The 259,609-nt window shown below is 40.5% G+C and overlaps 12 protein-coding genes and 1 long non-coding RNA gene across 29 annotated transcripts; 4 read left to right on the forward strand and 9 right to left on the reverse strand.

Annotated features, from left to right (window-relative positions):
- Nucleotides 1–2,929: 2,929 nt before the first annotated feature.
- prlra (prolactin receptor a) lies at nucleotides 2,930–27,464 on the reverse strand. Its single transcript, XM_085463927.1, has 10 exons — nucleotides 27,344–27,464; nucleotides 25,773–26,060; nucleotides 17,863–17,957; nucleotides 17,408–17,540; nucleotides 8,929–9,098; nucleotides 7,744–7,913; nucleotides 7,397–7,538; nucleotides 6,741–6,837; nucleotides 5,156–5,225; nucleotides 2,930–4,808 (listed from the first exon to the last, which is right to left on the reverse strand). The coding sequence occupies exons 3-10, from the start codon at nucleotides 17,933–17,935 to the stop codon at nucleotides 3,765–3,767; spliced, it is 1,899 nt and encodes a 632-aa protein (XP_085320053.1). The 5' UTR covers nucleotides 17,936–17,957; nucleotides 25,773–26,060; nucleotides 27,344–27,464; the 3' UTR covers nucleotides 2,930–3,764.
- A 4,434-nt stretch (nucleotides 27,465–31,898) lies between these two features.
- nedd4l (NEDD4 like E3 ubiquitin protein ligase) lies at nucleotides 31,899–73,636 on the forward strand. Of its 11 annotated transcripts, XM_085463933.1 has the most exons (33): nucleotides 31,900–32,266; nucleotides 34,020–34,093; nucleotides 38,020–38,101; nucleotides 40,490–40,528; nucleotides 41,232–41,285; nucleotides 50,225–50,260; nucleotides 50,913–50,963; nucleotides 53,239–53,300; nucleotides 53,576–53,678; nucleotides 54,499–54,653; nucleotides 55,519–55,654; nucleotides 55,769–55,954; nucleotides 56,077–56,154; nucleotides 57,636–57,695; nucleotides 58,755–58,892; nucleotides 59,832–60,014; nucleotides 62,449–62,646; nucleotides 62,898–62,975; nucleotides 63,650–63,664; nucleotides 64,701–64,755; nucleotides 66,054–66,112; nucleotides 66,438–66,503; nucleotides 66,665–66,894; nucleotides 67,590–67,711; nucleotides 67,885–67,955; nucleotides 68,151–68,246; nucleotides 68,364–68,437; nucleotides 68,539–68,599; nucleotides 68,996–69,055; nucleotides 69,358–69,465; nucleotides 70,190–70,286; nucleotides 70,685–70,757; nucleotides 71,715–73,636. In XM_085463933.1, exons 1-33 carry the CDS (start codon nucleotides 32,222–32,224, stop codon nucleotides 71,815–71,817), a joined length of 3,048 nt encoding a protein of 1,015 aa, XP_085320059.1. In that variant the 5' UTR covers nucleotides 31,900–32,221; the 3' UTR covers nucleotides 71,818–73,636. The 11 variants fall into 11 exon arrangements, with proteins under 11 accessions (XP_085320061.1, XP_085320066.1, XP_085320065.1 ...); XM_085463935.1 differs by lacking the exon at nucleotides 50,225–50,260 and having other exon boundaries at nucleotides 31,899–32,266; XM_085463934.1 differs by lacking the exon at nucleotides 63,650–63,664.
- Nucleotides 73,637–75,230: 1,594 nt separating this feature from the next.
- Nucleotides 75,231–76,553, forward strand: LOC146705987 (uncharacterized). The gene is made up of 2 exons (XR_014921437.1): nucleotides 75,231–75,523; nucleotides 76,011–76,553. It is a non-coding gene; the product is annotated as an uncharacterized LOC146705987 (long non-coding RNA).
- Nucleotides 76,554–76,975: 422 nt separating this feature from the next.
- alpk2 (alpha-kinase 2) lies at nucleotides 76,976–87,208 on the reverse strand. The gene is made up of 11 exons (XM_085463928.1): nucleotides 87,140–87,208; nucleotides 83,540–85,443; nucleotides 80,959–82,498; nucleotides 80,725–80,872; nucleotides 80,441–80,568; nucleotides 80,289–80,333; nucleotides 79,894–80,192; nucleotides 78,229–78,317; nucleotides 77,921–78,138; nucleotides 77,767–77,815; nucleotides 76,976–77,670 (listed from the first exon to the last, which is right to left on the reverse strand). The coding sequence occupies exons 2-11, from the start codon at nucleotides 85,286–85,288 to the stop codon at nucleotides 77,463–77,465; spliced, it is 4,473 nt and encodes a 1,490-aa protein (XP_085320054.1). The 5' UTR covers nucleotides 85,289–85,443; nucleotides 87,140–87,208; the 3' UTR covers nucleotides 76,976–77,462.
- A 4,342-nt stretch (nucleotides 87,209–91,550) lies between these two features.
- On the forward strand, nucleotides 91,551–93,538 carry LOC146705989 (general transcription factor II-I repeat domain-containing protein 2-like). The gene has a single exon (XM_085461027.1). The coding sequence runs from the start codon at nucleotides 91,724–91,726 to the stop codon at nucleotides 93,536–93,538; it is 1,815 nt and encodes a 604-aa protein (XP_085317153.1). The 5' UTR covers nucleotides 91,551–91,723.
- Nucleotides 93,539–96,943: 3,405 nt separating this feature from the next.
- On the reverse strand, nucleotides 96,944–103,618 carry oacyl (O-acyltransferase like). The gene is made up of 15 exons (XM_085463944.1): nucleotides 103,560–103,618; nucleotides 100,439–100,572; nucleotides 100,271–100,349; nucleotides 100,035–100,170; nucleotides 99,674–99,870; nucleotides 99,287–99,499; nucleotides 99,105–99,207; nucleotides 98,917–99,018; nucleotides 98,623–98,788; nucleotides 98,450–98,529; nucleotides 98,197–98,307; nucleotides 97,907–98,030; nucleotides 97,571–97,757; nucleotides 97,278–97,420; nucleotides 96,944–97,182 (listed from the first exon to the last, which is right to left on the reverse strand). Coding segments are annotated over exons 1-15 (1,869 nt in total). The 5' UTR covers nucleotides 103,561–103,618; the 3' UTR covers nucleotides 96,944–97,089.
- A 2,232-nt stretch (nucleotides 103,619–105,850) lies between these two features.
- znf532 (zinc finger protein 532) lies at nucleotides 105,851–120,419 on the reverse strand. 3 transcript variants are annotated; one of them, XM_085463942.1, is made up of 9 exons: nucleotides 120,181–120,419; nucleotides 114,195–116,530; nucleotides 113,686–113,867; nucleotides 112,095–112,271; nucleotides 110,497–110,659; nucleotides 110,010–110,324; nucleotides 109,354–109,466; nucleotides 108,978–109,107; nucleotides 105,851–108,892 (listed from the first exon to the last, which is right to left on the reverse strand). In XM_085463942.1, the coding sequence occupies exons 2-9, from the start codon at nucleotides 116,496–116,498 to the stop codon at nucleotides 108,389–108,391; spliced, it is 3,888 nt and encodes a 1,295-aa protein (XP_085320068.1). In that variant the 5' UTR covers nucleotides 116,499–116,530; nucleotides 120,181–120,419; the 3' UTR covers nucleotides 105,851–108,388. The 3 variants fall into 3 exon arrangements, with proteins under 3 accessions (XP_085320068.1, XP_085320069.1, XP_085320067.1); XM_085463943.1 differs by lacking the exon at nucleotides 120,181–120,419 and adding an exon at nucleotides 119,223–119,319; XM_085463941.1 differs by lacking the exon at nucleotides 120,181–120,419 and adding an exon at nucleotides 117,923–118,479.
- Nucleotides 120,420–127,125: 6,706 nt separating this feature from the next.
- grp (gastrin-releasing peptide) lies at nucleotides 127,126–128,548 on the forward strand. The gene is made up of 3 exons (XM_085463945.1): nucleotides 127,126–127,498; nucleotides 127,961–128,172; nucleotides 128,263–128,548. The coding sequence occupies exons 1-3, from the start codon at nucleotides 127,345–127,347 to the stop codon at nucleotides 128,314–128,316; spliced, it is 420 nt and encodes a 139-aa protein (XP_085320071.1). The 5' UTR covers nucleotides 127,126–127,344; the 3' UTR covers nucleotides 128,317–128,548.
- Nucleotides 128,549–129,335: 787 nt separating this feature from the next.
- On the reverse strand, nucleotides 129,336–132,468 carry rax (retina and anterior neural fold homeobox). Its single transcript, XM_085465236.1, has 3 exons — nucleotides 132,012–132,468; nucleotides 131,336–131,571; nucleotides 129,336–130,495 (listed from the first exon to the last, which is right to left on the reverse strand). Exons 1-3 carry the CDS (start codon nucleotides 132,271–132,273, stop codon nucleotides 130,046–130,048), a joined length of 948 nt encoding a protein of 315 aa, XP_085321362.1. The 5' UTR covers nucleotides 132,274–132,468; the 3' UTR covers nucleotides 129,336–130,045.
- A 4,624-nt stretch (nucleotides 132,469–137,092) lies between these two features.
- LOC146705994 (uncharacterized) lies at nucleotides 137,093–143,329 on the reverse strand. 3 transcript variants are annotated; one of them, XM_085463947.1, is made up of 10 exons: nucleotides 143,203–143,329; nucleotides 141,931–142,032; nucleotides 141,508–141,648; nucleotides 141,229–141,401; nucleotides 140,852–140,988; nucleotides 140,214–140,307; nucleotides 139,430–139,759; nucleotides 139,172–139,340; nucleotides 138,593–138,717; nucleotides 137,093–138,257 (listed from the first exon to the last, which is right to left on the reverse strand). In XM_085463947.1, the coding sequence occupies exons 2-10, from the start codon at nucleotides 142,022–142,024 to the stop codon at nucleotides 137,937–137,939; spliced, it is 1,584 nt and encodes a 527-aa protein (XP_085320073.1). In that variant the 5' UTR covers nucleotides 142,025–142,032; nucleotides 143,203–143,329; the 3' UTR covers nucleotides 137,093–137,936. The 3 variants fall into 3 exon arrangements, with proteins under 3 accessions (XP_085320073.1, XP_085320075.1, XP_085320074.1); XM_085463949.1 differs by lacking the exon at nucleotides 141,931–142,032 and having other exon boundaries at nucleotides 143,203–143,270; XM_085463948.1 differs by lacking the exon at nucleotides 143,203–143,329 and having other exon boundaries at nucleotides 141,931–142,626.
- A 1,609-nt stretch (nucleotides 143,330–144,938) lies between these two features.
- Nucleotides 144,939–149,898, reverse strand: cplx4a (complexin 4a). Its single transcript, XM_085463950.1, has 3 exons — nucleotides 149,604–149,898; nucleotides 147,627–147,714; nucleotides 144,939–145,611 (listed from the first exon to the last, which is right to left on the reverse strand). The coding sequence occupies exons 1-3, from the start codon at nucleotides 149,765–149,767 to the stop codon at nucleotides 145,384–145,386; spliced, it is 480 nt and encodes a 159-aa protein (XP_085320076.1). The 5' UTR covers nucleotides 149,768–149,898; the 3' UTR covers nucleotides 144,939–145,383.
- A 2,192-nt stretch (nucleotides 149,899–152,090) lies between these two features.
- Nucleotides 152,091–164,726, reverse strand: lman1 (lectin, mannose-binding, 1). 2 transcript variants are annotated; one of them, XM_085463952.1, is made up of 13 exons: nucleotides 164,440–164,715; nucleotides 163,255–163,409; nucleotides 161,001–161,108; nucleotides 160,613–160,674; nucleotides 160,207–160,306; nucleotides 159,951–160,074; nucleotides 158,729–158,787; nucleotides 158,396–158,528; nucleotides 157,951–158,138; nucleotides 157,584–157,660; nucleotides 153,251–153,413; nucleotides 153,039–153,163; nucleotides 152,091–152,945 (listed from the first exon to the last, which is right to left on the reverse strand). In XM_085463952.1, the coding sequence occupies exons 1-13, from the start codon at nucleotides 164,657–164,659 to the stop codon at nucleotides 152,909–152,911; spliced, it is 1,551 nt and encodes a 516-aa protein (XP_085320078.1). In that variant the 5' UTR covers nucleotides 164,660–164,715; the 3' UTR covers nucleotides 152,091–152,908. The 2 variants fall into 2 exon arrangements, with proteins under 2 accessions (XP_085320078.1, XP_085320077.1); XM_085463951.1 differs by lacking the exons at nucleotides 152,091–152,945; nucleotides 153,039–153,163; nucleotides 153,251–153,413 and adding an exon at nucleotides 156,045–156,429 and having other exon boundaries at nucleotides 164,440–164,726.
- Nucleotides 164,727–172,204: 7,478 nt separating this feature from the next.
- Nucleotides 172,205–223,915, reverse strand: ccbe1 (collagen and calcium binding EGF domains 1). 2 transcript variants are annotated; one of them, XM_085463954.1, is made up of 12 exons: nucleotides 223,688–223,915; nucleotides 223,429–223,556; nucleotides 223,247–223,327; nucleotides 193,767–193,819; nucleotides 193,457–193,591; nucleotides 193,075–193,212; nucleotides 187,068–187,174; nucleotides 185,929–186,034; nucleotides 185,206–185,345; nucleotides 175,197–175,232; nucleotides 173,120–173,155; nucleotides 172,205–172,865 (listed from the first exon to the last, which is right to left on the reverse strand). In XM_085463954.1, the coding sequence occupies exons 2-12, from the start codon at nucleotides 223,530–223,532 to the stop codon at nucleotides 172,605–172,607; spliced, it is 1,197 nt and encodes a 398-aa protein (XP_085320080.1). In that variant the 5' UTR covers nucleotides 223,533–223,556; nucleotides 223,688–223,915; the 3' UTR covers nucleotides 172,205–172,604. The 2 variants fall into 2 exon arrangements, with proteins under 2 accessions (XP_085320080.1, XP_085320079.1); XM_085463953.1 differs by having other exon boundaries at nucleotides 187,068–187,177.
- Nucleotides 223,916–259,609: the final 35,694 nt, after the last annotated feature.

Consider the following 259,609-nt stretch of genomic DNA (forward strand, 5'->3'; position numbering starts at 1 on the left):
AGGTGCAATTTTTTGCAGGTGAATATTTGATGGTGAATTTTTTGCAGGTGAATTTTTGCAGGTGAATATTTTTGCAGGGAAATTTGGAGGGTAAAAATTCAGTGTTATAAATTCAATGTCTAAAAATAGTTGAATTCTGATGATACGATATTTCTTCCATAGAACTTGTCCCCCTTAAGTTTAGCAATTTACCGGAAAAAAACAGTAACCTCACAAAGTTATGCGCACAATGGAAGATACAGAATATATTAAATTAGTATCAACAAAAAAGGCCTTTAACTGGTGTAAACTGGTTTTTAAACGAGTCGACAAAAGCGCAAAAGAGAAGGGTATCCTTTGTTTTTTATTGTGTGAAAAGGATATAGTATAAAAATGTGTCATTCCCTTATGTACTTTATGTGTTGTGTACTTTATTTGTGTCCATTTTTATTCACGAGTGAGCCAAAAAAACAAAACAAAACAAAAAAAACCCCATTATTTTTAACCCGAAAAAATCAGAGGAACACCAATTAAAATGTTCAGATTTCTCTCTTCTCCCTCTCTGCACCCAAAGCCTGGCAGAGGGCTGCCACTTCGGTCCAGTAGCGGTTTTAGATACGGGCGACGCGGGCGATTGCCCGGGGCGGCATCGTGGTGGGGGGCGGCATCACGGGCATCGGCAAAAAAAAATGCTTGTACTCATGCTGCCCCGACGTAACCCAGCACATATTGGGAATGGTACAGGCACCGATCGGTTTTCTATCGCCCATTTGCTGGGAGTAAGGACGCCCTTCTTTTGCGAGGTGCGCCTGCTGCTTGCGACAGGGAGGAGAGGACGGGGCGGCGGGGGATTCTCTGGTTGGCTGGAGCAGCATCTAATAACCAACTCGCAAAGTAAACAAAATAAAAACAAACCAACAAACACGAAAACACCAGACATAATACAGACTTATCATTTGCACCAATGTTTTTTCGAAATTCTATACACGAAAAGTGGGCGCGAGAGCCCTCGGTGCGCCTGCTTGCTGCTGAAGTCAAAGTAAACTTTATTGTCATCTCCGCTACAGTCCAGCAGTGTTGGTCAAGTTACTTGAAAAAAGTAATCAGTAACTAATTACTGAGGGAGTAGGGTAGGCGGAGGTTTACCCTGGTGCAGGTGTGCCGCAGGGTTAGGGGGGGTTTTTCGCTGTAAAAAGAAGTTTTCTTCCCACACACAACAGACACTAATGTCTTTGTCACTTTTTATGGAATCAAACTCAAAGTAAGGTCAGTACTTCCATGCTTTAAACGCTGCACGCTCATACTCTCTCCCGCACTCGATATATTGTCCGTTGTTGATCTGCACACAGCTGTTGTCACCAACGTCGCACTTGCTTACGTCACTGTCATGAGACATTCTCGCAAAAAATCACGGTTTTAGTAACGCAGTAACGCAGCGTTCCTACGGGAAAGCAACGGTAATCTAATTACCGTTTTTGCAATAGTAATCCCTTACTTTACTCGTTACTTGAAAAAAGTAATCGGATTACAGTAACACGTTACAAGTAACGCGTTACTGCCCATCTCTGCAGTCCAGTATATAGAGAGACGAGACGACGAGGCTCCAGTTACAGCAGTGCAAGTGAACAAACAAAATATATAAGAAGAGTAAGAAAATAAATATACACTTTAGGACTCGGGGTAAAGGGATCAATAACAATTTAAAATTTACAGTTTGATGATTTAAAGTCTCACACACAAGCTGTCGAAAGGGGAGGGGGGGCTGCTGCTTCCAAATAGAGCACAATTAATTTATAATGTTGTAAATCCAAGCCCATTATGGATTCATGATTTGAATCCTGGGTTGTGTGAAATCTCAGAAATGCACCCAAAGTGAATCTGTGAACTAAGGTGTAGGTCTTTTAGGTTATGTTGTGGTGATCCTCGAGTTGGGGGATTTGTGTTCATACTGGACTGCAAAATTAAAACCAATTGAAGATGGACAAGAAAAGTTCAAAGCCATCAGGTCCTCAGTTTAGAAAAAAGAGAAAAGAAGAGGAAGAGAAACGAGCAAAAGATACAGGTAAGCAGATGTGTCACTGGATAATGGCAGGTCATCCTGAAACAATCAGAATACTTTATTAATCCCTAAGGAAATAATGTGAGTAACAGTTGCTTCAAGAAAAAATGGTAAAAATAGCATCAGTAACAGACTAAACTCCAAACAATACATTATGTTACAGATTTTAATATTAATTAGTCATTGTCAATTTGTCCTGTTCTCATTGTATGACAAATTGTGATGGCTGTTTGGTAGCCGTTTGCATACTATGCAAACTCTCTCTCTCTTCACATGTGTGTGTGTGTACAACAGTTTTATGTTAATGTACAATCCTTAATATGTTGTGTGTGTGTGTGTGTGTGTGGGGGGGGGGGGGGGGGCGCAAGAGGGAGTGTTCACCCAGGGCGCCAAACAGGCTACATTATCTTTTTTCGTTTGCGTTTTAAATTCACTTGTCTTGCTTATTTTGTCACGTTATTCATTCTTTTGCAAGTTTGGAAAAAAAAAAAGAAACGTTGATTATCCCACAGCCTCACTGATCACCACTGCATGTACAACAGCACAGAAGATCCTTAGTATGTATTTAGTAACTAAACAAAAATTAGATTTTACTTTTCTATGATTGAAATGTATGAAATTCTTTGATCTTTTGATATTTTACCAATTCAGTGTAGTAATGCTTGGATCACCACACTGCAATAACATTTTGGTAAATATTTGCAATTATTAATGAGTACTCTGCAAAGCAATCCAGGGGCCTGAATACCACCTTATGCTGGGCTGCTTCTAAACAACATGCCACCCCTGCTTGCTGCTGGGTAAATGCATACTTTTCCACATGTATTTTCATTACTAATGTTGTCAGCCAAGTAATAATTACACATTTAGGACACAAAAAAATCAACAAAATTCCATTACTGAGTTTTTTTTTAATTTTGTTATAAACATGACTTTCCACAAAGATTTTACATTTCATGTTAAAACTATACATATATTTATATAGGTACGTGTAGGCTATACAGACATCTGTGCATACAGGAATAAAGAGCAGTGTTGTACGTTACCATACCAAGTAATACAACACTACTCCGCCTTCCAAAAATCTAAATATCTTTGCAGATTAAAACTGCAGGAGGTGTATTTACAGAAAAACATTCTCATTCTCTCTGAATGAAAAAATAGAGCAGTACATTCTCACTTTTGCTGTGTTTTGTTGTGTTTGTTTTTAATTTTAATGCTATACATATTGTAGCTTTAGAGAAAGCAGCTTAAAAATGTAGTGTTGGTATCTATAAGGAAAAGGGAAAATACACTCACATACAAAAAACTGAGACAAAGTAGAAGGTCGGGGTTTCTGCAGTTTTTAACAGATAATCACAATTACTATATGGTATATCAATAGGATCGATGAAAACAACGTTTATGTGCCAGAGAGGATGGTTCATGATAGACATCCAGTACAATCAGGATGCTCATATAAAGTACCACGTGGATTTTTAGAAGAATTACAAAACTCAATTAAGCGCATTAGTCAAGATATTCAATAACAATTATTTGATAATCAATAGTGTGTTACTGCTCTGCCCTCAGCAAAGACATGTCTCTTACAGGAGAAGAAGATAAAAAAATAAATATACATTGTCTTGGCAATTTTTTTTTTTAAGGAGTGTTAGTGCTTTTTCCTATCTTTCAGTCCTCGCCTCTTGCAATGTTCTACAACTGCCAATTTGGGCTGGCATGTCTGCTAAGTGTCCAGGGAGAACATAGTGGCAGTGTCGACATACCCACTTACTGCCAGAACCCTTTCCTCCTGGACCGGCAGGGCAATGTGACTGCAGGTTGTTGGCTTAGGAGTGTTAATAGCGATGGAAGATGTGTAGCAGCTCTCGGCTGCTCCAGCCATTTCCATGCTCTCTTCTTCCACCACCTCTCTCTGGAGCAGCAGCACATTGTCACTGTTTACCCCTTTCACTTTGCTGTAGTTGTCTCCATGTCCTACCCAGGAGCAGGCTTCTTCACGGGTATGGCCTGAAGGAATAGGATGGAGAAGCACCTTATTCTCCTCATTGACCCTTTGCACTTCAACATACTCAGTCATCCGGGTGGGCAACAGCAGATTCCTGGGCGCATTTCCGTCATTGATGGCTGAGATGTTGCGATCGCTGTGGGCCTGGAGTTGCTGGTGGACATCTGTCTGGGGATAAGGTTGATTATTATTAAAGCAGACCTCCCAGTAGCTTGATTGGAGAGCCTTTTTGATGCAGTGGTCTGAGGATGGGGAGCCCGGAGGAAACTGGGTGTCAGAAAGGCAATTCTGTTTGTGCATCTCAAGTGAGTTGTGTGGATCCAGTGGGCTTAGGCTGTAAGGAGTCACTGGGGAAAACACAGAAGGCCAGGTCTTAACCTTCTTACTTGATGCATCGGGGCTAACTACATCTTCATTAGCACATAGCATCGTTTCCTTCTCCCAGGCTTCTTTGGGCCCTTGTGTCTCCGTCCCAATTTGATCTCCCTCCTGATTTTGTTGCTGCTGTTCCTCTTTTGCCGCGCCACTCTTATCCATCAACAGATTGTCACTGTCACAGCTGCCCCGGCCAGAGTCACTGTCGGATGCTGAGCCTATGGATTTCAGGCAGCCGTCATGATCCTTGCCTTCGTCGACCATCAGTTCCTGCTGTTCTGGCACATACACTTCTAAGTATTCTACCAGCAAGTCCTCATAGTTAGACGTGGTTGGTGGGAAGTCAGACACCACCAGTGCGCTGAACACCTCGTCAGACTTGCCACTCTGCACACAAAGAGTAAAACTACTCAATGCAATTAGAAAGCACTATACAAATATGTCTGTGAAGGTTCTCAGTCATCCAGGTCATCGTAGTCAAAGGAGCTTGCAAAGAAAAGCGTCTGGACTTCTTTAAGTTGCTTGAAGACTATAAAACTAAGGTTTATATCTGGGACTCTCCACCATTTGACCTTAGAACTGAAGAAGCTTCTTGGATGAGAGGTGAAACGTCTTCAAGCAACTTAAAGAAGTCCAGACGCTTTTCTTTGCAAGCTCCTTTGACCACTATACAAATAGACATTTTGTCTGAATAAGTAGCCATCGAGACAGTGTTCATAATGTTACCCTTTTACCTTGAGAAGCTGCTTGTCAAAGCCTTTGATTTTAGGACCAGGGACTGGCGGCAGCATGCAGTGCTTCAGACTTTACACACAGACACACAAAAGGCTTTGTTAGCAGCAGTTGAATATCACAGATGTGATGACTATAGTCAGTATTTTACTTGCAGTATGCTACCAAAGCCCAGAATGGTCACATTATCGCATGAGCTAATACAGTTATTTATAGTTGATTACCTGTGAGACATTTAATCAGATTTTTCTTTCCTACTAATGGAAATTTATACACGTGAATAAGATCATTCTGTGGTTTTTTTTTTTTACAACAAAGGAAGGACTGAAGTCTCTGCACAGAAATATCCTTTAGCCATGTCTGGTTTTACAGAACAGTGTGAAAAATGGGCACCAGTGTGGAGTATTGATTTTTCTTGAGGTAAAGGGATAATTCAGCCACAACTCATAAGAAAATGTAAAGAATTTCAAATAATTTGATAGCTAAGTAATTGCAGTATTTTAGTAATAATATTCTACCGTAGGATCTAAATGTAAGTGTGAAGAGTGCTTTGGGCTTATGTAACATATGACAAAGTACAGTCATGGTGAAAATAATCACATCCTCAGTCAATTCTAAGGTTTTGCATATCACAGTGTTAAAAATAACTATGTAGTCCTTAGCAGGTCTTAAAGCTCAGGTAAATGCAAGCTTTGATGGACCAAAGCTCATGACTTATTACACTCTATAATTATTTTTAAAAAAAAATGAATAAAACTAATGCAATAACTTAAAGTAATTGTTTTCTTTGGGACTTTGTCAATCTCTCATTTCACTGTGAAGGAATTTTGGCACCCTCTTCTCTATAGCATTGCTTCTCTTCACTGAGGTTTGCAGGTATTCATTTATGCACAGCTCTTTTACGGTCCCATCACAGCGTTTCAGTCAGGTTGAGGTCTGGCTGGACTTTGAGACTGGGCCATTACAGCACTTTAATTCTTAATTTCTCTTTTTCAGCCATTCCACTGTAGATTTGCTGCTGTGCTTGGGATCATTGTCCTGTTTCATGACCTAGATTCAGCCAAGCTGTCAGACAGATGGCCGCACGTGTGAATACTTTGGTATACAGAGGAATTCATGATCGACCTTGACTGAAAGGCTGCAAAGCAAGCGCAAATCATCAGCCCTTCACCGCTGTGTTTGACAGGTGCTATGAGGTCCCTGTGCTGAAATTCTGTGTTTATTTTTCACTAAATGTGGTACTGTGGAGCAAATCTGACAAAACCTCTGTTCGTCACACTTGCATTTGATTATCAGGAGCTGGCTGCTACTTACCGTCCTAATTTCTATAGAAGCAGTAATTTCTGCATTTTGCCTTAATATTTGTTAAATAAGGGACATAGTCTATGTCATTTGCTGTTGTTAATATGAGTTTGCGTTAACCTTTCAAGACATCATCACAGTTGTTTTGTCCTTATACATAAAAGCTTGTATCTGATTGAGGGCGTACTTTCTTATTACGTTCTGAAATTGCACAGAAACAATACATTTAAATAAATAATAACCAGCATTTTAACAAAGCAAAGTGGTTAAGAAGATCATTGTTACCTGTGGCTATTCATGTGTATCAGCCATATGAGGATCAGTAAAATGAAGGCAGAAAAGACTAAAATGAGGATCCAGACAGACTTTTCCCGATGGAGATCTGAAAGACGCAACATAACAATGTGTGGGTGCTTCAGCAGAACAACGCAGTATCCATCTTTTTTTCTTCTTCCTGGGTTTATTATCATTACATCATGCTAAAGCGAGGCAAACAAATACTTTTCCCAAGAGGCTGCATGACAACTGGGATTGTTGTGGAGGGCCGTACCAACAAACTTATAAATATTATAATACTGAGCAGAATTCCACTTTTTGGTGCGACCGTCCAGTTCCGGTTTGTCATGTGGCCCCTTGGAAAAATAAATATCCTGCAAAAAAAGGTAGTAAAACCACAATGAAGGAATACGATTTCTAGTGATAATTAAATTGGTTAAACCGGTTCCTTTGAAAAGAGCCAGATTAGCTTCCTTCTTTAACTTCTAATCTTCATGCTAAGGTAAACTAACTGAGTGCTTCAGATTATAAGAGTAGCTCTCAACAAGAAAGTGATGTAATATAGATTCCAAAATGTTAAACTGTTCCTTTAATAAATAAATAAATATATCCTATACAATATATAATAATTAGTTAATGCAAAAGACAGTTGGCGGATGTCTTACACTCTGGAACTTTGACGTAGGAAGTGGAACTCCATTCACTCCAAAAGCCGTGATCGGGCTTACAGCGCACCTGAATAAGGTATGTACCACCTGACCGCAGGCTGAAAATGTTAAACATCTTCTGCTGGCCCGCAACGTGATTCTGGAAACACACATAGTCAACAGAAACACACAAATCAGTTAGTCTGTCAGGCTGCCAATATACAGATTTGAAATGTTCAAAAACCTGTCCTTTCACTAACACATCGTGTAGTTCCCTTACACCAGCCTAGAACAAAGTTTCAAATTTGAAAGGCAAATACTTCAAAGAGCATACCACACCCTGAAATGCGCTGAGACCTACGTACCTCCCATTCGCTTTCCTCCTCCTCCAACTTGACGCGGAGCTCATAGATTAGAGTGATCCAACCAGAGCGGGTGTCAGCCTTACGAGGTGGTTCCCAAGACACTCGAAGAAAAGGCCAGCCCTGATCCTTCATTACTGTCACTTCTAGCTTTTCTGGAGGATGAGGCTTGACTGGAGCAGAAGAGAGAAAATGTGAATGAAAGAAAGACAGAGCAACAGCAAATCCAACAATGAATAAAGATTGTATTACTGAAAAAACAAACAAAAAAACCAATAGGCATCAACAGGGCTTGTGAACGGCAGCAGGTGAAAACACTGCAGGGTGAATTATCAGCTGTTACACAGCTAACAAAAGGACACTCCCAGCGGATAAGCACCAGCATTGCAGGAATGACCTTCAACATATTTGTCGATGTGTGTATTATGACATATAGTAGTGATAAATGTCACTGTTTGGGCTTTACGCTATCCTCGTGGAGACACATATCTGACAATTGTGAGGTAACACAAAGAAAAAGATAAGCAGATCAGAACAACTCGACACACTTCCAGTTTAGGAGGCTCAAGGACGAGATGAATACTTCTCTGTTAATTTACTCTCCCATTTTAAATATTTCATGAATATACTTTTTGTTTTGAAGGATGGAACTACTTCTTACTAAAGTATTGAATTACTTGCATTAAAGTACTTTATTTCTGTTAGCGAAGTAAATGATTGTCTAAAATAACTGGACAGTGTGCATTTTTGAAGCAGGAGAAAAGAGAGCAGATTTTCCATTGCAGTAAACAAGCGTGCATGTGCTCAAGTGTGACTGGCCCCCACCAAAAACACATTAGAAGCTCATAAATGATAAGGAGGTAAAAGAAATTCTTGTTACAATTTCAAAACACAAGAATGTTTTAACTTTGTTTAATTTAGAATTAGTTAATGCTAAACTTAATTTCAGTTGATTTTGTAGATCGTGCATCAGCTAGTCCTTTAATCGCTGCAAAGGAAATTTCACTGTGGACATTAAAAGGTGACCTTTAGTGAGCAGTTACAGCATAACGGGAGGGGGTGACTAAACTCCAAGAGCATTTGCCACAGTGTAGCGCAGTGTGCTGCCGAGCAGCTGTGGAGCTGCTTTTTTTAATCCCTGTGGTGAAATTATGAAAACCCCTCCACCCCTGCCCCCAGTCCCCTCACCAATGTAGACCACGTCTATATCCACAGGGTCAGAGTAGGTCTTGCCCAGTGCGTTGGTGGCCACCACGGTGATGTTGTAGCTGACCCAGATGACGGTGTCGTTCTTGTTAAAGAAGCAGGAGTTCTTCCCGGCTGTGTGGTAGTCAGGACACTCGTGCACTACGTTAGAACTGCAAGAGAGGCAGAGGAGCGGCATGCAATCACAGGTGTGCGCTGGCATTGTGCTTGCACAGCCACATTAAAATAACAGTGTACATCCTCCCTATTCCTGACACTGCACATGTGTGTGAGAGTGACGAGAGGAGACAGATGGTGAGAAAGTGTGACTGCAAAATAAGTGGAGGCCATCTTTTTTCTTTCTTTTTTTTTTTTACTGTCAAGCTGCTAGGATGTTGTATTTAATTAAAGGAGACACAGAAAATAACTTTGGTATTGTTTTCTGTTTGAACTGCAGGTTCATATCCCAGTAGACCTGGGTGTCATAATGAACACAACTGGGAGTGTTTGCATATAGAACATGGGAAACAAATTGTTGCTGCTGTCGCAGTAACTAGTGACGACTGGTCGGGGGACATGTTCAGGTGCGGACAACATGAGGAAAAATATGTGAGCCTCTGAATGCTGGTAAAGCTGCCTGCGACAAATGCATGCGAGCTGGAGACGGAAAAAATAAATTAAATCAATAAACTTTGGTTTGATTTCAGAAAACGTGGGGAAAGTGACTCATGTCATCTCTATGGTGAGCAGAACTTGCACAAACCAATTAATCAAAGTGTATTTGTTCTGCTGCTACACACTATACCACAGTGAACTGAAAGTTGAATACAAGAAGACATCAAAAAAGGAGAAACAATACAAAATACTACACCAATAATATAGCATTATAATGGTATTACTTTGATTTATTTATAGAGTTACTGAAAGAAGCACATGTGATGTGTCAGGAAGCCATGGCCTCTGTCAGTGCGCCCCAGGGTGGCTGTGGCTACAATGTAGCTTGCCATCACCAGTGTGTGAATGTGTGGATGACTGGATATGTAAAGCGCTTTGGGGTCCTTAGGGACTAGTAAAAGCGCTATATACTGTGGCTTATATATTTACCATATATTTACCAGGCCATTACCATGGCAAAACTGACTAAGTGGAAAAACCTATCCTAATAAATCTGCGCCATAAAGCATTTTAGGCAGAACATTAAATGCAAGATCATCAAATTAAAATAATGATGATTCAATTTAAGTTTCTTAAAGAAAACTTTGGGTACATACATGTTTGCAAGCTGCACAATTAAGACATGACATGTGCGCAGTGAAACCCGCCCCTGCACATACCAAACCAAACAAACAGGCACACCTCTGCTGCACTTGCAATAGTACAACAAGTATGGGGGAACAAAACAGGAAAGCTGATGTTAAAGGGAGACAATCTCAAGAGCGGTGGAGAACTGAGAGCTTCTTCGTGTAGTTTAAAGAGCCAGTCTGAGATTTCTTTTCTCAGTCCATACACCAGCAGAGATTGGAAGCCACTGACTCGAGGCAAAAAGCTCCCGAACTGAAAGCGGCAATATATGTTTCTCCTAGCAAAATCACAAAGTGATGGAGTTTCATCACAGCAGAGGAAATTGCTGAATCTTCGAGGTTTGTGGTTTGTGAAAGTGCAGCATTTATTTGCAGCCAATTTCACTGCAGATGTCTCTCTTACAGGTGAAATATGTGATGAAAAATCTTTTACTTTTTATTTTCTTCATGAAATTTCCCACAAAACCGTTGTGTTGTGGTGCAAGAAAATATATGCAAGAACAAAATTACTGATTAACATATTTAGTACATATTCAGGCTGGTGAAACAGGTGGTTCACTATTGCAAAAATGTATGATATCCAAATCATTTCGGATCTCAGGAGCTTCACAGTTAAACCTCAAAAACAATTTTTGTAGCATGGTGCATTATATTATTGTGAAAACGGTCAAAAGACATAAACTTGGACTACATCTGTTTCTGTGTGGACAATGTAACAACTTGGAAACGATTCCGTGTGTTCCCTAATAATCCACCCTGGATGACGCACGGAGTTCAACAACTTATTCGAACAAGGAACAACGCTTTCAAATCCGGGGACCAGGAGGCATACAGTGCTGCCAGGGCCAACCTGAGAAGAGGCATCAAGACTGCCAAGCAGCAGCACAGGAGGCGTATCGAGGCCAGGTTTGAGAACAACACAAACCCAAGGCAGGTCTGGGAGGGCATCAGGGCTATCACGGACTACAAAAGAAGAACACCATCACCCTCAGCCGACAGTTCTACTCTGGCTGAGGATCTAAATCTCTTTTATGCCCGTTTTGACAGGGAGAACACCGACCCTGTCCTGTCCCCTCTCCCCTCAACCGACCCTGCTCCGGTCCTGAGCACTCATGAGCTGAGGCGTGTGTTCCGGAGCATTAACACCAGGAAGGCGGCCGGGCCGGATGGAGTGCTGGGCCGGGTGCTAAAAGACTGTGCTGCGGACCTGGCGGACGTCTTCACCTCTATATATAACACCTCGTTGTCCTGTTCACTGGTACCATCCTGTTTCAAAGCAGCAACCATCGTTCCCATCCCAAAACAGTCAAATGTCACATGTCTGAACGATTTCAGACCTGTGGCACTCACCCCCATTCCCGCCAAATGCCTGGAGAGACTGGTCATTAAACACATCAGAGCTGCTTTTCCACCATCCCTGGACTCGCACCAGTTTGCATACAGGGAGAACCGGTCAACCGAGGATGCGATCGCCACAGTGCTGCACACATTACTGAAGCACTTGGAACACAGGAACACCTATGCACGGCTCCTCTTTGTAGACTACAGCTCGGCTTTTAATACCATCCGGCCATACAAACTCCGTCCCAAACTCCACCAACTGGGACTTAACTCCTCTCTGTGCAACTGGATTGTGGACTTCCTCACTAACCGTAGACAGAGTGTCAGAGTGGGTAAGAACACCTCTTCCACCCTTGTGGTCAACACCGGTGCCCCTCAGGGGTGTGTTCTGAGCCCTCTGCTATACACTCTCTTCACCCATGACTGTATTTCCTCCTGCGCGTCCAATCTCATTGTTAAGTTTGCAGATGACACCACAGTGCTCGGACTTATATCCAACAATGATGAGACAAACTATAGGACAGAGGTGCAACAACTAGAGTCATGGTGCCACGACAATAACTTGGTCTTAAACACCAAAAAGACCAAGGAGATCATTGTAGATTTCCGGAAGAGGGGTCATAACAACCATCTGCCTCTCTTCATTGGCAGTGAGGCGGTGGAGAGGGTGAGCAGTTTTAAATTCTTGGGGGTAACTGTGACCGAGGACCTGTCCTGGGGCAACCATATCACCTCAGTTGTACGGAAGGCCCAACAGCGCCTCTACTACCTGAGGAGACTGCGGAGCGCACACATTCCCAGATCTCTGATGTTGAACTTCTACAACTGTGCCATCAGCAGCGTTCTGACGTATGGATTTCTAGTGTGGTTCCCCAGCTGCACCAAGGCCGATCAGCAAGCACTCCAGCGGGTGGTGAAAGAAGCTGGCAGAATTATTGGAACAAGTCTGCCAGAGATCAGTAATATCTTCCCCACTCGCTGTCTGAGGAGGGTGCACAGTATCCTGCGGGACCAACATCACCCTGCGCGCCACCTTTTCCATCTGCTGCCCTCAGGGAGAAGGTACAGGTCTATACAGGCCAGAACATCCAGACTGGCCAACAGCCTGTATCCACAGGCTGTGAGGCTCCTGAACTCTCTGCCCCCCTCTCACGGACAATAACCATATCCAACTTCTTAATAGCAATGAACTGGTCTGCATTGGTGCATCATATCTTTATTCTCTTCCCCCTCCTGCCCCCCCCCCCCCCTCTTTCTTAAATAGATAACTATCATATCTGATATCATATCTCACAGTACAATAATATTGAACGGGTTGCATTGTTGTATTTTGTCATGTTTCTCAGGTCTTTGTCTGAATTTCTACGAACATTATTGCTAAGGATTGTCTTATTGCATTGGAGTCACACTGGGTTAAATATGTACACTTGGGTTTTAAGGGGTATTTATTATTTTCTTCTTTTTTTTTTTTTTTTGGGTTGTATGGAAGCCCCAAACGCAATTTCATTGTTCTTGACAATGACAATAAATAAATAAATACTAAAATAAATACTAAAAAAAATACCCCCACCACCACCACCACAACTACCTAAACCAATTTGTTTAGGTAGTTCTTATCGCCCAAAGTAACATCTAGATCAATGTCAGGATCTAGTGTTTCCCAGCAGGAAGTGGCCTTCAACCTCTGGGTGCCTTCATGCCATGGTTTATCCACTGCCATATCTTCTCTACTGTACTCTGAGTATTAGAAAATACTGTAAGTTAGCTTACGTGTTATATTAAGGAAGATGAATAATCCGCCATTGAAGACTGGAATAGTTGGAAAAGAACCTCAAAAGTCATAGCCCTCTAAAAGGACTATATGTCATAGAGGGTTAAGGGATGGACTAGTTTTTGGCAGGGAGCAGTGACAAAATAGATGTGCATCACCTTCAGGCCTTTATGCTAAGCTAATCAGAGCCTTAGTAAAAGATATGAGGAACGTTAACTTTGCCCTCCTCTCTCTGTTAGGTTTAAGGCAGGCTAGACTTGTTCTCCCTGTTTTCTTTTCCTCTTTGCTCTCAGGTTGAGTTATGGGCGGATTGCTCCTGCCACTGCCCATGGGTGAAGAGTAAATGGTGGTAAAATTTACCACCATTTACCACCATTGTATGGTGGTAAATTAGAGCCTTATGTTTGACGTTTGTTTGCAGCTGTTTCGATTAGTGATTCCTGCTTCTTGTCTACTTCCGTGTTGTCCATCTGGAATTCTTGGCAAGCTCATCAAGACACCCACCTGTCAACCTTTTTGGAGTTCAAGAGCTACCACCGGACAGTGACAGTACACCAAATCTAATTCTGAGGCTTCCTGTGGAAACAAGGACTTGCCTGAATATCACCTGCCTGCCCACTCTCCTTCAAGTCTCCTCAGTCGTCCTTTGATTCCAGTCTGCCTACCAACAACCCCTCTCTCGGCCTGCTATTCACCAGCCACTTACTGATTTTGTGGACTGTAAATAAACCTTTTAAACTTCATGTCAGCTGCCTGAGTTTGCTCTCTGGGCCCAGCCACAGTAAAACCTTGACAGAACGATGTAGACAACCCATGGACGCAGCAGACTGTATTAGGTGAACATGAGAAGGCTTTAACATCTATAGTTCAGCAGCTACGTGAAACACATCAGTGGGTAGAACAGATGGGTAATGCACTGTAAATAATTCACTCCAAACTGTCACCTTCTCCCATCCCGGAAGCTCCGGTTCAGGTCAGTGTGCCCTCTCCTGATGCAGTTGCCTTTTCACAGCCATCCCTATCTCACCTGAACTATCTGGTGGAGAGCCAGGTCACTGGGGTGGATTTTTGCTTTGGTACTCACTACTGTTTCAGTGCTCTCCACGGGCCTTCTCAAACAATTGTTCACAAAATACTACTGTTAAGGGTCTGGGTACTCAAATACACTAAAGCATATTTACTATGAAACCCTATAGAGTCTGTGTCCTACACAGTATTCATTAAGAAATCTCAAGTTAGTTTGTGAACACTCTCTAAATGAGGAAGAAGCAGCTTGACATGTATTCAACCTGCATCAAAGTCTGTAGCAGAGGTTCTACTGAGTCCAGGGTAATGGCTGAGACAGGGTTGGAGAAAAAAGCCCTAAGATGGACATTCTATGATACCCTTAATGAGCAAATGAAGGATGAATTGGCCTCTTGCAATAAGTGTTTTGAGGAATTATAGCCCTTGCTGACCTTATCGATACCCACGTCAGAGAACGTGTACAAGAAAATGGGACCATTTCCAGTCTCTGCATCTTACCACCCTGCCTCTTCCCTCAAGCCGTCTATACAATCTTTCCGGTCCTAAACACCTTGCCATGGATAAATACATCAAGGACTCCCTTGACAGCAGCATCATTCAACCGTTCTCCACTCCAGTGGGTGCGGGTTTCTTCTTTGTAGAAAATAAAAGAGATTCTGCGACCCTGCATTGACTATGAGGGTTAAATCAAATCACTGTAAAAAATAGGTATCCTTTTCCCTTAATCACCTCAGCCTGTGAGCCACAGCATTCACAAAATTAGATCAACGTAATGCTTATCATTTGTTCCATGTCCGGGAGGAGGATGAATGGAAGACATTCCATTAGGTCACTATATATGGTCATGACATTTAGTTGAACCAATGCCCCCACTGTCTTTAAGGCCTGGTCAATGATGTCTTAAGAGACGTTTGAAACATCTTTTTGTTTGTTTTTTGGATGATACCTTGAGACCCTCGAAGAACTTCATGTCTCTGCAAGCAGGTACTACAGAGACTACTTGAAAACAAACTCTTCGTTAAGGCCAAAAAATGTGGAATTCATGCTAACCATGTGACTTTTCTTGGAGACGGAGGTGAAAGCTGTAATTGACAGGCCTGTCTCCGCATCCTGGAAACAGCTACAACGGTTCCTTGGATTTGCAAACTTTAAATGCTGCTTCATCAGGAATTATAGTCAAGCTCCAGTACCATTAACCGACTCACTTCCTTTTCCAGGCCATTTAAATGAAATGGAAGTAGGAAGCAGATCAAACATTTCAAATGATCAAAGACAGGTTTAACTCTGCACCTGTACTGAACCATCCCGATCTGTTAAAACAATTCATTATTGAAGCGGGTCTCTCGGGTGGGGACAGTGCTAATGTACAGAAGCCGACGGTAAGCCGCATGCCTTCTTTTCTTGGCACTTGCCTCCAGCAAAAAACTATGACGTATTCAACTGAGAGTTACTTGCAATCAAAGTAGCTTTAGAGGAGTGGAGGCACTGGCCAGTGAGAGCTGAAATACTATTTATTGTATTGACTGATCATAAAAACCTAGTTTATCTCCAAATGACTCAAGACAAGCAAAGTGGCAACTATTCTTTATATGTATGGCTTTATTTCAACTTTACCATAATTTATCTACCTGGCTCCTGAAATGTGAAACCTGATGCTTTGTCTCGTCAATTCTCCACAGAGTCAGACCCTGTTGAACCAGAACTCATCTTGCACATTCCAGTTCATATCTAAAGCTTGGAAAGCATTTTGCGAGGCCCTGGGTGCTAGCGCTAGGCTAACCTCACCCTGACAATCTTCTTTTTTTTTTTTTAGTTTAAGAGCCACTGCTGGGTAATCACAGTCACAGTTTTAATTACATGACTTCCTCTGAAAAAAAGGAATTACCTGAAAATCACCTGCCGGACCACTCTCCAACAACTCTCCTCAGCCTCCCTCAGATTCCTGCCAATAACCACTTTCTCAGTCCGACTTTCACTGCTGACAAGTAAACACTCAAAGACAATCTGAGCTACTGCAGTCAGATTCTCTCTGCCCGACTTTGCTAATTCCCTTTGTTAATCTCCCCACACCTTTCCAGAATACAGAGGTCATCTTCCACACAGGTCATCAGCCAGGTACTGATTTTGTATACTTTGTACATAAACCTTTTAAACTTCATGTCACTTGTCTGATTCCCTCTGAGTCCAGCCACAGTAAAACCATGACACTATGTGGCCATATGCTTTGCATATCAGGAGTTCAGTATCATTCTTGTCAATGTGTGGCTCAGTTTTTATCAGCCTCTTCACATGCAACACATGCAGCCTAACATACAATATAAGTTTTGTTCATTTTTCTCTCTGTTATTTTATTGGGAGGGGGTGTCGTTTTTTTGCCTTCTTATATTCCTGTCAGTTTGACTTCCTTTGATTGTTTTCCTGCCTTTTTCAATGTTTGCTTTGCCCTCATTAGTATCACTTGTTTTAATCTAAAACACCTGTTACCAATCAGTCTTCTCGGTGTACTCATAGTAGATTTTTAGTGTCCCAGTGTTCTCCAGTCGTAATAGTATTCCCCATCACACCTTTATTAACCACTGCATGACCAAGGCCTGCCTGGATTGTTTACAGTGTTTACAAACTGTGTTTTCACTTTGTAGTTAAATAAGCTAGTAATTCCACTCCTTCTCTGTACATGTGTATCAACCTTGAAGTATTTAAAAATCCATGTTCACGGGCACCTCTTAGCACTTTGCAATCTTTATCCTCTGACACCGTTTGGATTGTTGCCATTTAATAAACCACAAACAAGAACATCCCATTGTGCCAGCTGTACTGATGGAACTCTTCTTTTTATTAATATGAAAAATCATTTTTTTAACAATTGCCAAGTGCTTACACTTCCCTTTATAATACATTATGTAAAGGGCCCTGATATACTAATATTATGATCTGTGTTTATATGAATGAACTAAAAAAACAACTATTACTCAATGTTTGTGGCTACTAGATAACATGAAGTAAAATTATAACAAGCTTGGGCGCTTCTGCGCGAGTTTCTTACCCTTCTTTCCGATAGTAGAGAGCGTATGTAGTAGGCAGGCCCCCATCAGATCCTGGCTTCCACCAGCATGTGAAGGTCTCTTTCTCTGGAGAACGGCATTTGATCTCTGTGGGCTTGCCAGGTAAACTATAACCTAAGACAGATATTAGATGGAAACAAGGAAACATAGGAATTTACTAGACTACATCCTAAACAGTGTGTCAAGCCTAAGCAATGAAAAAAGGCGAAATTTTAAATTAGATGAGAAGATGAAAGAAATAAAACTTTAACGTGAGTTGAGAGTAATATGAAACAAAAAAAATATCCACAGATGAAACTCAGCGTTGCTTAGTGCTTATTAATTATGCAGATCTGGCTCATGTGTTAACCAGCTAGATCACACCTCTCGGATATCTTAGCTCATTGTCAGAAACCTAAGAAGGTGCTAAGACTGAGTTTCAAGCCAAAACACTTACGCGTTCCGTCTGTGTGCGGCACAAAGGCTGGCAGCAACAACAGCAGGAGAACTTCTCTGACTTTCGTCATCATTGCACCACAAAACCTTGTTGGGCTGAAAAAAACGAGAGAAGGAAAGGAAGAAAGAAAGGTGAAGACGGAGGACTTGTCTGATCTGCCCTCTGGACAAATCAGTTGACCCACAATGTTGATTGCACATCTTGTATTGAGTTACAACACACTTGAATGACAAACAAAAACTGGAACATGCAGCCCGTGTGGTTTCTTATTGTGACACTAACCTGTTTGACGGTGAAGTGTTACATGCAGCGCTAAAATTAGTTCAAAGCCCTCCGCATTTAGAAACAGACGGTGTGAAAAGATTTTAACCACAGGTGAAATAACGTTATAGTCAGTGGTAAAGAAATATCCAATATCGGATACGTTGGATCAGTTTATGCTGAGAAACCATTTCGATCAGTTGCTATGAATATGAATCATAAGCCAAAATGGTAAACAAAGTATCTGAGTAAACGAAGAGTAAAAAACTGATGAAAGACGAAACACCTTCCAGAGGATAATGTGCTGTTTCACTAAGGATTAAAAAAAAAAAGCATCCACTCTGTCTCTGACTACCTCTACCAGCTGGCACACACAGCGTAACTGATTGCATAATCTGTGGTCGGGCTTTTGCCCCGACAACACACACAGCAGGAGGCTGATTTGCCTTGCTGGAAACTGGCTTGACTCATCTTCTCATGACTGGAAAATCTGCATTTGCTTCGGCATGTGCTGATGTAGTATCAGTTATTACTCTGCACGACCCTTTATCTCTAAAGCCATTGGACGGCAGGGGTAGGGTAGATGCAGGGGGTATTAGTTAGAGGTTAAATAGATGGGAGAGCTAATGTTGCATGAGCGATAAGGCTGACAGAAAAAAAAAAAAAAAACTTCCCTCACATGTTATCTCACATGCTGCCTCCCTTTTCTTTCATTGCTGGGCCTGAACATTTGTTAAGCCAGGATTTGACCTGTCAAATGCAAGGATCCTTTGACCAACCCCCAACCACCAGTACATCCAAGAAAAAGATCAAATATAAAGAGGGGCATGATCACACTTGAAGTGCTTTTTGTGTGTTTTTTAAGGGAGCACTTGATGCAGTTTAACCTGAGCATATGCAAAAATATGCAAATAACACTTTTTCTTCAACACAAAGCTCTGAAAAACTAGAAAAAAGGGAGATTCAAAAATGAGAAAATTTGTGTAAGGGTAGTGTGCAACTTGCTTCTTATTTGCATGTGAAAAAATAAAAAACAGGACAGAGGCCCTGTTCTGTGATTAGACTTTTTTAAAATCAAGAATATAAAATAACCATTTCATTACAAAGTGTCCAAACTGAGCTGTTTGTTTTAAAAGGTGCCGCCTTGACTCAAGAGATCTCCTAGATGTTCGTGGCATGTTTGCCGTCACCTTGACATGTCATGACATGATGTGAAGTACTTCGCTGCGCATGCTTTAATGCGCCGACACTGAGCGTGGGTGGAAACATGAGAGCCCTGCAATAAAATTGCATACATGCTATTTCTAAGAATGACAACCTAACACACGCCGTGAAAAAACACAAAACTAGACAAGCATAGGCACAGACTGACCTTTTTTCCATGAAATACGTCAAGTTTTTTAATGGCATGTGTTTCACAACAGCTAAATTCTACATTAACAACGTGCTGAGGTGTAAGGCGCAGGTGTGCTTGGGCATGTGCTGTCATATTATGTGTAGTAGTATGCTAACCTACAGTATTACTAACTTGTTACTAACTTTAAAAAAAAAATTATTATTATTATGGTGCCTTCATTTTACTAACGTCACCATGATCTGATAATTGGCATTAAGATCAAGGCACTGGATTAGCCTCCTGCTGCATATAGCCTTCTTACATAACCAGTAGTCCAAACTGAATAAGCTGCCAAGCTGGAAAAGTGCTGGCCAACAGAGTGAAGCTCTTCCCTCAATATTACTGAATAATCCTCACTGTATGGATTCTCAAGTGTGTTTTGCAATAAACAAACAAAAGATTTTACCACCACATTTATGAATTTTAAAGTTTGCTGTAGTACTTTTTTAACATCTTGCCTCTTATTAATATCATTCCTGACTATGATGAGACCTGCATCATGCATTATGGAAAAAAAACAGCATTCGAGTCACTAACATGTAATGTAACATTCAAAAAAAAAAAAATGCTGCACGTCTTGAGAATGAAACCCAGACATGTCTGTTCGTGATCTGTAAATAAGTAACTGCATTTACTGTCGACCTCTAAGGTAAAAAGGCAAACGTGCAGAGAGGTGGTAGAGTTGCTGTTGTGCATAAGGTTTCATCTAAAAAATAGAAATAAAATGAAAAGCTGGGAAATCAATGCCCGATAAACCTTCTGTTGGTTTTAGCATGATCTCCACACGCAATGTAAAGATGACGCATGACAAAAATATCCAAAATCACTCAGTCGGGTTACTGTGAAAATAGATTCATGCTAGAGATTATAAATCATTCAGGATTTTTGTTTGTCAGCAGTCTTCCAGTGTCATGGTACACGTGCTGGATGATGAGGTGGTAAAATGCGAGCAGTGAAGCATCGTCTGATGTGGTTGTACAACAGCTCCACAGCACAACAGCTCACCTTTGCACAGCTGATGAATAAAGAACATTCCTTTCTTATGCAGAGTCACACTTTCTCAAGAGACCTGACCGACACAGCTGAGCTATGGGAGACGTGTTTCTGGGAACCTGTCTTTCTCTCCTGGAAGGTTATAGAGATTGAGCATGCAAAGTGCCCAACATATCTTCAATCATTTACTACGCATCCACTTATGTCCTTATTTAGAAAATAACAATTTCCCCTCCTTGGGGCGTAAGCACGTCTGCGGAGGCACTAATACATTTGAGCGTTTCGGGGCAGTATCGTTGAGAAGATATCGATTTAACAAGCCCGCAGGTTTGCCATGATCTAGCTCGCAAAGTTAATTATCTTTGTAAAAGGATAATAAACTGTACAGTACAGTTTGTATTTCTGACCATGACTTACTGCACAGTCTGGGTGAAGAATATATAAAGAAGATACCATAAATCACTCGGATTGCATTCCTGCTCAGACTGGAACAGACCAAACACATTTCCTGGTACTGAAGTAAAAACCGGTTTGAACACTAGTTCCAGTGGAATTCGAGGAACAATCAAGTGTAGAAACCAGCAGAAAAACGACATGCAAAGTTGTGTCAGAGCAGTTTTCACAGCAATTAAACAAATCTAAAAAAGACAACCTCTGAAGTTAACAAAAACATGGCCTTTGATCACTTCAATTGACCTTGTTAGGACAAACTTTAAGTCACACAGTTGGCAAATTACACTGACCCGTGCTTGTGTTTAAGAAGGTTCACTGTACTGTAGGTAGCTGTTTTCAGTCCATATTTTGCCATAAATAACCAGCAGAGCGAAAGGTCTGTTGGGGATCCAGGCTTTTATTGTCATTGTGGCACTTGTGGAAAAGGTTCACGATAACACTGAATACACTGGCAGGGCTTAAATTACACAGTAACTAGGATATAGTGGCATCCCACTAAAATGACAGCTTGGCTTCTTCTTTTTCTTTTTAAAGAAAAACACAGCCCACCAATCTGGTTATTCATCACTTGAATAAAGTCAGTGCAACAACTTTCACATGTATCAAAGTCCGTATTATGCTTTTTGTGTTTTTCCATGTGTTATGTGCCAAATGGAAGGTTTGGAAAAGTAAGAAAGGCCCAATCATGTGCGGAAGAACTTCTTCTCTCCTAGTGAAAACACTGCTCTTTAGGGGGTCTACTAGAGCTGGGCGATAGAACGAAAACGATATGTATCGCGATATAACTTTTCTCGATAGAAAAATTAAACTATCGCGATAGACCTCGCCGCTCTTGTCCTCTTAAAAAAAAAGAAAAAAAAAGAACAGCCAATCCAAATTAAGTAGCGCAGAGCCGAACCAATCACAGCCACAGCGTCACGTCACGTGACTTGTTACGTACAGTGTAAGTGCCAAGCCGCACATGTGTATTTGTTTGGGAAGCAGCCAGCCACCCTACCGCCAGGGTAATTAAGGAAAAGAGTGAGCCGACTAGAGAAATCAACCGAGCGTGACCGAAGGTTACCGAAGAGAAAACAGATGATGGTTCCAATGCCGGAGAGATTGTCGAACGGAAGAGACAGAGAAGTTCCGTAGTGTGAAGGTATTTCGGCTATTTCAAGTCTGACAAAAAACAGAGTAGCGTGCACTGTAAATTGTGCCGAAAGCAAGTCTGGAAATACAATAAACTGGTGCATGCGCTACGTCCACACGTACCCGGGTATTTTTGAAAACTCAGATTTTTCTATGCGTTTGCACCTTTCGTCCACACGTAAACGGCGTTTTTGGTCACTGAAAACGAAGATTTTTAAAAACTCCGTTTTTGCATTTACGTGTGGACTAGAAAAATGGAGAAAACGCAGCGTCAAAGGTGTGCGCCACGTTATTGTTTCGGTGAAATGAATTTCTACAATACTGTTACTGTTAATTCTACTCTCTGCAGTGTTTAAATGCTTACATATACACACAGTTACTGTCCGTCCACACACACGACTCGGTTCTGCTTCTATGCCCCAGCTTTGTTTACTTTTTCCCACCGAGGCTTCTAGACTTCTGATTGGCCAACATTTCTGCACGGTTAGGAATCTAGCGCCACCTGCTGCTTTGGCATGTTCATAGCAGCGTTTTCCTTCATTTCTGCCTTTATGTGTGGACGGGATTATTTTTTAAAACGAAAACGGAAAATCTCCGTTTTCATAAATACCCGTGTACGTGTGGACGTAGCCTCAGTCTCTGACTGGAAGCGCTAATTCTTCATTCGGCTTTTGTCAGACTAAAGTAACTGTTAAAACTGTTTGAAAAGCTCAGCTATACAACAAGGAGAGATTGAGAATTTCCTTTTAGTTCTCAGTTTATTGGATATTGACAAAAGTTAGTCAATTTTGTCTGTTCTTCTGTAAAACAAACTAAGATTTATTTTTAGAATTAATATTTTGTTTTTAAGTGGAATTGACAATTTAGTCTGTTTCGTTTGTTCTATTTTGAAACTTAAACGCTTTAGCGGCTGCCTTTTGTGTAGTTTGCAATATTTGCCTTTATTTATCTGAAAAAGTCTCATGTTCCTTAAGTACATCTACCCTGTTGAACTTATTATGGGAAATAAATATTTAAATAAAAACAAGCTGCTGATTATTTCACATTTTACTTGTGAGCAACGGCACATTTAAATCTTACAAATATAGTTATTTGGCTTATATCGTGATAGATATCGTTATCGCCTGAAATGAAAAAAACATATCGTGATATGAAAAAATCTTATATCGCCCAGCTCTAGGGTCTACACATTCCCTATTTTCAGCAACTTAAAGCCATCACAGGCCGACTAACCATTGGTGATATGAAATGGGCAGGCACCATTTTCTGAAGCCAATATTAACTTAGAGGTGACTAAATGACAACCAGAGGGCAAATCGTATGCACAGTGAGAATCTGGAATGCTCCTTAGCAATCAAAGCATAAAACTTTTGATACGTAGATGGGCCTGAAAAGCCCACCCAGCTTGTTGTAGTCCTGTCTTTTCTTCCATTACTTATTTACATGACTGTGTGACACATTTCCATAACGTCTGCTTAGCTAATCAAAGAATGACCAGCCATCTTAACCAAAACCAGATTCAGCAAGCTGCCTCCCTGTTGAAACTTCTTCTAAGCTCCACTAATTCTAAGGTATGGGCACCTTAAGTGCTCTGCTAAGTAGCTGCTCTTTTACCTACTTCAAGACAGGGTGCATAGTGCATAAAATGGTGTAAAACATTTAAAATATCTCATAAAGACTCTTAGTTGTTGTTGTTGTTTTTTTTAAATACAGTGTGTGGGGCCTGATGGGGGCCTTTAACTTGCATTCTTTCTAATGGCTAACAGGGGGCAATGTTCTGGTTTCAAAAAGAAGTGCGGACATTGAAAAACAAGGGAAAGTGGGAAAACAAGCCCTGCTCCGTAATCTCGGTCATCGCTTTCCTAATGAATTTGTTGTCTAAATAGCCCGTAGCCCATGGATAAAGCAGGACAATCTGTAATGTGTGCTCAACGCTGGTAACTACGGGCAGTGCAGCGTCCCTCTGTTTGTCAGACAGATACTAAAATTTCAAATCTGAAACACCACGACGGCAATGGCAAAAATGCTCAGCTTGAGGTGTCACAACAGCCTTTGCTAAAGGCTATTTCCATCCTCTTTTACATACAGACTGTGGATGCATTAATCCATCACTCGGAACTGGGCTTGTTGAGTGCTGCTAGGATAACTGCTTAGACCAGTGGCAGTGTCCATTGTTTATCTGTTATCATATCAATAAAGGCAAAGCAGCTAAAACAGAACCAAAACAGTAAAAACAGATCCTGCTCTCTCTCTTTACTCTTAAGTACAGATCACAGAGAAAATCCCTCATGGGTTGCCTCTTTCTTTCAGGAACAGCTTTTTTTCTTTAGCTTTACTTCATTGTTGCATTATAAGGTGCCGCTTGTGAAATTATACTTGCCTCATTTTCTTGGCCAACCTGTATCCTGTGACCGCTTGTGTTTTTGAGCCACTCAATTGCAGGAAAAGAGATTTAAGGACGTCAGACCACGCACTCCTCACTACCTGCAGCAATAATGATCCCACTGATCTTCGGCCTTGCTTGGTTTGTGCGATAAGGGGGATAACATGTATTTATTAACCACTAGGGCCGTCTTTGAAGAGAAATATTCCTTCGAGTGTCTCCTGTGAGCTTCTATGACAAATCTAGTTGGTCTGAAGCTCCATGTTTTTAATGTTGTAACAATTTTCTGATAGTGAAATGTCTCCTTAAATATCTAAGGCATATGTTAGACTTGATGTAGGTGGCTCTAACAGCGTTTAATTGTATCTGCTGCCTTGTGCATTTCTTATAGTGGGTGTATATTGACATCTTGTGAAATATTAAAAAGCATAAACTAACTGGGCTGAATGCACTTGGAAAGTGGTGGGAGACCAAAATGAATGCCTAATTGGAAACTATAAGAAGTGTGTATCAGCATGTAATTCCCTTACAAAACAGCATTGGAAAAGAGGTTCTGAAGGCGCTTAATTTTTGTGAGTCATCACTAATTTCGACGCCAATTACAACCTTTTCCATAGCAACAGTTGCCGCAAAAGCACCAGCTACTATTGATGTTAATATAAAGCCAGTCAAACATGCACCTAACATGCACACACAAATGATATCTGTTAAACTGAACAGGCTGGATCTTGGAACACTCGCACTGCCCTTGCTCTTCAACTGTGATCCTTACTTCTTGGTTTGCAGCATGCGTGACAAAAAAAGCCAAAACGGCAGAAGTGATGAAACTTACATGGACTTTATATCACAGCATCAATCTGCACGCAATAGCTGTGGTTTTATAAAGCCTCAGTGTGGGTTGCTAAATGCGGAAAGACTCGGTGAGCTGCAGGGAACTAACACTGTAATCCAGTACTGAGTTGATCAGCTTGAGGCTATAAGGGCCAGTGGCCTTCCTCACCTTTTCCTAACTAGACTTAAAGCCAATTAAGCATGGAACAGACACAGGAAACCTCATTACTCCTCTGACCCCGCGCATCATCATCATCATCCTCCCACACCGGGAGGGAGGACGACAATCTCAACCCCTGCGTGTCAGCTGTCAGCAAGGGAATACGTCTTCATCCAGAACTAAATCCTATTACACTCACTTTTTATAACTCCGCAGGCAGCGCGCCGTGTCACCTCCACGTCACGCACACTTGTTCCTGATAATAAAATATGGAGTATGCATAGAGAGCATTTATGACTTACCTGGATCGAAAGTTTTTCAGTCTCCGCCGCCGTAGCGACTTCGCCGCAGGCTCCCGGGAGAGCGGGCTTTTAGACACCGACCTGTGCCTGTGATTTAACGCGTTTCACCGACAGCTGAGAAGAGGAGCGCGCGCCGGTCAGCTCAGCCGTCCTGTCAGCGAGATTATCGCCAACATCCACTGTGCGCTCTGCGCTGATCCCGGTAGGGTGGGGTGTGGTATGGCAGCTCCGCCCATGTACGGTTAAGGTTGACACCGCGGACCTGAGGTTTCGAGGAAGTACTACCGACTGGCAGAACAAGTTTGACATGGAGCCATCAGAAGGCGTAACGACATGTGGGGGAAAGAATAAAAGACAAGAAGAAAGAATACGTTTAGTGTAAAGTCTTGTAGATAAAGTTGATTTATGAATGTTTAATCAGTGGGAAATAAGTGCTGACAGTATTGCCTCTCCCTCTGTCTCTGTCTGTCTGCCCCCCTTATTTGTACACGTGTTTGTGTCACCCTGTGGAATTTGGTTACATGTTATGGTTAAGGTAACGTTCCAGGAAATCAACGATCGCGCAAAGCAAAATAAATGGCCAGGTGTGTTTGTGTGCGAAGGTATACGTTTGGTGGATGCCCTGCACACAAAAACGACATAAACATCAACAACAACATGCATTTGGATTCATTTTTTTTTAAACCCCCACATGGTTCATGACAGAGATGACTGTTATTTACCCGCTGTTCATGGTGTTTGTACCCATGTGCTTTAAGTGTCATGCTTTTGTGTGTGCATACGTGTGGTTGTGGGGGCAAATTGCCCGCCCATGTGCTTTTTTTTCATACAAGAATGTAACATGTAATATTCTATCTTTTCTAGTTACATTTCTTTTCTTTTTCCCTTTTCTTTTGCACTTTAATGAAAATCTTGTGAAAGTGCGTCAAAGACTCGGCACTGATGGTTTGGTAAGGGTTACTACCACACAAGTTTCAAGCTGAGGAGAGCCACGGCCTCTTTGCTGCTACCTTAGTAACTTTTACCCCCTCTGTGTATTAACAAACATTGTAAAACACATAATCAGACAATCAGAACAATGTGTCCTGCTAAAACCGCGCTCGTCCTGTCCTCTCACGGGGAGCTGTAAACATTGTAAGGTCTCCCGGTAGGCTTTATTTGAAGTCCTTCTTCCTCTCTTCATAGGCGACACCGTCCGCCCGTGATTCACTGTTTTAATTTATGCTCCAGCCATGTGCGAGTGGAAGATTTGTCCCTACTGTTCCCTCTCTCTCTCTTTCCATTTTTATTAGCAGCCTCAGGCCTTTATACGGGGTCATCCTCACATAGGTTATACACAGGACGAGTCAGCTACCACTAGCCGCAGAGATTGAATGGGAAAGAACTGAGTGCATTTTTAACTGTATATAAAAAAGAGTAAAACACAAAATTGCACAGAAGCGTGCAAATAACTTGAAAGAATGGCGCATTGTTGAAACTTTACAACAGGATGTAGCATAACCCTGAACATTATGTTCCCGCTTGAAAGACGGCAAGTATCTCTATGTGTATCTCAAAAAAAGATCCCAAACCTGCCGCTGCAGCGTTTGCAGAAATGAATACACTTCTAGCGACTTTGTTTCCAAATCGACTCTGGATGCAGCGAGGATACAGACGGAGACAGGAACAGATTCCTTTCGGGATCTTTAGGGATCGTACGTGTATCCGATCATTGTCTGTTGACGTAAATTTCGTTTCTTCTCATTGTGTTTACTTTCTTGGAAACCACACCTAGAGAGATCTAACAGGCTCAGATGCCAGCCCACATGTGAGTTTATGCCAGAGATGGGGTCCAAAAGAATAGAAGGTCCTGGAAAGCGGTAATGAAATAGGCGCTATTGTGTATATGTCACGATAATAATATTGATAATAAAATGAAAGGCCAGCAGATATTCTATACGCTTTGCATCTATTTGGATATATAAGCGTTGTGAAACCTTGTTGTTGTTCATGCAGTATTTTTATTCCATTTGCAAAATTTCAGTGATTTTTTTTCGCTTTTTTGGGGTTTCTTTTTGAGACCCTTAATATACACAAATATGTACCATATCTGCAATCAATCACTACAAAAATCCTCTCGTATTTTTCTTGTTCAACAAATGAAAACAGCATTATAATGCTTTTGGAGACATCGATGAGCTTCTGAGCGACTCATTCACATCAGAAAAAAACTATTTGTGAGTAATCACACAGTAAAAGCACGCTTTGTGTTGGAGGCCTTCAAACCGAGGCAGCTTGGGAAATCTCTCTTCGTCCCCCTTTTCAGCTCTGCTTACATGCAACAATGTTATATAATATGGCCATCTGCTCTTCCACGTGGATTCAAAACTATCACTGCCACACAGGCATGTGTAAGCCAAGCCAGTCCACATCTGAACAAGGATGCTCCTTGATGGGATGCCCTCCGTTGAATTGCTCACAGGTGCGCGGATTTATAAACCCATTTATACACGTTTCCAATAAACTGCGTCTTTTTGGGGAAGTTGTTTTGGTATGCGAACCTTCGTGTCTGTGTACGTCCGTTTGTGCTGGCGTTGTTGCAGTGGAATAGGCCTGAGGCACGTCAAGCAACCATAGATGAAGGACTGAGGTCCCCCTCGAAAATAACAGCAGCGAAGGGGGGTCTAATTTTCATAGATGTCTGCGCTCTCTTAACTAAAAGCACACCAGTTCGAGGACTGAACGGGTCAAACAAAACAGCAATTACAGCTCTACAGTGGCATCTAGTGTTACTTCCTGGAACTGTTTCTTTTCTAAAGATTAAAGTCTGTTAAATGGACCAAATCAAAGGCTCAAATAAAACAGATCTGCTTTGGCTGATAAAAGCCGGGTGTTTGTCGCAGGCCTGTCTGTATGCTCTGGTAGCTTTTAATTAGGGAAGAAAGCGTCTAGACTGTAGAAGAGGACCGGTGTTGCTCCTGAAAAGTGAAACAAACACACACACACAGACACACAAAAAATCATTTGCAGTCTTCAAATGTTGGCGCGCTATGAATGGAAGATCAATGAAAGACAAACATGCCTCATCAGATCATCAGATTCATTTCCTGTATTCATTGCACACATTAGTCAGTGCATAGTGTGCAAGTTGTGATAAGGCTTCTTTAATAACGGGTTTACATGGTGTAATCAATCTATTATTAATGGTTCAGGTATCTGTTACTATGCCAGCTGCAGGGTTTGGCATGTCTAACCCTCTAAAGTGCTAACTCTCCTTTAAAGTCTTGAGTCTTCAGCCAACCCTAGACATAATAGTTATAAGTTATAAATCCACCTTTGAAATATTGCCTCAAATTATTGTTAATATGTATGGAGGAGGTCAGGAGAGACGTACAACAATGAGTGTCTACAGCTAACCGTAAAACAGGGTGGAGGGTCTGTCATGATAGGAACTGCATTTTAGCCAGTGGTGTTGGAGATCTTGTCAAAATTGGTGGAATTGTGAATGCAGAAATGCACCATTAGGATTCGATCTGCAATGAAATATCATTTGGAAAGTGTCTGATTATCACCAGCTTTATTTTTCAGTGTCAGTGATCCCAAAACTCAATGCCAGTGTGGTTAAAGCATAGAAAAACACAAAGTGGAACACTATCAGTCAATGATGGGCCTCCCCAGAGCCTGGACATCAATATTACTTGACAGGAAACAGAACAAAAAGGCAGGCAAATTTAAAGAAGAAGAGCTTTGAATGCTCTTCATGAAGCCTGGAGAACTATTCCTAAAGACTACTTAAAGAAACGAAAGGAAATGTTGTCATTTCTTTCTGTCATTGCAAATCATTTACTTGAACAAGCCTCTAATGTGTCGGAGTGTTACCAGAACAGATTTTTTTTTTCCACAGCAGTTCACATAATAGAATAATCGTAATTTTAAGTTTAAGTTTAAGTTTATTCGGTCAACAACAACAGATTAACATTTTACATTTTACATAAAAGTACTCAATCAAACAGTAACCGAAAAAGGAATAGGCTGAAGCCTTGTGGCTTATAATTATCCTGTCCTTTACCCCCATAGGAATAATCAAATCCTTAACCAAGAAAATAAATAACATTGATAAATAAGTTATGTAACAATTTGAAAAGAAATCAATGATAAATCAAGAAATTAAATCAACACAAAATTATTCATCAAGCCAAATTTCTATAACCTTGTATGATACAAATTTTTAAATTCTTCCTGAAAAATGTCTTCAGTTCATCATTAAGTCCATTCCATAATTTCACTCCCAAAACTGACACAAATCTATACTTAACATTGGTTCTCCTTTAGGTATTTCAAACACATAAGACCCTCTCTATCATATTTTCCATCTCTTAGTTGAAACATACTTAAAATACGAATTGGAACATTCTTTTTCATCACTCGATATGTCATTTCTAAAGTTTTAGAATATATAATGTCTATGAATTTTAACATAGATGATCCTACAAAAAACTGGTTGGTGGACTCCCTATATCCAACTTTATTTATTATTCTCATGGCTCTTTTTTACAATTTAAAAATTGAATCCTAATATGTTTTGTATGTGTTCCCCCAAATTTCCGCACAATAAGTCATATAAGGCAAACAAAGGCAAGTATACAATAAATAAAGGCAGTTCTTATTCAAAGAGTCTCTTGTTTTATAAAGAATAGAAACAGGCTTGGATAATTTCCATTTCACATGTTCTTTGTGGGGCTTCCAACAAGGTTTATCATCAATAATTACTCCTAAACATTTTGTCTCATATACTCTTTCAATTTCAACATTATTTAAATTCAATTTTACTTTAATATTACTTTTACTACCTCCAAATAACAGAAATTTTGTTTTACTTTCATTCAATGATAGTTTATTAAATACAAACCATCTATTTAACTTCATGAGTTCTGTTTCCACTGTTTTCAGTAATTTCTTTATGTCCTTTCCAGAGCAAAATAAATTTGTATCATCAGCAAACATCACATATTTTAAAGTATCACTGGCTGTACAAATATCATTTATATAAAGTAACAATAACTTAGGTCCCAAAACAGATCCTTGCGGGACTCCACAAGTTACTTTTCTAAGTTTAGATTTCATGTTATTAATACTCACATATTGGAACCTATTATTCAAGTAACTATTTAACCAAAATTGTACATCACCTCTTAAACCATACCTTTCACACTTCTGTAAAAGTAAAGAATGCTCTATCATGTATATCAACCTATTCCAAACTGTTTTTCATCCACAGCCGTTGCAATATTTTCAATAGATTCCATCACAGCTAGAGATGTTGAACGATTTCTTCTGAACCCATACTGATGATCGTTCAATAAATCATTTTTATCAATTAAAGAATCTAGTTTGTTTGCAAATAGTTTTTCAAGAATCTTCGAAAATTGAGGCAGTAAAGATACCGGTCTATAATTTGACACAATCTGTTTATCACCAGTTTTATATAATGGGATCACTTTGGCAATTTTCATTTTATCTGGAAAAATTCCAGTTTGAAATGATTTGTTGCAAATATATGTTAACGGTTGAAGGACACTATAAAGAACTTCTTTAATTAGCGACATGTCAAGGTCGTCACAATCCATGGATTTTTTAGACTCCACCAACATACGTGATCGCACATGCAATAAAAGTTATAGTTGTAATTTTACGGTATACAATGAATATACAATACCTGACTCATCTATGAGCTGAGTTAACTCGATTTCCAAAAGTGACTCTCAGTTTTCGCCCATCCTGGACTCAATTAATTTCGTGATCCAGATCAGTACCTGCAGCGGACCAGACCTGCTGCTTGCTGTGACTGCAGCACGTGATTGGCTGCCTGTTACAAGCCCCGCCCACGTCACGATCCCCTTCGGGTGGAGATGGTGATATTATATGTGAAAACTATCTTACACATTCTGGCTATTTCAACAGTGAGACATAGTTCTACATAACACAAAAAGAGCGAGAAAAAAATTAAACGACCCACTTAATTTCGACGTCCTCTTCTTATTTAATTGGCCAGCCAGGCGTGTTAGGGAATTCAAGGCGCACTTTATTGGCTGAGTTTGACAGCAATCACGTGTTCTTGGCACACGATTGGCTGAGCTCTTAGGAGGAAGTCAAGTGTCACAACATTTCGGGAGGGATAAGCTCGGAGTTGACAAAAGCGGTTTGCCTCAGTCGAAACATTTCGCTACACTGTAATTTTTTTTTATTTTTTTCATTTCCAAGTTGGGTCCTGGACGGACCACGCGGGAAAGGATTACGTTATCCGGTTGAGAACCAACCACCCGCGGCGTGCCGAGGACTTGCTTTCACAGTGGACTTTACCTTCACAGCTCGGCACAGAGAGGAGAGTGGGACTTTATTGTTCAAGGCTAGCTAGCTAGCTTTGCAAAGCGGCTTGTTTTTGTGTGTATATAGCGTGGACCGCAGGCTATATGGCTGCGAATTACGAACCGATATATGGACTTTCAGAAGATGAGGTAAGCTTTAAACTCAACCGAGCCCATAAAAAGTATACTACAACCAGGAGTCTCTTCAAGAGGGGTGCAGCCAGAGATGGCCAGCGTTAGCCCGATAGGCAAGCTAACAACCCCTTACCCTGGATAACATTCCAGTGTAATGTTCGGCAGCTGTCAGTTCCTCCCTGTCTTCGTGTCCACTAGTTTTCTCAGCTCATTTTCAGTAGCACTTTCACCACTGTGCCTACAGTCGTGAACCCAAGCAGTCCAAGTTAGTCGAGCAGCCTCTGTTGGTTCGTTCCATCCTCGGTTTAATTCAATTTATGGGCGACTTGGAGCTTAACCGCTACCTCGCAATGCTCTGTTGAATCCCAGATGTGCAGAAGGGAAACCGACCGATTTCTCGGGTGCGATGGCTCGATCCCGGTACAAGCTCGACCGCTGTGTCAGATTTAAAAACTACCTCTTGTTTGTAATCGTGGCTGCCTGATAAGTGAGGTGATCTTGGATGTAGACGACTGAGTTGCCATGGCATTCAGATTTACATAAAGCATGTAGCCATTAATTATGAAATAATTCAAGCGTTATTGTTTTTTGTTTTTAATACTGCAGCATCATAGTCACGAGTCAAACATTGGGCATCTATGTATATCTCCAAACATTTTTTTTTTTAAATAGGGGAGCTGTTATATGTGAGATCGGAGCAGTGTACTCTCAAATGGCAAGCAGTGTGGATTTTTTTTTTTTTTTTGGATAATCCTGGTGGACAGCTAAAAATATATCTTTAATGGTTTCTCAAAGGGGAAATAGGGGTGTGACTCTTGATTGTTGAATTTGCACTCTGGCTGCATTTGACTCATCTGTCAGTCTGACCAGGAAGGATGTAAGAGGGTTCAGCTTCAGCAATTCACTGAATCTGTGTTACGTAGATGCACTTTGAACCCTGTGACGTTAGTTTCTCTAACATCTATGTAGGGATTGGCCGATTTAGCTCCCGATTATCAATATTGGTTATATTAGCCACTGGTAATTTGTTCTGTCACTTCAAGTTTTTAGTATGTTATGTGACTTAAATGTTTCAGCGACAGCAAAGAGGAAACAAATACCAACAGCACCACCAAAATCATTATATCTGGGGGAAGGATCTTTATTGGCTAGAAAATATTTTTAACATCGGGTTTGAAATGTTGGCGTAGAATTTAGGTGCCTTCTTATGTTAACATTGTATTTATTATAATTTTTTTTAGTAATCATTAGAAGAAAAGGTGAACCCTATCATTTAACCCACTTTGATAGCTCTGGGGTACCCTGCTGACATGAGGCTTGTCTGTAAAAACTTCCCTCACACACACTAAACAGATGGGGATAGTATTCATTGATGATTATACCATGAAACAAAGCATTTACTGTGATCATGAGGTAAACATTCAGTAAGGCACCCCACTCCCCTTTTCTTCTCACTTTGTCATCTGGTGTTATGCTAACATCATTAACTATGTCAGAGACTTCCCCAGTAAATTAATTGCCGCTGCAGTGACTTGGAGAAAAGTGTAGTCACAGCCTGGCATGAGGTGGTTTAGCATATTAAGTGTCTACATATTTTCGGATACTGCGTTTGAGTTTTGGTGCCAAGTTACAAACGGCCATTTATTTATAGGTGAGCTTTATTGATTTAAAAGGCAGCTCATTGCAGCTGGCTGCTTGAAATATCTTAGATGACTTAACTTAGCTGATTAAATGTTTTGACCCATCATCTCTTTCCCTCTGTCTGCAGCATGAAACACGAGTGTTACGGGTTAAGGTCATTGCAGGAATTGATCTGGCGAAGAAAGACATCCTTGGAGCCAGGTGCGTATCATGGAATTTCTGAGAAAACTTCAGAAGATACTGTTTTTGTGTTAATAATAGAAGTGTTAGGTTGCTTTCCTGCTGTCATTGTGAAGGTCTGGTGAGTGGACTTGGGCTTCTTTCTTTCTGGTGCTCTACATGTTCTCTTCCTTCACAAAACTAGGTCTTTTGAGGCCTTCAACATTGCATACACATCATCACAGTTTAGATGGGTCATGCCAAACATGTCAGCTACTTCACTCACTAATAATGATTCGCCATGGATCATTACATGAAGAAATCCATGCTTAAGGAAAACTAGACAGACCTTAGTTGTAGTATTGTGTTTAGCATCCCAACTCTTTGGGGTTCTCCTTCTAGCCAGTCGTTTTTAACCTTGAGCAGCACAGTGTTATGCACAGTTCCTACATTCCTTCTAGTTACAGACCTTGCACCTCAAGTGTTAATCAATGATTTCCATCCTGCCTCTCCTATCCTACTCATAACCCACCTCTGTTACCCTTCTTCCAGATAAAAGAGCTTGACTAATTCTTATACATGCCACATACCTTCCCACATGTGGGAACACAGTGTGGTTAAACTTTTGATGATCTCTGAAGCGTTATGTCCATCAATATCTCCCTCCCATGTGTGAGTCTGTGAAGTGCAACAGACTGTTAATACAGTTTTTACATGATGTTACATAATAACTTTAGTTATTGTAATTTTATTTTTGTTAAGCAGTGTAACTTCTGCTCCTTGAATTTTAATTACCCACAGCTTTGCTTTTGCTCTAATAATATGCTGAATGACTCGCTGTCACTTCTATCAACACCACCTCTGCCATCCTGCTGGCTGTTGTTGTATTTTTCCATGTGCCAATCAGAGACTTTCTTCTTAATTTGAAACTAGCTTTCTAGTGTCAAACTAAACATGGAATATTTATTATGCTGAAGCGCAAACTTCCATTAGAAATAGCAATGACCAGTAAGTCACTTAAATGGCACAGCACTTCAGCTGAAGAGATCTAAATCTTAACATGTGACAGCTTTTTGCTGTTATAGGTCTTTTAGCTACATGTTATTGAATGCCTGAGTAGGTTTGCAAATGTGATTGCAATGCAAAACATGTAGCAAGACTTCACAGGACAGACTCACTGAAGATTGCTTATCATCATTCTTTAAAGTAACATGTTGCATGAGGCTGTAAAGAAATATTTAACTATATTAAACTGTATATCTGTCTGAAATCACCACAGGAGCACTGGAAGCCTCTTCTGAATTTGAGCTCTGTGCCTACTGTTGATCACAGTAATGTATCTGAACTGTAAGAATGCAGACATTGTTTGAGGAAGAGCTTGGCATGTGTAGCACTGTGTGAGTGCTACTCGCATGCCAGAGTGCATGTGTTAGCATCCTGATGCCCTGCTGGCAGGACAGCTCAGCCTGGCTCAGGAGAAAGCTGAACTGTAATGCAGTGCACTGAATGAGGTCTTGATGTGTGGCTAGCTACCACAGGAGACAGTGCTGACTTGGCAGTCTGTCACCTCATAAGATGCTCAAACAGTTCCAGCCTGTTCTTTTCTTCTTTTTGCTCCAAATGTGTTCCTGTCGGTGCTCCTTTGTGGCTCGTGTGTTACATTCTGTTGTTTCAGATTAAATGAAACACTCTGAGGTTTTGTTTTCACCGTTTTTGTGCGGCGATGAGAGAAACTCAAGGAAGTAACTTCAAAGAACAAGTGTACGGGGCTATGCTTTGATTCCGGCTGCTTTTGGTATCTTTAATCTTGTGTTGACCACAAGTAGCCTTTCTCCCACCCTTAGAAGGATTTTTGCTCATAGAAGGAAGGAGACAAGAAGTCTCCGTGCAGCTGGGATACAGTGGTCTCATTGTTTTTGTTTAATCGCAACATATCATAGAACCACACAAACACACAATTAGAAGCTGTGGGGTTCCTGAAGAGGTTAACTAGCAGCACCTGTTTTGCCTAGGGTATGTTTGCAACTCCTTCAATATCCGTCTGTCTGCCCGTCTAATTTCGTTCTTATTCTTTTGTTTTATCTCAACTGCTTCCTTCAAATGAAAGTAAGACTGCACTGTAGCTGCGAAATTGAATTGCTGATTAGGTCAGTCCTAATGCTATGGTTACTGATTATGTCTGAATAGATTTAAAACCCATTCTCTAATATTTTGATATTTAAAAAGTGTTTAAAATCCTGTATTTAACCTTATACTAAGCAGTTCTTGCTAAGCAGCCACAATTGTAGCTCCTGAGACCACAAGAGGTTATTACAGGATGCTGTGGCAGTAAATTCTGTGAAGGGTGCTGAAATGTGCCATGTGGGTCGTGCCAGAAACCCCAAATCATCATCTCGACACAAAACGGCAATCGCACCATTCACCTGTGTCAACTCAGCATACTGCTAATTTGACCAAAGACACCTGAAGCCGAAGCAGTCGCGTTCTTGACTGCAGTGGTTTGAAGAGTAAGTAGCAGGGGAAGGGTTATTGTAGTAGTAGTAGGCAGTTATTGAGTTGCCTAAATTGCCCTACTAACATTATCTTCCACATCATCTTTATATACCACAGATAACAGTGTCTGGTGGTGGCTAACACGTATATTAGCTGTGTTGATACCACTTAATTTCAGTTCTTTTCATCATGTTGGGTAACAGCTAAGGTGTGTGAATATATTTTAATGATTTAAAGTCTGGACTTGGCTCTCTTGATTGGAATCCAGGTTACATATTGATGAGATATCAAGTTGGCAAGTCACCACTCATTTGTAATGCAGGTAATATGCATCTGTTAATAAGTTACAGTTGCTTTTATAAATTGTGGACTGTGAGGTACCAATTAAAGTGTATTACATTTGCTTTCACTGAATAAATCTCTAATGTCAATATAGTCATCTCTCTTCTAACACTACTAGAGAAACTAATTTGAACCTGCAAATCCAGAAAAGTGTAATTCACACCAAACTGTCTCTGCAGCACAAATATCTTATTACATTAGGTTGAGCAAAGGAAAAACAAAGTCTGTGCAGAAACCCTGCTGTTGCTTAGCTTCTTTCTTGCTTTACTCTTTGTTTTTCTTTTTCTTTTTTTTAACCTCCAAACTCTAGCTTTCAGTAAACCTAGTTGATTAACTTGATCAATAAAAAGTTGTTAACACAGAGGATGCTTTAAGATATCCTATTTAGATATACAAATGCACAAATAAAAGCATCGTCTGTGTTAATTGCGTTGTAATTTTAACGTGAAAGTTTCATGTAGGACTATGTAACTTTGCAAAGTCACCCCCTCCACATGTACACAGACCTTTTAAATAGTCAGTTCTCCCAGGGAAGGGTTTTGCAAAGTGTGACACGGTACCAGGTGTTGCCTGCTGTGACTAACATCAGGTTAATTGGTCTTCGCAGTGAACAGTAGATCGCCGCTCAGACCAGAGCTCACTGGAGATTTCTACCCTGTCAGCACCTTCAAATAAGCCATGTGGGGAGTTTTAAATAGCACAGTCACACATGGTCTGCTTATTGTTTGTACTTCTCTCCTCAAAATGTTTAGCTGTTTCTATTTTTAGCAGTCTTTACCAATAAGACAGGATTTTTATTTCTCAGGATACTCAAATGGAAGGAGTGTCTAACTAAGGCGCACCAATTGCAATTTTCTTTTTCTTCTAAGTGTGAACTGTCTACACTGGAACTATAACTGATTGCATTGAGAAAAAAAAACTTAATTAGTTTGTATATGCTAATATGTAATTTGCTTTGGTCTTTTATCACTTTGGAAATCATTGTTTTGATATGGAAATTAAATGTAATATGAAATGTATGTATCCTATTTATTATAGATGTGTGCTGTTTTTGGTAAATATGTATTGCTGGGAGCAGATGGTTTGAATTTGGATATGCTTCCGACTTTTTTTTTTCTGCTTTGGTTTTGCAGTGATCCTTATGTCAAGCTTTCCCTCTATGTTGCTGATGAAACTAGAGAGCTTGCCCTAGTCCAAACAAAAACGATTAAAAAGGTAAGTCCATAAGTAAACAGTGACTTTGAAGCATTGAACTGTAGCATGTTTAGTCTGATGTTTGTTGTCTTAGAGGTCCTGTTTATGTCTTGGATGACGCAGTCACAAGTGGACAGCTACTCTGCAAATAAACATGGAGCCTACAGAAGTTTTGCAAACCTGCTTAATTATTCAGGGTCTCAAATTAAAGTCTAATTAATCTTGACTCAAAACAGTGTGCTGCTCTATGTTCATTTTACAGCCGGTCTCACCAGCAGGGCACCTGTTGCTAATGGGAGAACTATTATAAATGGCAGAAGCTAACGGGAAATGGGCAGTAGTTTGGAGATATTTCATGCTATCACACTAATGTGCTGGTGAGATTTCTTATCGTGTACATTTACAGTTGTAAACAGAGTTGTTGGGAATAAGTCTGTTAGCCAGTACTAGTGCAGGAGGACGTTGTGTTTCTTCACTGGTAGGAAGAACACTGATTGTGTAGGCGTTCTTTAAATGTGGCTCCAGATAAATTTATGTACACACTGCTAAAACAAGCGAATGGCATTGTGTAGCCCACGGCATATCTGAATATGGTGTGAGCAGTTAAATCTGCGTGTGCATTCCTACACCTGTACTTGGAGGTTTCTCCTTGTGATTGGATCACCCAAGATGCATGTTAATTCCAGGTGAGAACAGAGCCGTAGCTTTATTCCTTAGTCACACACACTCAGTCACCAATGGCAGCAGACTGCTATGCAAGAAGTAATCTGGAGTTCATTGTACTGCCTGATGGTGCTTTGGCACATGGAGGGATCGAATGGCCAGCCCCTATATTAGTGGAGAGCTCGCTCGACCACCTGAGCCTTGAAAGCCCAATGACCTCTAATGAACCTACTTGTATTGCTTGGCTAGCTTGGCCACTCCTGCCAAACTAATCTACTTCCACACCTGCACTTTAGATGGGCCTTTTCAGCCACTTAAATGTGCACTTATTGAGTCCCTTTTAAAGTCACAGGTGTGGGATCACAGATCATCTTAATACCAACACACACTCCCTACCCCCACACCTACCAATCAAGGCAAAGCTCCAGAAAGGCACAAAAAGGTGGTGCTTCCTTTATCTGTTCAGGACAGGGAGACACTGGTCGAGGTCTTCCCCCGTGGCCTCTTTTTGAGGAGGAAATCTCTTCACAGCAGGGGGAGCTATTACTTGCCATTATTGTAAACCCAGGACAGGAGACGTTTCCAATTCAAAGGAAGCTGTAATTTGAGTGGAAGTGCATATTGATTTCCAGGATTTTTGAATTTTCTGAGCTGCATGGTTTAAATTTGATCTGAAATGTATTGGGTTCTGCTGCACTCCATTTTATTCTTTTCTGAGGCTGTACTTTATAATGTGCAGGGGTTAAACTTTAAAGCATAGCTTGACTCAGTTTCTTACTTCCTGGTAGTAAAGTTGGTTATAAGAAGCTGCCAACGAAAGCCTGTGTTGGAGTCAAGCAGCTCAGGCCTACATGCAGCCAAACATATGCTGCCAGTGGCCATGGTTTTCTTTATAGGATATAAATAGCTGACAATAGTACTGCTATGTGGAGCAGAAAAAGAAGCAGTGGTGCTTCGCTCTTCTGTGGGCTTCATGTGTCTTTAAGTGGGACACCTTTGATGGCATCTTTGTTGTTGAAGCTAAGAGTTTGGCTTGTGGCAAGATGACATGAAAAAAATGGGATATGACAAAGAAATAAAAAGCCAATCTGAGGCAAACATCAGTATCTAGATGATGCCCTGAGCACAGAAGAGCTGAGGTTAGGCTGTTCTGGATGTTTTTGTTTTTGTTTTTGCCTTGTGAGCTGCAGATTTCATTAATATTGTTCATCCAAGTACAGCGAGTTAATTTGTAATTGTGGTATCTCAGTAGTTTTAGTACAGATGTTATTTTATCGCTGCTGTAAAACATTTAATGTTTATTATTCAGTGTAACTTGTGAAATTCAGGTTTCATTGACATTTGAGTGTTTAAGTCATTTGAGTCACCAAAGGAATTTTAATGAGAACTGTCACTTAGTTCCCAGTCTAATAAAAACATCAAATGTGTGAGGCAGAAGGAGAGTGGATTGGAGGGGGGTGTAACTGCTGAGCTGATGCATCCAGAAAGTGGGTGAAAATCCTCACGCCTGTTAATCTGAAGGCTTATTCTTATCACAGGAGCAAGTTTGCTACAAACCTCCTCTAACAATATAAGAGAGGATCATTGGCATGCCAGATAGAGCCTAATTTTGCACGTGGCCTCTCTTCTCTCACTCTGAGTGGGATGCTTTTCATACGTCTGTTCTCTTTTCTGTGTAAACTAATGATGCTGTTTATTGTGTTTTAATGCAGTTATTCATTGTGGCTTCTGTACACTGTGTTTCAGACCCTCAACCCAAAATGGAACGAAGAATTCTACTTTAGAGTGAGTTCAGATTTTGAAATGCTTTCGTGAATGATGATTATTATTTTTATTTATTTTTGCTTTGACGGTCTGTTATTGCTCTACTTTGGAGCAGGAGTTGTATAGCTGTGAATCTTTGGTTGCAGTTTAACATGGCGATGAAACCCACGTCTTCCACCCCTGTAATCAAACAGGACGTTATAAGTATAGTGACATGATAACTCTAGACTGAGGGTGTTTAGTTCAGTTCAGTTTGTTAGGTGGTGTTGATAGGCATCTATAATTCAAGTTTTTTTAAATCAATAACATTTTGTGAAATTAAAACGATAGAATAGTTTATAAGATTTCATGGGTGAATAAATGATACAAATTGGTCATTTCCTGTTGTTAGGTAGTTAAGTTGCATAATGATGTCATAATGTGCAATATGGATAACAGCCTTTTAAGAGTATAAGCTGTACCTTTGTGTCAACTTTGATTGCTCAACTCCTGATAGTGTAGGAATTGTTTGCAAGGAAACAGATTTTGTGTATTATAGTAAAATGAGTACAGCTTAGGCTTCTGTTTCGATAATTAGACAGCTGACTGCCTTCTAAGACTCTGCACAGTTTTAAATGATTACAAAACAAAAAGCAAGCAGCCAGTTACCCGCAAATGCACATACACTTTGACATAAACAGCAAGCAACGTCTCTAACATCTTCCTTATTTTGTTGCTCCCACAGGTGTGTCCACAGAATCATAGGCTACTCTTTGAGGTGTTCGATGAAAACAGATTGGTAAGATTTCCACTTTTGTAGATTTATTTAGTTGTCTCGTGTCGTTTAATCTGCTTCGTGCAATCTGTTCTCCTTGGAAATATTTGCACAATATATTGTCTTTCATTTAATGTCCTATGGTGATAATTTGCTTTCCAGTAGCACTTTATTTTGTTCTCTAGTCTCAGTTACGCCAATAAAACATAATGACTGTAAAACTGATATTGCTAAATTTGTCTCAACCAGTTCTGCTTTCATTATACCGCAGAGATTTTCAATAACTTAGAAGACGTTTTATTGACTTTGTCTGCCCTCCCTCGTGTGTTAACAGTTTTCGAGATGTGAACCATTTTCCCAGTTTAACATGACATGATTTCAGCTTTAGGCTTTGTAGATTATAAACAGCGTACAGTTTGTTTGACTGCTAGTTTCGGTACTCTGCTTTCAGACTGTAATCCACTAACAGCTCCTACATTCCTCTTATGTCAAATTTCTCAGATTTCCCCCACAGACGAGAACACTGGTTTCCTTGACTTGTGAAATTAAAACCCCTTTTAGGCCCTCAGTTGCCTTGACAACTAAATTAAATGTCTGCACATTGTCAATTCTTGCAGTGAGTAAAACCATCACAAATAGGTCTTGTAATCAATTTACTAATTCACTCTTGGCTCTAAACGTCACCTTGGTTGGAGTATCTTCAGAGAAGGCGTGCATAAGAAAAGTGGTTGCTGACACTGTGGAGTCATTGTTCTGTAGAATAAGCAAAAGGCTCTGCTAGCAGTGTTATTTGTTTCCTATGTCTTCTCAGTAACTCTGGGTCCTGGGTTTGATGTTGTATAAAACAAACAGCGGATGCAGCCCAACATAGTTTTGGTGATCTTGGCTGGATAAGGCACATTCTGTCGGGGCCTCTCAGATTCAGGGCTGTTGCTGAGGACCATCGTGGGAGGTTAAAACATTTGGGATTTGTTTGGGGAGTGTCTTTTTGTAACAACACGATCTCTAGTTTTATTTCTAGGTGAACCATATAAAGACATGACTATTTCATTGATCTAAGCATGTAACACATGTCTAACTTGCTCATTTGCACTCCGTCCCTTCTAAAAAGTGCAGCTCTAATTTTCCTTCAGTACAGTGAACACTTTCTGTATAAGAGGATGAGACGAGAGCACAGCACAGGCAGCCTCAAGCACGGTCCTCTCCTTATATGTCCGAAGAGGTGCTTTTTGTCTTTCTCTTGGTGCATGCCAAGGCAGCTCCCCCACCACTGGTCAGCATTTCGTTTTGTACTGGAGCATAGTACAAATATAAGAGAACTATGTATGACACTGATGGTTGAATTTGAAGAAGCGGCTGAATAGACCTACAGTGCAGTTTGAAGCAGGCATGTTATGTCATTTGGCAAGCTGGGCTCGCTGCCATTGGACCACACATTGGCATTTTGTTTCTTTTATACAGAACATTCCCCATAACATTTCTCACACAGACACACATTTATTGACTGTGCCTAACACTGCAGGCAGTGTGTCATCACTAAGTGTAACTGGCTGCCAAGCCGCGAGTCTTCCTGTATTACAGTGTCTTTCTTTTGGCTTCTTTGTCCAGTCAGTATTGTTTCTTGATGCCCTCTTGTCCACAATGCAGACCTTTGATATTTATTTCTTTTTTTCATTCGTTTGAAATACTACAGGCTGCTGGTTGCAACTTGTTTTTTGAAAAAGATAAGGTGACGCACTGTGGTCTAAGCCATAGGTTGAACCAGTCCAAGCGGTTAAAACAAGGCAGTTACTTTTCAAGCGTGTAGCTCTGAAATGGCAAGTTGTGATAGGGGCTTTGTCAGTTCTGTGCACGGAGGCGGATGACTCCCCCACTAACTCTGGCTTCAGGGCAAAGTAGTCGAACTCCCACTTTTTCACATGATGATGCTGTGGTGAATCAAATTGTAGGAGCTTTTTTACATTAATGTACAGTATGTTGCAAACAAAGCGTCTTTTTCTGTGTTGTAACTTGGAGTTAGGCATTAGAATTTGTGCATGATTTCATTCAGCATTACAGGCTAGGATCACAGCCAAGTTGTGTCTCGGACTGCTTTTGGATGCAAAAGGAATGACCTATAAAAGCAGCGTCAAATGTTTGGCTGTGTATGGCAGGCATTGCATGTTTATTCTGTTTCAAGTAGACATGCCTTTTCCGAGTGAGGACCATGCTGTTCTGTGATCTGTCAGATAATCTGCTCTTTACTCTCAATCTCACTTTTTTTTTCTTGATCCATTTTTAGCACCAACTTCCTTATGCTTCTTTTTTTCTGTTTCCAAGCTGCAAGACATTACAGGATAAATTATATGCTCCAGACTTGGTGTTGAATTTTTGACATGATTGGCACCAAATGGCAATTGGTGATCAATTAACAAGTAACCTTGCTGTGAATCTAGAATCTAGAAGTTATTGATGCTTTCCTTTTCCCTTCCATTTCTTTCTGCTCCTTCAGTTCACAGCATGTCTTTTCCAGAACAGGCTGATTGCAGGCAGCACTGAATGATTGGAACCGTTCAATGCCGAAGGAGTTGAGTGGGAGCAAATAAACAGCTGACTGGCATTGCCAACATTGCTGCACTCTTTTTCGTAATAATGCTCTAATTTTATCCAGCTTTCCCATTTTGATCACATTGCTGAACTTTCACCCCTCCCTAAAAATCCAAAGCTGCTCGCCATTTAGTTCAGTTTGATCCAAAAAGAGTGTTTAGTCAACGATAGACGAACGTTTCTGTAGGTGAGCATGCAGTAGTTCAGCCATTTGTCACTCTAGTTAAGTTTCTATTAACTTATTTTTACATTCAAAGAAATCCACAGTCAAAAGACGAAATGACTTGTATTTAAGATGAATACGTTGGGAACTTCTTTTGTTAAATAATATAAGCCACAATATTGAAAAAGGAATGAGTTACGATTTAATTTAACAGGTGTACTCTTGGTGAGTGGTGTTTTGATATTTGAGTGCTACTCTGGGGAAACTGAGCTACTCTTACTGAGATATCAATTTTAGCAAATTAAATCAAATTCCAGATGATGTTTAAATTATGAAGAAAATAGTTTAAAAACTCATGAAGCCAGATGAAAGGACATTAATGAGATGTGGAGGCAGGGGAATTGGCGGGGTTAGAAAAAGTTCATGTTAATAGAGCGGAGGATGGCAAGCAGGATGTAGGTGGGGTCGTTGGGGGGGGGCTCATTTGCTACGTGAGGGCAGTATGGGGTCGTAACAGGAGATGGCAGGGCCATTTGTAGTCACGTGACTGCCAGGCAATCCACTGTCACCTCGGAAACCAGGAGTGCCGGCCACTCATATCCAATCATGTCGGGAATGCTGGCTGTCACTTGGCTCAGGCTATTTCTGCCGTCTGTCGCTAGTGCTTGATGGTGCTAAGAGACTGGTATACAGGGATCCTCCTCCTTTTTTCTTTTTTTTTTTCTCCTTTTTTTTTTTTTTTTTTTTTTAAAAACACCACCCCACCCCCCCACCCTCCTCCTCGTAGCCATCAGCCCTCACTCTCCCTCTCCTTTGAGTGCGTTGTGTAAAGTTGTCAGCTGTTTTGCAGTGGCTGTTTTGCTTTTGTGGTGTGAGTACTTCTTTTCTCAGTTCAGCTTGGTGTGGGAAGGAAAGTTGCGGAAGAGGCTGGGAGAGGGGAGGGGGGAATGGAAGAAAAGAGGATCAGTTGTCTAGCCAAAGGAGAAGTGGGCAACAGTTAGGATACTGAGGCAAGAGCCAGAGGAGAGAACCAGCAGCCACTCAGTAAGAAAGTGAGAGGCAACGGGAGATTTGGACGTGGGGTGAAAATGGCACAGCGTCTGCGTTTGTACTTTGGCTCAGGACACAGTAACACAGCCCCGGACATACTGGAAGGAGACTTTGAGGTGCAGCAGCGAGACGACGATAGGGTCACGGCACACCTCGTGCAGCCACGTCCAGCATCGAGGCCTTCCCAGGACTCTGCTACGGAGCACGTCCCGTCGGCGGCTTTTGGTTTCCACTCTGAGCCTTCGCTTAAACGCAGCTCCTCCATGTTCATACCCCAGCTTGCCGCCTACACTGAGCCACGTCCTACTAGGAGCTCATCCATGCACATCTCCCTTCAGCGCTCCAATGGATCCAGTAATGGAGATTCCAGTGGTCATGCTGATGATGTCCCACCACCCTGTTATACTCCTCCAGGACCTGCGCCTGCCTATACCGAACCACAGAGTCAAGCTAACTTTCCGCGGCAGTCCCCTCCTCCATACTACAGCCCTGATTCTTTAAGTGTGCAATCTTCTCTGGCGGAGCCAAACCTTCCCAAGCGCAGGGTCTTTAGTATTGGTTCCAGCAGTCATTGTACGTATAACAGACGCCAGCCTGGCATCAGTGTTGGTGCCATCTACATCCAGAGGAATTCTCCTGACGGCTCTGATGTCCAGCATTTCAGAATCCTTCCCTATGGCGGTACCGGCTGGTCTGTCCAGCAGCAAAGCCTGGACCAGTCCTCTGGTGTTAATGGCACAAAGCAGAGGCTAGTGTTTCAGCTCCAGCAAAATCAGAGCCAGGATCAGAAGCAGGGCAGACAACCGGATGATCCATCACAAGAACAATGCACAGATGCTGGACCCAACAGCTCAAGAGGTTGCCATAGGGTGCGCTACCCTAGAATTCGATTACATAGAAGCTCGTCTCATCAGAGGCTGCTGGTGGAAAATAATAATCAGAAAAGTGGTGCAGACAGTCAGACTATAGACGAGAATGAAACAGATGTGGAGACAGAAGCAAGAAACAGACCTGATGGTTGTACTTTAAACTTTAGTGGGGAAAATCCCAGAAGGCAGCCACATTTGAAGATATATTTTACCCCGGGTGGCGGTGGAAATCAGGATGTGAGCTTTGGCAATGAAGCAACGACAAGTAATTCCAAGGTAAAGAGTGTGGAAAAGTTTAGTAGAAGCATACTCTGCCTCTGAAATGTTTGGTGAAAAATTGTTGAATTACAAAAGCGTTATGTAACATTTATAGACTTGTTCTAATGTTCCTAGAGAAACTGATATTAGAATGAATAGTAAACAAATCCAAAAATAGTGGGTGGCATGTGACATTTAGTTTAATATGACTTGGCTTGTTCCTCTTGTAGCCAAAAGGGTGAGGTCCAGCACTGTCATGGACATAACAAATGAAAAAGCCAGTCTAACACATCTAATTTGCAGTGGTTGCTTAAGTACTATTTAACACTAAGAATATAGGCTAGACAGGGAGAGATCCGTGTGGTGCTGATACAGGGTGGTGACTTTCCTGGACCTAAAAATCCCAGACAACCTTGCTGATCTAAATCACACATGCTGCTTCTTTTTTCACTCATAACCAGAACGACTTAAAATCTCACACACGTCAGCCAGTTTAGTTGTGCAAGAAATGGATGAATGGATAATTTGTTCCCATGCACTTGTTGCCTTCCGTTTCACAGAAATGCGACACTGGGGTTTTTGATAATACCCTTAAGTGCAGTCAGCACTCTTTAAGAGCTGGCTGTGTCTATTTTTAGTTTACCTCGAGCGTGTTTGTTGGTTTTGAAAGCAGGCAAGCGGCATGTCTTCTCCAGTTCTTGGCTGGTATGGATGTGAATCGTTGCAGCTGCTCAGCAGGCGATTAAGAACTAACATGTCAGTGCAGCCCAAACAATGATCAAAAAGTTTCACAAGCAGTGTCGGTTTCCTCAAAGCCTGAAATCTTTTGGTGTTGCTCTCCAGTCTTATGCATATGTCCAACTCTGGTGCTAGAATGCTATAATCAGTGTATCGAGTTACCCAAATTGCTGTTTATTTATTAAACTTTTAAATACTTTCGATGTAGAACGTTTTAGATGTTTCTTTTAAGCTATTTTTTAAATGGCACTTTGGAGTTGTAAACTCAATTTTTAGCCTAAAATTAAATATAGTCGATTTTGAAATTAAATGATAGGGCCGTCATTGACTGTTTGAGGTTTACACCAGCAGGATGTAGGTTTATCATGAGATGTTTAGCTCCAGGAAGGACCGCCTAAACAGGAAGCTATTTGCTCATATCATGTTTTAGTTCATCTGACCAAACCACTGATTTCATTCATCTGAGTCAACCCCCCCCAAAACCCCAAAGATTCCCCCGCCACAAACCAGATTGGTTATTTGTAAAAGTAGAAACATGCTTTTTTTTTCCTTTTGGAGCTAGCCTCAAGTGGCCACTCCAGGAACTGCAGTTTTTTGCATTTAATCATCAGCTTGAGTTTATTGCACCTCATCGGTTTCTGCTTGCTTGTATGTGTAGAAGTTGTGACCAGTCGGCTAAAGAATATCTCTTCCCACTCAGTTTGACTGAGCTTAGTCTGCATCCAGGCAGATACTGTGATGCACAGTCCTGCCAGTGACTTCGCATTATTCAGGTGATGAAAAAGGAGATGCCAAGATGCAGTAGCAAAGGTGATGATGAAAAGGGCAAGGGTGGTGTTGATATAGACAATCTAGGTTTGGATAAAAAAAAAAGAAGAAAGAAAACGTTTTCAGATCTAGTGGGAAAAATTAACCTCTTCCTTCGCCCCTCATGGTAGTGATGTGAGACTCCATGGCATCCTGTTTCTCAAGCAACGAGGAAGTCCCCAATTAGACCATAATGACAGGTCTTCCCCAACTGATTGCCTGGAGTTGGATTGCCCCTTTTTAAAACTGGGCTTGGGATGACGTGTGTGTGTGTGTTTGTGTGTGCGCACACCAGATGGACTAGCTGCAAATGGCTATGCCTCCGTGCCATGCCCTCGTTACAGCCCTGCCTTAGTACCCCTCGGTTTCCATTCATTGAGAGCTCCTGGAGGCCAGTAGGCTGGCTATATTTACCTGAGGCAAGATTGTGGACGAGTGGGGTGAGGGCACACTTTTTATTTTGGTCCGATAGCATGTAAGAGGCATTCAAATCACTTGTGTTGCGAAGGGCTTTTCTCTGACAGCGTGGACTTCTCTGAATTGCATGGTATTGTAATACAGTTGTGTCAGCAGGGAGACTGTTGAGAAGGTGAGACAGCCTTTTTAAACCTCAGTGCCAGCCTGGACTTGCTCCAGATTGCCCTTTGTTGTAAACACCCTGTCACCATCTTGTCATCATCTTCCTGTAGCTTCATAGCATTTCCAGTTCTTAGCACTTTAGCTGCTTTCCTATAGTCTTGAAAGATTGGAGTGTGTTTAGGAATGACAATAGATTAGGTTTTTACTCGTTCATTACATGTGAATTGAAGTGAAGAGCAAAATATCCTATAAACATTGGCCTTGAAAGCCGCTGTCTGGGTGCTTTTGCTTGTTGGATTTAATTACAGGGTCAGAGAGAGATGTTGCTGCAGGCGACATTTAGGGTTTTATTTTTTTTTAAATTTTATTTCATTTTATCATTTTTTTGGTGCTGTGAGAACCACAAAATCATTTGTAATCCACAGATGTTGCAGTGGTATTTCAGCACAAATCTCTGAAATGGTTATATTCTCATCCAAACTTGCCAGAGTAAAATTAGAAGCGCGTGAAAAGCAATTGTTTCGGTGACCTACTCGTGTTCAGTTTTCAAACTTTTTTGGGCTAGCTTCCTCTTTTTTTTTCCTTTTTTTTTTTTTTTTCTCATACCTCAAGCCACCCCTCTTTGTCCACCCGTACTTCCTTCTGTTGGTCTTTGGTCGCACTCTCAGAGTGTAACCTGGTCCTGGGAGGCAGTTGCAGACTCAAATCTGACCTCTTAATGACTCTGTAATTAAATCCAACTCCGTATATAAGGTCAGAGCTGAAATGCTTGTTTTGGTTAGTGACATTTAAAAAAAACAACAACAAAACAGGTTTGCCTGCAGAAGGTGTTGTTTTCCATGTGATAATATCATTGCAATTGCTTATATCATACACTGGAAGTGACAGTGCTACTGCTGTTTATGTGATCATGTGGTAAAAGAGTTGTGGTTATGCTGTGGTCAAGTTTGCTTTTGATGCTCTCTCAAACTTGGAGGAATCTTATGTCGGACTGCTTTAAATGAGTTATGTTAACAGTAAGTGAATCGTTTAGTTTGGTTGGTTTAGAAATTGAAAGCATGCATTGCGGTAATTTGCACAGTAGTGACTCCTGTTTTCCAAGAAGGGCTCATTTACAGTGTGTTATTCAGTGGAGGTGGGTGGACGTGCGAGGATGAGTGACTTCACATACGTTCGTGTGTGTGTGTGCTTACATGCCTGTGCGTTAATCAGTCATCATTTTTATGTGACTCATTTGTAACCTTTTCACTACTGAATTCCAGCTCGGTTAACTGTGGTGGGAGCCCAGTGCAGTCACTCCACAGCTCTTTTTTCTTTTGTTTATCAGAATAAGCTGGTGTTTTGGTTTGTTTTTTGTTTTAAATCTTTAAACACCTTAACCTCAAATCAGTGTGAAAAAATCCTTTCCAGGCCATGCAGTCTATTCTGTAGAGGCTTAAATTCTGCTTGTTCTTATTCTTCATCCAGAGGTATAATACTGTTTTCAGAACTAAGTCAGTTTTTGATTTTTATTCCTTCTGAAAACTTTTTTTTTTTTTTGCTGATTTCAAGTTAAGTAGCCATAAATATCACATTTTACTGTCAGAATAAGCATATATACAGTGTTCCCCACACTTAATTTACCTGGAATTTGTGGCACGTGTGAAAGTTGTGGAAACAATGTTGAAAATGTCCTCTGTTGTACATTAACAATAATCAGTCTTTAAAGTAGAAAACAGACTGAAGGTTTTTTTAATTTAATTTTTTGTAATTGTGGTGAGTGGGAGAGCGTATAATTGACAGTCAGTAGGTTTTTTTTGTTGCACTACTGTAGTTGTCTTTGCGTAAATCTGTCACTGCATCATTCAACCCAGCTTGTGTGTCAATCAGTTAGTTTATGCCTGTTGTCTAAATCAGTTGTGTCCTACACACAGGCTACTTCCAAGAATGGGCTTTTCCATCTCGGACAGGTAATCCATACTCTGTAACGGACAAATCTATGGGCCTCTTAAATTTCAGACACAAACCTTCCCTGTTTTAAATTTTTCCTTGTGGTCACATCTGCCCTTCTCTCCCTCTGTCCAGCTGATTTGGCTTTTATCTGGTGGCTGTAGATGTTTTTTTCCTTGCTGGGATCGCAGGTTTTTCTCCCATAAAGTGTTGCAAAAGGCCTGTCCATAAATAAATCTCGCTCTGAACCTTCTGTCTGGACACATGTGGAAATCTGTCCTGATTGATAGAGAAGCTGATCTTAAATCATAACTAATCAAGTGCAATTGTTTTCAGTAAGACCGCGTGGAAATACTTGAACAGTTTTTCTTTACTGCCTTTAAACTTTAGATTCTCAGGTTTCCACATGTGTTCACAAATTAGGCTGGAGGTCACTGTATTTCTGGATGGGGCTGTCCATGAAATGAACTTCTTTTTGCCTTTCTTTCCACCTGTCTTTAATACATACAAAATGCTGCTGGATAATCTGGTGATTTTTACCTCAACATTGTGGTTTTCCCTTCATTATCCCTAATGATACTTCGGGCTTTTCACAGATACACTCAAACAAAAACAAAAAGTCATTCTTTTTGAATTTCAGCTTCTAAATGTGACCTTTTTCTTTCCCTCTAGACTAGAGATGATTTCCTGGGGCAAGTTGATGTTCCTCTCAGTCATCTGCCAGTAAGTTATTTACATCTCTGCTGTCATTTATTTACGTCTGTATGTGTGTAAAGCTTGAGTGCGTGTGGACACTCTGGCTGGTTTAGCACTGTTTTGAATGCTCAGCTGTTTCTTATCTACAATTTTGCTGTTCCTGATTAACCTCTGTGAAGGTCAGGGAGGGAGTTTGTTTGTGTTTTCCCATCTTGAGTGTGAGAACGTGCTAGTCACAGGTAATGCTTCTGTTGTGATTAAACAGCGCTCTCTGTATTAGAAAGGGAAAGCGGGCTGTCTAGCATGTAAACACACAACATCGACCTGCAGAATCAGGGTGCTTGGGAATTTTTACAGTTGAGGTCTGATGCAAGCACAAGCCATTCTCACACCTGCAACTGTTCAGCTGGACTGGACAAGAAATGTTTTTTTTTTTTTGGTTGTTGTTGTTTTTAAAACCTTCTTAAGTAGTAAGTCGGTGTGATGCAAGAGTAAACCAGGTAGTTGTCTCGCGTCTGATGTCCTTCTGTCCTCTGCATACTCTGCACAGAGAACACGTTTGAAGTTGCTTCTTGTGAAAATGGCAAAACTGAGTAGAGCTCTTATGTGCAAAAGGCTTAAGAGACCTACAAATCATCCTGAAGCAGCAGCACCTCTGCACATTTGGGAGCTTTGCTGCCAGCTTGGTTGTGGCTCCCTAAAGTTCTGTCTTAGTTGTCGACCTTAAAAGCCTATCAGTAAAAGTTTTTGGGGTTAATTATTAATGCCCTATTTGGGTCCCACAGGCCCAGGAAATTATTAGCAGATAAAAGCTTACAGCTGAGTCACGTTGAGAGTTGAAGCCTTGGGACAACATGGATAATATTTAGTCCTGATGTGACTTATGCTAAAAAAACAAAACAAACCAAGGCTTGTTTTTAATTAATAGTTACTGGGCATAACTTAGTCATGTCTCCTTTCTCCGTAATAGCTTCTTGTAAATGTCCTTTTACTTTTCATGAAACAGGACATGAATACTGACTCATCAGAGTCCATCTGGTAGCTACATTTTCCTTATGGAACCGTGACCTCCTCTTAGCAAATAACAGGACAACGCCATTCCTCTTTTTCTTGGTCGTCTGTATTTAAGCAGGCTCCACACTCAACTACCTCTTTTTACCGGGCTCTGTGTTGTATGTGGTGAGACCAGATAAATAAAAGCACGTGAGGTCTGAAAGTTTAGCAAATCAAAAACCATGTATGATTGGAATTTCCCCTTTAAAGTCATCTGCTTTTGCACCTCTGGACTTCTTGCAGTGCTGCTGCTAATTTTAGATGGGACCGTGAAACTGCCAGGACATCCATACTACTGTGCATTTCTGTCTCAAACTGAGCTGACGTTTGTAGTAAGGATTATCATCAGGCTGATGAGAACTAATCTCCGGAGATTCTCAACTTGGAGACCGAACAGTGTTTTCATTGAAAGGGTGTTGATGTTCAAGGTTAGGACAGCGGCTTAGGTAGTGAGCTCGTTGGTCGTTTTTGCCACATTCACAGTTTGCTCCACTGAGGCCAGATTTAGGTCTATGAGTCCATAATGACCTCAAACTATGGGTGACCAGTCATTATAAACAACTTGAACTGTGCACCATCTTATTCGCTACTCACCTGACTCATCAGAGTTGCCTCCCTGTGACTTTAACCTCTTCAGATTGGAGGAGGACAGAGTGGAGCTCCATGGACTGAAAAGTGTCTGCAGAACTTGCTTTAGTCCACAAGGAAAACATCCTAAATGGGAGCTTGATTGATAAAATTAATATTAGATATTATTTTATGTTAATACTGCCCCTAATATTTTGACTTGGAATTTTGTTCCAATCTATTTCATATTCCTGCTTTGAGGAGCCCCACCTAATATTTTGAGACCAGTGTTTTGACTGTAATTGAGGTCCATTATTTGGAAACTTGACACTGGTACTTTTCACACATGTTCTTTTTCCTTTTACAAAACTTTCCAGCATTTTCTTTTAAATATGAAAACTGACTTTTGGCCTCAGCGGTATCTCACAGGGCATTATGCGATGAGCAGCCAGCAGGGACTGGTTTGGCCCTGTCAGAGAGCGGTGTGAGATTGCTGTGAATTACAAAAGGCTGCTCAATATGTAACAGGAGAAGCTCAGGATTGCATAATGATCCTGGGATGTCTGTGCAGAGGGTTGTACCCTCTGTTGAAAGCTGGCGACTGTGATATTCTGATATCGCAACATGTGTATTTGCTTGTGTTCACTTAAATGCCGTCAGCAAAAACCTCCTCTATTTGCAGACAGAGGATCCTGCCATGGAGCGGCCCTACACGTTTAAAGACTTCCTGTTGCGGCCAAGAAGGTCAGTTTTGGCTTTGTTTGATATAAAATGAGAAAACGTAGATGGCAAATAGTAGCTGCTTTTTTGTGTCTGTCTAGTTTGCCCCCTGTTAGCAAGTGGAGTAGACAGTGACACATTATTAAAGTTAGATCTTGGTTCACAACACTGTCTAGACTCTGGCCATATTGGAGTCTAGACAACGATAACTTCATGCGGCTGTCAGCTAAATACTGAACTTGGAATTCCAACTAGGACTAATGAGCAGGAAGTATTTAAAGCAGATGTTTTCCTTTCAGTCACAAGTCCAGGGTGAAGGGTTACCTGCGTCTGAAGATGGCCTATCTGCCCAAACAAGGAGGTCATGAGGAGGAGGGGGGAGACATGAGGGAGGAGGCTGAGGTAAGGTCTAATCCTCTGTTGTTAGTATAAACTGCTGACTTTGCATTACCTAAGACATTCTTTGGACTGTTTTTTCCACAATAAAAGCAAACCAGATTCTACTGTTATTCCTTTCTGCCACATGAAGGCAACATAGTTCTAAGCTTGAAAGTGAATGTCCCAAAAGTAATGTGAGAGCATCTTTCTTTTTTCTTTTATTATTTCTCTGAGAATTTGGGAAGCCGCTCACTGCCAGCATCTGGTAAAAGTCTTTTCCAGGTCAGGGTCTGGAAAAAACATTTACAATGTGGCCTGTTATTTGGAGAAAATTGAGCTTTTCCTACTTTAATATGTGTTCTTGGATGTGTGGAAGAGAGCTAGAGAGCGAAAGGCTTCACAGATAAGATGACATTTAGCAGCCAAAGCGTGAAAGCTTAAATGGCACCCCTCATGTTCATACTGCAAAAAATTTCCCTTCCCCCCCCCCCCCCCCCCGACTGTCTGTATTTCTTTTTTCTTTTTCATTGTATTAAAGCCTCATTACTAATGCTTATTTTCTCCTTTGTAGTAGCTCTTTTTTCTGCCTACGTATTAAATTAAGCGTAAAATTGCCAACACTACGAGTGAGATTGTTGCTTAAACATCAGCTCCGTCTTGGATTGTAGGCATAGATACACCTGCCTGCTGGCAGCTATGAAACACAGGCATTAAGTAAATGTTTAGTAAAACATGAAAACAAAAAAAACAGCAGAAAAATATAACCAGCTAAATCTTTAATGTACTTCTTTCTGATCTTTGGCTTAAACCTACCATACTACCCTTCAACCATACTGTCTTTCAGGGTTGGGATGAGTCTGCTGACTCAGGCTCCCAGCGACCCCAGCAGCTGCTGCCTCCTTTGCCTCAAGGCTGGGAGGAAAAAGTGGACAACCTGGGACGCACCTACTACGTAAACCACAACAACCGCACTACACAGTGGAAACGGCCTTCCAACGTGTACGCCTGATCTCGCACTAATACAGCCTCGAACTTTTCACATGTCACTGTTGGTTTTTATACATGAAAAAAATCACAGTGTTAAAGTCTGAGGATTTTTGCCCATGTACTGCAAGCTTAGTGAGGAAATACTCTTCAAAAATATTATTTAAGATGTTTTTGTTTTGTTGTTTTTTTTAACATCAAAAACAACTGGCGTCGGCCACAGTTATTCCTATTTGTAGACGTTACACTCCTTTAAAAATTTATAATTGGACATTTTAAAATATACACAAATTCCCTCTCTATACACACAATAATGCCATATTCCATGTCTCCACTTAATTGGGAAATTATTATTATTAATTATATAGATATATTAAAAAGAAAAAATGAATTACAATATTTTTAAAAAGTTCAATTTTTGAGCTTTATCACTTTTTCTGCTAAAAACTAAATAAGTGCACACAGGGTAAAAACAAGCCCCTTAGCTTAGCTTTGCACAAAACTGAAGACAGAAGAATGGACTGAATGTCAGTAATCTAATGTGTTTGTCCTTGGCTAGCCTTCTGACTTAGCTTTATATTTAGGAGACAGATAGAAGAAATGCTTTTAACCTTCTGAGGTAGCTCTTAGCAGTAAAATGAAAGAGCATATCGCTCGTCAAAGTAATCCTCCAACAAAGTATACGCGGTTGACAAAACATGATGGACATATTTTATATCATCATTATTCTGAGCACACCTGATAGACTGTAAATTGTTGTTGAAATAACTAAATATAACAGTGTTTGGCTCTTGTTACTAAATAATCCTGCACAGGAGAATTAATTCATGATTATTAACTTTTGGTTTCCATTCATATTTTCTCACCAAATCTCTCTCAGAGACGTGATTTCAGAGATTGAGAGTGACAATCAACAGCGGCAAATCCATCAGGAAGCCCACCGCGTTTTCCGATCAAGGCGCCACATCAGTGAAGACCTGGAGAACGAGCACCTGGAGCCCAGGGACTTGGATAATGTGAGGGGGGGAAAAAAGAGCAGTCCACTCACGCACACTTAAACTCATCTACAGTGGTATATTTCCAAAAGATCTGTGTTACATCAAGATTTTGTCTCTTTGTTGTGCCGGTAGTCTTGGGAGCTCATCACAGAAGAGGATAACGACAGCTTGGCTCAATCTCTGCCCGGTCCCTCCTCCGTTTTGACACCACAGCACACACCAACACCCATCACCCAGGAGTTCTCAGAAGACTTAAATCTGAGGCTGTCGCTGACTCCCGATACAAACGGCGAAGTGCCAGGGCCCAGCTCTGCTTTGGTGAGACTGGAGAACCGTTAATTTTCCATTGTCAAAAACCTGGACCTGGTGTAAATGTAGGCAGCCAAACAAGAGGCAGCGCTGGCAGCGGTGTTTATTCTCTCTTTGCTTCCTTTGAACAGAGCCAGCTGTCAAACAGACTCCGTTCCTCAAGTATGACGGATGGCGTCAGTGATCAGGCCCAGGCTCCTCCTCTTACGGTACATATTTCTAAAGCCACAAACCCTTCCTCCAGCTTTTTCTACTTTCCTTCTCTTTCTGTGTTGTCTAAGCAGGTTGCTAATGTCTCATTTACCTCCTCCTCGTGGATGTGTCTGTCCTGTTAGTTTACCACATGCTAACTCACCTTTCTTGCTCCTCTTGCATTTCAACCTCCAGCAGATGCTACTACCCACCTCACCCTTTGTTTCTTCCCTGCTTCAACTGTACCACTTATTCTACTTACTTTACTTTTTGTCTCTCTAGGGTTACCACACCTGTTCGTCTCTCATCACTACTCTTTGTGATTCACATTCCACTGTGTTTGATTTGTTACGTCTCACCAGAATCATGATTCCACTTAAAAACTCTGAGACAAAAAAGTAAGATTAAGAAGTGCACCAAGGTTCCCCTGGAGTCCTGAGTCATGGCGTCAGCTGGGATTCAGCTTAACAAACTGTCACAAGATCTGAGCCAGATGTTTGTCAGTCACACAGCTGCGACACAGCAGTGAGCTTTAGCATTGTTAAGAAGAAGTGACAGTACAGGTGCTCGTGTCTTTCTTTCCCTTCTATGATACGTTTCTCAGAACTGGACGACTGTTTAGAAACCATTAGAGGGGGGGGAGCATTTGTTTGAGGTCTATACAAGGATTAATGTTTTCCTGTGGGCGTAGTGAGCAACCACAGGAAATCCCCCCCCCCCCCCCCCTTCTATTTCATTATCTTTTTCTTTTGTCAATTTGACTGTAATATACTTTAAAATACGTCATTAACTTAATAGGAGGATATGAGGTAGCTTTAATTTGACGGTACAGATTTAAAATTGTTCCCATATTTTAGTTTTCTATTTGTTTTGGCAGTAGTAGCTATTAAATTGCTTTATAAAAGGCTGCTGTTGGAGGACTGATATTGTTTATGTACTTCTGTGTAAGCAGAACAACACCTAGTTGCATATCTGCGTTTAAAACGGAGAAACAAAACGTGTACATGAAAGAAAATACATTTTCTTTCATTTTTTTCCTTCAAAATTTGATTGTTTTGTTAAGGCTGGTTCCTTTTTCCACCTTCAGCACTGTAAATCACTTACCTGCTTGCACATTTTCAGGACGCACCTGTTTCTGGTTGAAATTAAAGATGCTGCACATTGAATGGAGGGGGGAAAATCTGTTTTCCAAAGGTTATTGATTGCACAGGGATGATACTTCTTTTTGTCCCCCTCTTGCCAATCACAGCAGCCGTTTGCTTCACTCTGTGTCCTGTGTCCTTGCTGTTCAGTCACTGCGCTCTTAGGCCCATAACCAAAAGATTCTCTCGTCTTTCTGCCACTCCTCACCTCCTCTGAGAATGAATTTTCCCCCCTTTTGTCCACTCAGTTTTCCTCTTTCAGCCTTCGCTTGTGCCCACACTTGGCTCTTAACTTACACCCTTAAAACATAACCTATTGTGAACTAAAGACCCTCTTCCATGTTGTCTACCACCAGCAGAGTTCCCAGTCCAGAAGAACGAGAGCTCAAACAGTCTCAGGTGGTGAGGAGCCTATGGTAATATCTCAGTTTATGCACAGCACTATGTAGGATGGGACTGTCACCCGACTAGTTTTGTGAATGACTTCTAATCCTGCACTCAGTTAGAGCTTACTCATTAGGAAGATTTCCTCATTGTTACACCAGTGTTGCTTTCCAGTAAAGTCCTGTACGAGCATATGCTGAGCAGGGCAGTGTGATCAAGAAAATGATATCACAACAGAGTCACATTTTAGGTCAAGACTAAAGCCATGTAGCTGTTTCTTGGCAGCTATGCAAGGGAGTAATATTCATTTAAATCCCATTTTTCACAGCGTGAAATCACTTTGCAAATTCAGCGAAGTACAAACTTACAAGAAATGCTTGCGTGCATTTTAAATTATTTTTGCAGTGTAGAAAATAATACAGCTTTTTTTCAGTTCCTGTGGACCAGGAAAGCCTAAACAGCACTGTTACTTATTAATTTATTGACAGGAACATTATTTTATTCCCCTAAAAATCAGATCATATGCCAAATGATGATCTGTACTTTATAAAATCATCAAAAAACAGATTGCCCCTTTCACATACACATACTTCATAATGGACGCAAACAGCTTAATAAAGCAATTACTTTTGAACACATTAGAAACATAAATCATCATGATTAGCACATAGCTTAAAAACCTGTCTTTTCTTTATTCTCTTATTGTGATCTGCAGCGTTAGATCAGAAGTTGTCTGTTATATGTGTGTGTTTCTGTGTTTGTTGTGTTTTGACCAAGAACTGACAGCCTAGCTGTAAATAACGAATGCCACTGATCAGTCATTGATAACGAGCCATGACGCTGCATCGTAAAAATGTTGCCAGTGTTCAGCCATGCTGTCTGTGTAATACATCACCAGATTATGCTGTGATTATTTGGTTGACACTCTGTAATGTTTATGCTGGAAATGGTTAATAGTTCACTTAGTTGGATTGTAATAATCTATTCCCTGCAACCTCAATATAAAATATTAGAGCCCCTCCACTTGTCTAAATGTACTAGTCTGTACTGATTAGCCATATTTGCTTTGCTCTCTCTCTGCACTTGGCCAGTCTCCCTCGTCAACTGCTTACACCTTGACCACCCCTGGCCTGCCCCCTGGATGGGAGGAGAGGAAGGACGCCAAGGGAAGAACTTATTACGTCAACCATAACAACCGCACCACTACATGGACTAGGCCAGTTGTGCAGGTACAGCAGGTCTGAAGTGTAGCTGTCGGGCTGGCTGGACCATAACCTGGCCCCATGATTCTTCACCTGTGTGTTGGATCTCTTCCCACTCTATTCCCCCTCCTGTGTTTCTCCTTTTCTCTGTGTACAAGAGTGAAAGAAAAAGAGAGAGAGCTTTTAAATGTCAAAGTTCTGCGTTGTTTTGTTTCCTACTTTGTCCAACTTTTACTGTGCGTCTTCCTTCTCTTGTCTAGCATTTTGTGTAACACAAGGATGAAGTTCAACTGTGTATTGGTCACGTGTTTCTAAACCCTGGCATGGGACCGCAACCACTACTCTTCCCTCCCTCCTCCCATTTCCACTCCATTTTTCCACCCTGCCTTTCTGTCTGCAAGCGAGGCAGCCCCACGTAAGCAGTGCTCACAGAGAGACAGAGGGGACTGGGTGTATGTTTAATGCTCTCCTTTGAAATCCACCCTTGCATTTGTGCCTTTTTATGGTCAACTCTGTAACTCTGTGACTGTATTATAAATGTCATAGTCTCCTCATTCTCTGATCCTCATCTGTTTTCTTAAGTACTCGGAAGGAGAGGCAAATCTATCAAATAATTCCTCTGTGTTTGCTCTGAAGTTATACCCCGCTGTAAATGTGGGCTGTACCTCCCACCTCATCTAGGGGTGAAAGTTATGTGGTAATCTCACTATTTCAAACCTTTGTCATTGTTTTCTAGTTGGACATAAAATCCTATTGTTGTTTTGTTTGTGGCCCTGAAATGACCCCTGCCTTTGAGATTTTAGTGGCTTATTTCCCAAGGAAAACAAAGCCTGCATCCAGACCTTTCCAGTGCAGAAAAGCATGCTTCTCAAAGAGACTTTCTTTTTATTTTTTATTTTTGGCAAACGGCATGGCATGCTTGATTTCTTCCCAACCTAACCTCAAAAGTGCTGTTCTCACTGACAGCTGACTGAAGATGGCGCCAGCACCTCAGCAGCAGCAGCAGCATCAGGAGGAGCCTCAGCCCTGGCACCTGCATCCACCCCTTCCTCCTCCTCCAATGCCTCCAACAACCACCTCCATGAGCCCCAAGTCCGACGACCTCGTAGCCTCAGCTCCCCTACTGTCACCCTTTCCACCCCCTTGGAGGTGAGAATTAGCCACCTGTACTGTCCCTCTCCACCATCATTCCCATCTCATTTTCCTCTACATACTTGAGGACCACCTATTTCTGTCCTACCTTCCTGAATCTTTACCCTCTTGTCCTTTCTTGCCATGTGCTCCAAATGACTAAATCGTGATCTTCACTTTCTCACACTTCTGCCTGTTCCTTCTAAAGATTAACATTTCCACCTGTTAGCTCTCCTCTTTTCAGGTTGCTGCTTTTGTCTTCTCCTCATTGCCAAACTTAATGAAATCTTCTCAAGTGTTGTTGGGATCTCTCCATTAATGACAGTTTTCTTTTTTCATATTGCTCTTACTTTCTCCTCATTAATGAAAGTTGAGCTCATGACTGTGTACTAAAGGACCTTGCAGCTAAACACTGATTAGATGAATAATATGATCCGAGCTTTCCTTAAGCACCTTGATTCACGCTATGGTTTAAAAGAATAATAGCATGAACCTGGTGTGGTAAATCTAAGATGGCTAAATTACTTAAATTGATAATGGGCCCCTAATGATGTCATTTGTTAAAATAAAACTAGGGACATACAAGTGAAGGAGTGGAAAAACTATTAAATAAAGACTGTTTTGGTAACGCAATGGCCAATCGGTTTTATTTGGGAAGGCGTGACAAATTGTAAATAAGGAACTTAAGGAAGGCTGTGTCAATATTACTGTGTGTTTGCACAAGTTTTTATAATCAAATAAGACCCCGTTCAAGGCTAATTCATTCTCCGATGCTACTCTATGCTAACAAAACATCAAAGGTCTAACTAAAGTAACAAAGCACACAGAAAGCTTAATAGACATCTGTCTTTCTGCCAAGGAGATTTTATGTAGCCAATCCGTGTACATTCCTGGTGTTTGACTCATCTAGTGGACAGATTAAATATTAGCTTTTTTCATTACTGCTTTTTAATAACCTGAATGTTAACGACCAATAGCAATTCATAGAGTCATCTTGCCGCCTCCATGTTACGTTGTTCCCAACATTATGCTTTATATGACTGCTTTCTCTCACTCATTGGTCAGAGGGTGTTAATATTCACACAGCATAAGTGGTTAATGCGTTAGCCGTATAACACCTTGGTAAAATGTTGAAATTTCTACTTCACATTTTAATGTGGTTTTTTTTTTTTTTTTTTAAGCTGCAGGCTACATCATGCAGATAACCTTTGAGGTTGTCAATTTAATTGCATCGCATTAATTTGCACGTACATTTTTTCCTCAACCTAAATTATGCACTACGAATGCAAATGTAAGTCTGATCAACACGTTTGTAGAAATGCATGATCTCATCTAGTGCTTCTGCAGCCTTTTAATGGCTTCGTTCGGTGGCGAAGATGCTACCTAGGGAACAGACCTGAACAAGGTTTAATTAAAGTGTGTGCGAGTATTGTGGAAGTAAAAGGAAGCGAAATAGTCGCAGCAGATTGTTGTAATTACAACTTGCAGGGGATGTGGTTAATTAATGCACTCTTCTCTCTTGTTTGAAAGAAGAAAAAAAAAAAAGGTCAATCAGTGATGATTACTGCTATTAAAAAAAAAAAGAAATTATCTGATGCAGGGACACTTTTTAGTCTGGACGACATAAGGAGCTTTTACCAGAGATGTTCACTTTCCTGTATATAAATAGTTTCAGGTATTATGTTGTAATTAGGTTTCCTTTTAGCCTTGACAGAAAGCTCTGTTACCAGATTTAGATTAATGAGTTCTGCTGGATTTAAAGTAAACATTTGTTAGTTGTTCTTGTACTTCTTCAGTATCTAGGTAACCAAGAGAGAGCAAGAGAAGTCTTACGCATTATCTGGGAAGGGTGATAAATCAGATGTGTGTGACATTTTCATTTACAGGTTGATGGAGTAAACGGCATGGAACATGGAAATCAGAAATGAGCCTGGTGTTAAGTGATATAATAGTTTAAAGAGAAAAGTGGTGATGATATGTTCAAATGTTGCAAGTTTTAGATGGAAATCTCATGGTGCTAAGAATTCTAATCTTTTTCTCTCTTTTTTTATGAGCAGACAAAGAAAAAGCGATTTGTTGGAAGATGTGTTTCTGTCTTTGTTAATGATCACTAATTTTGTATCTCGCTGTCAGTCAGTGTCCGTTTAACGTCTTGATGCATTCTCAATCATCCAGGAAAGTAAATCTCCAAAAGTTGATTCTGTTCATCTGGACGTAGCGTTTTGTGGGAGAAACGTTTCGTCACTCATCCAAGTGACTTCTTCAGTCTCCCACAAAACGCTACGTCCAGATGAACAGAATCCGAACAGAATCAACTTTTGGAGTGTCCGTTTAAGTTTCGATATGTATCCTTATTTTATCATGAAATGGGAGATAACATTACATGACATTTATTTATTTATTTATTTCATATCACTCCCCCCCCCCTCCCCCCCCCCCCCCCCCCCCCCAGGGAGCCAACAACATTCAGGTACGGAGGGCTGTGAAAGACACACTTTCTAACCCTCAGTCTCCCCAGCCGTCCCCTTACAGCTCCCCAAAGTCGCAACACAAGACCCAGCAGAGCTTCCTGCCCCCAGGATGGGAGATGAGAATAGCTCCAAACGGACGGCCTTTCTTCATCGACCACAACAGCAGGACCACCACCTGGGTGAGCTAGCACATTGCTGTTTAGGGATGAAGAAAAAACACTCTGTGATTTTAATCTAGTGATTAGAAAATGTGGGGCAGTAGTTAGTGTTGGTCTTTTAGTGACATCTGGTGGTGGTAAGGTCAATTTTATGTACACTGACAGAGCTGCTTTTTTAACTTTAATATAGAGAACAAAGTGCACGTTTAGAGTTTGTTGTGCTTTTTCCAGTATAATTGTTTACTTTCCTGTCTTTCACTGCTGACAATCAGGAGGATCCCAGGTTGAAATATCCGGTCCATATGAGGAATAAGAACTCAATGGAGCCTGGTGACCTTGGCCCTCTTCCTGTAAGTACAATTACTATAAGACTAAGTAGATATTTAACTTTTGGCCTGCAATGGAGATGAAAAACAACCTCATGAATCACAAAGACTACATACCTTTGTGCACTCATCATTAGCAATATGTACTCCGTCTTTAATGTGTGTGTAACAACTCTGCTCTTCTGGAGCAGTACAACCATGTAGTCTTAGCTAAAGTAGAATCAAGCCAACATATTAATTGACTTTTTGTGTTATGGTGCATGTTGTAATCAGCATGTGATTGGTCTGTTTATGTTTAAAATTAAAATATGAAAGAAATTACTTTGACAGTAAAATATGAAACTTCATGTGTTCATGTGATCGGACTCCATTACACATTTCCATTTTTAGTCCTGTAAGAACAGAAGCTGTTTGTGTGAAGCTTAGCCAAGAGGGTCTGGGGACTGTAATAACCTTATTAGGAGGTGAAACCTTCCCTGGAAGTGGGCAAAATGTTACTGTAGCTAGATGTAGTATTAATAATAAGAATATTACTAATGACAGTAATAATAAAAAAGCTTTATGGGTTTGTACAACTCACAGGCTTGTGTGGTGTGTGTGCATGTGTGTATGTGTTCTCTCTCCCCCTTTCTCTTTTCTCTTCATTCTGATGGATCTAATGTATGCTTCTTCTACACCTGGCCATGTCTGTTTGGCAGAACCTACCAGAGGAGGTTGGTTGGTGCCTCCCTCCCTCTGCCTGCCTACCTGTCTGGTCCAGTCCAGTCTGGTCAAATGCCTGCAGACAGCTTTCTGTTTTCTTTTTTCTTTTTTTTCTCCTCTTCTCTCTTTCTTTCTTTCAATCTTTTCTTTTTTCATGACCAGCATGGGTGGATTGTCGCTCTACCTCCTTGGTATTTTACCCCACTTCCTCTCTCTGTGTGCAGCCTCCTTGCACCACTGCCGCTCCTTCTGTTAGTGTTTAACATTTGGAGCTCCCCATCATTGTCCTTGGATCTCTCAGTCTGTATCAATGTCTGAGAAACGGTTAACACTAGATGGATTTCCCAGGCATTTGTTGGAGTTGGACTGACTGAAGGAGTGAGACTAGAGTACATAATGGGAGTAAAACAATGAGGGAGGGAGGTTTCAAAGGAAACACAAGGAGCTATATATATATATATATAAATACATATATATCAGAGGAAGGAATTGGCTGTATGCTGCATGTATTCTCAGTTTTTTCAGCCTGGTCTCCACTCATGCAGCAGCAGCATACTTACACATATACCGTACGTCTTGTAGCTACACCTTGTTCAACAGATTGAACTGTGCCTTTCCCCCCACCCCTTTACACTCAGTCTACTGTAATGTTTTTATTTGCTTGATTGCTGGTGCCGTACGAGTGTGTGTGGCCTGTGACACTGTACTGAGTGGTCACCGTGTCAGTCGTGATATACTGGTTTGAACTCATAGTGGTGATTTAACCTTTATGTTGTGGTCGTATCCCTGCCTTGCTGATGTGCCAGACCGAACTCAAATAAGGCACAAAATCCTTTCATTTCCTTTGTCGGTGTTTGATTGAGCTTACCTTGCTTGCAGTGCTGGGATGTCATTGTTTGGACCATTTAATGGTCACTGAAGTTCAATTAAACATAAATTTGAAGAAAAGGAAAAATAAATGGATGGATTTAAATTGCTATTTGAGCACGGCCTGTTTATTGGTGCTTTCTAGTAGATTCTTATTCTTCCTCTCTTCTTCTTTTTCAGCCTGGATGGGAAGAAAGAGTTCATACAGACGGACGCACCTTTTACATCGACCACAGTAAGATACCTTTTCCATGCTTGCATTTGGTTATGTGTGTAGTCATGTGAAAAACCAAGTAACATCCTGTTATTCGGTTGCTCATAAAGCCACATTTAGCAGCAAGAAACACGAGGTAGCTATTTTCTGGATGACCTTATCAGTCTCTCGGATTGTTCTGGAGGAATTTTGGCCCACCCTTTTTTATAAAGATTTGCTGCTGTGCTTGGGATTATTGTCCTGATTAAGCCTTAGCTGTCAGACAGATGGCCTGATGTTTGACTCTTGAATACAGTTCATGGCTGGGGAATGACTGCAAAGTAAATTTAAGCTGTGCTAAGATGGTGTGTTTGATTTTTAGCAAATGTGGTCCTGTGAATTATGGCAGAATATCTCCATTTTGATATCTCTACCTGCAGTTCTGGGAATCTGTATTTCCCATTGGGTTACCTTGTGCTGTTACAGTTTAACAGCTGTACTACATTTTGTGTACTTGCCTTCTACTGTACTTTCTTGCTGGATCCAGTTTATGATCATCGCTATGTTACAATGGACTTTTACTAATAACATTCTCTCTGATAGCAGTCAGACTGCACTCTTCTTTAATGCCGGGATGTTTAACTCCTCCGGATACTTTACATCACTTCCCACAAACTGTTTTAGACTACTCAGGAATAGACTTTTCCCTCGATTTGGCTCTCTCATGAAGGCTAAGTTCCAAACTAGCTGTTGGTGTTCACCTGATCTGACTTGAAGACAGTCAAGTATTTCACCTCACCAACTCTGACCTCCATGCCATCCTTTTGTTGAGTTTCATCTAGTCACATCAAGTCTGTTAGTAAATCAGACCTAGTAGATATGTTAGGGCATGGCTTTAGCTTTTGTTGACATCATCATCAAATCCTTTGAATAGTCTATCCCTGCAACACGCCTATTCATGAACTCCGTGAACCCTTTCACTTTGGCTTCAGAACGCACTACAGCACAGAGACTTCTCTCATCAAGATCACAAACAACCTTCTCATTGCTGCAGACTCTGGCTACATCATCATCCTCATTCTCATCATCCTCTCAGCAGCTTTTGACCTGTTTGTTCCTGTGGCAGCAGTAAGGGTGTACTAAGTTTTTTACAGGATAGCATGGAGTCCTATGAAAACCTTCTTTTTCACATTATATTGCTTTTCTGCCATTATTTTTGTTTCTTATTTACTCAAACTGGTTTCAAACATCTGTTTCGTCCCAGTGTCCCTGAACATAATTTCTTAAAGATACAAATGAAATGAAGTGAAATTATGTTCTGTTGTGTTCATTTTATCCAGATACAAAGAACACGCAGTGGGAGGACCCGCGTCTACAGAGTCCAGCCATCACAGGACCCGTGAGTTGTTTCCTCTTACTGCCCCACTTGTTTAGGGAGTCGCTACATACAAATGACAGCTTTTTCTCTTAACATAGCAGTTCTATCTGCCGTGCACTCTCATCAGCCCCGGCCCGTCTGTGCACAGCAGAGATAAATCACTTAGTTGTTGCATTTGTAACATGCTAACCTGGTGTCCTTCTGTGTACCACTTCAGACTTCACTCTCACTGGAAGGTCGCCACCATGTTGCGCTTGTGTTTACACATTTATATCAGGAAACCCAACGAGGAGACTGATAATTTTTTGACTGTTTCTTGACTTCTGTGTTTTGTTTGTCTTTGCAGGCGGTTCCCTACTCCAGAGAATTCAAGCAGAAATATGACTACTTCAGAAAGAAATTAAAGAAACCGGTAAGACTTTCTATCCTGTGTCTCTAGTTTCTGTCTGTGCTACTCTTGCATAATGACACATTGACATTACTTTCTTCTAAAAACTGTCTTGTTTTAGCTGTTTCTATTATTATTATTTCCAACAAAACACATGTTACAGTTTTTACTTTTAACCATTTCAGGCTGACATCCCTAATCGATTTGAGATGAAGCTACACAGGAACAACATCTTTGAAGAGTCTTACCGTCGAATCATGTCATTAAAGAGGCCAGATGTTTTGAAGGCACGTCTATGGATCGAGTTTGAATCGGAGAAAGGATTAGACTACGGCGGTGTGGCCAGAGAGTGGTTTTTCCTCTTATCTAAGGAGATGTTCAATCCTTATTACGGCCTTTTCGAATACTCTGCCACGTAAGTGTCTGCTCGTTTGTGTGCACCTCCTTTAAGAGCTGCTTTTGAGACTGAAGAAAGGCGTTGAACCCTTGAGAATTCAACAGGATCTCACACACCACTCAGGACATAGTGTTACACAAAGCTAGTCGTAAAGGAACCATTCTTTCTGTTCTGAGCCATGAAAACATCCATCTCTACTCATTTATTGCGTTAGCTGTTGAGGGGCAGTGCTGCCGTGTCATCCCCATGAGACTTGTGAAAGTTTCCTTTTACTTTGATTAGCTTTTCCTCTTATTCAAAAAGCCAACGTCGAACAAGGGTTTCCCACACACAATACGCATTAAGGTGGTCAAAGTGTCTTATGTTGTACCGTCATCAATATTTAATGACTTTGTTCTCACATATTTTTGACATGAGGTACCCAAAGAAAATAAATGGTGACATTTAAGGGCAAAGAATTGAAAGTTTTAAATGGAAAAAGTAGTCTATAGATGTGGTTCAATGAAAAGCTAATAAAACTTTTTGAAATCGCCTTAAAAGATGTCTGTCTCCACTCCACTGTTCCTATTTGTTTGTGTTTTTTGTTTTTTCTTTTCATTGCTTACCTAAATTACTTACTTTGTGCTGTGTATGCTTTTAAACGTCTACTCTTATGATATCGATATTACTGTCTAATCGAATACTTTTTTAAATCTGTGCTCATGTCTTTCCAGGGACAACTACACTCTCCAAATTAATCCCAACTCTGGCCTATGCAATGAGGATCACCTCTCCTATTTCAAGTTCATCGGGCGTGTTGCTGGAATGGCCGTGTTTCATGGAAAGCTGCTGGATGGTAGGCGACTTGATTGTAGAGGATTGCTTTGATATTGCAAAGTTGGCACAGAATTTTAGCTCGGTTAAAGCACTTTGTCACTTGTGTTTTTAAACGTGTTGTAGAATGTAGAAAATAAAAGTGATGTTGATGATTATCATCATGTTTTGGGGTTTTTTTGTGCCTCTTTTCAGGTTTTTTCATCCGACCATTCTATAAGATGATGCTAGGAAAACAGATCTCTCTTAAAGACATGGAGTCTGTGGTAAGGTTTCTTTTGCACTACAGAGCCAGTGACTTTGGATCTGTGAAATATTTATTCTTTGAACTTGCTTTACTAAAATAAATACATATATTTTTGCTTAGCTTTCTTTGGAACAGTTTCACATTGATGAAGTCAAACTCTCCTTTCTCACAAGTGAAGGCCAATGAATTCTTTAATTTTCTTTGTGTCTAATAGGACAGTGAGTACTACAATTCTCTGAAGTGGATTCTGGAGAATGATCCCACTGAACTGGACTTGAGGTTTTGCATTGATGAGGACAATTTTGGGCAGGTGTGCAGGCATCGAAGCAGTCACTTTTAATCAGTTAAAACCTCATTTTAATTTCAGTATACTAATGTTATTGCATATCAGAAGAAAACTCAGCTTCTTTTTTTTTTTATCCTTCAGACCTACCAGGTTGACTTGAAGCCCAGTGGCTCAGACATGGTGGTCACCAATGACAACAAGAAGGAATACATAGAGTAAGTATTTTGATTTTCATGTCATCCGTTGACTCATATTTATAAACAAAATTGCAATCATCTGCTCATCTACAATAATATATGAATTTTTCCTCCGTCAGTCTGGTCATTCAGTGGAGATTTGTCAATCGGGTCCAGAAGCAGATGAACGCTTTCTTGGAGGTATTTATGTACAGCCATATGCTTACCACTCGAGGGCAATGTGGCCACTGATTTTTAGTTAGTTTACCTAAGCCTTTGGGGTGGCTAAGAGCCCAAGAGGCAGGTCATCTACTAATCGAAAGGTTGGTGGTTTGATCGCTGGCTGCTCCAGTCTGCATGCCTAATATCCTTGGCCAAGATACTAACTCAAAGTATGAATGTGTGTGAATGTTAGCTAGAAAGCACTTACATAAACAAAGCATAGAAAAGTGCTTGTGTGAATGGTTGTTGTATAGAAAAGTGGAAAAGTGCCATATAAGGACCAGTTCATTTTACCATTACTTAGTTTAAGAGTTGAAATTAAATTCTTCTAAACCTGCTTACTTGTTATCATAATTCTTTTTGTTTAATTTTCAGGGCTTCACTGAGCTCATTCAAATAGATCTGATCAAGATCTTTGATGAAAACGAACTGGAGGTATGAATATCTTTCTAGTAAAGCTGAAAGAAAAGTTTGATTCATTAGCCAGTGGGTAAAATTAATTGTTTTTTAAATCAACATACTACTTCTGTGAGAATATTTTATCCTACTCTTAAGCTGCTTTGTCATCTTTAGACTGTCTTAAGTAACCTTGCTTGCTGGGGAAACGTATATTAAACCACTTATTTAAGGCTATAGCTGAAAGATTCGTTAAAATTTCTGTTAAGGGTTTATTTTATGGTAAAATGTGGCACCGGGTGTAAATGCTGTCTTTTTCTTTTGCCTCCGTCTCTCTGTAGCTGCTCATGTGTGGTCTGGGTGACGTTGACGTCAACGACTGGCGACAACACACCGTTTACAAGAATGGCTACTGTCCCAATCATCCCGTCATACAGTGGTTCTGGAAGGTATGCTCATTACTCAGTTACACAGTTCGAGACTCATAACTGGATGCAGCAGAACCATTTAAACTTTGTTAGTCTACGTGTTTCTGGACGTTTCATCATAAAAGCACGTTTCCCTCCATCTGGCCTGCGAGTGGAAGTTGCTGGCCTCGTTTTTGAAGATCAAAGTCTATTTGGAAGAACAGGCTTGTTTGCTCTGATGAAAGTGGTACCTGCCCCTCGTTATCATTTGTCTTGACTTGAGCGTTAACACACTCACACAGCAAACACACACCAGCCACAGAGACTGCTGTGTCGTGTCATCTGATTAAGGGCTTCGACCGCTTCAGTTTCATTTTGTGTCATCACTTTTTCCTTTAATTTTTTTATGTGTTCAAATGTACATTTATAATCTGCATATATTTGTAAGAATACTCGTTGACATAAACCTACCCTCACCGCTTGCCAATTAGTTATTAAACTAGTTGTTAACTAACTGTTAACCCTAAAATGCAGTCCAGCAGTTCTTTGAAGTTCTTTGAAGGTCACAAAGTGAGACCGTCCATGTCCTCATGCCAGAGATCTAAAACTTCATCCCCACTGGAAAACTATATGCAGAAACTTTCCTCAAATATAATTTTGTGTTGAGTTGATGGGAAAGCATTAATAAAGACAGTGTTATTTATTTATTTTTTGATTGAAAAATTTTGTTGACTTTTGGGAAATTGAAACGTTTCTCTCTCGTCAGGTTGTCCTGCTGATGGACGCTGAAAAAAGAATTCGACTCCTCCAGTTTGTCACTGGAACATCACGAGTGCCCATGAATGGTTTTGCTGAGCTTTATGGTACGTGTTTGGTGTTTGTGTGGTGTTTTCTACTTTTGTAGCAGTGTTAGCATATACTCGGCCAAAACAAGATGCAACAAGGTCACAAAAATCCTTTTCTAACAAATTGTGGTCCATTTACCACATTGAGTAAATGTAATTCCATACATAGCAAATCTTGACATCTCTTTCTAAGTTGTAAAAAGTCACATTGATTTGTTTAAAAGAAATCCTTTGTTTTAGATTTATTTGTACAGCTTTACTTGACCCAGTATTTCCATTTTAAACAAAAAACACATGTTTATGTAAAATGCAGTAAATATCCAAAGGCTTTCCTGCAGCCAAGGTCTTAAAGGGTTTAATTTGTCCTCGTGTGTGCATCAAGAGTGGAATCATAATTGTTTCTCCCGTTGTGCCAGGTTCTAATGGTCCTCAGCTGTTCACCATCGAGCAGTGGGGAACACCAGATAAGTTGCCAAGAGCTCACACATGGTATGTCACTGCTACACACACTCACAGAACAACAAAGCTGAGAGTCTGCAGCTGTGCTAGCAGCTCTGTGAAACTGCACAGTGGTGCTTAGCAAAAAATCGTATATACTTTCAGTGGCAGTCCCAGCAGGCACTTAAAGCTAAACTGACAGGAATCTCAGCTTGGCAGAGTTTTTGTCACATGCAAGGTAAAAGTGTGCAGCTGCTAAAGGTTGTTTACCATGTTATCTTTTTAAAATGTGGGAATGGTACCAGCTAGTGTGAAGACATTCATGTTTTTGCCCCCTGTTGACCAAATTAAACTCTGCAGTAATATTCTTGGTTTTGAGTTTGTCGGTCGTCCAGTCCAGTGTTCAGTGTGTGCGGTCTGTGTTCTTCTCTTTAGCATCATGGACTGAATTTGTATTTTTTATTTTTTTTGTAGCCACGCAGGAGAACGTATGAGCTAAATCGTACTTTTGAGCTTTTTTCTCAACTACAGTGTAGCACTATTGCCACTGTTTTATATACTGCCATAGTATTTGAAGCCCTTTTGTATGTGAAAGGTTTACACAAGTCTTGTACAGAGGTTCACTGCATATTTGCAGTTCTTCCTATAATCTCATGTGACAGACAGATTGGTGGTGCATCAATGGTCATGTGGAGATTGAACTGGTCTGTCATGGTAAGAAGTGAAGCTGTTGATGTACTGGTCGATCTACGTTCTCAACCTTAACTATGATCGTGAGCTGTGGGGTAGGACTTTAATAATGAGACGGGGTTGGGTTTTCTCTGAATTACTGTAAGATCTTTAACTTACAGTAAAAAGTGCCTCCAGGCAACTATTTGGTGCGATATAAATGAAAATGACTTGAGTGATCACTGTGGATGATATGAAATTGCCACATACAGAACCAAAAAATTTAATTAATTTATTTAAAATGTTACCTTATTTGTTTTACCTGTTTTTCTTTTCCAGTTTTAACCGCTTGGATCTACCCACCTATGAATCATTTGAAGACCTGAGAGAGAAGCTCCTGATGGCCGTCGAGAACGCGCAGGGCTTCGAGGGAGTCGACTAGAACGGCTCCCTCCAACCGCATCCAACCCGCCAACGATAAGACAAAATGAAACGGGGATGTCAAACCAGCTGCTGTAGCAGTTCTGTGCAAGCATGTTGTACTGTAATGCCTGACTGCGAGCCACCTCCACTGCACGGTGGTTCGAGACTGTACAGCGACTTGTCGAGCCAATATGCCTACGTCTTTATATCTTTTCGGTTTGGGTAGGTCCCTCCTTTTAAGGTGCTGGGGAAAGGAAGGGAGTGTCGCACTGTTTCGAATGCTGAATTCTGTTATCCACAGGCATGAGCAATGAATGACGGGAGCTGGCCCCTGATCCGCTGTTTCTTCCCCCTCTACCCTCGTCCTGTGAAAATCTACAGTGCTGGAAAACACCAATGCATTTCAATAGCTCCTTTATGTACACTATAGCACAGTATTTGCACCGTCTTCTACAGAGGGGTGCTTCGCATGGCCTTAATCTGGCTTCTACATGCACTATTTCTCTAAGAAACTGCAACGGCACTATGATCACAACTCTCTCAAATCCTTAGACCAACACCAGATTACCTTAGGAATGCTAGCCAATCACATTTCAGGAAATTGGCCACGCCCCTCCGTAGAGCCTTGTCTGCACTGTGTGATCAGAGATCACCATGCAGCCTTTTTGTAGAATAATGTTTTCTTTTTTTTTCAGGCACTAATAATGATTCAAAGATGGGGGATGAGTTCCCAGAGATGGGAATTTTTTTTTTTCTCCTTTAAAAAACAAAAAACAAGCAACGTTTTGTCATCATGGAACATGTTTTCTTTTGAACATTTGGTATAACTCTTCCAGGAAAGTACTCTCAGTGTATTTGTACTGATGAACAATTGTTCTTTACTATATATGCCATGGTGTGTGAAGTGAAAATCTGGCTAGTCTGGGAAATGATGAATCCATATCATTTGTTACAGTGATAGCAAATGTGTTTAATAAAACTGTTTTTATTGTAGTGCTTTGAGAGCAGCATGAAACTGTATCTTGTGTTTGCTACGTAATAATTTGGAAGTGTAATTGATCTTGAAGTTGGGGAGGGAAAACTTAAAATTAAGGGGGGGTAGTTTCTCTGAGACGTCACGATTACATTAATATTCTCATGCCTGTTGCTGTTCATAATGCTGTAAATTGTACTTGAGGGGAGATTTAAAAACAATTTTAAGTTCTTTCATGATTATATGAATTTATGTATGTATTACATTTAACAGAAGTATTACTGATCAACACTAAAATGAAGCTGTGCGTGTGTGTGTGCGTGGATGTTTGAGAGAAAAGCTGTGATCCCCACTGAATATAAAGCAGCACGTTTCTTACAAAGAAAAGAAGTGTTTTCTTTTTTTTCTATCTTGTTTCTCTTTTTCTAACACTATTGAACCTAAAGGGCACTTTATAGATCACTCTGAGGTCATGTCGCCTGTTATGTCTCTTGTCATTTACTTGAATGTGATTTCCCCCTCCCCTCCTCTTATTCAAAGCACTCACTTGGTGCAATATGTGGTCTGTAAATCTGGGCTGCTACTCCAAAAAGTTGACAGAAATGAAGCTGAGCCTTCACGTCTTTTAATATTCTTTTATCTCTTCCTTTGTCCCCTTTCTCTACATTTCCCTCCCTTCTGTTTCTTCCAGTCTATGATCCCAACACTCAGACTGACTCAGTACAGTTTTGCTTTTGTTGTTTTTGTTGTTTGTTTGTTTTTTTTTAAACAAATGAGGGTTAATATCATTTTGTTCACAGTTCGCTGACTTCTGCAACTCTTTGTGGTTCATTTAATTTCAGTCAAATAAAAATCAGACTTCTCACACACTGTGTCGTTTAATCATTCGAGATCCGACTTTCCTTAAAAACGAGGTGGAAGAGCCATGAAACGGACACTGTTTACGGTTTCAATAAAGCCCCTTTGGAGAAATCTGCTCAAGTGCATGAGCATCCTGTAAAGTTAGGATAAATCGTCAGCCAAAAACTTTTGGTTGCTTTCTATAGTTGTGCATATGCTTCTTATAAATATGAAAGGTTGGCATCGTATGACTTAAGTCCTCCATAACACCTGCACGACTCCCTTGAAAATGAAAGTTGAGTGAGTGTATTTTTAACATGTATTCAGAGACTTTGTCTAACTTTATTACTGACTGATCGTTCATAGAAATTTGGGTGGATAAAAATGCACCTATATTTTTATTCCCTATTGTATTTTAACTCATTTGTTGACCTTCCTCAAAAATGACTGACCGTCTCTTAAAGTGTATTAGTTCTGCACTTCTGCCAACTTACTTCACTCACAAGTTTTCAGAAATCTTTGTAATCCCAGATGGAGCGCTGCTGCTGCACCTTTTTCCCCACCTACATTCTCCAATTCTAACTATTTAAATTCAATTTCCAGGTATCTATGCTGCTGCTGCTTTTTTTTTTTTTTTTTACAGAAAATTTGTCTGCATTGGCAAATATTTGAAAGTTACTACCATCTTTCTCTGTGTGTGCACGTGGGCGGTAAAGGGACCTCAGTTCATTCACACAGGCAATCTAAGAGTTATCAGCTTCAAGGACGAGCAAATAAAAGCCACCCTGCCAGTCCGGGGACATTTTATCAAGCCCTCCTACCCTCAATCTGGTCACAAACAAACCAAAAGCCAACTTTTCTCCTGTAGCTCCTCCTTATAAACGCTTTCACTCACTTAATAATAAATAAAAATCACAGGTGCTATTGAAACAGGTTTGTTTTGTTCTTGTAGGTACACGAACTTTTAATAGATTTGATTTCAGGCTAAACACTTGTTTCTGAGTGAAACACTGGACCCTTCATGTAAAGCTGTTTTCAGTGTCATACAGGCCTTTGTTTACCTGTCAAATTCATGCACGCTGTTATTCTCAGTTTGGTAAAAAAAAAATGTATGAATTACATCTAATTACATGTAGGTTTTATATTTCAAAACCTTCAAGCATCCGTTTCAATATAATCTACATTTCTGGCCGTAGTACCAGCCATATCTATAACTCAACTATTGCAGCAAGTTACTTTTTGCTAACTCTTGTGACATTTGAAACTTGTGGGATTCGTGTGGTTTAGCCATTAACTGTTCATTCACCTGGCAGCTATTGCAGATTAAGTTGTGACCCTAGAACTGATGTTTTTGATCATGAATAAACTCTTAGGAACTTTGGTGTTTAAAATTTAGAACATGTGAAACGGCACATGGCATTATGAGTATTTTAGATTCCTACCTCCAACAAAAATAAGAAATTTCATTTCCACCAAACTGCTATCTGTTTGGGAGCAGCACCTGTCTTAAGTTTGTTGTTGCTGAGCTCACAGTGACTTTCAGTGAATCCTGATTAAGGCCCTGAACAGTTGTATTTAAAAAAAAAAAAAAAAAAAAAAAGTCTCCCCTCCACCTTCTACCTCTGGTCAGGGTCGATCAATACTTCCCCCGTAGCTTATCACTAATGTGCAACTGGCTGTTTGTCCAAACTCTGCTCTGTCTACATAAAGACTTGGATGGGACAGCCCTGAACCCAAATGCACCACGGATCACTTCACCAACCTGCAGCTGCGGACGCTCTACTGGACTTAAAACTGGCATTAACAAAGCGACACTGGCATGAGCAGGAAGACCGAGAGTAGAAGAGTAACTGCAGGGAAAAGTGCAACTATTAAGTATAAATGAATCTGGAAAGACCTTTTGAAAATTAAGGTGAGTAGACATTTCCCTCCAATAGGTCTGAAGCTTAATGATTGAACGGTTTAAATTGTAAAGAGCTCGGGACCGTCCCCTGTACTGATTCAGCTCAGATGTGTTTAACATTAAAAGTAGACTGAAAACTCATTCAAGCTCATTTGGCATACAGTCTGACCCAGTCTTTAATTTCTTCATTTTAAAGACGTTAAGGCAAACTTGGTAATTGAGTCTCACATGGGTGTCTTTCTTTGTCTCCTTCACACACACAGCTGCAGTCATCCCTACAATCAGTTGGAGGGGGGGGGGGGGGGGAGCGACTAGACTGGACTTTGAACATGCTGAATAAGCCTAGAATATTTACATGACACTATGGCTTTTTTCTTTTTTTTTGGCTTCAACATCTGTTTTGGGTTTGGTTTTTTGGCCAAGTATAAACTGCACAATTCACTTAATCTGGATTTTTCTTTCCTGATTTTGCTCTTTCCCCCCTCTGTTTCACCAGGTCACCCATCAATCACTTTGCACCAACAGCGCCTCTGTCTGCAGAAAACCTTGTCCTCCAGAGCTGTGGAGTGTGACAATGGTGTTTGTTTCCTCTTCGTCAAACGCCATTATCACACTAAATAGCTACAGTGTGAAAAGCCCCTCGACGTACCCCTTCACTTTTGGGTTTAAGTGTTGTTGTGTTTGTGGTGTGTGGGTTTTTTTTTTTTCTGTTTTTTTTTTTCTAAATTTTAATCCTCTTATTAAATCTGTTGTACAAACTGTAAAGCAAAACTGTATATCAGCTGTACCAATGACTCTGTGCACATTACACCAGGGCAGGAGATGGAAATAGACATTTGGTGTGTTTATGCATCATATGTGATGCTGAGCCTCTGAGTGTGACCCACTTTCTTTTTGGATTCAAGGTGCTAATTTGCTGCTGGAGACCTTAAAACAGACCTTGGTTTACTACTACTGATGCCAGCTTTGTAAATGTAAAGCTTATTGCACATTTGTCTCTGTTTACCATAAATAAAGTGCTTTTGATCTGTTGCTGACAGATGTTCACATTTCACGGATGCCTTCAAGACCAAGCGGTGAACAAACATACGCAGGAATTTGTATTCCTTCTAGTAATGTTGACTCAACATCTTTCACCTGTCCTACCACGCATATGTGAAAGAAATTAAACATTTGCAACCTGAGTGCGATGCCAGCAATGTGGGTCAGGGTCTGAAAGGTAGACGTGAGGAGTGATCAGAGGCATAATGTATAAAGACTGTTTTAGACTGCAGCTGAATAGCTGGAATATTCCTGGGGTCGTAAAGCCTCTCGATGTCAGATGAATGTGGTATTATAGGGTTCACTCTACGTGCCTTTCCCTATACATGCACTGAATGTGGGTAGCTGGAGGACTTTTACACCAAAGCCTAACTTAGAAATGCTGAGAGATGCTCACAACGGCTCACACTTCTACATACATTCAAGTGATACATCAACTTTATGGGTAAAAATGTCTTTGTTTTGTGTCCAGAGTAGGATCATGATGTCATTCTAAATCAGTCACATGAACAAATATAATGTAACATTAAACTGGATACATGTTCATCAATTATTTGCCAGTTTGCAAAGCGAACACACGCACAAAACAAACCCACACCCATTCATACAACCTAACTTAAAGACATTTCCTCTAATCAATCAATAAAAAGTCCATTAATTTAATGAACTAATAGTTTGAAAATATCCCAGGAGTAGAAAAACAAGAAGAAATCGTTGCTCGCTCATCAGTTCATCAACAGTCTCGTCAGCCCCAGCTTGTGCTACATTTGTTACCTTTAAAAAGTTTATAGAAACTGTCCACCAAACTGCAGTATTCAGTCCAAAGTGAATCACGCGAATCACTAAAAAAAGAAAAGGTAACGGATTCAATTCATAATCAAATCCTTAGTCCAGTATTCTCCTCTTGTTATGACTTCCCCTTAACTACTGGCCCAAATGTTTTCTTCTTGGGTGGAGTGGAGCTCTGGGGTTTGGGTTTTGGAGCAGACGCTGGCTTTTTGGCTTTGGGCTGCAGGGATTTGAGACCTAGCATCTCACAGTACACATTACACTGATGCAAGGCCTTAAACTGGTCTATGAAGGAGGTGCCACAGTTTCCTTTGAATCCCTTGTATCTACAAAGAAAATAAATAACATTAAGAGATCAGTTAGTTCAAAATCACAGTTTGCACGTAGAGTATCTTTGGTCACAAAAAAATGTACATACTCACCCTTTCTTACAGGTGGCTATTCCCACATCAGTAAGCTTCATGCCAACTCCTGAAAAGCAACAAATCACATAGGTGTTTAGATTTCTAACCTGCAAAGAAATAGTTCCCACAAAAAACATATTTTAAAATTTTTTATTTTAATTGTTTCCCTGACCTTGCATGTCAGTAACCAGCAGGTTGCCGTCGGTTTTTTGGTAAACCCAATGCTGGAAAGCACAGCATTTCTGTCCTGCCTCTGAATCACGCCTCATCAGGTTGATCTCTTTGCCATCCTTGACTGAATATTTAACAAAGTTCCCGATTAGCTCCTCTTCCAGCGTGGCGTAGGGGATGTCATTCGACGGACGGTGAATCAGGTAGATGGGAATTATCCTGGTGAATGCCCCAAAAAAAGTGTATCCGGTTAAAAGCGAATTAATGTAGTGAAGAAATTATAACGAGCTTATCAAACGTGTCACTCACTCTGGGATGTCTCCGAAGGCTTCAGTGGACTGAGCAGCAGAAGTGTAAGCTTTGATGTACTCTCTTGCTGTGTTCTGGACCTGGCATTCCTGCAGACCATTAAAAATAAATAAAATAATAAAATGAAACAGAATGAAGTGAACTGAATCAATTGGTGAGAATTTTATCTTTTAATCCAACTTTTAACACACATACAAAGAAAAAAATTGCAGTATGTTCTGTAGAACAGCATACTGTCTATTACAGACACTTTGGAGTTGTAAAATAAGAATACTATCATTATGATGCATGTAGTTGAAGACAAAAGTAAAACTTCCTTTGTAGTCTGGTAAAAGAGCACTTTTGATCTTTCCTTTATGGCTTATAGATGTTATAAAAGTGTGCTGTTTAACTTTTGTTAAGGCTTAAAGTTTACAATATTGAGAGAATGGCCACTTTGAGTGACAGGTATGTGCTAAATACGCCATTAGCTGTCAAATACTGTGGTGTACTGGGGCTTAACTGCAGTTAAAGCTGGCCCAAGAGGTCTAGCAGCTTAAAACAATTGTTTTAAGCTGCTAGACCACACACCAGCACATTTAAATGGGCTAGTGCTACCTAGCATGTCTCCCTCACAGTCAAGAGTCACTTCAGTCTCCAAAAAAAAAAAAATGATAGCAACAACCATAAAGCTAATCATATATAGACTGTGTATAAAATGTAACTGAGTTCCTGTTATGAAGATTCACCCTGAGCTTTAACACGGTCACTACCTTACTGTTTTGAAACTGGACACAATTAGTCCAAATTAGGTTTTGCAGTCAGATATCTAACGATAACTAACTTGGCCACCATAGTGGACGTGTGACAGTGTAGAGTCACATCACTAAGGCCCCAGCCACACTTAAGAATGGTCTAAAAGCATAGGGGAACCGCGGGTCATTAGGGAAAAACAGGTATGCTCCAACCAGCTGGTGAGTGGTTGCTCAGATTGATAGCCCCAGTAACAAAGGCTTAGAGATTAGTCGGTGAGCTCCTAACAACCACAGCTGCTAGAGAGAAAATGTGTTCACCAGTCAGTTGACAGAAACCTTCTTTTGACTGATTCGATCGCTGGCTGATTGCTACGGTTCTAACATGATAACATGGAAGAAGCTAACATGTCTGCAAACATGCCAACTGCAGCACTGAGACACGTTTACTTTGATTCTGGTTCATGTTGTACTTTCTCAAGGTTTGCCACTGCATGGCTAGAGCTTAGCAAGTGTTTGCAGACAAGTCAGTGTCTTCCATGCAAACCACAGGTGACTGCACCAATATGCTAACAACCAAAGCAATCACAAGGAGGTTTTTGGTGCAGTGTCATCTTTCCAACAGCCACCAACCCCTCCCCATGCACCCTCTCTAATGAGGTGCAATTACCTTAAAATATGATCTGCTTTGTCCTCTTTTTTGACTCTAATGGAGACCGTAATTTCCAAAATTAGCCTCATGTTTTACTTTGTAAAATTAAAAATTAAAAGTAAATTGAAAGTAAAATTGAAACTAGTGACAGAGGCTAGATATCATCAGGAGAGTTAGCGAGGGCGTAGTGAGCTAAGGGCTGTTTTCCTACAGTCTTCTATAATCTCATAATTACTCCTTGAGCCATGAAGAATTACTACACACTAATTGTGATATTCGTACCTCCACAGCCAAGGTGAAGTTCTTCTGAACAAGCTCGTCATTGTTCTTGGTCCCATAGCTGATAGCATTGTGCACTTTGAGCACACAGGAGTGACCTGGCAGTAACAGGGGTATCTGACCCGCATGCAGCTTGGTCCGGAAAGCCCGCCGATGCATGCCCTCCCCAAAGTGTTCCTTCTCGGTGATCATACTGATAGGATGGCTGTCTCCAAAGTATTGATCGGATACGAAATCGTCTTTGAACAAGAGTCTGGAGAAATGGGCATCCTCTTCTTCACTGCTAACCTCAACAGGGTCAGCTGGGGAGGAAAAAAATATAGACACAATATTACATCTAGGGTCTTCTTTTTAAAGCTCAGCTGTATAAAGTAACATGCTCCTAAATCTTAACTCACATGAAATGGTTTTTGGAGCCAGGGGGATGACAACCTCACTGAGCACTGTGAAATAACAGGGAAAATAAAAAATGTAGTTTTCATTTATATACATCATGTAAACATTTTAAACATTTTCACTTTCAAAAATGAGCTAAATTTTTTTTTGTTACCTTCATATGTGAGCAGGTAGTCCAAGCTGACTGAGCCATATAAGCTGCTGAGCTGGCAGAGGTACTTGCCCAGATCTTTGTGAGAAGCATTGCTGATGGTCAGGGTCACTCTGCTCTCATCCCCTGCACTTCAGACAAAGGGACAGTGTTACTCAGTAGAAGAAAACAGACACGCCCTGTGGGTTGCAAAGCAGCTTGCAGATACAAAGCAGCTGCAGGGAAGCTAAACCAGCTCGGTAGGACATTATTATTGCTAAAAATGACATAAAAGTCATATGAATCACCTTCTTTTCATCTCAGCCAGGACAGTACCCTCTCTGCTCCAGGTCACAGTGTAGGCCGAGGTTACAGCAGCAAACTGACACCACAGGCACAGACTCTGGGGGTCACCACTCACGGGCACTGCCTGTATAGGCTTCACCACCTTGGGCTCTGCAGATATTATGATAGGCTTTAATAATGCCATGTGAACTATGTGTTTCCATGCAGAGGACTAGCTGTTCAATCAATTCCCGTACCTTCCTTGGGTGGAATCCTCTGTTTGACCACTTCACTGTACGCCTTCTTACGAGTTCCTCCAACATCAGTCTTGAGCTCAGCTTCCTTTCCTTTTGCTGACACATCTGACTTTGGTAGTTTAGACTCCAAAATGCTCACAATCTTCCCAAACTTATCCTCTGACAGACGTCGCCTTTTAACCACATCATCATTCAGAGGACTTGTAAAGTTCTTTGGCTGGTGGCCCTTATCGTCTGTGGGATGTGGAGGTTGTTCTCCCTCTGACGCTTTAGCCTCCGATTGCTGCTGGGACTTTATTTCGGCTACATCTGGCTGTTCGCTTTCCTTTTGAGCTTTGCCAGCTTTGGCACCCAACTTAGATTCGAACAGCTCGATTCTTCCTTTTGCAGTCTTTGATTTTGCTCCATTCTCCACTTCAGCCAGTGGCTCCCCCGGCGCTGTATTCTGACCATGTTTCTTTTTCTTCTTGCTGTGTGGCTTGCTTGTTGCCTTCTCGGTTACACCTGTCTCAATAACCAATGTAGCCTCCTTGGCCTCAAGTCCAGATTGACTGTTCTCACTGCTATGATTTTCTCCAATAGTAGGGTGAGTTTCTTGCTGGTTGGAGGTCTGCTGAGCAGAAACACGGTGACATTTGCTTTCCTGTTTTTTGGAAGGTTGGGTGAAATGATGATGACCGGCCGATTTATCCTTTTTGGATCGTGTTTTTCCCTCTGAGGTGTTCTTGTGGGTTTTGTGAGGCATCTTTTCAGTCTTTTTATGAGTCAGATCAGGCTTCTCCGATTTAATAGCTTTGGGTTTTACGGGCTTGGAGACAAATGGATCATAAATATCTAAAGTGACGCATGCAATGTGTTTCTCTTTTGAAATGAAGAGATTTTCAGCGTGGATAGGGATGAAGTTTTCTAGTTCCCTATTGAAGTCATCAATCTCCTCAAATATTGTCTTTCTAGAAAAGAAAGAGTCTATAGTGTCACTAGTTTTCAAGTCTTGTAGTCCTTCTGGTGAAGATCTCTCAGCAGTCTTTGTTGTATTCTGCTTTTCATGAATCAACTCCTCACCGCCTTCCAGAGATGTTTTGTTAGTAATTCCATCCGGGGTTGGCAAGACAGCACTCTGTCTTACTTGATTGCAACTGTTGTTATTGAGAGAGCCTTTCAAACAAATCTGATCACCTTCCAAACTGCTGCTTGTCCTACAGTTGAGGGAAGGGCCAATACTGACCGGAGCTAAGGGCATAATAAATGTGGGACTGTCCCTCTGCGCCTCCACCTGACGTGCTCTATCAAGGTCTGGCAACGTGCCAATAGACACGCAGTTGTCCGCATTAAAATGCAGGCCAGGTTGTGTGTCTCCACCTGGCACGTTTGAGTTTGTCAGAGCGTCCGCGGTGAGGACACTAAAATCAGTTATTGATTTGTTTTCATCCCTATTGACTTCTGATCGCCCACAGCTCAGTTTAGCTTCTGGCTCGGCCACTGAGCCCAGCTGGACAAGCCTGTGTTTATCTGTCACTTCACACAGTCTATCTCCAACAGGCTGATAGAGAAAAGGACAAAGAACAACAAAGTGTTAAACTCAGAATTAAAAAAAGTTCTCTTTCAGTTTCCTTTATGGTTGCACATAGACAAACACAGAACACTGTAACAGTGCTGTTAATATACTGCCTTAGGGTTCAGTATCAGGCAATTACACTAAAGACTGATCAGATATTTGTTATTTTAGCACGTACCTTTCTATAGAGCCAAAAATCAGACGTTTATAAAACACCATGCTTCTATACCCAATCCACCAGTCCATATGTCCTGCATGCAACTGGAACCCTGACTGTCAGTGTTAAAGACTGTACCTCCAGCTGCAATTGCACCTCTAAGTCAACCAAAAGCAGTCTCCTGGCCCCAAGACCCTGTCAGGGTCCTGATCGTGGCTTTTTAAAGGAGATGTGGTGGAAATGGGTGTGTTAAAGGGTGCGTACAAATAGAGAGAGGGCAATGGAGGGTCGTGTTTCAGTTTTCAGCTGTGCTCTCCTCTCACCCTGACATGCCAAGGATGCATGCTATTATCACTGGACTCTCAGCTATTATTAGGTGCCATTTCTGTCAATCCAAAGTTTTCCTCTTAGGCACTCATTTTTCCCTCAGCACCCACAGTTGTCAGTCTTTGAGGTTGGGAGCCAAACGACTTATCCAATCAAGGCTGTGGGTGCAAGGACTTGGTTGCAAACTGAATGGCTCCAATCCAAAGCAAGCCGACAATGCTCGCGAGCCTGGTGTGTGGTGACATATGTGGATTTTATATTCAGCGCAACTCATGACTGGCTTAGTGATATTAGAGGTATGACAACGCCGACAAGGACAAGAGCAGGAATGTTTTTTAACTTTGTGCCTGTGTTTCTAAAGGGCATGACTGATTTGTCTGCTGGCCAACGATGCTGTTGGCCATCATGCAAACAGACAGACTGGAAAGAGTTGCACACATCCCCCAAGCACGACTGCAAAATATTCTGTAATAGTTCATGTTTTCACTTCATACTGATCACAAACTTTTACCTCTCAAGTGTTCAAAGATCTATCATCTTACCTCCTTGGTTATTAAATCTGTAGGAGGGTCCAAATCTGTATCTTCTATTATGCTCAGTACGACTGGGGTTTTTTCATCGATGATGAAATGTTCTGTGTCCTGGGACTCTGCACATTCATCAAACGGAGAGAGGTCCAGATCAGCAGAAGTAGATCCAGGCATCAGTGTAACCACAGTTGCATCTGCTGTGTTTTCTCCTGAAGAGGCCACCGTTGTACCAGGTGCACCTCTGGATGGGGAACACTTGTCTCCCTGTGTGGTGGGTGTTGGATCGCAGAAGGATTCAGCCCCCTCTGTGTGATGGGGTTCAAGTCCTGTAGAGTCGAGGTACAAAGAGAGACAGCCTTGCCCAGAGTGGATGGAGCTCTCTGAGATGTTTTGTGCACTTAGAGGTTGATCCTGCACGCCCATTTGTGCCTCAGCTGTTGTTTCTAGATTGTGTCCTTCTTTCACAGTCTCTGCTTCTGTATGAGTATTTACCTCTGATAGAGCCTGTGTCAATGCATCTATTTCAGCCCCTATTTCTGAAAAGGCTGATGTGAAGTCCTCAGATGGAGCTACAATGATCCCAGTCCAATCTGAGAGTGCACTTGCCCAGCTGTCTACTGATGACCACCTCTCAATTGGTGGCCCCCAACCTTTGGTGTCATCGCCCGTCCAGCCAATCCCCTTGCTACCTTCAGGGTTGTAATGTGAAACCTGTGTCTCTCTTGGGGAACACGACAAGTGACTGGCAGGAGAGAGAGCTTCTTGGATCACAGAGTGATGCAAAACATCCCGATCTTCTGTATCATCACCAGCCAGATACTGATGTGCGTCCTGCCAGACCTCCATAGGGCTGTTGCCGCGCTGCGGGGTTGCTCCAGTGACCTCTGCTTCTCCTTCTCTCTCATCATTTAGAAACATAAAGTATTCCTCACAAGCATCTACAGCAGGTGTTCTTAGCCCCAAGTGTTCACTCACATCTGGCTCATTATTCTCTGTGGATTGTTCCTCACAAGAGCTGTGATGACATCCTGTCACGTCTGATGAATCACACATCAGTACATGTTTATCACAGTCACGGTTCACTTGTTCCACACTTGTTTGTGATAATGGCTGGTATTCAGAACATTTAATCTCACCGGGAGCTATACTTGGGCTTACAATGAAGTCCTGCGTGTCACTTTCAAAGATATAAAGATCTGACAAAGGCGCTACAGCCATATCGCTATCTGAACTGTCTGACTGAGGTGATAACGACCTAAATAATGGAGGTTTGTTTTCAGAGCTGAAATTGGGACTGGAGTAGGGGACAGTGACAGACTGCTCCATCAAACCTTCAAGTGTGAGTGACACAGCCCCAAAAGATTCAGGTGGAGTATGTCCTTCCATGAGAAGAGATGAAGCAGATTCAGACTGAGGTAAAATGAGGTCCTGACAGAGTTGACGTATTAGAGGTGATTTCCTTCCTGACTGGCTCAAACAGCGCTGAACCCTGGAATTGTCATCCGTTGGTGGAGCCTCTGAGGAAAGCGAAAACTGCTCTGATACATTTTGGATGGACGATAAAGACTTTAGGCTGTGTGGGTCTGCAGAAACATGTGGATGTGTGGATTTATCAGTGGTGTCTGAAAGACAGTGCGCAGTCTCTGTTCCAGACAGCTTGTCTACTGAGGGGCTGTGCATAACCGAGTCAAAATCCACAGTCTGACTGTCTGTCAGAGCCGGCTGACTTTGGCTGTCTGCGCAAGGAAGTGACGCGTCCATGGGGACTTCTAGTCGAGCGTCTCGGGGAGGTTGTCAAAAAAACTGACAGCAACATGAGGCCGACAAAGTTTTGTGTACAGTGACAGATTTGTTGCACCTTCTGTCATTATTCCATCCCAGAGTACATTTGGATCCTTGTTTATCTAATTCAGTATCTGCAAAGTGACACATGAGGTTAGCATAAAATTCAAATAAATAAACAGTTAAAATGCAAAGATGTGAAAGAGAATCTCTGGCTTGAGTCTTAAGTTTGAATTTACTTCCCTGAAGTATCTGAAGCAAAAGCTACTATCTCCTTTCAGCTGTCAGTTTGCATTTTGCTTATCTAAGCAGCAGGAGATGGTTCATTCAGAGGCATGTTGCATCTATTTCAAGGACGTTTAAGACACACTTGACATATCTTATCAACGGGAAGCCATCCTGCCATTACTTCTTTGCTGATAAAGAAGTCTGCCTCGTGATGCTTTTCTTGTTGCCAGTGGAAGATTGTGCTTTCTAAAGTCTATTTTCTTGAATAGTCAAGTGGTGGTGAAATGTGCATTGACTACATTATCAATATACTATTTATTTGACGAACCAAAAGGTGCAAAGTTGGGATTCTTTGTGAAAACAAAAAAAGTTAATTAAAAATGTAATGATTGTTGCTAACCTGATACCTGATGTTCCTGAAGCTACAGGGAAGGTACCATCTCTGGTCTATATCTATTATCATTATTGCTATAGTATAGTTAGTTAAGCCCCTTCACATTCATCTTAATTTCAATTTCAGTTGTACAGCAATACCTCACTGTTATTTTTCAGACTACAGCAGCAATTATTTGGTGTCTCTACGTGACTTTAGCATCGTTAAAATGCCATTGCAGACAATCCGACACACGTGCAGCGGGCAATATATGAAGTGTTGATGGTGGAGACTTTAAATCATGCACACTGATATACAAGATTTCTGGAGGGGAGGTCGTGGCACAGACACTGGAAAAATACCAGAACATCTTTACCCGTGACCTGCATTTGTCACATTCATTCCTGCTGCACGGAAGGACACGTCGCACAGCCCTCCACCTCAGATGTTTACTATGAAATTCAAATCCTACCTACTCTGAGTTTATTGACAAACTTATATTTGAAACTGATTTCACAATGATTTTAGACAGAAAAAAAAATCAATGTAAAAAATCACCAACATCATTTTTCTGTATCACAATAAAGCCAGTTAATTTGATGAATGACCTTAATACCAACCAAAGTAAATTGAATTTTTTCTTGTGTCATGTCGTGCATTTCTTAACCCCATATTGAGACTTTGTTAAGATATGACAGCACATTTCACTCTTGCACATGCAATTCAAAGCAGTTTTGGTGGCAGGATTGAATGGCGTAATGTAAATGTGTTTGGGTTTGAATTCTTCTTGTGGATCTTTCAAAATAAAACCAACCTCAGCCAAATAACCTCCCCAAGTGTACTGCATCTATTTTCAATTTTTTGCCTGAAAAGCTTTTGAACAAAGTTTTGATAATATCAGCACAGGCTGCCTGATAATGTAAGCGTTTCCTGACAGTCACACATTAAAAATGAGAGGGAGATGAAAACCGAAATAATATAATAATAATAATAAATAACCAAGCGTGTCTTGTGTATCGTGTAGCACAGCGGAGTTTATGCGTCCACATATCCACATGAAGTGTGACTGTCCACGTTTACCATTCCAAAGAAAGCCACAAACAAATGTCTAACAAGTCATGACACAAGTGAATCATAAAGGATAAAAGTATAACTATTACTCCAGGCATTAAAACAGTTGTCTATCTGGTGAGGTGGGGGGGATTTCCAGCCATGCAAGTAGTACGTACCCTTTTGATAGCCGTATGGTTGAGAATATAGACCTATGATGTAGGACTTCAGTACAAGCATAGGCAGAGCTGGCGGTCTCGGGGTGTGAGTCTATTTTTAAATGTTGTCTCCCCACAAGTACAAAGTCGGTTACCTGATATAGTGGACATGTGCCGATCTAACACCCGATATCTATATTTACAGGCCGTTTCAATGATGGCCTACTTTACAGACTGAAGACTTGAGTTGCGGTTGTTTAATTGTCTGTTTGGTTTCTTGTTCAATTGTAGATTCTGATTGCAGGAAAAAAAAATCTTAAAATCTTGTTTGTTTCTGTCCCATCCCCAATAACCCCAGTTCACAGCGGTATTTAAATAACAACAGATATTACACATATAATAAAATACAGCATATACTATTTCAGTTATTTTCATGTAATTAAAGTTCCTGTCTGATTAAACTGTGCTAGCGGCACACCTTTAACAATGAGGGCTATTTTCCTTGAGAAATTAATACCCCTTCAACTACTCTGGCAAAGCAACAATGCCCTGTTGTCAGTGGTGAAGAGTTCTGGGAAACGAAGCAAATTATCTTTTGAGATGTGGATTCAGAGAGTGATCGTCTTATAGTGCTATACCATATTCATCGTATGCTAAATGTGAAGAAAGAATCTGAAGACTGATGAGTCATTTGGTTACTTCAGGACAGTGATGTCAAATTCATTTTAAATCATGGACCACTTTGTTCTTAGGTGGGCCGGACTGGTGAAACTACTTTTTCTATCAGCCCAAAGAAGTTTAACTACTCATTTACTCTCAAATATATCTTTATATCGGAAAAAAGAAATTCAAAATGTACACTTCATCTCAGTTTTTCTGCACAAAATGAAATGCTTATGGAGAAATTAGATAGTTACAAGTTTTAGGGCTGAAAATTGTAAGAAATAAATGTGTAAAACTGGAGAATATTTCTGTTCATTCATTGCCCGGGATGTCCTCTAATTATAAAACTGAAAGTATTTGTGAATTACAATGAAAAATGAAAGGATTATTTTTTCACTGTTGGCCCATTATGAACAAAAACAATCCAAAACAGACATTCCAGTAGTAGATGGTGAAAAAACAGGAAGTTAACTGTTATTTATTATTATCTATTACTTCATTACTTTGGTGTAGCATGAATGGTCATAATGGAGCTCTTTATCAGCAGGACAAACTGTAAAATATCTTCTCTCTTAGCTAATCTTTCCCATGTTCCTGTCTTTAAGGGATGGACAGATTTATAACTAAGTGATTCGAGGCTGTTGCATCATCCTCCCTGGAACAGGTGAGAGGACGGGAATGGATCATTTTACCGCTTTAAAATCAGCACATTGTAAATAGTAGTTTAGGAGCCAGCACTGTCCAATAAAACAGCAATACATCAAAACTAAGAGAAAAAAATATCAGTGTAACAGATTTTCTATGACTATTTTGGTTTAATCCTTTCAAACTCTAAAACAACAACAACAGCTTTGACAAAGCACTGCGTCATAATTGTTTGTTGTGCATGCAAATCAGTGACACGTTTCCTGAATGACTGGATGAGGACACAAACCATTGAAACCGTGTCATATCATTTTACTCATTTGTGCCATTATGTAACGCTCGCGTCCTCACAGCTGTTGCTTTCCTGTCGGGGGCTTTGAAAATCTACCAAGCAACACAGGGAATATTAATGGACATTTAGTGTGTATCTGTTTGTCCTCGCTGCGTTTGTTTTTGCTTAAATTTTCATTCTTCTGTTGGGATCTTTTGTTATTTTACTTTAGAAAAAAGATCTGAGGCCGGATTTGGTATTTTGTGGTAACATTTTAGATTTAGAAAATGAAATCACAGTCCAAACACATGCATGGAGTTAGGCTGTAGGTGTGAATGTGTTGTTGAGTATATGCCAGCATGCGCCTTGCCTTTTGTCCATTGGCAGTTGGAATAAGTTTTACCTCCCCTGAATTGTATAGATGGAAAAGTTATTGATTTAATGAATCTGAACTTGTTATAATGTAACTGTTAAAGGATATGCATTTTTTCTGCCATAGATTCACAGGGTGCTGTGGCTGTCATGATCCTGGCCTAGGTCTGTTTCTGGGTCTTGTGGTTGAATCCTTTGTTATATTTTCTTCTTTTGGAGTCTTAGTTTGCCTTTTGAGTCTTCATCTCCCTTATGATAAGTACATATATGTGATGGTGTTTCTCCGTTTACTTATAATACTTATTTCTAGTTTTAATTTGGGGATTTCTTCAGTGTCTTGGGTTTAGTTTACTTTTTCCCTTTCCAGGGGAAGCCATGTCTGCTTTCCCAGGTTGCCCTTCTTTGTGCGTCTCTTAACTTCCCCACATTTCTCCAGCCAGTTGTGGATTTAGTTTATTCTCCTAACGGACTTTGTTGGAGTTTGTTTTGTTTTTGGTTTAGTTTCCATCCATCTGTATTTGGCTCCAAAACTCTGCATTTCATGATGGCGGCAGGCTTGATCGGTACCAAGTGGACCGACGTACACATTTCTGGGTGTTCACCTTAACAATAAACTGGACTGGTCAAAACAAGAAGGGCCAAAGTCAGCTCCATTTACTGGGCAGGCTGAAGTCTTTTGGGATGTGCAGAACATTACAAAGGACCTTTTATGACACTGTGATGGCTTCTGCTATCTTTTATACGGTTCTCTGCTGGGGAGGTGGAACCACAGAGAGGGATAGGAAATGGTTTAATAGACTAGTAAAGAGGGCTAGCTCTGTTCTGGACAGTCCCCTAGAGCCCATAGAGCAGAGGGTGAGAGGAAGATGTTAGTCAACCTAAGGTCCATATTCCAATTTCTTCGTTCTGTTGGTTGGATAGAGTTTTATTTGTTACACAAAAACACAATCGTAAAGTATTTTTGCAGCATTACAAACCTTAAAACTATTTTTTAAAAGCATTTGGCAGACAAGTTGCTCCACCACGAGCATGTCATTGGGACGTGGCCCCATGGAGTCGTGTAGTCATGGAGAGAAAAGTATCATCTTACCAAAACAAGATGTATTTTTACACCATGTTGTTACACCAACTTGTTCAGCCCGACATGTGCTCCCTCTCTCTTTCTCTCTCCCAGAACTTCTAGGGCAGTATGGCGGGGGTGAGAATGGTCCCGCACATGAAACAAGTGTGCGTCACAGCCGTGTTTTGTTTTTGCGTGTACGTGAGAGCGTCAGCTAAAGGATGATGTTCCATAACCAATTAAGGCGAGGTCACCAGAACAGAGAAATGCATTACACCAGTCTTATGAAAGAAATACTTGGCTTTAATGTTACGCTGTTGTATGAAGACATTATTTACATAATGACACACTAAATGCTGCAGCTGGAAAACTTGTCTAAAATTTGAGTGATACAGATTTTTTTGTCAAACATGAGCTAAACAGATCTATTATTAGGAGTTTTTAAATCACTTGACAACATTTTACAAAAGCAGAGACTACTCAAGTAAAAATGTAATGTGTGTCTTTGTGTATGTGGCAGAGAAAAGCAACACAATGGAGAAAACAATGTTTTTCTTTAAGGCTGCTCACCAAACATTTTGCATCTTGATAGAACCAAACTTGTCGTAACTTTAAGTGCTTTCATGGAAACGTAGCCGTGTGTTTTGCGTCACCAAACATTTAAAACCTTTTGCCGTGATCTCGTCAATCAGTTTCACTTTAAGATGAGTCACTGACATGGAAAGTGAAGTGAAAACATGGTCTAATTCAAACGTATTGTCTTGGCCAGAACAGTTAATGGTAGGGAAAGGATGGTGGGGTGAGCTATGAGTCAGTTGCAAGAAAAGCACTTAGACACTCAAGAGGAGTGTTCGATGTATTTTTCTGTAATTTCAGTAAAAGAAAAAGGCCTTTATATATATATATATATATATATATATATATATATTAGGGGTGCAACGATATTCGTATCGATATTGAACCGTTCGATACAGTGCTTTCGGTTCGGTACGCATATGTATCGAACAATACAACATTTGTAATTTATTTGATCAACTTTCCTTCTGACGATGCTGTCTGTGTTGAGCGCTCAGTGAATCTGCGTTCGACTACTCCGCCTAGGCTGCACTGTCGAGCGCAGATCCACTGAGCGCTCAACACAGACAGCATAGTCAGAAGGAAGAGCGCAGGGCACCTCCCCCACCCTCATTCAGATCTGGCGTTTGGAATTATTTTGGTTTTCATGTGACGTATGACCCTGAAGGTAAGCGAGTCATGGACTAAAGCAGTATGTTGGATGTGCCATGCAATGCTCAATTACATGGGTGGGAACTAGTGTGTTAGCGCAGTTAGCTCGTTAACGTGTTGGCTGTCTAGCCCAGGCATGGGCGAACTACGGCCCGGGGGCCACGTGCGGCCCGTTAAACGTTTTGATCCGGCCCGCCAAACTTGAAAAAAATGTAATAAATTAACCTTGTTAATGTTTTATTTCCCCTGCAATTCTGATGTTTCCTCACTAGATGGCGCACTCTAGATATATTGGCTTTGTTGAGGTGAAGCGGCGTAGGCCTATTACTCCACGTTTGCACTTTACCCTGTGACCTACCGCCCCTCTATGAAGATGAGCGGACCCAAGAAAAGGAAAGTGGACAGAGAATGTCGAGTGTTCAAAAAGGAGTGGACAACTAAATATTTTTTCACTGAACACCGATCATCTGCTGTTTGCCTGATATGCCAAGAAACTGTGGCGGTTTTTAAAGAGTATAATATTAGCCGTCACTTTGCCACAAAGCACGCAAATTATGCTAGCAAGCTCTCAACAAAAGAACGGGAATCTGCTGCTGAGAAGTTGGCAGCTAATTTGAAGGCTCAGCAAAGTTTTTTTCACCGTCAAACTGCCATTCAAGAGTCAAGTACCAAGGCCAGTTTTATGCTTTCATTCAAAATAGCAAAGGCCAGCAAACCACTGTCAGAGGGCGAGTTTTTAAAAGAATGTATGGTAGAGACAGCAGGTATTTTGTGCCCGGAGACCAAAGACAAATTTGAGAAAATCAGTTTATCACGGCGGACAGTGACTCGCCGTGTAGAACTAATAGATGAAGATATCACCAGCATATTAAACAAAAAGGCGAAGTCATTCACTTTTTATTCTTTAGCACTGGATGAAAGCAACGATGTCAAAGACACTGCTCAGCTCCTCATTTTTATCCGAGGAATCAACGAAACCTTTGAAATAACGGAGGAGTTTTTGACAATGGAGTCTCTGAAAGGACAAACACGGGGAGAGGACTTGTTTGAACGAGTGTCTGCTGCCATCGAAAACATGAAGCTTCCCTGGAGTAAGCTTGTTAATGTCACCACAGATGGATCTCCAAATTTAACGGGAAAAAACGTTGGCCTGCTGAGGAGAATCCAGAATAAAGTGAAAGATGAAAACTCTGACCAGGATGTGATTTTCCTCCACTGCATCATCCACCAGGAATCTCTATGTAAATCGGTGTTACAGCTGAATCATGTTGTGAATCCTGTGGTGAAACTTGTCAACTTCATACGCGCACGGGGACTTCAGCACCGTCAGTTCATTGCGTTCCTGGAGGAAACTGATGCGGATCACCAGGACCTGCTTTATCACTCCCGTGTCCGCTGGTTGAGTTTGGGCAAAGTGTTTCAACGAGTGTGGGAGCTCAAAGAGGAGATTGGCGTGTTTTTGGAGCGGCAGGGGAAGACTGATGAATTTCCTGAGCTGAGCAACAAGAGCTGGATGTGTGACTTCGCGTTTGCTACAGACGTATTTTCACACTTGAATGAGCTCAATGTGAAACTGCAGGGGAAGGAGCAGTTTGTGCATGACATGCACACAAACGTGAAAGCCTTCAAATCCAAGCTGGCTTTATTCTCTAGGCAGATTTTGAACAAGTCATTCACTCATTTTCCTACACTAGCCACGCTGAAAGAGGCCGGAGCAAAAGTAAAGAAATACAGTGAGTCACTGGATGCACTGCACGGAGAATTCTGCCGTCGGTTTTTGGATTTCAATAAAATTGACAAGTCACTTCAATTGGTGGCCTTTCCTCTGTCACAAGACCCCGAAACAGCTCCAGAGGAGCTTCAGCTCGAACTCATCGACCTTCAGTCTGACCCTGCCTTAAAAGAGAAGTTCAGCTCTCTGAAACTAAATGACTTCTATGCTTCACTCAATGATGCCGCGTTTCCAAATCTAAGGCGAAAAGCGCAGATGATGTTGGCTTTGTTCGGCTCTACCTTCGTGTGTGAACAGACATTCAGCGTCATGAACATCAACAAAGCCAGCCACAGATCCAAGTTAACAGACCTACACCTCAGATCAATCCTGAGAATCGCCACAACAAAACTAACTCCAGACTTTGATGCGCTGGCTAAAAAAGGAGACCAACAACACTGCTCCCATTAAAATGTGTGTCTCTCCGTGATACGCACGTTGTTAAAATGAACAGTGCGCGCAGATCAAATATAACGCTTCACAGACTGACTTGCTGCAACTGTTTCGTCCTTGCACTGGTCGTTGTTGACTTTTGGCACCGGAGAAACAAATTGAATAAAAGGAGCAGGACAAGTACATCTGCATCTCCTACCGTTTTTGGAAAAAAAAAAAGAGTTAGGAGGAGAGTGATGTGATATCCTGAAGGATAACAGAACTTTCAGTGCTTTAAAATAAAATATTCATTTATTTGATTTTCAGTGTTTAAAGGCTCATTTCGAAGTCAGAGATTTTATTGTAATGCTTTTCTTCATTTTCATTGGAAATTAAAGCACATGTTTTCTCCATATCCCAAGATGTGTATTTTTCCCCCAATGAGGTGATGTTTTCAAAGCATGCCATCTATCTACTCCTGTTCCGGCCCCTTTGTCAAATGTTAGAACTCAATGTGGCCCACGAATCAAAAAGTTTGCCCACCCCTGGTCTAGCCCCATGCACGGGGCGATCGGCGGTAGCTCGTTAACGGAGATTTGCCGTGTTGTGGCGTTAAGGTCATTTCAACGAGATTAACCTGAAAGCACTAGTAGGAACACAACGAATATGACTGCACATTTACGCCGACATCATCCTAGTGCAAAGACAAAAACAACAAGCATGCTACTAACTTTAGCCGAGTCATTTAGACAGCTGTTAGCACGTGATTCTCCTTATGCTGCTGAGAATATAGCCCAGAAGAAGCGGATAGTATAGCTTTTATTTTGGAAAGAGACATTTCTCTGTAATAAACTCTCTTTTCCAAAGATGAGTGATTCCTCAATAAGATACAGGGCTCGCAATATCGCTAGCCCGACGTCCCGGAGCTAGCGATTTTTTCAGTCGGGCTACCAAAATCTATCTCTTTCCTGCCCGTCGGGCTATTGTAGGAAAAATATATGTCAATGCTTTTGCATTCTTTCAGAAATGTAGCTGGGTAATTATGTCATTGGCATCGGTGAGCCACTGTCAATATGTGACATATTGAAATCGCGTTTGAATTTGCGCTTGTTTTTTTGCTTTCACTTTGCAATCGTGTGAACTGTGTATAGAGAGCGACAGCACTGATCTGTGAGTGATGATAATTTGTGCACCAATTCCTCTGACATCGTCTTATTAATCGTTAGCTTACTATGCAAACATGACAAGTGAAATCTCCCGCAGCAAGCTTAAACATGTGAGAGGTTGATCGCGCAGAGAATCGCTGAGCTTATGTGAGTGCGTGTGTAAAAGCAGCAGGATATATATTTGACTACGATGACCTGGATGACTGAGAACCTTCACAGACAGATATATATTTTAGTTCTGCTGAGCCAAATAAGACAGGTCAGGGTGAAGAAGTGACAGCCAAAGAAAAGCTTACCACAAAACGGAGAAGTTATGACAAATCAGACTGTAAGGCAAAAAGAAAGTGCAGCTTTATGGTTTTATGGACAAAAGAATTTCTGTGGCTGCAATATGACGAGCTATATAACCAGGGCTGCACATAAGTGGTCCGCAGGTGCGCATTCGCTGTCAAAATAAAAAACACGCACAAGGGTTAGGGTTAAATTTAAAAACTGTACTTTTGAGTTAAAATATATATTTATAATTTTAATAAATGACAAATTAAAAAGGCATGAACATTTTTTTTGTATCGAAAAAATATCGAACCGTGACACCAAAGTATCGAACCGAACCGAACCGTGAATATATATATATATATATATATATATATATATATATATATATATATATATTTGACAACCACAAATGGTGTAGTAGTTGTTTTAGGTATATAACTATAATCACAACCACATCTGTACCTTGCTTACAGGCTGGCTATGTACAGTCGGAGCTTGGTTTTCTTAAAGGGCTAATGGGCTTGAATACCTACATTACTATGCAACAGTCCTGAGCCATTGCTCATTTCTTTATATTTTGCTTCCAAGGCCAGACTATCATGAGCACTAGTTCTCCAGGCTTTCAAAGTCTTTCAAAGCTTTTCTTTATACATTGGTAACTTTTTCTCTCATTTTCAGTGCACTGGTGTTGAAATGACTACTCATTTTCTCATTTTTTAAGTTTTCTTCTTTTTTTTTTCTCCTGCTAGAAAAAAACTTTGCTCTTCACGTTGACCTATGAATCACTCAAGCATAAAAAAGCGATCGACCTCAAGGGATGAACCAGTGTTGTGTCTACACATAGCTTAGCAAACAACCAATTTTAAATTATATCTTCAAACATTTTGATATTGGCAGCCTGTTACAAAGAACATGATTTTTTTAACCCAGTTTCCTCCATTAAATCTATGAAAAACACCAAAGATAATAGTTTGTTTTTTGTTTTTTTTGCAACAAAGAGATTCACAAAGAGCGTGCGTTCTTTGAAAATTTGAGGAAACCGGACAAAAGAAGAAGTGGCAGCCCAACTATCTACAACAAATGAACAATGTCTGAAAGTCATGCACTTAAGAAATAGGAAACAAAGACTTGACACAAGGTCTGAGACATACATTTGGTCCTTCAGCTGATCTATCTACTGTTTGCCAAAAAAAAATGGTCTCAGTAGACGGGTAGCTGTCAAAAAGAAGGGTAAACAGGGAGAAATGGTTAAGGTATCCCAAATTACAAAAGATCTGGACTGAAAATCAATGGGAACAGGTGTAATGGAGTGATGAATCGAAATTTGAAAGTTTTGGTTCAAATCATTGTCAATATGTACAGAGAAGACAGGGAGACCAGTGAGTATCTACAGCCATAAACACAGTGCTGTCTCTGTCATGGTTTGTGATTTCAGTCAATCAGTGGCACATAGACATGACTAAAACGGCAACATTGTTGAAGCAGTGTGGGATCATGTTGACAGAGATCAGAATGAAAGGATGCCAACATTTAAAGATGTCCTTCAAGATGCCTGGAGAACTACTCCCGAAGACTACTTCAAGAAAGAGAGTTTGGGCTTAAAGGTGGTCATACTAAACATAAACTTTTTGTCTGTTTCTCAGAATTTGAACTCTGTTCTTGCCTTATTTACTGTATTTCCATCTATGTTGGCACGCTTCAGTAAATCACTGCACCTATTTCCCATTTTCCTGAGATAATATAAAGAAATATGGGGTTGCTCAAAATGTCTGCACCTTACGCTAACACATGGTGACAAGTTATCTTTTTCTTGTGTGGTATCTGCAAGGCATTAAGAACATGGACGTGTGAGGCAATAAAAATGTAGTCAAGAAAATGTCATGTGACCCTGCAGGATGTTTTCTCCATCAACCCATAGCGACTTGTCAGATATGTAAATTGTGTTTACTGTGTCAGATAATAACCTCAGCACACACACACACACACGCACACACACTAAAAGCATATTTCCAAGTTTTTAATTAAATTGCTTCGTTAGCTACAAAAGCAGCTATAAATAAAAGCAGTGTTAGAGATCACAATGCATAAACAAAGATAATGAGGGTAGTTATTAAGGATGTGAATAGCTGGGCACGTCCTTGCCCTGCTCTATTTTGGGAGCAGGTAGGGCTTCTCAACTAACACAGTGAGCATGTAGCTCACTGCCAATGTCAGCACCAGGTGGCCAAGGAACAGGTACATCTGAGCAGAGGAGAAAAGTCTGATGTTATGAAGAACTGTGCCAAATCATTTGAAATAAGCACACTAAAACAGAACGTGCAACATGAAATACTTACAAAATTGATGTCTGTGTAATGGATTGGGGTCTCTTGAAAGCCAATGTACAGGATGATGAAGACAGGGTGTATGAGATAGCAGGCGAAGCTGATATTGGAAAGAGGAACCCAGAAAGTCAAGGATAAGAACCTCTTGATAAAGCCTGGAGTGATAAAAAACAAGAAAATATAAAGACATATAAAAATAAGAACATACAGACTCAATTTCCTTTAACATACTATGTGCTTTCCTATATTGTTATTACTGTTAATGTAGAGATATGGGATTTAGTTCATCCCAACACCTGGTTTACCTCCATAGCCTTCCTCACAGGCCAGTATAATCCAGGTCACAGCCAGTGCCCAGAGTGGTCTATGCAGCCCTTGATACAGGGCATGTGGCACAGATGGATTGGCTGGCGTCTCCTTCAGGATGTAGGGCAATCCAACCAAAAGAGCCAAAAGTGACAGACAACAGAGCCAACCAAGTGCTGCCTGCCACTGAAACAACAGATATGATAAGCACATAAGTGTGGTGGCAAATGTTCAAATTCTGGCTCGGCTATAAACCAAAAGGCATATGCTGTTTTTAAATTCTCAGAAAAGACTAAGCCACGGTCTGGGATTGAAACCTGTCAAAATGCTCTCACCCATTGCTTTAACAGTGGATTTTTCTTTGCTGTCAGATATATTCCGGTCAAGATCCCTATTAGAAATGGCCCGTATCTCGTGTAGGGTTTCACATAGTAATACAAAACATAATTCTCAGATGTCCTGCAAAATAAACAAGTTTATTTTCTGGGAAATCATAAGAAGAGATGCATAGTTGGTAGACAGCCTCAATTATGTTTTTGCATTGTAGAAAAAGGAAACACTGAAACTTAAAAACAAAAAACCTTGATATTCATTTCACCAAACGCTGTTTTGCATTGAATCTTACATTGTAGATGGCTGAAAGACTGGTAGCTGCAGGTGTGCAGTTATAATAGCACTGGCCACAATAGTCATCAGGAGGAGGCCACCTGCCACAACCATAAACACACTCCTATTTCTGACAAATAAAACATGGAGGGGATAGGATTACAACCACAGAGATAATAAAAATGTATACGGCTCCTAGTGATGCTCTAGTTCAAGAATGAAGAAATCACTTTAACAGTATTTCAGAATCATATTAAAGGATGTGAACATACAGTCTGTATAAATAAACCAAGAGAGGAGTGGTTGCATAACACTGGAAGTCTAGAGACAGGTACCACGTCCAAGGAATACACTGCACAGGGATATGAAGATAAAAGGTTAAGAACAGGTAAGTAAATCTGTTCTAAAATACCCAATGTAGGACTAAATTATAAGTTAAACTTACTATCTCATGGACTGGGAGCAGATTACTGATCAATAGTAAGTTAGCCCACCAGTATGTCTTACAATCCATCACTGTGTCTATAAATGGGAACCAGTAGGGTCCCCACTTGACCAGAGAGATAAGGCCAATGGTTAGACACATAATGAACAGATGCAGTGGCTGAATCCTGCAAAGAGGACAGAGAACAGCAATTTAAAAAATGAATAACACATGCAGAAAGCCTCTTTTACTTGAGTGTAAAAATGGAGTGACGCAGACACAAATTAATTTGGTTAACTGACCAAAATACAACACCTTGTAATCCGCTTTAAGAGATAGCTCCCAACCAGGCTGAGGCTCAGTTTGTCTTCAGCCTTGTTGATAGAGCCCAGCAGGGACCTGGCACTAAGCAGACCCCTAAAACATCAAATTTCTTAAGCTGGCAATAAAATAATTAAAAAATATATGTTTACACTGTCAATCTGAAATTGTTCCAATCTCACCCCAGCAGTAAGAAGGTATCGACAGCCATGAAAACAGGTCCACTTATGGTTAGCACATAGAAAGGGCTGCTTTCAACAGTTTTCCTCCAGTCTTTGTAATTGTCTGCAACACAGGTCTTATGAACATAAGTGAAAGTATATGTGTGTTATGGAGTAATGAGACCATCAATGTACTGCCATACCCAAGCTGTTGATTACAGGGAACTGTGCAGAGTGGCCACATATGATCCATAACAGGCTGAGAACACGGATGCCATTCAGTGAAGCGTAGCCTCCGACTGGAATTGATGTGGAGGTGCTAAAAATGCCCTGCGTGGTCTTCTGTATAGAGATTGCTTGAAGGCAGCCATACACACGGCTTTGAAGAGCGCATGTTTGTGTGGGGTGGTTGCTATCTGCCAAAACCAATATTATACAAGGTCAGTATTGTCTCAATATAAATACATCTGTAATAACTGATTCTGCAGCTCACATAATCGCATTATTTGGTTACTGAAGATAGTAACCATAATATGTGTGATATGCAGTACTACTCCTCAGCAAATCTAGATGATGCACTTTGCACTTACTACTTTCTTCTGAACTCCAGCTATTAGTTTCACTGCTGGATGAGCTGCTGGTCTTCAGGGTCCCGTAAAGGTTGAGCGCAGCGTTTAAGCAGGAAGACTCTAATGTAGGTTCGACCTTTCTTTTCCACTGCCACCTTATCATAGCTGTTAACAGGGTGGCTCCGAGAGGAATTGCTACCATTACACAACAGACAAACCTACAGGAGAAAATAAAGTTTGACAAGACAAAAACAAGGTGTCCTGAGCTAAAGGCCTGGACATATGAAGAGATGCTCATCTTTGCTGCACAGGTAACCCTAATGGAAGTGCATATGCAGATAAAACAGTAAAGAAAGTGAGAGCAGTGTAATCGTATACTGACAGGCAGGTGATATCAGATGTATCAGGGGCAATTTTGCTGGACAAACAGTGAGTCATGATCATCTCCTGAGTGGACTGATTGACCAGGATGGAAGGTAAAGGAGGAATGAGGGACATCTGATTAAACTGAAGCTGGTCTGTCGAAAAGTGAAAATTAGTCACGTTTAAAAAAAAAAGAAAGAAGCGATATTGTGTTGTATAGATGATACCGCATAAATTCATTTTTAAATCACTGACCGTAAAGCACCAATGTTTGCACGTCATCTTTCTCACAGGAGTCAGGTACACAAATACCGACAAAGTACTGGACTCTTCCCTGTTTAAGAAGAAAACGTAGTTTAAAGTATGCTTACTTTCATCTAATATCTATTGGTTGTCATGACTTTTTATCGTGTTAGTTGTTACCTGCCGAAGGAACACCTGGCAGTACTGTCCAGAAAAGCTGGGGCCGTGAGCAGAGCGGCACTGCTGCAGCAAACCAGGCTGGTTAGTGTTACCTCCTACAACATTGCTGCCCACTTTCCCAAAAGCATCATACACTGACAAAACACACAGAAGAAGAAAAAAAGCCATTCATTCACAGGCCCATTGGCTGTAAAGATGCATGGTGTTACTATATAAGTAAATCTCACTTTTTCATGAAGTTCTAGGTTTTAAAGACACCCTTTAGATAACAAATAAAGAAGAAGTGTCTTGTGTCTTGCTAATTTTGATCACAAAACGACATACACATACTAGTGCATCCACCAAAATATAGTTAAGTTTCGACTTAGTATCTTCTTGGAAAATAATTTGAAATTTGTAATTTTAAAGTTGAAATTTTGAGGAAATAACCCCAAATTTGGACTTCTGGATAACAAAAAAAAAAAAAGATTTTTTTCCCCGTGGCAGGAGCAAGCTTAGATACTTCAGTCTGCCATTTGGCTCTATTCACTGAAGACTAACTCATGAGCGCCCTCTAGGTGGATTGTAGGGCATTAACAGTAGGTTTAGTAGGTTGGATTTACGTGTGTCCCAAGACCCCTGCTGAGCTGGCATACCTACTTTTATTAGTAAGTGTGAAACAAACAGTGATGTCATTAATGTTGCTGTGACACTGGTAGGGGAAAAGGGAGTTAAATAAAACAGATAGAGGTGAATTTAAGCTAATTGTGTAGGGTTTATAGTTGGTGGCTCTTAAAAAAAGTATTGAAATAGTGAAGTAGTAAGTAACATTTACATTGAACTTGAGTAGCATTAGCATATTTTGATTTATAAGGTATTTTGTTCTTCATAAGTTAGCTGTTAGCTTACAAAAGTATGTGTTAGCTAACAGCTACATTTATTAGCTATAGCCTCTTATCACAGCTCCGCAAAGATTTGCATTTCAGTGGTTCCATCAGGAGGGTGGTGTTGACCACGTAATGTCCAGTGCTACTCCTTATGCTGGTAGTACAGTTAGTTAGTTATTAGCCTCAAGGCTGGTCTTTGTTACTGTCTCACTGAAAATACATACAGTGGGGCAAAAAAGTATTTAGTCAGCCACCGATTGTGCAAGAACCCCCACCTAAAATGATGACAGAGGTCAGTAATTTGCACCAGAGGTACACTTCAACTGTGAGAGACAGAATGTGAAAAAAAAAAAAAATCCATGAATCCACATGGTAGGATTTGTAAAGAATTTATTCGTAAATCAGGGTGGAAAATAAGTATTTGGTCAATAACAAAAATACAACTCAATACTTTGTAACATAACCTTTGTTGGCAATAACAGAGGTCAAACGTTTACTATAGGTCTTTACCAGGTTTGCACACACAGTAGCTGGTATTTTGGCCCATTCCTCCATGCAGATCTTCTCGAGAGCAGTGATGTTTTGGGGCTGTCGCCGAGCAACACGGACTTTCAACTCCCGCCACAGATTTTCTATGGGGTTGAGGTCTGGAGACTGGCTAGGCCACTCCAGGACTTTCAAATGCTTCTTACGGAGCCACTCCTTTGTTGCCCAGACGGTGTGTTTTGGATCATTGTCATGTTGGAAGACTCAGCCTCGTTTCATCTTCAAAGTTCTCACTGATGGAAGGAGGTTTTGGCTCAAAATCTCACGATACATGGCCCCATTCATTCTGTCCTTAACACAGATCAGTCGTCCTGTCCCCTTGGCAGAAAAACAGCCCCATAGCATGATGTTTCCACCCCCATGCTTCACAGTAGGTATGGTGTTCTTGGGATGCAACTCAGTATTCTTCTTCCTCCAAACACGACGAGTTGAGTTTATACCAAAAAGTTCTACTTTGGTTTCATCTGACCACATGACATTCTCCCAATCCTCTGCTGTATCATCCATGTGCTCTCTGGCAAACTTCAGACGGGCCTGGACATGCACTGGCTTCAGCAGCGGAACACGTCTGGCACTGCGGGATTTGATTCCCTGCCGTTGTAGTGTGTTACTGATGGTGACCTTTGTTACTTTGGTCCCAGCTCTCTGCAGGTCATTCACCAGGTCCCCCCGTGTGGTTCTGGGATCTTTGCTCACCGTTCTCATGATCATTTTGACCCCACGGGATGAGATCTTGCGTGGAGCCCCAGATCGAGGGAGATTATCAGTGGTCTTGTATGTCTTCCATTTTCTGATGATCGCTCCCACAGTTGGTTTTTCACACCAAGCTGCTTGCCTATTGTAGATTCACTCTTCCCAGTCTGGTGCAGGTCTACAATACTTTTCCTGGTGTCCTTCGAAAGCTCTTTGGTCTTGGCCATGGCGGAGTTTGGAGTCTGACTGTTTGAGGCTGTGGACAGGTGTCTTTTATACAGATGATGAGTTCAAACAGGTGCCATTCATACAGGTAACGAGTGGGGGACAGAAAAGCTTCTTACAGAAGATGTTACAGGTCTGTGAGAGCCAGAGATTTTCCTTGTTTGAGGTGACCAAATACTTATTTTCCACCCTAATTTACGAATAAATTCTTTACAAATCCTACCATGTGAATTCATGGATTTTTTTTTCACATTCTGTCTCTCACAGTTGAAGTGTACCTCTGGTGCAAATTACTGACCTCTGTCATCATTTTAAGTGGGGGAACTTGCACAATTGGTGGCTGACTAAATACTTTTTTGCCCCACTGTAAGCACACAATGAGTAGGAATTAGTTACAATGTAGGTATGAAATGAACACTTTCAACATCATCATCTTAACTATTTAAATATTCTTACAGTTCTTTTGAACACTTATGCAGTTTCATAGGCTCTACACCAGCTGCACAGGTTAAAGTCACGGATTTGATGTATGCATCGATCATTTTTGATGTAAGCATGACAGTCATAAAAACCTAATCTTTGTAATTTTCAGAAGCTTCCAGCGGCAGTATTTTTATTCTCTGAGAAGGTGAAAATGAACTTAAGCTTATGGTCTTGCATTGTCCTGAAGAATTTGTAATCTATTTCTGTATTTTTGACTTTTCTATCTTGGCTCCTCTGCTAAAGTGGATTAAATGCCACTTACCACACAAGCGCATAAGAAATGCCATACAAAAATCACAATCACTTACTTAGAACAGCATAGCCCTTTGGTTCATCCTGGTTAATTTCCCGGAGAAAAGTGTTTGTATCCTCCAAGCATCTTTGGGACACTGTCAAAATCTGTGTGTTTTCCACTGCTCCTCTGCCCCCCACAAAAAGAAGAAACGCCACCAAATGGAGGATCATTTTGGCTCTGACTGTTTCTTTTTAGGGAAGAAGGTGTTTAAATAACAGAGAAGGGAACACGTCACCATTCAGAGTGTACTGTGAAATTCATCTTCCATGGCTAAATTGAATGACTTTAACTGGTTTTCACTAGCAGGTGTAAACAGGATTTGGTTACATGAAGGAGGATGAGAGGCTAACAAAACAATCCAGGCTGTGATTTTTCTCACTACGCAAGAACAACATTATTAAAGTGCAGCTTTGACGGGTGACCAGTCCACATAACCATTTAAGCACACATTTTTAAGTTATATTTTTATTATATACCAATTGTATTTTACATATTCACACATTTTAAATAGCATTAAATAGACACAGAGACACAAAGGTAATTACTTGAAAATTCCTCTGCTCAGTTATAACTATTACTACAATTTTCTACTTTTCTCTAGTGATGGAAGAAACACCACAGATCATCCAGCCATCAGAGTACAGCACTCCAAATAACTGACCACTAGAGGGAGCGATTGTCCATAAAACATTCTTGGGCCGTCTCGTTTTTACCTAGCAACACATATTTAATAGAATGCAACCCTATTTTGATCTAATAATAGTAGTTTAGTGCTTAAGTGCTTCTGTGTCTCTTACAAAGAGGAAAAGACCCTACAATCACCACTTATTTTAACTACTTACTCCATAGCATGATTAAAACATTTTGTCACTGACAGTGCAGCATTAGAATCTATAGAGAAAAGGAGAGTTTTTAATAAATAATAGACATTTCTTTCTGTTTTTACATTGCAGCTAACTGGTACCTTTGGAGCTATGCAATACTGGGCATTAGCGGCACTTGTTAGCCATGTGCTGCAAGATACTCATAGTCATTACTGGGTTATTTAATTCTAAAAGATAACAGTGCAGTGTGGTTATTTATGTTTATTTTATGTTTTTCATGCTGATTTAGAGGATTTTGAATTGTCACACTGGGCTAAAAAATAACAATTTTGTGTTCTTGTCACGGAACACACATTTTGTGGCTTCATCAAAGGAGGGCAATCAATAAAAGTAAAAGAATAGTTTTTCTTAATTTATGTAGCAGGAAGTCAAACCATAACAAAGTGCCACAACATACTAAAAATGAAGCAAAAGCCGAGGGGAACTGCAGAGTGAAACTTTTCTAAATGTCAGTGATTCTTTTGCATTGATAGCTACTGGATTTAGTGTTGAAATAAGTGATGAAATTGTTGAAATTTTTATATTTTTAAACAAAAACATGATGTAACACGTATAGTCATGCAAAAAAGAAGGCTCAGTTAGAATGTTAAATGTTAAAGTTCATGACAGTACAATTAGAAAAAGACTAAAAGAGTATGTTTAGACGGGCTGTCCGAGAAAGTCCGTCTCTATATAAAAAGAACACTGCAGAATAGCTGACTCTTGCATCTGATGGAGCAATGCCCTTTGGAGAGACAAGAACAAAGTGGAGATGTTTGGACATGATGCAAAAACCAAACTCAGCAAATCAGCACAAACACCCAATATCAACTATCAGGCACGGTGGTGGAGGAGTGATGATTTGGGCTTGTGTTCTAGCCACAGGACATGGACTTCTTACAGTCACTGAGTTGACCATCAGCTCCTCTGTGTACCAAAGTATTCTAGAGGCAAATGTGAGGGCGTCTGTCTGAAAGCTAAAGCCTGCCCCAAACTGTGTCACACAATAGGACAATGGTCCCAAACAAATCAGCAGATCAACAGCAGAATGACTGAAAAGGAAAGAATAAAGTTATTTTAATGGCAAAGTCAAACCTCAGATGTCAAGCAGATTGAAATGCTGTAGTGGGACCTTAAGAGAACTGTGAAACAAGCGTGAGCCAGAATGTTTCCACAACAAAGTGAGAGACTGATAAAGGCATGCAGAAAATGATTGCCCTAAACTTATTTCTGCTAAAAGTGGCTAAAAGTTTCCTTCTTTTTCACCTGACTCTTAAGTATTACTGGGAGCGTGGCTCATCAGAGAACTACTTGTTTTTATCATTGAGTACAATTATATCAATCTGGCTGTTAGACATTAGTCTTAATAGTAATATTAAGCAGAATCAGGTACATCAGGATGATCATGACAGGATTTCTTCCCCAGTGAAGAGGTGATGTCTCCTGTGTAACAGACATCATTTATTAACATTTAGAACAATTTTGTTTACAAGCATCAGAAATGTTTAAAAATGGCAGCAGTGGCAGCAAGACACATTCTAATCAACAGACTGGTTCTCGCATGCAGTTTTACAGCGCAAGACATTTCAAGTCTTATTGTCATTATAAAGCAACAACAACAACAACAAACAAAGTGAGGCTTTCGTTTGGGAAAGGCTGAGACCAAAGAAAACAATGAGCAACAATCTTGTGTTTATTTCACTGAATTGGCTGTCGCCTATTTACAGCCAAGCGTACATTCATAGACGTTTTCTTATGTCTCAGAAGTTTGTTTCAGTATAATTCCTGTCAGTGAACATAACATCGCATAACTTGAAGAACCATGAAATGAAAAAAGATTCACATCCACACAATAAGGCAGCAAATTAAATGATACTCTAGTGTCCTTACAATTTTAATGTTATTGTGCTCTTGTTAGAATTACGCTAATATACTGTAAAGAGGACTGCTGTTCAAAGGAAGTCAAGTGCTTTGTCTCATATTTACAATATTTAGGTAAATAAACATTTTAAGTGAATTGTAATCTCAAAGAGCTGCCAGTTACAGTATATTAAGACAGTAATGAAACATCAACTTAAAAAAATATCACAATCCTTTATAAAATACTTCCAAAAAAAATTGGCCCACAAGTGTCTTTAAAGGATATAGTAAAGTTTGACTTTATGATCAGTAAAGTTGGGAGCTTTGAACTCATATGTGACGCAGCACAGGAAAGGGACTTTACGATATCGCCAGTGTTTATCTTAACTTCACCGTCTGACAAATACAGATTCTGTAAGTGCTTCTGATGAATAAACTGCATATAAACAATGCGCAATGTTACCCCCAAATCCTCACATCAAAGCTCTCAGCTCAAGTTCAAATCAAACACAGCACAGCCACACATGCCTAGGGTGACCAACCGTTCTCTTTTCCCCGGACATGTCCTCTTCACGTTCTGTTAGGGGGGATTTTCGTGATTGATAAAAATGTCCGGGTTTTCCTATATTCCGACAGAGGACCCATGTGTGTGACGTCATCCCCGAACTGCTGCTTTGTGAGCGCTTGTTCTGCACTCACAGACGGGACAGTCAGCGCGCAGCAACGCACCTAATGATGTTTAAAAGATCCCAAAGCGCATGTCCATCTTTTCAGACGAACTGCAAAAGAAATTTCCCTCGTACCGACCCAGTACTGGTAATTTTTCCTATGCAGATGAGGCATACCATTATCTGTACCATTATTTAATTCCAGAGGCTTTTTTTTTTTTTTGCACTTGTTGACTTGTAAAAGCCTATATGGCATATTTTATTTCACAATTCAATAACCGCACAGAGAAGGTGCCATTTAAATATGTTTCTTTAAGCAAGTTCTTCATGATTGAGCCAAGTGTCCTCTTTTTTGGAAATCAAAATATGGTCACCCTACACATGCCTGACAGGGGATTTATACTTCTGTGTTAAATCTGCATCTGCAGGAGTGTTGTAACCATAAACCCTTCTGAAACACAGGCGCTACGTAGATTTGCCTCAGAAGTGTAATTCAGGCATACGAGTGCAACTCAGATACTCAACGAAATTTTCCCTTTAGTGATGCTGAATATTTTTTCTGTCTCTAGCCTGTGAATTGTAATCGACTGACGGTTACTTGTATGCTTCGTGAAGTTTGTATTGAATGTTTGATCATTTACTAAAGTTAAACCTCATAGAAAATAATCAAAAATAAATATATATATTTTTTCGCATGTTAATCGAGAAGTTTTAGGAAATTTTAGGAAACATAAAATGGAAAAAAAAAACAACTTCGCCTAGCTTTTGTATGCTGCGTCACATATTTATGTTTCCATATTCCAAACTTTGTTGATATGTTAGCAGCTTACTTTATGAAAATTCAAATGACACTAAGCTGCTTCTTTAACCGATTGTCCTGAATTGTTTGATATTTACTTTTACTCCAGCTCAAAGTTACTGCACATGTGTTCTTCTGGGTGTGTTATAAGAAGTGCGGTCTTTTTGTAGAAGGTAAGTCTTAAAGGGCTCCGTGAATTTTCAAAAACAATTTCAAATCAAGTTAGCTGCGCTATGGGGAAGCTGAAGCTTCCCACAGTTTGATATATTTTTCTGACAGACATTCATTGGGCATTGAAAGTTTAGAACACTGCTGACTGTATGAGGATTAATCCCATTAGAATATATTGTCCATACATTATCTGGTCCTAGCAAGAAGACAACTATGGAAACTATTTCACATAAAAGGCTCTTCTAAAAAAGTTCTATGTAAGGCTTTAGAAACATCTTTACCAGAAACTTTGTTCAATTTCCTCAGACACGTTAAATGATCTTTGATGTATATCACACACTTTTTAGTTTGTATTGTACACATGTTATATACCACTGCATTTGCATGATGTACCTACAACATAAACACAGTCAGTGGAGGTACTGTAGGTTTAACAAGCTGTTTAAGTTGAATTGTGGAATGAGTAAAAAGTGTCTTTCTTTCACTTTTCCGCTGCACTTAGTCTCCTTGCCTTTATGAATGCCATCCCGTGTGTCCTCATGTGAGTGTTCAGGTTTCCCTCCGTTTCAAACATCTTCCCACACACCTTACATTTAGTGTTTGGTGTCCCATCGCTGTTCTCATCAGTAACATCGAACTGGTTCTCTCTTTGACTCTCCTCGTCTTCCTTGCTCCGTCCGTTATATCGGCCAAGGCCTTGAGGCTCCTTCAGCCGGTGGACAATAAAGAGGTGTCGGGCCAGTGAGCGGTGGGAGGTGTAGCACAGGCCGCACTCTTGACACTGGTAAGATGAGCCGTCAGACTTGTGCTGAGGAATGTGCTCTTGGAACGCAGCAAAATCTTCAGTGGTGAAGCTGCAGACAGCACACTTGTGAACTTTGAGGATGTTCACCTTAAGCCTCTTCAGTGGCTGCGAGATAGTGCCCCTGGAGTTCAGCCCTGGATCTCCTTCATCATCTTCTGTCTTCCTTTTGGGGCTGAGGCTCTGTAAAGGACATTATATGAAAGTTAGCTCAGAGATGTCATGAAAAACAAAGAAGTGATTTCCTTCTAAAATTGTTCCACAGTACCTTTTCTTTGTCAGGTAAAGCCTCCATGTTATGAGTCTTTCCTCCTACATCTTTAACTCCATGCATCAGTTGAACGTGCTGATCCAGCAACACTCTTTTAGTAAAGGGCTGACTGAGAGCTGGGCAGTGCCTGTAAAATCACAATTTAAAAAAGTAAAAGCACATTAAAAAAGTATTTCAGACTTTACTACGTACAAGGCACATTGCATTGTTCTGATGCTGAACTTTGTAAACCTGTAAAATCCCTACAAAAAAATGTGAGTTGGTCATGGAGACCATGGACACAAATAATTTCTTACTTTTGCTCATTTACAGAGTGAGACTTGCTCAGGAAATGTAAGCATACACAAACAGTTGCAGAGAAAGTGATACTCACGGGCAGGTGTAGACCTTCCGCAAGCCCTTGTGTTTTAGACGATTGTGTCGGCAAAGGCTGTGGGAGGAGCTGAAAGACTTGTCACACTGTCGACAGGGGTGCTTTTTCAACATCTGCAGAGGGAAGGGAAGAATATCTGAGGACTAAATCATACAGACCTAGAGACTGTTTGGCAACTGCCTGGAAACCACCATTTGCTATGGAAAATGAGTATTCCCTACCAGCTGCAAGCGGTTGCTAGAGGTTGCTAGCAGTTGCTGTGGCATTGATTGCCTAAGCACCTGACCTAGGGTCAGTGGCCCCTAGTAACCACTGGATGCTAGGGAAAAAGGTGTAGTCCTGCACCCAGTGGTATGTAGTTGCAGGAAGTTGCCTTTTGTCACTAGGTGAAACTGCTTGCAAAGAGGTATGTGATGCTGCACTGCAAACCTCGTTCGGAGTTGTTTGCATGGAAAATGGTAACTACCATGAAGACCATTTGTCTTCAATTTAAAAATTTCCCCTTTTGAAACATGTTGGTTGCAGTGGCAATGTGCTTCACTAAGAAGGTGAATGCTTTCCATTTCTGGCTCAACTCATTTATCAGCACTAAGCAAATCTTAAAAACAATAATTTGGCAAATCTTAAACTTTCTTATGAGAGTGGCAGATATTTACCTTGCCATGTTCTCGCCTCATGTGCACCACAAAGAGCTCCCTGGAACTGAAGAGGCTATTGCAGTCTTTACATGTGTATCCTGAACTGGGAGGGCTCTTCAAGTCTTCTGAACAGTTACTGTTATTTTTCTTTACTGACAAAGCTGAAGGTTTCTTTTCTCCCTTGTTTTGACCGTTGATATTTCTACCATCTTTGTTATTATTACGGGGGCTCTTGCTGTTGGTGCTGTTAGAATTAGTGGGCTTCGTGCTCAGTGGAAGGTTGATCCCCAGGTTTGGCGGGCCCTCCGTGGTCTTCAAGGTTCCATGTATGGCCTGAAAATGAGCCATGTGGGCAAAAAGTGTAAAAAATCTACAGTCTGACATTTCTAAAGTACAACTCATGAGATTAATTGGAAGTTACGGTAAAATGTTTACTTTCAAGTTAAAATATTCATACAAAAATTAATCCTATTGCACAAAAATCAAACTATATATTTTTGCCTACCTTAATATGATCCAACATGAGCTGTTTTTGTGCATAGTGCAGGGAGCAATCGGGACATTTAAACACTGAAACTTTATGATTGATTATATGCTGGTCAAAGTGTGTGTAGAGGAGGGACTGAAGAGTAAACACAGTATCGCACATGGAACATTTATAGATCATCCTGAAAGACAGACAGAGAAGTATTTAGGGATGGGAGCTGTTCAAATGCTACTTTTGGGTTTACATCATGCTTATAATTAATGTTGGTGCCAGTTCACTACATATAGTATGAAATATTCAACTTGAGGGACATTAAGGCCAAATGGGTCAAGGACAGCTGCTGCTGAGCGTATATATCATCAGAACTGTTAATGATGGGTGATGTAAGTAAGTAAGTGAAAGGTTACTGTGTGGAAAAAACAAACCAAAGCTAAGCCACCAAATCTAAAACACACAAATCCTACTACTGATGAAACAGCAAAGATAATGAAAGGCATTGGACATGGGTATTGGGTTACATTGACGTGTGCTTGTGTCAAAGAAAGCTTACATACATTTATGTTGATGAGTAAACCATGAAAACAATTATCATATGGGTATATAACTGAGATTAATTTGAAAACCCAGCTCTGAAAATGTTAGGAATCTGTGTGAAATGGAAATACATGATAAATATTGGCTCATTTTGAATTTGATGGCAGCAACATTGGGGACAAAAGACTGGAAAAGCCTAACCCTTAAAACAAAAAGCTGGAGGAGTATCTTGTAACCAATTAGGTAACAAATTGGTAACATTATTTGGTATAAAGAAGTATCTTATAAAGGCAGAGTTTGTCAGAAGGTTCACCTATTTGCAAGAAATACAAATTGTGAAGCAGTTTTAGAATTAATTAATGTTTCTCAATGTAAAATTGTAAAGGCTTTTGAATATCTTAGTATTTACAGTACATAATATGATCAAATGTTCTGAGAATCTGGAGAAATATCTGTGCACAAAGTACAAGGCTGAACCTCAATACTGCATGTCTGCGATCTTCAGGTTGTCAGACTACACTGCTCATTTACAATGGACTTAAAACTCTTATTGGAAAACATGGATGCTGCAGAAGAGAGGATGTCATTTGATTGGCAGCGCATCTCTGATAGTATGCATTAGTGCCTATGGAATTAGCACTAATGCACAACAGTGTGACTTCATAGTAGAAGAGTCTGGATGCTGAATAGACCTGTCTACAGTCCAGACCTTTAACAAGCTAAAAATATTTGCCACATCATGAAGTTAAAAATAAGACAAAGAAGACACAGAACTGTCTCCTCAGTTCCCAGATATTTTTAGACAGTTGTTAAAAGAAGTGGTAATTCTACAAAGTGTTAAACTTGGCTGTGTCCTGAGTTTTTTGGGATGTGTTGCTGCCATCAAATTCAAAATAAGATAATGTTTTTCTTAAAATTATACATTTTGTCAGTTAAAATATTTGATACATTTTCTGTGATCTATTGTGAATAAAATATGGGCTTATGTGATTTGCAAATGATTGTATTTTTGCAAAAATATTTTCAGAATTAGGTTCTATTTTACATATTTTTGATGATAGATACAGCATGTGAAGACCTACTTGGGCTCGCCTGCCTTCAGTCCTGGATGCTGTGTATATGCATGTGAGTGTGTTCCCGGTGCAGACTTGAAGGCCATGGGACAGAGAGGACATTTAAAGAAGACCTCACAGTGAGCACTTTGTATGTGGGACTTTAGAGTTGCGACATCAGCAAAGATCACACTACAGTGGATACAGCTGGAGGGACAAAGGATGGAGAAAGGAAGAACAGGTAAGATATTGACTCAAATTACATTTTATGAATCAATTCAGCACATTCTCCTAACAGAAACTTTGCTGATATGAATTCAAAATGGTCATTGACTTTGTGCCATCAAAAGTCCAGCACCTTAGTCTGCAAAAGACTCGTGTCAAACTTGGACCTGATTCTTGAGTTTATAGTAAAATATATGAATAAATATGCATAAATGTGTTTTAGGAGTTAAATATAAAGATTTATATTGAATATTAAAATACACGATAGTTAACTTAGGCCCCAGTCACAAAGGCCTAAAGACTGGCTGGCAACCCTTTAGCAACCATTAGTCATGAGGGAAAAAAAGCAGTTGCTGGCAGTTGATGTGAAATCAATAGCTGAAGCCCCATTTCTGCTGGACTAGAGACAGGTTGCCAGGACCACCAGGCAGCCATCAGTAAAAGTGTGTATTCTGTGAGCAACTGAGATGTGGGACAGTTGTAAAGTGAAATTGGAAGAATATATGCTGAGCTGAAAACCTTGTGATTTCAAACTTTAACCCAGGGTCCAGAGGTCAACATGAGGTTACCAACTATGCATGTGACTGAAGCTATAACTAGTATGTGGAAACAGCGGGAAATGACCAGCCTGACAAATCTCTCTATAATCACATTTTAAAGTACTAATTGAAGTAGAAATACAGATATCGTCACACAGAAATAGAAAATACATTTATATTTTGGGATTGTTAACCTCTGGTCTTGGGGATAAAAGTAAATTTTTTGTATATTGAGCTGATTTATGAATTTAAGTTAAAATTGAAATGTTCTGAAAGTGCATTTGCACATAGTGTCATGTCTATGAAGTTGATAGCACTCTTAATTGATAAGCAATTACAAGTCATATCAACTGTAAAAATATCATCAAGAGGCCAAGAATGTAATAAAATGTATTACATCGTTGCGGATTTTACCTTCATGGCCAACTGTTCTTTTAATAACAATTTGATTGACCAGGGTCATAATTGAACTGTAATTGCTCAAAGACAAACTTTTATTTTTAATGGCATGTAACTTGGGTGACTCCAACTGTGACAGTCTAATTTTTTCTCAGTAATTTTTGTTGTGAATAATATCACTTTTGGGGATATGGGATTGTCAAGCTGCAGATGTTTTAATAACTGTAATTAGAAATGACACTATAAGTGCCACTTTGAATGGAAAGCAAGAACAAGACACATTTTATTCCGTGTATGGCCACTTTCAGAAAATCATGGTGCAACGTGGCTTCATATTTTAATCAGATTTCACACTATGCACATAAACATCTGGGTCTCAATAGCACATGTTTTGAAAAAGAAAAAACTATGTCGCATAACAGAAGACAAAAAAACAAGTTTATAAAGTTCTAACGCACCAGTAGCCGACTCTCCGAGTGTAATGCAGACAGTTTTTGGTCACATGTGACTGGAAGTGGACAGAGCGACAACTGGCACCACACTCAGGGCAGATGTAAGGTGATTTGTGCTGGTGGATCCGCTGGTGTGACAAAAAGCTGCACTGATTTGGGAGAAGCATTTGGCAAATGGTGCATGTTTTCTATGGGATAAAGAAAAGACATTAAAAAATTGACTTTTTTCACCTACTATGTTTAGAAAACTGCTTCCAGAATACATCATGTTATTTAACTAAAATATTATTAATGCAAATTAATATATACTGCAGATTAAATTATTTTTATATTTCTTCCTTACATGTATCTTGGCATTTACAGTCAACTATACACTCTACCCTTTATATAGAATGCCTTGTGTTTTCATAGCATGGTATTTTCTGCGGCTTTTGTAGAGATTTTGTCAAATTGACCGGAGTTGGCAAAAATAGCTTCCCTCACATCCTGTGGTGATTTACGCATTACATACACACCTGACTTCTGGGCTCCGATGCTTGTTGATAGTGCATTGCTAGTGAGTTGTCATCCTGGAACATTTCGTTACACTCCAAGCATTTTAAGCTGTGCCTGCAGAGCTTTGATGCATCATCCTCCAACGGCATGGCTGCCACAACAGGTGCACTGCTTGGAGCTGAAATCACTGCAGGTTGGTTCCCAGCACCAGATACCTTGTCTTGCATTTGACCCGCAGGCGCATGTGCTTGAGTGGTAGTGGTGGTGCCATTAACGCTGTGTGGTCCTGCAGCTGATGTACCAATCATCTGATCTGCAGGGATGGGTTTTAGGATTAGGTGTGAACACTGCATAACCACCCCTTTGTCTTTGTGACCCCTAGCATGAGACAAGAGGCTGCATTTGTTATAGAACACTATACTTTTGGCACAGTGGTTGCAGGTGACCTCGATCCGCACACTGCGGCGCTCGTAGTGCTGTGTCAGGCTCTTCTCAAGAGCAAATGAATCTCCACACTCCAAGCACTTGTAGCCAAGTGAGGGTAGAGAGATACAGGCTGAGGTTGGTGGGGAGAGGTTTGGGATGTACACAGGGACAGGATTCATGCTACTCAGGACTTTATTGAAGGCATCCACCACAGAGCTTTGAGAACTAGTGAACACTTGAACTCTAGAGACTTTCTTTGACTGCTGACTGGTGAGAATTGTCTGCTGTTTTGCTTGCTGTGATTGCTGATGTTGGGGCTGTTTGTACAAGGTGTGTTGGAGATCACAGGCAGCAGAGGACACTGTATGAGGCAAAAGGCTGAGGTTACTAAGATGGACTGTCTTTGGCACAAGTTTGGCATTTGCCAGACTAGAGGCAGGTACCATGACAGTCTGTTGTTGGATGGCATTAGCAGCTTTCAAGATAGCACTGCTGGCACTTTGTACTGATGCAGCAGGGATGACTGTTGCTTTAACCGTTGTGTTGTTAGCCAGCTTAAGGTTGATAACTTGGGAACCAGCTGTCTTGACTGCTGAGACTGGCAGGAATGCTGTTGCAACAGGTTTAATTGTCATTTGCTTGGTTATTTCAATTGAAGGTCCCCCTGTGGTGGTTAATACTGTGGTTGAAAAAATTGCACTAGGATTAGTGGTTGTCATGACAGATGTGCTGTTCTCTCTTTTTTTCAGACCCTCAGGATCAAATTCTGGAAGGACTCGGGTGACTGTACGCTTGATCTGTCCAGTTGAGGTTTTGATTGTTTTGATCCTGACCTTTGGGATAACTGGGGTGGTGTCTGTGTTTGAGGCAGGGGAACCTTTGCTGCTGCGTTCACTAGTCACACTAGAGGGGCTGTCTGGTTGTCTTGTTAGCAGTCTCTTTGCAATCTCCATGGCTGATTCCTGATCCTGTGGCTTCTCAGGGACTCTTGAATTTTCTTTGACCTGTGCTGGTTCTTGTTGTGTTGTAGGAGAATCCAAAGTACCTAAGTCTTCAGCACCAGCTTTCTTGGCACTTAGAGCAGCTATGGCTGCTATACAAGATGAAAGTTTTGTTGAGGATTTGGATTTGACTTGTGAAAGGCTGGATGGATTACCAAGTCCCGATGACTGCCCACCTTCTTGGCACTCTTTGCTATGAGACTTGGGCATTGTTTCCTCAAGTTTCCCTTCAGGTAAAGTTGGCTGAGAGAGATTCTTGAACTTACAACTTCTAAAAGTACCACTGTTATTGTTGTTAAGATCAGGCTTTTGGTCTCCATTTGTTTTGGGCTTGGAAAGACTTTCCCTTTTAGCAGATTTGGAGTTCCGCTCCCCTTTCCTAGCTGTGTGACCTCCCTGCTTGTCTCCTGGGTCTTCTACCTCAATTTTCTCATCATCATCAAACTCTTCTGTGCTGGAAATTGGGCTAAACTGATTGAAGGTACATGATTCATTGTTCATTTTCTGGCCTTCCTCTCTGGGAATTTTACATCCATTCTTCGTGTATTGAGCCCCAGTTGGTATTGTGGACACCAAAATATTATGAAGTCCATTGTGAACAGAAGGGAGTCGGGAATGGGAGTGGAAATGCCTACCCCTCTCTGATTCAGTCCCACAATGGTCACTTGTGTCTAGGTTTCGTGTGTTCTTCACAATGACACTAACACCTACATCATGTGCTGCTGAGGGGTGTTGGGCCTCATTCTCACTGTTAGTCACACCACCACTGGTTTGCTTGAGCTGTCCATCATGGTCATCTTGGTGGCCAGATTCAATAGCGGCTTTAGGATCCACCATGTCAGGGATGTCAAAGGCCGCCAGCAGGTCATCAAAGTCAGGCGTCTTCATATCTCCCATATTCCTGCTCCTGTTCCAGTGAGGTGATCACCCTAGAAAGACAAAGTATCAAAACATTTTATTATGCTGGTCTTGGGAGCTACAACCCTTAACTCTATTGTAATTGTTCTGTTTACAAGAGTGTGCAAGTATATAAGAATTCTGATCAGGTCAGTCATACAATGATGGCATGAAGCTAGTCTTAAAAAATTGGATACGGAAGAAAATGTGTTCCATTTATATTTGTGTTTGCTTCATACATTAAATATAAATATGTAGAATTCAGTCCTATTTCTGTCATAACTTAGTAAGTTCACTAACTAGTTTTAGACAGGTACACCAGGTTGTAACACACCATCCACATAGTGTGTAGATGTGATGCTGTGATGACATTAAAAGCACTTTGTTATTAAATAAATTAATAAATAAAACAGTAATAATATTTTCGTCAAAGTGAAATAAACTTAAAGTATACCACAGTGCTGATTATGTCAATTTTAGCTCTCGTCAAGAATTTGCTGAATTATGGAATTATGCCTCAACTATATATATATATATATATATATATATATATATATATATATATATATATATATATATATATATATATATATATATATATATATATATATATGATTTTCCTTTTTCAGTTGTCACTGCTCAGCTAAATTTTGTCTTGAATAATATGAAATAAAATGTTCACAATAAATTGGCTTAGTTAAATAATTTGTTTAAATATAAACAGGAACACTATGTGTCTGTTTATCATAATCAAATACAAATCAGGAACATATTCTTGGCAGTCAGGTGAAATGTTTTGTGTTTTGAACATTTTTATTTTTTAGGAATCAGCCTTTATTTTTATTACAAAAACAATTTAAACTAGCTATGATTGGGCATGTCTGAATGTAGCCTGTTATGAGTGTTGGGGACAAAAGGGACAGCTAAGCTGCTCTGCTTGTACGTGCAGCTGAATCAGTGCTGCTGTTTCATCCAAATCTACAGGAGCCAAAGTTCCACAGACAGACCCATATCCTTTAACCTGGACTTGGATTGCAAAATAAAGAATTCCCCATGTAATCCATATTGTTCGCTGGTGATGAAATGACAGAGAAAAGGAGAAATCTTATGGGGGGAGAGGGCAGGAAACATATGCAGTGAGGGAAAAAATGGCTGCTGAGCTGTGTGAAGCTGCAGCAGAGGGAGAAAGGCCTGGTGGAAAGAACAGCTATTCACAGCCATGACAGGCAGAACAGCTTGACGTAGAAACCAAGTGAAGGTTAAATGCAGGCAAATATATCAAATACACAACATAGAACCCATCTTGACAACACCAGTTTAATAGACGTGCATTGTTAGCACTTGAAATCGACACAATGTGTAAAAGAGTACTAAAGTCTAATAAATAATAGAGGAAACATGCAAGTGAATCAGCAACTCCTCACCCTCTTGCCTCCGTCCCTCTCCAGCCACTAGCCAAACCTTCTTTCCTTCCTTCTTTCCATCCTGAAACAAACAAAGTCACAATACTACTAACCCACAAAAGCCATCCACCACCCCACCCTGCCTGAAAAAAAAAAGAAAAAAGTCTTGTTTCTTCCCAGCCAGGCAAAGGCCCAGAATACAGGCTCAGGTTACATCCCGCGATCTGGTGAGTGATGGTGGTCTTGGTAAAAATCGTCCTTCTCTGCACCACTCGAGCACACAGACATGTAAACAGACAACAGATAAAGCATGCTCCTATGTGTATGCATGTGTGTGTATGTGTGAGGTAGGATCTAGGCTGCAGATTCTCAAGACTCCCAGCCAGCCACGTCCCACTGCACTCGTCCCTTCCCAAGTCTCACTGCTCCCCTCACACTGAGCTGTGCTTCGGCACGCTAGCGCTCGGACATCCAGCCAGCATTTAGCAGGAGAAGCGGGGTCTGTGCTTGTGCTATGGTTGAGCTGTGATGGTCTGCCATGAAGCAGCCTAGGCTATCTCTATCCCCATGGAGCACAGAGACAGCATTGTTCCTGTGAGCACTCTGACTGCCTCAAACCGGTTTCAGCTGGTTCCGGTCACCCAGCATAAAAGCCTTCTGCTGCAGACAGAAGCAGTGTGCTCACCTCCCAGGAAGCACTGCAACAATTCTCACTAAACCAGGTCCACATTGTCAAAGATTTTATAAAAGAACAAGGATTGAGCTATTACCATTTCACAGGTGGACACTAGTCTGGTTGCTTGCACAGCTTTGAAATCAAGCCAAAAAATACAAATAATGGAGAAGAATATGATGATTGGTTTGAACACAGATGTTGAAAAAAAAAAGTAATAGATGCCAACAAGACTTAAATGGTAAAATGACATCCAAATGAGTCTTTATGATAGCTGCTTACTAATGCACTGAGAAGAAGAAGGAAGTTTAAACAATAAGGATAGTAGCCAAATCTTATACTGCAACCTTGGCCTGTTCCTCAGACCCATCCCTCAGTACTTTACCCCCAATCATGATAGTAACCCCTCTGAAAACTGAAGACTTTGATGTGGCCCCTAACAGAATTATTCCTATCACTGTGATATAATGACAGGAAGTGTAAACAAAAGTAAACATGGGCAAACAGGCCGCACATGCACCTTCCTCCCAAAATTTAATCGCGTGCCATCCCCACCACCACATACACCCCCACAGAGACGCACAGGGACATAGACATGCACTGTCATGCATATATATATGTACATATGAAAAGGTAAACTTGGCATACCCTTCTCAGATTTTTTTTTCCCACTCTGAGAGATATTGAGTGGAAAAAAGTCTTCCTTTGGAGGCCTCAGCACCTGCCCTTACTCAGCCCCAACCACTTCAGCTTCCACCCTCCATCCTCAGCCCTCCCTTCCCCCTCCTCCCACTCTCCTTCCCTGGGTCAGTCCTAGCTTTCAGTCCCAGCCCAGGCCTCGTATTATCCTGAACCCCTCGCCACCACCACTACGGCCGTGCATGAAGGGACGGATGGAGTATTCAGCGGGCGAACCAGGCCTTTTGTCTCTGCCTGTGCAGGGAGTGGGGTGGGGGGAGGTGGTGAGAGGACTCTCCACTTTGGCTCTGAAACAGCAGCAGCTGGTGCAGAGAAAGAAGAGAGCGAGAGAGGGAGGCAAAAACACAGGGAGGTGGGGGAGGCGGAGAGGAAATGGAGGAAAAGGAAATGAGCGCGAGCGTATAATAAGTTTCTGATTTTGTGCACCGTGTTCATATATTTACGCTACAGAACACAAATATAAGTCAATAAATGATGTTAACACAGGATCACCGCTGATGTCCATGTTCTGATCCTGCACATTTTTTCCCCAGTGATACATAACACACAGAAACAAAATGTATAAATAGCCCAGGCCTCTGTTTAGGCCCAACTGTCGGTCTGTGTGCCGCTGCCACCGAGACTCTTGCCTGGGTTTTTGTTGTTAAACATTAAAGCACTGGCATTGATGGTCAAACAGCTGCCCAGCTTTTAACGGCACACAAAATATTCATGAGGTGTGACTGCAATGCAAAGGACGTCTGCAGACATGAGCTCAATCATCCTGATCTGATGATTCTTCTAGCCCACACAGCAAAGCACAGAAATAACATACCAATGACAAGCTAATCACAAGGTATAACATACAACATCGATGACAATACGTGTGATAAAATTGGTGCGCAAAATCAAATAGCTCATAACCTACCTGGCAGACTGCACGAAGAGGCTTTCAGCAGAATAAGACTGACTCTCTTTGGCCTGCTACCAGTCCTTGATACATCTGGCAGAGCCACCAAAGGCAGCCTCGAATGCTGCAGCTTAAACTAATTATCCTTCATTATGTAAGCACCATGCCAGATTTATTCGTCAGACAACACAAATGCATTTTTTACACTGAAAGGGGAGCTGGAGCTGAGAATGTATATTATAAAAAGGCCCTCATGGTTCCTCCTGTCTCTCTACACTGTGACAGATTCAGTGCAGGAGAGGAGGCTGAGGTTGCTCCCCACCCCCTAACACAGACAAAGTCACATGACGTCATGTTGTCTCCATTCATGCAGGGCATAAGAGGAGCTGCTAGAAGCAAGCCATCTCCTGCCCCACCAGATTTCCTGTTTGAGATATTATCACTTGAATGTGTTTTCCCAATGCTTTAAAGGGAGGCAGAAGAAACGCCAACAATGTATTCCTGTTTTGTTTGACACTTTTTCTTATTTCTATCATGTAATTATGGAGTTACATGATATAGAGTATATAGACTATTATAAGTGGCAGCTACAAAAACATCTGACTACAGTATCACTTTACAGTAGGTACAACTGGGTACTAAAAATGAATAAAGGACATCCTAGTAGATAATGAGTGCTTCAGTACTTCCCTATAAACTGTGCAGGATGCTGTATTTTTCTTTCTATTCTTTTTTTTTAACTGGAGAACCAACTGGAAGATATGTTCAGTATTTGTTCATGCATAGTTCTAGATGAACTCTTTTATCTGCTTAATTTTTTCTGGATCATTTAGTGAAACATGGTTGTTACTCAGTAGTGTCTCATTATTTAATGATTATGTCAGCAATACTGACTGTTTATGTGTGCTGAAGAAAACTGAAGCAGTATACCTAGTAGATAGTATACTTTATTGCTTATATTTACAGTTAGGTCGATAAGTTATTGAACACAAGTGTTGTGATTTTTAGCTCTGCACACCACCATGTGGATTTTAAATTAAACTATCAAGATCCCATGAAGCGCAGATGTTTAAATTCAAGGTATGTTATACATAAGAAGCACTTGGTCAGGAGAAGACACGGAGTTTCATGTTCAGGAATAGCCTGATCCTTTATCATTTCATAACAAATTAACCCTATAATGTCATGTGAATGGGTGTGTGGCAAACAGAGGGTTGACCCAGATGCAGGACTTAGCAGACTGACGTAACTCAAAACCGCAGCTTTGTTTTAACACTGGTAAAACTGTGCAGGAAACAAAAACCAAAAACAATATCTGAGCTGAACAGGAACAAACTGACTTGAGGCTAAGCAGACGGCATAAAACTCATACAGCATGAGGGAGGACACGAGAAAGAATAGAGGGAGACACAGACGATGTATACACCTTTATTGTCATATACAGATAAACGGTGTAGCCACATTTACCCATAATGACATTCTTTGGCTCGTGCTCCTCAGCTTCACATGAGCATATAGAAAGTGTGCAGTTATATTTAAGAAGAAAATAACAAGAAAGGAACAGTAATAATAATAATAATAATAATAATAATAATAATAATAATAATAATAATAATAATAATAATGATGATAAAGAAAAAAATGAACAAACAAAATAATAAAGTATTAAATATTTAGAGAATTTAAGACAATTGTTGGTATTTACAGTTTGTGCAAAAACCTGTGCAATGAGCATTTAAGTGGCATTTGTTGAAGTGACAGTGTGCAGAGTAGTGAGTGTGTAATGGTGTGTGCAGAATGTCAGCAGTTCAAAAGCCTGGAGGCTTGTGGGTAGAAACTATCTCTGTGTCTGCTAGTGCGGGTCTGAATGCTGCTAAACTGCCTGCCGGACGGCAGGAGTGTGAAAAGTCTGTGGCTGCGGTGGCTGGGATCAGAGAGGATCCGCTGTGTTATACCAGACGAGACAAGGGAAGCAAAACTGAACATCACCCACATGAGACAGGAGACTATCAAAATAAAACAGGAAATAACACACACTGAGTCCAGACCAAGACAACTTGACAAACAGACATGAAGATATGACTGACAAAAGGATAAAACATAGATTATAACAGGAAAATTAAGGGATAAACTTCTTTGACTCATTTGATGAGTTAGAGCAAGCCATCATGGCATTTGTATCAAAACAACCCACTGTAGGTTCCTTATGCAATAAAATGAAAGCAATATTGTGCTTTTGGCTTTCTGAAAAGATTTCAGAACTGTGACAAACACAAAGCAAACTGTTCATTTTAATGAACGCTGCCAAAAAGACCACCCTTTAAAAGTCAGTGTTCGTGACACCACTATCACACTGCTTAATGCGTCATATGACATGATGCTCACAGCTCAAAACTCATATTAAAATAATTATATACTAAGCTGAAAAAATACTATATAACAGTAATAACAAAAAATAGATTGTAGACTTATCAAACAAGTAAAATCAATAGTTTCATGCCTTTTGACATCACATATTATACTTATATTGCAACTCTTAGTTCAATCACAAATTTAGTCTTCTGTAAATTCACCCCACACTGCCATCTGCTGTTTAAAATCCCAACAAAGGGAGCGCAATATAGAGCTTTACAGTTGAATGTGTTAAGATTTTTTTTTTTTATGATAAACATGGTAGGGTATGGCAACCTGTGGTGAAGAATTGCCTTTTATGCTTGAAAATTACCAGTAAAACTTTCAAAGTTCACTTTATTCCGTCACAACCTATAATTATTACTTTCCAAATACAAAATGCTGATTGATGTGGACAATTATTCTGTCAGAGAAGTCATTTAAGTTGGTTTAATTATGAGGCTGAAAGTTAAAAAAAAGAAAGAAAAAAAAAGGTGACCTCTAGTATAAGTGATCAAATCCAGGCAATCAGACATGAGTAGGTGTTAGTGAATCGTTGAATGAGTTAATGAAAACCTCCTTCACTTCTCAGTGTGGGGTAATCCAAAGTTCATACTTTCACTAGGTGGTAATGTAATTTCATTATGTTTTTTTCATCTTGTTCCTTTTTTTGTTGGTAAAATGTTCCAAGTGAGCAGTTACAGTAAAAAAGGTGAAAGTGATAAATTAAACTATGGCTTTATGAATGATTTTACAGAATAACCTCCAACTGAACCTTGTATTTCTTGCATCTTGCATATTCCTGGTCTTTTTTTTTTACATTTTTCTTTCTGTTACATGAGCTTGTTTTCTTCCATAAAAATAAACCAACAAATATTTGATAAGACGTTGCACTGCGCGTCCTATCTGTCGCTGCCCTTTAAACATAGGTGACTCATCCTGCTTTGTTAAGGTCATTCTTGAACGAGGATATGATATTAGAAGCCATACGCACTCGAATTTTCTGCTGGGTTGTGTGTGGACTTATCCAGGTGGAACCCTTAGTCTTTTCAACACAAAACTATATTTCCCTGCATGGAGTCCTTATCTGTCCTCATCATTTCTGTACCTCCAGCAATCTGTATGTCAATAAAGTCATGAAAGGGATCAGTCAAGCACGAGAATTTCACACGGGTACATACGTGGGTGCCTCACTGTGTTTGAGGACTGCCTAATTCACACTGCTGACCTTTCCGTGCTCTGCAATAAAGTGTGCCAATAAATTAGTTGGACTCTTCATTAACAAGATGGCAGATGTAAGTAAGCACACAACAGGTGTCAAAATATTCATCACTCTTATTCATGGCATCTTGTAAGAGCCGTTGGTTTTATTTCATGTGTGTGCATAATTTTCTGTGATTTGAAAATAAAGCGATAGTTACAAATTGTTAACATGCAGAAAACGTGAAGACAATTCGGTGTTGTGCAAAAGGAAGAAGTAAAAGTTGAAGGATTTCCTCCTATGTTTTAGCACACAGTTACTAATCTTGTGTTAGAGTAGTGTGCGTTTTGTGCTGCTGTATTTGGCTCCAGTTGCTTGTGAAAATAATTCCTATATTTGCATTTCAGCACATTCCTTTGCTTTACTTTTGGATTGTATTTACATTTCAAGGAAATTCCCTTGAAAATATAATATTTTTTAACACGTTTTAAATTTACAATTTTTTAAAAAAAATTTAAAAGTGTGTGATGTGTCAAATAACTGTGATCTGAGTATTGACCAAACTAACCGATTACTACAAGCAAGCAACCCTAATCTGGTAAAAGCTGTAATTTAATTTGTAGGTCTAAATAAATGCAGTTTTGAAGCACTAGGGGAAAAAAATCTTCAAACAGTAACCAAATGAAAACACCCCTCCATAAGGAGTTTTCCTCGGTTACAGGTGGTAATAGGAGTCATGGATAGCCATTATTTATTTTTTGTGAGCTGTTTTTGTTTTTTGTTTTTTTTGCATCAGCATGTTTGTATTTTATGCCGCCACAACTTAGAAATTGCTCTATATACTATTTAGACTATTGAAGTAACTTTTTTCATTGGGAGTTTGTGATGCAGAACTCCCAGAGTAGGAGCCACTGGCATAATCTATTATGGGCCAATACTTACAGGGACTTACAGGAGACAGATTTAAAGAAGTAAACAAGTAAGAGTAATATCCTCATTTCCTATTAGCCAAAAGAAATAAAGACATTGACTGATAAGTATCCATATAGTGTATTAAAGAAGAAGAAAGGTTTCCTTTTCTGAAAAGAGAAATCTTTCTAATGACCAGCAGGGGGCAGTTTCTCTTACTCTGAAAAAAAAAACAAGTCTCATTGTATAGACTGTGTACAACACATATAACTGTGTATAACAGTTCTCACATGTGATGTACTTTATTACCCGAGTAATAGCGCTCTCTGAGGTAAGAAATATTATTAACATAATATCCTGCTTTCTGGGGTTATTGTAAAAACTGTATACTTGAGGCATGAAGAACGCTGCCATATTGGAAAATACAGATTTATGGTGTCTTTTTATGTCATTCTTATACAGAGAGAAGGTTTCTGGGAATTTAAACAGTGCAGAGCCCATGGAGATGTGTTGTCCTCCAAGAAAACAATAGCGCATTCCAGCAGACAACTGCAACGTGTAGATCTGCATCTGCAAAGCTATGGGTAGCAATAAAGGCGGTATGCTGGAGCCTTAACACGCTTGGCTAAGTGAGGCTACAGTAACAATGAAGTTGCAATGTAAATGCCTTTGGTTGTTGTAACAAGGAGCAGGTCTGCAACCACTTGCAGTCACTTGCAAGTTACTTTGGTCACTTTAAAGATGACATAAGATGAAATCAGCCTGCTATAATTTTCTGACTTGAATAATGCCATGTTGGCAGTTACATGGTGTCTGTGATAATATGGCGAGTAACTGTGATAAATAAGGGAATATTGCAAATCTGTTGTTTTCTGTTGCAGAATTGTTGCCCTCCTACACAGAAATTCACATTAATTGCTGACATTCAGAGACCAGTGAGAAATGTGTAGATTTAAAACAGAAATGTAGAAATTGCTCCACAAATAGCAAAGTATTTACTGCAAGAATTCAGCTGCACTTTAACTGCAAAGCAACACAGGCACTGGACAACCTTTGAAGACAGGCTGCTACCCACCGGGCAACATGTTACGTCACCCTTTGATCAAAAGTTGCCTGCTGCAAGTACCTGCATTTGGCTTGCAAGACCAAATAAATAAATAAATAATAACAAATGCAATGCATTGGCCAACTGGGCAACCAATGATTTTTCACAGCCCATGTATTTTGACTGTACTGTGACATGTGACATGTTCACATGTGTATTTGAGGTCATATGCGTGTGAAAGTTACCAATCACAGAAAGGAAAGCACTTTTATGTTATGAGGATTGAACTTTGAGGGCGAACATACCTGCAGAAGTCTTCCAACACTTGCTAAGTGGAAAATGTCCCACTAACGTGGCAGAAACTTTTCAGAGTGTGTGATTTACCCCCGCCTGCTGTCACTTGGCAGTAGCATCAAAAACATGTGAATCAAACAGTAATATGTAATACTCTTATTCATATTTGTGCCGGTAGTGGAGCGTAACCAAGTGTTAAAACACTGAAAACTGTGCTTTGGAGCCAACTTTTGTGCATTTATTCTCTGATGTTTATGTTTATTTGGACTTCTTCGTCTTCGTGGTACACTCCATTGGTGTTTCATGTCCCCTTAAAGACAACATTTCAGCTAATCAGTTTTTCAGACGTGCACAAAGGACACCAGCGGGGAACATTGAATTCCCCTTAACAGTTTATAGGCAGACCTTTACATGTGAAATATTGCTTGCTTATGAATGTTTAATTTCGGTTTGACAGAATCTGAGCAAACAATTTCAGCCATGAAGCGTTGTTTTAAGCAGAAAAAGTGAGTTTAATTCAATTTTACACTGATTTCTAAGAACTGTCCATTATTATCATCACAGTCATGAAAAGTGTTTTGGGCAAAGGCCTAATGATTTTCATATTCAGGCTTTTTTTCTGCTACTATCTGCTTCTTTGGATCAAGATTTCAGCTTGCATACAATGCATTTCCAAATCTGCATATGAAGTACAAGTAACTCCAACAGATCAGTCGTGATGTATCATTTAAATAAAACACATAAAATGTATGGATTTTCCCTAAAATGAGCCACTCAGTGGAAATGACTCATTTCTTTTACGTGAAAACCTCCCTATTTCATTTTGTTAGTATTATTTTTTTATATAGTGTAATGTACATGTAAATGACCCAAAGAGTTCTTCAGTCACAGCTTTTCCTCACATGCTTATTGAGACAGAGGCAATTACTGAGGTCTCGTCCATCCGCGTGAAATGACGTTGACATCTTCTGCAATCACCCAGCAATCTCTGGGCAAACAATAGCGATCGATAATTACAGAGTATAGATGATAATTTGTCATCATCACTTTCTCATTTTGGCACCAGCGTCGGGCTACTTAAGACACCCACTGACGTACGGCTGTGTCAGGAGGGGCATTTAACTTTGAACCGTTAGCCATTCTTATCAAAGGCGCCGGGAGTGGAACCTCAGCAGGTTTGCAACTGGACAGCTGTTTCCAAACTTATCGGCTCACGCGAATAAAAAACGAGTATGGTGGAGATCTTCTAAAGATAGATCAAGCCGATTAACTGTAACTTAAGGACTAACATACGTTGGGTGTTTTGTTTTTGTTTATATTTACGTTTATATTTTCCGACAACATGGGCGGAGAGTGCTTATGGTATTCATGGACTTGCAGACCCGTGTGGCCAGTTCTTATTATTCTGGCTACTGTACCGTGTATTTTGAACTGCTCAGAGAGCCCTGCAGCAGTTGTTGGGAAAATGTATCCACGAGGCAATCACTGGGCAGTAGGTAAGGAAACCGTCACACAATCTGCTAAAAAAGTATTTCGTGCAGGCAAGTTAATATTACTTTTTGTTCTATGTATTTGGCGATTATATCGCAAGGTTCGCAGGACTGTTCACTCTTCGAAACAAATACTCATATTGATAATAGCCTATTTATTACAATTGTAATAACCCCGGGTCACTTCAAATCATTCATTTGTTTTCTGTTGTTATAAATAAGTATGTTTTAGTCATTCTCTGCTGCTAAGTTATATATACTGCTGCTGCTGCTGCTATATATATATATATATATATATATATATATATATATATATATATATATTATAAGTTACACCAGGAGGAATGAGCACTTTGCAGTGAGAAAAAAAAATGCTTTGCACACATCTACACTTGATTGCAGTGTAATTTCAGAAGATGCTCTAGAATAGATTCTTCAGAATGCTACCTTTTATTTCCAACTTCCCAGGTCACTTGATGGGAAAGAAGAGCATAGAGGAGGAACAGGAGGTAAACCCTGACAGGGACTACCTGACAGCCCTAAAACCAGCCCGGCTCACACAGCATCTAATGCAGGCTCTGATGCAACCAGAGAATCCAAATCAGATGATACCTCAAACTGCAGACAGGCTGCTTCAGCGCCACTGGAGAGAAGAAGACAAAGAAAAATATCTGGCAGAGGTATGTGTGTGGAACAGATCCTCAATTATCAAGTGATCCAATGTTACGTCTAATCATGTGTACATTTCCAATGTAATTACTACTTTATAGATGTCAGACCTGCTTCTTCTGGCTTTGAAACTGCAAGACAGTGACTCCACCTGAATGCAAGATGAATTTCTGTTTTTTAAAAACAATCATCATTATCAACTTAAAGTACTCTATAATCACATATCCACACTGTGTATTTTATTCTGCTGTAACAGATTGTTTGTTTCATCACTAATCTTGGTTTCCTGTATGCATATCATGCAGCGTTTTGATTGCTGAACGATCTGACAAGGTTGTGTTACATAAGCTGAGAATCTGAAATAAAATGGGCATTGTGATAACTGCACTGTGGATGTCAAAGCATGCTTTGCATGTCAGAAGTGTCCTTTGCCGTTTTTTCTTTTTTTCTGAAATTGTTAGCGCTTTTGAGATTTACTTCACCAGTACAGTAACCAGTTTGCACCACTAGGTGTCGCACAGCGTCAATCTAAGAGTGCTTTCATTTCCAGCAAATAATCAGGTGGATTGTAAAATGTTGACATAATCACGACTGCAGACGAAAATGGATGATCACACTTTCTCATTAGAAGGAAAAAACACACAAGCACAAAAACGCAGAGATACCAGCCGTGTGCGTGTGTTTGTGTGAGTGTGTCTGTGTGTGTGTGTGTGTGTGCGTGTGTTTGTGTGAGTGTGTTTTGCGTAGTTGGATTAATGATAATTATCATCCCTCTGGAGTTGCAGACAGAAGGAAGTGCTAATTGCAGCAATTTGGTTTACACACACACACACACACACACACACACACACACACACACACGCACACACACACACACACACACACACAGTTTTCTCTTAAAGCCAGAGGAAAGTTTTCACTCTGCTTCTTTTTCACTCATTTGTTAAGGATGATTGGCAAACAATAGAAGTACAAGCCACTTTCACCCCCATTATGGGTTTAATCCCAGGAGCGAATGGGATAAAGTTTACAGGAGTTAATGAGGAGGAAATAAGTGGGTTGAGGGACTCATTCTCCTAAACGGAGAGAGAAAGTGGGCGAGTTTAAGCCTGTTGCATGTAACAAACCTGCCATATGTTTTTTTTAATAATTCAGAAGCATGAATATACTTAGATTCACAGCAGGAATGTTTTTTATTTAAATAATGCAGCTCCCTGGGTCTACTGACCTTTCACCGCTGTACCGGGCTAATTTTTAACATTTTCCATATAACATGTGCAGATTTTTTTTATCTTTACACAAGTGTGATACTGAAGACACCTCTGCAGGTAATGAATGCATTTCCTGATGGAAACTTAATCTACCATCATTTCATTCTGTCAGACATCTCAAATTACGCATGAAAACGGGAGAAATCGTAAATTTGTTAATGTATTTGTACACAAACAATTTATTGCATAAGGAAAGTAATCCCATTTGATACATTTATTTTATGATTCAGACTCAGAAACAAGTAAAGATTTAAAATGCTCCTTTTATCCATTTACAAGAGGAAGCATAAACAGGCATTGGTGAGTTTTCAGTAGGCTCTGTACTTGTTCTATTGGCAGTAACACTGGATGAGATGCGGACTGGGCTGGCTGATACAATGAAACAATTTAGAGTGAAGACAAAGGAGAAGAGACGGCTTCATATTTACAGGAATTTCACATAAAGTGTCACAATTTTTCCACAAAGTTGTACGTGTGGATGTCTTGAATTCCAAAGGGCAGCTCGAGTTGTCAGTCTTTAAAAAAAAAATACAATCCCATCATGAAAATGAAGCCAGATTTCTCCAAAAAGATTCATCATGATGTGTTCAGGGGTCTTAAAGTCCACCCAGCATCACCATGTCTTCCCAATAGACTGAATGTGCTCCTTAGCCTTCATCCTCAGTGAAGCAATACTGGAGTTCCTCGGATCAGCTGAGCACTGGTATGCCGGGGGCGGCAGGCACATAGAGCTGATGTGAGGCAGGTGAGAGCTGTGTCCCAGGGCTGGGGAGTTGAGGAAGGATGAAGGCAAGGAAGAGGGCAGGGGCGGAGGAGGAGAAGGCGTGTAAGGGCCTGGGAGGCCTTGCGAGTTGCTGACGAAGCCCGAGAGCGACTGCAGCGAAGTGGAGGTGGTGATCGGGGTGGAGAGCCAGGGCTCCAGCTGCAGCCCAGAGCCCAGAGAGCTGGTGGGAGAACGACTGAAAGAGAGCAAAGACGAGGAAGGGGTATCCTGAAGCTTGATGGAGCTCACCTCCAGCTTCTCCTGTCGACGCCACTTGGCTCGCCGGTTTTGGAACCAAACCTGAAAATATAAAGATTTTTTTTTAATCATCTGTCTATCTTGATAAAACATTTCCCTAAAAGTTTGATTTATACCCGAAAAAGGAATGACGTCTATGAATCGACCCAGCAGCCAGTAGAAAAGCAGAAAAACACAACTTTTAGGCCCATAATCAGTCATAAATGTAAACTGTAACCTCTATAATTTAGAATGTGAAATAAAATACTGCAGGAAAGCATTTGAACATGAATGCAGAAGAAAGGAATTAAATATAGTGTCAGTGGAAACTTTTTGATTCCAGCACTTGGCTTGAGCTGTGTCGCTGCACAAACAATAAAGTGAAACTGATTTAGAAATGGATTCAAATTCCATTTTTCAAATTTCTTTTAAATGTTTAAAAAAAAATAAAGACAAGTTCAACATTTATTTATTAATTATTTTGTTTAATTTTATAAATTTGATTCCTATTTCGCTTGGTTACAATTCAAACAAATAAATAAGCATTTCCTCTTAGATAAAAAAAAATCCACTGTGGTCACTTTTATTAAACATTTATGATCGTTTTAATATTCCATCATATTTACCATATTTATGATCTTATATTGATCAGAAAAAGTAATTTTTTGCAAATCAAACGAACACGTCGTTTCTCTACATTTCTAAAAGATAATATAAATATTCAGAAATATATAATAAATATATTAAATTTAATCTAAAAAGGTCTAAAAAAAATAATTTCTTTAGCCTTATAAGCATAGGAACCGTCATCATTATGGTTTGACTTACAGGCCTAACGGTCTTCAATATAATAAAAGGTACTTGCAATAAAATAAAACAAGTGGTTTTGCTTCGGGGACATACCTGCACCCGGACCTCGGGCAGGTTCACTTTCAAGGCCAGCTCCTCTCTGCTGTACACGTCCGGGTAGTGGGACTTGTCGAAAGCTCTCTCTAGTTCGTGGAGTTGGAAGGTGGTGAAGGTGGTCCGGTTCCGTCGGTGCTTCTTCTTGTGGCTTTCGTCGTCGGACAGTTTGCCGTCTCTGTCCGGTGAGTCCGGGCACACGGAGGCTTCGCCGGTGCTGCTGCCACAGCACACACCTGTGAGGAGTGGAGGCGGTGGAAGAAGTCAAACACCGGGACTGGAAGTGTTAGCCGAGTTAAAATTCGCTTTTCAAAATAAAATGGTAACTCCACTTTTTCCAGTCCAGTGTGGCTTTTATTAAAAAAATTATTTTACTTTTTTTTCTTAGATTTGTTTAAAATTTTTAATGTATTTATTTAAACATTCATTATTTCATTTGTATTTTTGTATCTCTCCTTTAAAAAAAGAAAATAACCTTTTAGACATTTGCACCAATATAAAATACATTTTGATTTCCTTCTGGGTAAAAACCGAATTCAAAGTGTTACTTTATCTGGAGTTTAAACAACTTTAATCCAAACTAAACCACAGGATGTCTGCATATTTTCAGCATACTGTTTTTGCACTCAGATTGACTGACGTGGGACTAAATGTGAAGAAAACCGAATTTACTTACTGTCACAACTTTCCGAGTAATGGTTTTTTTTCGTTTGGCTCACTATCCCATTCCCGTTGCGCTCAGCATCTTTGACCTGGACTCTTTCCATTACGTTATAGGAGGCTGACTTGTGGAATATGGTGTCTTCTTTAAATCCCAGTATAGCCTCTATGCTGTGGACTGTGGACGGGTTGCTCCCCGGGTTCTGGACGCAGCGTGCGGAGGGAGACATGCGCTCATCCATCATCATTACTTGGGTAGTTGATCCAAGAAGCCACATTGGTTGATAAGTCCAGAAAAAATATCCAAAAGTAAAATAATAATAATAATAATAACAAAACACTCTGACTTCTTCACAGATAATATTACCCCTTTTGATAAAGTTGTAGCTCAATGTCGGGCGACGTTGGAAAACTTGCGCACAACACCCAGGTATCTTGCTCGGTGGTTGTGGAGCATCTTCGGAGCCGGCTTTTAAAGTAGCTCTGAGACCCCCTGCTCATGCGGCACCCCCGCTGCACGTCATAGAGGGGACGTCCTGTTGGATTTGGCCCTGCTGGATTTAGGGGTGGCAGTGCGACGACCACTGCGGGCACCAGCCTCCACACCCTCCCTAACTCCTCCCCGTCACAAGTGCATGAGTCGGTGCTGGCTCTAAACCTACTTACATAAATCTTAAAACCATCTTTCCACTCCTCCAGATGTCATGTTCATGTCAGTCTGTGGGGAGGGGGAAAGAGAGGGAAGCTTAGGCCCACAGATTTAGGTACAACAAAATCATAATTACAAGATTTCTGGTGAGGACAAGGATTGCAAGATGGCAGCTTAATATTTAATCAAAGCGTCAAGATATTGTTGCCAAAAATGAAGAGACGTCCCCTTCAGTTTAAAGATTATTTGCTTTTTTGACCCAAAGAAAAGGTCATGCACCAACTGACACACGACTGAAAGCAACTTAAATTATTTAATACACTCATTAAAAACCAATAAAAGCGCTTAATGATTTGTCAACAAGGTTCATTTTAAAAACGGCTTCCTGCAAGTGTCGAGTCAAAGAGGTTAACAAAGCCCAAACAATAACATATTTGTGCTATAGCCACTTAACGGCAAACAAAGATTGAGAGCAGTGTGGTAATCCTGCTTAAGGGGATTACATTATTTTACTCAAAAGAGTTAAAACCCCTAAAACTATTTAGCTTTTCCTAATTAAAGAAGGTGACCTTATCCTTTGTTTGCCACAGAGACGAGGGGGCACAAAAACAGAGAGAGATGCAAACGGGGAAAAAAGACAACTGCCAGCAAAACTTTTACAGAAGATGCTGTCAGTGTTTTGTTGCACACACGATGCTATCATATAAGACAGATTGCAACTTGCAGATAATGATCTTCGATTATGTTTTTGTCCAAAAGACTAAACCCTTAAGCCAAGAGACAGAAGTGCAGGGCTCACAAGTTTAAATGTCAGTTAACAGTGATAGCTGTTTGGAAAAGGGGTTTTTAGAGACATGTGCAGCCCACATATCGCTAAAAGTCGTCCTCTGTTTTTTGTTTCACGTCTGTGTGGTCTGTTGCTCATCAAAGAGGCCTAAATCTACTAAATGTCATCAAAAATCAAACCAAAACAAAACCCTGAGCTTTTCAGATTATTCTAAATTAGAGATTGAAATTTGAACTTCTTGAGGGAGGGGGAGTGAGAGGAAGATTGATACCCCTCTCACATCTGTATTGTAAATATCCAGAAGCCAAATATTTAGCATGAAAACTGTAAACAGGAGAAAACAGCCCAGCTTCTGTACAAATCATTTACTTACATCTAATTAAAGCAAATCCAAAACCTGGTAATTTTGTGGTTTTATATTTGGTTATAAAACTGACAAAGGGGTCAGTAAAAACAGAGGTACTGGTAGACTGAGTAACATTAACGTCTCATATTGTTGACCCAACTTTGCCCGAACTGTTTGTTAGTGATATCAGTCTCCTCGCTCTCATCAGCTCTCAATAAGAAAGCAACATTTTTTTTCTTAACTTTGATGCTACTGTAATTCAGCTGGTTAAGGAAACAACCTATACAGGGAGTGCAGAATTATTAGGCAAGTTGTATTTTTGAGGAATAATTTTATTATTGAACAACAACCATGTTCTCAATGAACCCAAAAAACTCATTAATATCAAAGCTGAATGTTTTTGGAAGTAGTTTTTAGTTTGTTTTTAGTTTTAGCTATTTTAGGGGGGTATCTGTGTGTGCAGGTGACTATTACTGTGCATAATTATTAGGCAACTTAACAAAAAACAAATATATACCCATTTCAATTATTTATTTTTACCAGTGAAACCAATATAACATCTCCACATTCACAAATATACATTTCTGACATTCAAAAACAAAACAAAAACAAATCAGCGACCAATATAGCCACCTTTCTTTGCAAGGACACTCAAAAGCCTGCCATCCATGGATTCTGTCAGTGTTTTGATCTGTTCACCATCAACATTGCGTGCAGCAGCAACCACAGCCTCCCAGACACTGTTCAGAGAGGTGTACTGTTGTCCCTCCTTGTAAATCTCACATTTGATGATGGACCACAGGTTCTCAATGGGGTTCAGATCAGGTGAACAAGGTGGCCATGTCATTAGTTTTTCTTCTTTTATACCCTTTCTTGCCAGCCACGCTGTGGAGTACTTGGACGCGTGTGATGGAGCATTGTCCTGCATGAAAATCATGTTTTTCTTGAAGGATGCAGACTTCTTCCTGTACCACTGCTTGAAGAAGGTGTCTTCCAGAAACTGGCAGTAGGACTGGGAGTTGAGCTTGACTCCATCCTCAACCCGAAAAGGCCCCACAAGCTCATCTTTGATGATACCAGCCCAAACCAGTACTCCACCTCCACCTTGCTGGCGTCTGAGTCGGACTGGAGCTCTCTGCCCTTTACCAATCCAGCCACGGGCCCATCCATCTGGCCCATCAAGACTCACTCTCATTTCATCAGTCCATAAAACCTTAGAAAAACCAGTCTTGAGATATTTCTTGGCCCAGTCTTGACGTTTCAGCTTGTGTGTCTTGTTCAGTGGTGGTCGTCTTTCAGCCTTTCTTACCTTGGCCATGTCTCTGAGTATTGCACACCTTGTGCTTTTGGGCACTCCAGTGATGTTGCAGCTCTGAAATATGGCCAAACTGGTGGCAAGTGGCATCTTGGCAGCTGCACGCTTGACTTTTCTCAGTTCATGGGCAGTTATTTTGCGCCTTGGTTTTTCCACACGCTTCTTGCGACCCTGTTGACTATTTTGAATGAAACGCTTGATTGGTCGATGATCACGCTTCAGAAGCTTTGCAATTTTGAGACTGCTGCATCCCTCTGCAAGATATCTCACTATTTTTGACTTTTCTGAGCCTGTCAAGTCCTTCTTTTGACCCATTTTGCCAAAGGAAAGGACGTTGCCTAATAATTATGCACACCTGATATAGGGTGTTGATGTCATTAGACCACACCCCTTCTCATTACAGAGATGCACATCACCTAATATGCTTAATTGGTAGTAGGCTTTCGAGCCTATACAGCTTGGAGTAAGACAACATGCATGAAGAGGATGATGTGGACAAAATACTCATTTGCCTAATAATTCTGCACTCCCTGTATACCAAAGGCTATTATCCTCACTACAGTACCTTGGGTTTGAGTGTCCCCTGCTTGTTTCCCTCTTCACTCTCCTCCTCTACCTTCTTGCTTACTTTACTCTCCTATTAAAAACAAAAGCAAAAAGGCCCCAAAAAGCTAAAAATAAACATAACTGTTACATGATAAGGACAGAACCGTATGAAAAACACACATTGTTGATGTGTGTAAATGATGTGATACCCCATGTAGGATTGTACTTTAGCATTTCATTTATTAATCCATTTATGTACTGTGAAGAAATAAAACAATACTGAAAAACCAGATGGTGTATGATTTAGATTTTACTTTGTTGGAAATTAATTCCCAAGTTTAAGCATGGCTTGGGGATACAGTCAAATGGATAGGTACAAAGTACAATATTTAAATAGTTTAGTTGAAAAGCTTATGCTTCTTCCTGCTCCTTTTTGAACATGGACATTATTTGGAGTTGTGGTTGCTCGTTTTCCTTTTGTTTGCTTTGTTCATTTGTCTCTTTTAATTCTATTTTTTTTTATACTTTTTCAACATGTTCAAAATAAAGATTCAATCAATCAATCAATCAATCAATCAATCATTATTCTAGATAGAAAAATACAACAGTGGGTAAGGGGAAAACCATAAGTTCTACAAGGTAATAATATCTTGAATAATGAATTAATAATAAACATTACCATTATTTTGTCTGTGTTTTTGGTGAATTTGAGTTTGACTTTTAGTGATGCTTTTCTGATTTTAACTTTACACTAAATGCACTTTATTAAATTAAAACTGTCCCAAGAGCTCCACTGCAGGTCCAGTGTAACAAGTGGTTTAACAATAGGTTTACTGTGATGACTTCCATCCATCTGATGTGTAGAAAAGTAAAGATTTACATTATGCTCATCCTGACCAATGCTGTGACCTTCTGGGGAATAATTAAAAGCCTTGACTTATTAATAAAGGGTTTCTGTTGCCACAGTGCATCAGTGAGCATAACTAAACTATTATGGCGCTGGTACACAGCAAAATCGCCAGTGTTAAATTGACACCGTGAGTGTTAAATTTAACACTAGAAAAGTGTCTATATGTGTCCACTCTTTTGAGTGTTAAATTAACACTTTTCAAAGTGTTATATTTTTAACAATGACCTAGTGTTATTCTAACACTGTACAGAGTTAAAGATTAACACTGACTAACACTGACCAGTGTCAACAATATTCTACACTGGTGTTAAGTGTTAAAAAGTAACACCAAATAGTGTTGGTAGTACTTTACACTAGCCCTGGTGTTTAAAAATTTAACACTGAATAGTGTTGATTGTCTAACACTAACACTAGTGTCAGGCAAATCATCAATACTAGCCAGATTACAATAAACTCCCATTAATCTCTGATATCTCTACTGCTACAATTAATTAAAATGTATTCACAGCTACAGACACTCTACCCATTAAAAGAAACAACAGGACAGTGTTCAAAATACTCTGTATTCAAACAGCAGATACACCACAAATAAACAGCGCATAAATATATACAAAACTAGAATATTGGACAATCTACATTTTGTCATTAGTGTCATTTGAAAATAGCCCATTGTAAGGTCTATAATACACCACATTATCTACACAGAGCAGTGCAACAGCATCCAGTTTATCCTCAATAACAAATGCATTTAAGTGACCATTGATCATTTCTTCGGTCTCCATATTACTTAGAGCATGCACAAGCAGCTTTAAGTACATCAAAACACACACAGGAAAACATGCTCTACAGGTTCAACTATTTTCCATTTTTGCTCAAAATGTCTCATCCTTTTAGATTCTGTTAAGATATGAGAATGGGTTTTCAAGCTGATCAAAACATTCAACTTTTCCGAGGTTTCTCTTGATGACAAACATTCAACAACAGATTGTTTTGCATGTGCAATGATGCATGTCATTAACACTTTCCTCCAATGAACCAACTAAACACTGCACAGTACTTTCAGAACTCCTGAGGATTGTAGTTGAGAAATAACAGTCCTATACATGTCCTGTCACAAGATGAGCCACATTTACAGGCTGTGAAACAAAGGTTCCATCATAAGGTGCAGGCTCAAAATAAAAATTACTGATGACCTCTGAGTCAACAAAGTCTCCACGTGCTTTGAAGAGGTGTTGCTTGTAAAAGATAAATTAATATCTAGGCTGTCCAAAGCTCAAAAGTAAAAACGTTGCTGGAACTTGACATGTCTAAATAACACTGAGCAACTTGTGTGGTGTATCTTGCAAAAGTAACACAAGAACAGTCAAAGTACTGTATAGTCGATGTCTTTAGACTGTACTGTGAAGAATTCTTGCTCTGATTTCCCTGACCCGAGGACTCTCCTTCACGCTGCCAACATCAATGCCATACACGGTGGTCTGGATGAATGTGTAGAAGTTGTGCAATGCTTCATCATAGGACACGGCAAATACAAAATGTGCCTTGAAAAGCTCGTCAAAAGCTGCAACTCCCGTCTGCGTCACACAGGGAATGACCTTTTGATCTAGGACAATGTAGAAAGTCTGGATGATGTTCTTTCTTTCTCCAACACACAGGAGGAATGGCTGAGTGGGGCCAGCCTTAAGAAAAGTCTCCATGCTACCTCCCACCTGAGGGAGTGAAAGAAACCAAATGATTCACATTAAACAAAATTGGTAATCGGATGTTGAGTGGCAGTGCTGCCTAAAATTAAGACAATATTAAATATATTAATTATATTATTATATAAATATTAAAATGTTTTACTTCGGGCCCACAGTTATTTTTGTTCCAATGTGTAATTTTAGGTTTAATGGTAACAATAATGTGCCGGCGTTGCAACACCAAGCCTATCTGGCATAGATATATCTGCTGCACAGTGGAACTCCTTGCCCTCTTAAAACATCTGATAATCTTTTCTCATCAAAAGAGAAAGCTACTTTAACACATTTCTAAAAAATCATACCTTCATGAATTTCATTAGGTGGTGAGCAGCATCTGATGTGCTAATCTTTGAAGACTTCCTTCCCTTAGATGTTGGAGGTAACAAGTGAAGCAGCAAAAGAATGGCAGCCAACTCGCAGTCCCAAACTACAGAATAGGAATTAGGATAATCGCAATTACTGTCATTTTAAGGTCCACAGCAGTCATTTTGTCAATGTTATTCAGTTTTGGATAACTGATAATTTTTCAAATAAAGCAGTTTTCCAATGTCTTCAGTATGGTATGAAAATTCATTTCAAGACACTTAAAATCTTCTGGCCACCAAGTGACGTAAATATTGAGTCATAACAATACTAACATTAAGTAACTTTTTTTTGTCAAACTTTAAATGCCATTAAAGTTTGTTTGTAAATTCCTTTTCATACCATACTGAAATGAACAGAAACTCAACGTAATTTATAAAATCGACAGCTGTATTCCAATTTGTTGTAAAGGTGCCAAAACATGTTTTGATTTAATAGTATGGTCCACCTAATATATTGTGCTGTGGGAATTGTGAAAATGCTGTAAAGACATGTGAAGTCTACCATCTCCAACTTACCACCCTCATCAGAGTCCCCCTGTGCAGAGACAAGCAGGTCATCCAATTCTGTACTCTGAGACAGATTTTTGCAATCTTTGATGATTCTTGGCTTGAAGAATGTTGGCCACTTTGCAAGGAATTTACCAGACACTTCCTCCCCAAACAGCATTGTGAAGTCTTGGTCAATCTGAAACACAAAATGTGACAATAGAAAGAACGCATTAACGAGCAAACAAAGGAACCACACAGCTGTCAGTCAATCAGTTTATGCCTTACCAAGCCAGGTGTATCCAGAAATCTTGGGAAAAGGTCCAGGACAGAAGAAGCTGTGGCTGGATCTTGAATCACTTTTTGCCTATGTTGAAATGTCACCTTCATTTTCTCTTTGACAACTTTCATATCAGTCGAGTGCCTCATCACTGACATAGCTTCCTTGCATTCATCACCCGACAACTGTCTCGCATTTGTTGCGAAGTTGCGAAGAGTCTTGGGGCTGTCTTGAAAAGCTGACTTTGATTTCTTCATCTCTTCAGTAGAGTTGCGCTGCACAGTTTTCAATCTCCATGCCAGGTAACCAGAACCACTCTGGTGATCATAGAAATGTTCCTGCCGAATTAAGAGCAAGAGAGATATTTATTCAATATTGATTACCTGCTACTCTGTTTGTAGCAAGTGAAGAAAACTCCTGACTGGTGGGATTGTTCAGTGCTACATGTCAAAAAGCCAGATATGGCATCATGCATTAGAGGTCTATTTAAATCAATTGTTACACAATGACATTTTTTTACATTTATTTATTTTGGGTCCATTAGGGAATAACTTGATAAACTGCCTGAATGACAGACTGACCTGAATTAGTCTTATCATATGATTTCTTTAACCACTCCATCAGAAAAGCCAACAACAAAATACTTTCACAGACCACTGACTGTCATATCTGCAGGTGTAGGCATTTATCACGTAAACCACAATCAAAAAAGTCTTAATTGCATAAAAACTGGGTCACAGACCCAGGACTATGACACTGACAGCATGTATGCATCATAACATCATAACTTACATAACCATTCTTTGAATCTGGGTCCTTCAAGTTTGGGAACAAGGTTGTAATCCCAAGTGCATACATAATGCGGACACTTACTGGTGGGATCCTCCTAAAAGGCAGATACAGAGAACACGAAAACTATCAATTATTTACCCCAACACAGATTCAAGTTCAATTATAAAATGTCAGCAACAAGAACAACATGTATCCAGGTGTATGATTTGAACTACCCAAACTACCTATCATCTGTAAATCATGACTGACCACATCACACACGTGACAGGTCTTTAAGAATAATGAAAATGAAGACTTGGATTATGCTCCACATGGACTATGACAATTTGATGCAGACATTTTCCTAATGTTTTGCTGTTGTCAACTATCCCTGTTAAGAAGCACTATATTCAGAAACTACAATAATGACAATGGAAAATAACATCACTCCATAACAAATTGTGACTTTCTTTTGAAACATTATCAATATGGGGTTAGCAACTAATGAAAACTATGATTGATTTGATTTAACTTAACAATGACTTCATGACATATAGAAGAATCTATTTAAGTGGTGCAATAATGGTAAACAACTAAAATTGCAGACAAAAAAAAAACAAAACAAAACAAAGATTTTTCTTAATGTTTACATCACTTACCCATGACTCTCTACCATGTCTGCCACAAGGATGTTCACCATCCTTCTTCTTGTAGTATCAGAGAGGCAGTTTGTTTTCTCATATTCCTTAAATACTTGATCACCATCTGGCTTTGAATACAAGGCTGCTCTGATGATCTGAAATAACAATTGCAAGAAATTCATAGAAAGCACCTACCAGGTGGGTATAAAAATTATCAGCATCAACTGCTATAGCCTTTGCATTAATCACTACATCTTATTTAATCATGAGAGGGACCATTGTTTTGTTTTTATAATTTTTTTAATAATATTTTTAAAGATATTGAGTATTGGTACAAATGAACAGGTAATTGGCAATCTTAAGTTACAACATATCATATCCTGAAGATTACTTACATTTCTTGCAGTGTTGCTGTCAGGAGGTCCTTCAATTAACTGTCTTTTCCGAGCTTTGGTAGATTCGAGTATTATTGTTGTGTCTGAACCTGATGATGATCCTCCTGATGCAGGTGACGGTGACAACTCTAATGAAGATGTGTGATCTGAAGAAGACCCTGCAACACTGTTGTCTAACAATACAGACAGCCTCATAGATTTAAACATGATTACACCAACTATAAATTAGTAAATTTAACAACGCATTTTTAAATGAAACATACGGCTTAAACTTCTTACCACTGCATTCTTCAGTGAAGACACTGAAAGACACCTGAGATGACTTCAAAAGTTCATCAAATATGTCCAAATCCACTTCCACTCCCGCAGAATCCATCAGGACCAAATTGGTAGAACCTGGCAAACTGAATTTCACCAGCACTAAAAAAGAAACAATCAATAAAGTTCTATATGAATTTATAATTCATAAATCCGTGAATCACAGTTTTACTTTGACAATATTTATAAATTCTTTATTCATTCAATTACTAAAAGAATTATTCATTTAAATTAGCAATCAATGTAGTGAAGTAAACTTACAGTATTTGCCCTTGATCTGCAGTGAAGGCTTTGAGTAAAGTACAAGTAAATCAAAACAATACTTACATGAATAGTATATGAATAAATTTACTTAGTTACTTTTAATCACTACACTCAAATGACCTCCTTGCAAAAATTCGGAGTAATTGTAGGCATCGTCTGTCTTTGGTACCCTGACCCATTTGCTCATTCCCTTAAACTCGACAGGAACCAGCATATCGCCACCTTCCAAGAGTAGAACAAAACTGCATAACTGCACTGCAATACAGTAGTCTCTTGATAATCGCGGGGGTTAGTAGAAACCATATTTCTTTTTTATTATTTTTATATACTTTAAGCCATAAAAACTCTCCCTGCACTCTAACAAACCCTAATATAAAGAGGCAGAAAAATGCTTATTTTACCATGAAAAAAAAACAATCTAAAAAAAGAAAAATGCCTTATTGTCACAGAAATGCATAACATATGAAATTACCATAATTAACAAGATGTAGGGGGCATACTCTAGTGTAAAAATCTTTCCATCTATACATACTCTCAGGGTAGCCTTAAGCATCCTAGTTCACCTAAGCCAGTGTCTCAAACTTCAATGAGCTATGGGCCACTGCCATCTCATTGGAGGGCCACTTTAGTGTTCAAGTAGTACAAAAAAAAAAATACAAAGAAACCACCCACAAATATTTCCCAAAATGCAGTTCCTCGTTAGTTTTTAAAATTTCAAATATTGTATAAGAAGGCAAAACCGCAAACTTGAACGCATTTTTCTCACTCCAAACTAACCGAAGCCTAGCTCCGCGGCTCTGAACCGTGGTTAAAAAAAAAAACCTGGCTAATACGTCGGGTCCCGCGTCGGGCTCGTGGCCGCTAACTAGCTTTACTGTCAGCGAACACAGTGTACACTCGAGTATAAACAGCTTACTTACAACTGGGCTCGTCAGCCAGTCTTTTTGGCTGCAGTGGTTATTATATCTACATGCTTTCGTCTTCCGTTTCTCGCGGGTAGCAACTCATACTTTCTCCCTCCCTCGCACTCAAACCGGGAGGGAGGGGGGAGTCCCACACGGGGCCGCGGGTTTGAGACCCCTGAACTAAGGATTTAGCAAGTTTAATTTGAAAATAAATAAAAGGCGTTTAGTAAAAACTGTGACATATATTAACAAGTAATATTCGTTATAGTCTGCCAACAGCCAGATTATGCTAAATGAATGCTAGGAAAGTAACTGGTACTTTGCAGTTTTAGCTAGCAGTAGCCCAGCTTAACAAAAAACAGTTAAAATTCAAATATGACACTTAAAGATAATGTATTTTGATACAAATACTATTGTTTTTACTAGTTATCATGTTACTTGTTCTAACATCAATCTAAAACTTAATATTTGACCGAATAAAACTTACCGCAGCAGCAAGAAAAAATGGCGACCGAAGATTCTGAAATGCGAAGCTCCACAGGAAATGAAGGCGTGGTCTAATTTAACACCCACAGTGTTAAAATGCAGTAACGACTAAAATCCACACTTACAGGAATCAACTCCCGATGTGTTATTTTAACTCGATTAAGTGTTGAACTAACTCGGAACTCTGTTGAAATCTACTAACACTGAAAAATCAACACTGGCATTTTTGCTGTGTAGGTAACTCTAATTAAGCTGCGAGTATACAGGAGAATGTTTTAAGCAACTAACAGAACTTCTGCTCCTGTTAATATTTTGTTAAACCTGCACTGGCTGCACTCATTGGTGAGTCAGTTTCTCTGTTTAGCACCTTAAGGAGCTAACAATTTCAAGTATTAAGCCATTATGATTACCGGTAGCTAACTAGTGTTATTGTTTGCATTTATCCATTATTATTTCAGTGCTTTAACTCTTACCTTTAGCAATGTATATCAATACTCATGGGTAATCATATAATTTTTCATTATAACTGGTTATTTTTTTAGCAACAGTAAATTTTTCAATTTAAGAAAAAGTATACTTTAACAGTGCATTGCTTGCTTTAAGCTAACTATGTTAGCTTAAACTGTTTAGCCATTACTTTTGCTAGCTCTTTAAATAGTTAGAAATGAAAATATTTTCATTCTTAAATCTCCATTTGTTTCACACTTTACAAGCATGTCTGCAAGCATGTTTATGCTGCAAAGGTTTTGTTGGCTGAATGGAGGTGTTATGGAAATATTCCAAGCTAGTACTTCCTTGTTCAGTAAAAGGAGAATTGGATAGTTGGTTTTTCAAAACCTGAGTTTGTCCTCTCATCTGGAGAGAAAGAGAGGAGGACGGCACAGGCTGACAACCTTGGCTGTGCTGATCCTATTAGACGTAATCTCCAGACTTTACAAATCCACATCTTGGGTTCATGTGAAACTCCTAAGGTTGTGACTCCCTGTCCCCCCAGCCCCCATCCTTTTCTGCCTTATAGTTCCAAACTGTTTGGATAATGCCCAATTAAATTAAGACCTATTTATTTACTTACTGTATTAGTCCTGATTCAGTAGATGGGATTATAGTTACTTAATCTTAAATATTTGATGTCTGTACAACAGAATTTCTGCTTGGCTCACCAGTTTAAAAGCCACTAAATCTGATTGTAAAATCACATTACCATACACAGTACATTCATAACAAGGTGTTTCCATTTAAATTGCTGCACATAACTGACACATAAAAAAGTCAGATATTTGAGAAGATATTTCAAGCTTAACAATGCAAACCAAGACATTACTTGTATTCCACACATGTCTTTATTTGAAGTTTTCTCAGTGTAGCCACCATGTGTGTTTTAAGCGTTTATGAGCATTGCTTTTATTGTAATGATTTTGAAATTACAGTTTGTGCAAATCTGCAAACGTCTCCGCAAATGTGTCAGACACAACAGTTTTTATTACAACTATAATGTCAAAACTTGTAAAGATCACCTTTTGTAGTAACACCGACAGAAAAAAAGACTACATTTCATTAGTTCAACACCATATACAAAAGAAAAATCACCATGGAAAGTGGAAATACGCAGACAGGATTGGTTTAATAAGTCTTGGTTATTTTAATGAACCGCAAAACAATTTTAGAGATTGAACATTTAAATTTTTTGATAAACAGAGAAAAATATAATATATTATATGACAATTACAAATTTCGAAATATATCAGGGCCTGTAGCTTTATGAAGGAGTTATGAAAAGAAATCAACTGTGGCAGTGGATCAGGAAAATGTACTTTTCTAGATTTCTTGTCTAAACGGGGATGAGGGGGAGGGAGCGGATAGGGCACTCAGCACATGATTTCAAATAGTATTATTTTGTTTTTATGGAAAGTTGGAAACGATTACCCACCGAGTAATCAGCTGACATGGAAACCTTTAATGTATATTCTTAAATAGATGCAGACTGGTTGTGGTAAAGATATAACACCCTGGTGAAGATAATGCCTTTTCGTTCTTATAAGAAAAATGAATACTTTGCAGGCATTTTTACGTTTTGACTGTATCCCAGACGTGTTTTTTCCCCCAGGAAGTGGTGATATTCATTCCTCTCTTCTCTCTTCTTCTTCTTCCCGACTTTGTGAACACACACGCCCTCTCTGGCTGCTCACATGACGGAACACTTCTCTTCTGCTTTGGTCTTCAGCTCGGTGACCGTCGCCGAGGCCTTCTCCTTCAGCTGGTCCATGTCCATGTTCTGCAAGTTTTGAATTTGACCCAGGAGGGAGTCTTTGCCTTCCTCCTCTGTAGCGTCCTCATCCACCATCTTGAGCAGCTCCTCGGGCACGTCCACGTCATCCCCGGCCATCTCGATCATGTTCTCATCCTGCTCGCTCTGCACAGTGACAACATCAGAACAGAGAGCACGGTCAGAATCCAGGAACATCGGTGCGTTAAGGTGAAAGTTGATTTATAAAGCGAGCTGGATAATGATCACTGCATTGCTACATTTTATGTTGAATTCTTACAAAGAGAATTGAACAGGCTTTTTAAAGATCTACCTTTTACCCCTTTATTTTCAAATTAGGCACATTTTTCTGGGTTTGAAATCAAATTGTAAACAAGCAAAGTTAAAAACAAGGCAGAAGACAAACAGATAGACTCTGATATCTGTCTTAATCCACGTTCAAGTAACTGCACTCGAGGATATTCCGGCTGGCTGTTTTTATCAAGCAGGCATGAGTCTCATCTGATGTTATTATCCACACTGCCACACTTCATGTGTCACTGCATCAGAAAAGATGTTAAATTTAAAGCCTTTTTTTTTCAACAAATAAAATCTAATCACTTAATATCTGGAATAGTCATGCAGTAGGCACTGTGCTGTGACTACAGGTACTTTAAAGTTCAATCTGAGGGATTATCGCAGACCTGCTTTATCCTTTCCTATTAGAATCTAAAGATATCCTCTATAGCCTTGCACGAGACCTCATTCCTATTTCTTACCACACCAATGTTTTTATTCATATTGTCTGCTTCACATAATTCAAAGAATGTTTTTGCTTTTTTCTTGTTGCTGAAAAATCAATTTCAAATGCTAATCTCCAGTAAAAACACTTTGACCTTTGTTCCCTTTAAGAGTGATGAGCGATGTAGCCATCATTCTCCAAGCATAATTACATTTGCACGTACTTCTTTCAGCCATTATCCTTATCATAATTATGTGGTTTCAATTTAGAAGAGAAACAGTGCTAAGAAATCCATTTGCCGTTTGAAACACAAACACAAACAATGACATGCCTGCTGCAAGAGATTGTTAGAAACACCTCCGGTAGCCAAGGTCATCACTTCATTTCTTCATTTAGATAAATAACAATCACGATGTTAGAAAACCTGTAACAGAAACTTATTTTGCCATTTCCACCAAAGAACACATAGTTAATCACATGTTTATCAAATTAAAGGTCCCTCTTTTGGTCTTTAGCTCTAAATGGTGTTAAAAAAATCTACCATACCTTTTTTTCTCCTTCCATTACAGTTTCTTTTTCTTTTCAGAGTCCTTGGAAATCCTGGAATAGCTCACTTTGAACACTCTAAAGTAGATGCTGCTGTTTCTTAAAGCCAGATCACTCTGAATAACTTTGGTGCTTCCTGATGAGCCTGGGACATCTGTTCAGTGGCAATTGGCTTTGTCAGACTCAAGGCGCAGTGCGCAACACATAGGCTAACATCTCCGGGACACTGGCTGAATCTTTTTCCACTAATCTACTGGCATGACTTCTACCTCCTGTTGTCCAGGCTGGAGTTGCCAAGCACTACTATTAGAGTAAGATAGCCTAAACTAACCATGAAGTAGCTATTTCTACCTACAGACAGGGCACTTAGCTCAGCCATCTAATTTTCTTTATAAAGCTTAATAAAGGGTTGTCAATTATTATTACCTGCCCTAATCTTTAAAAAAATCCCTCATACATACCTGTAATCTAATTAAAAAATTACATTTAAACAATTTAAAACACATTTATTGTAAGCAGATACAGTATAAGCATGTTTTAATGTTTTTTAAACCAAAACCACCAGGGTCTATTAGGTATATTAATATATTTATATTTGCAATTTTAATTGTACTTACCTCTGTTTATAGCTAGCTTCTATGAAAATATATTGAATGTTAATATGTTTATAAAATGCTTGCAAAAGTGAACTCTTGTATTGAAAGTGGATCTATTAACTCAAGTAAACCAATAGCTGTAATTTGCTATATTAGTAGACAATGGTGTAAATCACCAAAAAGCAATAAAAATCATTCAGATTTCATGGAACCTGACACAGCCTTAATTAATATAATGAATCTGTATCAAATTTGAGTAAGTCCCCAAAGTAAAAGTAAAAAAATGTGGGTATACTTACCTTTGGGAGTCTGTATTTATCTCTGAGGCACACCCTCAGTGTTGCCCTCTCTGCCTTCTTATGCAAGAAATCTGCATCTCTCTCCATCCTTCCGGGACAAAAAAATGTTATTAGTAAACTATCCTTCAGTGTTGGCCATTAGTCATAATTAAAAGTTTTCCCGAACCACGAATGTGCAAGAAATCTGGTTTACTTTTAGATTTTCTTTTAAATTCTGACATAACTACAGAAAAAAAATCTTTAAAGTATTTTATTCTGCTTTTTATTGTTTGGTGTTCATCAATGCTCAGTGCCTTTAACATCCTCCAGTTAATTTCAGTTTTATGTACTAACATGGTTCATTCCACCTACAGGCTCTCAGTATGTAGTTTAATATATAAAAAATAACATTTTACTTACTGCTAGTTTACCTATTAGCTGTTTTTGGAACGCTCATGCTGTATGTAATAGCAGCTTTAATAAAGTTACGTTTAGTAGACATATGTGGTATAGCTGTTCTTTTTTAATATTTAACATGTAATTTTTTTTCTTATTTTGCAGCTTTTAAAAAATATGTAAAATGTGTAAAATTAATATTTCTTATAATAAAAATTATACAATATTTCTTAATGTATGCTGCCCAAGTTTAACACTTATAACTTTAAAAGATGAAGTACATGCTGAGACTGCTGCTCAGCAAGAACATTTGCATATTTAATATAAAAATTATTACACTGTAACATTATAAACAACATTTAAACTTTTTTCTGAATGATGATACTTTGATCTTTGAATCATGATTTTCAGATTATCAGTGATAAGTTAAAAAAAAGTTAAAAACGTGATGATCGTGATTGCCAGACTCTGCATATTCCTGCATTTTTGAGACAAAGCTTGTGTACTTTCCCTCAGCCAATTAAAGATGGGATTATTGGGCTAGACTGAGTCAAGCAGGTTTGAAATCCAGCCAAGACACCACAATATAAACTATAGTGAAAAAAACCAAGGTGGTTAAGGTTAAGATTTCCAACAAACTCCCATTTATTGAAATTTTATTCACAGCAGTACAAGTTACAGATGGCCTATTTTTGCTTTGAAGAGGTGCTTTTTATCTTTCGTTTTCTTTCTTTAACAAATTCTGTTTGTGTGTGAATCATCATTTTGGAGAATTTGATCAATGGTAGGATTGTGCAGTTAATACAGATGTAGACATTTTCTGATGCCTTTCAAAATTAAACGGATTTAAGTACCCAAATATGGGAGTAGAGAGGCAGGATTAAACTTGTTATATAATACAGGCTGCATGGATCTGCTTCATGCTGCAGAATCTGTGCATTTAAAAAAAAAAAACTAATTGAATTTAATTATTTGTAAACTCACATTATGCCATTATTTCAATATTTAATGTAGCAAAATTATTAATGTTACTTTATTTTTAAAGACAAGTAAGAAAGTGAAAAGAAAAAAAGTGAGAAAATGCTCTTCACGCGGTAGGTTTTGCTTGATTATTTGTTTAAATTCAAAATTTGAATAAGTCACTCAAAATGTCAGCAATAACTGTTCTCGATGCAGAATCAGATGACAGATTATAGAAGATCACTGAGCTGGGTCCATTATGACATATAGCCCTGACGGATTATATTGTAGAACAATATGAATTAAAAAAAAAAAAAGATTAAATGTTACAGCATTTTTACTGTGGTGGTATGATTTCTGTGACCTTCAATGACAGATCCACTGCTCAGAAACACACCTTGCTTATTGTAAATTCAAAAGAAATAATATCCACATTGGCATTAAGATTTAGTGAGGCTAACGTGTGAAGATTAAAGTCATATATTAAGATTAAAAAGGGAAAACTGTGAAAGAAATGAATGAGATGAAACAGAACACAGCTCGTCAAGGTCAGATTGCACAGTCAGCAGCCATACTGTTTTTGGTGGGCCCGTGACAGCCGTTAAGAAAAAAACAGGGGGTACCCTCCATGTTGCTACTTACTTTTCCTCCACCAACTGTTTTTGGTACTCTTCATACTCCTCGCGTGTCATCCCTGCGGCTTTGGCAGGATCTGAGGGGGTGGCCTCCTCTTCTTTGTCACCTCCACCGCCAAGACCCATTCCTGACAGGGGGTTCCCAATCATGCTCTTGATCAAGAAAGCCATCTTCAGTTCTGGGACTCTTTACCCTTTACGGCTACGAGGAATTTTGAGCTGATGAATATGATCCTGCTCCCCTTCGCTTCAGCTTCCTATAGCTGTCAAATCCAGTGGTAGCTCTCTAGCTAACCTGCTGCTTGTCTATGGACCCAAGGACACACTGGCAACAAGCAACAGAAACATACACAACACACACACACACACTCATGCACACACTTAAACGCACACACGTTTTGCCTCGTCCATAATCTGGATTTAATCCTTCCTGCTTCACTATACTAAGAGGCAGATGGCCTGTTTTCTCTCTATTTTTAAATCATGCGGGACTTTCTGGATGTTTTTCGAATAACTCTGACACTGCGGGGATTCTTTGGCAACAGTTGGAGACGCGCTCGTGTCAAAAATCATTTTGGAGTGGGGCGTCTTCAGTTTATCACCACACATATGTGGCTTCCACCCACTGCTGCTTAATCATATTAGTAAAGTACGGGTTGGCCCGTGTGCAGCTCATACTGCCAAGAGCAGAGTAGCAGGGTGGAGAGAGAGGAGCAGGATTAGAGTCTTGTTTATCCCTGTGAAGCCATCCCTCAAGCAGTGCTATTGTTCCGTGGGAGGATGATTGACAGGAAGGGTGGGGACCTTTCATTTCATTTCACTATCACACAATCAAAATTCAAGTTTGGCGAGGAACCTGTACACGAATGATTGCACGCTGAACATTTTAGGAAAGCTGCTCTGCTGATTTAATAACTCGGTGGTGCTCATACTACCAAAGAGAGTACAGTGCAGATTGTAAGAGTTTATTTTTTTGTTTTTAATTTCATTAATACAATCAAACAACATCATAGAGAACTCCTGCACAACATTTAAACCACCTGCCTGATTGTGGAGGCCTCATTCATGTTGGATTCAAAGCAGCTCTCAGCCATAGGAGGATGGATATGAGACCTGTCATGGTGGCCTGTGATGTCTGGCACCAGAGGATCCGTACAGTTCTTTGAGTTGTAGTTTTGAGCCTTGAGTACTCCTCCAGTCTGCGTATCGAGGTATCCTTGGGCAAGATGCTGCACCTGGAGATGAACCTGCATTCATCAGAGTCTGAATATGGAAAATAAAACCACTTGTGTGAATGCGTGTATGATTGGGTGAATGAGACTTGTTCTTTGAATGGAATGCTTTTCTACTCAGTTGCAGCAGAGAAGTGCTTTATAAGTACCAGTACCGGTGACGGGATGTACAATCCTGCTGATATATTTTTTCAAAATATATTGAACACCATAAAGGAAAGAAACAGTATGATAAACAAATAAAGAGAAATTATTGCTATTTAAAAAATAATGGGGTCATAATTACCCCACTTGTAATCACTTTACCTGCTCAGGAAGCAACCACCATCCCATGTTTATAAAGAGTGTGCTGGTAATGAGCTGGATGTTCCCCCTCATGGTGTCCATCATTTTTGAAAGTGCTTTTAATTTGTTGGACCAGAGAACAGTTTCCTTCTTCACCTTTATTTCATCCTGCATGACCTGCCCAGAGATGGGGGGGTTTCTGTAACTATTCACAGTTGTTTTCAGAAGTTGATGGCAAATATGAGGTTTTTTTCTTCTCGGTTTTTACATTTTTTTAAAACCCAGAGAGGTAAATCTGCTCTTTTTTGCCTCCGAAAGAATTGAATCTTTCACTTTTTATACCAAAATATAAAAATTAATACAATTTGTTTTGGTTTGTTTTTACACAATGTTTTGCTTGTTTTCCAGTTTTGCTCTAGTTAACAAAGTCATCTGGTCAGCTGCCATTCTAGTCTCTGTATTGAAACTAGTCAAATAAATATCCAATTTATGGATGGCCATGAAATTGATCCGAGGCCCACAACAACTACATTTTGTGTCAATACATTTTGCACAACTATATCTAGAGTTTACAAAGAATGGTCTGGAAAGGAGAAAATCTGATGAGTCTCAAGTTGTGCTGCAACATTTGGATGGTAGGGTCAGAATTTGGTGTGAACAACAAAAGCATGGATTTGTCACACCTGTTTCATTTTCTTAGTTGATAGGGGTTGCACCTGATGTGGTCTCTTGCTGCTATAGCGGATCTGCTTCAACGTGTTGTGCATTAAGAGATGCTCTTCTGCATACCTATGAAGGGTTCCGGCTGCTGGTGTCAAAGATGTTTTCTTCGCACACTTTGGGCCCCTTAGTCAATGTCATTTAAACACTATAATCTGAGTACTGTATTGTTGCAGACCATGTCCATCCTTTTATGACCACAGTGTACCTATCCCCTGATGAATACTTCCACGAGCACATGATACCATGTCACAAAGTACAGATCATCTTACATTAGTTTATTAAACATGAATGTGAGTTCACTCTACTAAAATGGCCTCTAGACCCCCGATCACAGTCCAATCGAGTCCAGTCGTGGATGTGCAGATGTCTGTTGAATGTTTTAAGCATCTTGTTAAATCTGACATTTAGAATTAAGGAAGTTCTGAAGGCAAATGAGGATTCAACCCAGTATTAGCATGGTTAACCTAATAAAGCGTCCAGGAAGTCTTTTGCAATAGGTGGGAAAATTGTGATAATGAGAAATTAACAGAAAACAAATTATTGAGCATAGATGCACCATGTATGAAGTGTGGAACAATAACCAGGCATGGTGCAGTTATTTGTTTACAGTCGTTTATGTAAATTGTTCAGGTAGAGGATATGTCAGATTCTGACTTGTTTGACTCAACTGAAACAGATAAACAGTCCCAGAAATCCAATGTCTGGGTTTACATTATCAATAGTTCTGCCGTATTTTATACAAAATTGCACATTTCAAAACACAGGTTCTGTTTCAGGGAATGGGACTGTGGCAGATTTCTCTCTTTTTAAAAAAAAAGAATCTAAGGATCTGACCAACCAGGAATACTGTAAGTAACATGTTGCATCATGTTGGAAATCCAGAAGTCTTACACTGATCAAATTACAAATCTGCAATGAATTAAAAAAACATCTACAGCAAAACCAATTTTTTAAGTAAAATAACTTACACTGAAAATAATCAAACCCCATCAAAAAAAAAAAAAAAAAAAAAAATGGACATGGACATGGACATTCCCTCATGTATACACTTTGGCTTTATGAAAGTAGGTCATCAAAAGAACTTCTTAGCTGCTGCTTCTTGTTGACTTCTGCAAAAGAAATAAAGAAAAGGATGCAAAAAAATTAGAGGAGTGGTTAGATTTCCAGGCAGATGCAACCCAAATTACAACCTGATATCTTACTTGTACATGACGTAGCAGAAGAATAGGACTGACTGGACCACGACAAAGATTGCAAAATGAACAGTGGATAAGCAGGAAGGCATGGGAGGCAACTCGGGACACTTCAGGACCTTGTCAGCTGGATTCTAAACAACACAATGCAGATCAGCGAGTTCAGTCAACACTTTTTTTGTTGTAAAACAGATCAGAAGAGTTCAGACTCCGATCCATACCTGAGCATTACGCTGAACCAGGTGCTCCACGTCCCTTTTGACGGTGTGCAGATGTTCCTTGATGTCACTGAAATGTTGCATGGTCTCGTATGTCCCCATAGCGGCTTGATTACCCTGATTCTGGACAGAGCCAATCTGTCTCAGCGACTCGTGAAAGGAGCTTCTGCAGAAGGACAGAGACATCATGCTTACTGACTGGACATTAACATTAAAGAAGCCTCAAAAGGACTGAAATAAATCACTGCTGATTGAATTCATGTGGGGAAACATGCTGAACAGTAAACATGCTGTGAGGTGCTGCTTATTTAAAGTCATATAAATTGTCTAAAAATTAATCTTTTAATCCCTATTCACTGGAGGCTACATATTCTCAAACTTTGAAAAAACAGAAAATTGCCATCTGATAAAAGAGGTCATGATTGCTAAATTAATCCCTTATAAAAACATGTTCTTACAACAGATTACAAGTACAGAGGGATAAGAAATGGCTCAGAAACAGGGGGACACCATGTGGATTATGCATCTATGAGAGGGACGGCTAACATGCTGAAGACAAAATTAAAAAATTGTCTGAAAATGTAACAAAGCATCTGATAGCTGGTCCCCATTAATGTGGATGTGCGTGAAATTGAGAGCCTTTCTAACTGTAATTGATCACCCGTGGAAGCATTTTACCGTCTCAATCTTTAAATTGCTCATTTATATCTGGTAGAAACACTCTTCTATAACTCCTGTGCACCCCTTACTGAACAGTCAGGGTCAAAAGAACATATGCTGACCAGTTCAGACTGGTTTATCCTGGTCACTTCATCATCTGTCTGGAAGATTTGTGTCAAGCTGCCATTCACCCTTGATTTATCAATGGAAATTAGTACAAATCATTTCTCACATTCACCCCGTCAGATAGCAGAATAAACCAGTCTGAGGTGCTAGTGCTGAGGCCCACCAAGGACTGAATGTGAAATCTGTAAATCTGCATCTTCACTTTCAGATTAATCACTAAAGGAAGACTACATTGAATGCAAAGCATTCCCAGAAGAGAAGAAAGACTTTAAGCCAGGATCACATTTCTCAACAAAATGTAATTTCTAAAAGTTGATTACTTACAGGGAGGAAGCAACTAGTTTCCCCTCTATCATCTTAAACACGTCTAAGGCGATTATGAAGGGGAAAAAAGACAAATGAGCAGAATTCCACTAGTGTAAGCAAGACAGCCCTGAGGGAGATTGTGACAAGAAATCAAAAGGATGGGACACTGTATTTTGCTTGTATATGACAGATGTATTTAAAGACTACTAAGCTGATAAGGGCAGAACGGTGCTAAGAAGGGGCCTTTTCTTGCTCGGCCACATGGTCGAGGTCTGAAACAAGGACGACATACAAACAAAATCTAATTTGTTTCACGGACATGTGGGGGGTGGGGGGGGGGGAATCTCCCTTGAGGAAGTAAGTGAGCATTTATTAAACCCTACGTCTAATCTTAGTCTACTCCAAGTGACCCATTTATGAGCAAAGAGCCCTCTATGTAGGTTTAGAGCGAGACTAAGTCCTATCATAAACTCTGTGTTTAAGACGGGTCAGGATAAACTGAGCACTTAATCTATAAAGTAATACAGATCAGTTGCTCACATTAGCACATTAGCAGAAGCTGCTGAAGCCTTTTGCCAGCAAACTTATTTACTGTGCCAATCAGCTTACTCCTGTGTAGCACCCTTAATATTCAATTATTACATCTTCCCACTCACTGCAGGATTAAAAAAAAGAAGAAGCAAAAAACAAAAACTGAGAGTGCTTGGGTAGATTTAGCAAACGAGTAACCAAGAGTCGAGTGCCACGGGAATTATGGGTCAACAATATGATAAAGAAAATCATGTATGCAGTCATCTGAGAATGAATGTCCTGTTGGATTTAGGGCATATAAACAGCTTGCTTTTTTGTGATACATGAGAGATTAATGTTACATAAACTACAATCTTTAATATCTTGTCATTCTGATTAAATCTTTATGCAGATGGTGTGTTAAAATTAACACAAGACAAATATGCATTAATAAAAATAAATAAATCCAGTTTCTTTGTTCGTGCAGCTCGATTTTAAAAACGCCCAGATTGAATCAAACTTGTCAATCAAGTTTTCCTGAAAGGAAAATAAATATTTGTGCTAAATGGCTGACAAAAGAGTGAGTAAGACTACGTAGCTGTTTCATAAGTCAGTCATAACGACTCACTCATCAAGCAGCAGACATACACTCAACAAAAATATAAACGCAACACCTTTGTTACTGCTCCCATTCCCCATGGGATGGACGTAGAGACCTAAAATTCATTCCAGATACACAATATAACCATCCCTCCCAAACAGTGGTCACAAATCAGTCCAAATGTGTGGTAGTGGGCACATCTGCTATATTGAGATAATCCATCCCACCTCACAGGTGTGCCACATCAGGATGCTGATCTGACATCATGAGTAGTGCACAGGTGTACCTCAGACTGCCCACAACAAAAGGCCACCCTGGAATGTGCAGTTTTTTGCGCTATTGGGGGTCTGGGGACCCAGAACCGGTCAGTATCTGGTGTGACCACCATTTGCCTCATGCAGTGCAACACATCGTCGCATGGAGTCTATCAGATTGTCAATTGTGGCCTGTGGAATGTTGGTCCACTCCATTTCAATGGCTGTGCGAGGTTGTTGGATATTCGTGGGAACTGGTACACGCTGTCGTATACGCCGGTCAAGCACATCCCGAACATGCTCAATGGGTGACATGTCCGGTGAGTATGCTGGCCATGCAAGAACTGGGACATTCTCAGCTGCCATCTGCCCTGAACAATGTGAACCATGATTCATCCGTGAAGCGCACACCTCTCCAACGTGCCAGACGCCATCGAATGTGAGCATTTGCCCACACAAGTCTGTTACGGCGACGAGCTGGAGTCAGGTCAAGACCCCGATGAGGACGACGGGCATGCAGTTGAGCGTCCCTGAGACGGTTTCTGACAGTTTGTGCAGAAATTGTTTGGTTGTGCAAACCAATTGTTCCAGCAGCTGTCTGGGTGGCTGGTCTCAGACGATCTTGGAGGTGAACCTGCTGGATGTGGAGGTCCTGGGCTGGTGTGGTTACACGAGGTCTGCGGTTGTGAGGCCGGTTGGATGTGCTGCCATATTCTCTGAAACGCCTGTGGAGACGGCTTATGGTTGAGAAATGAACATTCAATGCACGGGCGACAGATCTGGTTGACATTCCTGCTGTCAGCATGCCAATTGCACGCTCCCTCATTGCTTGTGGCATCTGTGGCATTTTGCTGTGAGACAAAACTGCACATTCCAGGGTGGCCTTTTGTTGTGGGCAGTCTGAGGTACACCTGTGCACTACTCATGATGTCAGATCAGCATCCTGATGTGGCACACCTGTGAGGTGGGATGGATTATCTCAATATAGCAGATGTGCCCACTACCACACATTTGGACTGATTTGTGACCACTGTTTGGGAGGGATGGTTATATTGTGTATCTGGAATGAATTTTAGGTCTCTACGTCCATCCCATGGGGAATGGGAGCAGTAACAAAGGTGTTGCGTTTATATTTTTGTTGAGTGTATTTAAAAATGCTGGCATGCCCACAATGACATAGTCCATAAAGAGCTTATGGTAAACAATACATAAGCAAAGATATGTTATTGACCTAATATAACATTGAACCTACACACCAAATCAGACTCACTTATTCTAAGTAGCAGAATCAATCATTCTCTGCGAAAAATGAAATCTGAGCACAGGTGACTATTTTTATGGTTTTAAAAGAAGCACATTAGAGTTGGATATCAGTGTGCACTTTGAGCTGTAATTGTGGTATGACAGAATTCCTAATCAGCCACCTTTTGGGTTTCTCTGCTTCCTGATCAGCTGTCAAAAAGTCTGTCCAAACGACTGCAACACTATCCCGCTCATGCGGTATTTCTCTATCATGCAACGGATTCATTGCAAATGAGTTTTTTTTATTAGGTAATTGGTATTAGGTATTTGGGCACTCTTGTCTCTGTGCCAAAACCCAGTTTACACTGGCGCAATGCATCAGTAAATCTGGGCCTAGAAATCGAGCGTTACCAACTGTGGAGGAAGCCGTTACAGCCGCTGGATTATCAGGACAGCAGACACCTGTGATGTCGCAGCCAGCCTCTCCTAAGATTAAATGTGATGTGATGGATTTAAGCGGCAGGATTTCCCTTGTTTTTCTGGAGTATCACGGATGTGTCTTTATGTTGTTTTTTTGAAAAAACAGCTATTTTTTAAGAATAACTGATTGTCAACAACAAACACTGTTGTTACTTACTTCAACTCGTTCAGGCTTTTGAGAACCTCCTGCTGTGTGGCTACGATGGAGCCCAGCTGCTGACCAGCAGAATCCAGCTAAGAGAGAAATGAAGCACAATGGTCTCAAAGTTCATACTGTTACAGCTGTCATATAAAGGGTTTCCTATGTTTTGATAAGTGCTCAGATGAAAAGTTTAATAAGGTAGGAGTTCATAGAAAGACAGTCCAAAGTCCCGACACACATTTTTAAAATGTAAAAAGAAACAAAAAAAAAAAGAAGAAAGAAACATGCTTCTCCATTCGTAACAAAATCTAAAAATCTATCTTGCAGCTTTACAGCGAACACCTTTAGCTTGCGTAAGTTTGCTTCTTGATGACATGCCCACCTGTCCTGACTCAGTGTTTGCCCCCTTTTTGGCGACCTCATCCGTGATGACGGAGACGTATCGACGCTGTTCGTCCAGGATCATACCGAGCTGCCGGTTGAGCTGTTTGATTTCCAGATGGATCCGGTTCTGGCCTTCAAACACCTGACGAATCTCCCGGTCATTCACACTCTCATACAAATCATCGACTGAAAAAAGAGACTGCAGATTAAAACCTAATTATAGAAAAGAAATTTGTAAACTTTTCATGTAGATTTACAAAAGTAATATTTGGACATATTTGTCTTGAATGTATTCTGATTCATATTTTTCAAATAATTTAACTTTTTTTTTTAGGTAACACGTAACAGATTAATATAGAATATAAATAAAAACAAATGTGTATTTTTCATTCATTGTGTAATTTTACACAACTGTTTGGACCATCATGCTTCAGAAAACTAACTTGGTTCTCCTTGGACGTCCGGGTGCTCCTTCTGAAATTCCTCTTTCTTTTTATCGAGCTCTTGCTGGAAGTTCTGAAATTCCTCCTGGTACTTGTCCTTCTCTTCTTTAGGAATCTCAGATTCAACTGGGGGCTTCAATGGGAAAGACAAAAAACCCCTCTGTGAACTCAATAGAGGCTCTGCTTGGGTGTATAGTGCATATGCACGCACACATGCACGTCCACACACACAGACAGACACGCACACACACACAACTACAGAGTGAGTAAAAGACACAACGGATTGGAAACGTATTAGGAGTTCTAGACAAAAAAAAAAAAAAATGTAGTTACCGGTTGCTGGCCAGGCTCTGTGAGTCTGAATAGCAAGAAGGATAAAACATCGTGGTCATCTGACGGACAAAAGAAAATTTCAATGAGAAAAATCACAAACATCAGAAATAAAATTATTGAATTACCACACTTTAAGACTATAATATAATATCTCAGAAACAACTGCAATAAGGTAATACTATCATGCTATATTAGTAATTAGCAATTACCAATAAGCAGTAAGTCAAATAGTGATACTAGGAACAAGGACTAAAGGTAGCACTAATAGGCAATAATGTTAAGATGGAAACAATTTAACTAGTCAAGACCAGACCAGCAAAACTAGTGACGTCATCATAAGACTGAGGTAATGTTTCAATAATGTTTTAACTACAGAAAATTACTAGACAGTACAAATGAAATTAAGTCTTTAATAGAAGGCAGACCTGAAATATTTCTAGTGCTACTACTGCCACTGCTCATTAATACAAACATCTAATTAGCCAGTTAAATCGCAGCAAGAATTTAGATGTGTAGACATGGTCAAGAGGGCCTGTTTAAGTTCAAACAGAGCATCAGAATGAGGAAAAAAAATGTGATTTTTGGCATGGTTGTCGGTCCCACGCAGTCTAATCTGAGTATTTCAGAATCTGCTGATCTGCTGGAATTTTCCAAAAAAAACATCTCTATGTTTTAATGGTCCGAACAAGAGAGAACATCTAGTGAGTTCCAGTTCCAAAAACTGGTGAAATGCCTTGTTAATGTCTGAGGTGAATAGCCAGACTGCTTCAAGTTGATAGGAAGATGACAGTTAACCATTTTTACAACCAAGAAATGCAGAAAAGCATCTCAGAATGCACAAGACATCAAACCTTGAAGCAGATGGGCTACAGCAGCAGAAGACCACACTGCTAAGAAAAGGACTGTACTCAAATGACCTCCACAGTCACTGTTTGGGAAATAGTGGAACAAAAGATTCAAACCGTTTCTGTGCAGCCAACAAATCTGCAGCTGTGGTGTGAAGCTATCACCTCATATGGATGGTTTTGAAGGTAAAAGGAGGAGCTAAGTCAATAAGAGGAAAAATATGCGGCTGATAAAATGCCTGTGAGCGTGGCTCAGTTTAGAAAGTGAGCTAAGAGCGACTGCTGGGTCGAATATGAGTTATTACAGAGAAATCCGTTGCTTACGAAATTTTGATTTTGTAGACAGTAAAGACTTTTAACAGCAAATAGAATAATACCTGCTAAACCACCGGTAGCAGCTGAAATGCCAAAGAAACCGTCAGATGGAATGACCATGTTGTCCACCTTTGTGCAGAACTCGTAGTCCTCTTTGTCCGGAGTGAAACCGTTGTTGATCAAGACCTGAAGAGGAAAAACAGCAAAAACAAAAACACAGCTACATTTTTACTGTCTCAAAAGTGCCATTGTTTTTCTCTTACTTCACATTGTGAATATATACACACTTAATGCTAAAAGGTTCATGTTTTCTCCTACCGTCAGTGTCCTTTTGTAGTATGTTATTTTGGCTCTGACAGGGTAGGGTTTATTGCGGAAGTCTCGTAAACATGTACCGAGGGCCTGCGTGGAGCCATCGCTGCGTGAAAACAAACAAAAAACTATTACTTGCACCTCATAATTACGGTTAAACTTTGAGGAAAACACACTCACGTTTATTAGATAATAACATTCATGCCTGCGTATATACTTTATGGTACAGTAGGCACAGAATTTAAGATTTAAAAAAATGATTTAAAGCTTTCACTCGCCCAAGGGAGATTAGGAAGGAGAGAGGATTATTTACTTTCCAAGCAAATATAATCATATTTCCTAATCTTCTTTAAGTTGGTAAAATTCGAGTTGGTGATGACATCAGAGGAAAGCGCAAGAAATGTTTACTTACTTTTGATGATCATAAACAAGGTTGCCATTGTTTCCCACGACGAGAATAGCTGGGTTATTTTTCTGGAAAGATTCCCAGAAAACAAAGAAAAAAATTAATCCTTTTTGTCATCTAAAGCACAGAAATAGATTTGATGTTTAGGTAATCTTATTTAACTAAGTAAAATTTAAATTTCACATAAACAAAAAGCTCTGGGTTCTTAATTGCTAACATGATTCCTGACTGAGAAATCAAGCTGTTTGTTATAATATAGGCAGAAAGTCTCTCAACCGACTGCTCCCACCACACAATAACAGAAACAAATGTGAATAAAGCTATAGTGCTTTACACTTTACGCTTATTACTCATTAAGGTTTTACCATTATTAAAAACTATAGCTGACACCAACCTTTCCGTCATTGTCAAAAGAATCAAAGAAGACTCCAATTCCGTTCCACTGATCAGCAGCTCCGTACACTGGACCCTCAAGGCCTTGTGTGCTGGTGAACCACACGGCCTGTCAGCCATAAAAATAAGTCAGTAAATAAAAATAAAAAACAATAAATAGCTCATTTATGTAAAAGAACTTGTTTGGAATCCATGGGATTAGAGCTGAATAAAGAATATCTGATTTAATATTTAAAGGAAATTTGATATATGGGTGATTACATATATACAAACATACACATATATTTGTTTTCTATTGGAAAGCAATTTTTATTTTGATGGTTTGGCAATATTATTTTAAGACAGTGTGATCAGATCAGATCAGAGCCTTTTCTGCGTGCCCAGCTGAGTTGAGTGTCATACATTTATCTGTTCTCTTTTTGATTTCCTCTCTCCTTTTTCTATCTCTACACTGTCACTATCTAATAAAGATTAAAATGCCACTTACTGACTACACAGTGCACCATTTCTCTACTCCAGTTTCTTGTTAACAACTGACCTAAACGGATACAGTGTAAGTTCATTTCATAAGCTATAGTGTCCTTGTCAGAACACTTTGTTCTCGGAGTGCTGGTTTACTTGCGGTTCCTAGAGTATTTAAAAATAGAAGGAAGCGCACTTATTTAAGATTAGCCTTAAAACCTCTGATAAAGCTTAAAGTTTGTGTCAGATGACGATATGGTGTAACAGGCCAAGGTTACTGGGTCTATTGTGATGCATTGTGTGTTTCTTCTTTATTCACCTCTTTTCACTCTTGACGTGTTTACACACAACTCTGTATTTACTCATTAGTCACTATTAATCTCTGATTGTTGGGGTTTTCTTTCAATCTTTCAATATAAAACATCTTGAGATTATTTGTGATTTGGTGCTATATACATGAAACAGCACCTAACTAAACTGCATGAAATACTGCTACATCATTGACAATATAAAAATCTGCAATTTTACATATTTGTAGCATGCAATTGTGTATTTGGGTGAAGTGCTTCATTTAGGCTCCCCAGAGAAGTTTAACCTCTTACAAGGTTAAACTTGTTTTTATGTTTTAGTTTTTCTGTGAAGCACTTTGTGATTTTTGTCTTGAAAGGTGCTATACAAATAAAATTTTACTTTTATTTTACAAGTAAAATCAATATCTTTATGCTTCACATTACACTTGTTAGGCAGTGTTTGTCATACAACCCTATGGGTATGACACACCTGAAACAGGGTGTGTAGGTGAAACAGGTTTTGAAGCAAGTTTCTTAATATCTACTATTAGATTATCCACAAAAGAAATATTGGCCTGTTGTACAGCAACGGGGAGATTTCTTCCATCCACACAGTCAATACTGGCTATGAGGGAAAAATTATTATTCCTCAACTAGTTATTGGATGTTGATGGTAGTTACAGGGAAAATGATTGCTAAAGTCCCAGTCACACAGACCTATGGACTGGTCAGTGACCCCCTGGCAACCCTTGTTGCTAAGTGAAAATGTGTATTGCACAAGCAGTAAGATAAACCCTCATTGTGACTGCTTTGGTTGCTACCATATTGCTACAGTCTTTGTTTCAATGGAAGTTGCGGTCTTGTCTACAAACACTGCCCAGCTGCTCTCTGAGCAGTAGTGAAACTGTGAAAAGTGGAAATGGAGAAGGTTTGCCTTCAAAGTAAAAGATGTGCCTTTTGAAAAATGCTGGCTGCAGCACTGAGCCAAAACTTTATTTTGAAGGTGAACCTTTTTCATTTCTAATTTGCATTGGACCTTTTGACATTTTACTATCACTCAGCTAGAAGTTAGCAAGTAACTGCAGACAAACGTGAAAAACTACTATTTTGGTGCAGAAGATCTGCAACCAGTTTCCCGAGCAACAGCCATCCACCTCAAGGAGTTACCACCATATGTGGTTGTTAAATGTCCAATATAGAGGAGGGGGTTTAAGCTGAGCTGAGCCAGAAGCAGTGATAATCAGTGTGGGATCACTGAGAGTGTTTTTCCTCAGCCATTCATGTGACTGGTTAAGGTCAGCTAACAAACACACATTTTCTTATTATCTTTGAAAAAAATTGTTTCCTATTGGCTTTAGAAAGATTTCTCTTTATGTTTATGCTCATCATGAGGAAGAGACTGGCACAGGCTAGCTTGGAGTATGCTGGAGTAGACGGTGGAAAATTAAGCTAGACCCTCGCAGCTGCACAGTCAGCCCACACTGAGGTTTTTCCCCTTCTTACCAAACCGTCAGCTCCCATTCTTCCTCTTCCAGATACCCTGAATGTCACCTCGGCCTCCCAGTGCTCAAAGTTGACTTTGTTTTTCGTCCAAACAGAACCCCTCTGACTCCTGAGGGATGGCGTAATGCGCACCTGGTCTGCGCTAGGAATGGCATCTAGAACAGAGAGAGGACGCAAAGTGAGTTTACTTACTAATTTATCACAAACTTTCTACTATCACAAATCTGTGGAAAAGAACTCAGTGACACAATAAATGTTGTTTTTTCCCCCCACTACTGCTGCAGAGGTGTATTACTGTTATTACACGTCAGCATTATCAAGTTGTACCTACTTGATAAGCTCTTTACTGCCTAGCACCTGATTTGTTTGTACGCTTTTTTCCCCTCTCCAAATGCTACACTGCTTCTACTTTGTACCAGGTCAATAAATAAATAAATAAATAAATGAATAAATATTTTTAGCAGTTTTATATCACAGGAAGTATGGCTTTGGAGCTCTTGTAAGACAAAATGAGCAAAGAAGAGCATCAGCTTGTGCTCTGGGAATGTGTAAAAGGTCATATTTAATATGCATTCAAATGTGACAGTAATCTTTGCAGCTGTTGGGGGACAACAGAAAAAAAGTTTATTCACAATATGTTGGGTGCTCTGTTTTCTCTCTCTTTGCTTCCTGTCAACCTCTACTCACACACTTAATGAAGCCACCAATAAACAGTTCACTGAGGAAATAACCTGCAGAATGCTAATGAAGGTGGTCTTCATGCAGTGTTATTTAGAGAGAATGCAGTGTAAGCTGGTGCAGCTTTCTTGTATCAGCAGGAATACTCACAGTGTGATGCAAGACTCCAAAGGCCTATTTTTGCAAGAGGAAAGTTCAACAATGAGGAGGCCTGTGTCTGCACACTCCCCAGCGCCAGTCAGGACTTCGAACTTAACTCTGACTTATTCAGCTCTGCACTGATTTGACTGAAAATGAGACTGGGAGTCGAGTGCTAAAATCAAAGCATTTCCTAGTGCACTTGTGAATGAACAAAACAAGCCGCTGTCGCCTCTGAACACCCCAGAGCCGAAACAAACCACAAACAGGACATGGCCTCAGCCGTGCTCGTGCCAGCTGGACAAACGACTGTCGAAGAGATTTGACGAGCAGCGGTTCAGTGATGCTGACAGCTGGACACAAACTTACTTCCAGTGTGGATCCAGAAAGGGATACCGCCGTCACTCTGAGACAGGTGCGGCCCTTTGAAGCTGTATTTGTACTCAAACCGGCGGTGTGGAGCCTCCTCTGTCGTCGAAGCTCCCACGGCGATGTCGGCGACACTGCTGTAAAATATTAGCGTCGTGACAAAAGTTGTTATCAACAAACGAGCGCCGACAGCCGGGCTCTCCGTTATGGGCACCGCCATGTTTCTGTATCACTGCTGACGTAGCGCTGAGTCCGCGAGCATGACGGGATGCCTGTTGGGCCAACAGGGCGTTTTCTCATTGGACGATGTTTGGGTCCTATTTCGTCCCGCCCCTTCCTCTCTGCGCTATCTCAACACAACCAACAAAAGTAAACGACAACATGAATAATCAACGGCGAATATAATAATAATAATAATAAAAAAAGCCAAATAATCAGACAACAAATAAATAAACGGAAAAAAGTTACAATAAAGCTTCCAGGAACAGAGGCAGTATACCACAGCAGAAATTCAAATGGCCACATCCTTGCTAGTGATAGGCTGGAATTGGCAATTTTTTAAAAAAGAGCTGTAATGCAAATTCAATTTAAATTTGACAAAAATGGTGAAATAGCATTTACATGTCAAGGGTGGATTCACTCCGCCAACATGCTTTTGATTAGAATGCCTTTTCATGTGAGATATTTTGACATTTTACCATGCAGTATATTTGTAATAAATAAATAAATAAACAAAACACTGATTCAAGTCACAGAGGCCTATAAACCGACCAGCAACCGTTAGACAAAAATGTGCGTTCACTGGCTGTTTGGTAAGTTGTTGTTGGCAGTTGCTTTGAAATTCATTGCTACAATCTCATTCTGAAGGTCTAGGGAGTGGTCAGAGCTGGTAGCAAGTACCAGTTGCATCTGTTGCAAATAGTTTGCATGGAAGAAACCACAAACTGCCCAGGTGCCACTTTGGGAATGCACAGGCTTTTTATTTTTTCATTTTTATTTATTTATTATTATTATTATTTTTTTATAGATTAATTCTACTAATGACAGCCCAGGACACTCTTGCAGAAGACTCTCCGAATCTCAAGACTCCGCCTTTCTTGTCAAAAAAGAGGGGTATTTCAATATAACTGATAACGTTGTACTTTAGTAGTAATGTTAACTAAATCGGATCAGCTTATTTATTATTAATACTAACTGTAAGACTAGAAAACTTTATTCTTCTTACATGTTTGGATATTTCACTAAATAAACCTCTACTCACAAACACACAGGTACACACATAGAGAGGCAGAGTCCTGCTGTGTGTAACTGCTGCTGATTGCGGGCAAATAATAAAATCATGTTGCACTGTCTGACCGATGCTTAGGAACTTGACACAATCCACTAAGACTTTGGGGCATAATAGCACATATTTACCCCAGGGCAGCATACTGTGTCAATGTGACCTTAATATGTGCAGTTGTCACTCCATTAGGTCTTGCAGGTGATTATATGAAGAGGATGAACATGATATAAACTATTAAAACATATACCGAGGCCTTGATTTACTTCAAAATTTTCCCCACTTTCCCCCAGTTGCCTCTATGGGTGCTGCACCACTACAAGGGCCCGTTTGGAGCCTTTTTCTTCCTGTGAGTGAGCCACTGAATTATTTGGCTACCTTTGCAAGCAACATGTGAAAAGTTGGTGAAGCAGATGAAAAAAATTCAGATGAGCTAAAGCTTTAATCGTGTTTTTGGAAACAAGGTTAATAGGAGATCAGCTCCTCGAGCAGGTGAAAGACGTGAATATTGTTTTTCAACTCTGTGTCAACACAACAATAAAATCCATTATATGACAGGTATGCACAAGTGTTGCCAAACCAGATCTGTTTTGCATGTCTTTAAATAGCAGAAAACTGTCATGTGGCATGAGGCTGTGGAAAGAAAACTCTATTAGATTGATCTATTATCTACTATAAAATATACTATTAAAATACATCTGTAAAATGCTCTCCCAAACAAAACACACACGAAGGAGAATATATGAGATTGTGAAAATGTCTGGTGCAGGCTCTTACCACTCGTGACATCTTTCCAGTGGATTTGTAAGGGCAGAGAAAATAGAGACATCTGTCCTTTGTCTGAGGAAGTCCTCATTAGAGAGTTAAACCACACTCTTTGTGGGGAAATGCAGGATTTGAATAACAAAGGCGGTGCTAATAGATCCATTTAGAAGTGGACAATAGGAAACCGTGGATTGTTAATGGGTCAGTGAAACTGTGAATAGCCTATTGCATGAGTCAGAACAAATATTTGGCCAGCGAATTATACAATACTGTACTAAATATAATCCTGGAAATGACAGCGAGCCTCTGCCGTTGAGCCACATGAGGTTTGAGGTGGCACTTTTTTGAGGGGCATGTTCTATCCTTGTTTTGACCGCTGGATGTCCTCCTATCATTCTGTGTGTTGTGGAACCAGTGGCCTTAACAGACAAAACAAATACCTGTTGTGTTGTGCATGGGGCCATTTGTTCTTGGGGGATCCGGGCATCTAAAGCATTAAGAGGAAAGGGAGAGTGGCTTGTCAACGGCTGGTGTGAACGATGGCTTAGTTAAATGAAGCCTGTTGCTTCATGGCGTTTATTCATACCGGAAAAGCACAAAGCAATCCATTATCACGTAGACTAAATATCCGCTGAGGTGACAGCATGCTAAGGAAACGTCCCACCGGGCTCTTACTTTTACCACCATGATGCAAATCGCTTCTCTCCTTTGAGGACCAGGGCACTCACTGTTCTTATGATTTTAATTACGATCCAGTGAGCCTGATGCTGACCCGATGCACAAGAGACACAGAAGCTTTGCTTATCACGCCTAGAAGCTTTGAATGTTTTATGATCATTTAAGCCAATAATGCATAGATTTGATCTGCCGCTGTATTATTCGCAGGCTTGGCTCTGTGCATACAGGCCACACACTCACCCCGGACAATGCAGAAAGGGGCTAAACCTTCATTTCAGATTGCTTTGACACAGTCCAGTGTGGTCTGGGCAGAAGAGGGGGCACTTATTGTCCACTAAGGACTTTGCCACATTCATTTGAGGAGCAGCCCTTTCTCATTATTAACAGAAACACTAAACGATGGGGCCCAAACAATACAGAACAGATCCCTTTATGCAGACAAGTGCTCAACGTTTCAGCAGCCACTGTGTGCCCTCCACCACTCCCGCTCCCTTTTTAGATACCTGCACATGAGTGAAAGATGTGGAGGACACAAAAGATATCCTCAACTTTCCTTTTTCTCCCATTCTGTGAAACAGGCCCATTTTAAAGCCTTTATTTGTGCAAAGCCTCTCATTAACTCCGCTCATGCTGCCTCACTCGGTTTGCCATTGCTTAAGTACCGGGTGTTGTAAAAAAGCTACCAATTAGTCACTCATCAGCTCCAATTAGAGGAGACAAAGCCCGAGTAAAGATAACTCAATGAGAGGGAGAGGTGGAAGGGTGAGGGCTCTCAGTATGTGCATGTGTGATTGTGTGTGTTTTTTTGTGTCTACACGCATAAGTGTGTGTTTGCGTACATGTGTTGAAGCCCGGACCGGCACAACATCGTTTTTAATCAGTGGAGAACTTGTGGCCATTCAGTCTGACCCACCACGGCACAGGTCCATTCACTCTCCAGGCCCCTCAGCGGGCCCTTTTCTCAGGGCCAAGTGTTGTTGTGCTGGGAAGACAGGCCCCCCAGGAGTCCCAGAAAGAGAGCCATTCAATCCTCTCTACCTGTTTGCAGCACATAAAGCACTTAGACCCTGGCCGATCTCTCATCATTGTCTCCTTCACTCTCAATACTTCCTTAAACTTAGGCCTCAACAAGAGCAAGCCCTTTTATAGAGGGGGGAATAGGGGATGTATGTTAAGGGGGTGCCTTTCGCCTCATTAGAATTGAATTTGCACTGTCTTGTAATTACGCTGAAGGGCAACAATGTATTTTTTTTCTTCCATCATAATCTTTGCTGAATGGAAGATTTTTTGGGGCAGTTAATTTGCTGCCCACACTAATGCATTAATTAATGAATTGGGTAGCACTAATTTTCTTTATGCTGCTCCTCTCTGTTTGTTTCCTCCATCTGTTTCCAACAGTCCTGGGCAGCCGCTACTAATAAAATTACCTCATTAGGGCTTTTTAGCAACACAGTAACTCACTCATCCTTTTTGCTACTAAACATTTTCTTTGGGGTTTGTGTGTGTGTGTGTGTGTGCATGTTCCCATTTAGTGCTGCATATTTTTTGTGGACAGTTCTAAATAATGAAGGGGGCAAGCAGAGAGATATAATTGGGAACAAGGGGCCACTTCAGCAAATATTTGAAATCCTTTTAAAGGCCTGTCCTTGTACAGTGGTGATTAATTACTTCCAGAAGAGATATTTGAGAAATTTATTGCCAAGATTTCCCCGTGTTTTTGTCTCTTTCTATACGAGAGGAGCCCAGCTTGTTAAAAAGAATCGCCCAGCACTTCAATATCGGTCCCTCTTTAATCAAATGCAAATCATAACATACAGCGTTGTGGGAAAATGGGCTCATTGTGAAACAAATACACAACGTGTTAACAATGATGTAGTGTCTAATGAGGCTGGCATCCAAAATCCAAAACTTCCAACTATCTGAATGGATTTCGGTTTTGATGTTGTCAAAGAATGAACAAATCTGCGTTTGTCTTTTGGGAACGACATAAATGTTTCTAATAGAAAAGATAACGAATGTGAATATGATTTAAATGAGGGGAAAAAAGTTCTTCCAGGAACAAAATGATCACTCTGACGCCTGCAGGTCAATCTTTGAGAGAGAAGAAAAGGTAATGTCACAGAGTCCCAAAATAAACAAGCATGTACACATTACCCATGCTGAGTGAGCATTCCCACACAGCTTTATTCATCACGGTGTTTTGATTGCGTCTGTGTGGATCCCTGTGAACTACACGCCAAAGTCTAATGAGTTCAGTCAGCACTCTGTGCTGTGCATCATTTAATGGGCTGAACTCAAACAGTACACGCAGTACAGGACTGAGAAATTACTGCCATCTAGTGGATTCATAAGGGAATGCTTGATGTAAAAACACAACTAAGTAGTGTATTGTCCTTTTTTCTGGTTATTCTTTATTAAATAAGGAATGGATAATAATGTCATATAAAATCAGGTTAACTCAACCAGAGAGTGAGTGGCACCACATAATGGTAATATTAGGTGGTAATATGTAAGAGTATGCTATCAAAATCGTTCATAGTGTGTGGATGTGGCTGGGATTATTGTGGATAATGGCAAAAAACAAACAAACACCAAATACCATAAAATAAATAAAACAAACAAACAAACATGCACAGATGAGTCAAGTCAGACGTTTCTTTTCTCTTTTTTTGTTTCCTATATGCCTGATCATCAGACAGAATTGATATTGAAATCCACAAAGATCAGGAAATAAAATTCTCGTTTTGGTGATTATTAGTCTCATGATGTTCATCAAGGATGAACAGTTTTTTATAAATTTTCTGCCAACAAATCAACAGGTCGGTTAAAAATAGGATTTCTTTTTAAACATCAGACTGCTTTGGATCTCTTGCTTTGAGAAGGTCTCCCTCTGGTGGAGAAAAAAATTAAAACATTTTAGAAATTCAGTCAGCTGACATTCACACTGCCCTCTGAAAGTTGCCTGCTTGCAGAGAAGGCTTTACTTTGGTTGGTTTATTATTAGATCAGATATACAAGCGCAGTGGTTTTTATTCCGAGTTTTAAACAAGCCACAAATGAGCTGTAGGCACAGAAACTTTAGTCTGGTGTAGAGATGGACCAATCCGATATTACGTATCGGTATCGGTCCGATACTGACCTAAATTACTGGATCGGATATCGGAGAAAAATAAAAAATGTAATCCGATCCATTAAATATCACGAAAGCACCTCACAAAACTCACCTCAGAACGTTAGCACGTCGGAGCAGTATGCATCACGTGATAGAGCAGCTGTGGCATGCGGGACCTGTCTCGGGACCTCTGGATAGCATTTGGAGCTTCGCTAGCAACCCAGCATTTCATCTCCGACAAAGTTATCCCGAGAGAAGTAAAGCAAGTGTGTAAGTCCATCTCTGAATGTTTGTAAAGCATTCCTGCGTTAAGCTTAACAAGCGACTGCCTCTTCTTGCTGCTACTTCAATCATGAAACTGCTTAATGATCAGCTGATCGGCTTTTCTGTCACGAGTCGTGTCTCTAGTTTGCTTTTGGCCCACTTTGCACCAGAAAGAGGAAACCAGCGGCTGAACAACAGCAGCACGTTTAAGCTTGATCAGCTGTTGTTAGAATGTATTTAATATTAGTTTCTACGTAGCTGACGCTGGTAACTGTGCAGGGGCGGATCTAGCAAAGTTTAGCCAGGGGGGCCGATAGGGCATTAACAGGGAAAAGGGGGCACAAAGACATACTTTTCTTTCTTATTCTCATTTAAAATGTCTAGCTTTTAATAAATAATTATCTGACACCCAAAGTTTTAATTTGATGTAAAATGAATAGAAGTCAATTACTGTATATAGTAACTATTAAGTCTAATATACCCTAGTAAGCTATAGTACTTTTTCCTTTGGGAAGGTACCATCTGTGCAGTCTGCAATTTTGTTGAAGAAAGATGTTGAATCTATTTAATATTTCTTGAAAAATAATTGATTTCTGTGCATTTTTTTTTCACACTGCATCAAATTAAGGTTGATTACGTCGATTAAGCATCATGAGGTGGAGCGTGAGGGGTGGTTCCCTATTTTTTATTTATTTATTTTTGTTGTTGCTGGGAGTTGGAACCCTATTAGTTAGGTTGCTTAATATTTATGCTAAGTACTCTTTAAAATACCAGAATAGGGAGGATGGTGTAGGTTTAAGTTTATTAGATTGATCAGTATTGCTGAACTATGAAATATTTTTTTTTGCATACAGGTATAACAGAATAGCTTTAGTGTAGTTGTTGTTTTGAACTTGAGTATGAACTTATACAAAATGCAGCAAGATATTTAAAAAACAGTTTTGTTGATTAAAAAACACTATATCGGATTCATATCGGTATCGGCAGATATCCAAATTTATGATATCGGTATCGGACATAAAAAAGTGGTATCGTGCCATCTCTAGTCTGGTGTCCATGGCAGGAGATATAATTCAGTTTTAAGAAGTTTACTTTAAAATTATCAAGTTACAGGCTATGGTTAGGCACCAGAAGGCAGCTCTGGTGCCTAACGCAGCCCTCCAACTAACACCTCAGCGCGCAGCGTCACTGCGTATATCAAAGGAAGCTCTGATAACAAATATGCATCTGTTTTTTGTTTTTGTAAAAACTAGAAATAAATTATGAAAAAACAAAACTGTTCTCACCTTGGAGCTCTTACAGGTAGCAAAACATTACAAAACAAGAACCACTGTGACAGCGCAAACCTCCACCAAGACAGCTCACTCTCTGGGCAGTATTCACTTTTAAGGGAATATTTGGTATGTATTCATTTCGTCTTCATCAGAACAAAGTTTTATGAGAATTCATTCAAAACTACACAGAAAAAATGGCACCTCCTTGACAGAAGTCAAAAACTGTAGGAACGCTGTATTAGATAAGGTGCGGTGTCATTTCAGCGACATTTGAAACTTACCGATAATCCACAGTTGCAGCTCTGATCACAGCTGGTACTACAGCAGTATTTCCAAACTTTCTTTGAATCATTACTTTTGGTAAAACAAAGTTTTAAAAATGACAATGGGTCATGCAATAGATGAGACTCAATGCACTAAGGTTAAAAAGTAAAATTCTATATTTTGCTGCTTTAATTCTTCCTGCAAGCACAAAAATGATGCAACACATGCCGATTGTTTACAGTTAAAGAGAAAAAAAACCCTGTTTTTATGAGAGACTTCTTTAATGTGCTATAAAGGAACAGTAGGTTTCTGAAAATATGCAATAAAAAAGCATGCGTTGGCACAGTCTACTCATTTTTGTTAAAAAATAGATGAAATTTTGTATATCATACAAAAATAGACAATCTGTAATCAAACAGCATAAAATATGTTCTTTTTTTAAGAAGTTAAATAAGAAGGCAGATCATTTCAATATTCACACCAAAGACAATGTATTTTTTGTACTTTTTCATTCATTCCATTTTGTTCACTCTGTTCTCTCTCGTGTTGGTTTCCTCTTCCTGTTCCTCTTCGGCCCTGCGCCTGTTCGAGGCGGCGCTTCCTTAGAGTCCTCACCCGAGCCCATATCTAAAGGGTCCTGGTTTTGTCTCCCGCTGTCAGGGACTGTGGGAAAGTCCTCCTCTAGAGAGTGCATAGGTCGACCGTACACCTTGCTCTGCAGGTCTGCGATGTCATTTCGGATGTCTGCCATCAGCAGAAGCAGGAAATCAAAGGATCCTGGAGGGCCCTGGGTTTGACCAAAGAGATACAGAAAAACTGATTTAGAAATTTAGATTTTTAGCTTATTTGTGGATATAAATATAATTATTACACAAGAGTTTATTGCATCAAGGCCACTGGATGCTTGGACATGATGATAATGAATACTTTCCATGAGATACCATTTAATTTCCCAGCCATGCTGTAGTTTAACTACACTTTTCTATTTGATAGTAACGAATTACAGTAATGTGGCCTTGGTATAGATAGCCTTAGTCTTACTGGTGGTCCAACAGGCCCAGGAGCTCCTCTGTCCCCCTGAGGAAACAAAACAAATATTTAGCTAAGATGAATTACACTGAAGGAAAATGCATGAGAGGAATTCATGATATTCTGCTACGGGAACTTTCACAAACTGGAAAACTGAGTTCAGGATGAAAGTAAACACGATTGCTTCATGGATTAAAAAAGGAATAAATGGGAGCACATTATATCAAAGAAGCATGTACTGTGTTGTTATACTGTATATATTTGCTAAAAGAGCAATGCAGCTTTCATCAACTCTGTGTAAAGTTTGAAACATAAACTATCTAAATGTCACCCTAAAGCTCATGCTCAAAATGTGAGAATACAAAGTGTGGTTCTCCATAGAGTTTAGTGTAAAATCTTCTTTTCTAGCTTTAGATAACAAATACATTTCTAAGCAAAAAAGTAAAATTAGCCCCTTTAGTAAGCTGGATCCTTTACAGCTTGACTGTGAATTATCATGGCAGCCTGGTGATTTACAGTAGCACATACACATTAAGCTGACTACCCTGTTAGCCATGCTCAGGGTCACAAGGGGGCTGGGAGTGTTTTGGCAGATGGTTTGGATTTGTTACTCTGAGAGACATATTACCATAACCTTCCAATCTATCCGCACAAACATCCCAGCTGCACTGAAAAGAACACCAAGGTACTGTGTCAATAAGGCAGATGCACCTAAGTCTTTCCATGCGTTCAATCTACAAGCCAAGCAAACAGAGTTACAAGGTCCAATTTAACATGAGAATCTCTGAAGCTTTCATACCTTGCTCTTGTAAGTGATTTATTTTTCTTTTAAATAAACACAACCACCCTGGTGTCCAATCACGGGCACTGTTAAGTCTCATAATGTTTCAAGGTTTCTGCATATTAGCTCCTTTAACTACTTCACCTGGCTGCTCTCAGTCTAAATTCATTCTGACATCCTGAAGGTTCAGGATCAAGTCCCCAGTGAAACTAAAAAAGAAAATCTTACCTCACTCACTCACTGCACCACCGACCTGCTGTACTTATCACAGGCTAGGGCCAAATCAAAGATAGAGAGAGAGCTCTGTTCTATTTTTAAAAAGCTTTTTCTTTGAGGCTAATCTTAGTAACAACTGCCACAGTCACAAGTGATGTTCATACATTATTTTGCCATATAAAAACCATCATCATCTAAATGAGAGCGAACCACTGTCAAACTCAACTACAACACGGTGCAGCAAAGTGGCAGAGCAAGAGCTTCTGGTTATAGATATTGTAAAAAAGAGCAAGAGGCATATTGTTTAATGCAAAGATGTGAAAAATGCACAAAATAAATCTCACAGTAACTAGGATGAAATCTGCATTGTGCCCACTTAATCTCAGACTTAACCATCTGTCAGAGCCTTCTTTTTTTAACCCTTTGTCTTAGGCTTCACAAGAACGCAAAGCAGAGAAAAGCATTCCTGTTAGCCCTTTAAAATAACATCTCCAGCTGGCCAATCTGAATAAATCCAGGTGATTCCAAACAACCAAAACAGCCCAGAGGTATCTATAGTGTTCACATTGGTGGTCAATGACATTTCTGTGCTGAAGTCACGGGCTCAAGTCTGACTTGAGAAATTTCTTTCCAAGTGAGCAAAATCCTGACCCTCTCTGTAAGAATATGTAACGCATGTTTCAAGCATCGACCAAAGCTTGTGTTCATGTAGCAACTTGCAGTTAAGTAATCCCCTCATGTGCCCGCGCAGCACCCAGGTGAGGATTAACAAGTATTCTGGCACCTGCCTTGTGCTTTTCATCCTGAACAAATCTGGAGAGGGGGGGAACAATTTAGCTATTGAGAAATTTACTTTGATTGATATGATTTTGGCAAATCTATACAGCCGGTGCTTTCTGCACTCACCGCACCGACTTCTTTTTTAAAATAGGATGCAATATGTCAATGGTGATGACTCCTCCTGCTCCCTAAGGGATCAATGTGATGGGCAATTCTACTCTTGTCTATAGTAATTGCCTTGTAGAGGAAATTTATACTTTAAAATTCCCCAAAATGAAGATTTCTGGTTGACTAAATAGCATCTGAACTCACCTTTAGACCGTCTTTTCCTGGTGCTCCTGGAGGCCCCTGTTCAATACAAAAAGTAGTTCAGATATATTTGATTTTTAAACATATTTTAGTCACTTTTGTTTCAAACTCCAAAGGTATGAAATTATATTTACTGCTTTAAAGTATTGTTCTGTGGCGGCTTGTTGAATTCAGTATATTCCCAGAAACAGTTTACCCAAAGCCCCTCAAAATACAAAACTACTTTATTATGCTACATCAAGTGAGAGTACCCACGATTAACTCTGTTCCTGCCTCCAGGCCATTTCTGAGTAACTTCAAACTGACAACACAGAGTGCTTTGATCTCTTTCATGGGATAATAATCTTTGTATAGGGAGTAGCGCCAATATTCAGATCACTAAAAACCTTCTGAGTCACGCATTCATCACCTCTGAAATCCAGACATGAAGTCAAACACACATGGCCTGGTGACCAAACCAAACCTAACTGCACCTAGAGTTTAACCAGGTTGTTGTGCGATGAGAGGACAACATCCTTTCAGTAGGAGATCATCAGCATGTGTACTGATGAAATGTATAAATAAGATAAAAAAAAACGCATCCACGCTCAAACACAAAGCAACAGGTCATCTTCTAAAAAACACTGCTCTACAGCTCTTGTTTTGGCTTTAAGCAGCTTGTGATGTGATTGATGGTAGGTGATGATAGTCTGATTTATCAGTGAGAAGATTGCATAAATACAAGAGCTTTAAAAAAGTAGAAAATATGTCTTGATAGCGACATCCTGCACATTCTTGATTCCAGTCCCACACTTTAACATGTAGGGTTGACACTTGCAGGAAAGACTTGGCACGGCACAAAAACAGCAAGCCAAAGAAAGCAACCGAAGCTGTTGTCCTGCCATTTCCACGTGTTATCCTTATCCACCTCGCAAGAATGAGGGTCTTTAAAAGGGTGCATGACGGGATGTATTTTGTGTCTTTCTCAGGGGGGTTTCCTGTCAATGCAGTTACACTAAATTATCTGATAATATAATAATTTAGTGAATCATTAAAATGAAAAAAGAGATTTTCAAGATTGTATTGCTTTTCATATTAAAACAGCCATTCTTCTATGTGTCACAAAGTAAAATTATAAGATAAAAATAATAATAAATAGAGGTAACTGGTGTAAGAGTGGTGCTATACATCAACTTATTCATAGGTCACAATCAGGACACAAACTTTCTGATTTTTATATTCTCCATTTGACATGAAGAATAAGACTGTTACGTGCCAAGGGGTGTGGCTTTGCTTTTGTGCTCTGTTTTGTGTTCTGTTTATCTTTCAGGCGTCAGGCCTCCTCTGATTGGCCAGTTCGAAGTTGATTGGCAGGTGTCTATTGGCTGGTCTGGGCTCAGTTGGCCAATCACACTCCAAGGAACACTACAAATGAGCCGCTCCCTGGCCAGCTGGGGCTGCTGGCTTCTGCTTTGACAAACATTTGCGAACAGGCTTCTTTATGTTGTGTGTGGTGGGAGGCTGGACAGGTAAGCCGGGGTACCCTATACATTGGTTGTAGATTTTACTCTGTTAGTCACACTAGGTTATGCGGTTGATGCCACCCTTGTATGTTTTCACTGACTTTTATCGAGTAGCTAGGTAGGCCTTTTGTTTTGCACTTTTCTTTCAGTTAGGCTAGGCCCTGGAAGCTACTGACCTCTTTTTGTTTTATTACTTTCTTTGATTTGGATCAACCGCCCAGTCCTCCTCCCCCCCACCTCTTCTCTGTTGTTAAGATTGACTGTCCAACCATTAAATTCTGCCTGATACCTAACTGCTCTGTGGTCTTCCTCCTTCATTGATTGTGGTTGTCCAGTGTTGCTGTCCCCTGCCTGCCTTTGCCCCCGCCGTGGTGGGGGGGGGGACGTAACACAAATGGGGGCTCGTCCGGGATCGTTGTATGCGGTGGACAACCTATATTAATGAGGAGGGTGCCGTGATTTTAGGGTGTCTACGTTTCATAGTATCAGCCGGAGATGAGTTTTGACCTGCTTGATTTTGTTAGTCAGCCTAGCGTTGATAAGATTGACTTATGTCGCAAAGACGACCTGTTGAGTATTGCTGCCCAGTATAACCTTTCTGTACCAAAGTATGGAGTGAAGAAGGAGATTAAGCAGGCTTTGTTGGAGGGATTAATCGAGTTGGGTATTTTAATCAGCCCTGTTACAGCTGGGGTGCCTTCTCAGGACCCTTTAGCTCCCCCTGGAGCCTCTGCTGATCCAGCTTCTCCAGAGAGAACTGATGAGCAAGCGCTGCCTGCTACACCTCCGGGTGCCCAAGTTAACTCGGATGCGGCTCCCCAAACTCTGCCTCGCTTTAAGCCTTTCACTCCAGAATCCCAAACATCTAGCAGTGATGCAAAGCTTAAGGTTCGCTTACTGCATTTACAGCTAGAGGCACAAGAGAAGGATAAGGTGCGTAAAGCAGATTATGATCTCCGGCTGGAGGTCCGTAGGCTGGAGATAGAAGCTGAAAAAGAAGTCAGGTTAAAGCAGCTTGAAGTAGAAGCACTGAGGGTGTCATGGTCCTGCGACCATGACTCAGTGACTTTATGTTTATGTTCTTTATTGTTATTACTTTCATTATTATTCATGGCTGTTTTGGGATGGTTTGTGTTTGGGATTTTAGACACTGGGTTCTGGGTTTGTGCTCCCTCTGTTGGTCCCTGGTGTTAGTGTTCCCCTGTCTCGTCAGGTTAATCAGGTCCAGCTGTTTCCCCCACCTGTGTGTGATTTCCCAGTGTCTCTTCGTGTACTTATAGTGTGTGATTTCCTCTGCTCCTCGTCGCGTCGTCTGTGTTCATACCCGGTGAATCCCCTGCGTGCTCTCCCTGCTGTTCTCCCTTCATGTTCAGGTTTGTCAATAAATCACCTTCACATCTGAGTAAGTGCTGCATCTGAGTCCTCCTTTCCACTCTTCACACGGCCGCTGCCCCGGACCGTGACAGTACGACGCGACCACAACATGGACCCAGCAGCGCTTAACCCGTCCAGGGAGCTACGGGAAAATCTCATCGATGCCACACAGGAGCTCATCGACCGGTGGCTGGAAAACCCGGGTGGCACGTCCCAGCGCGCTATAGAGAGGCGGCTACAGCGTCTGGTGACCGGTCTCCCATGGCTTCTGGGCTCGCTTTGTTCGTGGGAGCGGGAGTTCCTCCTTTTGGACCTCGGACTTCACCCCCCGTCTGCTTTTACTTTCGAGCAGCCCGAGGCGGTGAGCGAGCGACATGTTCTGGCTTCCCCAGATTCCGGGACTCTGTTTTCTGGGGCTATTCAGAGCGGGATGAGAGACAGTGTAGATAGCTTACCTACCTTCGTGGTAACGGATCCTTCGCAAGTGGGCGTCTACAAACCCTCTGTAAAACCGAGAGACTGTTTCTCTGCCGCTCCTTCTGAGCCAGGACTTTATCACCATTCTCCGGCTCAGTTCTGTGTCCAGCCACAAGCTCCCAGGTCTGTGGCTCAACCGTTAGCCTCCCTAAGGGCTCAATTACCCGTTCTGCCGCCGCTCCAGTTAGCCACTCAGCCACCACCACCGCTAGCATCGCTACAGCCCACAGTTCCGGTAATGGCTGAGCCACAATTTTCGCACTGTTTTTCCACCGCTGTTTCTGGGCAGGGAGACAAACTGTTTCGCTACGGACCTGTTCCTCAAAAGCTGGCAACATTAGAGACTGTTGCTCACTCCGGGGCTTCCCCAGAGGCTGGGTTACTGCCCTCAGCTTACTCTGGACCCCTGGAGGCCAAGATGCCAGCTGTGAACTGTACCGGGCTGTCACTGCCTGAGCAGGGTCAGTGCTCTGCGCAGCTGCAGCCCTCCGTACGTGCGCCAGAGGCCCACGTGCCTACTGGTTTTGTTTCACGTGCGCCAGAGGCCCACGTGCCTACTGGTTTTGTTTCGTGTGTGCCAGAGGCCCACGTGCCTCCTAGTTTTGTTTCGTGTGTGCCAGAGGCCCACATGCCTCCTAGTTTTGTTTTGTGTGTGCCCGCTGGTTCTGCGGCTGTTTTCGCTGGGGGGCCCGAGGAGCCCGTCCAGCCTCCTGCTTCGCCTGCTGGGGGGCCCGAGGAGCCCGTCTGGCCTCATGCCACACTGACTGCCACGTCGGCTGGGGGGCCCGAGGAGCCCGTCCGGCCTCATGCCACACCGGCTGCCACGTCGGCTGGGGGGCCCGAGGAGCCCGTCCGGCCTCCTGTGGCTGCTTCTCCACCTGTGGCTGCTTCTCCACCCGTGGCTGCAGCGCCGCCTCCTGCAGTACCACCACCTGCAGCGCTACCACCTGCTACTACCACGCCTCAGCCTGAGGACGCAGCCTCGCCTGGCCCGGCTTCATCCTCGCCTGGCCCAGCTTCAGCTCCAGCGTCAGCTTCGCCTGGTCCGGCTTCATCCTCGCCCGGTCCGGCTTCATCCTCGCCCGGTCCGGCTTCAGCTTCTGCTTCAGCCTCGCCCGGCCCGGCTTCGGCTACAGCTTCGTCCTCGCCCGGCCCAGCCTTCGTGTCTGCATCTTCGTCTGGTCCAGCGTCTTCAGCATCCGCACCATTGCCTGCAGCAGCGTCTTCAGCATCTTCGCCCGCTGCGGCCCCGGCTTCTGTGCCTTCAGCCTCGCCTGGCCCAGCCTCGTTTGGGTCTGGAGCTAAACGGCCGTTTTCTAGACCGCTGGCTAGGCTACTGGCCGGGTGCCGTCGCCTGACTGGCCGCCGTTGCCTTCCGCACGGCCGGCCCCCGGACCGCCATCGCCTGACTGGCCGCCGTTGCCTTCCGCACGGCCGGCCCCCGGACCGCCATCGCCTGAGCGGCCGCCGTTGCCTTCCGCACGGCCGGCCCCCGGACCGCCATCGCCTGAGCGGCCGCCGTTGCCTTCCGCACGGCCGGCCCCCGGACCCTCTTCGCCTGAGCGGCCGCCGTTGCCTTCCGCACGGCCGGCCCCCGGACCCTCTTCGCCTGAGTGGCCGCCGTTGCCTTCCGCACGGTCGGCCCCCTGAACTTTTTGCGCGCCGTCACGGCCTTCTTCGTGGACGGCCTCCCGAACTCTTTACGCGCCGCCACGGCCTTCTTCGTGGCCGGCCGCCTGAACTGTGTTTTGGACTCTGCTCCCCTGTGAGTTTTTTTTTTTTTTTTTTTGTGAACATTTGTTTGGGACTCTGGGGCCGCCGTCTTTGGTCTTGGCCCGGTCCCTCCGTCCTGGGCCCCCTGCCGCCCGCCCGGATCTGGTGGTGTGTTTCTGTGGCTGTCAGGGGCCAGCCCTTGAGGGGGGGGTACTGTCATGGTCCTGCGACCATGACTCAGTGACTTTATGTTTATGTTCTTTATTGTTATTACTTTCATTATTATTCATGGCTGTTTTGGGATGGTTTGTGTTTGGGATTTTAGACACTGGGTTCTGGGTTTGTGCTCCCTCTGTTGGTCCCTGGTGTTAGTGTTCCCCTGTCTCGTCAGGTTAATCAGGTCCAGCTGTTTCCCCCACCTGTGTGTGATTTCCCAGTGTCTCTTCGTGTACTTATAGTGTGTGATTTCCTCTGCTCCTTGTCGCGTCGTCTGTGTTCATACCCGGAGAATCCCCTGCGTGCTCTCCCTGCTGTTCTCCCTTCATGTTCAGGTTTGTCAATAAATCACCTTCACATCTGAGTAAGTGCTGCATCTGAGTCCTCCTTTCCACTCTTCACACGGCCGCTGCCCCGGACCGTGACAGTGGGTGTCATCAGGACAGAAAACAGATGCCACTAAAGAAATCCCGAAAGTCTCCCCGGAAAGTTTTAACGTTAGCAAACATATTGCCCTAGTACCTACCTTTCGTGAGACTGAGGTAGATTCGTACTTCAACGCTTTTGAAAAGGTGGCTACTGCTCTGAAATGGCCAAGAGACATGTGGCCCATATTACTTCAGTGTAAATTAGTGGGCAAAGCTCAGGAGGTAGTAGCTTCACTTTCGCTAGAGCAAAGCATGAAATACGACGTGTTGAAGGAAACAATTGTACGTGCCTACGAACTGGTACCTGAAGCCTACAGGCAGAAATTTAGGAACCATAAGAAGTCCAGCAGTCAAACATATGTGGAGTTTGCACATGAAAAAGGGGCTCTTTTTGATAAATGGTGCGCTGCTAACTGAGTTGGGGATGAGTATGAGTCGCTGCGTGAGTTAATGTTACTGGAGGATTTTAAAAATTCATTACCTGAGAGGCTCATAATGTTCTTAAATGAACAGAAGGTGACGTCAATGTCCAAAGCAGCTGTGTTGCCCGATGAGTTTGTGTTAACTCATAAGAATGTTTTTACCCCTGTTTCCCATCCAGATAGGCCCACAACCTTGCGCTCACCACGGCTTGAGTCTAGTTGCTCTGCTGCGAGGCCAGTGAGGGTGTCCTCGCCTCCCCACGGTGAGCGTGAATGCTTTTATTGCCACAAGAGGGGTCATCTCATTGCAGAATGTCAGGCATTAAAGCGTAAACAGCAACTATCCTCACAACCAAAAGGGGTGGGACTGATTAAAGCCACAGAGAATGGGAGGGCATTTCAACCGAACACTAACCACCCTGACCCCTGTTTCAAACCATTCATTCTAGAGGGAGTGGTTTCGCTGACTGGGAATCCAAAAGATCAACAACCAGTAAAAATACTGAGAGATACAGGGGCCTCTCAGTCCATCATTAGAGAAAACGTCTTACCGTTTTCTGAGTCGTCGTTTTGCCAGTCCAGTGTTATTGTCCAGGGAGTAGAACTCGGATTTGTATCTGCCCCTTTGCACACTATTCACATTCAGTCAACATTAGTCAGCGGAGTTGTTAAAGTGGCTATTCGTTCTGCGTTGCCCATACCAGGCATTGACTTCATCCTAGGTAATGACCTTGCTGGAGGTAAGGTCACACCCATTCCTGAGGTGTTAGACAGACCCGAGCTGAGCCGGGATTCTGACCCAGCCCAAGACCAGCCTGCCATTTTTCCAGCTTGTGTAGTTACGAGGGCCCAGACAAAAAAGTATGGTCCTGACTTGGCCGATTCCTTCATGAGGTCAGATCCTGTTGGTGACGTGATTAACTTTACCTCTGGATCTAAGGTTCAGGCCACAGTTCCACCTGCTGACAAAACACAACCAGTTCTGGATTTGCCAGTCCCCCGAGAGGAGTTCATTATTGCACAGAAAAATGATGTAACCCTGTCCAAGTGTCATTCCTCCACTCTCAGTCAACAGGATGCCAAAAGGAAAAAGCTGGCTTACTTCTCTGACGAAGGTCTTCTGATGCGCAGATGGACAAGTGAGGTCTCGGAAGACGCAGACTGGTCTGCAGTTTATCAAGTGGTTGTACCTACTGCTTATCGTACCCAGGTACTGTCCTTAGCACATGACATCCATGGTCAGGACATTTGGGGGTTAATAAAACATACACCAGAATTCTGAAACATTTCTTCTGGCCCGGACTGAAATCTGATGTTGTTCAATACTGCCGTACTTGCCATGTATGCCAAATGACCGGCAAGCCAAACCAAGTAATCCCCCCAGCTCCTCTCTGTCCTATCCCAGTAGTAGAGGAGCCATTTCAAAAAGTGATTGTTGACTGTGTGGGGCCTCTACCTAAAGCTAAAACTGGAAACCAGTTTCTTTTGACTGTCATGTGCGTTTCAACCAGGTTTCCCGAGGCAATCCCACTACGGAGAATAACAGCTCAGATTGTTGTCAAAGCACTGTTGAGATTCTTTTCAACCTTTGGTCTGCCTAAGGTTGTGCAGACAGACCAAGGCACTAACTTTAAGTCTAGAGTGTTTGCCCAAGCCCTGAAAACATTAGGCATTGAACACATAACCTCGAGTTCTTACCATCCTGAAAGTCAGGGGGCACTAGAGAGGTTTCATCAGACTTTGAAGTCTATGTTAAGGAAACACTGTTATAGTTCCCAACGGGACTGGGATGAAAGTGTTCCACTTGTTTTATTTGCCTGTCGGGAAGCAACCCAAGAATCTCTGGGATTTAGTCCCAGTGAACTTGTGTTTGGGCGTGAGATGAGGGGTCCTTTGAAGGTTTTTAAAGAAAGGCTAGCTACACCGGTTGACAACGCCAAAAGCCTTCCAGAGTACGTCAAGACACTGAATGACAGGTTGAAGAGGGCTTATTCCTTAACCAGGAAGGTATTAGCCACGTCACAAGCGAAAATGAAGAGACACTTTGATCAGCGGGCTGTTGACCGTTCATTTCTGCCAGGTGACAGAGTGCTCCTTCTCCTTCCGGTGCCCAGCTCCTCTCTCTCCGTTAGGTTCTCTGGTCCTTATGTTGTAGAGAGAAAACTCAGCAAGACTAACTACATTATTCAGACCCCAGATCGCAGACGTCCCACTCGGGTGTGTCATGTCAACATGATGAAGCTGTACAACTCTCGTGAACCTTCAGCTGTGCCATCTGTGGCTACGTTTCCGATGGCTTCGGTGACCAAGGTGGAGATTACTCCAGATGAAGATGGGTTGGTGTTACGGGGTGCTGAGCCTCAAAGTGCTCGACTAGGTAATTCTGTGATATTGTCGACCCTAACACAATACCTGTCCCACCTTCCTGCTGAACAGAGTAATGATATTATAACACTCATATCGGGATTCCCATCTCTGTTCAGTGATATCCCGTCTCAAACCTCTGTCATAAAACATGATGTGGTGCTGACTAACCCTACACCAATCAAACAGCGCGCTTATCGGGTTAGTCCTGCAAAGAGGGAGATCATAAAACAGGAAGTTGAGTATCTTCTTCAGAATGGATTTGCAGTGCCAAGCTCCAGCTCTTGGAGTTCACCATGTCTCTTAGACACAAAAAAAGATGGAAGCCCAAGATTCTGTACCGACTTCCGAAAGGTGAACTCTGTCACTGTACCGGATGCACATCCCTTACCTCTTATCGATGACTGCATTGATGAAATCGGGCCTGCAAAATACATCACTAAACTCGATATGTTAAAAGGGTATTGGCAAGTGCCTTTGACACAGCAAGCATCTGAGATTTCAGCTTTTGTCACTCCTGACCACTTTCTGCAGTATACGGTTATGCCTTTTGGCATGTGCAATGCCCCTGCAACATTTCAGAGACTGGTTAATAAAGTGTTGGGAAACATCCCCAACTGCAGAGCCTACTTGGATGACATCGTTGTGTATAGCAGTGACTGGTCAACCCACATGGCTACATTGAAAGAAGTCTTCATTAGCCTAGAAAATGCATCTCTCACTTTGAACCTTGCCAAATGTGATTTTGCCAGAGGCAGTGTCCTCTACCTTGGCCAGCAAGTTGGTCTAGGAAAAGTGCGCCCTGCAGATGCCAAAGTCACTGCGATTAGAGAGTTCCCCCAACCAACCACCAGGAGAGAACTGCGGCGGTTCCTTGGGATGACAGGATATTACCGACGATTTTGTAAGAATTTCTCTTCTGTTGCTGCCCCCCTCACTGACTTAACCAGCCCCTCAAAGCCGTTTATTTGGTCTGAGAGTTGCCAGCAGGCTTTCGAAAGCCTTAAGGGCTTACTTTGTTGCACCCCTGTTTTGTCTGCTCCTAACTTCTCTTTACCATTCAAACTGGAAATAGATGCCAGCGCAGTTGGGGCGGGAGCGGTGCTTCTCCAGGAGGATACCCAGGGCATTGACCATCCTGTAAGTTACTTCTCTCGGAAGTTTGACAAACACCAGCTCAGGTATTCTACCATTGAAAAGGAGACCCTTGCTTTGTTGTGGGCCTTGCAACATTCTGAAGTCTATACAGAGTCAGGTCAGAGGTCAGTCCAAGTATTCACAGATCACAACCCTTTAGTTTTCCTCTCCAAGTTGTATAATCACAACCAGCGGCTTATGCGTTGGTCACTGATTATTCAGAATTATACCCTACGCCGTGGTGGGGGGACGGACGTAACAAAGACAAATTGGATATAAAATGCTGTGAGGCTGTTTGTTTCATCCAAGACGAACGTTAGTTTTTCTTGTTAAATTCTGCGTAAATTTTTAATTGTAAAACAGGGATTTAATAACTGACCACAGGTCCCCGAGGGCCTCGTTTGATGTGGTACAGGTCGGGTGTTGGTCCAATGGGTCCCATTAAGCCTCTGGGGCCAGGTGGTCCAGGGGGCCCCGTCTGTCCTGAAATTCCTGGAGGGCCTTCTGGTCCTGGATCTCCTGAAGTATTACACACTGATATGAGTGGGTAGGAAACAACTGAAGAGATTACACACACAGACACACACAGACTCTGCATAATAGATGCTTCTTAGCTGTACTAGAGAGATTTCAATGTTAAGATGATGCCAACAATGCCTATATTATATGAGGAAAACCTGCACTGTGTGCTAACATTGTTTAAAAGAGGGATGACCACAAAAACACCCTGAAGTTTGGATTTTAGCTTTTCAGAGGTTTACAATTTGAGGTTACCTATAGTTTGCAGTTAAATATGGTACAAATATTAATTCTCTATTAACAGGTCAAAATTAAAAGTTGTCCAATGCTTTGAATTGTGAAAACTAAATACTCTTGTATTTTATTGATTATTATTGATTAATGCATTTTTACCATGCTGTAAAAAGTGCATTACCCCAGTGTGGGCTTAAACCTACTAATAGCATAAGTGCTGTCAGTAATATTTTCATGTAAGGTGTGCCTAAATGCATCTAGCCTATCAGTACTTCCAACATTTTGCTTAACGTCATGACTTCTTCATAGAGGCTGGTGTTCTCCCGTAGAAACTGAGGCTGTGTCTTACCTGGGAGTCCAGGGGAACCTGGAGGCCCTGGTAAAGACATAGGTGATAGGAGTTTTTCACTCGTCATCTGCTCAGGGATGCCAGCACTGTTTGACAGCAAAGCCATCTTAGAGGAGTTACGAAAGAAAAAGAAGAAATGGTTGAATAACACTGTAAATGCCATGGAAAGTTAACTAAAAATTGCTGAATTAATTAAGCCCTTTTTTAAGCTGATTTGGAAGTTATAAGATAAGATAAGATAAGATAGGATAAGATAACCTTTATTAGTCCCACACGTGGGAAATTTGTTTTGTCACAGCAGGAAGTGGACAGTGTATATAAAACATACAAATATCTGACTGTACAATTATGCATTTAGTTTTAAAAACAGTTTTACATACAATGACTCATAAAAGCCTGCAATGTCAAACAGGAAATGAAACTTTCACCCTGGAGGGCCAACATAAACTAAAATTAAGCTAAAATTTTATTCTCTGCCAAAGATTAAAGTTGATCATCTATCTGCACCACAGTATAAGCAGTAACCCAGCCAGATGGAAGGCCAGGCAACCCCTCTGCATTATTCAGCATGACCAGGAGCTTTCCTGCTCCTGTATACTAAGTAGCATCCTTGAGGAAAAAGTTATCTTTGATCTGAGTAGAACATCATGTGGAGCTGGTGACCCCTGGGGGTAATACCTTAAAGACCTCACCATGCTGCCAGGGCTGACAAATCAGAATTCATGCAAGACGCAGAAGCATCTGTCCATGCTGGCGCACACACACACACACACACACACACACACACACACACACACACACACACACACACACACTGAAAGGTTGTGGTTCACCTGCTGATCAGTAAAAATTATACAAGACTTTAGCCTGTGACCTTGGGTACAGGTGTTCAAACTGAGGGTTCCTAACCTTTCCATGATATGAATAAATGAAATCTTTACTTACTTTTTTCTGAAACTTTAAAGAACATCTACATTTTTATGTTTATTTTATTTTATTAAACAAAAACAGTTTTTTGAGTTCCACAATGAAAACTAACATACTGCTGTCATGCACATGTGTAGCTCAGTTTGCAAGATTTGTGATATTTCTGTTGAGTTTGTGGGTGAAATGGACCAATCCAATGCGCACTTTTTTACCTTCTGTTTAAGCTGTAGGACAGACATCTTAATTTGGTAGAAATCATCACACGTGGCTGAGCAGGTTCCAGTATTCATGACATTATCAGACTTCTCAAAGAGATGTACTGCTGGGAAATGGGAAAATGTTTATGTTAACATAATGCTTTTCTTAGAAAACTGTCCGGAAAACAGACTTTACTGAAGAAGCTACATCTGGCTGCTCCCTTATTCAACAAGGATCACCACAGTGGGAAGCTCCACATTTTTGATTTGGCAGATATTTATGTTGGATTCTCTTCTTGACGTAGCCCCCAAAGGGAATTGTGTCTCTTCCTGGGACCGAACCACGTATCTTTCACTTGCTTGTCATAAAGTGTAAACCAAAAGCTATGCTTTGGGAAAGTTAACCTAAAGCGTATGATTCAGAGCTGTGTTAAATTGACCACATAAAGGGAAACCACAATTGTTATTACTGTCAGGTTACATTAAATCTGTCGCCAAAACAGTCTAATAATTTAAATAGTGTTGTTATGTTCAGCAGTGCTGCCTTCGTAACTGTTCGATGGGTTTCTGATAAGCTGTGTGAGCAGAGTGAGGGATGAGTGGCTTATGTTCTGAAGGCAAAAGCAGCAAAACAGTTATTTAGTCTTATAGTTCTGTTTGTGCTTTAGTCTTTTCAGAAACAGATATTAAAACCTGAAATGAGGAAACTATTCATGAACCAGTTCTGACTTTATTCTGATCTGATTTGTACAACCGGATAGTGACTGCTTTCTTTGTGTGATGAATATAAGATTGAGCAGTTTTGTTCTCGCAAACACTCTCTTTTTTAATAACTGGGGAAAAGCAAATCCACTAGCGAAAAGGTACATTAACCATTGTGGGTGATTTACTGAACTAAAGTTGGCAGGGGGCTGTAAAAAATGAGTCAGTCGCTGGAAAGTGCAGAATTAAAATGAGTTCAGAGTTAACAATGTGATTTAATAACATATTGTTACAACTGAAAATAACTACATGTCTTTTTTTCTTACTTTCCTTTCCACTTTTTCAGCTTTTTGCTCGTTCGTCCAGATTTAAACGATAATATCTTTTTCTTTTTTTTGCCTGTCCCGTTTGGCTCTTTTGCCATCAGAATTATTGTCTAAAGGCCCAACGGATTTACTTTACCAAATGGACCATCCCAGCCTTGCCGTAATGGTCTATTTGATTCACCTTTTTTTTTATTGTTTATTTTATTTTATTTTCACTTGCTGAATACGGGACAGATTTGACTGGGGAAAAGAAAGGGGAGAAAGAAAGAGGGAAAGAAAAACAGTGGGGAAAAGGAAATGTGATAAAGGGCAAACAACAAAAACCAACAAAATAAGCAGACAAAAAATACATATATCAATCACCTCGGGTCCGTTCTTCGTACCTCGCTAAGTAAGTTAGCTGGATTTGATTGTTGACGATTTCGCGTGATCTTGGATCGTTCGGTTCTCCGAAGCTCATCCGGGACTTGCTGTCATAGCAACAGATCCGTAAGCGTAAACCTACTGGGGAGCAGGCTTACTTTATGTAAACAGGATTAGATCGCGACCACTCAGGTATGTCCGCTTCATTTTTATGAAAGCAACAGCGATATTCCACCACTGTTTTACCATAAATAAATATTATCAATGTAACTAAAGATAATGCAGCACTTGATCCATTTATTGATTTCACACAGATACATACAGGTCATTTCCTAAAAAAAGGGAAATGTACTATTAATCATCTTATTACATGTATGTGATTATTACAGATGTAATTCATATTTTAGAGTAGTAATTGGAAATTACTTCGTGTAATCAAGATGGGAGACCACGGCTATAAAAGCGAAGGTGGATTTGGGAAGTCTGTCGCAGTCATATCCTGTCCGTTTACGCGAGCCACCCATTGCGGAAGGTGCAAGATTGATAAGGAGAGTTTTCAGAATTCAGCGTATATTGCAGGATAGACAGGATCCTTTAGCTCAGCGCGACAGTGTGCTCATAGAGAGATATCGATTTTCCCGTGAGGGTATTATTTACTTAACCAACTTGTTGACGAGGGGGTGCAGGACCACCACCTGTCTTTTGTTGCTCTGCCCTTTTCTTGGTTGCTGTTATAAACAAACAGATTATTTCAGGGTCTCTTTTCAAGAGACTAAAAGCAATATAAGTGATAAATATTACCATTCTGTAGAATATTCTTATATTTCACTTTTACTTGTTCCCACTGATCAAGCACACACATCCATACATATGCAATAATACTAAGTGCAATAATCCTTTCTGTCATCGTTGTATTTTTACTCAGTTGTATATAGTATTTGTATTTGTATTCTATTTTTATCTTATTGTATATTTATTTTATTTTATTCTACTGTATATAGTATTTTATTTTATTCTATTCTGTACAGTTGTGTACTGTATTTATTCTTATTGTATTCTAATTTTTGCCTCATAACTTTTGCACTGTCCACTTCCTGCTGTGACAAAACAAATTTCCCACGTGTGGGACTAATAAAGGTTATCTTATCTTATCTTATCTTATGTTCTAGTGGGTCCTGTTGTGGCTCTAGTGTGAAAGAGGATATAATGTAATATAATATAATATGATATAATATAATATAATATAATATAATAAATTTACCCTACCGCCTACTGGTGTTGGCCAGAGGGGCCGATGGCGCGATATGGCAGCCTGGCTTCTGTCAGTCTGCCCCAGGGCAGGTGTGGCTACAACCGTAGCTGCCTCCACCAGTGTGTGAATGTGAGAGTGAATGAATAGTGGCATTGTAAAGCACTTTGGGTGCCTTGAAAAGCGCTATATCAATCCACTCCATTATTATTGTTATTATTATTAAATTACTTACGAGTTTAATTTGTCAGCAACTTTCTGCCAGCCCTCTCTCCTTGCTTTTGCAGCCTTTGCAGTGTTCCCTTGCGTTTTAATTAAACTCTGAAACTCCTGAAATCCCTCACTCAAGAGTTCTTGCTCTGCTGCCGAAAAATACTGAGCGCGCTCCTTCGACATTTTCGCCGACCAATCAGAGGGTTGCCGATCAATGTTTCTACTATCGATGCATAGCCCCTGTTAAGCCACCCAGTGATCTCACATTACTTCATCCAGCTATACTAATCGTCAACAACAGGTGTGTTCGAAGAACCGGAATAGCGAGCTCAAAGTTAGCGCGATGATTTGATCTTGGATGTAGTAAGCGAGGTACGAAGAACGGACCCCTGGATCACCTGTTGAGAAAGAAAAAAGAAAACAAGCAGAAGAAAAAAAAGAGCAACATAATAAACAACATCATGATGATCTACACTCAACAAAAATATAAACGCAACACCTTTGTTACTGCTCCCATTCCCCATGGGATGGACGTAGAGACCTAAAATTCATTCCAGATACACAATATAACCATCCCTCCCAAACAGTGGTCACAAATCAGTCCAAATGTGTGGTAGTGGGCACATCTGCTATATTGAGATAATCCATCCCACCTCACAGGTGTGCCACATCAGGATGCTGATCTGACATCATGAGTAGTGCACAGGTGTACCTCAGACTGCCCACAACAAAAGGCCACCCTGGAATGTGCAGTTTTTTGTGTTATTGGGGGTCTGGGGACCCAGAACCGGTCAGTATCTGGTGTGACCACCATTTGCCTCATGCAGTGCAACACATCGTCGCATGGAGTCTATCAGATTGTCAATTGTGGCCTGTGGAATGTTGGTCCACTCCACTTCAATGGCTGTGCGAGGTTGTTGGATATTCGTGGGAACTGGTACACGCTGTCGTATACGCCGGTCAAGCACATCCCGAACATGCTCAATGGGTGACATGTCCGGTGAGTATGCTGGCCATGCAAGAACTGGGACATTCTCAGCTGCCATCTGCCCTGAACAATGTGAACCATGATTCATCCGTAAAGCGCACACCTCTCCAACGTGCCAGACGCCATCGAATGTGAGCATTTGCCCACACAAGTCTGTTACGGCGACGAGCTGGAGTCAGGTCAAGACCCCGATGAGGACGGCGGGCATGCAGTTGAGCGTCCCTGAGACGGTTTCTGACAGTTTGTGCAGAAATTGTTTGGTTGTGCAAACCAATTGTTCCAGCAGCTGTCTGGGTGGCTGGTCTCAGACGATCTTGGAGGTGAACCTGCTGGATGTGGAGGTCCTGGGCTGGTGTGGTTACACGAGGTCTGCGGTTGTGAGGCCGGTTGGATGTGCTGCCATATTCTCTGAAACGCCTGTGGAGACGGCTTATGGTTGAGAAATGAACATTCAATGCACGGGCGACAGATCTGGTTGACATTCCTGCTGTCAGCATGCCAATTGCACGCTCCCTCATTGCTTATGGCATCTGTGGCATTTTGCTGTGAGACAAAACTGCACATTCCAGGGTGGCCTTTTGTTGTGGGCAGTCTGAGGTACACCTGTGCACTACTCATGATGTCAGATCAGCATCCTGATGTGGCACACCTGTGAGGTGGGATGGATTATCTCAATATAGCAGATGTGCCCACTACCACACATTTGGACTGATTTGTGACCACTGTTTGGGAGGGATGGTTATATTGTGTATCTGGAATGAATTTTAGGTCTCTACGTCCATCCCATGGGGAATGGGAGCAGTAACAAAGGTGTTGCGTTTATATTTTTGTTGAGTGTATGTGAATATAACAGTAAATACTAAATATTAAACATTATTGTGCAGCACGTAAGATCGACAGTGCACAGTGTGCTTTGAGGTAGGAGCCAAAAAGGGTGTAGTTTGTGTGTGTGAGCTCCCGTGTGTACACCTGTGAGCATGGACGCGCTTGTATAAAAAGGTTCCTTCATGTAATGATCTGTTAGAGGGTGTGGGGGGGCCACAGCCCCGTCCTCCAGGGCATGAAGCAGGTATGGAGGAGATCAAGACTCCAGACATCCAGAGGCCCCCAGAGCACAAGAGACCAAGGAAGACCAACAGAGGGGCAGCTGCACGATATCCCAGAAAGAGCTGAGGAGAACCCCAGATGAGGGGTCACTCAGCAGCCGCGGAGCAGAAGCCAGGGGGGGTTGCAGTGCCAAGAGGCCGGGGGCACCCCACCCCCGAAGTGGCCCGAGTGAGCCCCAGGCTCCAAGCCCCGACAAGCAGCCACCAGGAGTGAGCCGGTGTGTACCTGGACGCCCACCCCCGGACACAAAGAACCACCAACGCACCGATGTTTGAGGGCGTCTGCCACTGGCAGGGGGAGTGGTGGGGAGAGATAGGCCTCCATACCTTGGAGGACCTGGGATGTCCCTAGAGAGGTGGCGTCTGATACCCAACCTGACATATAGACACAGACATACAGGCACACACAGATACAGACATCCATTCCCACCCTCATGCTCTCATATGCAATACATAAAACGATAATATCTAATCAATAAACTTGCACATACCTCACATTCCTATGGAAACAAAGCCCATAAAAAGCACACTGTAGCTCTTCTAGTTTGGTCTCGAGCCTGTGGTTGAATGGTGAAACTGTCTGGATATTATTTTCCCCCACTATATTACAAAACAGCGGGACATAAAGTGGCAGCATGATGTGTACCGCAGTTTCTCATTCTCCAGCTTTTTGCTGAACTATAGTATGCAATGGAAGATGAACACAAGGGAGGAAGTAACAAATCTTTAGCACTTTACTGCTTCATTGCAACTGAATCTGAGGCAAAATAAGAAAAAAATGTTTTTTTATCGCCTAGAACATTTGAGCTTTCTTCAAATACACCCAGCAAATCAGGAAAGATCAGGAGTCAAAGGGGCAGCAGCACGTTGAGGAGACAGAACCATTCTGACATGCACAAGGGTCGAAGATGTCTAATGACTCCCAGGTGTCTCGCTCACATACACCAATAACAAGCTGTCAGCTTCACGTCACAGTCAGAGGTGCCCTTGAATAAAGACAAAATGTCAGTCTCTTTATTCAAGGGCACGTCTGACTGTGAGGTGACCTTGGCTGAAGAGAAAATGTCAATCTCACCTCTCTCCCCCTTGGTGCATGTTTTCCCATCTTCTTCCAGGAAGTAGCCTTTCTCACACTCACACCTGTAGCTCCCCACAGAGTTAATGCAGATCTGAGAGCATGCAGTCATGTTTTTGTCTGCGCATTCATTGATGTCTGCATCATGCGGTGACAAGAGGGAGATAAAAGAAAGACAAAGTGTCACTTCGGGTCACTTAGGTTTTACTGACAAGCACAACCTCATGATAATTTAAAGAAATATATATAAAAAATATTCATCGTAAGGTATTTTGTCTTTGTACAAAAGGAGCACAGGCTTCTTTTAAATGACCGTTAAGATCAAATAATCAAACATTATTTTAAAAGATGACACTGATTAATATGTATGTGGTGTACCCACCCAGACAATAGGGCTTCTCTCGCCTTCTGTGACGCTCACGGTCATAGCGATAGCCGGGGTAACAGGTACACACCACTCTGCCGAAATGATCGGTACACTGCTGCTCACAGGGGGCGCCGGCGCATACGTCATAGTCTGGACATAAATGAAGCGCTTTGTCAGTATGAGCAAGAAAACAGAAACTGAGCATCTCAGATCCATCTACCATTAAGTTTTTATTATTACATATTATAAGACTAAAGACTGGATGGGTTTGGGAAGAATTCCCAAAATAATCAGAGAAGCACAGGAGAGATATCCAGTTTCATACCTTCAGGAATGCACTGGCCCAGAACAAACTTAAAGCCCTTGCAACACTTCTTTCTGTAAAATATCAAAGGAACATGTGCATAAGAAGACAAATTCACTACTTTAATACCAAAGGTGTATTTACATAAAATATACAGTACTGTGAGAATATACAGAAATGAGCTCCTCTTTTTCTCTTTGTATTTTGCTTCCAAGGAACCAGACTTACAATTCTTTTAAGTGATCTTGAGCAACACTTCTTCAGGTCAAAAAATGCTTTTCCGCTCATGTTCAGTCCACTCCTTGTACCCGAACATTTTCAGAGGAATGTTTTCGGTGTGTTAAGCCTAACACTGACCTATGAATAATTAAAGTATTACAAAAGGCCCCTAACATACAGGGATGAACCAATGTTTTCTCTACAGATAACAAAAATATTAACAAAGAACAACATTTAAACTGTACCTTTGGGCACTTTAGCAACCTGTCCCAAAAGATATAATTTGTCCCTTTCCTTAGCTGAATCGACAACAAATGCCAAAGATAGCACAGTCTGACGGGTATAAAATACTGTAGTACTTCAGCACCAATAAAACAATTACTTAAATGGAATGCTTATTGACCCTCTTAACACTGACCTATGAATCACTGAAACATAAAAAAGGCTCTTAACTTACAGGATGAACCAGTGTTGTTTTTACACATAACAGAAAACTTAGCAAAGAGCCAATTTCAAATTGTATCTTTGTTACTAGTCTGTTGTAAGAACACATAATTTGTTTCCATTTCTTTAGCTGATTGAATCCATGAAACTCCCAAAGATAACACAGTCTGACAGACATACAATAGTATTTTTTGCACAATCAAGTTGATTCCCAAAGAGCTATTAGTTGAAACGCTGCCATATTGTAGCATAATGTACAGTGTGGACTTAAAAAAGTGGACAACTGGAGAACAAAAGAAGATGTGGCAGGCCTTAAAAATGATCTACAGCAGATGAACAGTATCTAAAAGTCATGTCCTTAAGAAATAGGAAAAAATCCAGAAAACACATGACACAGGTCCTGAGAGACACGTCAGGTCCTTCAGTTGATCCATCTACTGTTGACTAAAGCCTCATTAGAAATGGTCTCAGTGTAAGGGTGGCTGTTGAGAACCCATTCCCCCAGGGAGATGGGGAGAAAAGGCTGAGGTATGCCAAATTACCCAAGAACTAGACTGAAAATCATCGGTAACAGGTCTGATGGAAAGATGGATCCAAGTGTAAGATTTCTGGGTCATAAATATATGGAAGACATCAGGAAAGAGGTAAAACAGTCATTTTCTATAGCCATCTGCTTGGCACTCTGTCATGTTTAGGACTGCAACAGCGATCTTGTGAATGCTGATGGAACGTGTTGACAACACTATTTAAAAGCATCTGATTGGCGACACCTTCATTTTTCAGCAAAATTATCCCAAACACACTGCCAGTGCAGTAAAAGCATACCTGGAAAAAAGACACACACAAGGAGCACTGTCAGTCATTGATTAGCCTCCTCAGAGCACAGGCCTCAGACTTATTACAGCAATGTGGGATCATCTTGACAGAGAATGAAACAAAAAGGCAGCCAACATCCAAAGGAGACATTTGAATGTCCTTTAAGAAGCTGGGAGAACTATTCCTGAAGACTGCTTAAAGAAATTAGCAGGGGGTAGGGACAAATAAGTAAATACTTCAGCCTACTCCTTTTCAAACAAATAATGGAATGATATTTTGTAATGATTGTGAAGGCACATGTTTGAAATGTTTGAAATAAAAATGAACTGAACTGAACTGAACTGAAATTAGAAGAAAGCTCGCTAAGAGACTTCAGGCTGTGTTGAAGAATGAAGGTGGTCATACCAAACACTGACTTTCAAGCTTTTAAGAAAAGTAAAAACTAAACTGTTCCAATATTTCAGGCTGTTTATATGAACGTGTTTGAAGAAATCTAAAACTAATTTTGTTATGCACGCACATGCACACATAACCACACACACACACACACACACACACACACACACACACACACACACACACACACACACACACACAAACAAACAGCTGTAGGCAGATCTCGTTGCTGTGTCTGTTTCTGCATGTTTGCTCAGGTCTAATTACACTTCTTTGAATTTCAACATAATTCAGAGGACTGTAAGTTGACTATGGTAGTTTTTTATTTTAAAAAAACATTTGTGACTCTTCAGGTTTCCACAGGAGGAAATTAACCTGCAAAAACCAGATTTGAACCCTTACCTCAAACTTAACACTTTAACTCATGCACAAGTGATTATCATACAAAAGGAACACTCACCACTCAAGAGATTCTTAATGGGGAAAGAGCAGGCCATGTGTAACGCATCTATGTATAAATTCAAATATGGTGCACTGATGTATTTTTCACTGAGTACATATGATTTGCTGGGTTGTTGAATTGAGTGCAGTGATTCTGAACATCAGAGAGAGGGGTTTTAGCACATAAATGAGGTACTGGTCAGTTCCTGAAATCAGTCAAGATGACCACCATTGTTGATCTGCATAGTATGAAACATACTGACTGAGGAACAGATCTATGCATGTACCACACACACACACACACACACACACACACACACACACACACACACACACACACTGGACGCTGTCACAGAAGCGCTGATTAAGACAACTGGCAACTTCAAGAGCTGCTACTCTTATTAATCTTTCCTTGTCATATTTGTACTGTAAATCAGTTTGTAAAGCAGGTATGAAATTATTGTACAGAAAACATATACAGCAGATCTGTGCACATCTGTCTTTCAATTTATGTTGATTGCATCCCAGCATACTGAATGTTGGGAGAAGCTTGGATTTAGACACCCCGAGAGAGTAGATCTGAGGATGGCTTCCTGCGTGACCCAATATCGCATGTCGTAATAACATCCCCCTGAGGGCAGAAGGCACTTATAGCAAATAACCAGCTTAGCAAAATAACCAGGGTTAGCTGAACAATCATGAGAAAACAAACATCTATGTCCGTCTCCAAAGGATCACGAAAGAGGCAACAGCATCCCATGGAAACTGGATCCCAAGCTGTGTTCAAGTTCATTTTTACTGAGCTGCATCTTTTGTTTTATTAAATTAGCATCCAGGGAAATGCTGATTATCTCTATCATTTTATACCTCGCCGTACTGTCTCTCATTATATTATTAAATAAACATGTGTAATTGCACTGGTATTTGGTTTCCTTGCTGATAAAAAAGCACTTTAAATAGAATAGAATAGAATAGAATAGAATTCAACTTTATTGTCATTGCACATGCACAGGTACAGGGCAACGAAATGCAGTTTGCATCCATCCAGAAGTGCTTTAGTGATATAGATATATTACAATATATATTAGCAATAATATAGATATGTGAGTATATTACAGAAATGGGTCTATTATGGTATGTTATAATGTACACGGTATGAAGTATGTTGTGAATATTCTATAACTATAAGTATGTACAGGCTGTAGTGAGTACAAGCTATGTACAGGATATGAACAGGATATAAATATGAAAAACTATACAGAATATGAAATAAATAACTTTACAGAATCTGGGATATACAGCTATACAGAAATGGGAACTATGCAAGTTGTAAACAGTTGTAGGATTAAAGATTATTGAATGTACAGAATGATTATTTACACAGAGCTATACAGTAGTGCAGTTAAGATAAGTGAGGGTGTAGATAGTTTCTACAGAGGCTATATAAAGTGCTAGTGGTTGTGAGTGGTGGTTCAGTCCATGTTATTATTGTGTGTTTGAGGGTACAGTTGTCCATTGTGGGTGTGTGTATGTTCAGTCCATGAGTTTAACGTGGGTCAGATGTCAGGAGGCAGAGTTCAGGAGTCTGACAGCTGTGGGGAAGAAGCTGTTCCGGTACCTGGTGGTCTTAGTCCGGAGGCTCCTGTGGCGCCTCCCAGAGGGCAGGAGGGTGAAGAGTCCATGTGATGGGTGACTGGGGTCTTTGATGATTTTCCCAGCCCTTTTCAGACACCGCTTCCTGTAGATGTCTTTTATGGCAGGAAGTGGTGCTCCGGCGATGCGCTGGGCAGTTTTCACGACCCTCTGCAACGCCTTCCGGTCCGAGGCAGAGCAGTTCCCGTACCAGACTGTTATACAGTTGGTCAGGATGCTCTCGATGGTGCAGCGATAGAAGTTCACCAGGATGTCTGAGGACAGGTGGTTCTTCCTCAGAGTCCTCAAGAAGAAGAGGCGCTGGTGAGCCTTCTTGACCAGCTTGGAGCAGTTGGTCGTCCAGGTGAGATCCTCGGAGATGTGGACTCCCAGGAACTTGAAGCTGCTCACACGCTCCACAGCCGTCCCCTTAATGTGGATGGGTGGATGTGGGTCAGCATTCCTCCTGTAGTCCACGATGAGCTCCTTGGTCTTCTCGGTGTTAAGCAGCAGGTTGTTTCTGTCGCACCACTCAGCCAGACGATCCACCTCCTCCCTGTAGGCGGCCTCATCGTTGTCACTGATGAGGCCAATCACCGTGGTGTCATCTGCAAACTTAATGATGGTGTTGGAACCATCAGCAGGTCTGCACAACTAAGTATTATCTGACATTTTCCATTTTTACAAATTGGCTAAATGTAAATTACTGATTTATTATGACACCACTTGGTTAAACATTTGTATTTTGACATGTGTGGACACAAAAACTAAGAGATAAAGGGTGATGGTAAAGACATGACCTGTCTAAAAGTTAAAACAACATGCTTTGTAAAGACATGGGATGATAGATGCTTGGGTTTAAGGTTGGTGCACTAAGGCTATAAAATACCCTCAAACTATCCACATGATTTATTTCCTGATTGTGAAAAATCTGCCACAACTCCTTAATGGAAGTCCTCAGAGATAAATGGATAATACATGACAACAAAAAATGTACATGCCATATAGTGAAGTACATGCTCAAAAACGAATGCACTGTGTTGATATTACTGCTCATTTCTGTCAAATTCCTACATTGTGTAGTGGTTAGGGTTGTAGCTAGTGTTTGTAGTCTACACAAGTGTAACACTGAAGCGCTGAAGTGCTGGGATTAAGTGTGATGACGGATACCTTAACTGTTATAAATGCAGCATGTACCAAGACAACTCCTGATTCACCAAAAACTATTTAGCAATTTACCTCTGCTCCTCTAACACTGTTTAATAGCAGAAAATGCTCTTATCCTAATCACGCTCCACACTTGGGGAGAGTCAGGGATCACGACATGAATGCTTCTTTGCTCTCTTACCAACAACAACTATTAAGGAGTTTGTGCACGGCCACTTAACCACAAAGCACTTTATGATTCAGCACACAAAACAAAACCCCGCCGAGTTTTGACGCACAGAGCCTTGGAACTTTTCGCAACAACAGCTTCTCTCCCCTGCAAGCCTGCCGTTCGCTCATGTGCTTCATGCAAATCGGCAAACAAATTTGAAACACATGTGGATTTCATTCATATTCATGAGTGAAAGAACAAGGGAGAAAGATTTCCCAGGTGCATTCATGCCACTTTTCTACAAGAATATCAGGGAGTCACAGGCCTGCACACGCACAATGCCCGCATGTTGTGACTGACACTTGATTTCACACACACTAGACTGTGAAAACCTGCACTTATTCAGAGTGATCAGGACAACACACAGCCTGTTTGTTTTGTCACCTGTGCCTTTTTCTTCACCACAAGGTTATTTAAATGTGCTAGTAATGCATATCTTCTTACAGGGGGGCCCCTGAAATCTAGACATAAACTAGTCTGACCTCAGTTACCCGAGGTGAACCATAAGCACTCTAATTACCTTATAAACAGAAGCCCTTCCCTGAACCAACACGGTGCACCCAGCTTGGCCTGGCAGTGCCTTGTGACACACTAATTCACCACAGCACACAGAAGCATCAACGTCAACATTTGGATACAGCAAGAAGTTCGAAAAATAAATCGATCATCGCTTTACAAAAAAGGAAAAATAGCAAACTGAATGGTAACACACTCACACACAAACACACAGCTGTGAGACAACACATGCACTCTGCTCCATGGAGGCTTATTTGTCTAACATTGCTGCCAGTGATTCTGCATTCCTCACAAGAGAAGAGGTTTCTTAAAGTGAAGAGGATGCAGCTTCTGTACTCAGATTAGCCTGATCGTGCTAAAAAGAGTGGGACATAAACGAAACCACCGTTATGACCATATAATGACTACCAGGATTTTCTGTTTTTCTTGGACTTGTGTTTATATTAATTAAAGTCTCGGTAGCTTGAAGAGACAAAACAAACAAACTGAAGACACTGATGACATTTTCAATAGTGGAGCTTTTACAAATGACTCATAAATAAATAAAAGGATGGCTACAATCATAAAAACAAAAGAACACGCTAACAGAAACATATCATTAATATACAAATGCATATAACCATCCACAACAAAACTTATTTCATCATCTACCCCATTTGACGGACTTCTGATGCAGCTATGGTTTGTTCTATGAGGTTCTTCCTAATTAGTTTAGATTTTTAGGCAAAGCTTCAGAGTAGAATAAAAATATTATGACTGTGGATGTGGGTTGTGAGTCTGATTGTGAGTAAGGTTACCTTACACCCTGACCTTCCAGAGACTCTCTGTACTTTGAAAACATTTGGTGATAAAACACCGATCTACAGTTTCTACATTAGAAACTAAAATTATCTAAAAAAAGGCAGAATTTCAGGTCTGAACTCAACACGAAACACAAAACAAAACAGACTTTATTGATTGTTTATATTTCCACTCTTTTCAGATCTTTCACACATTGACCAGTTGAATATGTATATATTATTTACACGTGTAATTTGACATCTGTGAAGGTAGTGTACATAGGTAAGGTAAACTACATAGGTTAGTGTAATTTGTTCATCGATGTTGTGTTTTCATGTATTTCTATTTGTTATTTGACCTGCCCAGGGACTGTTAAATTAAGTTAAATCTGGTACAATGCATCGTTTTCCTTAGGAGATTAATGTTTTTTGTATATGGTCCCTGACAACTAAAGAGGGAAAATTAAATGGAGTGAACGTGAGTGGCTGCCAAAGAATAGCTGATATGCTGGTTATTCTGACAATAACTTTCCCCAGCCCGCTGAGTCCGTATCTGATGATCAGTCTCAAAGGCCTCTGATAATTTGCCACGCTAACTGAACCTTCAGACTATTTATTCTCTCTGGATCGCAGACATTTTTCCATTTTTTCTCCTTTTACCTCACTCTTTGGCACTTTGGCACAGTCCTTTCAATTTCTAGTTTCTTTGAATTCTCTTCACTTTTTACTTGTTTCATTGCACCACATCACCGCCATCAGCACCGTCTATTCGCCTCACAGTCTGCATGAACGTGCTATGTGTCGTGAGATGCTAGTGTAAATACAACAGGACCTCCTGTTTATACTGCAATGAATCTGGTGTGAGCTTTAGTCAACTGATTGTTGTGGAAAACCTGCAACACAGGACTTTGCGTGGTTGCACAAAACCATCTGTTAAATCAGACGTTTCCTCATCAACAGTACCTCTGCCCAAATTCTTTTTCAGTCTTTCAGTCTCATGTTTGGACCGCAAGAGCTTCCTCTTGCAGTTCTTTCAGAAATATTCTCCTGCAGCCGCCAGTTTCTAATCTAGATCCCAAACACAGACCTCTGAAATGTTCACAAAGCAACTGTTCTGCAGACATATTACATGCTTAGTATTCCATGCCGTTCATTAACAGCTCACTTTCACCTTTACTGCAGGATCCTCTGCTGTTTAGCAGAATTTTCAAGCTCTAGCCGATATCATCACTCCCTCACTCAGCTATCAGATGCTTTAAAAATAAGCTATAATAAGTTGTTTCCAGTGAGCACTAATTTAACAGTAAGTGTAGGGGTTGTTGAAGTGTTCTGCAAAGACACCAAACTGAGGAACTTGTCCAAGTGTTTAACCCTTATCTTGAAGAAAACCAGACTTGAGTGAATGATTGTGACATGACAAGAGTAATAATTCTCACAAATTAGCAGTCAGAGGTAGTGACATGAATGTTATGAATGACATCTTTTGTTAATATTAATGTTACTGAGGTAAACTCTAAGAAATGTGTGAGGGTCAGAACTGGAGCAGTAATGGGTCACATTTCTTTGGATCAAGCTGACAGTACTTGAGCTTTGTTATGTGCATTTATGAGCAAACTCTTGGTATAAATATCTGTCCTTCGAGGAAGGAAACAGAGGACAAGGGGATAGAGTCCTCTTTAAGCCAGAAACATTCAATGTGTGTGCTCAGATGTTCGACCTTTACACTCGAGCTTCATTTTTATGGCAAAGGTTTAGCTTAGCAGCTGTTTGGGCTCTTGTGTGCTGCAGACACTTCCTGGATGTTATATCACGATTCAGTGTGTTTTTCATTTAAGTTTCGCAGAACAGTTAGAAGAAAGAGAGATGGCATATACGTAGGTCCTGAAAAACTCTTGCGGATGTTTTCCATATTTGTATATTGCTGGGAAGGTTGGAGCATTTTATTATGTCTAGGATTCTCTGGAATCTCTGTGTATCTAGCTTTCTCCAAATATTTTAACGAAAACAGCCACTCCCTTCAAAATATTCCAAAAAAATTCCCTCCCATTGATGAAGAAACAAGGAAAAAAACAACAGTAATACCAGATATTGCCTCAAAATGAAGTCAATGAGGTCAACCGAGGCCTGCTCCCTTCATGTAGTCATCACAGATTATAGTTACAAATGCAGACAAATTCAGCCACGCAGACACAGGCGCACAGATAAAGACATAAGACTCTCTCTGCAGCTTCAGGGACATCACGGTGTAATATAAACCAGTTTTTTAAGGCCTCCTGGTTTGGACGTGTGTTTCTGAGCTTCATTTAGATTATGTCATTTAGAAATAAAACTCCGGCATGTCACAATGTGTCTTATTTCTGCAAACATGCAATAGCTGTCAAGACAAACAGTGGCTAAGGTTCAGCCAACGCGTTACAGCCAGACAAAACTAAAGAACATTAAGAGAGACAGTTCCGTCTGCCAGTGCTGTATCCAAAAAAGGGGGGAAAATTCTCCCTGATGAAAATGATTTCACAGGAACACATAAAAAACAAACTACGGAGTGCATCTTCCAAATGCCTGGATACCTTTGTGTTTTCCAAACCTCCCACTGAGAAAACAAAAGACTCTTGGAAAGGTCATTCTTTCTGCTAAAAATAATACACTCAGAATGAAATAATCAGATGGTTGCAGACCATAATTTTCTCTGTAGCAGCGAGCAGGGGATCTTAACATTCTTTCTTTGCGTCTGTTGCTCTTACTTCAGCTTCAGCTATCTCCAATTATTATCACTTATTATAATGTAATTAAAGGCAACTGTTTGGAAAAACCATAAAAGGTAACTGAGCTTGGAAAATGTGTTTTTCCACTAGCTGATATATGTCTGGTAGAAGGAGGTTATTACCAACAGCAGTTGGAGCATGATAACCTCTAAACCCACTGTGTAGTCTAAGTTGACATTGCATAGACTGTGGCATCCAAGAACAACTCAGCTGTTCAAGGTTACAAGAAAAATAAATTAACCATGTCTGGACTATACTAGGGTGACAGATGTGCAGAAAATTATTGGCCACTGCACTGTTTTCTGCTGACACACCTATAGCCTAACAAAAGAGTTCACTTTAAAATTTCCCTAACAATTCGGGTTTAAAGATTCACCTGGAAGAGCAGGTATCAGGGCAATGCAAAAGAGCATCCGAACAGACGCCCAGACACTCAGCCTTGGCTTTTCATCAAATTATGTGTTTTGGCTAAAACCTTTTTTATAACAATGTGGCACACAATCAACCCTCTGGAATCTGCAAAACTCTAAATATGAGCTTAAGTATCACAAAAGAGCTGTGTTATGTATTATACAAGAAGCGCTATGTTTGGATCTTCACTGCAAATTGCATGATGTCATATAAAAACACTGCTTGAGTGCGATGTCCTGCGCTTACTGGGAACGGCCTAATCCAGAGCTTGAAAGGGAATGGTATTAAAACCTCAAGCATATCCAAGACTCAGAAATAATAATTTCACTTGTTTTATGGGAAGCTAAATCCTAATGCTACAGAAAAGAAGGGAGCAAGCCGCATACAGAGACTGTGAAGGCTGAAACTTGGAGGATAAGTAAGAGCAGGTCTGAACATCAATTCAACCGGGAAAATAAAAACTGTTTAGATTAGACTCACCAGCCAATTCAACCCAGTACTTGCTAGGTTTAACGAATTAAGTGTCCACTGAGTGTATTCGCACATACTGTATATCTGCTCAAATAAAAATGATGCCTCATTTGATCACTAGCATGGTATGTTAACTGTCTGAACTCATTGCTCACAGCCTGTTACAGTCGCACAGATCTGGTACACAGCTAAGGTCTCTCTGGATTGGATTTGTGCAAATGTATTGCTCAATTTCATGGCACTTATTTCAAACAGCTTAATTTTTGCCCTTTTGTTTTCATATGCTCTCTTGTGACACGCTGGTAACAGAGAGGCTTAGTAAATGAAGGAAAAATGCGAAAATCTGCTTCCAGAGCTCTGTGTAGCAGCAGAATATGTTGCTTTTAATTACATGAAAGTGTTTCATTGTGGTTAGAGGAAACTTTCAACATTTTGACAAGTGCACTTATTTATCTATGTGCGAATAAATGAAGAGTGAGACATCTTTGAAGTCTGTACGAACATGAAGCTATAGCCAGCAGCCTCTTAGTTTTCACTGACTGGAAACATGTAAAAAAAAACTTGTTTGGCATGTTTAATTAGCAAAAATACAAGAGAGAAAAAGCCCCCAGTCACACACAGCCAGGCTGTTCTCCCCTATTTCCAAACAGATTTTAAACCGAGTAAGCTAACGGCCCCCTGGCTCCAACTTCATTTAGTGCATCTGTTAGAGTAGTACTGATCTTCTTATCTCACTGTCTGCTACAAAGCAAACACGCATGTTTCTTAAACATTAGAATAACCTTAAAACAATTCATTGTATTCTTCTCCTCTGTAAGAGTCTCTTTTAGTAACTGCATAACATCCTGAATTAACAAACAATAAACAAGTGCTCTGCCTGTCATGCAGCCATACTAGGAATAAGATACAGCTGTTCATTGACTGCTTTTGTTTGGCTGTAAAGGTTCACTTGAAATAAGAACTTCTCTCTGTGGATCTATCTGCTGTCAACAGTTATAGCGACTACGTACAGTCATCCCGCTGTTCTGGCATCTGCAAAATAATCCAACATCTTTTTTTTTGAACAAGACTCACGCAACAAAACACTAAGCTCAGCTAAGCCACCAGCTGGCTGTAACAGAGTCAGCCCAAGCTCTTTACTCTCTCTGTAGCTTTTCCAAAGCGGTGTCTTTCTCTCAGACAAATTAAACTGAACTGTGATCACATCTTAAAAATGTTTAAATAATTCAAAACACAACACGATGAAATCGAGCTGAGAAACATTTCAATTACATGAGCTAGTAAAAGTGACACCTCAGGAAATTATAGCGAGCGTGGCTATCTGCGGCCTGTTACAGTAAACCTGATTACACCTCCATGTGTTTCTAACTCAAACCATTCTGATGGACAGAGGCCAGGTATTACGAATCCCCTTCAAACACAGATATTTCTGTGGAAGCATGCAACTTTCACTTCAGGGAAATGCTAAAAGAATCTTGCGGGGAATGATAGTCATTTAATTCCTATGTTATTATTCACAGATTTAACAGCTCATTACTTTAACTGTGAGGAAAAATCTGCTGAAAAACAAACTCTGCACTGCAAAAAAGCCATTCTACGTAAATGATGCCATAACAAGATGAAAAACTTATCTAAAGAAAAAACTGTTTTAAAGAACTAAGCTCCTGAAAGGTCAACCGATATCAAAATGTGTCTGAATTTTTGCTTTTGAATGCTAATATAGTTGGATAAAAATGGTGATGTATAAAACAGATTTTCTCTGTCTCTCTCAGTAATACTGCAGAACCTTCACCTCATACAAAAAAACAACAACAAACTATTAATAGAAATACAAATACATTCCTCTAAACTCAAAAGGGTAGAATGGATCTTTCAGATGATAAGTACCGAATTGCTGTATGAGTTTGGCTAATAAATAAATGCTGAATTCCAGCACATATTTACATGTATTTACAGTCATGCTTCTAGTGTAGCTCTAATAAACTTTGGTTTACACTGAAAAACACAATTACTCTGTATAGTTCCATGAAATGTTGTACCACTGCCGGGTTACACTTCCAAATGATGCTAATGTGCTGAAGTCAATTCAATTGGACCGCACTCGAAAGATAGTTTGCAGTGAGTAGGACTGAGTGAACGTAAACAACAGTGTCCGCAAATGATGATGAAAGATGTTTGTGGTGCTAGGAAACTCTAGATGTTTTACTAAAATCGAAACCCAGTAAAAAATTACCAGAAAAAAAGATCAAACGTGAAAACATAACTTGACTCTGAAGCAACATCGTCTTCCCTGTAATGCTAACTCTGCACAGTGTGCTGCAGATAGGGCTGATAAACATGTAAACATAGTGCAGAAGCTGCTCTGATAAACAAACTGTGTGTTGACGCCACCATTAAATTACTCCGGCGTCGGTTTTAGAATGACGTTCTTCAAAAATGAATACAATACACATCTAAATCAATGGATCTGTGACTGATTATATGAAGCCAGAGCAATATATCACATGGTTCTACATAACTACTAAACATCATGACATTAGCAACATTAGCAATTACTTCAAAAAACTGTTATACCTAAATTATTTAATTATTATTTATTTAATTTGTTTTGCTTTTTAACAACTGTAATACGGTTTTTGGGTGTCTTGCGTTTTTTGCCACGTGCTCTTATACAAACACAGGACTACAAGCGTTTGCCCTGGAACAACTTGTACTATTGCCCGTTTTCAAAAACTCCCAAAAAAGGTAGGGGGAAGTGGGACTATCCAAACTTGTCTTTTCTCCCAGGGTGCTGCCTCGATAGTGCAGCCAGAAAGCACGAAAAGAATTACTACTGTACCTGTGCTAGTCTCATATCACTGGAAAACACACTCAGTCATCACGCAAACGTTGTTCTAGGGAGCGATCAACGTTGAAAATCGTGCCTGGTCCAACTTCCTCAGATGTTTCTTCTCATGTGCTCCTCAGCCACAGCGCTGCAGTGTGAAAACAGCTACTGACTATTACGTGTAGGTGTTAAGTAGTCACTGTATTTTTTTCTGCTTTCAGCATATGTTCATGACAAGAAAAGAGTAATCAAATGGAGATGTGAGGAATGTGAGGTTAGCCCACTCGAGGCTTTCTGGTGTTTGTGTTATTTTTATGTTGCAGTGAAACTGAATTTTCCTTCCAGCGACTGCACATAGAAATTAGCCAACAATGGCTTACTCATGTTCTGATTATTGCTGGGCGCTGCGTGTAAATGTGCAAATAAAATGCACATTTATGGGGAGAAGAAGGTAAGATGAGGACAACGATAAAGGACAGCAAATTTAGGCGGGCTGGTATTATGTAGCTCCAAAACTAGTGTAATAAAGTCTGCAGAAAGGGACTGAGCCACTGACGGCGGCGGCAGTGATGATTATCGTTAAAATAAATGACATCTGACTTACAAATATTGAAATTCAGTAACAAATGAAAAAAATTCTCAACGGAAGGGGAAACATCTGTCGAAAACCACAAAACCTGAGGTCCCTCTTCCAAAATGTGTTATTAACATCGCGCGTTGCAGCTGTTTACAATTTAAAATGACTGGTATGGATGTGTGTTTTTACTGAGGTGGTGTCGAGCTGCTGTCCTTCAGGACTGACAAATTAGTTGCATATTATTTCCACTAATGGCAGAAGAAATTGCAGCTTCAAGTGGTCTAACGACAAATAACAAATGATCAAAAAGGACATCAAGGTGAAACATTCAAACTACTTTAATTATGTGATGAGCTTGTCAAGAAGTTCCTGTTTCACTGTAATAGGTATACAAACATCGTTTTAATGTATAGTGTGCTACAGTGTAATTTTTATAAACAACATCGGGGTATTTTAAAATAACATACTGAGTAAAACTCGAGCCAAGAAATGGGGCAGAAAAGCCACAGCATGAGGTGTACTTATCACCACATCCCTTAACCAAAGCAAAACCACAGCGTGACCAAAGCGTGACCACACTTCGGTTCTCTGCGGAATGAGCCAGATGCACGAATGAGCATCAGCCAAGAGAAACAAGAGCAGGCTTTAAAGAAACCAAAATGTCGAGCAAAAAATGGCTGATACGTGTTTTAGAGAAGGAAAAAAGTGCCTGTGATTTGCAAAATTAGGCTGAATGTGAAAACAGACCACACACAAAAGTCTTAAAGATCAGCTGACAGGTCATTACATGTAGAATGGATTATCATTTAGAAAAAACCCGTGCAAAATGCATTCTTTAACACCTGATTTATTCAAGCAAGAAAAAGGGAGATATTCAAAAAGATAATCAGCCAGTACATAAGAAATACTGATGAGAGCAATCAAATTTAAGTGTCCTCCATATGCTTTGACACGCTCTCCAATAACTGCTATAGTGTTTAAGTCTTTAAAAGAAGTGAAAATGCTCCACATGCTGTTGTTGAACTATTCAGCAAAATAAAATAAAAATAAAAAGTCTACAGGCTTAAGGACACATTTTAAATTATTTGAACTTTCGGGTGAGGCATGTTTTGTGTTACAGTTTTCTTTCAAATGGAAAATGCATGTAAGGAACCAAATCAAATTACAATCTGTCCAGTAATGCTGTAAATGTTGAAATAAGTCTGATCAGAATCGGGAAAGCATGTTTCTAATTATTCAAAGAAAGAAAATAAGAGAACAAAGGCAATGAACTAATAAAGGGAGCCTCCTAATTCCAAGTGTATTTAAAGATCATGTGTCATGAATGCTGATTTGAACCTTTAGCACATGACATTTTTTATATCAACAGCAACTGAATCAACACATAATCTATAATACTGATATAACAGTTTGGTGTTATGTGCTGAAGACAAAGGAGAGGAGAAAGGATGTTTGTTATTGCTGGTGCTTTACATCTGTCACTAAAGAATGCTCCTTAACACTAACATGTCCTCCCCTGCAATCACTATGATAACTTACACATGACTGTATCTACCTAAGCGCTAAGGAACGGGACCGGGACACTTCCTTTACCGTATAAGGCGCATCACTAAGCTGCTTACCCTAGGGTGAGCTATTAAATACAAATACATATCTATAATACTTGCATGGGACAGAGAAACAAAATAAAGTAGAGGTAATGATAACATTGGTGGAAAAAATTGATGCACAAAATACATTTACTGGGTTTTGGAAAATAAGCATTCAGACAATTGTATTTAAGTAAATATGTATTAAAATTCCTTGAATGACGAGGACAAGCCAACAGAACAGATAGGCTGTGTAGGTCACAAGGGGGCCCTACGAATAGGGAAGTAGGTTCAAAGCAAATGCAGTGATAGAATCAGCAACAAGAGGGACAGGATACAACCTACGAATATCAGGTTATCCACGGCAGATTTATTCAATGATCCCCAGCAATGATGATACAGCACACTAGCATTATCTACTTTGAAACACCAGATGATTAAACATGAGTCATCTACAAACAATAAAGTTATGCAGGGTCCAATGGGAGCAGTACGAGTCAAGGCACATAACTATGGTGACATGAGTGAAAAGACCTGTCCTCTAGTTCGTATGCTAAAAACATGCGCCAATAATGTTAAAGTGAGGAAACCTCACAAAGCAAGCAGGACATGCTACAGATTTCTTTCTTTCTTTTTTACCACTTTGTGGTTGAGGTAGACACACGCACCTACATGTCCTTCTAAATCGAGTTTCTTCTCCATAAAAAAAAGTACCCTGGAGGTCCTGGTTAGAGTGGCCCTCCAACTTGCTGAACATACTTCTATACTTTACGTCTCCGCGTTTCCACTAGGGTCCCAGTGACGTAAATTTTGTTATTGGATGGTAAGCATTAGAATTTAACCAACTGTGTATGTACCCAGGCAACGGACTTGAAGAGGACTTCAAAGAAGTATAACAGCAATGTCTGTGTCTGCAACAAAATATGGCTAAGAAAGCAGCTAAGAAACCCCCTGAGCGACCGTGGCTCAGGGGGTTGGGAAGCGTATCTGTAACCGGAAGGTTGCCGGTTCGATCCCCGGGCTCTCTGTCCTGGTCGTTGTGTCCTTGGGCAAGACACTTTACCCTACTGGTGTTGGCCAGAGGGGCCGATGGCGCGACATGGCAGCCTTGCTTCTGGGCAGGGCAGCTGTGGCTACAACCGTAGCTTGCCTCCACCAGTGAGTGAATGAATAGTGGCATTGTAAAGCGCTTTGGGTGCCTTGAAAAGCGCTATATAAATCCAATCCATTATTATTATTGAATAACAATCGCAGTGCAAGATTCTTCCTTGGGAAGCTGCTGAATGATGAAAAGGACCACCACAACAGGAACAAGGCCACCAAGTTAGTCAGCAGCGAAAACATGAAACAGGAAAGACCAGGGCTGGCTGATTAGCAGTGACTGAACTTTCACAATAAGGAGATTTTCCACTAATAAAGTGATTGTGGTTGGGACTGGAGGGGTGACACCAATAAAAATGTTAACGCATTTTGGACGATCATTCATATATGTGAGTGTCCTGCCCAGGTACTGTCTATATGTGAAAAACTCTTAATATTCGGCCGTCCACTATAAACCTGCCTCAGCTCAGTCAGGCAATGTGTGAACAGAGTGAATGAGAGTGAACAGGGCACAAGTATAAGTTACTGGGTTGACCATGCAAACTATGTGCAGTAAGGCTATTGTAGAGGCCCGGGTTTGAATCTGCCTCAAGGCCATTTACTGCATGTTTCATCCTCTCTGCTCTTACTCTCAGCTTTACTATCTAAATAAAAGATAAAATGGATTTGAATAAACTCCAAAGCAAGATCATATTGAATTTTAGAGACACAGAACTAATTGCTGTTGATATGTTGCATTTTTTATTTTTTCTGAGAAAAGTGTACGATTACCTGAATGTTGCTGTTAGAAACATTCTCTGTTGGGGTTATTAGTGTAGAGGATTTCTTAGCCTGCACATTTTTTAAATCTCGTTTAAACTATATGGATATAGTTTGTCTGACATCATCCTGTATCCCATGTGAAAGTGTGTCTTAAAATCAGTGGCATAGAGTCCCACGCAACACATCTAGCCAGTTTCTCAGACATGGATTGAAAATCATTTTTAGTCTCTAACCAGCCTTAATCCATGTCTGGGAAACTGAACAATATTGGTTTTTTTATGTATTTTTTTGGCTTTGATTTTTAATATCAAACCAAGAATTTTAAAGAACTCTTTTTCCAAAAGAGGATTATTTCAATGAAAATTACTCTTAATAGGGAAAAGCCTTTCTTTAAAACAACAAACATCAAGGTAATTTATCTCTGACAAATGACCAATGAGCTTCTTATGACGTCAGTTTGATGATGTCTACACCAAAACCTACTTTTATGATTTCCCAAATCATTATGTTTTTTTAACCATTATGCTTCAGTTCCTCCAAGGGGTGGAAACCATGATTTATAATTGAAGAGAAGAGAGGCGTTCTGGATATTCACTTTGCAGACATTGTCATCTGAAGGACTGAATGATGAACTTGTCCTCATGTAATGTTGTAGTTTCGTGATGACCTTATATAGATGTACAAATGTGCATTAACACCGCTTCTCTATACCTGACGCAGGTCGCACAGCTGGATAAAAATAATGGTGAGCGGGGGCAGTGTGAGGAGGTTATATGATATATTTCTCTACTCAAATCATTATGTTAAAACTGAATAAGATTAGCAGCATTGGCTCTTCTGGCCCACAACAGAAAAAAGATTTGTTTCAGTTCAAAAGAGAACTAAGTAATGAGCATAGTTGAATAAACAATGATGGATTTACAATTAGGTCTATACGCACAGAAAAGTCCATGCAGGTGCACCTAATCCCTCCTTTTCAAGAGTAATGTATTTACCAAAGTGGGACATGCACACAAGGAGATAATTCATCATAGCTGTAGATGAGCAAAAAGACCAGGCAACAGAGCCATGCACACAACAACCTACCGGGTACACTTTTAACTTTGTACAACATCTGGCAAAATTGAAATTATTTATTCTGAAAAGAAGAAGAACTGGCACTATTGTAAACTTTGAAAGCTGTAATGTTATAAAATCATAAAAGAATGTGTTTGTAACAGGGAACATCACGTTTTGACGATTCCTGTTGTTGAGTCTAAATAACAGACAACCAGCTTATAAGAGTGGCTATGAAGGAATATGTACAGATTGGATATTCTGGATCATTTCTAGGACTTCCATGCAACCTACAAGAAAAGAAATCATGGGCCATGAATGTGCTGTCAGACTTGGTGAGAAGGTAATTTGCTGGAAAAGAGAGACTTTTCCAGCAAATTACCGGTATAAATTAGAACTTATTTTATACATCAACAACACAATTTATTTCGCCAGCCAAGACCTAATTTTCTGTTCCGTATCAGGAATCAAAAGTGCGTTGGGTTTACCACAACTTGTAGTGTTATGACTGTGCTATTTTTTTTGTTATCATTGGCAAGCTCCGTTTCAAGCTTGTTAATCTAATAAAAGTTGCAACTGTGTTTTTAAAGTGCATTAAGTAAATCTGAAAATACATCAGTTTAATTAAGATTTTTTTAATTTTTACAATTACATTTTTTCCCCCGAAGTGACCATACCTAAAAACCAAAAATATTTTTTACTCGTTTTTTATATCCATGCCCTCTACAACCACCAAGAAACAAATTCAAACCACAATCACAAACAAGCCCCGACTTAAACCAAGTGGTTATTGTGTAACAATTTCAAATAAAGGTCTTCTGCCTTTGCAGATCTACTCAAACCAAAACAAAGTCTTAACCATCACTAAGTAAATCATGTTTATGCTGGAATAAAAAATTTTCAGTTTCAGTTTTTGAAGTTATTGTATAGCTAGCAAAGGTACCAGTTCAGCTGCTTATACTTAATTCTGGAGTACAGTTTGTTGGTTTTTGGAGCTTTGATTGAAATAAATTAGGAAATAAATGATAATTTATTTCTACCGCCTCACTGAATCAGACAACAAATTATTGGCTCACAAAGATCCAGCATTCAAACAGTCGACCCCAGAAACAAAAAAATAAATAAAAAGTTATAGTTACTAATCATTCATTTGATTTCACTTAATATAAAGCAGGGTTTAAATGAGATAGACTAGGAGCTTAACTGGGCAGCTGACTTCCTCCTCCTCTTAACATCTTTTTAATGTTCAACAGTGTGGGAGCTGTCACTGGAGAGCAAAAAAAAGCAAACAAGAATTCACAACATAGTGTGCATTAAAGCAGTCTGCTACACTTAACAGGCTTCATACCCACTTTCTGGCTCCTGATACAAAGCAGATGTTGATATCTTTTTCTCTGACAGGACATTATGCATCATTTCAGGCATTTGGTTTATTATTATGGAATATATCTAACCACACTCTCATGACTATGTCAGTCATAGAGATCATATATTCAGTACTTTTTAAAGGCAAGGGTTTATGACATTTTAATACCAGAGCTTGTGGTCAAATACCCATTTTACACTGTAAAATGGGTATTTGAGTTGTAGTTGAGGTAATACAATGTTTTAAATGATTCTCTCTCAGCTTTCCACTTTATTGATGGTGGTATATTTTTAGAGTTTTCATCAACTTGAAATTACAACTTGTTCCCCTAACTTTCTGATATTATTTAATTGAAAACATGCAAGTAAAGTTTCACTGATTGTGCACTGTGTGAAACTGAAATCTGTTGGGTTGATCTGGCTTGTTAACTTAAATAAATCACGTGTTACCCACTGACTTAATATAGGTTGTTCTTCTAACTTCCTCTTTTCTCTTACCTTAGTATCAAAATATGACAATATGGAGCTGGTTAAGGTAAATAATTTCAAGCATCTGAAATTATTGAAATCATTTTGAACCATCTTATCTATAGTTTTGCATCTACTGGTTTCACTGCCAGTGCTGATGAGAAACAGCTTGGACGTGTTTCATGCTCTTTCCTCATCAGAATCAGAATCAGAATCAGAATCAGAATGGGTTTATTGCCAGATGTTGAGGTTTACAACATTAGGAAATTGCTGCGGTGCTTCAGTGCAGACAATAAGAATTAAAGTGCTATGTAGAAAGAAAGATATGTGCATGAGATATACATGAGATATATACATGAGAATAAGAATTATGAGTGCTACGTAGAAAGATATATACATGAGTGCAGGTGGTGATCAGTGCCAAACATATATACATGAGAGTAAGAATTATGAGTGCTACGTAGAAAGATATATACATGAGTGCAGGTGGTGATCAGTGCCAGACATGAAATGATGCAGTGACACAGCGTAGGGTCATGTGTTAGTGGCGGGGACAGTCATGTGGTTATTGTTCATGTGTCCAACAGCAGAGGGGAAGAAACTGTTCTTATGGCGAGAGGTTCTGGTGCGAATGGACCGGAGCCTCCTGCCTGAGGGGAGCAGGTCAAACAGACTGTGTCCAGGGTGAGAAGGGTCAGCTGAGATCCGAGCTGCACGCCGCAGAGTCCTGGAGGTGTACAGGTCCTGCAGAGATGGGAGTCTGCAGCCAATCACCTTCTCAGCAGAGCGCACAACACGCTGCAGTCTCTGTTTGTCCCTGATAGTGGCTCCAGCGTACCACACGGTGATGGAGGAGGTGAGGATGGACTCGATGATTGCAGTGTAGAATTGCATCATCGTCCGTGTTGGCAGGTTGAATTTCTTCAGCTGCCTCAGGAAGTACATCCTCTGCTGGGCTTTCTTGATGACGGAGGTGATGGTGGGCTCCCACTTCAGGTCCTGGGTGATGGTGGTACCCAGGAAGCGGAATGAGTCCACAGAGGTGATGGGGGTGTCAGTCAGGATGATGGGGGGGAGTGGGGCTGTGTGCTTCCTGAAGTCCACAATAATCTCCACTGTCTTCTGGGCATTCAGCACCAGGTTGTTGTGGCTGCACCAAGACACCAGACGTTCAACCTCCCTCCTGTAGGCAGACTCATCCCCGTCAGAGATGAGCCCAATGACGGTGGTGTCATCTGCGAACTTGATTAGCTTGACAGACTGGTGGGTGGAGGTGCAGCAGTTGGTGTACAGGGAGAAGAGCAGAGGAGAAAGAACACAGCCCTGAGGGGAGCCGGTGCTGATGGTCCGGGAGTCCGAGACATTCTTTCCCAGCCTCACGTGCTGCTTCCTGTCCGTCAGGAAGTCAGTGATCCACCGGCAGATGGGATCAGGCACATTCATCTGGGAAAGCTTGCCTCGGAGATGGTCTGGAAGGATGGTGTTGAAGGCAGAGCTGAAGTCCACAAACAGGATCCTGGCGTAGGTTCCTGGGGAGTCCAGATGCTGCAGGATGAAGTGTAGGGCCATGTTGATGGCGTCGTCTACAGACCTGTTGGCTCTATATGCAAACTGCAGGGGGTCCAGGAGGGGGGCCGTGAGGGTCTTGAGATGGGAGAGAACTAGGCGCTCAAATGACTTCATGACCACAGATGTCAGAGCCACGGGTCTGTAGTCATTTAGTCCAGTGATCCTAGGTTTCTTGGGGACAGGGATTATGGTGGAGGACTTGAAGCAGGCAGGCACATGACATGCCTGCAGTGAGGAGTTGAAGATGCCAGAAAACACTGGGGCCAGCTCGTTTGCACAGTGTCTGAGGGTGGCAGGAGACACACCGTCTGGGCCGGGAGCTTTCCGAGCATTCAGACTCCTAAACTGCTTCCTCACATCTGCTTCATGAATATGAAGCAGATGTGAGATATGAAGCATACGACTCAATTTATTGTAATGCATTTTTGTTTTTGTTCAAAGACAAATAGCTTATTATGTTGTCATGCCTAAAAATATATAATATTTAAATATAAATATATAATATTTACGCCAAACCTAAAACTGTTTTGTGTTTCTGCTTTAATAATTTATAACGCGCCTCTTTTGGAACAAATGGAGAAAAAAAATAGAATAACAACAAAACAAGATGTGGTTGTGTGCTACAGTTCTCCAGTTTCTGGAATTTATCTTCCAAAATCCTTTTACTTGGACTTCTCTTTAGTTTCTGGTATCCATAAACGAGTAGGAAGACTTGATTAGTCCCACATAGTATACGATGGATGGGTTTGTAGGTAATAGAGAGACAACCCAAAACTAGGTGTAATGATTCTCAGCTAGCCTACTTTTTTTCTGTCTTATTCATCAGTTTTCCATCGCCGGATGTTCATTCCTTAGTCTCAGAATAATCACTGTGCAATTAATGCCTCATTATATTGTATCAATGTGTTGTTACAGATAGAAGACCGGTATGCAAAGACATTCAACTGTTGGAAAATTGAAGTAAAGACATATATCCAAAGGGCTCTACCCAATCAAATAGTTTACAATAGTGAATGTTTGCCTGCGGCTCAGTTGACTTTCATTTAGTAATATCCTAACACGGGGGCTTTTCTGAGTCACATTTTTTTCCATCATGGAAATTTCCTGAATGACACTACACATATGTTGTCTATAAATCTAGGTTCATTCTGTTTTTCAGTCCAAAACATTTACAACATCATAAGAACCATAGTAGCCCAGAAGAACAAAACATCATTTTACTAGGGTCTGCTAAACTGTGCTGCAATATATCCTTCATGGATCATTGGAGGGACAACAGTATGGAAACAATGCCCTGCAAAATGTATTTCTTGTGTTGAAAGCTATTTGAATTGGGAGACGGAACAGAAGTCCAAGTGAGAGGATTATTCCAAGGTGCAGAATAGATTTAAATATGATGTGAAAAACAGATTTAAAACCAAAGGAAACAAGGGAGACTTAAGGTCTTTTGGCCAAGCTGAATAATCAGGCTGAAGTGATCACTTCACTGGAGCTGAGCAGCACCCCCAGCTGTGCCCGAATATGACTTGGAATTACAGCATAAATCAGGAACTGATTTATGGTGTAGTGAGTAGACAATGCTTCTCATTCCTGTTGGCACATTTGTGCATTTCGTGATTCACTAAAATACAAGGAGTAATTGATACTTACAGGAAATGCAACCAAAAGAATCCAGAGAAGTTAACTGGAAATAAATGACTGGACATTTATAGGACACAAACAGCGCTGTTTGGATCAGCCAAGTGCATATGTCATGACTATGATGTCCCACTTGGGGGGGGGGTTAGACTCAGTTTTATTGCTGTGTAAGGCAGAGTTTCCCCGGACTTCCAAAGTTAACGACTACAAAAAGGAAGAAAAGGTAGAGGGAACACAAACTGCTAAGTACCACCAGAATTGTTTGGAAAAATAACAAAGCAACAATTACACATGCCCCACATCAATTATATGTAACTGTTACAGCTGTATAGTGGAACTAAAATCGCACTGCCTGTGTTCTGCTTCTTCTCCAGAGAAGCATTTCCTTTGCAGGCTAGGCAGGGTTGACATCATATAGACAATAAATCAAGCCAATGTTATAACTGTTTCTTGTACCTTCTTGTCACCCTAAGAAAAGTTATAAACAAAGATTATTAATGTGTCTCAATCCTATGATGTTTTACATACTGGACCTGGCTCTCTTCTTGGATTGTCAGAGAACTCACACTTCAGTATGGAAAAACATCTACAACCTGAATAAACGTATGAATACACGGTACAAAAACAATCAAACAACCTGCCTTTGTAGTTTGTGAATTGGCCTAAAATAGTGCAAGCTCAAAAGTTATACTCACTAAGAGCTTCTGTAAAGTATACATCTACTGGGCACTTATTAAGTACGTGTTGCCGATACTTGCCTTCAGAACTGCTTTAATTCTTCATCGTCCATATTCAATAAGTTTTGAAAACATCCCTCAGAAATATTGATCCAGCCTCATAGTTGCTGCACATCCATGATGCAACTCTCCCATTTTGCAACATTCCAAAGCTGCTCTGTTAAACTGAGATCTGGTGACTGTGTAGGGCATTTGAGTACAGTAAACTCAGTGCCATGTTCAAGAAACCAGTTTGAGATGATCTGCACTTTGTGACATAGTGTGTTATCCTGTTGGCAAGCAGCCATCAGAAGATTGTTATGCTGTGGTCATAAAGCGATGGACATGGTCATCAGGAAATTATCAAGTATGTTGTGGTCTTTAAATGATGCTCAAGAAAATATCCCCGGCACTATAACAACACAACTAGGTTCCTGAACAGGTGACACAAGGTAGGATTGATCCATCCATTCATGTTGTTTATACCAAATTCTGGTCTTACCATCTGAATGTTGCTGCAGAAATTGTTGTTGAATTCTGGAGAGGCTGTGTGAACTGTGACCTCAGTTTTCTGAGAGAAGACATACACTGATGGGAGTGTGGTCTTCTGCTGCTGCTTCAGAGATGCTTTTCTGCATATCTGTGTTGTGACATGAGTATTGGAGGTATTGTTGCCTTCCTGTTAGCTCGAAGCAGTCTGGCTATTCTCCTTTGACCTCTGGCATCATTAAGGTATTTTGCACAGATCTGCTGCTCCTTGGATAATTTCAGACCATTCTCTGTAAACTCTAGAGAAAACAGTACGTTGTCTTAACTGTGACTACAGGTCTAAATGCACTGAGTTGCTTCCATGTGATTGGCTGATTAGATATATGCATTAACAAGCAGTTGAGCAGATGCACACAATAACGTGACCATCGAGTGTATTTTTCCAATGACTATGTCTCACAAGACATTATTTTCAACTGCTCAGCAAGAACTGGAAGGCCTTTAAATTTGTAAGACTGATTCAAATAAAGCACGTTGCTTGATAATACTCCATGCAGTGTTCCAATAAATCAGAAATCAAGCTCAGCTCAAGCTAAGCCACAAAAAGAAAAATGACCTAATTTAGGAGAATTGATGTTTGAGCGTCAACAACTGTGGTTTCATAAAAAATACAGTATAACAGAAAACAGCACTGCTAAAAGAAACAAAAAACTTTGTCAACATAAACCCTGCTACTGGCAACAATTATGACATAAATTCTGGGTGTTACAATGTAACAACACAACAGGCAGAAGATGCTGCCAAACAAACACAAAGCTCAATGTATCATGTTAATCAAACCCTTGTCTGTTATTTTGTAAGGCTTTTATGTTGCAATCCTATGTATTTTTTATTCAAATGCAACTCTACACAGCTTTTCCTGCCTTAGCTTTAGTATGAGCCAAGCATATCAAACGCTATGACTAGAAATGCAGAATCCTAATTCAGTACAACCCATAATATTGAAATCTTAATGTGAAACAACTCAAACAGAAAGTGAGAGAAGATCAGACCAGAAGCGAAACTGAGAGATATATGTGCAGAGACAAATGAGCCCTGGTACCAATTCTCCTCTGGTCCTGTTTTCTCAGTATGATCAGTGGTGCATCAGTGTTGTGCATACAGTGCCACTGCATGAGGAAAAATAGGTCTATTTTTCTTTCTGGTAAAAAATTCACTGTAAAATGCAAATTAAAGCAATACAATAGCTTCAAAAAATATATTGTGATGACTGCCCTGAAAAAAATCTTCATTGAAAGCATATCACGTTGACTAAAAGCTAGTCATACACACTACTTCTTTGTAACTTCTGCAACACCTCTGCTCACAGCCTTGTGGACTGTAAATTTCTGTGGTACTGATGCCCATCTAGCAACACCTTTTACATAAACAGCTCTTTCAACAGTGTTTAGCAAACCAACAAAATGTTCCGAGATGTGCAGACACACTGATACTCTACAGAGTGCGTAATGAATGCCATAAGCCTTTATTTTCCTTTGGCAGCTGAATCCTGCCAACTTAAATGGTGCTTGGTTCCCTTTGAAGAATGTCTCATTCATGCCAAAGCATAATAGCACTCTGCGACTGTATTTTGAGAAAAATGCAGCATGCAGGTTCATGCTATCAAATGCCAATCACTCTAGTCTTTTTTCCTAATAATAATAACTCTCTAGCATTATATTCTAGCATTTTTTAAAAGACGCAGTGACAAAGTGCTCCACAGTTTGAATAAAACCACACATTAAAGATAAGCATACATATTCCAGCTACAGTCACACATTCATTTAACATAAATACTTCCATCCATATTCCTTAGGTGTATACCATGTTTAAAGTAATGGGAGAAAGTGTAAGGATAGGCTAACCTATACAAATTAGTTTTCAGCAGTCATTTCAAACACACGACTGATTTAGCCGACCTGATAGGCTGACGAAGGCTGTTCCAAAGTTCAGGAGCTACAACCTGAAAAGCATGATCACCTCTGGTTTTAAAATAAGAGTGTGGAACAGTTAAGAGACTGATCAGGCGATTGGAGAGGCCAATTACTGGAATAAGGTCTCAGTAGCGCTCATATACACACAGGGGCCAAGCCATGTAGGGCTTTATATGTTATTAATACTTTTTTTAAAAATTTATTTCTGAATTTCACTGAAAACCAGTGAAGGGCAGCAAGAAAAGCGGCGATGTGTGAGTGCCAGTTTGTTTTCATAAGCACTCGAGCTTGCTGCATTCACAACCAGCTAAAGATGGGCTTAGAAGGAATGGCCGATCTCCTTAGAGAAGCTGTCAGGGCCAAACCTGACAACCTCAGCTGACAGTGATTCACAGAGGTAGGAGCATCTGTTGAGGCTGTTGGGTTTAACAGAAATGTACAGCTGTGCATCATCAGCATAGAAATAGCTAGATATGTTTCTGAAGCTGTTAAGCAGATGATCTAGGGGTAACACATATAACCCTAATATTATGAGCAGTGATGACAGCAGCTACAGTTTCAGTTATTAATATGAACTCTGAAGTGTCTGTGTAAGTATGATAAAAACCGTTTGAGAGTAGTGCCAGAGATGCCAACCCAGCTTTGTAATGTTATTGGGAGTGGGATGATCAGTGGTGTCAAAAACTGACACCACCTTTATCCAAGTGCATCAGAATATCATTAGCAACTTCCAGTAAAGCTGTTTCAGTAGTGTGGTTTTGATTGGAATTTGTCAACGATACCATTTCCTTTAACCAGCTGAAGGTGCTGATGAGCGACAGTATTCTCAAGCCTTCTAGAAACGATTAGCAGTTAATAAATGGGCCTGTAAAATGTTATCTAAAACACTGAGATCTAGGGAGGTTTCTTTAAGCAGAGGGAAGATGCTGAGTGTTTTAAACTAATCTGGTGTGCAGCGAGATGAAAGGGTCTGATTTATAATAAAGAGAAGGCAGCAGTAAATGACAGGCAGAACCATCCATCCATTTCCTTCCGCTTATCGAATTCAAGGTCAGAAGGGGCTGGAGCATATCCCAGCTGACAAGAGGCAGGGTACGCTCTGGACAGGTCATCAATCTGTCACAGGGCTAACACGCAAAGACAGACAACCCGTCACGCCTCCAGTCAATTTAGATTGAACAATTAACCCAACCCTATGCATGTCTTTGAGAGGAACCTTGAGTACCCAGAGGAACCCACACAGACCTGTGTCAAACATGCAGACTCCACAAAGAAAGACCCAAGGCTAAATTCAAACCCAGGACCTTCTTGCTTGCTAACGACCACACCACCATGCTACTGCAGACTGGACTTCTTGAATAAATATGTAAATGATAACGTCAGCTGGGCAGGACGAATTGTACATGTGTGAGAATATATCAGTGAGCTGTCGTGGAAATCAGATTAAACTTGGGCAACGGGACAGGTTGAAAGAATCCAGACTTGAGCTAAAACCCGATGCCCCTAATCTTGCCAGCTAAGAAAACTTATAAATTCTTCACAGTCATCAGCAGACATGACAGGGAAAGCAGACTGAGCAGGATTAAGTAGTCTGTTAATGATGTTAAACAAGAACCTTGGACAGTGCAACTCATCTTATTCAGCAAATGAGATGCGAGTGGTTAGTAATTCCTTCGTGTGGATGTACTGAACATGAGATTGTGTTTATACATCCCCATTCAGCTATTCTATCCTCTTTCCTATGATGACTACAATGAACTTTGCTATCTGACCATTTTTGGCTGACAGACAGTTATCAGCTCACACTGTGCATGCGACCTGAAATGCACCCAGGACGCATTATCTTGGCTCTTAGCTAAAACAACTTTTCTTCTTTAAGTAAACATTGTGGGAAACAACTGTGGCTGCAGCCAATAACCGTAAACCAACATCGTTATGTTAAGAGTGTGTTTGAGATTTGGAGATCAAACAGGATGTTACTGTGTGCTTGAACCGCGGCCAGCAGTTTGTCAAGTGATGCAAAAATGGACCTCTCTAAAGTCTGTGAAATGTGGAGGAGACATCCAAAAGGCTGCCATTTCTTTACTTCTCAATGTTCTTTCCCAAAAGCACATACAGCGATAGAGGCGTCTATAACTCAAGCTCACTGACAAAATGTTTGAAATTACTTCCCTAAATAGGTCGTATGATTTTGCTTCCAAAGCTGCAGCACACCCACATTGTGAGCTCGAATCAAAACATAGAGCATTACCAAGCAAAGTGGTGTTTGAGCATTTAGTATCTGTCCAAGCCAAAATTAAATAAATTCTCAAGCATATATCTTAAAGGAACACCCTAAGGAGGTTTGTGTGGGTGGCGGTGCAGTAGCACGTCTGTAGTTGCCGCTAATTAAATGATTCAGCTTTGTGGAAAACTTACTCACACCCATGATGAACACTAACGGCATTTATTACACTCGGCTGCTTACATGAAATCTGCCCTGTCTCTTACACATTTTTAATATGACCATCTCTTTAAAGTATGTAGTGACGAGTATTTTTTTTATTATGCCTGTGAGGCACCCCTCGCAGTGAAGACAGATTAACTTAATCCAAAGCCTCTGACAGAAGTTTTGCTGCGGGGCATAGCTGTGTCCACTATGCCTGTGAACTGTCATAATTAGAGGCAGTCTCTGAGCACAGACAAGGCCAGTCTAAAGGCTTGTGTATGCCTATGATCCCTTTAATTCACAAAGGATGATAAGGTGGAGAATCCACATCTGTCACAGGAAAACTCTTCAGAGCATAAATACATGCCTACAAGCGCAGATATGATAACTTTTATAAACAGTAGATAAAATGAAGAAGACGTTTAATTATTATTAGCCCCAGGCAGTGACAGCTTACGCAGTCTTCATTTACCATTCAGTACTTCATAAAAAGAGAACTGCACCCACTGTCTACCAAATCAAAAACTTTTTATATGTCACATTAACAAATCCGAATCTGACATCATGCTGAGCTACGTGCATTGGCGCAGATTATAATTATAACCCTTTCACTCAAACATTCCCACAATCACAACTGCATAGAAGTATAAATCACTCCGCTGACAGTCTCTGCTGTACCTGTAACACGTCGTAACCTCTCCCGTTGACTTCACGCAGGGGTACTTTGTGGTAGAAATATTATTTTCCGAGCATTTCTCACTGCGGATGAAACATTTCGAAAGTAAAGTCATAATTTCATTGCACATAAACTGCAAGGACCTTTCAAGTTATTTTGGGTTCACATACACACACAATTTTACCCGTCAGTGGCATCCTCTTCTTGGTAGGACCAAAGCAAACCTCCTGAGAAGCACATGCAGGTGACGGTGAGCAGAAGAAGACTCCCGTTGTGTTTTAGCAGCATCTCCTCGGTCCGGTCACCTGGCGTCTGTTGACAGTCCGCACTTTTAGGGGTAATCTCCTCACTGTCGCAACTTCACACACACACACACGCCACACACACACATACACACCAACACACAAACACACAGTGAAGCGCAGAGAAACCCACCCACTCACCCAGCGCTTGTCGGTGTATAACCGCTGCTCATTCTTGATGTGCCACTGCAGGACCTGAACTCACTTTAACTTCCGCTGCTTCTATAATTAAAGAAGTTACGTTTTAAGACTAATTTAAAGTCTTTTAATTCTCCAAAATGTGTTTTAATTAAAGTAGAAGTAGTTTGTGCACCGAGGTAAACCTCTTGTAAATAGTGTCTCCTCGGTTAAATGTTGAACATTGACTGGCAAAACCCTAAACTCATTCAACACTTTAGAGCGCGCAGGCAAATGCACGTGCGCAAACACGCGCTCCGGAGCTACTGAGCGTTTTGAGCTTTGCTGCCACCACGCGGCTGTAAATAAAATAACACCTAATTAGTGTTCATCAGTTCAGTCACTTTAGGTAGGTGCACCTAATGTAGTATGTCTCTGTTCTCCTAATGTTATAAAGTTTTAACTGTAAACCTTCGTGATATTGTTTTTCTTTTAACTTTTATTTCACCCCATTTTGCCTTCAGACTTGTCTTAATTACTTGAGAATCTAGAAATTGTAATCCATGTTGAAATGATAGCATCACACAGTTGCAGCAGATGTTTTTAGTGAATAATCAATTACATTTTATTTATATAGCACCAAATCACAACAACAATCACCTCAAGGTGCTTCATTATTGTAAGGTAGAGACCTTAAAATAACACAGAGAAAACCTCGACTGTTGAACGACCCTTTTTGAGGAAAGAATTGGCAACATTGTGAAGGAAAAACTCCCTTTTAGCAGGAAGAAACCCAGGGCAGCCTGTCCTGAGCAACCTCCTAGTGTGCCTAAAAGGTGGTCCAACTGTAAATAATGTCCTGTCTATCAGAAGATGAGCTTCAATATCTGAAGAAAAGTGCGTGTCCGTGATGCAAATTTCCCATTGCACCACATCTCAAAAATAGATGAGTTGGACCGAGACTATTGGCTGTCACGTTCAAGAAACCAGTTTGAGATGATTTGAGCGTTGTGACATGCCGTGTTATCCTGTTGGAAATGGCATTTTGTGAAAAATGCTGCAAAACAAACAAAGCTACACTAACTTTGTGTTTTTGAAATGTTGCTTTAAAATCCTGGGTAGCTTTGTCCTGGATAAACAGGTTAGCTTACAGTACTGTGGTGAATTCACAGTAAAGCACTGTGTTGGACTGATAATACAGTGGCTGTGTTTAGGTTATAGGAAGTGTTGCAGAGATGAATCTCCATTTAAGCTGATGATGATTAGATTAATTAACTGAATTCCAACTTTATACCAACTGCATACTGTCAGGTATAAGACAGGATAAACAGTATACTGTCAGTGTAGAGGATGGACTTCAGCCAAGATAGCTGTGAAACTGTATACATCTTGCTAAATTCAGTTGTGTAAATCCAGAAAGAGCCGCAGGTCAGCTGATCATAGCCTGTACACTAAGAAAATCTATTGATGCTCATGTTAGAAATTATTGTGAGCTGTGATTCTTCTCCCTACGCTGAGCCGCTACACAGAATCCCACTGTAACCCCTGACTGTACTCGTTTTATTGCTTAGGTGTGAAGGTAAAGTGACCATCTACAATGTAGGCAACAATGTAGATGGTGACTTATAACTGAAATCAGACAGCTATTTTTAAAAAATCCCCTTTCATCGCATGTATCATGCATAGGAATTTCAAGATTTGTATTTATTTATTTATTTTGGGGATCACGGTGGGCCCCCTGGACCACAAATGCAAGCCCTGACTTTTTGTCGTAAACACTATAAATATGAATTTCAGAAATGTTTTTATGTTGCTTATGCCAAATCCTGACCCCACCATCTGAATGTCACAGCAAAAATGAAAACTCACCAGGCCACGTAACATTTTTCCTGTCTTGAACTTCCCATTTTGGTGAGCCTGAGTGAACTGTAGCCTCAGTTTCCTGTCCTTTAATGACAGAAGTGGGAACCAGTGTGGTCTTCTGCTGCCATACAGTAACACATCTGCTTCAAGCTTCAGTATGTTTTTTGTGGAGAGATGCTCTTCTGCAACTCTTGAGTTACTGATGCTTTCCTATCTATCCATGGTCTGGCCATGTGTACATGTCTAAATCTTTTGAGTTGATGCCATGTGATTGGCTAATTAAATATTTACATTAACAGGCAGTTTTACAGATGTGTAACTAATATAGTGGCCACTGAGCGTATATAGGTTTGTATTATGCATTAAGTAGTCGAACAATCCCCACAATGGGGGGATAGGTTAATTGAACAATCTAAATTGCCCATAGGTGTGAATGCGGGAGTGAATGTGAGTGCGACTGGTTGTCTGTCTCTGTGTGTTGGCCCTGCGACAGACTGGCGACCTGTCCAGGGTGTACCCCGCCGCTCACCCTATGACAGCTGGGATAGGCTCCAGCGCCCTCCACGACCCTGAAAAGGATAAGCGGAAGTGAATGGATGGATGGATGGATGGATGGATAGTCAAACAAGTCAGTAGCATTTGCCTAGCACTTAAACCCCCGCGGAGCCATCATTTTGCGTTTCCACCTTTAAAAGCCGGAGAGCAGTCAAATGCTGGAAGTGGAAGCTAAATTGGCTAGTCATTCATATGTATATTAGGTTGTTACCTAGGAATTCTGGAGGGAGGGGAGTGGGGGTGTGTGAGCTAAAAGCTGTGAACTTCCCTTTTGTGTTTCATCTTGATGCATTCTCAATCATCCAGGGAAATAAATCTCCAAAAGTCACCAACTTGGAGTGTTACAGTTTGCCATCTTAGGGAGAAATCAACACACATGGGTGTATTTCCTTTGTTGCTGAGATTTATTGATAAAAACAGTACAAAAAACCAACCATTTGTACACATATTTACAAATAATAATAAAAAGCGAGTGAGTACATTACAACATTTTCAGCAATCACTCACAATCCTGGCATCCATCACATCCACGCCACACTTTGTTTTGTTGTAAAGGGTGACAGTGTTTGGCTTCCTTTTGGTAGTGTTATCAGTCTGAACCACGCTGTGCATGCTGCTTGACCTTCCCATTGCTCACAATTTGAATTTGTTCACACTGCAGATGAGGAGACTGCTTCTCCACCGAAAAAGAGAGCTTGTTTGGGGACTGAGACAGCGAAAGATGGCACAGTGTGGCGTGAAGAACAGGTGGGGACCTGTCTCCCTTTCACCCCAATAGAAGGTTTTCTGTCTAAGAAGTTTTTGCGCAAGTGAAAGCGATGTGAAGAAATTGTCCGTGGTAACATTTCTGCCCTTGTCTAGGAATGGTTCCATCAGCCTCATTACTACATTTTCAGAAAGTCTCTCCCGAGTGGGACGATTGGGGTCCTTGCCAAGATATGGGAAGACATTGCAAATGTACTTGGATTTTAGGTCGCAAGCCACCCAAAACTTGATCCCAAACTTGTCAGGTTTACTTGCAATATACTGCAGGAAACAGCACCGAGTCTTTGATGGGAAAAGCTGTTCATCAACGGTGATATGTAGATCAGGGTTGTAGCACGTGATGCAGTTGGTGACAAATGATCCCCACACACTGGAAATTGCAGCGAACTTGTCAGTCTTTGCTCGATCACAGCGGGTGGACTTGTCATCAAAGCGTAGGTGTTGCATGATGTCTTGGAAGCGGTTTCGTGCCATAGTTCCAATTATCTGTGGGTTCCAATTATCCATCCAGCAGTCATTTACAGATGGAACCCTGTAAACCCCCCGCAAGATGACAATTGCAATAAATGCCATTAGTTCAGGGAGGTCCATGAACCAATGAACATGCTCCGTTTGCTGTGCATGTTGAATAGTCCATTCTTGAATGCTATGAAGCATGTCAAGAGTGATGAAACACAGGAAGCTCTGAAGGCGACTCGAGATACTTCTCCTGGCCTTAGCCGTTGGCTCTCCATCTGCAGCGTACGCTTCTATTGGGGTGAAAGGGAGACAGGTCCCCACATGTTCTTCACGCCACACTGTGCCATCTTTCGCTGTCTCAGTCCCCAAACAAGCTCTCTTTTTCGGTGGAGAAGCAGTCCCCTTATCTGCAGTGTGAACAAATTCAAATTGTGAGCAATGGGAAGGTCAAGCAGCATGCACAGCGTGGTTCAGATACAGTACAGTACAGTACAAATGGTTGGTTTTTTGTACTGTTTTTATCAATAAATCTCAGCAACAAAGGAAATACACCCATGTGTGTTGATTTCTCCCTAAGATGGCAAACTGAAACACTCCAAGTTGGTGACTTTTGGAGATTTATTTCCCTGGATGATTGAGAATGCATCAAGATGAAACACAAAAGGGAAGTTCACAGCTTTTAGCTCACACACCCCCACTCCCCTCCCTCCAGAATTCCTAGGTAACAACCTAATATACATATCTTCCACTTCCAGCATTTGACTGCTCTCCGGCTTTTAAAGGTAGAACGGTAGAAGCCTGGGACTCCAGGTGCCTAGATGTATGCCTACCTGACTCACACCTCAGTCATGTGGCTTCTGTCACTTTGAATGGAACTCACTGAATACAGAAATCAAACAGCTTTTTCACTGGAGAATGTAGAAGTGTAAAGTTCCTGTCTTAGATAATGTTTTTGTACAAAAGAGTTTTACCAGCCAGGAACTTGTTTAAAAAATCCTGAATTATAACTGAGTATCTAGAAGAAAAAAATCAACTGAAGTGCTGCAGATCTACCAGTCCAATTTCTACTTTATTAAATCATGTTAAAAAAAAAAAGAGCTGACTTAGGATTTAAAACACCGCTCATTAACAGGTGTGTCTTTTTCCTGAGAGCAGAGCAGCCTCTCTCATCCTGACAGATCATTACACAGAAGAAAAACTATTCCCAGTGTGCCTCCATCCCATCAACTATGTAATGATTCCCTGGAACCAAGTTGTGACGCTCGTGCTCTGCTAAGTGACCTCGCTATCTAGCTCATTCTTTGGGTCAAGTGATCTACGAAGACGGAGGAGAAACCCTACACTAATAATAGGCTGCTGCTGACTTCACTTCTGATTGACCTCGACCTCGCTGTAACCTCCAACAGCGGGCCTGATATAAGCACAAACGCCGCTCTCCAGCACCTGCGAAGCTCAAGAGTTCTTCAGTTTCTCAGGAACACAGTGTGGCATTACAGGGAGTTGGATAGCGGAGTCACTGAGGCGTCTGTAAAGGATATCCCAGTGAAACAGCAACTGTGGTACCTTTGGGGAGGTCAGTCAGGTATGATTGAGCTTTATTCCGGACATTATTTGAATTTCTATTCATGGGAAACTTCTTTTTCCCAACTGAAGCCTGTCAGTCACACCTCCTTCAATATCACTTAGCAGAAAATTACACCTGCAGCTTGCCTAAATGGGACTGCTCAAGTGTGACCATTTCAAGTTCAGTGGTAAGCACTGTTTCGCTTGTCTGTCTTTTGGAGTCATTACAGCAGAGCCTGGGTGCTCCAGCACTGAGCTGACGGTGCAGTTCAGTTCCCGGCCACTTGATGGCCCTTTCAACCCAGAGATCTCACCCCCACCCACCCCCTTTCGCCACTATCGTCATCATTGCCCACAAAATGGATGACAGCTTTTAGCAATACCAGGGTGCGTCACGACTCTGAGGTGCACATGCTGTGCCATTTATGTTCCACCTGTTTTGATGCCTCAGCAGCTCGAGAGCCAGAGAGTGATCATGCCTGCAGCAGCACAAGTATCCAATTAATGCTGCAGCCTGATATTGTATCAAAGCTCCAGGGCTGATTCTTTATGTAATTAATTTGTAGGAGAAAAAAAATGACAACAGAAGAAGAGTTTTACCCTTTCTCTGTTCTACTAGCACTTTATTGCCTCTTTCAAAAAGGTGTTTTGCCTTATGACCTCTATTTATGTGTATAGGGCATAGGGGCTGTTTCTTCTTACCTCTATCTTTACTACTGATTTCATTTTTTCTTTTCTTTTTGTACTTTTAATCCCTGTTTTCCTCCTGTGTTATTTTAAACAACAAATTCCCAAATTAATGACACGTTAGAAGTCACTATGTGGCCTTTAATGGGAACCATTCTCACTGATCAACTACAGTGTTGTTTGGGAAGAACTGGGGTTTTCTGATCTAAAAGGATTGTTTAGACCACCTGTTTTTTCTCAGCAGACACTTTTTGGGATGTTTATTGCCTGGAAAGGGGAACAAATAAAAGCATGGGGAAGACAAAAATACTGTATAGACACAAAATAAAATCACATTAAAAAAAGAGATGAAAGGAAGCATTTTCTATTGGAGCAAACAAAGGCCAATAGGAAGAGCCGCCTGTGAGTGGACTTGGTTGTTTCTCTTGATCAAGGAGCTGTCCTTGCCTGGCTAAAACTGTCTGCGTTCATAAAAAGGGTAGAAAATACATCGCTAATCTTGGATGTGCTTCTTTAAATTATGCGGCATCAAATATACTCTGTTATTTGCTGGCAAGAGCAAGATCTGAAAAGGAACATGTTGCACTGCACTGATGAGCTATGAAATCACAATACGTACCATGAAAAGTTGTTCAGTGCCTTGTAGGTTCCTGACAATGACATTAACCTTTTCTTGCTTAATGGATGCATTATAATGCAGCAGCCGACCATAGCCTTTTATCCTCTAAATGCTCCCTCACACATGGGATAAAAAAAGAGTATGTTGCAGGGAATGAGCACCCTACTGTCAAAACTCCTCTCCTTCTGTCTTTCTCTCTCTCCAGAGTGCAGCACTGCAGTGCTTTCCTGCACATGCCCAGACAGACTGGGAGAGTGCCACAGCAACTTTGAGCACACTAGAAATACTAACAGCCTGCATCACAGACACATTTGTGTAGTCCTGCAAGATGTATTTGCATCCAGAGAAAAAATCTCTAAATCTGTAAGATTATATTTATATATATGTATCTTTTGTTTCCTTTTGTTCCCTTTTTTTGGAAGGTCAAGGTGCTGTTGACATGAGCACATTCACTGAAGCAAAGAGGGTTGTCTTTGGGTGTCAAGGTCAACTCTACCTCCCGTCATCATTACACCAAGTCTTTTTTTATGATTACATACGCTTTAGCTTGAGGATGGATATAACCCTCATTATATGCATGTAATTCTGTGCTGTATGAGCTAATGATCCGACCCCTCTGGATCTCAATAATGTCTCAGATTGCATGTGCCATATAGTAGCTATTATTCTGAGTATATATATTCTCCTAACCTTTCCTTTCTCAAACCATCCGGTAGCTTAGCAACTCTAATGGACAGACTTTCCTTCTAGGAAAATATTGATGTTAGCACATTATGTTGCTCTTCTAGTCTACCTTTTCCCTTAGCAAGATGATAGCCTCTATTTTACTTTTTGTTATAGTAGTTGGAACAATAATAGGTGAGCGATAAAATCAAAGAGCAAACAGACTGAGTCATAATTCAGTTAAAGAAAAGATCATAAATGTAGAACAGGTAAAAATGAAGAGGATCTATTGTTGTTTCTCTAGAAAAATCAAAGAAAAAGTGAGAATCAGTTACACCGAAAATATTTCTTTCTTGAACTCTTTCCTATAATTCGTCAAACACGATAGGCCAGGGGATGGATGATGCACTTATGTTAACCGAAAGTGTCTATATTGTAATAAAATGGCTATTTATACACTCATTTTTAAAAAATTAGCTACAAAGATCTTTTAATCTTGTAATTCCAGTGTAGGTTAAGCCTGACTTGAAAATTGACTGAACATATGTCAAGTCATATTCATACACAGAGTAAAAGACACAAAAAATTGTATATTTGTTTTTATGCCAAATATAAAATAGCTTTTTAAGTCCATCGTTTCCTTTTGGAAGTGTTGTATGAGATGCCATGTAAGGATGTGGCGGGCGAGCCGGTGAAGCTCAACCTTCAACACTGTGCTCTCCACTGTTGTGGCAGCAGGTTAATGTAGAGTTTTCTTACTGCCATCTCAGTGATGGTGACTTGCTTCTGAACATGTCACTGTGGCTCTGCCTCTCCCTCTCTCTTTCTTCACCAGCTGTTCACTGCTGAGTCACATAAGGATAGCAAGAGATGTGCTTTGCTTTACAGTTGCTGTGAAGTTTCCCATCCACACAGAAACAGCCTTGGCTCTGCATGGAACTGAGGAGGAGAAAGAAAGACTGTGAAAAGCACTGTTTTAATGTACTGCTCAAAGAAATTAAACTCTTTGAAAAGACATCAGATCTCAATCATCATAGAGAAGAAGACAATCATTCACAGACAATCTGAACTCACAGATTAATCTAACCCTACTAATTACATGTCATTGGACTGTGGGAAGACGCCAGAGTACCCATGTGACATGTAACATGCAAACACCATTCCAAAGGACCCCAGCCAGATAGTGAATTTAAACCCTTCTTGCTGTAAGGCAACAGTGCTACCTTATCACCATGCTGCTCCCTTTGACCTGCACCCTGCAGATCAAAGGATAAAAATGATGCACCTGACACTGGTTGAACATGAGGCCAGGCACTTTCATGATCCTGGGACCCACTGCACCAGTGTAAGGTCTGACAGTGGGTCCTGGGACAACTGTTTCATCCTGATACCTAACGCCAGTCAGGGTCCCGTTGCTGAGCCTGTAGAGGTCAGTGCATCCCTCAATGAAATACCTCACAAGACCATCAGTGACCCACAGATAAACTGGCCACGCTGAACGACGTAACAGGCAGCACAATGCTCTCTACGGTTTCTCTTTCGTGTCTGTCACATGAGCTCAGGGTGAACCTGCTCTCATTTCTGAACTCGACAGACTCGAGCAGTAAGAGCTATAAAAATCTCAAGTAAGCTGCGAGAATTTAACCGATGTCAAAACATCACTAGCATTTATAGAGAGATGAAAACATACATGGAATACTGTACATGTCAGTTCATGTGTCCTCATCACAGAGCTGTAATCAATAAATATAACCTTAGTGCAGTATCCTTGAGATGGCCACATTTCATTGCCTCTCCAAGCCATTATACTCCCATCCCCAGTTGTCCTGGCTGCATTTTTTTTAGTTCATGACAGACACACATCCACATGTACAACTGCACATGTGCAGTGCACTACAACCGTCCTTGAATTAATTCTCCTTCTCCATCCTTCTATCAGAGCTAGATATGCATTTGATAAAGGAAGAGATTTACTGACCCCTGTAACAAAGTAATGTCAGGGAAAAGGCAAGATGGTCAAAACAACTTAGAAAATTAACTTTCTAGAAGTGAAGTCGGCAATGCTAAATTGCCTTCAGTAAAATAACTGACATGAATGTTCCAATATCAGATGGATGGTTGAATGTTTTTAAGATATTAAGAGTTCTGGTATTTTTTTTTATATATTTGGGTAACGTGATGCCAGCGAGCAGATGGTTGGACTGTGGCAGCTCATGCAGCAAAAACAGGCAAAAGAAGGATTCTTTTTCATCAGTGGACCCTTAGAACTAATGTGACATTTATAACAAAAGAGAGCTCGATGTTATTATGTTACCACTGTAACTGTACATGTAAACACAGGATTTTAATTTGGCATTCACTTTTGCAGTCAACTACTTAAAAAAAAACCCGGTGTGGGTGTTGTGTTGGTCAGAACGTGTGCTGGTTTCATAATATGGCTCATCAATATTTAAATTAGTTCTGAAGCATTAGGCACTGGGCCTGCATATCACTGATTTTATGGCACAGTTGAGACAACATGCACCACTACACCGAGCCACATTGTTGGGTGGGTGAAACTATTATCACACCCATTTCTTTTCCTGTCATGGTCATGCACTATATTTATTTGCAGCTGTAACACCGCTCACTAGTTTTCCATTCCAGTAGCTGTTAGTTAATGATTTCATTTCCTTATAAACATGGTGTTGCGTTCTGAAGTTGCTGTGCCATATTGTGGCTAAAGCCAAAGCCTTAATACCGACCTAAAAATATAATGCAGAGGTGCAGCTATCACTAACACAGTGACCATTCTTGGCAAGGTGTAAGCACAAATGTGGGGGTATTGCCTCAGGAGGCGTTACTTCCCTGTATGTCTTGTCCGGTCTATGTCTGTTAAAAGCAATCTATGTTAACAGTACATGCTTTTCTACTGGAGGGAATCTCAGCATGTGCATATACACCAGAAAGCAAGCCTAAAGCATTAATGGTCAGTTTAAAAACATGTATTTGAAAAAAAGCTAATGCACAATAAACATATTTTCATGCATTTTTTTTCTTGTTGCAATCTGTTTATCAACAATACACTACTCTTGAGCTGCTAGTCTGAAACCTTGAAGTCTCCAACCCTATTTGACAAACAATGACATATGTGACATTGTAATTAGCTAAAATGCATTTTTACCATGACTCCATGCAGTCCTGCCAAAAACTAATAATAAGTATAATAATACAGTACTTGTTTTCTGCATGACCTTTTCAGTCGCTCACATTGCTGTGGAGAACCTTTTGCCCACTCTTCGTCACAACGTTGCTTCAGCTCACTGAGGTTTGTGGGCATGCACAGAGAGCTGTGCATAAACTAATTTTAATCATGCTGAGGTCTGGACTTTGACTGGGCCATTGCAACACATTGATTCTTTTCATTTAGAGTCATTTTGTTCTGGATTTTTTTGCTGTGCTTGAGATCATTATCCTGTGTTGGCTGAACTTTAACGGTCGAACAGATGGGTTAGAAGTCTGGTATACAGAGGAGTTCATGGACATCTCTATGACTGTGAGTGGCCCAGGTCCCGTGGCTGCGAAAAAAAAGAAAAAGCTAAAATCATCAACCCTCAAGCACAACTGTGCTGGGCAGTTTGTAGGAGGTGTTCGTGCTGATACGCTCTGTTTGGTTTTCTATCAACATGGCACTGTGTATTAGGACCAAGCATCTTCGCAATGTGTCAGTAGGACATTACTCCACAAGTCCAGTTTCTTTAGATGCAATTTTACAAACATAAACTGTGAAAAAAACCTCTTATTTTACAAAGAAGAGCTTCTGCATCCCTTCTACAGCCCTGTTATTATCATGATCATTATGATTATTACTAGAAGTGATACTGTAGTAGCAGTGATAGCTATACATGGTGTAACAGTACCAGATGGATAAACATATCTGTATCTCTAAATGACATACTAAGGAGAAGTAATGATCTATAAATGATGAATTAATCACTCGCTACTACCTTAATAATTATTAATGGTGTGACATTATGATAAAGTACTACCAGTTGTTTTTTCACATATGGAGCAACTCTCCAAAGCACCTGAAAACATACTAATAAAATAAGTGCCATTCTCTCTGAATGAAGAATTAGTACTGTGAAATGAAAGCAGTCCTGTTATCAAAGTCTAAGATACTCCATGTTAAGCAAGTTGATACGTGACTTACTTTTGCTTTCTCACTGATGATCTGTTAATGTTTAATGTTGGGGTAAGATGACACCTAACTTTGCCTGGTAGTTGCGCCCAGCACACATCTCCCTATACTTGTCTTGTAAGCAAATGTACGCAAAAGAAATTTACTGTAAAGCAAAAGGTCCTTAGTGGACTTTTTGGCAGAGAAAGACTGTAGCTTGCAGAAATCTTAACAGTTACAGCACAGTGACTGGCAGCTTTCACACTTACAAACACCCGATAATATAATTACAGCCAAAACCTTTTGACAGGTTGGCACTTTGCATCATCTACTCATTTACATTTTTCCTCATCTGGTGTTTTTCTACCTATCCAGCCTTGTGTATTCTTTCAAATGTGTCCTAATGAAACATTTTTCAGTCCAATATCTCATGCAGATTACTGCTATGCTGTCCAAACTGATGTACTGCGAGATGACCTGCTGACTGCATTGGCTAATTCTGTTTCTGACCCCAGCTGACCAACTTGTCAGTCATAGACCACAGTCGACCAAGGCCCTGGCAGTTTTCTTGGCATGCTTGAGAAATGAAATGTAAGTAAGATTGTAATAATTAAACAAAGTTACTTTATCTACATGGGCGATCGTGGCTCAAGTGTTGGGAGTTCGCCTTGTAATCAGAAGTCCCGGCTTGGACAGTCTTGGTCCGTTGTGTCCTTGGGCGAGACATTTCACCCATTGCCTACTGGTGGTGGTCAGAGGGCCCGGTGGCACCAGTGTCTGGCAGCCTCGCCTCTGTCAGTGCGCCCCAGGGTGGCTGTGGCTACAATGTAGCTTGCCATCACCAGTGTGTGACTGTGTGTGTGAATGGGTGGATGACGGGATGTGTAAAGCGCTTTGGGGTCCTTAGGGACTCGTAAAGCGCTATATAAATACAGGCTGTTACATAGTTGTTGGCTATAGTTTGAGACTGCTGTGGGTCTTGCAATGCGTGACTTTGTCCTGCTGTAAGAAACTAATAACCAAAGACAAACATGGCTTATAGCAAGTTAGTGCACATCCACCATTTTATATTAAACAGAAGTATGGGCATGTGATATTAATCATCTATGTACATGAGACCAAAATCGAAGGTTTTGGTCTCATTGTTGGGTTAATGTTTCAGCTGTAGAGTTTTCCCCTTGGTCATTAACTAAGACTGCTTTACTTACGTCATCCCAACTGATCAAGTCAAACATACTGAGTTAATTTGGGGGGGGGGGGGCTAAAGAGACACATCCTAAAAACAAGCACCATGTTGGCTTGTAAAAAAACTACAGTTAACTAAGCAGTGAATATATACATGTCTTCACTGCTGCAGAAATATAAAGTATAACTCTTCTGATAGTCTGCAGTCAGTTCAGAACACTTGAAGCCCTCAAGCCTTTTTAATAATGCATTAAACAGTGGCTTTCAGGTCAGTGCTGGGAGGCGGTGATGGTAAATACAGCATCAATATGGATAAGACTCATACAGCCTTGTCACTAGAGTCTTGGCCACTTTGCCCTCTCTCTCCCACTTCAGCCACATAATCATCTCAGTCATTCAGCACCTCTCACAAACCAAAGCACATTTTCACATATACACAAACGCACACACAAAAACAAAGTAACACATGATTGCATAGAAATGACACTTTTGGTTTATCACTTATTATTACCTTTTTCACTCACATAATTTGGTTTCCTCTATGTGGACAGTGATAATTAAAATGATGTGCTGTAAAAAGGGGGGATGGAACAGGAAATGGACCTAAGTACATTTTGGAACAGTAAAGACTTTTCTGTCCTTCACTATGCATCAGAAGTGTCAAATTACAACTGAGACACACACTGAGTTTCTAACCATTCTCCATGTAGTCGCAAAGGGTAGAAAAGCTTACAAAGCTATTTGGAAAATAGTGTCGGTCAACTTTTAACTTTTAAAAATATATAAATTGGTTTAAGTACCTGCACATGTCATCTGGCTAATTTAATTATCAAAAGTAGCCAGACTCAAAGACAAGCTTGAAATTCAGAACAAGGCAAAAAGAGACAGAGAGGAGAAAGAGAGAGAAGGGATGCATACTAACAGATGACACAATGAGAAATGTGTTCTTTTTAGTCCTTGACAACCTTTCTTAAAACACAATTAAACATAGAATAAATGAATGGAAGGCATTTTGCTTCTGTACCATATCCATTACTTTAGCTGCAAAGTCTAGCTGCATGACAAAGTACAAGCACGTGAACGGTAATCTGCACTAAATCAGCTGCTAAAAGATAAATGGATGGATGACTTTTACCAGGTCAGAACAAAAACCGCTCCTTTCATCTGTTCATCAAAACAAATAGGTTGTGCACGGGATGCTATTTATCCAGGCTTACAAGCACAGGCATCCCTCGGCAGCTGAGTTCAGGTTTTCCAAGTCTGCTATGTCTCTGTTATGATATAATGCATAGTTATGGTCAAAGGTTTACATACACTCATGTCCCTGAATGTCACTGTAATTTTGGGTCTTCAATGATTTCTTTTTCCAGGGTGGAATGAATGTTCAGGACACAGCTTAAGTTTAGGATTATTTTCTAATCCATGAAGAGTAAAAAAATATACATCCAGGCTCAAATATACAGATACGTTGACCAAATGCCTTCTGGAGAAAAGTTTTATGGTTGCACGAGACATAAATGGAGCTATTTGGCCACAATGACAAGAGGTATGTTTGGAGTACTAAAGGCAAAAATAAGGCTCTCAAACCTAAGAAAACTGGACCAGCTGTTAGGCATGGTGGTGGTAACATCATGATCACAGATCAACTTTTTTTTTTCATTTGATGGTCTAACATTAAGCTTCTTGAATTGCTTTTATAAAGTCCTGACTTTAACCCTTTTGAAAATGTCTGGACTCTGCTTAAAAGCTGGGTCCATATTAGGAAGCTCATTGATTTTAAGGAAGTCAAATTCAAAGTTATGCACCCAATTCTCCTTTTTTTTAAGTCACAAAGAGTTATGCTGGGCAAAAATTCCACCCTGGAAAAAGAACAGCTCAAAGAAACCAATAAAAGCCAAAACTTGTTACTTTTGACCACAAATGTTGTAAAATATAAAGTCTTCTGACCACAACTCTGTCTGCTGTATGCAGAAAAGATTCCCCTAACTTAACTTAGAAACTCACTCTGGCTAATATATAAATAAAGGATACAAAGAAATCTTGCTTGGATAAGGTGATTAAAAAAGTTTTGACACAGAAAGTAAAAATATTTCCCAGCTTGACATTTATTTGAAGAACCCAAGCAGAGTCTGTTCTCAGATCTACTGCACTTCTTTGTGGTATCAAATAAATCTCTGTGACTCGCTTGTCACCTTTGCTTGACGCTAAATGAATATCTGATCAACTCCTCGTGGTTAAAGGACATTGGGGGCTGATCTAGAGAAGGTGTTGAAAAGGAAAGAGCTTGCATGGAATAAACAACACAATATGTCTGTATCTGGTGATCTTTTCTTTTTTAAACATCCAAGGGGGTAAGGTCATGCTGTGAGTCAGTCTCGTTCAACCAAGTCTTTATACACCACTCAATATACTGACAAGAAAGTTAGTGAGTGGGCTAAAATGGTATGAAATTGAGGATGTTTTATGGACACTTAGGAGCTGTTTTCACTTTCATTTATACAAGGAAAAACTTCTCAGCTGCAAAAAATAAAAAAAAGAACCAGTGAGTATACATAGTCAATGGCATTTTGTGACTTCAAGCAACTAATGGAGAAGAAAATGCTGCCAACATGAGGTGAGCAGACCCTAAGATCAAACTACCAAGGAGTCCAGGATGCTGGTGACTGTCATATCACAAGGCAGCAATGCACAATAAGCGATTCATTCCCTGTGTAGACACAACTTAAAGGGACTTCCACATGTTAATATCTTATATAAAAAACTCTCCTTTTCATGTCATCAATGTTTTCTTTACCTGTTATTGCTTGAAAATACTAAATTTCATTCACTTTCTATGGTCTCTGGTCAGCATGTTGCTACAAATCACTTCCTGTGTTGACCTGCGTGCCTAGGCAAACCTGTAATGTGTTTACCAACCTCTCATATGTCAATCACTGGTATCCTGTGCTCTCATTGGTAGTCACTTCAATTGCTGGCCTTGAAGTTGAAAAAAAAATCTCCAGACCTGCCCAAGTCCAGTTTTCACCTGTTGTTGCTTGAAGTCGCTGCTTATCATTGGCTTCTGGTTCTGGTTGCCACGTTGTTGCAAGTCACTTCCGGTGTGAATGCAACTTCTGTTCACTTTGATATGTGTGGCAAATAATAAAAGTTATAATAGAAAAGAGTAACCCAATCTCTGTAATTGCAATTGTGTATTTCCTCTCCATGAGAAAAACTAAACGAGAGGATAAATGGGTTTATTTTTAGAATTTCACAGGGAAGAGGCACTATATAACCAGAACCAGGGCCAAAGCGCTATCCAGTCTCTCATTTTATGCCTCAGGACATGCAAATAAATAACTAAACAAACAAAAAAAAAGCCATGAGGTACATGCCAGGGCCTTTTTCTCCTATAGCCACTTGTCTATTCTGTGTGATTTTAAGATGATAGAAAAAAATGGATATCATTCTATACGGTAGATGAAAGAGGATACTTTGCTGAGCGAGGCAATAATGGCAGACAGAACAGGCTTTGAATTGTATTGTGTGTGTTGCAGTAGAAAATGTAAGACCGATGACTCGCTGGACTCAGCATTACAGGAAAACGATGCATCCAAACGATCTCGAGCAGCTTCTATTTCATTTGTAGTTGGTGTTTATAGATGTGTCATGATGAAGGATGTCCATCACAACCATAAAGATGACCATGAACTTTGAGCAAATCTCCGTGTACTATGATCATCAAACAGAGAAACATGGAGGGAGCTGATTATGACATTACTAGCAGAGAAAATGTCTCTCAAGGAATTCAGATTCAGTAACCTCTGTGAAATGCCATTAACCTCAGGGGTAATGCAAGCTTTTAAGAGACAGATCACCACTCAGCTAGCTGTCAGGATTCAGGGACCACAGACCAGCTGTAATTTGACAACAGGGCAAATAGAAGGTTAGATAACTGAAACAACCCTTTTATCTTTGTAGGCCACTCGAGAGAGCAAAAACATCCAAAATTACATTTATCTTGCTCTACCTTTTATGCATTTGTGCCTTTTTATTGTAGACTACAAATGTCTGACTTAATTCTGTCCTCACCAGAGTATCTACAGAGTTCTGTCCTCTCAACACTTCATTAGGTGTACGTGTTCAACTGCTCATATAACACTTAGATGTAATCAACCAATACAACGGCAAGAACTCAGTGTATTTCGGCTTGCTGAAATTAAAACTGAGCATCAGAATGGAGAAGAAAGGTGATTTGGAATGTGGCATGGTTGTTAGTCCCAAGATGGGCTGGCCTGAGTAATTCAGAAAAATGCTAATCTACTGGGATTTTCCCACACAGACATTTCAAGGGTTTACAGGGAGTGAATAAAAATGTTGCATTTAGATGATAGAGTCAGAATTAAAGCAGATCTGAAAGCAAAGAAGGCTCTATCAAAGCCATAAACTATTGTTTTCAAAGTAAGCCACCAACAGAGTGCGGTGAGTTTAAGAGAGGCAAAGACAAATGGTTCACAAAAAGGACATGCGTGTATTTGCATGTATTTGTGAGACAGCAGAATGAATCCAAGTTCTCTAGATAAAATTAAGCTCTGGAATCCATAAGAAACTTTGACTTGTCTACTAAAAAACATTGATTTCTCTCCTCTGCCCTCATTCAGGTCATTGGAGCTTTGGCCAGTAGTTTACGTCAAGTGGCCCAACTGTTTCCCTCCTGTCAATAAACCACCGGGACGCCAAATCAGAATCAACAAAGCACTGATCCAGAAATAGCTCCCTCCTACGATGCTGACAGGAAGAAACTTTGCAGAACAACACGCAACCCACCCTCAAAGTAGGGGAGGGAGAGAGATCATCTGGCCTCTTTGTTATGTAAATTGACTGAATCAATATGACAAATGTACTGTGAAAGGGAAGAAATACAATGCTTTTTCATCCCCACCAGCATTCATCACAAGCCTTGGTCTTATCACCACTCCCAGTCACGTGGAAACACCTGATTAATGACTGTCACGTGCCACCTCCGTGAATCATCAGGGCACGAGTGAATGAATAGAGCATGAATTAGATGGTGACACATAGAAATAAGGCTTTAGGATATACACTTGCAAAGGAGTAGTCTGTGCTAATTAATCTACTCTTTTAGTGATGTAATTTCTATTTGAAATACACCGAGATGGCTGATTATTAGCAAAAACATTGAAAATTTAATAAAAATCATGAGCTCTTTGTTGGACTAAAACATCACTGAAACATAGGCAACATAGTCTTGACTTCAAAGGACTCTATAGCTGCGCTAATCACTTTGAAGGAAACGCTAACATCATTATTATAACATGGACGTAATGACTACACTAGCTATTTTATGGATACAGTCCTGTATACCAGCATTTCATAACGAAACGGAGCCAAGCCTGATAATGCTTTGACAAAATAGTATGGTTTACGGACAGATACTAAATTTTATCCGGAAATGTTTTTTTTTACCATATTTCAGGGAAGTCTACCCTAAAGCTGTTCAAGCATTACTCTTAAATGCAAACCTGATGGTGGCTCCAGAGTAAATGTTAGGAAGAAAACAAAGTTATTTTAAACTTTAGGAACTACTGCACTTCAATACTAAATATCAGCATGTCATTCAAAAGCGGATGCAGAAGATGAAATTCTGCAAAGATACAGTACTGTGAAAAAGTCTTGGGTCACCCCTCATTTCTTCATATTTTGCTCTCGAGGACTGTGAAAGAGAAGCGCTGATCTGACTTCCAAGGAGCCAGATTTCTTATAATGTTTAAACTAGTCCTGAGCAGTAGTTCTTTCAGAGTTTTTTCTTTGTATGTTGGCTGTTTCTTCACTCAGTTTTAGTCCAGTCCTTGTACCTGATCTGTCATGTCTTAAAGATGTCTAAGTTTAGTGGACTCTACAGCGTGACCTAAAAGAGGAAGTTTTCACAGATCACAGATTTATTTACACAAAGGAATAACTTACACAGGGAAGATCACAACAAGAAGTATTTCCAGGAATCAATGCAGGAGATTGGGCGTGAATTCATGCCTAGAGAGGAGAGGGAGATTAGTCCAGGTGAGTCTGTCAGAGGGAATTTCACAGTGCTGCTCCAGAAGTGTTTGGTAAGTGTGACTGAGGAACAGCTTACTTTAGAGTGTCGAGGGAGAAGCTCCGGAGAGAGGCACTGGTTTTCTCGAGGTAGGTGCTGGAACATAGGAAATTTAGTGGTAGGATGGGCAGCAGGTGGGTGATACCACACAGAAAATTTGGTGGAGACTACATGCAGGAGCTGCCTCTTGACTACAGGCAGATGAGGCACATGTGTGATGGCTGAAGAGCGCTAGCCCGAGGCAAGAGTGGGAACCATGTCTTGAGGAAAGAAAGTCAGAAAGTCATGTCTTAAAGAAATAGGAAAAATGCAGCAAAAACCTGACACAGGACCAGAGAACAGCATCTGGCTGTTCAGTTGATTCATCTACTGTTCACTGAACCCTCATCAGAAATGGTTTCAATAAAAGAGTGGCTGTCAAGAAGCCATTCTTAAGGAAGGGAAACGAAAATAAAATAACCCAAGAACTGAACTGAGGACCCAATACTTATGCACTTTCATAAATAACATAAGAACTGAAAACTCTGAACTGCATTTTGCAATGTAGAAAAAGTAAAGAGACCATTAGTCAAGCTATTAGCTTTTGTTTTCACAAAGAAAAGCCCCTTTGTTGATGTGGCTTTAAAAGCCACGTGGCTATCCAGTGTGTAGAGCACTCTTGATCCTTAATTTCTGGTTGAGTACATTTAAATCTGTACATCTGTACATGTCGGTTCATTCTGTGATGTAATACTTTCCTCTAATGAGACTGGAAACCATCTGATTATCACATGGCTTCTGACAGAGTCTGAAGGGCAGGCCTTGGATCATGAGGGCAAACAGATATTTTTCTCTGAACTTTTCACCTTACTGTTCCCGAGTAAATCTTAGACTTATTTATGCACAAAATGGCAAGATACTTTTATCTGTGCAACGTTGCTTTCCTTTACTCTTCCCTCGTCTTTAGTTTAGTCTGTTTGATTTGGATAAATATATATTTAGAAATGTTATGAAAACAGAAATAAAGCTTTTTGGAACGTAAACAAGATTGCAGCAGAGTGCGGCATCACTTTGCAAAACAAAATATTTATTCTATCTTTTTTAAAATTTACAAATATGTGACCCGGTACTTTACTGCATGTGAAAATATTCACATATGAGGAAAAAGAATCCATAAACCTATGGTATGGCCCTTTAATGTAAACACTTAATTGCCCCTGACAGCAATTCAATATAGGCTCTGAGGAAGGATGCAAATCTGCACTGCAACAGCACTTCTCAAAACCTGCCGAGCTTGTGTGCAAAATAGGCCACAAAGATGTGCTTCTTACAATGATAATGATGATATTAATAGTTGAAAAAGAAAAGGCTCTAGTGGTCCAACTTAAAGCCAGATTATATCAGGATTGCATCACACGTCTGTCATGCAAAGTACGTGGCTGTCACATGATTCTGTTGACTTTAGAATAAAGGAAGAGGTTTAGAATTGTGTTTGTATGTTTGGCATACTATAGCTTGGTAGTGAATGAAGATAGTACTGTCCAGCTTTCCTGCTTCTTGAAGAAAAAGTTATAATAATATAATAAATACATATATAAATATATACAAATGCATATTACTGTTTCAGTGTATGATTTTTAATGTACATTGTAAAGTCAGCGTAACTGAGTTTTAAAAGCAGCACATGGAAAAAGTAAAAACTCAAACTTGTTACTTAAAGTTCAGTGAGCTGGTTTCAGTCATTGTGCAAATGTATCGTTTATAAGATTGGGGAAACCTGCAGTCAGCTGAGACTGAAGACGTCACTTGAATGAGTGACGAAATGTTTCTCCCACTGAAAACGCTACGTCCAGATGAACAGAATCAGGAGGTATTAAAGTTGAGAAGGAAAAAATAATTTATTATTATATTATATGATATTATTTGTATATCCCTTTCATCAGCAGTGTTGCTCATATGTCACCTGCCACTGTTGCAGGGTCAGTACCAAAGTATTTATGGGAATTAAACTTGGTTTAAATGATTCTTTTAGCTAACATATAAAATAAGAACTAGATTAAAAAGGAGAACTAACTGAAACTGGATTGTGGACTCTTGGAAATCCCATAAGCGAATATTTTATTCCCAATAGGAAATTTAAAAAACATTTCAAAAATGTTTAAATTGACGAACTGATAATATTTTAAGAAAAAACAAAGTAATTTTGACTTTGATGTCAGTATCATGTTTCAAAAAAGTTGGGATCAGGGCAGCAAAATGCTGGAAAAGTAAATGGTGCCAAAAAGAAAAACAGCTGGGGGAACTAAAACCTAAGGACTTAAGAAAACACCTAATAAATCACTATAAAAAAAAAAATACTGCATTACAATTAACATATCGTCTCAGTTACAGCAGTTTCACCATATTAACCATATTAACGGAGTCGGGTGCACTAGTAATAGCACCACGGGGGAACTAGCGGTAGTAGCAGGACCATAATAGAATTACATCTGATCCCTTTCATTTTTTATTATGGGGAGGAAAAAAATAAAATAAAAGCTTATGTTGTCTAACAGATGGGTCGGGATTCCACAGCTTAGACTTAACAGGCTGCAGAGGTCATTCGCTCCTTAATCCACAAAATTACAAATACATATTTTTTTATGGATTTGTTTTTATGGCTGGAACTCAGGCTGACATCGCCCATAGCAGTTTTACTACAGTGTGATGGATGTGCAGCTGAGTCTGCTCTATGTGTAACAACCACAACATTTTGTGGTCTATTTGAATTCTTGTCCTGATGAGAAAGCGTGCGGAGAATCACAATATCGTCATTAGTATGGTTATGGAAACTACAACAAAAAGTCAATTCATGAGGGATTTTCTTTAATCTGGATGGCTTTAACGATGGTAGGATTATTTACTGTTACGCAGGAGGCTTTAGGTGTCACATGTCTGCACGGAGTATATGGATAGGACTCTATATCAGAGGGAAACCTCTGACATCCATGTGCCCTCCAGCTGACCAGATTACATTTTGCTTCAGCGATGAATAACTGATACAGAATGAGCGGGGATTTGAGTTCATCTGTGTACACTTTGTAAGAAAATGCATACATGCGACTTTCCTGCAAACCTAAGCACCCATGTTTAGATAATGCATTTGTACAAAATGCTGACAATTTCAAAAAATAGCATCATTTTGTTTGTTGATGAATGGAAAAGTCCTTTTATTTGGAAGAATGCTTTAGACACAACACAACTGCCATGACAGACAAATGCTTCACCAGGAAAGAGGGTGAATGATGATCATGTGGCAAGATTGATGAGCATACACGCAGCCCTAAATATTTTCACTTTGCAAATGAGCAAAAACTGAAATGACCTTTCATCAGTACACTGTATTAAAATTGGATGCCCTCACATGTGCCAGATTTTAAGACCAGATTCAGTTCATTCATGCTTGAACACAATGCAGACGTAATTTCCTCAGATCAGATATAATCCAACAGCATTGCGCTGTAGTTATTAATCGTTATGAGTAGTTCTCTGAAAAAAAGGCCTACTGCCTACTGGCTGCTGTGTTCATATGTAAACTGGTGATATAACACATAATGTCATGGTGCGTGGTGTAGTTACGCAGTCATATGTAATATAATCACATGACACGCTGCCTGGGTAAACACCATATGGATAAACCTTTATTTATTTATTTATGTTGGTTGGTATTCTTATGAAAGAATGACCAAGTACTGTACTATGTTTTCAAAGTACTAACGCCACTTTATGGTATTTATTTACAGTACCTCGACTCTTGATTGTTTGTTCATAGGCAAGCAAATAGAGATTTTGAGTACTATACTACAGTACCACAATAGGTATTTCTATAAACTAAGAACTTTTGCCAGCTTTCTTTGCTTCCATCTTATGAAGTGTGAGATCTGCTGCTATTCTGAGTCTATGGCTTACATTTATTCAAGTACAACTGTGGGCTGCTTAGACTTTGTTTCAATATAGCCACATCTACTACTCTCTAACAGACTTTGAGCTGAGGGTCTTTTTTACATATTACTTCCACATGCCTTTGAAAATGCATAAAAATGCATGCCACTTAAAGAAACATCCAGTGCACAATAACAATAACAATATAAGCAACAGTCTTTTCTCTCTTATTCTTCAGCCTCACAAAACTTTATTTCCATCAGTTTGGATTAATAGTTGGCCTAAAGACAAGAAAAAATGTTCAGTATTGCTGTGAGTACAGAGAAAGGGTGATCAATCACCTCGGCCTGGATCAGTAGCTGGAGCTTTTAGTGCTGACGCTTATGTTTGGCCATGTTAAGCCACAGAAGAGTGCACTTAAATGTAAGGAGAAAAAAGACAGATGAAGTGCAGTGATTTTTCTCTTGTCAATGCTGCCCTGTTCAAATGACAGCACACTACAACAGTTTTGCATCACTGCTTCTGAAAAACACTCAATGTTTAATCAGGGACATTCAGTTCGGTTTAATTTGCTGGGTGTGATGCAAACAAATCCAGTAATTATGTAACAGTTACTAGATTTGTTTGATCAGTCAGTGACTGATGCCACATCCTTAAATGATTGTGTGTTAGTGTCGATCACAAATTCAACAATAACTCGCACTCAATTATGTGTCACTGACACATAATTGAGTGCAAGCAGGTGTGACAAAATAACAAAGGGGTTGATTTTCTGCTTAGTGCAGTTTTTACTGCTATTGTCATATAAACTCTTCTCAAAGGACCAGTTTAGTTTCAAAGTCGCCATTTTGGAAAGATGTGAGTAAGGCAGGGCCTTTAAAGCAGTTATACAGTATCTGAATCTTTAGGCGACCTGAGACCTTTCAGACTGTTTGCATTTTGAGCAATGAAGTATCCAATTATCCAAAGAAAGCTTTTCATACAGTCTGCAAATTCAGGCTGTGGATTGCTGGCAACCAGAGGAAGTGCAGGCATGATTTTGAAGCTGATAGGAACTAAATTTGCAAACAGTCAATACAGCAGTTACACTAGCAGCAGTATCTTAAATTTTGGTGACCCTCAGTGACCACAGTGGTGACCCTCAGTGACCACAGGGCCCTCCTTCTTAAACGGCTAATGGATGATGTGCGATGGCATCTTTGTAGAAAATATCCCTCTGGCATGTTCAGTGTGCTGTGAACTGAGCCTTTCCATATGTGTGTGTGTGTCTGTATGTGAATGTGTTCAAAGGAGCTTGCAAAGAAAAGCGTCTGGACTTCTTTAAGTTGCTTGAAGACGTTTCACCTCTCATCCGAGAAGCTTCTTCAGTTCTAAGGTCAAATGCTGGGGAGTCCCAGATATAAACCTAGTGGGAGTATCCCCCCACAGAGGGACAAAAGGACCCCCTGATGATCCTCTAATCGCCTGAGCCAAGGTGTGAAACTGGGTGTGGGTCCCAATCAGCCAGGGTTTCGGGTGAGCTCATTGCGAAACCTGGCCCCACCTTATCATGCGAATTCCTGAGATCAGATGGCCAAGGATGTGAGTGGGCGTTAAGGCGTCTGGGGAGGGAACTCAAAACTGGATTATAGATGGCAGAGAGTTGGTGTCGTAAACCCCCGCCTCTGTTCAAAGATGGTCGCTCACAGTGGACATAGATGGCTTCTTTCACTCCTCTTTCAAACCATCTGTCCTCTCTGTCCAAAATGTGAACATTGGCATCCTCGAAAGAGTGTCCTTTATCCTTAAGATGCAGATGGACTGCTGAGTCTTGTCCTGTGCAGGTGGCTCTTCTGTGTTGTGCCATGCGCTTGTGAAGTGGCTGTTTGGTCTCTCCAATGTAGAGGTCTGGGCATTCCTCGCTGCACTGTACAGCATACACCACATTGTTAAGTCTGTGTTTTGGAGTTTTGTCTTTCGGGTGAGCCAGTTTTTGTCTGAGTGTGTTGCTGGGTCTGAAATGCACCGGGATGTCATGCTTGGAGAAAACTCTCCTGAGTTTTTCTGATACACCGGCTACATAGGGGACGACAATGTTGTTGCGTCTGTCCTTCTTATCCTCCCTCGCTGGTGTCTGGTCTTCTTTTCTGTGCCTCTTTGCTGACTTTAAGAACGCCCATTTATGTGAATGTGTATTCAGTAGCACATTCGCTGACTTCATTTCATATTAAACCCAGACTGAACCCAAACTTATTATACCCCTACTGCGAAGTTGTTTTGGACAGCTGCCATTAACTGTGACTATCCTTTACAGTACGGCCCCTTTATTACCGCAGTGACAGCAAAGCATGAAAAAGTGAAGATTCCTTTGGAGTATATAGTAAGTGCTGAGCCGCCAAGTATTAGTTCTGTTTACTGTAGTGACACACTCACATTTGGACTCTTACTCATTTCAGTTATATCTTGGCAGCCTGAATCAGCTGTGTGCTGTTGCTGATACACTCCATGCCTCCTCCAACAAATGACTTAGCAGTTCCACCTGCTTTGAAGAAGCATGTTTTTAGTGGACACTGGATTAAAAAACAAGAGTCAAGGAAACTGCTTTGCAGACAGACATCATGTTTTAAACTTAATTAATTTCACAAATGAACCCAATTTTCATGCTTTCAAACTCAAGCTCACCTTGGTCTGCTGTGTTACTAAAAGTCATGCTATGGGTCTTTTCATTGCAAGAAGGGCCAAATCACTGCATGCAAGTATGTGTGTTTGTGTGTGTGTGACTGTCTTCACACATGATCTTATTTTCTAATTAGCTAAGCCTGCTCAATAACTGTATAATGTAAAACAGTCCAGAAATGCAGTATGTTAGGTTTCCAAAGTTGATTACCACTTTTGCAATTCAATAAGAACCGTTCATCTTTTGAAATTGTCAGTAATTCAATGTGTGTGTGTGGTACTCCACTCACTCACTCTAATGCGAACAACCGAAATTAATCACTACACTTATTCTCTCTAGAGTTAAATGGGACTTTATTATACCTCAAAATTACAGATGACATCAAGATTCCTGACTGGTGAAACTCTCCTTTCTGTCTGTGTCAAGAATTTTAACTGTACAATTTGTCTAAAATAAAGAAATGATGTTGTAGTAGATGAAATTTGATGGCACAACTCAATATTTTTTAAACTGTAAGAAATAAATGTCTAAAGGTTCTGATTGCCCAAACTGTCATGTAATTATAAGTTTTCTTGTCAGCTTTGTGTATGCAATTTTCTGTTTAGTTATTGTTGCTTACTTAGTTTTACATAGTTGTCGTCCATGTCTTGTATTCAGCTGTACTTCCTCACCTGTGATTGTCTTAATTGTGTGGATCTGTGTCTCATTTGTAATCACCATTAGCTCTCAGTGTGTGAGTATATTTCTGTCATTCCTGTGTTCAGTGTTCATCCTTGCGTGCTTGTCTGCTGTTCATGGATTCTTGTGGTTTTACTTTTCTGTTTCATTTCATGGACTTCGTAAATCTGAACCCCGTCATTTTAAAGGTTTGTTTCTTTGTTTACGTTTGTCTGCCTGGGAGTCTGCATTTGCTTATACATTTTGCAGGTTATTGCTGTCTGGTAGGGCTGCCACAAACGATTATTTTGATAGTCGACTAGTCACCGATTATTTTTGCGATTAGTCGACTAATCAGATCATCATCCATTAGACGTAAAACTACAGCTTATTGCACCAGCAGCATCTGCTCTTATATAACTATCATTAGCTTACAGCTTTAAGTGTTTAAGGTCTGTGCTAACTAAAAATAAAGACAAGATGATAGTTTATTAAATTTTAATGAAATTTGCAGATTGTTTCGGTGAAGTTTAATAAACTCCTTGCTATCTAAAATATAACAGGACACTGGAGTATATTCTGGAGCATCTCACACTTCTGATAATCAGCTGTCTGCTTGACGTTTATTCAGCTGTGCAAAAACTATAACTTTAATCTCAGACAAACCGATTTACTCAGGAACAAATAAAATACTGAAAAAAGCCAAACAATAACATTTTAAGTTATCTAAGTGACTCATATATATTTAACCTGAGTAGCGAAAGACAGCGGTGGGTTTGACAATGATTTGCGGGGAGTCCGGTGTTCTCACGGTGCTAGTGAGCCTAGCCCCCGGCTCGCTAACGAGCTAGTGGGTAACAGATGTCTCCGAAAACGTCGGAGCGCTTTTGAAAATATGTGGTGTCCTGATAAACTGAGCAGATATTTGAGGTTTACACAGCTACATTCTCGCCTGAAAATATGTTAAACGTTTATTTTGTGACCCAGAAAGAATAATAAGAGTAACATTAAAACTAACTAGCTGCCGCCATTGTTGGAAACTGCGCTGGGCCGCGCTATGAATTCTGGGACACAGCTGCTTCTTCTTCTTCTTCTTCTTCGGGGTTTAACGGTAGCTGGCATCCTTGTACATGCAGTGCTGCCATCTTCTGTTTCAGTCCGTTATTACACTCTTAAATCCTGCCACTTATTCCTGCGTCTTTTGGGATCTTACAAAGCTTCAAACGACGCGTCGACTATTAAATCAGTCGTCGACGATTTTGATAGTCGACGTAATCGTGACTAGTCGACAAATCGTGGCAGCCCTACTGTCTGGTGAAGGGATATTGAATGTTGTCCTTGAAGCAATTGTAAGATAATGATCTGATTGAGAGTGCTTAAGAGAAGACTCAAAAGGTGACTACAGAGAGATGACTAAAGAATATGACAGGCATTTGGCATCATAAATTAAACCAAAAGACAGTGTTTGGATAAAGATCTATGGTTAGTTCTCATTAAAATGTCAGACATTGATTACTACAAAAGATGCAAGATCACAGGAAGGAAGTCACTTCTCAGATACACATTGTTACACACTGAAGGACGACAGGGTTCATTCAGGTGCACATGAAGATTTATTGCGCTGAAACACAGCAAAACAATTCAGTGTTACTGGCAGCTTCCATTGTAATAACTGGCCTGCGTTACTTTTGTAGCATTACGTGTAATGGCCATGTATTAATCAGCCCTTAACACACAGAGAAAATGACCAGTAAACAATAGACAACATAACATGTACTGGCTGGTCTATTTCCTATAACTTTAACTAAAACCAGCTAACAGTTTCCTTTCACCTTACTGATGGAACAACACGGTTACAGAGATTAATGCAGGAGGCTAACACGACTTAGCTAGCGCACAAATGTTACTAGCATTACCCACAGATAATGTGAAACAACTCCCTTATTCGCTCACATTAAACACCATATAAACAAGAATTACACTCCAAACATGTTAAATAAGCATCGACTTTACATAAATGTATGTAGTTCTCGTATATTGCTCTCACCTGAAACACAGCAAAACAATTCAGTGTTACTGGCGGCTTCCATTGTAATAACTGGCCTGCGTTACTTTTGTGAAGGATTATTTTGCCAGTTACCCGTTTGGCTGAGCCGCCACTGCCACCTACTGGCGAAACTAAATATCGCCCTAACATCACATCAGGTGGGAGCAAATGAGCTTTTCGCTCTGTGTTATGATGCAAACTATTGTCACAACAAATAGCAAAAAAAGATGATGGGGGGGTGGGCACGAACACATAAGGAACACATCTGAGACTTGTTCTTAATGCTCAAAATACTCAGGGTGCCACAACATTACTCAAAAATTAGGGCAACACTTAAAGCAAACAAAAGTGACAACAGGTGCACGGACAGACCATAAGAAGATACAGCTCCCTAAAGGCAGCAGTTTGGCAGATGTTGGCCACAGACAATTGCTCTCTCTTTATCCTACTATGTGATTCTGCCTTTGCTTTTTGTCAACGTCCTCATCACCGCTGGTAGCACGAGACGGTACCTGCAGTGCATTTAGGTTGCAGGGTTAGCCCAGCTTAGGATGGCACGTTCATAGGTTTGTTGGGTCTTGCAATCAACAATCTTGAGAGTGTGGAGGAAAAGCCAGCCGATGCGCACAAGGAGTAACAGAACCTCACAAAAGTAGGATAGTAATGCGCATGTTAGTGACCAAACCATCATTGCCAGGCTTCATGAGTGCTGTGCTCACAGCTCACAGGTTGAATGGTATTCTCCAGAGAACACCAGAACCAGCAGATCCACTGTCCTTTTCATAGGTCAGAGCAGGTTTGAATGGTAGCCAGCAGTAATATGTGACTATTGATGCACGTCACCCCAGTGGTGCCACAGACTGAGAGGAGATCCATCAGGACGCCATTCATTCACCATCTCATCGGAAGCATGCCCCTGTTTCAGAGGTGCTTATGGTCACATGGGGGCATACACACTACTGAGCATCATTATAAGACAAAATTTAATCCATGTATGATTTCAATTTTTAGTTTCGCTTTGTGATTTTCAGCCCTCAAAGTTTTGGATAATTTTGTTTTTACTGATTGCTGTTATAGCTTTTTTTTTCTTGACAAATCACACAGTATATCTGTAAAGATATCCATCTGCAATAATTGGCTCATCAAGATTCGATGCATGATTGCAGTGTTCTTTTAATTTTTTGGAGCAATTTTCCATGCAATTAGTCAGCAGACTAATATGTGTAGTTTGCGAAGCACAGTTAGACTATAAAAGCCTATGTGCTCAGTAGCTTTCAAAGTATTTGTCTTTTCAATTGAACATGTTGATGGTTCAATTTGTGCTGGTATTAGAAATTCGAATGTTGCTGTAGGTGTTGCATAATAAAAATGGCTGGAAAAGTCCTTTTTTTCTACCTCCACTGTAATTTTACCACTTTTTTCTGTAAATTCCATAATGAAAAATAAATAAACAAACACATAAATAAATGAATAACTCAGTCCCACTGACTGTAAAACTTCTCAACTTCTTAACTTTGCATAAGCTTGCATATTTCCTCAGTTTTCCTCTGTGTTACGAGGACAAGAATGGAAAACAAGGCTGCACTGAAATTGGCTTAGGAAAAAAATTCTCCATGTGTAACTGATGGAGAGATGTGTTGCGTGAAGGAGATGGCAAACACCATCTGCTTACAGTTCATCAATAGGCCTTTGAGTGCTACATTCTAGGCAACATCAGCAACGTAGAAAGCTTTCATAAAAATAAATCCGAGGTAATTTTACCACAGGGCTTCCCCCTGCGTTCTTATTTATCTCTTCTGTCTTTGTTAAGGAATCAGTTTGTGGGTAAGAGAGCATTCAAAAGGCTTTATCTGTCATTCATCATTCAATCGCTAATGCTGCGTATTAAGGGATCCATCCAGGGAAAAACGGGATATGTGTGTTTGTTTCTGCTTGTGTGTGTGTGTGTGCGTGTGTAAGAGTGCATGGGTGACTTACAAGAAACCTCTAACCTCTACCTTAAGGTCAGCACAAATGTCCAGCAGTCAGATTTGAGGTTAAATGCATGTGAAGCAAAGGTTCTTGTGAAAGGCTGAAGTGACTCACAGCACATCTGGGTACCAGAGAGAAGTAAAACAGAGCGGTTTATACAATACTGTACAAAGGTCTTGAGCCACCCATTTATATTTTGCTTAGAAAATAAGTGCAGTGATTTATTGAAACGTGCAAACATACATGGAAGTACAGTATTTGTTAAATCTAATGAGCTTGAAAGTCAAAATTGGGTATAAGCCCCTTTATTCTTCACAGCTGCACAGCCTTAACTCTCTTAGGCAAGACTTCTTGTTGCTTTACAAGATGATCCTACACGGTTTCAGTAATGTTGATGTTTGAGCTCTGGGGAGGCCAATCCATGACTGATAGTGTTCCATTGTGTGCTTTTCTGTCAAGCAGGGAGCCTGAACAAGTGGTAGAGCTAAAAGCCAAGCTTAGGAAAGCCTTCCCTGAATAAAAGCTGATTTTGGGAACAAGGTAAGATTACAAGTGCTTATAGTCTCACTGGTCTCAGAATAAAATAAACTGAGAGGGGAAATAAACAGAGGTTAACATTGTGGTTTTACCACTGATTACTGCTGTCACATTAAGTTGCAGAAGGGCAATGATGTTGTCTTGTAGTAGACGGTGTCTAGTATAACATTAATTATATGTCTGCAATTTCAGCATTTTACACAAACTCACACCAAGACTTTTTTGTCCCATTTGAAACACAGACAGACTCCACACTGTGGCCGTTTGGCTTTTCTTTTGCTACATCCTTTATTGTTGATTTCAAATCACTGCATTGTCTTTGAAAAACATTCGTAATATAATGACTCAATTCCCACTTTAGTGAACAACAGCCACCGACTTTTATTTTCTCTATATTGGATTATATAAGAGGAAACAAAATGTTTTTCCCTAAATTTAGACAAGTGCTCTTTTCTTTTAAACTTCATCTGAACCTTTTTGAGCCAGTTTCATATCTCCATATTTTATTTATTTGCCTACAGACGTGGAGCATCATCACAGCACAGTGGTGCAGTGGTTAGCACTGTGCTTCACAGCAGGTTTGGGGTTTGAAACTTGCCTGCTTTCCCTTTTAGAGGTTGCATGTTCTCCCTCTGTGACTTTGATTTCCTCCCACAGTCCACAGCACATTAACTGGTGTTTCTGACACTGACTCTGGATGTGATGTAGCAGAAAAGAGCAAAGAACAAAATGAGACAGGGGCAGAACAGTAACCTTTTTACTGTAAGGCAACAGTGCCCTTTTTTGTAATTGTGCAAAACGTTCATGTTTTATCTCCTTTTCCTTATACTGACGTTTGCATCAGCAATGGAACATAAAACAAGGATGGGAGTGTTAATGATCGGGCTTTAAACTTAAAGCAAGCCTCTGAAATATTAGCTTTTGTTGAACTCAGCACTTGAAAACAGGGGCGGAGCGTGGGGGTGGCTTACGGGGCTTAAGCCCGGGTTGTTTTGTCAGAAGCCCGGGGTATTTTGGAGTGTAATTTTTTCATAGTTAGATGCCTGGCTGACAACTGTATAAAACAAAAAGTACACACAATATTCGAAGCACATAGTGCACACTGTGGGAATTTATGACTGTGCGTGAATCCCCCCCTGATATTGGTATGATCCAAGCTCAGGCACTAAGCGACTGAGCGAGGGGGCGGGGCAGCTGCTGCCCGTGAGTGCGCTGTTGGAGAGACGGAGCCAGCCATACTAAGGAGAGCTTAAGTTTGACCAGGTACCAAAGCAAATCATTCGTACCGTACAAATAATGTAAATATGACGGTGCATCACGAAAGATTGATATGAAACTGATCACTTGACCAATATTACGTTACTTGCTCTTCAAGCGAATCAACAAATGGCAAAATGAAAAGCCGAACAAATGCTATTTTTTTTTTAGAGTCTTAGCTTACGTGTGTTTATTTCATATTTTCAGTTCTTACCCTCCCCGACTAAATCGGTTTCAGTTATGTACTGAAACATAAGAATGGACATTAGAGGGTTCTTTCAAAGAAAAAACTCAGGTAAATGTTATTTTATATATTATGCTTTGTAAGTTGTTCAGTATATTCCTATGCAAAACAAGAGGGATTTCAGTACACAGCAGGATATTCACATTTGTAACCAGATATTTACATACACTTTAGGGAGAAAACATAAAACATTTTTACTGTACAACATCAATTTAGAGTAAACTTTTGTTTTAGATAAATATTGAAATATATTTTGAATTAGTTAAATTTCAGAATAAAGAGAGACAGAGCTATTTTTATCACTTTCATCAAATTTAGGAGTACATATACACTAAATTTATTGTTAATTAATAAGAAAACTCCAGACGATTCCATTCTGAGCTGAAGAAGCTTCTGATAGGTTAGTAGAGTCCATGTGAGTAAACTGGTGGCACAGCTATGGATGCATATAAGGCAAAACACAGAGCCTGTTTCTGTGACATGGGAACATCAAGAGATGTCAACCAAAACACCAGGAAAAGAACTGTGGAGCTCCATAAGTGTGGCTCAAGTTTGAATACAATTTGGTGCCATTTGCAATTAAGAAATACAGATAGTTTCTCTCTTTACTCTTAAAGTTAACAAATATGTTTTTATATTTATCAATCTAAAAAAATAAACATTTAGTCTGATTTGATGTTACAATTAAAAAAGTGTTTTTATCTGAAGAGTAAATATCTGGTTTCAACTGTATATTTGATGATTGTCAGCACAAAGAGGGAGAGAGAGGAGAACGAGGACAGAACAGATGAACAAGAGCAGGTGAGACACACATGTTAGTCAAATGGTTGTTTACCAAAAGTATCACCGTATCATAGGTCCTCATGTATCTCGTACCTAGTGTTTCTTTTTAGGTTTGTTATTTTTCAAATTCTACATTTATTAAGTTCTGCAGGCTTGTTTGCACAACAAGGCTAAATAATTATATAAACTTTTCTCAATCTAAATAGTGGACTTTGGTAGAATTAAAAAATAAGTGTAGTGCAGGTCTATGATGATTTTTAGTGCTATCATCTAGTTCTGATTCTGGTTCTGTCTTGGTTAAGTCCTCAGTAGTCCTGATTTTGAACTGTTGTAGTCCTGTTTTAATTCTGGATCAGTTCTGGGTCTGGTTGAATTGGGGTTTAGTCCTCGTGTCTTGATGCAGCTCCGACCTTGTTCTGCCTTGCTGCTTAATTAAAAAACTAGTTTAAGGTGTCCTGCACATGTGATATATATTTTTCCCTATATGAAGTCATTCTTTTTTGAACAGAGCCTATTAATCTTTCAGTCATTTCTACACCCCCCCCCCCCCCCCCCCCCAAAAAAAAAAAAAAAATCCCACATGCATACTACTCTTTGGGCTAAGCCCCAGGTGTTTCAAATGTCTGGCTCCGCCTCTGCTGCACAACTACTTTAAATTCATGGTTATAAATAATAAGAAGAAAAAAAATAAAAGCAATTACAATTAAAATAAAGCGACCATCTGGTGTGTGTGTGTGTAATCTGTAGCTAAATAGCAGATGCAAACAGAGACAAAACAGCAGCAGGGCAGCACTTGCATTCCAATCGTGTCCACTGTTTTGGCTCCCAGGAAGCTTTCATCCAGCAGTCCAGAACACTGTGCATCTAATCAGTGCTTGCAAAAAATACTGAGTAAACACAAACATACACACAGACATACACGGGCTGACTGAGCGAAATGAGCCCCGCTCAGAACACAGGAGAAATATCAGATGTGAAAGAAAGGGTAGACCACAGGACAGCGATGACCGTTCTGCGGTGACTTTGAACCGCTCTTCACCGGCGCTGTCCCCTCTTTTTTGTTTGTTTATTCTGACTTCTGTGAAGGCATGCTCAGCATTCGCCTGGATGGCAAAAACACATATTTGACCTTTGCATGGCGGCATGCGCAAACATAGCAATCAGAATGTCAACATAAGAAGACACAGCATGGCCATACTTAAACAAACATGTACTGAGATGCTGACTAGCTCCACAGTTTGTACTTGACAGGTACGTAAGTTGAGACTAGCGACATCATACAGAGTCAAAGCTGACATTTCTTAACTTCGTTCCCATAAATATTGGGTCACTTTGTTTTTTTTTTAGTCATGTGTACTTCGGGAATCAGAGGGTCATTTTGCAGTGAATTGTGGAAAATGATGGGGTCATTGTCATTGTTTTTAAAATTTCCAGCAGCGTACTCCAAACTGCTCCAAACTCCAAACCATCATCATTGTAGCTGTTGTGAGCGTCTACTCCGATAGATGTGATGCAGACAGCATACAAAGCTGCATCTGCTTATGCTTTTTAGATTTTAGTAATCTAAAAAGCATCTCTCAATGACCCCAAGCATTATGCAGCTCCTTTGCATTATATTCTGTATGAAAACAGGACAGCACTGGTTGAGCTTAATATCTGTTGGGGACTCAGTCAGGCTGTTCGCTACAGCACTCTGTGCTTCATGCTGTTGTGCCCTTGGTAGAGTTTAATAATGTAGTTTAACTGACATGGCCGTGGACTCGCTTGCTATTGGTTAAACCAAAGACTTTGATATTTAATTCCCCTGTAAATAAATTCAATCAAGTCACTGTCATACCAAGGTTAAGGCACATGTTCTCCCCGTGTAATGCTGAAACTACGGGCATCTGTCATTTATATGGATGTCACTCGCCCTGTTGTGTTTCCTTCTCTTCCCCCTTCTCCTCCTCAGGGGTGGGATTAAGCAGCTCGTGTCATTCATGAATCCTTCTGAGCAACTCCTCAAATCCCATGCCGCTTTCAAAACACAACAATGCTGAGACTAGTGTTTGCAGATAGGAGATTCAGAGCATGACCTGTGAGTAAGTGATGAGGGGCACGCCATACCATCAACTAGTCAGTCCCTGGTTTGATGCCTGACTTATTTGCACCCTTCATGTTAATCTTCCTGCTTTGTGCTGCAGCTAACCTATAAGGCAAATAAATAAATAAGAAAATTGTTATGGAATTTGGTCCTCATATTGAGTCTGATGTAAATAGGACACGTGTTGTTGTCATGGGTGTAGTCTTCTTATTTCTTAATTGAAAAGTCATGTCATGTTATTTGGCCCACGGTGTGGTTCGGAGAGTGCGCACTTGTTTGTCTCTTTGTGTTTGACAGTGACAACAACTCGGCTCCCATAATCATAAGTTTATACCACCTGTTCTTGGATAGTGCCCCAAGTATTGTTCTGTTTACACATTTGTCCACAGTGACAGCACGAGCTATTTAAACATGCATACTGACAATGACTGACTTCAGCAGCAGTGGTGGTCTGGGAGATTACATGAGAAGCGCCTTCAGGGAGCTGTCGTGATTTGGAACTAAACAAATCAGCTCAATTAAACTTGTGTGTGGGACTGTTGTAGACGGCGGCCAAACAAGCTAAACTCAATTCTGCTCAATTAGAATTGTATCTTTTGTAAGTTTATTGATGTGATCCTCCATAGAAGACCCAGTTTTTCATGCAACCCCTTGGTAAAAACTCACTGCACATCCCCTGTTACCGTGACCCTGAACTGGATAAGTGGAAGTAAGTCGACGAATGGATAGGTTATTGCTCTAAAACAGAGAAAAATAATTCATTAAATACCAGGATCACTGCAGATTAGCTTTTGTTTGTTCTACTAGATATACTACAGTTTTAATAAAATGTTATTTAGCCTGCATTAAACACTTTACAGACACATGCTGCATCTGCTTATTCCTGCTCTGTCCAGTCTGCTGCTGTAATAATGTGGAACTAATAAATCCCATCTTACATGAGCATGTATTTAGTAACTCTTCCCCTATGAATAGATACTGAGAAATCTACCTTTGTATTATGATTAGATGACCAGTAGTTTTATTTGTTGGTAATGACACAAAATGTGTTGACAGAAATGTATTCCCTGATGCTCTCAGAGCCTCTCCATCACTGCTTCATCCCTTCTGAATATTTCTCCATTTTCCACATTATCTAACACTTGTTAAAACCTGCGAATGGGCAAAAGCTCAATCGCTGTGAAAACACAACGACACGCACT

This window comes from Copadichromis virginalis, linkage group LG7 (assembly GCF_057382275.1).
Source record: "Copadichromis virginalis isolate Kocher_CV1m ecotype Utaka linkage group LG7, C_Virginalis_male_GT1.1, whole genome shotgun sequence".
Classification (NCBI taxonomy): domain Eukaryota; kingdom Metazoa; phylum Chordata; class Actinopteri; order Cichliformes; family Cichlidae; genus Copadichromis; species Copadichromis virginalis.

What these genes read in the sequence shown, in the direction of transcription:
- grp (XM_085463945.1), top strand. Translation starts at nt 127,345, where the DNA reads ATGGGCGGAGAGTGCTTATGGTATTCATGGACTTGCAGACCCGTGTGG. An exon ending in AGGCAATCACTGGGCAGTAG is followed by an intron (nt 127,499 to 127,960) that starts GTAAGGAAACCG and finishes CCAACTTCCCAG; the next exon opens with GTCACTTGATGGGAAAGAAG. An exon ending in AAGAAAAATATCTGGCAGAG is followed by an intron (nt 128,173 to 128,262) that starts GTATGTGTGTGG and finishes ACTACTTTATAG; the next exon opens with ATGTCAGACCTGCTTCTTCT.
- LOC146705994 (XM_085463947.1), bottom strand. Translation starts at nt 142,024, where the DNA reads ATGCTGGTTCCTGTCGAGTTTAAGGGAATGAGCAAATGGGTCAGGGTA. An exon ending in CTCCGAATTTTTGCAAGGAG is followed by an intron (nt 141,649 to 141,930) that starts GTCATTTGAGTG and finishes TTTCTTTTTTAG; the next exon opens with TGCTGGTGAAATTCAGTTTG. An exon ending in CAGATTCAAAGAATGGTTAT is followed by an intron (nt 139,760 to 140,213) that starts GTAAGTTATGAT and finishes TTAATTCGGCAG; the next exon opens with GAACATTTCTATGATCACCA.
- oacyl (XM_085463944.1), bottom strand. An exon ending in GCCAGGTGTTCCTTCGGCAG is followed by an intron (nt 100,350 to 100,438) that starts GTAACAACTAAC and finishes CTTCTTAAACAG; the next exon opens with GGAAGAGTCCAGTACTTTGT. An exon ending in ACATCTGATATCACCTGCCT is followed by an intron (nt 99,871 to 100,034) that starts GTCAGTATACGA and finishes TTTCTCCTGTAG; the next exon opens with GTTTGTCTGTTGTGTAATGG.
- alpk2 (XM_085463928.1), bottom strand. Translation starts at nt 85,288, where the DNA reads ATGGACGCGTCACTTCCTTGCGCAGACAGCCAAAGTCAGCCGGCTCTG. An exon ending in GAGGATTCCACCCAAGGAAG is followed by an intron (nt 80,873 to 80,958) that starts GTACGGGAATTG and finishes TAATATCTGCAG; the next exon opens with AGCCCAAGGTGGTGAAGCCT. An exon ending in CTGGCTGAGATGAAAAGAAG is followed by an intron (nt 80,569 to 80,724) that starts GTGATTCATATG and finishes CTTTGTCTGAAG; the next exon opens with TGCAGGGGATGAGAGCAGAG.
- lman1 (XM_085463951.1), bottom strand. Translation starts at nt 164,659, where the DNA reads ATGGCGGTGCCCATAACGGAGAGCCCGGCTGTCGGCGCTCGTTTGTTG. An exon ending in GAATGGGAGCTGACGGTTTG is followed by an intron (nt 161,109 to 163,254) that starts GTAAGAAGGGGA and finishes TATGGCTGACAG; the next exon opens with GCCGTGTGGTTCACCAGCAC. An exon ending in GGACGTCCAAGGAGAACCAA is followed by an intron (nt 158,139 to 158,395) that starts GTTAGTTTTCTG and finishes CTCTTTTTTCAG; the next exon opens with TCGATGATTTGTATGAGAGT.
- cplx4a (XM_085463950.1), bottom strand. Translation starts at nt 149,767, where the DNA reads ATGGCTTTCTTGATCAAGAGCATGATTGGGAACCCCCTGTCAGGAATG. An exon ending in AAACAGTTGGTGGAGGAAAA is followed by an intron (nt 147,715 to 149,603) that starts GTAAGTAGCAAC and finishes TTGTCCCGGAAG; the next exon opens with GATGGAGAGAGATGCAGATT. An exon ending in ATAAATACAGACTCCCAAAG is followed by an intron (nt 145,612 to 147,626) that starts GTAAGTATACCC and finishes GTCACTGTGCAG; the next exon opens with AGCGAGCAGGATGAGAACAT.
- ccbe1 (XM_085463953.1), bottom strand. Translation starts at nt 223,532, where the DNA reads ATGCTGCTAAAACACAACGGGAGTCTTCTTCTGCTCACCGTCACCTGC. An exon ending in TCCTACAGCTTAAACAGAAG is followed by an intron (nt 186,035 to 187,067) that starts GTAAAAAAGTGC and finishes AACTCCTCTAAG; the next exon opens with ATGGCTTTGCTGTCAAACAG. An exon ending in CTGGGCCTGTTGGACCACCA is followed by an intron (nt 172,866 to 173,119) that starts GTAAGACTAAGG and finishes GGTCAAACCCAG; the next exon opens with GGCCCTCCAGGATCCTTTGA.
- znf532 (XM_085463942.1), bottom strand. Translation starts at nt 116,498, where the DNA reads ATGGGAGATATGAAGACGCCTGACTTTGATGACCTGCTGGCGGCCTTT. An exon ending in CATCGGAGCCCAGAAGTCAG is followed by an intron (nt 113,868 to 114,194) that starts GTGTGTATGTAA and finishes TTTATCCCATAG; the next exon opens with AAAACATGCACCATTTGCCA. An exon ending in TGAGGCGAGAACATGGCAAG is followed by an intron (nt 109,467 to 110,009) that starts GTAAATATCTGC and finishes TTCCCTCTGCAG; the next exon opens with ATGTTGAAAAAGCACCCCTG.
- LOC146705989 (XM_085461027.1), top strand. Translation starts at nt 91,724, where the DNA reads ATGAAGATGAGCGGACCCAAGAAAAGGAAAGTGGACAGAGAATGTCGA.
- rax (XM_085465236.1), bottom strand. Translation starts at nt 132,273, where the DNA reads ATGTGGCTTCTTGGATCAACTACCCAAGTAATGATGATGGATGAGCGC. An exon ending in TTACTCGGAAAGTTGTGACA is followed by an intron (nt 131,572 to 132,011) that starts GTAAGTAAATTC and finishes CACTCCTCACAG; the next exon opens with GTGTGTGCTGTGGCAGCAGC. An exon ending in TGCCCGAGGTCCGGGTGCAG is followed by an intron (nt 130,496 to 131,335) that starts GTATGTCCCCGA and finishes TTATATTTTCAG; the next exon opens with GTTTGGTTCCAAAACCGGCG.
- nedd4l (XM_085463936.1), top strand. Translation starts at nt 45,099, where the DNA reads ATGGCACAGCGTCTGCGTTTGTACTTTGGCTCAGGACACAGTAACACA. An exon ending in ACATGAGGGAGGAGGCTGAG is followed by an intron (nt 53,679 to 54,498) that starts GTAAGGTCTAAT and finishes ACTGTCTTTCAG; the next exon opens with GGTTGGGATGAGTCTGCTGA. An exon ending in GTCCAGCCATCACAGGACCC is followed by an intron (nt 66,113 to 66,437) that starts GTGAGTTGTTTC and finishes TTGTCTTTGCAG; the next exon opens with GCGGTTCCCTACTCCAGAGA.
- prlra (XM_085463927.1), bottom strand. Translation starts at nt 17,935, where the DNA reads ATGATGACGAAAGTCAGAGAAGTTCTCCTGCTGTTGTTGCTGCCAGCC. An exon ending in ATACACATGAATAGCCACAG is followed by an intron (nt 5,226 to 6,740) that starts GTAACAATGATC and finishes CTGTGTGTAAAG; the next exon opens with TCTGAAGCACTGCATGCTGC. An exon ending in TTGACAAGCAGCTTCTCAAG is followed by an intron (nt 4,809 to 5,155) that starts GTAAAAGGGTAA and finishes CTTTGTGTGCAG; the next exon opens with AGTGGCAAGTCTGACGAGGT.